The sequence below is a fragment of the Phocoena sinus genome, chromosome 6 (genome assembly GCF_008692025.1).
Source record: "Phocoena sinus isolate mPhoSin1 chromosome 6, mPhoSin1.pri, whole genome shotgun sequence".
In the NCBI taxonomy this organism is placed as follows: Eukaryota; Metazoa; Chordata; class Mammalia; order Artiodactyla; family Phocoenidae; genus Phocoena; species Phocoena sinus.
The window spans coordinates 57027477-57265760 of NC_045768.1; the positions used below are offsets into that span (position 1 = coordinate 57027477).

General features: G+C 40.6%; 2 protein-coding genes, 1 long non-coding RNA gene and 1 pseudogene across 15 annotated transcripts; 3 read left to right on the forward strand and 1 right to left on the reverse strand.

Annotated features, from left to right (window-relative positions):
- Window positions 1–9198: 9198 nt before the first annotated feature.
- UHRF2 (ubiquitin like with PHD and ring finger domains 2) lies at window positions 9199–84804 on the forward strand. Of its 10 annotated transcripts, none has more exons than XR_004350364.1 (17): window positions 9201–9703; window positions 15644–15877; window positions 24033–24292; window positions 42678–42896; window positions 49741–49840; window positions 59474–59583; window positions 61866–62052; window positions 66227–66350; window positions 66614–66721; window positions 69415–69519; window positions 72466–75704; window positions 75798–75960; window positions 76652–76792; window positions 78717–78810; window positions 79141–79298; window positions 82658–82756; window positions 83776–84804. XR_004350364.1 is itself a non-coding variant. In XM_032634824.1 (16 exons), the coding sequence occupies exons 1-16, from the start codon at window positions 9551–9553 to the stop codon at window positions 83920–83922; spliced, it is 2409 nt and encodes an 802-aa protein (XP_032490715.1). In that variant the 5' UTR covers window positions 9199–9550; the 3' UTR covers window positions 83923–84804. The 10 variants fall into 10 exon arrangements, 3 of the variants coding, with proteins under 3 accessions (XP_032490715.1, XP_032490717.1, XP_032490716.1); XR_004350362.1 differs by lacking the exon at window positions 49741–49840 and adding an exon at window positions 79950–80020 and having other exon boundaries at window positions 9203–9703; window positions 72466–72572; window positions 75798–75868; XR_004350359.1 differs by lacking the exon at window positions 49741–49840 and adding an exon at window positions 79950–80020 and having other exon boundaries at window positions 9206–9703; window positions 72466–72572.
- Window positions 84805–90610: 5806 nt separating this feature from the next.
- Window positions 90611–100543, forward strand: LOC116755405. Its single transcript, XR_004350365.1, has 2 exons — window positions 90611–96975; window positions 99686–100543. It is a non-coding gene; the product is annotated as an uncharacterized LOC116755405 (long non-coding RNA).
- On the reverse strand, window positions 100071–238059 carry GLDC (glycine decarboxylase). Of its 4 annotated transcripts, none has more exons than XM_032634820.1 (25): window positions 200139–200622; window positions 199525–199603; window positions 180543–180678; window positions 172125–172289; window positions 167410–167487; window positions 166270–166417; window positions 165383–165579; window positions 163791–163887; window positions 158181–158286; window positions 156669–156808; window positions 155995–156075; window positions 153557–153654; window positions 152962–153046; window positions 152747–152788; window positions 151635–151777; window positions 136507–136582; window positions 130534–130659; window positions 128958–129107; window positions 118664–118776; window positions 117230–117371; window positions 114712–114823; window positions 106124–106219; window positions 102980–103152; window positions 101311–101391; window positions 100071–100773 (listed from the first exon to the last, which is right to left on the reverse strand). In XM_032634820.1, the coding sequence occupies exons 1-25, from the start codon at window positions 200391–200393 to the stop codon at window positions 100630–100632; spliced, it is 3063 nt and encodes a 1020-aa protein (XP_032490711.1). In that variant the 5' UTR covers window positions 200394–200622; the 3' UTR covers window positions 100071–100629. The 4 variants fall into 4 exon arrangements, with proteins under 4 accessions (XP_032490711.1, XP_032490714.1, XP_032490712.1 ...); XM_032634823.1 differs by lacking the exons at window positions 199525–199603; window positions 200139–200622 and adding exons at window positions 223671–223767; window positions 235701–236617 and having other exon boundaries at window positions 100559–100773; XM_032634821.1 differs by lacking the exon at window positions 200139–200622 and adding exons at window positions 223671–223767; window positions 235671–238059 and having other exon boundaries at window positions 100630–101391.
- LOC116755404 lies at window positions 216070–216414 on the forward strand (annotated as a pseudogene).
- Window positions 238060–238284: the final 225 nt, after the last annotated feature.

Consider the following 238284-nt stretch of genomic DNA (forward strand, 5'->3'; position numbering starts at 1 on the left):
TCTTACCACAAATCTACTAGGTACCTAATCAATTACAGTTGAGGAAATTGATGTTTGCCTCACATAGTTTACTCCAAAGCTGACTCCAAAGCTGACGCTCTCAACCACTGCATCACCAGCTAAGAGCGAGAAGCTTACACTGACCCAATACTACCTTTCCTGCTCAGCTCAATTTACAGATAGTAAATTGATAGCCAAGAAAAGCTATGATCTGCCCAAAGCAGGTCCTTCTAACTCCCAGTCTAATATAGTCTTTTGTTAAAATTCTTTGTAGTCTATAAATTATATTAATGCTTATGATAAAAAATTGTGTTATTTTGTAAAAGAAAATATGTAGGCTAAATATTCTAGAAAAATTCTCTTTCAACAACCTAGAAGGGATAATAAAATTTCTTCACTGTATGGAAACCTTATAAAATGTAATTTTAATAGTACAGTTTTGGAAGGAGTGCATTAGATGTACCTGGTTTATTCACACTGTATAAATAACATTTTAAGTACCAGGGAGAAAATGAGAAAATGGGACTGTATTTTTGTAAATATTTCTCGCAATTGTGTTGTAATTTTTTTTGGCTTTACAAAGTTATATTTTAGGTTTTTAATTTGGGGTCTGGGAGTGAGCAGAGAGAAGGCAGACAGTAGATCTTTTTTCAGTTTTGGAAATCCTCTGGGATATCAAAAGAGGATTGAAATCTGCTTCAAGGGCCTCACAAACACGATTTGCTTTTTGAACTAATAAAACACCAAATTAATTTAACTACATGTAAATTTGCCAAGCAGAAGTTAGCACTTCATAATTTATCTCCATCTTGAGCTGACAGGACCCCTATTGGAAAGAGTTCCCTCAGGCTCATAAATCCAAAGCCATAAAATGCTTTTTAAAATAACACCAATGCTTCCCATCCCAAATTCTTTATTATCTCAAATCACTAACAAGATCATTTGAAAACCAGAATAAATTCTATTGACTGAATGCGCTCAGATGTTGTGACAAAAACAGAGGAAAGTAACCATTATTGAGTGCCTATGCAATAAAACTTTGTCTCATTTGGTTCTTGTGGCACTATGAGAGGTATTATTATACCCTTTTCAGGTACAGAAATCAAAGCTCAGAAAATTAAATAAGTCGCCCAATGCCATAATGCTGGTAATGAGAAGAATCCAGATTCAAATTCAGGTCTAATTCTAGAGCCCATGTTCTTTCCGTCATGCTACATAATTTCATTAAATCTGCATTAAACAAACTAATTACTAAATGGATATCGATGTTATACAGTATTTCTCACTCATGTAAATCTGCAAAATAATGTCAACATGTGTTTTTAACTGGAAAATGAGGAGGGGGGCATACCTTTCTATAGAAAGTATTTTAATGTCAGTAACCTTTCTCCTTCACAGGCAATAATCCTTACAGCAAACTAAATATTATATTAGTGAGATTGAAACTATTTTTTCCTCTAAAATAGTCTAGGAAAAATATCTATTTTTTATCTCAATTTTCTTGTCCTTCTTCATAAATAGTAATAGTTTTGAGGGGCTCAATACCTTAGAACCTAGGAATTTAGATCATAAGAAAATGTACAGCAAAGTTTTTTCTATGCAGAAATTATAACTATCTGTATAAAAGAAGACATGATTTATCTGCCTCCCTGCAAAGAGGAAGTGGGAGGGCATGAAGAAATGATCTCAGGGGAGGAGGGATAGAACGATGAAGAGAAGTGTCTTTGCCTTTAGAGGCCCTGCATATTATGCAGACTTGTTTCTTCTTCCAAGTAGACACCTGAATACTAGTTCCTCCCTCCCTCCCTTCCATCCTTCAACAGCCACTTGTTAAGTATATCTAGGTACCAAGCACTGTTTGTGTTGGAAACAAAGATTAATAGAGTAAGTCTCTGTTCCCTAGGCAATCAAAATTTTAATGATGAAGACAATCATGCAAACAAATAATTACAGCTCTGAGTTAGATGTTAGACATATGAACTAAGTGGGAATACAGAGGAAGTCTTTCCTTCAGCTGGGAGCTGTCAGGAAAGGTATCCTCGAGGAAGTGGCATTCGCAGGAAATCTTAACATATTAATTAAAATTTTCTAGGCAGAGAAGGCATGGTAGGAAAGAGCCAGTCTGAGTTCAAAAGAGGGTGGCTAGAGGGGTCTAAAGGTAGGTGTTTACTGACCTTTACCCTCAAGAATAAAAGATGAAAAGTGGAGTCCAGTGAGGCTTTTCATAAATCAAAATTTAGTAAATCTGTCAGTTTTATTCAGTGTTGCTAAAATTTCTTCGTAATGCAGAGAAGCATGATAAGGATGGGGTTTGGGATGGGTTATAACCTAAAATAACTTTCAGGGAACACAATATATCTAAAGTGTCATAAATTTTATATTAGAGCTGGGGTCAGCAAACTATGGCCCATAGGCCAAATTCTGTACTCTGCCATCTATTTTTATAAATAAAGTTTTATCAGAACACAGGTACACCATTCATTTACATATTGAGTAGAGCTGCTTTTGTACTACAACTGCAGAATAACTAGTTGCAACAGAAATTGTCTGCCCACAAAAATCTAACATATTTACCATCTGAGGCTTTAAGAAACTTTGTACTAGACCTATATATCAACATGAGTAAGTGTCAGAAAAATAATACTGAGTTTAAAAAGTAAGTTTCAATGTTATAAAGAATCATGTTATATAAAGCTTAAAAAGACCCCAAATTTACTATTGTTTAGAGATACATGTATTAAAAGTATAAAGACAGGCATGACAATAATAAATAAGACAATGTTTATCTCTTTGGAAAAGGGAGAGAAAGAGGAAAGTAAACAGAGAGGGGTTTTAACAATTTGAAATGTTTTATTTCTAAAGCAAGGTGGTGAATACAAAAGTGTCTATTATATTATTCTCTATACCTTTTTTTGTATGACTGATGCATTTCATAACTTGAAAACTCTTGGTTGTACAAAAAAAAAAAGGAAAAATTAGATGGAGGAGTTATGTTGCAGATTCTACTGCCCCCAGATGGCTGCAACATCTTCCATCCCATATACTCTTACAATGTGGCTTTGACACCACTCCCATCTAGAGGTGGGGTCTCTACCCCCTCCCCCTGAAACTGAGTGGGCTTTTGTGAATGTTTTGGTCAAAAGAATATGGTAAAAGTGACATCATGTGACTTTCAAACTAGGCAATAACAAGTGATACAGCTTACACTTTGCTCACTGGAATTCTCACTGTTAAAATCTTCAACTACCATGTAAGCAGCCTGACTGCTTTGAGGCAGCCATGCTGTAAGAAAGTCCAATCCAGCCCAAAGAGACAGACCACATGGAGAAGTCCTGAGACTTCTTACGGAGAGATGCCTAGCTAGTTCCCTACTGTTCTAGTCCCCATTCTTCCACTTCTAACTGCATCTGACTGCAACAGCATGACATATTCTGATCCAGAGCTCCAGCTTTCCAACTAAGCCATTTCAGAATTCCTGTCCCACAGAAACTTAGAGACAGTAAAATGACTGTTATTTTAAACCTCTAAAATTTGTTTTGCAGAGCAAGTTGTAAACGGAAGTTGAACACTAAATTGACCCCATCATCAGGAAGTTAAACCCTAACAGCCTTCAGTGGAGAAATCTGAGCAAAATTGATCCGAAAACCCTCAGAAAGGTTGAACAATAAGAAGGACCAATCTCAGAAGGCATGTGACTGAAAACAGGAATAAACTGCAGGTGTTTAATGAGAATCCCAGATCCCCACTCCTATTTGAACCATCAGGTATTCCAAAGAGCCAGAGCACTCACTGCAAGAAGGATGAGGATTATTCTCTGGACAAAATGAATGGGGAGGCCTCCAGAGAAATAAAAGACAGATAGCTGAAGGGTAAAGAACACTGGCTAAAGAGGAAAGATATGGGAAATTTAAGCTCTAATCCTGTCACTCATTGATTACATGTCCTTGTCCAAATCATTTTCTCCTTTGTTAAAGAGCTTAGACAGGAATAATCTATGAAGTAGATTTCCACAATAAAAATCTGTGATTCTATTAAAAAGAGAACACCCTTTAAAATATGGCTAGTTTGGGCTTCCCTGGTGGCGCAGTGGTTGGGAGTCCGCCTGCCGATGCAGGGGACACGGGTTCGTATCCCGATCCGGGAAGATCCCACATGCCGCGGAGCGGCTGGGCCCGTGAGCCATGGCCACTGAGCCTGCGCGTCCGGAGCCTGTGCTCCGCAACGGGAGAGGCCACAACAGTGAGAGGCCCATATACCGCAAAAAAAAAAAAAAAATATGGCTAGTTTAAGTAAAGAATCATGATATGAAGTGCTTTTTAGTCAGTGGAAATTCTAGTTCACTTCTTGTAACATGGAGTTCTTTTAGAAATAGCATTAGAAACTATAATAGAAAACCTCCAGTTAAGGGACTTTTAATGTTTTGTTTTTCCCCACAAGGGACCAATTAAAAGAGTGTGGGCCTGTGGAAAACTGTATGAAGGTTTCTCAAAAAACTAAAAATACAACTATCATATGACCCAGCAATTCCACTCCTGTGTATTAAAAAAAACCCACTAATTCAAAAAGATACATGCACCCCAACAATGTTCATAGCAACATTTTTTACAATTGCCAAGATATGGAAGCAATCTGAATGTCCATCAACAGATAAATGGATAAAGAAGATGTGAGATATAAATACACACTCTCACACACACACACACACACACACACACACATATACACACATGGGAATATTACTCAGCCATAAAAAAGAATGAAATTTTGCCATTTGCAACAACATGGAGGAACTTGGAGGGTATTATGCTAAGTGAAATAAGTCAGACAGAGAAAGACAAATACTGTATGATATCACTTATATGTGGAATCTAAAAAATAAAACAAACTAGTGAATATAACAAAAAAGTAACAGACTCACAGATATAGAGAACAAACTAGTGGTTACCACTGGGGAGAGGGTAGGGAGGAGGGACAAAATAGGGGTAGGGGATTAAGAGGTACAAACTACTATGTATAAAATAAATAAGCTACAAGATTATATTGTACAGCACAGGGAATATAGCCAACAGTTTATAATAACTATGAATGGAATAGAACCTTTAAAAATTGTGAATCACTATGTTGTATACCTGAAACTTATATAATATTTTACATCAACTGTACTTCAATTGAAAGAAAAAAGGGGGAAAAAAAGAAGCTGTGAGCCAAGGTATAGGGAACTGAAGGAATATGTACGAATCTAGCACTGTAAAAATGTTACAATCCCTAGACCCAAACAAATAAAAGAAGGGGGCTTCCCTGGTGGTGCAGTGGTTGAGAATCCGCCTGCCAATGCAGGGGACACGGGTTCGAGCCCTAGTCCGGGAAGATCCCACTTACTGCAGAGCACCTAAGCCCATGTACCACAACTACTGAGCCTGTGCTCTAGAGCCCACGAGCCACAACTACTGAGCCCACGTGATGCAACTACTGAAGCCCGTGCACCTAGAGCCCATGCTCTGCAACAAGAGAAGCCAACACAATGAGAAGCCCACGCACCGCAACAAAGAGTACCCCCGCTCTCTGCAACTAGAGAAAGCCCACATGCAGCAACGAAGACCTAACACAGCCAAAAGTAAATTAAAAAAAAAAAGAAAAGAAAAGAAGGGAGAGGTTACCAGAACATGGAAAAGTGAGTCATGCAGAGCAGGTCAGTTTTGGAGGAGTAGTGACTTCCCAAGAAGGCGAGGTGACCTTTCAGGAAGAAAGCCAGGGGAATAAATATACTGACCTCCCTCTCTTCCCATCCTGCAGTTTCCTGTCTGTGCTTCCTCCCCACTGGCCAAACTCAGTTGGAAGCCTGAGAGCACTGACCCCATTGATGTACTCTCTGCCCTTGAACTCCAGGACAGCCAGCTGGTAGAGAGTGGCCCTGGAGGAGAGAAAGGAAGGTAATCATCAAAGATGTGCGGATGAAAAGTTGGTAATCAGAACTTTAGAGACCAGATTGAAATTCACTTTACATATGTGTGTGTGTGTGTGTGTGTGTGTGTGTGTTAACTTTGAGACATTAGTTGAGAAAATGAGATATTGTGAGGGGTGATAAGATTCTAGAATAATTAGTTCTACGATCAATCTTTTATCTTTGTTTTGCCTCTTTTAACTTGAACGAATACTGAATCATGACAGATGGCATAAACTTTAGCATTTGCTTCTCATCCATGTAAATAATTCCTCATTTCTTTCCTTGCTCACATCCAAGTTGTTTCAGCTACACATCTGGTAATAAGGCATGGTATGTCAGAACTCTGATATGATGGTTTTTGTCAGAGAACTTCTATCTTGTTTTTAAAACCCGGCAGCTTCCTAAGCAGACAACAGCATTGCAGGGGAAGAGAAAACCTTAGTTACAACATGCACTATGTAGAGAAACACAGAAGGATGTATTTTGTTACATATAAAATCAGTCTTTGCAGTTATTTATAGCCTAAGTAACATACTATTCACAAAGGCTCATGTTTCCAGATGTAATTAATTTGGTGTGCACAGGACAAATTTATCTTTTCTGAGTCTCACAGCTCTAAGCCCTGTCCTGTCAATCATTTGGGATCTACGCTGACTAGATTAACACAAATCCTATACTGTCCCAGTAGATACCCAATTTTGACAGTAGTTTCCCTCCATCGCCGCCCCCCCCCCCACCACCACCAAGGGTTCTCCATGGAAGACCCACCACATTAAGAAGGACAAATTGTCTTATGGGAATGAGTACAGGAGATCTTGACTAGTTCCTCTTTCAGAACTTTTCTACTTCCCGGCAAAACTTTAGACCTGCATTTCCAACTGTCACTTAGATAGCTCCATCTAGGTATATTTTGGATGCATTTCAAATGCTACACAGTGCAAAGGGAAACTCACTGAATTTTCCCAATTTGCTTCCTCTTCTAGTTAAGAGCATCACCATCTACCAAAACCATCGTTTAAGTCTCCCAAACTGGAAACTTGGGAATTATTCTTAGCATTCCATTTTCCTCATTACTCATATCCACACATTCTACAAGTCTGATAGGCTTTATTTTCTAGAATATTCTAGAAGCTACCCTTTCTTCTCTCACCCACTGCCACAAATTTCACCAAAACTGACACAATTGCCTCTTCAATAAGCTTTCTGACAGCATCTCCCCCTCCTCTCCTTGTCCCTTAGTTTTTCCCTAAGGCATCCTTCCACATTCCTTCTTCTGTCTTTCCAAAGGCATATTTAATCACAACAGTGGACTCCTTTAAAAACCTTAGTTTCTCCCTGGGGCCCACAAAATCTACTGCTTTGAATGCTAATATTCACACTGTGTTCTTCTCCATTTAGTCAACCTTTCTCTTATATGCAATCTCTTCTGACCTGTAAAAATGCATACCTCCTGTCTTTGCTTAAGCACTCTCTCCTCTTTGGGCATTCTGTACTTAACTAAATCCTCTCCATAATAATAGCACAAAAATAATTTATTGTGTAGCAGCAAGGGATAGGCACTATGCTAAACACTCTACACTCATTAGATGTTATAAGCACCATTTTACATTGAGGAAATTGAAGTAAGTAATTCGTCCAAGATCACATTTTAAGAAAACAGCAAAACTAGGTTTACAATTCAGGTCTATCTCAATCCACAAACTGAACACTTAAATGCTGCCTTCATTACAATATACCAGTTAACTCAGGTCAAGTTGTACCCCTATCTTTAAGCTCACAGATCATTCCAGTCCCCCTTCACTCATCTCTAATTGTTGTTTTAACCAACAACACACTATTTAGTATTAAATTACTCTTTAATTTTTTCTAAATCTTATCTGAATTGGATTGTAAATTCTTTGTGAGCAAAGAATTAAAAAAAAAATCTTAATATGCCTCCGCAATGGCATAGCATATCCTATAATAGCAACTAGCTATCTCTTATTGGGGCAGTTTATAAGCATACTTAATATTTACACATGTAATGAATACTCAGTATTTGCTTTACTTAAATCAGGAGCAGACAAGATGAATTATATTTAGAGGATACAGTGAATGTAAAATTTTCAACAAGAGTAGAGACCGAAGTGTGTATCTGTATTCCATTTTTTTCTGTCCTTCCCGTGTTGGGCCATCTTTTTTTTTATCATACTACTGGACTTCTCTGTACTTGCAGTTATTTTAGGTGGTTATTACAAAAATGCTGCTCTACCTTTAGGGTAATAATTTCCACCAGTCTGAATAGTCACGTTATGGATTTTGGCCAATATTAAGTCCAAAGCTTATATATTTAGTTTTTTCTACCTTCATATGCTCTCTCCCTTCTTATTTGAAATAAGCCCACTGTTAGGTGTGTTAGGTAACCCTGCTTGGGCCTATTTCGGAGAATTTATTCCTGGTAGGCTCTCCGGAAGTCCTTTTCGGAGGTGTGTAATTTTGCATCCTTTAAAAGCGTTTTGCATGACCCCGCAACCCCTTAGGCCAAATGCTCACTAACCCGGAAGGTCCACAAACGGAAACCGCGAGAGGCCCTCCGGGCGGCGGCACCAACGCCTCCGTGGCCCGAGGTCCGGTTGTGAGCGCAGCGGGCCCGTAGAGGGCGATCCCAGCCGGCCCCGCAGCTTGCAGGCCTAAGGCCGCCACCTCGGCCCAGCGGCGGGAAACTCCAGGAAGCTGGTTTCCGCGCGAAGGCAGCATTCGGGCCGGCGGGAAACGAGTTCGCTAAGCAGAAGGGTCCCCAAGGCCTTTCCTGGGTGGCCGGCCCCACCAGGCCGCGTGGCTGGCGGTGTCTGGCGGAGCGCGGTGAAGCGGGTTCATTTCCTTACGTGCTTTCTCACAAATTTAGGCCGCGCCCGCGCGCACGCACACCGCTTTTCATGATCATACAAGTGCACGTCAGAGTTTCTCATCTTTGGTGTGTTTTTGAGACCACAGAACCGAATCGGCTAAGCCTGAGGAGTCGCTCGCGCCCTGGGTCGCGAAACCGGGACCAAAGGTGCAACCCATGTGGGCGGCCTTGTAACCGCCAGACACCCGAAGACTAGAGGGCGTGTCCAGGGCCCAGGTGCACGCTGACGCGCAAGTAACGGCTCTCGGCGGCCCCGCCCCTCCGCCCCGCCCTCCCCGCACCCGCCCATTTTAGTTCCCTCATGTCTATAGCCACTTCCCTGGTCGCTTCCTCTTTAAGGCGGAGCCCGGCGTAGATCTCGCGAGAATCGGGTTGGCGCCGTGACCTCCATGTGGGAGCTAGAGCTCTATAAGTAAACACTCCGCGCGGTGCAGACAAGGCTGTTTCCCATTTGTGAGGCGGGGGCTGTAAAAGCAGCCGCGCTTCCGACTGGTTCCGGTTTCCTTCCCTCCTCAGCTCTCTTAGGTGGGCTCGCGGTCTAGTATTCGCCGCCGCCTGTCGGGCCCGGCGTCTGGTCGGTCTTCCTCGCTTGTGCGCGCGCTCGCCCGCCAGCCGCGGAAAGCCAGAGCAGCCGGGGAAGCGGCGCGGGCCGGGCGGGGCGCGGCCCCCGGAGCGCAGGGGGAGACAAAGCGAAGCCGGCCCCTTCTCCCGGCGCCGAGATGTGGATCCAGGTTCGCACCATCGACGGCTCCCAGACGCGCACCATTGAGGACGTGTCTCGGAAAGCCACAATTGAGGAGCTGCGCGAACGGGTGTGGGCGCTGTTCGACGTGCGGCCCGAGTGCCAGCGCCTCTTCTACCGGGGCAAACAGGTGAGGCGCGCCCACCGCACCCCTCTGGAAGCCGGAGCAAGGACAGCGGGGCGCCACGGGGTTGCGTGGGCTGGGCGGGCCGGAGTGCTTGGTGCACGGCGCACGCAGAGCGCACTTAGCTCCACTTCGGGTGGGCAACCCGCGAGACTCAGAGTGCGGCCCTGCGCCCGCCTACGGGGCCTAGCGGGGTCCTGGCCGGCCCCGTTGCAGGTGCGCTCGGCGGGGGCGCCCCGAGCGCCGAGACCTCACCGCCCTTACCAAGCGGGTCAGCAGCCGCAGGCACAGCCCCCTAGAGCGCCTGGGTTCCCTCGCTTCCCGCGCTTGGTGGGGTCCGGGGTCCCTGCAGGGCGGGGAGGGCAGCGGGCTCTGGCGGCCATGCCGAAGTGCGGGTGGGGAGGGTCGGAGGCCCCCGCTCCCGGCCGCGCTGACCCGGCTCACGGCTCGTATCGCTTCCGTATCTCTGCCGGGCTCCCGGCTCCCAAATAGGAGGGGAAACATACATTGCTCCCTCTGGGGCTCAAGACCCGAAGTCTGCCTCCTTACTGTGGAAGGGATTTATATATACTGAAGATTCGAAGTGTTTACAGAACTTCTGGCACTCCTTTCCCTCACCTGTTTTCCTAGAATCGAATCTGTTGTGGGGCAGATTAGAGACCTGGGCTGAAGAAGCTGTTGATGTAACCCGGGACAGGTTTAAACTGCCCAGTGTTTGCCAAGGGGGTTGTTCGCAGAGTGAAAAGCAGTGTAAAAGATTCGTCTTGCTCTTATTTTTCACCTTTAATTAGACCCCTCACTCAAGCTTTTAACACAGCAATTGGAGCATAGCCAGCGGTACATACTTAAAGGCTGAAAGTGTTTTTTTGGCGGTGAGGGTGTCTGTGGGCGTCGCTGGTAGTTGAACAGTTTAGCCTTGGTCTGGTCCATTGAAGAAGATTTTTCCTACTCGCATGGCCTGTACCTAGAGACCCAGACCCATCCTATTTTATTGCCTTTTTTAAAAAACAAAAACAAAAACGTTAATCCACTAAAGAAGTTGGCATCCTCCAGTTGGTAGATCATAGTTTGGCTCCAATCCTGTGGTTTGAAGTAAGTGTAACTCTCTTTGATTTGGTAGAAGTAGCCGTTTTCCTACAGCCAAAGGGTTTGATAGGAATATTTTTCTCCCCTTCCTAGTTACCCTTTGAAACCTGCCCAGAAATTTCAGAGTAACAAGATTACACTCTGAGAAAGAGCCAGGGTTTTTTTTGTTTTCAAGTAAACGATAGCATCTTTGATATGTGTTAGTAGCCAGTTTTATATTGATCTTCTAGTGTTAGACTTGTAAAAACAGCTGTTCAATTTAGTTGTAAACTTTGCTTTAGAAATAAATGTATGTGTATTAAAAACTATGTAGCTTTATATTGCTGTGCCTCCAGTGGCTGACACCTTTTTATCTTTCGGTCAAAAGTGAAAAGCATGTAATCAAGTTTATTGAATTTTATTTTCTAGCTAGGAACAATAGTACATGAATTCCTGGGATACTTTGGTGACTTCACCAGAGATAGAAATGAAGCGTGAAAATGTATTCCTGGGCGACACCCCTTACAGTCTAATTATCAAATATGATAAAAAGAAAATGTGCACCTGGCTGTCTTTAGGAGAAGGTAGGGATTGGGATAAATTCAAGGCAACAGGGTACATTTTCAGGAAACCAGGAGGCTATTCCAGGTTCAGGGAAAAACTTGAGGATAACAACATTATGTACCTCCTAGCCCAGGACAGTTGATAACTCCCTACTTTGATTTCACTATAGGGATAAACCAGTAGGAATTAGGAATGGACCTTGGGTGCTGTACTTAGTTGGAGACAGAAGGAAGACATTGCTGAAGCTGTATTTGTTCCTTATGAGCTGACAGGTAGCCATGGCAGTGATTATTATCTCTATTCTCCTTTCCTCTTTGGTGTCCACAGTCCTTGGACAGGGTAGTGTGTCCTACTATTGGATTGGTGTCACAGGGCTGCCCTTATCCTGTAAAATGCCTTTGTGCTTATTAGATAAAGGCCACCCCTTCCTCAAGATGCCTTACTGCCACATAGTGAAAAATGTCATAAATAAAAACAAATTTACAGTGTCCATGATGTAAGTGGTCTCTCCCCTACCCCCACCTTTGTATGTTAGGTCTGCCACTTTTAATCCTTGGAAAACATCAGAATCACTTGTGGATATTTATTATAGATGCTCAGCTCACCCCAGAATTGCAAGTGGTTGAATTTAACAAGACCCCATGGGAGACTCTGATGAGCACCAGAGTTTGAAAATGAATGTTGAAGGATAGTCAGCCTCATACTAGTTTCTTAATGTTCAAAGTATGGTCCCTGGATCAGCAGGACCAACAGCATTAGCTTCACCTGGGAGCCTCACACCAGACCTACTGAAGTAGAATCTGTATTTTAACAAGGTCCCCAGGTGGTCTGTATGCAAATGAAGCTTGAGAAGCTCTGTAATTATGTGATTCTCTCTACTTTAGAGAGTCAGAATGGAGAGCCTCAATTCAGGGCTGTAAGTTCCAGTTAAAGTAGGGTAACCTCATTTGGATATTCTTCTCTGGGAAGTTGAGTTTGCACCCTGGGGATTGGGGTTTTTTTTTTTTTTTTTTTTGATTTTTGGCGGTACGCGGGCCTCTCACTTGCTGTGGCCTCTCCCATCGCGGAGCACAGGCTCCGGACGCGCAGGCTCAGCAGCCGTGGCTCACGGGCCTAGCCGCTCCGCGGCATGTGGGATCTTCCCGGACCGGGGCGTGAACCCGTGTCCCCTGCATCGGCAGCCGGACTCCCAACCACTGCACCACCAGGGAAGCCCGGGGGGTTTTTTAAGGAAGAGTTATATTGGTGGATCTATAAATCTTTTTGAGAATCCAGAGCTTTTCCTACTTCGAAAGGATTCTCTTCCCGCTTCTCTTTCCTTCCCTGTATCACTGTAGGGACTCTTAGAATAGATTGTAGATGTGGGGTATGAACCAGAACTGAAGAAAAGCTGAGTAGTTAGTTTCCTTTTGCCCCTGGACTCAGTTTTCACATGCAGTACAAAGTAGAAGTGTTTGCCTACTTAAAGGAGTGAGGGAGCGAGAGTGAGAGTGAGAGAGAAGGGAATAGGGGGAGAGGAAGAGGGAGGAGTGTATATGCTGTGAAAGTGTAATGCCCTCCACCTGCATCCCTTATCATTAGCCCCTTGGGAATGACTTCTCTGCCTTCTTAGCCACTGCCAATTGGTGTTTGCTTCCTAGTTTTCCCTTGCATCTTACTGTTACCTGGAATTTCTTCAACCCAATTCAAGGAAAAAATTCTAGGACTAGTCCTGCCTCTCTAATATTGTAAATTCTGCAGCCCCATCTTCTAGGATGGCAGTTATCAAACATTTTCTGCTGTGAGACATTGATGAACTATAGTTAAATGCATGAAACCCATAGGTGTTTGTAATTTCCAAATTATCCAGTCCTTTTCTCCCCCACTCAGCATACTTTAAGTGCAGGTAATTTTCAATCTATACTTTCATTAAATTTGGGAGAACTTTAGTACTTATTCTTATTTTTTTTAGCTGTGCAGCTTGCAAGATCTTGGTTCCCTGACCAGGGATCAAACTTGGGCCCTCGGCAGTGAAAGCTCAGACTCCTAAGCACTGGACTGCCAGGGAATTTCCAGTACTTTTAAAATAACATTCCAACAGTCTTCGCAACTCTTCACAATAGCCTAACTCTGTGGAACTTTCAGTGTGGTGAATAATAATCACTGTTTCAGGAAAACTGGGAGGGTACCTATGAATTAGGAAGCACTATATAATCTGGGTAAAAGTCGCTATCCTAGCGAGCGTGAGTAATTGAGGAAAAGTGGTTACTTGTTATTGTGGGCCTAATTTCTATTACAGGGCTTCATGCCTTCATATGCTTAGCGCTTCACTGTGACTTAAGATACTACTTTTCCTTTCAAACCAAGTCTCACTTTAAGCAGCTTATATTTACTCTGATCACTTCCTAGAAACTAGTCAGAGGGGTTGGGTATAAGAATGCCCCCAAGGTTCCTCTCACTGACACCTCAAATTTCAGTGGAAAAGTGTTTATGGAAATACTTTGGATTTCCAATTATTTCATCACCTTAACAGCTGTCTTCATTTTGGGGCATGCCCTACCAGTTAATTTGCATGTTCTGTGCTGTTAGTTTTTTCCCTACTTCGAACATGACATTTTTTTGTAGTTGTCATAATGTGCAACAGCTGTATGTTTAATCAAAGTTGCGCTTTTTCAGTTGTTACAGAATTGGTGTGTTCTTATTTGGGGGTGAGGGGAGAGGGAAGGGGATGCTGTTGGAGAAAGTCAAAATGAAGGTGTGAGTGTGTAGTTTTTTGTTTCTTGAGGTTTTCCCAGGAGTTCAGGATTAGGAGTTCTTGTTTTTTTAATCAGATAAGCCATGTTAACATCATGTCCCTATAAGGGCTTATCTGCTTACTGACTTGGAAGACTCCTTAGACTTATTTGAAATAAGCATGTTAACTAATCTGTGAGATAATGTCTCATTTAATTCCCCCGCTGGAAAATTTGAATTTCTCAATCCCTTGTTCTGTTTAACGGTGTGAACACCTGTAGTGTGCAGGATTGTGCCAAGTGTATTCTTGGACCGCTTGAATTAAAGTTACCTTACCTAGTACATTAGTAAGTTTGTCATTCAAGGACAGATTCTCATTCTTTTCTCTTTGGTTGACTTCTCACATACGGCTTTATTGTGTTAGAGCTGTGAATGGTGACAGGTATTACATGCAAAGAGGGAAGAATGACTAGGGATTAAATTGGTAATGTTTCCGGGGAAATGGTAGTTCTGAACTTCAAGGAGTTTAGAGAAATGGCCAACTGACTTTTATAAAGAAACAAAATGGAGACTTAGTTTCCTAGGCCTTCCGTAACAAAGTACCAAACCCTAGGTGGGTTAAGACAACAAATTTATTGTCCAGCAGTTCTGGAAGCTGTAAGCCAGAACTCAGGTTGTCAGCAGGGCCATGCCATCTCTGGCTCTAAGGAAGAATCCTTCCTTGCTTCCTTTAGCTTCTTGATGTTTGCTAGCAATCCTTGGTGTTCTTGGCTTGTAAATGTGTCACTCCAGTCATGTGGCTATTTTCTCCCCTTGTGTCTGTCCAAATTTAAACTTTTTATAAGGGCACCAATCACAATGGATTAGGGCCCACCCTTTTCATCTAGTTTTAACTTGATTACATCTGTAAAGATCCTATTTCCAAATAAATAAGGTCTCGTTCTGAGTTACTTGGGATTAGGACTTCACTGTATTTGGGAGGGGTTGGGGATGGGGCTGGTGGACGCCATTCAGTCCTTTATAGAGACCCTGCCAAAATATGGGTAAGTTGCAAGATAATTTATTCACTAGTCATCCTGGAATACTTTTCATAATACAACTTGATGGCCTTTACAGAGAACTTTGAGCAAGTTGGAGTAGCATAAGAAAGAATTGTAATTATTCCTGCTTGAATTTTTTTTGCTTGATTTTTTAAAATTACTGCTTCAGAAAGATAAAATGGTTAAATGTCCTTATGAACACAAGGTCATAAAACAGTTCACTTTCAAAATTCACCTTTCTTGTAGATTCATTAAAATATACAAAACTTGTTGAAGTTTAGAGTTTTTCTGCCTAGGTGATGAGGTCACAGCAGCAGTGATAACATTTTTGGTTTCAGTGGCTATCAGTTTTCCCTATAGTTGATATAGAATGATTCTTAAGAATTTATTGAGGTCCTGAAAAGATGCTGTCATCAGAGGCCATAGGAATGGCTTCACAGTCACTAAATTTCAGTGCTCTGTATTTTATTTTAATAATTTAGCTAGGACATTTGAGTAACTAAGGATGTAGAAAGATTGAGTTTTGAGAGAAGCATTTTAATCTTTTTCTATCCTTTTTTTCTAGTTAGAAAATGGATATACTTTATTTGATTATGATGTTGGACTGAATGATATAATTCAGCTGCTAGTTCGTCCAGACCCTGACCTTCCTAGCACATCTAAACAGACTGATGTACAGGCCAAACCCTGTTCTAATAGTCCACCTAAAGTAAAGAAAACCCCAAGGGTGGGACCTTCCGGTCAGCCGTCTACATCAACTCATGATTTTCTTATTGATCCTGGCATTGGACTATACAAGGTATGTTGTCTTCCTCAGACTTCTGGTTAATTGTGAGAATATAGATATGTTCTCTTCAGGGTGTTGTGAACAAGAAAACATTGATTGCTGTTTGAGAGTAAAGATTGGGCTGTTAATATTTTAACTTTTAAAAGTAATCTTGAAATACTAGTGAAAGATATATAGGCAAATGTATAAAATGTGTATGTACAGTCCAGAGAATAATAAAGCAAACACCTGTGTAATTCCACCAAGGTTAAGTAGTTCCTTTTTAAAGCCTCCTGTGTGCCCCTACCAGAACACATCTCCCTCTCTTTCCCTAAGAGGTAAACTACTTGTTCTCACTTCTCTGGTCATTTTATTTTTCTTTAGTGTTAACTACTTATGTATGTATCTCTAAACAATGTTTTGTTTTGCCTGTATTTGAACTTTTACTTTTTTGCATATAGATATTTTATTTTTCACTATTATGTTATTCCATTTTATTAACATGCCACAATACATATATCTAATCCATGATTAATAGGTATTTGGGCTGTTTCCAGTTTTAGCTGTTTTAAACTGTGCTGTTTTGAACCAACTATGTGTATCCTGGTATACATGTTCAAGAATTTCTTTAGGAATTTTTACCTAGAAATAAAAGTGCTGGTGGAACTTCAATGCATATTGTATCTGTAGATCAGCTTGGAGAATTGACATCTTTACAATGTTGAGTCCTTCATTCATGAATGATAGATGTCTCCATTAATTTAGATCTTTGGCATGTTTCTCAATTACTTTTCTGTTTACATACCTTTGACTTATTTCTATTAGCTTTGTTTTTGATGCAGTTACAAATGGTTGTCTTTTAAAATTGTGGTTTGTTTGGTATGTAGAAATGCAATTGATTTATTTATTGACCTTTGTTATCTAGCAACTTCTTCAAATTCTAGTAAATTTTGTGGGAATAATTGACAGTTTTGCTCCATCTTTTTCTGTCCTTATATTTTTCTTAATTTTTACTGGTTGGGATAAACTGGGACCCAAACTTAATTGTCAGAGCATTTTCAAGGCAAAAAATTAAAGATTGGTAGACAAAATGAATTAAGAAAATGCAAATAGAGATCTATGGAAAAATGCAAACAGATCCATAAAAATGGAAAGAATCAAAACTGGCAAAGCGTTGTATCAAAGTACCTGGCCTGGCTACACTGATGAATTGCTTTAAACCCATGAAGATATCTAAATTGACCCACAAATGTAAAAAAAAAAGGAAAGCTTTCATTTGTTCTGTAAATTTAGTGTAATACTGATACTTGAAACATGATAAAAAGCACACTAGTATCACTACATATTGATGTAAAACCTAAGTTATGTTTTACAAATAAAATTATAACTATATTAGAAGACCATACCTTGACTAATTGTGGTTTGTCAGGAAGTGGGATAGTTCATTTTTAAGAAATATTTTAATATTTCATATTAATAAACCAAAGAAAACAAATGATCTGTTTTCTTCATCTAAATAAAAATTTGAATTCATTTCTGATATTTTAAAAAAATCCTTGTTAACAGGAACAGATGGAATAGATGAATATTTTAAACCACACCCAGCATCATGCTTAATGGTGGGGAAAAGCCACAAGCATTCCCATTAAAGACAGGAGCCAGACAAAGAAGCCCCTTAATGCTATTGTTTAACATCTTTCTAGAAGTGCTAGATGATACAGATAAGCAGAAAACAAAGTGTTGTAAATACTGGAGAAGGCAATCTTTACTTAGGAATACCTGGAAAGCTGAGAAGATACCTTAGAGCATTATGAGCCATCAGAAGAGTGGCTGTTGAAATACCAGTAGCTTTCCTTACTATGATCATTTAGTAAAAGAAAAAAGTATAGTAACAAAACAAAAGTCTGCGAATAAACTTACATGATATGCACAAAAGTTACGTAAATTAGTGCCTTATGTAGTGCTCACAGTTCAGATTGAATTTTTAATATTGAAAGCCCACTTGCCAAATTGTTGTTTACGTCACTCATTGATTTCATCACTCTTTCAGTTACCAAAACTTTCTACTTGATATTTTTTCACGTTATTTTAAAAATAAACTTGTTAGTTTAGAACAGTTTTAGATTTACAGCATAATTGGGAAGATACTACAGAGTTTCCATATATCCCACACCTGGTTTGCCCTGTTGTTAACATCTAACATTAGTGTGTGGCACGTTTGTTATAATTAATGAACCATATCTCCTTAGCTTGTACCTAATGTCTTTTATGTTCCAGAATCCCATCTAGGACACCATATTACATTTACATTAGTATTATACTTAGATAGTTGTCACGTCTCCTTAAGCTCCTCTTGGCTGTGGCAGTTTCTCAGGCTTTGTATTTGATGATCTTGACAGTTTTGAGGAGTACTGGTCAGGTATTTTGTAAACTGCCATGTTAGGATTCATTTGTTTTCCTCATCATTAGACTGGATTACATATTTTGGGAGGAAGAGCACAGAGGTGAAGTGCTATTTTCATCACATATCTAGGGCACTGTACTGTCGACATTCTATCTGGTGATTATAATTTAGGTTTTACATCAGTAGTAACTTACTACTGTTGATGTGAACCATAATCACCCGGCCAAGGTGTAGTGTGTGTCACATTTCTTCACTGTCAGTTTACTTTCCCCATCCCCCTTTACATACTTTTTTTTTTTTTGAGATGAAGTCATTATATGCAGCCCAAACTGCATGTAGTCAGATTATCTACAAAAATTATTGGGAATTCTTTTATGCGGGAGACTTGTCTCTTCATTTCCTCAGTCATTTATTGACATCAGTATGGATATTTTTTCTCCTGTGTCCCTTCCATATACCCCCATTATTTTGGGTTCCTTTGATTTTCGTTGAAGCGCTTTCTTTCTGGCACTAGCACTAGCGCTTTTCTTTCGGGCTCATCTTGTAAGTTTCCTGCCCCAGTCCTGCAGTCAACCATTTCTCCAAGGAGCCTTGGTTCCTTTAATTGGAGAATGGTATTGGAAACTAAGATCTGGGCTCTAGGTGCTCCTTGCTACTGGGGTGTCCTTGTTTTTAGGGCCCTCAGCTGACAGAGCAAGGAAATACATTCAGTATGTATAATAACTCCTGTATATCCATGTATCTATAATATTTATGTAACCATCTGTGTCCATATTAAGCTTACATTATTACATTTTAACTTTTAAGGGCAACAGTTTAGAAGCTGCTACTTTTGACTTGATTTGTTTTGGGCCATGTAGGTATGAATTTGTTTTCATAGGAGAGGACCAGCTTATGAATCTGCAGATCTGAGATTAAGAAAGGTTAAGTAGTTACGGTCAATTTAAATTCTCTGTTTAGCACACTTCTCAATACCCAGTTGTGTCCCCTCCCCCAAACTAATTCAGACAAGCATCATGAGAAACTACTTCTCTTAGCAGATCTTTGCTTTTTATTTGCAGTGTTAGCACTTTGGCGGTCAACTATTTCTAGTACTTGGTTTTGTTTTTTAAACATCTCATATTTCATATTAATATATAGCATAGATGTTAAGGACTTGAGCTTTGTTGTCAGACTTGGTTTCAAATTTCAATTCAGCCACTTTCTGAGTTGGACAAATTTGGCAAGTAAGTACATTGTCTCCCTTTCCTCATTTAGAAATACACTTGGAACCTGGCATGTGAACTCTCAAAAGGCTACTGTTATTTGTAAAGTAATATGTTTAGTCAAAGCTGCACTTAACCTTCCTCTTTAGTTGAAGAGACTAACACAAACTTACTTGCTTTTTTGGATGAAGCTCGGTAATTGTCATAGATATTTGAAATTTTGACTAGTGACTTTTTCATATAGAAGGGTTTATTTCTGGATAATCCATTCATTGAATATTTAGATATTTAGTGTATATTTGTACTGGGTACTAGAAATGAGTAAACAGATGATATTGCCCTCTGCCTTCATAATTATATTAGATATTCTTTTGGGCTAGCCTGAAAATGCTCAGAGGCTTCTACTTTTGACTTATTTTGAGTTTGCTTTGAATTTTGTCTGTTTTCCTTAGAGCGAGTCTCTGAATAATGAGTATGTCAAAATTTCATTAAACTGTGTCTGAATCATTTAAAAATTGGGAGGTTTTTTTTTCCTCTTCATGAATTCTTGCCTATGTAATTTTTTGCTTTATAAAGATTTTTCTCTATGGATGAGCAAACAGATTTGGAGGCTTTCCCTTCCTTTTGCCTAAGAATATTTTTGGACCGCATGATAAGCAGGCACAAAAAGTGAATTTTCAAAGTAGTGTACTCAAAACAGACATAGATAAACATTTAAACTTTAAGATGAAATTTTAATCTGAAGTTGTTATCCAGTATCAGTCTTGTTTTGCCCTATTTGATAACTTTGAGCGATATTTGGTCAATTTCAGATAGCTTTTCATACGTTTTAAGAAACCAGATATCACTATCACGTTTAGAAAGTCTCTGGAAGATTGCAGAGGCTGGGTCCATCCATTCCCATTATACAACACATTGAATCACACTGGCTCTAGGAAGTAATTTATTTTCTGAAACCAGGTGGACCTCTGATGCCTAAATTGGTTTTAATTCTGGTTTTTAGATGTGGAAGCTTTGTATGACTCATATCAGATCTTACTGTTGAAATGACTCATTCTGGCTTAAATAATAACTGTTTAGCATGATGATAGTAAGCTTTTAGGGCTTAGCTAAGTGTGTGGCACTGTTAAAACTTTTTACATGTCTATGCTTATTGTAGCAAATAAAGAGGAAAATTATCAGTAATTACTAAGTAAAAATCATGGATTTCTTATATTTCCTGTCTTTTGTCTATAGTGCAGTGCTGCTTTATTTAACCTTGTTGATCATGAAATGTAATAGACAACAAATAAGAGTAGAACTTAACAAGATATTATGAAGTCAGTGTCCATAAATACCACTCAAATTAAGAAATAGAACAGCAGTACGCCAGGAGCTTCTCATGTGCCCCTCTTGATTAAACTCCCTCCTCCCTAGTTGTAACTACTACCCAAACTTCTATGGTAGTCATATCTTTACTTTTTATTAGCTTTAACCTTTTATTATACTTAACCTCTTAATAACCTTTAACCTATGTATGCATCGCTAATTTTCCTCTTTCTGAACTTTATATAAATGGAACCGTATTGTGTTTTGATTTGTAACTCTGAAGAAACACGGTATAATGAGAGAATCATGTTCAGAGTTAGAGAAACCTTTATCAACTTAGCTCCCATTTCTAGCTGTGTATCTTCTGAGGGCAAGTGTATTTCACTTCTGAACCTAATTGGAAAATAAGAGTGACGTTGCATTGTAATTTTTAAAGGAGGTAACGTATATAACGTTAAATGGCTAATGTATTTACTGAATAAGCATGGTATGGTAATAAGACCGACCATACTATGAGTTTTAATAAGTTTTAACATAGGACATATGTTGATACTTAGTGGAAGGAGAGTTATTTCATTTGTTCCTACTATATGCTTGCTAGGTTGGCACATCATACAGATTTGTCACCTACTCTCAATATACTGCAAAGTATGTTACTTTATAAAAGAAGCTGAGGCTGGGACAGGTTAAGTAACTTGTTCAAGGTTACATCTAGTAGGTGATAAGCAAGGGCTTAAACTGAGGTTTATCTGCAGAGCTTGTGTGTTTTCCACAGAACATACAAAGTGCTACAGCTAGCTATGGTAATTTCTCAAGTATTTGCTCTTGGTACTGTTTTATTTTTTAATGATTTTTCCTTGCCTCTCATACTTGGGTTTTTTTTGTTTGTTTGGGTTTTTATCAAATACTTGGACATGAAAGACTCTTCTCTAAATGTGGCTACAGGCATATCTTGGAGATAATACGGGTTTGGCTCCAGACGACCACAAAAAAGAATATCAGTAAAGAAGTCAAACAAGTTTTTTGTTTTCCAGTGCATACAAAAATTACATTTACACTATACTATAGCCTATTAAGTGTACAACAGCATAATTTCTTTTAAAAGTGTACAATACCTTAATTTTAAAATGCTTTATTAAAAAATAACCATCTAAGCCTTCAGCAAGTCGTGATCTTTTTGCTGGTGGGTGGTCTTGCGTCCGTGTTGATGGCTGCTGGCTGATCCAGGGTGGTGGTGGCTGTGGCAGTTTCTTAAATAAGACAACAGTGAAACTTTGTCATAGATTGGCTGTTCCTTTTACAAACAAGTTTTCTGTAGCATACAAGGCTGTTGGATAGCATTTTACTAACAGTAGAACTTCTTTCAAAATCGGAGTTGAGTCCTCTCAAACCCCACCACTGCTTTATCAACTAAGTTTATATAGTATACTAAATCCTTTGCTGTTTCAACAGTCTTTACAGCATCTTCAGCAGGAGTAGCTTCCATCTCAAGAAACTACTTTCTTTGCTCATCCATAAGAAGCAACTCCTTATCCATTCAAGTTTTACCATGAGATTACAGCAATTCACCCACATCTTCAGGATCCACTTCTAATTCTAGCTCTCTTGCTATTTCCATCACATTGAAGTCCTGAACCCCTCAAAGTCATCCATGAGGGTTGGAATCAATGTATTCTAAATCCTATTAATGTTGATATTTTGACCTCTTCCCATGAATCACAAATGTCCTTAATGGCATTGAGAACGGTCAATTCTTTCCAGAAGGTTTTCAGTCAGCTTTGCTGAGATCCATCAGAGGAATCACTATGGTAGCTATAGCCTTACAAAATGTATAGTAATGAATAGTAGCAAAAACATAAGCTTTAAGGTCAAGGTGTCTTCAAATCCTAGTTTTACATTTTATTAACTTTCATTTGGAGCAGGTTAACTTGTCAGAGCCTTTGTTTCCTTATCCTGTAAAATATGATTTATTAATTATTAAGGTTAGTTAGACAAGCCTAACTAAAGGAGCCTTGCATAATACCTGGTATATGGGTATTAACTTCAGTACATACTAACCCCTACCCCTACCCCATGTGATACCATCCGTCAGAGTTCTGTTGGATACCTTAAGTGGTCTTAGACCCTCAGGAAGAGCTAGCTTGATTAGGTAATGATCTTGTATTAGTAATGTCTGGTTTTTTTCTTTTTAAAGAGTTTTTAAAAAGATGAAGGGATGTCTCTTGGTTGTTGCTCCTGAAAGGGCTTTGACCTTTAGACCAATTCCCTCAGCGTTTTTAGGACAGGATTTTTTTTTTTTAACCCAATTCCTTAGGTAGCTCTAAATTTCTCTGGTATACCTGTTTTCTAATACCGTTTTCCTTTTGTTAGATTGTATGGTTTAGTTCTGGATCATCCACTAGAGTTGACTACATACATTTTGCATGTTTATAGCTCTGTTCTCTTTATATTTTCTTCGTTCTTTGAGGTACTAAATAATGCATTTGCTAGTGACTTGCTGTTGGTGGAACTTATCTCCATTTTGTATAGATAGGTTCACTAGATTCTTTCCTTTGTACATGTGCGTAAGTCCCTCGTTTTCGAGTTTTATTTTCTGTTCAATACTGTGTTTTCTGGTTGGACTGACTGTAAATTATCTGTAGGATTCTGAAGAAATTAATGGAACAAATTAATATCACAGTCATAATACTTCAGAGTTCTGGCTTTTGGTTAGTGACTTTTTTTTTTTTTTTTTTTTTGCGGTACGCGGGCCTCTCACTGTTGTGGCCTCTCCCGTTGCGGAGCACAGGCTCCGGACGCGCAGGCTCAGCGGCCATAGCTCACGGGCCCAGCTGCTCCGTGGCATGTGGGATCCTCCCAGACCGGAGCACGAACCCGTGTCCCCTGCATTGGCAGGCGGACTCTCAACTACTGTGCCACCAGGGAAGCCCTGTTAGTGACATTCTTAATGAATGACATGCCAGGATAACTCTTGGGTACACAAGAATTATATTTTAAACGTCTAATATAGATATGGGTAAGGAATAGTTAAAGAAAATACCTATTTCATTGAAGGATATTGGGAGGAAAGTTAATTTTCGTATTAGTAAATAACAGATTTGACAGTATAATCCAAAAAGAATAGTTTCGTTCTAATCTTTGAAATTACTTTAAACATGAATATCTGCAAATATTAACTATGATAACCCTCAAAATAACTTGAGTTATATTAATGTTTTTGAAGGAGTAGATGAAATTACGCTTCATTAACTAATTTTAAACTTTTTTTTAGGTAAATGAATTGGTGGATGCCAGAGATGTCGCCCTTGGTGCTTGGTTTGAAGCACGTATACATAGTGTTACTAGAGCTTCTGATGGACACTCACGTGGCAAAACTCCACTGAAGAATGGCAGTTCTTATAAAAGGACTAATGGAAATATAAATCATAATTCCAAAGAGAACACAAATAAATTGGACAATGTACCCTCTACGTCTAACTCAGATTCTGTTGCTGCTGCTGAAGACGTAATTTATCGTATCGAGTATGATGAGTAAGTGCTCATGCTATTGAGGACTTCATTCATGTTCTTGTTTGTAGAAGCAAAAAAATCTTCCATCTCAAGATTGTTTTCAAATAATAGTCTTTCAGAAGAAATCATCTAGGGGTCATGTTCAGTCTAGTACCATTTGTTTTTGTTTGTTTAGTGGTTGTAATATAATAAGAGCTCCTCAACATTTAGCATCTGGCTCCTAAGTGGTTTGTTGTTTTGGGTATCCTAATACCTGGCTTAATTCAATATGTAAGGGTTTCTCTTTGGTCCTCTATTAGGGTTTTTGCTATGTATTTTAATAATATTCTAGAAAGTATATAACAGTGTGTAATGTAATAGCATTCATTCATTTATTTATTTATCTTGGCCATGCCGTGGGGCATGTGGGATCCTAGTTCCCCAACCAGGGATCGAACCCATGCCCCCTGCAGTGGAAGTGCGGAGTCTCAACCATCAGACAGCCAGGGAAATCCCTGTAATAGCCTTTAGAATGAGGGTGAAATATTTTCTAAAAGCTATTATTGGGATAATTCACATAAAATATATACATTTAAAGGGTACAATTCACTGATTTTAATATATTCATAGGATTGTGCATTATCACACACTACTCTTAGAACATTTTTATTTTCTCCCAAAAAACTATATATGCCCGGCAATCACTTCCCAATCCCCCTCTCCCAACAAAAAAAATTTTTTTGAATTTTGTTTTATTTATTTTTTTTATACAGCAGGTTCTTATTAGTCATCCATTTTATACAACAAAATGTAGTATTAAGAACTTGCTTTGAGGGCTTAGACTTTAACACTGAATTATTTTCCTTACCTATTTTCAAAATCCGAGTATAAAAGTTACTATGGGGAAAGATTTAGTGTTTATTCAACACTAAATGATCTTTGTCTTCATTCAAGTGACATTTTAATATGTATAGAAAGTATGAAACCAAATCTTTATCAGGTGTGAGTTCAAGATCCTAAAATGGTTTTGATTTTTCTTAACAAAAATGGTATAAAAGACTGGTGTCAACTCAGATTTCCAGGATACCTGGAAAGGGGTCAAAAGTAGATCCCTTTCATCTTTTCTGATACTTCTTATGGTTTTAGTTAACTTGCCAACGTGGCTTATTTCAAATGTGCAATCATACTGTTTTTTACCATAGTAGATGATAATAGAAGCAACAACTAGAATGGGTATTAATATCTGGGATTGGCCAGGACTGGCAATATTGGTAAATCGAGCCTGGGATAGAAAGGGATTGGAGTTGATGTGTTAATAGTAACCAGTGTCTGGGTTTATGAATACCATGGCAAAGAGGCAAGAGTGGAGGATTTAAGCTATCTGTATATTGGCTGTCAGCAAGTGGAGTTCTTGATTTGCTTCAAGTTTTTATTCTATTTCTTGGAGAAAAGAAGAAATAACTCAGAAACCTGCTACCTGGGACCTGATTCTGGCCAATAAAGGAGTTATTATTTGCCCCCCCCCAAGAAAAATTGTATAGAATGGCACAGTGTAGAAATAGGGTAAGAAGCTTTAAACACTAAGTAAACTAAGGCTTATTAAATTTTTTACAGTTTTAGGGGCTCTTAGTTGGTTTTGGAATAAGACTTTCCAAGGGATAGACCTGAGTTTGGTACAATGTTAGAACATAAATCACAGTATCTTAGCGTTTATTTGGTTATTTTTTAATGAAGACGTTTGTCTTGATTAGAATGAATGTTAGTCTAAACCCAACATGCATGAGAAGACTAAAATTATCTGTCCGAAATAATTTTACATGATGGAATTGTTTTAGTGTTGGCAACTTAAAGATATGGTAGCTGAACTTTCTTTCAGATGTAAGATATCAGAAGCTTAGTAAATGTCATTCATATCTTCAAAAAGAGAAAAGGACTATACAGAATAAAGTATGAAATAAATAAAATAGATGAGTTTCTGGATAAGAGTCCCAGATAACAAAAGGCTGGTATAAGCATCTAGAAAAAATCATGATCCCATATGGATGTGATAAAGAATCCTGTTAAAGTTTCTTTCGTCACGGTTATCAGAAAAGTTAAAAACTATAGTCAAGTTCATGTTAATTTCAATAACTTATTAAACAAGTTCTCACATTCTTGGACAGAGGATGCATTGAAGACAGATTGTGGAGTATATGGCTTAGAAGTAGTAATAGATTCTTATTGAGTAGTAAGCTCCAACTTAGTTAATAGAATGTAGCTATCAAATAGTTACACTGTAGGATGTTTTATTAGAAGTAAGATATCTAGAACAAGACTGGTGGTGCTACCGTTTTACCGGGCTGGTTATTCTCTACTTAGAATATTGTTTTCCATCTTCGTGCTTTAAGAATAATACCAACAGGACATGGTGCATCTTTAGAGTAGAGGTCAAAATGTAAAATCAACATGAAGAATAGCTAAAAGAACTAAGTATTTACATTGAAAAGACTGGGATCAAGATAGCTTTCATATTTTAAAAGCTCTGGGTGAAAGTTGTGTACAACATAGAAGGTAGGTTTCAGGATAACATAAACTTCCTACCAGTCAAATCTCTAAAGATAGAGAATGGTCTGCACTGAGAAGGAGACAAATACAAGCATTGGCTATCTTCAACCTTAGGGGGAATTACTAGAAATGTTACATTGCAAAGGGAAATAAAGTTAGAGGTTATTAATCCAATCACTCTAATTTTTACTTCCAAAACAGTATTTGTCAGACAATTTTTTTGTACTTAGTAGACTTTAAGTACATACAGGCTGCCATCCCATTCCATTTATGATTCTAAATCTGTCATTTCTCTCAATGAATTAACTTCATTTTTCTCATAGATTAAGTTGAAAGTAATCTGCTTAATTGTCTCCAAACTCTGAGTGCAGCAGTGCGAGTGCGTTTTGAACAGCCTGTCATTTAGCCAGTGCAGAGAGGTATTGTACATGGGACCAAGGAACCTGTTCAAGGAATTCTTCTGGGATTTGCAGTGTTTGTCAGTTTAAAGTGGCACTGTTCAAAAGTACTTTTGCAGTGACCTACAGGTCCTAATATATTAACCAGGCTAAATGAATTCTCAGTCTTTGAAATGAATTTCATTAAAAGCATTGCTGTCTCAGAACAAGATTAAGTAGGTATACTACTCTGCATCTTCAGTCCCCACTCCAGTCAGAGCAGAGTTAAAAACAATTTTTAATCTGTGAGAAGTGATACGTACTAAAGATTTATAATGTTACTTATTAGGTAGATGTGTTCCACAAAACAACACTCCCAAAAGCCAAATCTAGTAGTTGACATTGTTCTAGAATCTTAGTGAAATCATTTGTTTGCTAACCTTATTCTATTTTTCCTCTCAAAATTATGGATATGAATATTCTAAGTGCATAAAAAGCAGGTTATGTTAAGAGATCTGTTTGAGATGTTTTAAGGTTTAAGGGTTTTACTGTTTTCAGGGGTCCCTTTTCTATATATTCCTTGATGAATATAGACTGAATTGAGAACTTCCTACTGCAAATAATATAAAGCAAAATTGTGGAGTTAACATCAAAGTGCCTGCTACAAAGAACATATATGTGGGTTTGTTCTGTTTTGTTTTTTCATGATGGCTATTCTGTACCATTCATCTGTCATCACCCTTGCCTTAGCAAGGGCTGTGTATTTTTAGAATTAAACCAATCCAGTAAGTACTTTGGGAGAAAGAGCTAGCAGTACAAATATTAAATCTAGACTTTAGAGATTTAGATTCCAACGGATTCTTAAATCTTCTGTAAAGTTTTAACTTCTTAAAAGCAGCTTTATTAAGGTATAATTCACATAGCATTCAATTTGCCCATTTAAAGTGTAAAATTCAGTGTTTTTTTTTAGTATATTAACAGAACTGTGCAACAGTCACCACAATCTAATTTAGAACATTTTGGTCTTCCACAAACCCCGTACCCATTAGCAGTCACTCCCTGTTTCCCTACCCCCACCAGCCCTTCCCCCAACCCCTCTCAGCCATAGGCAATCGGGAATCTTCTGACTCTGGATTTGCCTATTCTGGACATTGCATATAAGTGGAATCCTATAACGTGATCTTTTGTGACTGGCTTTTTTCACTTAGCATAATGTTTCAAGGTTCATCCATGTTGGAGCTTATATCAGTACCATATTCCTTTATTGTCAAATAATGCTCCATATTACCACTGTTTATTTATCCATTTATCAGTTTATGGACACTGGTGTTTTCTACTTTTTGCTGCTAGGAACCTTCATGTACTATTTTTTGTGTGTAGGCATTTGTTTTAGTTTTTTGGCATGTATGTGGCAGCAAGATTGCTGGGTTGTATGGCAGTTATGTTTAACCTTGGGAAGAACCACCAGACTTGTTTCCAAAGTGGCTGCACCATTTTACATTCCCATGAGTTGTGTATGAGGGTTCCAATTTCTCCACACCCTCACCAAAACTTTGATTAGAGCCATCCTATAGTATAGGAGGTATAATTAACCTACAACATTATGTTAGCTACAGGTGTACAGCATAGTGATTCAATATTTCTATACATCACAAAATGATCACACCACTAAAGTGTGTTTATTGGAGAATGACTTTGCCTGCTTGAAACTTTCGTTTTTAGTGGTATTTTGGGCAGAAAACAAAAGGGAAGGGGATTCAGAAATGAGCAAATGTCAAGGTAATATAGGCAATTATAAACCCGTGGAGTGGTTAAATGGTCAATTAAAGAAAAAGAACATCAAATTTTCCCTTATTTCATAGTAAGCTTGTACTGTATATTTCCATAGCTTTCTAAAAGATGTCTATTCCCATTAGTTACTTTCTGTAGTTATGTAAGGTTTACAAATTTTAAGGGTCCTGAACGTCTAAATTCACAAATCTGTGACAGCAGTCTTGTGAGAGTAGAGATCCTGAAGCTAATTGTGATGATGAGCCATGATCTTGACTTATAGGGAAGTAGACTGGGAAAGGGGCAATCATTACCTTAGTGTTTCTGGTAGGTTAATATGTCTATAGCATAGCTTACAGCAATTTAATTACATTAACTCTCATGTGCCAGACTCTGAGCTAACTTCTTACATGAATGCTCATGTAATCTTTACAATAACTATAATGTTAGTTACATTAACTTCCATATGAAGAGACCAAGGCTTACTTACATAACTTGCCAGAGGTAACATCTGTTAAATTGTCTGACTCCAGAGCTTAAGGGTTAACCAATATGCATTATTGCCATTCTGCCTTAAACATGGTACATGTAATTGGTAATAGCCTACATAACTTCAAAGGTCAGCCATTTTGTATGACCTAAAGACTTGCTTTAGACTTGGCCTGGGTTTTAAAGCAGACAGCACTCATACAACTTTGACTTAAACCCTGGGTATGTAAGCAACTGAGGCCACACTACTGAATTTAATCTTTACTCATCATTTGGCTGCTTTATCAACAGATAAAGGCTTAATTCCTTACCCTGCTTCTGTATTAAGAAACATCTGTTCTTAGTGGATTTGGTTTAGATTCCTCTTAATTAGACTAGCGGTTCTCAACCCTAGCTACACATTAGTTGTCTAGGAAGCTTTAAAAATATCAGTGCCTAGTACCCACCTCCATAACTTCTTGTATGATTGATCTTTGGGACCTCAGGGGATTGCTGTCTCAAAAGTTCCTCTGTGATTCTAATGTGTAGCCATGGTTGAGAACCACTGCCTTAGACTAGTGGTTCTCAAAGTATAGTCCTGTCCAGGAACATCAACATTACTTGTTAGAAATCCAAGTTCTTGTACTTACTCCAGATGTAATGAATCGCTGTCTGAAGGTGGCCCTGCAGTCTGTGTTTTAATAAGTCCTCTGGGTGGTTAATATGTATACTCAAGTTTAAGAACCACTCACTGATTGCCTTTTGTACAGCCTTATCAGTTGCTACTAAGAACCATATGGGGGAAAGGGGTTGATATGACAATTTAAACATAGTAAATACATTAAAGGCTGGAGATGATATACAATAACTGAGGAATCTGAGTATTCATCTTTATTTTAGTACCTGTATAGGTGGCTTATGGCTTGTTGATTTTTCCATTTCGTTTCCATATACATAAAGGATTAGTTAAGTCTTTTTCTAAAAGAAATTATATTTCATTCCAGCTAAATGATCTGTATCATTTAAATGAGGGACCATTTTCCACTATGCAGTCTTTATCTGTACCTTGGCTAACATAGAAAGCAGTGTCCATCATGTGTTTGTGGAGAATTTATCTTTTATGATGTATTGGTACATTCTTTTTTTTCCTTTTTAACCAGTTGAAATACTCTGTTTTGAGTTTTGTGGCAATTTTAGTATATTATCATTCACATAATGTTTCTTTTGACTTGATAATTTCTCTGAATTCCCCAAACCTGCACTTCCTCTTACGAACTCAAACCCCAACCGAGACCATATAAAAGGAAAGGTTAACATGGGAGTAGTATTTGCAGAATTAGCTCCAGAACCACTGTTTAAAAAGTATTCTTTATTTCTTCTGTCTGCTCCATCAACCGTTAAGTATTGGTAAATTCTTGAGTGGGGGAGAATACTCTGTAGTAGTTGAATATTTGTTCTGAGATCTAGTTCTGGCTTTCCTTTGAATTAGACTCTTAAATGCATCAAGTCAGTCGTTCTAAGACAAGCCTTCTGAATTGGACTTAGGGTTAAACTAGATCTCCGAATCTCCCCATATACCTTCTTCTAAGGATTCAACAGGTACATTTACAGGTCAGTTAAAAAGGTGAATTTGGGAATACTAGTCTTGTTAGTGACTTGCTTTTTCTAATTGCTTTATTAAATTTAGTGTTCTAATTTAGAGACCTTGATTTATAAATTGGAGCTGATTTCTATAAAGAGAAATGTAAGCTAGAAAACACATAGTAGTTTGAACAAGGAAGTATATATATAAAGAGGGAAAATGCTTATGAAAGTTATTTTATTTCTGTATCATATCGTAGTGAATTGTCTATGGCTAGGCAAAGTTGAAATCTTTAAACATGAGAGAGTTTTCATAGTGACATGAAAACTACTTATATAATCTCTCATGCTCCATATTGTTCACATTTCAAATAGAAATGTCAGTTTACCTCAGAAACAAACTCTTTTTGTTTTGACTTTTTAGTAAATTATTCTGAAGTACCCTTTTTAAAGCATGGTTCAATAATTCACTTGTTAAAACAACACTATGTGCCAAGCACTATACAAGTACTTTTCCTGGATTATCTCGTGTAATCCTCATTAAACAATCAATGAAGTGGATACTTTCCTAAGTGTAAAGAGGGAATAACTGAGATTTAGAGAAGTTAATATACCTAGTATTGAATAGGTGATAAGTGGTAGACTGAGATTCAGAAGAGCACATACTTAGAACCACTCTACCATACTACCTCTCATTTTGAGAGAAGCATGCTTATAAAATACCTTAATGTATAAATAAGTATATATAAAGCAGTTATGTTTGCATATTTAAAAAATTTCTATCATTCTCTCCAGTTATCTGTCACAGAACAGAAACCTTAAATCAGTAAACACCTGTGTGCCTTTAGGAAAATGCATAGCTCGCTAGTATTCAAAGGATTTTTAAACCAAATAGGTTAAACTGCTGCTTTTAACAGCGTGTCAAGGTTCTACCATGGGATTGAGATCAAATGGAAATGTCAGAGCATCACTTAGAACTTGGAGGGTAACTTACGCTAGGCTACAATTAAAAGCTCTTCTGGCGAACGTCTTAGGATAATGTTGTCATTGCTGCCAGCATTCTCTTAAGATTTTTTGAGCTATTCTAAGCCTGTGGTGCATGCTTCTGAGTATTCTTAATTATGGCTACTGCAAATAGAAGTCAGTGAGCCAATTCTGAAAAAAATCAAGTGGTATTTTTAGATAAAAGTTGCTGTTCTATAAAGTAACAAAACTGATTTTCTTGAATGTATTGATGTGATCTATTTCTAAAGGAATCCCAAAAATGTTTTAATGATGTCTGGGTTTTCATGGGAGGAAAGGAATAAGATTTAAAAAAATCAGATCAGAGTGTCATGTTGATCTTGAGTAGGGAGCTATAAATGAGAGGTTTAGTTTCAGAACCCTGGTGCAGTGAGTGACCAGTCTCCCCCATTGTTTTTTGGTTGTTACTGACATGTTTGCCAAAGACTTAGAATATTTCCTCTTTCTATGACTTGCAGTGTTCTAAATGGATGATAATCAAGAGGGCAGAAGAAGTTAGATCTTTGACTTTATTGTTGCTCTTCTCTTGTGTTAAAAGATCACTTGGTGCTTAGAAAAATGACTACAGGTATCAGTTAAAATGACTACAGATATCAGTTGATGTCACCTTTTCAAATTTATACATCATTCCTTTACATGAGTGTTTCTCAAAACGATGGTCAGCAACACTGCTGATTCACCCAGGTACGGTATTTATAATGCAGATTCCTGGGGGATACCAGATCCCACCCCCACTCCCTGCATTGGGTGGGCCTGGGGTAGAGCCCAGGAATCTGCTTTTCAGAAAGCAGCCAGGAGCCTATTAAGTATACAGAGCATTGGTTCTCTTATAGGCTGTATAGTTTTAGTCATTAGAATCAGAATTTGCTTTGAATTCTAGGTCTTTGGTTGAGTTTTTTGCTTTGTTTTCTTTGAACTCATTCAGCTTTAATTTCCTCATCTGTAAATACCTACTTGACCATGTTCTTTTTTTCCCCTAATAACCTTGAAAAGTATCCAGTAATAATAGTCAGATTTTCTGCTTTTCATTTTATTAATTTTTTATTAATTTTTATTAATTTATTTTTATTAATTTATTAATAAATAATAATATTAATTTATTATTAATAAAGCCAGGTTATTTTGGTAAGTACTCTTAAATAATTTATCTTTGGCATAGGTATCTTTTAACCTGATTACATTGTTTCCTCTATTAAAACAGTTATACACCATTGTTAACATGTTGTACAAGTGAGATATATTTCCATGTAATATGTAAAGTCCTACTGTAAGCAGTTTTAAGTAAGTTATTTTTGTCTGTGAGTAAGCTTTACATTTAAGGTGTGAAACTGAGTAATGTCATCTGTTAGATTAAGAAATGCTTTCTTTTTGCATGTAGTATGACATTAAAGATTTGCTAAACTAGAACATGCCTCCAGGTGAATGTTGTCCTTATTTAAGCATTTTAACACCAGGAAGCCATGTTTTGAAGGAAGGTTTCAGTGATAGTACTTTGCTTAATACTGTTTGAGTCTTCTAAAATGCTTAGTTAGCTTACAAGTCACCTAAGGAAATGTACTTTTACTATTTTATAACAAACCTGTTTTAAAAATTGTGCTTAATCAATTTCCCTGAAATTTAATTCCCTGGGTTTTACTCAATGATTTGTTAATTGAAAACACAGTTGGTTTTTGCTAAAATGTCACATAGTTCAGGATAATCAAAAGCATGTACTCTGAAGGATATCTCTAAAAGACATCTAAAGAGTATTTGGAGCAATGAAAATGTTACTGGGAAAACAAACTTAAGGATATTTAAGGCTTATCTGAGAATGTAGACTTTATAACACCAAAGTGTTTCTAAATTCTCAAAGATGCAGAGTATCTAACTAGAATAAACTTATACCTGTATTTGGGGTAATACCTTGACTTCAGGTTCTAAGAACAGGTCATGTAGAATAAGAAAAAAAGGACCCTAGTCTTATCCTTCCATAGCTGTATGTTGGCTCTTGGCACAGTGTAGTCAGCTTCAGTATGTTCCTTCTTCTCTGCTTCCGGTCTTTGGGGATATCTTGAGCCCTGTTTTAGAAGTTTTTCAAGCTTCTAACACTTCCCAAAATGTTTCAGTCTCCTGCAGTTTTCGCCAGTGCAAATGCTGGAAGAAGTCAGCGCTTGGACCAACCTGTAGAATTTGCAGTGGTTATCTTCAGCCATACATTAGACTTCATGGGAGGCAGGGAATGCTGTGTTGGAGGCTGCCTATACTTAAAAAGACTTTCTCTTGTGTACTTGTATAAGTAACTGGAGCTAACTACAAGTTTCTGTGTTTTAAGAAATCCAAAAACATAATCTTTAAAACGCCTTTTTCTTATTATCTCTGTATAGAATTCTTTGTTCCCACTTAACTACCGTAAAACACAGTGGTCACAGTTTATTACATTTTATTAAGAGCTTTAGTTATACAAAAGATTTTTCTATTTAATGAGTTGCATGTTTCCAAACATGTGTAGGCCTGGTATATCCCAAACACACTAAAGTTTGAACATGGTATCTGCTTCTCAATGAAAACTTGCTATTTTGTAGTGTTAAGTTCTGTGATAGAAAAATGCACAACTAGCTTTTAGGGTAACTAAAGTTCTGAGATTATAAGGTAGAGAAGATACTTCTGTATTCCTGAAGGAGAGCCACAGGATACCAAGGATAAGGAGGTACAAAATACAGGGTTACCTAAGGGTAGATTAGTATGGCTGGAGTGTAGGAGATATGTGGTGAGTAGTAAGAAATGAAACTAAAGGTGAATAAAGATTTCAAGTTAAACATGGCAGATTAAGTTGCATGTTTGTCTCCACTCCTTCTTACACCCTCCTAGAAGACAGTAAAAGAATAAATGCATAAACCCCCGAGGACAAAAAATATGATAGAAGTAAGACACAGAAGAGAAAGCAACAAAATTTTGGAAGGTAAGAAGCTAATGGGTAAATGATGCGTAACTTAGGCCAGAAAAAGCTGAAACCTAAGGATAAGCCAACAACAAGCAAGTAAATTGACATTGAAGAACCTTTGGAAGGTTCAGACCTTGGATTTACCAGGTACTTTGGACATAGGCATATGGAATAAAACTGAGGAGAAGAGGATTGGTTTATTTATATGAAAGAGCATTTTAATCACTTATACCCCACTCAAGGCTTAAATCAAGAAAGAGGAAAACATGGTATTTAGGAAATAGGATTCAACGCAGGAAGTAATGAAAGGAGATCCCAGCATGACAGCTGTGGAACAGGTCTAAGCCTGAAGAGCAAGTTTTCCAGATTAGAATAGGACAGAGGTCTCTAGAAGATGTTTTGCAACCCAGAACACTAGTAGAGTACCTGAAATGTCTGAACGTAGAAGAGTTTTAATACCTGTGGCAGAATGGGGATAATTAATATGTACATGGAAAATTAAGCAAGTAGCAACCAAAAAGAAGAGTTAAGTACTCAACAGAAAACAAAGTTGTGAAAGAAAGGATTTATAATTAAAGCATACTTCATTAGTTAGCTATGAACACTTATTTAGTCAACATGTAAAAAAAAAAATATTGTAAAAAATACTGATTTTTACAAACAACTTGGTTTGTATAACATGCTTAAGAGCAAGAAATTTTGTCAATCCCTGCAAGATTATAAGTCCTAGAGCCAGGTGATCAGAGTTTGAGTCATGTCTCTGCTTCTTACTCCTGTCCAAGTAAGTTAACTTCTGTGCCACATCTGTAAAATGGGGATAGAATAGTGCCTCCCTCTATCCTAAGAGGTAAATATGTTAACACTTAGAGCAGTGCCTTGTGTTAGTAATTATAAGGAAGAAGATATAGAGGCAAATGAGCTGTACATCAGGGATGGGTAGAATAACAGTTTGAAGTAAAAAGCAATGTATAAGCATGTTACTTTAAAATATGCTGGAAAATAAAAGAAATAGCTAAAAGTTAAACAGTTGCATTGGGGGAATAGAAATCAGCGTGGTGGACTGGGGCAGGAGGCTGCTTGTCCTCACTGTAAGCCTTGAATGTTAACTTAGAGTTTTGTACTCTTGTAGGAAAACTTCAAAAAGTGGGAAGAGCCTTTTGTTTGGATTTTAACTTGAAGCGCAGAGCATTTTATTTTTTATTGTAGAAATCTTTAAACTTATGCAGAGGTTGAGAGGAAGAACTCATCACCTAGCTTCAATCATTATGAACTCCTGGCCAATCTTGTTTAATCCGTACTGGCATCCCCAAGCACCACCACTGGATTATTTTGAAGCAAGTCCCAAATCTTAAGTTTTTTCAACCAGAAATAGCCTTAGCAGTTGTGGTGGGCACAGTGCTCAGATCTTCAAGACAGAACTTGCTGACCTGCAAGGAATGAATGCAGTTAACTGATAACTTTTAGCCACAGCACTTTTGATATCTGTGACAGTGTTTGAGCCAAAGCCACACTCTTTCTTGGCATCCTCCAGCTGGTGACTAAGTGTGGCAGCAGTTCTAGGGCCTGGCAGTTATGCCCAACATTGCTGCGGAGCTCACGATTGGATTGGCGAAGATTTTGTTTGTATCACACTCTCATGTTTCTCTTTCTCAACCCTCTTTTCCTCTCCTTTCAAAGTGAAAGACAGCATCGTGGTCTAAGGGCTATTGCTTCCTAGTCCTACTCTTTCTATTTTTCGTAGGTTCATCCTGATCTTGACATCTTTTTTCTCAGTTGAATACTCTAAAAGGATTCTTTTTAAAGTGTGCAGAAGACAGCTAACATCAGGCCAGAGATTTACTACTCTTGTTTTTTGTTTGTTTTTTGTGGTATGTGGACCTCTCACTGTTGTGGCCTCTCCCGTTGCGGAGCACAGGCTCCGGACGCGCAGGCTCAACGGCCATGGCTCACGGGCCCAGCCGGTCTGCGGCATGTGGGATCTTCCTGGACCGGGCACGAACCCGTGTCCCCTGCATCGGCAGGCGGACTCTCAACCACTGCGCCACCAGGGAAGCCTGATTTACTACTCTTTAAAAGGTCTGTGTGTGGTTGACCTTTGGCTGGTGTTGGGGAACTTAACTTTCAGGAGGATTCTCATCATTCTTTGACAAAAATGGTTCACTCTGCACAAACTCTGCAAAAAAATACATTATTTATGCCGAACACCTGCTTCTGGGAGTCTGGAATTTTGGTATGTGCTAGACATTGAGTGCTGATGTGATGAATCCCTAATAAAAATCTTGAGCATTCTTCACTGCACACCCCTGGTAGTAACATTACACACATGTTGTCGTATTCTGGACATATTAAGCACATTTTGTGTGACTACTGGGAGCGGACTCCTTGAGCTTGCACCTGGTATCCTCTAGACTTGATTCCATGTGCCTTTTTCCTTTGCTGAATTTGCTTTGTATCCTTTCATTGTAGTAAATCATAGCCATGGGAAGAACTATGTGCTCTCCTGTGAGAATAAGTCACTGATCCTGGGATGGGGACCCTAAAGCATTAAAAAAAAATCCACACGAAATTTACAATAATTCCTTAAAATCAAATAACCAGTCAATGTTCAGACTGACTTATTTTTTAAAAATATACTTGGGATTTACAGATAAGGATCAAAATTAAGATCCACCCATTGCATGTAGTTGATAGGTTAAGTCTCAACCTACAGGTTTCCCCTGTTCTTTCTTCCTTGCTATTTATTTGTACAAGTGACAGTTTATTCAGTTTTCCCACAGTCTGAACTTTACTGATTACATTTCTGTAGTGGTATTTAATATGTTCCTCTGTTAATGTTAGTTTCCTGAAAGTTTATACAGTGTTCCCTTGGTATCCATGGGGGATTGGTTCCAGGACCTCCTCGCATACCAAAATCCATGGACGCTCAAGTCCCTTATATAAAATGTCATATGTGCATATAACCTATGCATATCCTCTTGTATACTTTAAATCATGTCAGATTACTTATAATACCTAATACAATGTAAATGCTATATAAATAGTTGCTTGAGCCTGGCAAATTGAACTGCCTTTTGGAACTTTCTGGAATTTTTTTCTGAATATTTTCAATCAGTGGTTGGTTGACTCTGGATGCAGAACCCATGAGTATAGAGGGACGACTGTACTTAGAGGCTTGATTGGTTTTAAATTTCATTATTTGTTAAAACTAGTTTAGAGATGGTATTTATTTACCTATTACATGGCATTGGGAGACACATAATACCTGCTGCTTTCTTTTTTTGTTTGTAAGATTTGGGTGTTGTCTGCCTGATACATCCATTGTGAAATTTGCTGCCAGCTTTTACTAGTTTTAGTAGCCATTAATCTTTACCTACAGCCACTATTTTATGAAATGTAGTAAAAATAGTGATACCTCATTCCTTCATTTATTAGCTATAATTTTTTCATAAGGAGCTTTCCTCAACAAGCAGTTGGTTCATATACAAAAGGTAGGATAAACTATTGATTCTTGAACTTATTGAGTGTTCAGAATGAATAAATTCCCTAGCATCCTCGAGGTTGGTCAGTGAGATTTTTACTAAGTCTCATTATGAACTAATGGATTTTAATACTTGTTTTACTCTAGCTCAGTTCTTTTTGGTGCCCAGATTGTCTCATCTCTGGCCTGTGCAGGCTCCTTCAGGTTGAACCTGACATAATGAGGGTTTCTTTGCATTCAGGTACAATAGGAAGTCCCAAGCTCTTCTATTTCCTGCCCAGGCCTGGATTCAGCCATTTCTGTAAGGAGCCCTAGTTCTTTTTGTAAGAGCGTATAGTCAGCTGTTCATTGATACTTGTTTTGATCATGTTTCTAGGTCATAACATTGGAAACAGCTAGGAAATGTTTGTATTGATATTTCCAATTAATTTTAGAGTTGAGGGATTATCATTTAATATCCTTAATCTCTTATTTTTTTCTCTTACCTTGAAAATCACAGTTTCTATTAATGTCACTACTGACTTGTTTTATTTTACTCATATGATGGTTTCAGACTAACAGTACCAATATTGCAAACAATATGATTAGTGAAAAGTTGGTATGTTTTTTACTTTGTCCTTACTATATGGATATAACCCCATTAATAATGTATAGTTAGTGTATTTTCAAGTCACTTGTAATGGTATTTCTCAGTAGTTAAGCCACTTTTTTTATTTTGCTTTTGGTTTTTAGGGATTTCTCACATTTTGTAAATTCTGTTTTTATAATCAAGTGAAACATTAAACGATCCTATAGGTAAAACTTCAAAACAAGTACATTAAGAAAAAGTGTCCATCTTGGTTCCTTCTACCCTATTTCTTACCTCTTTTTGTAGTAACTAAATGAGTTTTTGTTTATCCTTCTGTCTCAAAATGTATGTATGTGTGATTATTTGTATACTCACAAATACATACTACACACTTATATATGTACAAGTACGTATTTCCACACACACTCATTAGGTAGAAAGCACACATAAATGCTGTTTGCATCTTGGTCTTTTTTTTAGTTAATGTCTCTCCATAGCAGATGTCATATTCCTTTTTACAGGAGAATAATATTCCATTATATAATTGTATCATATAGTAAGTAGTTTCCTATTATGGACATTTGATTATTTCTAGTCCTGCTGTTACAGATAGTGCAGCTATAAATAGCCTTGTGTATGTGTCTTTTCCTGGGGTTTTATGTTACTTAACGTTTGGGATACATTCCTAGAAGTGGAATTCCTGGATCAAAAGGTAAATATATAGGCAATTTTGCTGTGTATTGCCAAATTCCCCTCTACGAGGAGACAGTACCACTTTGTATTCCTATCAGCAATGTAAGAATGCCTGTTTTCCCACAGCCTATGAACAAATTGTTATCAGATGTCACAAAATGTTTTAAGCAGATCTGTGTTTTAGAATCTTTGGCAAAAGTATAATGGCGTCTAAGGTGTAATCCTAAAGACAGGGAGTTGTGTTAGCCTTGACAGTAGTCTCAGAGAAATGCAGGCCTTCACTAAGGGTACAGTTCCATTAAATAAGTGTGAACAGTATATAGCATAAGGAGGACTTAGTAACTGGATGGAGGAATTGGGGATAACTCCAGTTTCTGGGAGTATGATGCTGATGCTCAATATTCTCTAAATTTTCAGATTATGGGTTGGGGGAATTTCTTGAATTTGAGGTGCTCCTGAGACATACGTGTTAGAGATGTAGTTGGATATGTGAATCTAAAGAGAGAATTTTGGGTTAGAACAGAGCTTCTGAGTCATCACTCTGTGTGATGTTAAGATATGTGTAGATGAAGATGCCCAAGAAAAGAATAATAGTGATATTTGAGTCTGGGAGTGTTCTTGACTTTGGTAAAAGTAGTTTTTGGGTCCCTTCTATATCTTTTTATACAGCAACTGACTTATCATCTCTGGGTAGCATTAGAAAAAGTATACTTCACTTTCATGACTTTTACACACTTACTGTATACATAAAGATGATGTATTCATATGTTCTAATTCTTTAATTCTGAAATCATACTTAGTTTCAGGGCAAACAGCTTAAATTCCTTTGATGTAGGCAATGATTTATTTTAACTCATCTCCAATAAACATGATTTTAAAAGTTTGTTACAAATATTTCCATTCATGGTATCTAATTTTGGCAATCATAGGTAAATGGAGAGCTTTTTACCAGTGAAATAACGCTTTTTTACTGTGTTAATCATACAGGGATATATGATAATGTCATGATGTAAAAATCACAATACATCTGAGAAAAGGATCTCATCTAAAAGAATAGTTTTCTATCCTTTATGGCCTTAAGAATATTTAGTCAGGAAACAAATTCACAACTTTAGATTTAGAAAAGCCCTAAAATATCTAGTTACAAGTCTTCTCCATTTTAGTTCTCAGAACAGCCATATGAGGTAGTTACCATTAGGTACGTTTTACATATGAGAGGTAGTCATATGTAAACTAAACACATGTAAAACAGCGAAGTTTAGTAACTTTCCCAAGGATACACGGTAGTAGGAAGCTAAAATGGAATTTAAACCCAGGCAGGTTGAAAATAGAACATATTTTGAGTGAAGAGACCAGTATGATAAAGGATTCAAAACCTTATGTAAGTTGAAGGAAATTCACTTGGAATGTTTTATACTTAGAAGGTAGAGGAGGGCAGGTGACAGACTTAGACTGTCAAGGATTAGGTCTTTCGTGGAGAGAGTATATAGATTTCTTCATGGCACTTAAGCTATGGAACTCATTCTGTGTTTATCTTTGATCCAGTATCAAGTATATTCTCTTTCCTATGTCAGAGCTATGTGAAGACAGAATGGTTTTTCTTAGGGTTAAAGCTGGCCTCTCATCACTTAGCATCCGAGCAGAGGTTGCATGGTTATTTGGGAGGCTTGTGGTAAAGGGGAATTATAGTACTGAGAGGGTAAATGGACCAGATCGTTTCTGAGGCCGCTTGCTAATCCTGAGATTTTTCTTTCCCCAATTAACTAAAATTTGAAGAAACTTGATTAAAATTCTACCCAGGGTTAATATCCATTTATTATAAATGAGTTAGATATATTGTGAGGGTCCTAGGCCTGTATAGTACTTGTTTGATTTGGAAGAGCCAAGGCTAGCTGCTAGAGCTGCTTCCAACTTCAGGCCCACTTAAATTTTGAGTAGGCCACTCAGTTGGTTAAGGGTTAATGGTTTCTTCCCTTAGTTTTCTACATTGTTAATGCTGTCACAGAACCGTATGATATTTAACTATTCTTGTGTTTCTGCAGCACAGTAGCTTATCAAACTTGAGTATGCTTGAGAATTTCTGAGAAGATTTGTGAAAATAGATCACTGGGCCTCACTCCCGGCGTTTCTGAGTCAGATCAGAAGTGGAGCCTAAGAGTCTGCATTTATAGCATGTTCACAGATGGAACCACCGGTTTGAGAACCACTGCTATAGTAGTTTGGCCTTTCTCAGTAGATTGAGTTTTCCAAGAGCAGGAACCAGATATTACTCATTTCTTTTAGCAAGCAGTACATAAAGGCAACAGATCTTAATTTTATAGAAACCATTGTGGACTGTTACATTGCTGTTTTGGGCCTATGGATACCAGATGTTAGGCCAAAAAGTAAAGCTTTAAGTTTGGGTCAGGTTTAGGTTTGTTAAGTTTACATTTAGAAATTCAAGTAAGATCAAGATTCTGCTAGATTTCTTTCACATGGTTCTACTTTCTGATACATACAAATTCCAGGATTTTTTTGCTCTTGTTTTTTCATTTTGCCATTACTAGGCAGCTAGCTACATGTAAGAACTGAAATCTTATCTTTCTCTTTCTGGAAAAATGGAGGCTATTGAAAATGTACTAGGTTTATGTTCTTATTATGCGTAAAGCAAATTGCAGAACTTGATGAACTGGTTCCAAGTTCAGGAGGAGGTCAGCATCTAGTCTTATTAAAGTAATTTTTAAACATGGGTTAAGAAAATGTGGAAAAGAGGAACTTAGGTTTTTTACTTACCCTACTCTTTATTCCCTATCACCACCACCATCCCCAAGCTAGCAAAGAATGACTTACTAAGATTTTAGCAAGACTTGTTTATTCTGGCAGTTAAAATCAGGGATAAATATCATTTACTTCAAGTGCCATTAAGAATAATATGATTAGGTTTTTATACATGTTGCATATAATTTTAGTCTTCCTTGGTGATAATCATAAGCAGTGTTCTGTGATTCTTTTTTCTCTATCCTCAGATATCCGGAAAGTGGTACTGTAGAAATAAATGTCAAGGATCTTCGACCACGAGCTAGAACCACTTTGAAATGGAACGAACTAAATGTCGGTGATGTGGTAATGGTTAATTACAATGTAGAAAGTCCTAGTAATAGAGGATTTTGGTTTGATGCAGAAATTACCACACTGAAGACGATCTCAAGGACCAAAAAAGAACTTCGTGTGACTGTTTTCTTGGGGTAAGATTCTCTTCACTGATGCCATTTAATTACTGAATTGAGTGTAATTTTTAGGTATTAAGCACACGTTCTTTAGTAAAAAGAAAAAAAAAAGATGGAATTTATGAAAGATGGAAATTTCCATACTAGAAGAAAACTTAATAAATTCTTGAGAATTTTTTATTAAGAATGGCCCTTAAATCTCCATTGTTACTTTAAGGCTGGAGGTATTATTTGAAAGCACCTTGGAAATAATTGAATATCTTATTAGAGAAATTCTTGCCTACCCCACAGGATTCTCCTAGGTTAAACCAATAATATACAAAAGCATTTCAATAGCTATGGTTGCTATGAGGATCTATGTTGATATAACACCAGTGAATGTCTACCTAGGCAGCTGTCTGCTGGACTTGCAAGGTAGCAAAAATTTTCTTTTATAGTAATTTAAGAACTTAAAACAAGCTTGATGAAGAGAATTCAAAATGTAAAATGTCACCCAAGATTTCACATTACTCAGATATTTCCATTGTTAATTCTTTAAGAAATACTTTTAGATGTTTCCTTCAGGTGATAAAGTACTATGCATTGTTTCAAAGCTACCTTTTTACACTTGGGGAAATAGTAAACATCGTTTTGTGTTCAGTTCTTCTGAATGAAGTGTATTGGATAAATAGTCACTAATTTACTTTTTTAAAAAGCCTGTTAAAAGTATTTCCAGTTCTTTATTACAATGTTTAAGTAAACAACTTTGTGTATATGTTTTTGTGCATTTCTTTTCTTTAGAATGAATTATTAGAAGTACATTTGTTGTGTTGAGCATTGGGGATACTAGAAAGACCCTGACAGTTTTCTTTTACTTAAGGGAAGCAGCCAAACTAACATTCTTGTCAAGTTCTGGTTAACTGATTATATATATTATGTATTATATATAATGGACATATATTATCATATCTGTTATAACATGGAGGTGACAAATCTAAGATCAAGCGTCTGCTTATGATTAATAATATAAAGCAGGGGTTGGTAAACTATGTCCCACTGGCTACCTGTTTTATGAAAATAAAGTTTTGTTGGAACACAGTGATCCCCATTTATGTATTGGCCATGGCTGGTTTTTTGTGTGTGTGCTCAACAGCATTGTTGAGTGGTTGCACATGAGGCTTACAGAATCTTGAACTACTTACTCTCTGACCCTTCATGGGAAAAGTTTGCTGACTCCTAAGATAAAGAAAAAGAATATTGTGAGCTTATCTTTTAGAAAACAGTTTCAGAAATTTGTACAAACACAAGTGTGATTCTATTGCCAGGCTAAGGACGTAACAATTAACAGAGTTCTAAGCAACTTGAAATTCTGATATGGATATATATCATGAAGGAAAGGAGAAAGCATCTACATAAATTAGTTATCTAGGGACTCTTATAATGTTCTTGAGTGTAGGAAGTGGAAAGAAGCATGTTTACACAATGGGAAGAGATAACAGTACTCATAACATTGAGCTAAAAAAGCTTGCTATTTAAAACATGTTTTCCTGAGTAATTATGAGGTACAGTTAGAGTGGAGCATTCTGGCTTTAGGGACTAGAACTAAGATTGAGTGAAAATAATAGATAGGCAAATATTGGCTCATGAGAAAACGATTATATGATGACTATCCCAAAGTAAAACACACTGTCCTATAAAGGATTATGTTTGCTGTCATTTAGGTTTTTACTAGACATGTTAGGGATACAAGAGTCAAAAAGGAGTCACTGTGGCTTGTGGATGGGAATTTTTTTTCATTGTTAGAAATCTTTTCCCTTCACTGGAAAGAATGGATAAATAACCAGAGGGAAAGTATAAATATATTCTGCTGTTGATAGTTTGGGGTTGTTACAAGCAGTGCTGCCATGACATTATACCTCTGTCCTGGTGCTTATGTGCGTTAGTTTCTGTAGGATGTGTCTTGTCTAGAAGTAGAATTGCTGGGTTGTAGAAGTTGTGCATCTTTAATAGATAGGACCAAATATTTAAGTGGTTGTACCAGATTGCACTTCCACAGTAGTATGAGAGTTCCCATTGCTCTGCATTCTTAACCACACTTACTTTTGTCAGGCTTGAGTTTTTGCTAGTCAGGTGGGTATATAATAGTATTCCATTGTGGCTTTGATTTACATTTCCCTGACTATTAATGAGATTGAGAACCATTATGTTTATTGGCAATTTGGATATATCTTGTAAGGATTCTGTTTCAAATATTGGTGTGTGTTGTTGTAGCTAATTAGGTAGTCTATCTCACTGATTTTTAGGAGTTCTAGAGAACTCCTAAAGTAGAGTAGGGACTTGACCATTTCAGTTACATGTGGAGAAAATGTCTACTTCAATTCTGTGGCTTATCTTTTTTCCCTATGTTTGAGTAGTAGTCGTAATTTTAAGGGGTTGAATTTCTCAAAAATTTTCCCTAATGCTTATACTTTCTGTGTCTTGCTTTAAGAAACCTACCGGGGGTTGGTCAGGGTTGGGGATAGGTGAGGGTGGTCAAAAGGTACAAACTTCCAGTTATATGATATATAAGTTCTAGGGATGTAATATACAGCATGGCAACTATAGTTAACAATACTGTACTGTATATTTGAAAGCTGCTTAGAGAGTAGATCTTTAAAGTTTTCATCGCAAGGGAAAAAATATTGTAAATGTGAGGTGATGGATGTTAACTAAACTTTTTGTGGTAATCATTGTCAATGTATACATATATCAAATCATTATGTTGTATACCTTGAACTTATACAATGGTATGTCAATTATATCTCAATAAAACATAGAGTGGGGTGGAGGGGAGAAACTTTACTCAGAAAACATAAAGATATTCTCCATTATTACCTTATAAAAGCTTAATATTTACCTTTTTTAGATCTTTAATCCACTTGAAGTAGGTCTTTTTGTACAGTGTGAGGTAAGGGTTAGACTTAATACATATGAATAATCATTTTTCCTGGTATCATTTATTGAAAAGCCCATTTTCCCCTCATTGATCTTCAGTATCACCTCATCACATATCTTTTTGTGTGTGTGTGTGTGGTACGCGGACCTCTCACTATTGTGGCCTCTCCCATTGCGGAGCACAGGCTCTGGACGTGCAGGCCCAGCAGCCATGGCTCACAGGCCCAGCCGCTCCGCGGCATGTGGGATCTTCCCGGACCGGGGCACAAACCCTTGTCCCCTGCATCGGCAGGTGGACTCTCAACCACTGTGCCTCCAGGGAAGCCCCACATATCTTTATATTTGATGCATCCATCTGGTCTCTATTCTGTATCATTGGTCTGTTTTGAGTGTCCTTATATAAGTTCCATGCTTTCATAATATGACAGAGCAGGTCTTCTACCTTGTGCTTCAATAGTTCTTCTCTGTTCTTAGCTCTGTGTAATTTCATTCGAGTTTTCCAGTCATTTTGGTAATTTCTACATAAAAACCATTGGGAATTTGATAGGTACTCCATTAAATGTAATCCATGGGTGTGATTTCTCTCCATTTACTTAGGTCTTTATTATGATTTTGTCATGTTTTTATTAGGTGGAACCATATGAAATGTTTTTATAGATTCAAAATATTTGAATGTTGGCCATTATATGGTTCAGCCTGATATAATTCTCTCCAGAGGTCTGATCTTATGTGTCTGTTATCCTTATTTAACCTCAGATACCACTTGTTATTATAAATCCTTTTTAAATTTCATTTTTCTCTTTGTTACTGGTATATAAGTAACTTTTGATTTTGGATCCATTAGCCTTACTACTAGAGTTAATAATTTTAATTCACATGTAGATTGTTTCAGGATTTTTATAATTGTAATCTGTGAATTATGACATTTTTGTGTTGTAGTTTTCCTTTGATTGCTAACTTTTGTCTTCATTCACCAGTTGCCTGTTAGTACATTGCTGAAAGGAGGTGGTGAGAGCAGGCATCTTTTTTTTCTCCTGATATCTCTTTGAAAGTTTTACCAATAATTACAATGTTTGACAGGTATTTTGTAGGTATGCTTTCCTGGATTTGGTTTGACAATATTTTGTATAGGATTTTTGCATTTAGGTTAATGAGTGAAATTTGTATATTAACTTTCCTATCTTAGCTATCCTTTCCAAATTATGTTGGTTTTATAAAATTATCATGTGCTGTAATATTTTTCTATTTTATGGTAGAGTTTTGTGTCCTTTGCTTGAATGTTAAAACTTCTCAGTAAAGTCCTTTGGGGCTGAGTTTTCTTTGTGGGAAGGTTTTTTGATTTCTGTAATGATTATAGAACTATTCAGATTTTCTATTCTTGAAATAGGATTTAATTTTCTAGGAACCTATTTTAATTTTAGTTTATTGTCATAAGTTTGGATAGCCTCATCTTTTAACCTGTATAGTCTTTGTTAATGTTGTTCCCTTTTTCATTCCTGAGTTTAGTTTGTGATTTAATCTCACCAAAGGTTTATCAGTTTTACTATACATTTACAAAGAACTAGCCTTCATCTTTGATACTCTCTATTGTATTGAAAGTGCAATGGAAGAAGCAAATAGAGGACGATTTTTAATCTGCCTCGGAGATTTGATAAGGGAACTGGGAGTTAAAGTTCATGCTTGTTCCTAATTTTTAGTTTGTGAGTAGCAAAAAGTGAATATGCTTAAACTGTCTAATTCTAGTTAACAAATTCTTTTTGATTAACAACGTTGTGTTAGTTTCAGGTGTACAGCAAAGTGATTCAGTTATACATATACAAGTATCTATTCTCTTTCAAATTCTTTTCCCATTTAGGTTATTGCAGATTATTGAGCAGAGTGCCCTGTGCTATATAGTAGGTCCTTGCTGGTTATCTGTTTTAAATATAGCAGCATGTACATGTCAATCCCAAACTCCCAATCTATCCCTCCCTCCACCCTTCCCCCCTGGGAAGTTCATTCTCTAAGTCTGTGAGTCTATTTCTGTTTTGTAAATAAGTTCATTTGTATCCTTTTTTTTTTTAGATTCCACATATAAGTGATATCATTTGGTATTTGTCTTACTTCACTTAGTATGAAAATCTCCAGGTCCATCCATGTTACTGCAAATGGCATTATTTCATTCTTTTTAATGGCTGAGTAATATTCCATTGTATATATGTACCACATCTTCTTTATCCACTCCTGTGTCAATGGACATTTAGGTTGCTTCCATGTTTTGGCTATTGTAAACAGCACTGTAATGAACATTGGGGTGCATGTATCCTTTTGGACCATGGTTTTCTCCAGATATGTGTTCAGGAGTGGGATTGCTGAATCATATGGTAGCTCTGTTTTCAGTTTTTTAAGGAACCTCCATACTGTTCTCCATAGTGGCTGTACCAATTTACATTCCCACCAACAGTGTAGGGTGCTCCACACCCTCTCCAGCATTTATTGTTTGTCAAGTTTTTGATGTTGGCCATTCTGACTGGTATGAGGTGATACCTCATTGTAGTTTTGATTTGCATTTCTCTAATAATTAGCAATATTGAGCATCTTTTCATGTGCCTCTTAGCCATCTGTATGTCTTTGGAGAAATGTCTGTTCAGTTCTTCTGCCCATTTTTTGATTGGGTGGTTTGTTTTTTGATATTGAGCTGCATGAGCTGTTTGTAAATTTTGTAGAGTAATCCCTTGGCCGTCACATTGTTTGCAAATATTTTCTCCCATTCTGGGAGTTGTCTTTTCGTTTTGTTTATGGTTTCTTGGCTATGCAAAAGCTTTTGAGTTTAGTTAGGTCCCATTGGTTTATTTTTGCTTCTATTTCCATTACTCTAGGAGACAGATTGAAAAAGATCTTGCTGCAATTTATGACAAAGAGTGTTCTGCCTATGTTTTCCTCGAGTTTTATAGTATCTGGTCTTACACTTAGGTCTTTAATCCATTTTGCGTTTATTTTTGTGTATGGTGTTAAAGAATGTTCTAATTTCATGTTTTTACATGCAGTATCTCCATACAAATTAAAAAATTTTTTTGTTCTAGTTCTGTGGAAATGCCATTGGTAATTTGATAGAGATTGCATTGAATCTGTAGATTGCCTTGGGTAGTATAGTCATTTTGACAATATTGATTCTTCCAATCCAAGAACATGGTATATAGCTCTCCATCTGTTTGTCATCTTCTATTTCTTTCATCAGCATCTTACAGTTTTCGGAGTACAGGTCTTCTGCCTCCCTTAGGTAGGTTTATTCCTAGGTATTTTATTCTTTTTGATGCGATGGTAAATGGGATTGTTTCTTGAATTTCTCTTTCTGATCTTTTGTTGTTAGTGTATAGAAATGCAACAGATGTCTGTATATTAATTTTGTAGCCTGCAGCTTTACCAAATTCATTGATGAGCTCTAGTCATTTTCTGGTAGCACCTTTAGGATTTTCTATGTATAGTATCATGTCATCTGCAGACAGTGACAGTTTTACTTCTTTTCCAATTTGGATTCCTTTTATTTTATTTTATATTCTGATTGTCGTGGCTAGGACTTCCAGAACTATGTTGAATAAAAGTGGTGAAAGTGGACATCCTTGTCTCATTCCTGATCTTAGAGGAAATGCTTTCAGCTTTTCGCTGAGTACTATGTTAGCTGTAGGTTTGTCATAAATGAGCTTTATTATGTTGAGGTATATTCCCTCTATGCCCACTTTCTGGAGAGTTTTTATCATAAATGTGTGTTGGATTTTGTCAAAAGCTTTTTCTGCATCTATTGAGACGATCATATGGTTTTTATTCAATTTGTTGATGTGGTGTCTCACATTGATTTGCAGATACTGAAAAATCCTTGCATCCTTGGGATAAATCCCACTTGATCATGGCGTATACTAGACATTTACAAAAAAACTAACGTTCAACTTTGATCCTCTCTATTGTATTGAAGGTACAAAGGAAGAAACAGAGGACATGATTTGTAATCTGCCTTGGAGATTTGATAAGGGAACTTGGAGTTAAAGTTCATGCTTGTATCTAATTTTTAATTTGTGAGTACCAAAAAGTGAATATGCTTAAACTATCTAATTCTAGTTAACAAAATTCTATTTTTAACTTGCCATTTTCTGCTTCTATTTTAACTTCGAAGAAAATTCAAAACAGAAGTCTAGGGTTTAAGTCAGTTTTTCAAAACTTTGGTCACTTACTTTTGTATATTTAATACTGTATGAAATTATACTAGATTAGATATTCCTAAGTAGAATTTGAATCCTATAGCAAAAAAATTTTAACCTTACTAAAACTATGGATGTACTTAGTGTATTTTGTGTCATTTTTTAGGGTTTTATTTACTAAATTTTATCCATACTCGTTTATCGTGCCATCTCTAGTGATCTGATTCTTGAATGTACCATTCTTACAGACTATGAACTTGATGTCCATATCAAGTTATAAATCAAAACTCACTGTATTCCAACCATATTGGCCTCCTTGTGTTGCTTAATCATGTAAACACGCTCCTGTTTCAGAGCTTTTGTACATGCTGTTTCCTCTGACTGGTCTGCTCCACACAGATAATCAGTTGGCTTACTTTGTCTTTTGTTTTATTTCTTTATTCAAATATGACTTCGAAAGACAACTTTCTTGATCACGCTATGTAAAACAATACAGACAGACAGATACCAGGCATAGGTGTGTGTATATATGATTGAATTCTCCCGTAGTCTAACTTATTTTTCTTTATGATACTGATTATCACCTGACATTTATTATTTTCTCTTGCCCTACTTGTATTAGTTTCTTGTTATTGCTATAACAAATTACCACAGGCTTAGTGGCTTAAATAATAGAACTTATTACTATTTTACAGTTCTGTAGGTCAGAAATCTTTATGAGTTTCACTGGGCTAAAAGCAGTGTCGGCAGGGATGTGTTCCTTTTTGGAGACTGAAGGAAAATTGACTTCCTTGCCTTTTTCAGATTTCAGGAGCCTCCCAGTTCCTTGGCCTGTGGCCCGCTTCTCCATGTTTAAAGCCAACAAAATTGTATCTTTGACTGTTCATTTGTAGTCACATCTTCATCAGGCTCTTTCTTCTTCCCTTTTCTACTTTTCAAGGCCCCCTATGATTACATTGGGCCTATCTAGATAATCCTATTTAAAGGTCATTAACAAAGTCCCTTTTGCCATATAAGGTAACATATTCACAGGTTCCTGGGCTTAGGACATAGATGTCTTTGGGGCCTATTATTCTGCCAAGCATACCACTGGAATGTTAATGCTTTGATTTTGTTGTTGTTGTTGTTTGCTCCTGTGTGTCAGGCCCTGTTCTAAGCACTAGTTAAAATAAATGTTCAGTAAATACAATACTTCATAGAATCTGAAATTAATGGTTTTCCATATTTTAACATCTGAAATTATGATGTATCTTAAAATTGCTATTGGACTGAGTAAAGTCGGGTTCTTTCAGATATTTGAGTTTACTTCTGCTAGTCACCTTGGAGTGCCATCTAACTTGAAGTTAAATTTCCTGCTTGAGCTTTTTTAAACCACACAGGTAGTATGAATTCATATCTGCAGACCACAAGGTATGCCTGTGGTTCAACTCTCAGGGGATACTTTTTCTCCTTATACCCAGGGGTAATATTGAAACACAGGCATCTTTATTTTCTGTATCTGCAAGGTGGTTTATTTGCCATTTTTCTTTAACATGAGAGAAGCCATTTGTTGTCCTAGCTTTGAGGGTCCTTCTTAGACTGCTCATCTCAGGCTTTTTTCTTGCTTGAGGTTTCATAAAATAATATATCTTATAGTTGTTAGCTTTCACTTGGTGTCCCAACTTTATTTGAGGGTTCTTCTTGTACTGACCCATTGCAGGCCAGTTTCTTTTTTGGTAGTATATAAAATAGTGCATTTTTACAATTGTTCGTTTATTAGATTTCAGTGAAATAGGGTGTTTCCTGAAGGAATGAATTGACTACCTGTTTTGGTTGTGATCTATGCCTTCATTAGTTTAGTCAAGAGGAAATGGATGTAGTAAGCCTTCAACTTAAAATGATAAATGACTGGAAAAGTGATTTTAGTTTTAAGCTGTCTGATTTGTGACTTTATTGAAGCCCATAGAAGGTTTCTCTTTCCAGGTAGGGTGGAATAGCTGGCCGCAGATCAACATTCTTACCTAGAACAACTAGAATAGCCAGATCAAGTACAGTTGTCATCTGAAAGGCAGCAGAGAGGTAAGGAGAACTACCAGGGGTATGACTCTGGAAAGGGAAGAACCTTAGGAAGCAGTTAGCTTTTTTTTTTTTTAATTTATTTTATTTATTTATTTGTCTATCTATTTATTTATGGCTGCATTGGGTCTTCGTTGCTGAGCGCGGGCCTTCTCTAGCTGCAGCAAGCAGGGGCCACTCTTCGTTGCAGTGCGCAGGCTTCTCATTGCGGTAGCCTCTCTCATTGCAGAGCCGCAGGCTTTTGGTGCTCGGTCTGCAGTAGATGTGGCATGTGGGCTTCAGTAGTTGTGGCGTGCGGACTCTAGAGCACAGGCTCAGTGGTTGTGGCGCACGGGCTTAGTTGCTCCACAGCATGTGGGATCTTTCCGGACCAGGGCTCAAACCCCTGTCTCCTGCATTGGCAGGCGGATTCTTAACCTCTGCGCCACCAGGGAAGCCTGACAGTTAGCTTTTGTAGTTGCTTTTTACCCTGGGGACTATGCTAATTATGGATACAGGGCAAACCTCACTGAACAACTGGCGGCATTGTGGGGACAAGAAATCAGAGCTGTTGGCAGATATGTGGGATGCCTCAAGCATATGACCTGTGCTCTCTTAGGACTTTTGCCAAATACTGGGTTTTCCTAGGCAGGAAGCTAAAAACATAAGTAAAAAACAAAGTGGAGTTTTTAGCAGTCTTAGAAGGCAAACATGAATGTGGGGATCCCTGGTGGAGTGGACCCACAGAATATACAACAGGCTCTTAGTTGAAAACTGTAGATGGTTAAGGCAGACAGATAGACTAAACCTTACCAAAGCTGAAAAACCAGCCTTGCCTCAGCAGAGTTGCTAATTAAAATGTTAAACCACTGTAGTATCTCTCCAGCAGAAGGAAGATTGGACCTTCTTAATGGTAAGATAATGTCTGAAGCCTCTAATGTGTTTTTTTTTTTAAATGCCTTTCTTTCTTGTTTTAAATTTATTTATTTTATTCTTTTATTTTTGGCTGCACTGGGTCTTCGTTGCTGTGCCCGGGCTTTCTCTAGTTGCGGAGAGCGGGAGCTACTCTTCGTTGTGGTGCGCGGGCTTCTCATTGTGGTGGCTTCTCTTGTTGTGGAGCATGGGCTCTAGAGCACAGCCTCAGTAATTGTGGCACACGGGCTCAGTAGTTGTTGCTCACGGGCTCTAGAGCGCAGCCTCAGTAGTTGTGGCACACGGGCTTAGTTGCTTCATGGCATGTGGGATCTTCCCAGACCAGGGCTCGAACCCATGTCCCCTGCATTGGCAGGTGGATTCTTAACCAGTGTGCCATCAGGGAAGCCCACCTCTAATGTTTTAAATATACTGTCTACCATGGAATCAAAAATACTGTGCTACCAAAAGACAGGGCCACATAATCAAAAACCAGAAGAAGATAAACCAATAACAGAAATGGAGTTATAAGTGATCTTGATCAAGTTATCAGGCAGGAACTTTAAAGTAATTATAATTAATATGCTTAAGAAAATAGTTGAAAAGATAGAGAATTTCAACTGAGAATTAGAATCTATAAAATAATCAGATGGAGAATAAGAAGTGAAAAATACAGTTTCCACAACTAAGAGTTCCTTAGGTTGGTTTATCAGCAGAAGACAGGATAAACTCAAAGGCAAGTCAGTGAAAAATATCCAACTAAAACATTGAAAATATAATGGAAAATAATACAGAAAAGACTGTTATATATGTGGGACTTTGTGAAGAGGTGTGTTTACATCTTTTTGTAGTTCCCCAAAAGAGAGTAGGGTGAAAACTATTTGAAAATGTAATAGCTAGAATTTTCCAAAACTGATAAAAGACGTCAGTCGAAGATTGAAGTTTTGTAGTTCCTAAGCAGGATAATTAAAAAGAAAACAGTGGCATATTGCAATAAGGCTGCTGAAAACTAAAGGTAGAATCAAAGGGAAGACGGCTGAGTTTTAACCAGGAGTAGTGTAAGCTAGAAGACAGTGGAATGGCATCTGAAAACACTAACTTTAAAAGTTCTCAACTTAGGAATACATTTTTAATGAAAATATACTACAAAAATGAAACTAAAATAAAGACGTCAGACCACACCTGAGAGGATACCAACCAACAGACTTGCACTAAAAGAAATACTAAAGGGAGTTCTTTAAGCAGAAGGAAGATGATCTCAGATAGAAATAAGGAAATATAGGAAATAATTATGAACAGAGGAAGGGTAACTGTGTGAGTACAAATAGACTACTGAAAAAATAAGATTAAAATATGTGTAGAATAAAATCATGATAACCATGTGAAAGATGGGATTAGTAAATGAAGCTTTGAGATTCTGACGTGATCAGGAAAGTACTGAAAGTAAAACGTAAAGCAGATTGATTTTTCAGGTTTGCATGGTGCATTCTCTAAGAACCACTAAAAATTAATAAAATATTAGCAAATTAAGAGTGGAAATAGAATAATACAAAAGAAGGCAATCAAGAAGAGTAAGACAAAAAGGTAGATAAAATAGAAGACATGGTAAAATGGTAGCAACAAACATATCATCAATTATATTAACTATATATGAACTAAATATTATAAAGACAAAGATCAACAGACTAGATTAAAATAAAAACAAAACTCTTAGGCTGCTTATAAGAAAATCTCCTTAAATATGAAATCACAGAAGTTGAAAATATAAGGATGGATGGGATGCTAGGAAGATGGCAACAGCATAGATTTTAATCTTCCTAGATATCCTTATAAAAACAAATAGAATGAAAAGATCTAATCCAAAAATTAAGGGCAGTATCTACAGACATTTAGGGTGATGTGGTATCTCCCACAAACACCAAGATAGCTGCTGAGATAAACAACTGAAAGCTACAAGACCTGTGCGGTATCGGTAACTATTACAAGAGGAAGAAGAGGGTAACAGGAAATATGATTGACCCAAGAACTCCAAAATAATAAGTTACCTCAGCAAGCTATCTCACCTGAGAGTAGCAGCTATGGTGGCCATCTTTTAAGATGACCCCCAATAATTCCTGCTTCCTGGTAATCAACACCTTGCATAGTTCCCTCCCACATTTTATTAGGGTTGCTCTTTGTGACCAGTAGAATATGGCAGAAGTGATGGTATACCACTTCTGAGATTGGGTTATGAAAACATGGAAGCTTCCATTTTGGGCTCTCTCAGATCACTTCCTCTGGTGGAAGCCAGCTGTTATGTTGTGAGAATTCAGACAGCCCGTTGGTCTTCCCCGAGTTGAGCCTTTAGATAAGACTAGACTGTAGGTCTGGTCAACAGCTTGACTGAAACCTCAAGAAAGATCATGAGCCAGAACTACTCAGCTAAGCTGCTTCCAAATTGCTGATCCACAGAAACTGAGGTAATTTTTGTTTTAAACTGCTAGTTTTGTGGTGACTTGTTATGTAATAGTTAACTAATACAGCAGCTGAAACCAGAAATGGGTATGCACCCCAGTTTGGATGAGTATACGCAGTTTGCAGTAAGGTCTGAAGAGATTAGAGCACTATGTACTCTCAAAATTAGTCAGCTAAAGTTCCATTCCAGGACAAAGTCCCATATTGAGAATAAACTACTAGGAATGCAGTCCAAATTGAGTAGGACAGGAACAGTAAAGACAAAGGAAAAAAGGGTCCAGTTAAAAATAGGGCAGGGGAATAGAGCCAGGAGATACCAAAAGGAAGTTTCTATAGCGTCATTTTTTAAATTAATTTTTGAGGCAAAATTTACTTAAAGCAATATGTACCATATAAAGCCACCACTGTAATCAAGATATAGAACCTTTTCATTACCCCCCACCAAAAGTCCCTGTGGGCTCCATCAGAGTCACAATTACTACTACAACCCTCAACCTTGGCCTCAAACTACTGATCTGCTTTCTATCAGATTAGATTTTAGCTGCTGTAGTTTTGAATGCTTCTCCAAAAAGCAACAACAACAAAACTGAGTTATGTGGAGCTCTGTGGCTGTGATCTAGCAAACCTAATTGAAGTTATACCCTCTAAAGGGTCAAGAAAATTTTATAAAAACAAGCAAAAGAAAAACATTGATGTGAAATCCATACAAAGTTAGAAGAAAAAGAAAAAGTAAGGAACCAGGATAACACCCTTACAAGGAAAACATCCCAGAAAGACATCCATGAGTCAAGAAAAGGTAAGCCAAGAATTTTAAGTCTAGCCAAACTGGCCTTCAGTATAAAGGCTGGAGACAAGCTGTCATTAACTTGTAAGAACTAGGGGAGGAATTGTTCTCATGAACCCTTCTTGGGAAATCTTGTAGAGAACTAGTTTCAGACCATCAAGATGACTGTAGGCAATTTGACATAGAGCAGTGATAAACATTAAAAATATCTCTGCATCTAGAACTGGGACTAGAGGGAGGTACATAAAGGAGAAAGTGTAGTATGTAATGGTTTTATGGTCTGACACTGTAGATATAACTGTAAGACATGGCAGAAATACACAAAGAAATTTTAAAGTATTTTCTGTAGTCATAATGATAACTGGTGAAAATGTCATGTAATGTGGGGTAATACGCAAAGAAGTACTTGTAGCATTCTAATTTAGGCATCCCTGGTGTCTTTGAGAACTAGGATTTTCTGATTGTGGGGGAAAGGAGAAAGAGAAATAATTGCTTTGTCAAAAGCAGACTTATCCTTTAGTCCTGAATTTGAACAGAAAGTGTTTGCATGAACTCATGAGGTATCTTGTACGTGTATTAATGTGTATGTCTAAATTTTGTAGCTTGGTCTAGAAATAGTGATCAATCCAGTTTTAGAAAGCTTTTCTAGTGCCTAAATTGTGGTCTTAAAATAACCATTTCCACCTAAAAGAAACTAGGCTTCCTTGGAGATAAGACTACAGGCTGGGGGGGCGGTCGGGGGTCGGAAGCTGGGGCGAATTGAGAGTAGCATCTACATATATACTCTACCGGATATAAAATAGATAGCTAGTGGAAAGCAGCAGCATAGCACAGGGAAATCAGCTCGGTGCTTTGTGATGACCTAGAGAGGTGGGATAGGGAGGGTGGGAGGGAGGGGATATGGGGATATATGCATATGGCTGATTCACTTTGAAACTAATACAGTACTGTAATTCTAACACAGTATTGTAAAGCAATTACACTCCAATAAAGATCTATTAAAAAAATAAAGACACAGGGTGGGGGCAGAAAATGTACAAGATGAACTGAGAGCAAAAATCTTGTCTTGCACATAACAAGGAAGCCCACAAACATTGCTAAATTCTTGTCAGAAAGATTTGAGAATCAGCTGGAATATCCCATTGGCCAAAGATGAGACGATTCGAACATCAATAAGGAAAATATCTAGCGTGGATTGAAACACCTCAAATACGTGAACTCCTAGTTACATAGAAACTCATTAGTCACCTACATAGAATGTTTGAGAACTATGTTTTTTAAACTGCTAAAGAAAGCATTTCATCTATATTTGTTATATGAGCTATACCACTGTCACCAAGCAATTGATGAGCTCAGGTTTCTCTTTATGGAATTATTCCAGCAAATAAGTAAAAAAGGAATGAAAGAACTAGAATACCAACATTTTCCAATTCCCAGTGAATTAATCTAGGCATTGAGCATCTATGGCTGCTGTAGGAAAAGATAACTAAATAATTAGGTGCTTACTGATGAAAATAGACCTATAGACAGATTTACCCAAAAAATGAACCTGGATTTGAGTAAACATTTAGAGCAAGGGTCAGCAGTTTTGTTCTATAATGGGACAGATAGTAAATAGTTTAACCTTTGGCCGCTAGATGGTCTCTGTCACAATTCAACTCTGCTGTTGTAGCGTGAAACCAGCCATGGAGAATACATAAACGAATAGGCATAGTTGTGTTCCAGTAAAACTTTATTGTTAAAAACAGGCATCAAACCAAGGGTTTTCAGCCTTTACTCCAGATCCAACTACTGATTTACTGGAAATATAAATGACAGAAAAAACTAAAGTACACTTTGGGAATGCAGGTATCAAAATCGAGACCATGGGAAACTCTATAGGACAAATGGTGGGGCTTCTTCAACAAATTATAAGGAAAAATATTGGGAATTTAGTTTTTTGTTTTTTGTTTTTTTTTTTTTTAAAAGTTTTATTTTATTTTGTGGCTACGTTGGGTCTTCGTTGCTGTGCGCGGGCTTCTCATTGCAGTGGCCTCTCTTGTCGCGGAGCATGGGCTCTAGGCACGCGGACTTCAGTAGTTGTGGCGCACGGGCCCAGTTGCTCCACAGCATGTGGGATTTTCCCGGACCAGGTCTCGAACCCGTGTCCCCTGCATTAACAGGCGGATTCTTAACCACCGTGCCACCGGGAAGCCCCGGGAATTTAGTTTTTGAAACACAAAACTATATCATATACTTAGGCAGACAGGTGAGAAGATTGAAGAAAATTAAGGTAAATATAACTCGTGGGAGGGAGTGAAGAGGTTGTGACTGGGAGGGAGGACATGAACTGCTGAGGTAGTTGACAGTCCTATCTCTTGTCATGGTTGATTACAAGGATGTGTACCTTATAATTGGCTAAACCATACATTTATCTATAAATTTTCTGCATTTGACATTAAAAGTTTTAAAAGGTGAAATGATTGAAAAAGTCACCAAGCAAATGGTAATCAAAAAAACCAAAGGTATGGGCTTCCCTGGTGGCGCAGTGGTTGAGTGTCCGCCTGCCGATGCAGGGGACGCAGGTTCGTGCCCCGGTCCGGGAAGATCCCACATGCCGCGGAGCGGCTGGGCCCGTGAGCCATGGCCGCTGAGCCTGCGCGTCTGGAGCCTGTGCTCCGCAACGGGAGAGGCCACAACAGTGAGAGGCCCGCGTACCGCAAAAAAAAAAAACCAAAGGTACACTTTTGATACAAAATGCATTACTAGAGATACAAAGACATTTCATAAGATTTAAGGATCCTTAATCTGTATGTACCCAATACTATATCTTCAAAAATACAAAGCAAAAGTTGATAAATTAAAAGAATTATACAAATCCACAGTCACAGCAAGAAACTTTGAAGAAGTATATGCAAACAGCTATAAATGTGGCTATGAAAAATATGGCTTAGTATTTGAAAGACTTTTCTTTGTAATAAGAGGTCATCTATTTACCCAGAAACTTGCCATATTTATTGGAAATATGTTTAAATCTTTCATTTTAATTGGGAGTATCATTTTACCTAGTCCTTAAGTTAAATTAAATTTACAAGATAGCTATCTTCTCACCAGATGATCTGAGTCTTGAATTTTTTTTCCTGATATTAAAAGTGACACTTAACTTCAAATATTAATCATTGGACTTTTCCTACTGCTGGAAGCAATAACTCAGTGATTAGAATAGCTGTAATCCCCATTTGTAAATAGGAAGTGTTCAGCGAGTTTCCAAACTGACTTTTAATTACTATTTGTGTGTGATTTAGATTTTGCTGGCAGAGGTTAACCTTTCTTCCTTTTTTAAACAGGGGTTCTGAAGGAAAATTAAATGACTGTCAGATAAGATTCATAAATGAAATCTTCAAGATCGAGAAACCTGGAGCCCATCCTCTTTCATTGGCAGATGGAAAGTTTTTAAGTATGGATTTTTCTTACGGGCTGAGACTGCATTTATTGTTCATGATTGCCATTTTAACTGGCCAGGGAATAACTTTTGTGAAAGTATAAAATTGTAGACCATACAAATTTATTTTCAAGACAACCATTTTGATGTAAGATCTATTTTGGTTTAATGGATTTTCCTCAAATGATAAGATTTATCTTCAAAAAATATTTTCTCATCTTGGCATTTTATTGCCATTTTCTTGCTGTTTCCTTTATTATAGAGTCTGTCCAGATTAAAAACCCACTTTGGTAATGTTGTGGCCATTTAAGATTAATTTTGAATAGTGAGACTTATTTTTACACTAGTAGAGCCTAAGAAGAATAATGCTGGTTGAGCCCTGAATTTCTGGGAGGTAGTGAATGAGGTTTATGTCATCATTAGGATGTTAGAGTGTAGCCTTATCTCTTCCTTGCATATATTTTACTTAATATCATGTAGCTAGTTGGTAACAGAGGCAGACTAGATTCTAAGTCTTTTCATTCATGGTTCAGTCACTGTCTTTGCAAATAGGTTACAGTGTCTCATACTCTGTCAATTCTGATTTTTTTTCTGGAGAACAATTCATTGACTTTATGCTGTGTGTCAATGTCTAGTATATTCTGGGAAAAGAAATATTCAAGATTAAATAGTTCTGCCTAACCTCTTCTTACCACAGTTGTGCAAGATTAGAACAAGACAAGACCTTTAACAGATCAATAAATAAGATTTCCATGTTACTGGTCTAAGCCATACTCATTTTTTGAGGCTGTGATGCTAATCTACGTGAATTAAGAACCTTAAGGCATACTGTGTATGACTGTTTCTGTGGTTTATGACTGTTTCTATGGCTTATGACTGTATGGTTATATTCTAGGAATACAGGTAAACTTGATGAGTAAACTTATTTAATGTGACTTACTTGCTCTCAGTAAAACACAATAGAAAAAGAAGATTGACCAGGTTTTTCTTGTGTTTTCTCTATCAGTGTATCTGCATGTATATGTTGTTCTTTCCTCTGTCTAATGCTAATCATGTTATAGCTACAGCTTTGAACTTCTGTGTAAAGAAACCATTTCACAGCCAGATTGCCATTGACCAGATCATTCTCCAAACCAAAAATCTAAACATACCTTTGGTGTTTTAGGGCTGTGAAATTTCCATTACTTATATGTTGTCACAGCTACCTTAGTGAAAGTGAAACAAAATTGTAACCTTCCATTCATTAGCAAGAATAGGCAGTGTGTGGTCAGTCAGAAAGTTAGTACTGAAATCAGTGGCAATTTTCTTTCCCCGTCTCTTATTTGTCAAGTACTTCTTCCCTGTTTCTCTTATTGAACAATCAGCTCTGATACGGTAAATTCCTCGCGAATTTATTGTGTGCACTTGTAAGAAATTCAGAGTATATATAGAACTATATAAATTATAGAACTCCCAAGAGGTAATCACTCTAACAATATGTCATTCTAGACATCTTTCTGTATCTATCTAATTCATCTTTGTGTATCTATACAGTTAATTTTGTGTAAAAAATTTATTCTGCAATTTCCTTTTTGAATTTAACATATTTGGCTACCTCTGTATTATAGTTCTTATAAACTTACCTCATTTTACACAAAATCTGTCCAGCTGTTACTCTTTTGACATTTAAATTTTACTTTTGGTATTAGTGAGCATTACTATAAGATTTCTGTGTATATATGTATATTTTATAATTTCAAGTGAATATTTTGGCAGAAGGTGTTTGGGTTTAGATGGGGGAAGCTGGTGGGTTGGGGGAGGTGGGGGGGCAATAAGCGGAACCTGTTAGTTGCCAGAGTTCTGAACCAATTGACAAGTAAGATAAAAAAAATAAACTGTTAGATACTGTTACTAATAAAGAGTATATTGGGGGCATAGCAAAACCAAAATGGGTTTGCTAACTTCTAATAGCCGTACCCCTCCTAGTTCAGTCCACAAGGAAAGGTTTGGATTTGCAGAATAGGTGTTACATAATAGTTTCGTTTATTACGTAGTTAAATCCAAACAACTTTGTTCAAGTATTGTATTTTGCTTGAAATGTTAATATATCTTACGGTGCCCCGTGAGTTCACTGCATTGCCCCTAGGCATCTCGATGCACATTTGGGGAACTTTAAAGTACTATACTGGATTATTTCTTATGGTTCTTTTCTCTTTGTTAAAAAAGCTGCATGTTATTCTCATGGGTTTTTCTTTATAAGATTCATAGAGATAAAAATGATTTTAAGACTAGGCTTGCTATAATTTTGTTCTTAATAGGGAAAAATGACCCTGAATGTGACTTTTGTGGTGGAGACCCAAATAAGAAATGCCGTTCTTGCTCCTGTCATATATGTGGTGGAAAACAGGAACCCAACATGCAAGTTCTATGTGATGAATGTAACATGGCCTATCATATTTACTGCCTGAATCCTCCTTTGGATAAGGTCCCTGAAGAGGAATACTGGTATGATTATCAGGGGATTTTTGTTGCTACTGTGTTAAGAATTGAATGTGAAATGTGTCTTTGAAACACCAAAAGTAGATTTCTAAAGATACATTGTGTATATATATTTTTGATAGGTAAGAGGTAGATTTATTGAGAGAGATACACATTCTGTAGGCAGAATGCGGTCCATCTCAGAAGGCGAGAGCGGCCTACATAGTGTATATTAAAGGGCTTAAAATTGTATAACTAATGGTTATTTGGCATTGATACCTTTATTCAGTTATAACAACAGTCTCTCGCTCCATTTTTTAATCCCTTCAGTCCCTTCTCCAATATGAGTCCTGTGTTCTTTCAAAAATGCAAATTTGATAGTTACTCCTTTGTTTCAGAGGCTTTATGTTACTGTACAGGGCCCTGCACAGTGTTTTTTAGTTGATTTCTCCCACTGTATCCCTTACCACTTTCCTCTTTTATTTCCCCAAATACTCTATACCCTAGCCAGATTAAATATCTTTTAGCTTCTTAAATAAGTCATGTTCCCTATCTTCTCTGGGTTTACACTTGATGCATTTTCTTCTTGGAAACATTTTCCTCTTTGCGTAACTTCAGGATGATACTCATCCTTTAGGTTTTCACTTAAGTATGACTTCAACTGGGAAGCCTTTGTAGATCGTTCCCTCTACCCCTCAGTTATTTTAGATGTGCCTATTGAATGTTTTATAATGGTACTTAACAGTTAAGTGCTTCGTACATGCAAGACACTAATAAAGTGCTTTGTATGGATTATCATACTTAATCATATGAGGTTAATAGTAGAACCAGGCACCAAGGTCAAATATACTTGCCAGAATCTATACTTCTACTGAGTAGTGTTAGCTACAAAGAGAAAGGATTAGAAAAGAGACTGGGGGAAAATGTTCCCAGTTAAAGGTGTAATACGCTTCTTAAGATGTCATATTAGGAAGTTTTTTCTTTTTAGACTACGGTTCATGTTGTTAGCATGGAGGATTAAGTTAAAGAGATGACAGACTGTACTCAGAAATAACTAACATGACCATTACGTAGCTGATATCATTGTGAAGAATAGATTGTTCTCCATTCCTTTGGTCTCTCCCCACCTGTTGGGAAGGTTGTTGTATTACAGCAGAGGCTGTGTAGGGGTGGGGGAAGAAGAAAAAGGATACAACTTCCTTTAACCCTCTGCCGCTACTTTGCATGGTCACACCCTGTATTTTACCATCACCAGTAATTATATTTCCTCTGAAGTCTCATGTGCTTCTTCCTCTTTGTTTCTGTGGACGATGTGTTGCTTCACTAAACGCGAACCTTTCTTCCTGCTCTCAGTTTCGTATCCTTTTGCATTTTGAGGAACTTCACTCTTGCAGTTAATTCCTCTCCTGAATTGCCATTACTGGGTTATTCTCATTAGTATCCTAGAATCTCTTTGTTTTCACAACACATGCACATACACACTCTTTCCTAAGTCCCATTTCTCCCACCTTTGTATTGTGGGAGAAAGCTGCCCACTTCCTTGCTTCTCAGAGCTGTCTCCACTGATTATTTCCATTTGCGCTCCTCCTGTCCATACCCCAGCACTCCAGTCTGACCTTCCCTCTCACTACTCAACTATATCTGCTTATATTAGGCTTACACATTTTATGTTGCCAAACCCAAGGGTCACTTCTGAGTCCTCTCCTTACTGTCCTGCTTACCTGCTAACTCTGTTTTTGTAGTTGGTATGATATCATCTAATCTCATTTTCTTCCAGCTTCACCGGCCTTTCCTTGGTCTCTTGTTGGTTTTCTCTCATCTACCACCTTTCAGAGTTTCCCAAAGCACTACCCATGGTTTCTCTCTTCATCCTTGCTCCCTAGATGACCTCATGTAATCATGAGACTTTAAATACCAAGCAAAAAGCTTGGAATTTATATTTTTAGATCTAGTCTTCCCTGAGCTTTATATTCCCTATATTCAACTGCTTGCTTCACTAGTATCACAAAACTAGTGAGTCCAAATAGAGATCTTGATTTCCACAAACATGTCCCCTAAAATCCCACTCCTCACCTAATGTCCAGTAGGTAATACGATCATCTCATCCACTTGTTGAGGGCCAAAAAGCTAAACACAATTTTGATTCTCTCTTCTCCCCACTCACATCCAATAACACATGAGCAAATCTTACAGTTCTCCATAATGTTTCTCTACTCTCACCACCCAGTTCAAACCACTATCTCTACCCTGAACTGTATAGTAAATGACTAACTAGTCTTGCTTTCACATTGTCTACCAGCTATCCTTCTTGCCACAGCAGCAGAATGATCTAAGTCCTGAATCAGGTTACTCACCTGTTTAAAACCCCCTAATGTCTTCCTGTTGCGTTTAGGATAAAATCTCATCCCTTGCCATCTATGACCTGCCCCCGACTACTTTTATGTTCTTCAGAACGTACCATTCCTTACTATGCCTCAGAACCTTTACATTTAATGCCTCTTTGCCTGGAATGTCTTACCTGGCTTCTTGATAGGAATCTCAGCTGGAATGCCACCTCAGAAGCTTTAACTATTGTATCTAAAGACACATAACATTTCTAATCACTATTACCACCCACATAACCCTGATGTATTTCCTTTATAGCATTTACCACTTTCTGAAATTGTTTCATTGTATGTACTAGTTTTCCTTAACTGTTTACAAATATTTTGATCACAAACATTTATCCCTACCCAGTGCCAAAATAGTGCCTGGGTTCTTAACAAACCTGATGAAAAGATGGATCCCAGGGATGACTATAACCAGAAGACTGTCTTAGATTACTCTGTGGAGTATTTCTACATTCATGTCGAGGTCCTTCACTTTACCTGGAATTCCTTAACCTTAAATCTTCTTTTCCACTTCTCCAAATCATGTTGTCTGGATATTTAACCTCTGAACTCATTTTCTCATCAGAGATAATATCTGCTTTCACCGTAAGATCTTTGATAAAATTATAGTTATAGGGTTAGCACATCAGGTAAAATACAATCTTTCTTACAACAAATTAATTTTTGGAAGCCTTCCTGATTTCCAAATTAGTAGGGATTTTACTTGATAGTATTTATTGCCGTATCATACATAATTTTACCTTGAATTTGTTTCTGTATCTCACTGCCCTACTAATTTTCTCAGGGACCGAATTGTTTACATGTCTCATAATTAGGCAGTCAAAATTAACTAGTGGGTACAGGTGTCATTTTCTTTACTCTGTAGGCCACGTGGCATAGATCATTATAAAACGGGAAGTATAGAAAAAGAAATCTAAGACTAATGGGGGAGTGGCCAGTTGATCTTTGGATATACTCAAAGTTTCCATTTCTTGGTGACTCAAGAATAGTCCCATCTCATTCTATAGACATACTTATGCTTTGCTTTTTAGAAATGATATAAGGCAGATTATAATGGTGTACAAGTTACAGTAGAATGACCAACTACAGATAGACTAAAGGACAAACAAGTATAGAGAATTGAAATTGAGCTAGAGATAAAGCTAATATAAGCAAGCATCCTTGAATCCAGTGTACTTGCTATAATAAACTATACTTTTTGCGGGGGGGGGACATTTTATTTGCAGTAATATTCTCTAATTAGAAAAATCATAAAATATCTACAGAAAGCTTTCTGGAGGTAATATGTGATTTTAGCAAGGTGACAGGACACCCGTTCAGCACGCAGATATCAATCACATTTCATTATGCCTGCAATTAGACTATATACATTTTTGAATCTGAGAATTCTAATAACCAATTTAGATGGGGAGATGTATCAGTTGCATGGATCATTGTTCAGTCTAGAATCATCTATTCTTACCACTTTTGCTTTAATGATAAAAACTCCAAATGAATAATTTCTACTCTGAGGATTAGTGATAAGATCACAGTTTATGGTGCCATTTAAATTGGACAGCCTTGTTTGGCTTTTGCACTGCATTTGAGAATTTGATAATAAAATATTTTAAGTTCTCTAAAAGAATGACAAGTTTTTTTCGGTGAGCTTAATCATGGAAATATTTTGAAAAGCTTAATACTGAAATGCTAACTGAAACTCTGTAATATACACCAAGTATTACATCTTAAAACTTGTTCTAACCTAGAAAGGCCATTCTGTTATTGGCTTTAATATAATAATATCAAAATTCCTTTTCTTCTTTTTTTTTAAGGTATTGTCCTTCCTGTAAAACTGATTCTAGTGAAGTTGTAAAGGCTGGTGAAAGACTCAAGATGAGTAAAAAGAAAGCAAAGATGCCATCAGCTAGTACTGAAAGCCGAAGAGACTGGGGCAGGGTAAAGAAGGAAGTTTCTTTTTCTTCCTAGTTATAATGTTTATAACTGTGACGCAAGTTACAGTGTTTCAGTTCCAATAGTAGTAATGGTATAAATGATGTTAAGAATCTGAAATATTAACAAATAACTATATTGATTAATCATATAAATTGTTAAATATTAATCATATAAATTGTTTTTATTTTATCCACATTTTATGGGAATTAAGGGCTTTCTTTAAGATTTAACATAACTGATTTCTCAGTTTGTTCGGTACCTTGTAGGGAATGGCCTGTGTTGGTCGCACTAGAGAATGTACTATTGTTCCTTCTAATCATTATGGACCTATTCCTGGAATTCCTGTTGGATCGACTTGGAGATTTAGAGTTCAGGTATGTTTTAAATTGGCTTAGTTGAAAGGGTAAAATTGGGTATAGTTCAAATTGTAGCAGTGTTAGTGTCGATTGATTCTAAATGGACTAACCTAGGTAGTATCACATGGCATTCAGTTGTTAGAATGAAAGATTTCCTGTAGGATGGGTAGACTCTTGCTCATAGCTTAGCAGACAGAGGAGCACACATCATGGAATTAGGCTTCCTCTAAGCCTTTGAATCACTTTGTTTTACTATTCTGTTATAGTTATAGTAGTTAAAGTTATTAAGTGTTCCGAAGAACTTTTCTTGCCAAGAATTTAATATTTGAAACAGATCTTTAAGTCATGCAGTAAGTTCTCATTTAATGTCATTGATCTGCAAGGAAGCTCACTTAGGGTGTTTTCTTTAGGGATTATCCTCTTGAGTGAATGTTAATATATTGGTTAGAGGAAATGTCAGATAATCCAAGGATTAAATTACTTCTCTTTTCCTCTTGAAGAAAACTCTTGTATTTTTCTAATTTCTTCTTTAGAAAGGTAATTTTTTCGTTACGGAAAATTTAATGTGGAAAAAAGAATATCTTAGGTAAAGAGCAGTTTCCAATTAGACAGGATTCTGAACTTTAAGACTCGAATAGCCCTGGTGCTTAGACCATTGATAAAAATTTTAAGATTAAAATAATGTAATACATATACATAGCATGGAAAGTTAAATGCTAGGGTATGATTTATATTTTAAAAACCTACTCTCTTTTTTCACCATTTTCTGTTTCTAAGAGGCAGTCACTTTAAAGTTACTTTTTCTGAATTTACCTCCTTATTTATAAATAACGTGTTTGTGTGGCTTTTGTCTTTATATTTTGGTTTTATTAATCTCTTTCAATGGAAGACAAGAATTTAGTTTAACACACTCTGTCCTCTCATCCTTGCAATGGTTATATCATAATTTTGAATAAATCAATTTTCAAGGCTTATATTATGACTTTGGATCTATAAATACAGTAAAAAAAAAAAAACTGAGTTCAGGCATACCTCATTGCATTGTGCTTTGCTTCATTGTACTTCACAAATACTGTGTTTTTTACAAATTGAAGCTTTTTGGCAACCCTGTGTCAAGCAAGTCGATAGGCGCCATTTTTCCGACAGCATTTTTTAATTAAGGTGTGTACGTTTTTTAGACATAATGCTGTCATACACTTAAGACTACAGTATAGTGTAAATATGACTTTTATATGTACTGGGAAACCAGAAAATTTGTGCGACTCGCTTTATTGCAATATTTACTTTATTGTAGTGGTCTTGGAACCAAACCTGAAATATCTCTGAGGTATGCCTGTACAATAATAAATAAGATTTATTTTTTATACTATGTATTATTTATAATATTTATATATGAAATAAAAATTATAATAAAATACACTTAGTGTATTTTTAATTGCCTTGTTCTTTGTTTGCTTCTTTTTTTTTGTATGCCTGTCATTCATTCCCAGATTGTAAAAGCCTCATTAATAATGGTGTAAGATGGCTGAGGTCATTGGCCTAAGCATTTAGGAGGACAGATTTGCAGTTTAGGAAGTAGGGAAGATTCAGCATGATTTATTATCGGGGTTGGTGAGGTTGGGAATCAAATGGTCCTATGCTCTAAAGTACCTAAGTGTTTCCAAGGCCTAAATCCAGGTTCTGTTGCTCTTATCAGCTTCTCATCAACTTCTAATGTGCCTCTTTACCTAGCCCACTATACAGGCTTGGATTTACTCTGCTAAGAACAGTTGTGTGATAAACAAATGAATTAGAATACTTCTCTTAGGGAGTTTGAAGTACACAAAGAAGTGACACTTAAGTTTAAGTGAGCCAGCATTGAAGATACATGGGGAAAAGTAGTAGGCCATTGAAATAGAAGAATTGCATGAATAAATTGAAAATGGGTAGTATGTTTATCATTGAGTAGTTGGGCTCAGATGTATAGGCTCCATAATGGAGAAGCTGAAGATAAGGCTGGGAAAGTAGATAGGAGCCTGGTTGAGAGAGGGTAATATGTAATACTTAACTTGGGCTTAATATACTATTAAGACTGTTTAATACATGTTAAGCAGTTGGAAATTAAAAGCAGATACGTTCTTAAAAGGATCATTCTGTTTGTGATAGGTAGAATGAGTTTGAAGGAACAAAACTGTTGGAGGCAGTGAAAAAGGGTATGTTTTAAGTATTCATACGCAAACTAGGCTTATATCAGTGAAAGTAGAAAAAGATGGTTTTGAGAGATTTAGGCGATCAAATCAGCAATATTTGCGACCAGATGGGTTTGAAGAATACAGAAGAATGAGGCTGAAATGACTCTTGCCTTTTTGACTTGGCTAGGGAACAGTGCCATAATGAAAGATGAGAAATGAGAAAAAAAGAGATCTAGAGCACTTATAGTAAATTATTTTTTTGCCCAAACTGAGCTGGAATTACCAATAGACATAGGATAATAATTATTTAATAGTTATTTTGAAACACAGTTCTAGGCCTGAGCAGTTTTAAGGGTTATCAGTTCAGTACCTGAAGGATATATAGTTGGGGAGAAGTAGTCTGTGAGCAAAACTTAGAATTCTGTGTGATATTCAGTTCTTAGTTGAACTTTTAGGATACAATAACATATGTGAAACCATTTTGTAAATGTAACTTAACAAACTGTTCAAAGGTATTTTGCGTCTGTCTTGATGTTATAGGTGAGCGAAGCGGGTGTCCATAGGCCCCATGTTGGTGGAATTCATGGTCGAAGTAATGATGGAGCTTACTCTCTTGTCCTGGCTGGTGGATTTGCGGATGAAGTAGTAAGTCATGATACAAACTTGTTCTTTAGAACCTGTTCTGATCATTCAGTAAAATACAGAAGCTTTGTCCAGGATAAATCCCATCTCTTTTAGCATCGTTTTTATGTTGAAGTAGTCAGTTTTTTACCAGTTAAAAAGTAAATCAGGGCTTCCCTGGTGGCGCAGTGGTTGAGAGCCTGCCTGCCAATGCGGGGGACACGGGTTCGTGCCCCGGTCCGGGAGGATCCCACATGCCGCGAAGCGGCTGGGCCCGTGAGCCATGGCCGCTGAGCCTGCGCGTCCGGAGCCTGTGCTCCACAACGGGAGAGGCCACAACAGTGAGAGGCCTGCGTACCGCAAAAAAAAAAAAAAAAAACCCCCCCAAAAAGTAAATCAATTGGCAGTCTTTAATCTTTGTGTGTACTGATTATTGCAGTGAAAATAGTCACATTTTCTTTAGAGCTCATTTTTAATTTTGGACTCATTTACATTGTTTTTCATCTTCTTTTTTCATTTACATTTTTAATAATTGTCGATTGACACGTAGCATTAGAAATAATACAGAGATGTCTTTTCCCTTTATTCAGGTTCAGCCAGTGGTAACATCTTGCAAAACTATAGTTTAATATCACAACCAGGATACTGACATTGATACATTCAGGACACTGAACATTTATTTCCCTTACCACAAGGATCCCTCATGTTGCCCTTCTTTAGCCACCATACTATATCTGCTCCCCCAACCCCCCTTAACCCCAGACAACCACCAATCTGTTCTCTGTTTCTATAATTTTGTCACTTCAAAAATTTTTATAAATGAAATCGTATAGTGTATATAACCTTTGGGATTGGCTTTTTTTCACTCAGCATAATCCTCAAATTGTAAATTGACACATGTTGGCATGTGTCAACAGTTCATTCCCTTTTATTGCTGAGTAGTGTTCCATGGATATAGGTGTACCACAGTACAGCCATTCACCCATTGAAGAACATCTTGGTTATTTCCAGCAAATAATGCTGCATTAAAAATTGTGTACAGGTTTTTTTGTAAATATGAGTGTTCATTTTTCATTTCTTAGGGATAAATGCCCAGAAGTGTAATTGCTGGGTTGTATGGTAGTTGCATGATTAGTTCTTTAAGAAACTGCCAAAAAAAAAAAAGATGGAAAAAAAGAAACTGTTGAAGTATTTTCCAGAGTGACTGTACCACTTCTTGTTATCAGCAGTGTATGAGTGATTCAGTTTCTCTGCATCCTCACCAGCATTCAGTGTTGTTGCTTTCTTTTAGCCATTCTGATAGGTACGTAGATATAGCTCATTGTAGTTTTAGTTGACATTTCCCTAATGGCTGAGAGTGTTGGACATGATTTATTTATTTGCTATGTGTATATCCTCTTGGGTGGTGTAGCTCTTCAGGTCTTTTGCCCATTTTCTAATTGGGTTGTGGGTTTTGTTTGTTTTTACTGTTCATTGGATGTGTAGTTTGCAGGTATTTTCTCCCAGTCTGTTTCATCCGCGTGCTTTCATGGTATAATGATGAATTCAAGCATAGATGAGTTAATGACATAAAATTTAACTATTTTTACATGATTATTTGCTGCTTGAAGAATAATCAGAAATGTTCTTGTTCTTATGTTTCAAACACTGTTGAACTTAGGTTGTCCCTATTATGCTCTCTCCTACCTAGTTCACACTACTTTTTCCTTTATAGCACTACCACAGTTACAACTTTAAAAGTCGACAAGGTTATAAATATGAGCATTGTGAAGTCAATCCAGATACCATTTGGAAGACTGTATCTGATCAATTTAAGAAGTATTCTGGACTGTTTTAGATGTACTTATTTATTAGAATTCCTTCAAATGGAGTATACACTGAAGATGAAATTCCTTAACACCTTATTCTTTAAAATATAGACCTCAATTTTGGGTCAACAAAGTGAATTGAATGAAGGTTTTAGGACATATAGAAACACTTAAAACCATGAGATTTTAGTTATGACTTTTAATCAAAGGAAAAACTAGATGCAAAATAATTGACCTTTATTACAAGCAAGAATTAAGTAGAGAAAACTTGATTATCTTAAGTTCAGTCTGAACTAGTTAAAATAATCTTGCATTGAAGAAGAACCACTATTGAGATAGTGTTAGTAGAATTAATTTACATACTGATAGTTACTTTTCTCGGTTTAAGTACTGAATCAGGCAAAAACAATAGCAAGATAAATTTGTAGCTACTCGTGGAGCTAGTTTTTAATATCTTCTTTGGGCGTGTTTTTTTCACATTTAGTAGATGCTATACAACTTTTAGTATTCAAATTCTTTTCTGACTTTCTTCTTAATGATAGATAATTGTTTTATGCCAATATAATTTGACTAAACCCATGGACTGTAAAATGTGGGGAACTTACAATGCTGTTACGATTTTTAAGTTTGAAATTTAGCAGCAAACTTGGATATGGTGATTCACTTTGTTATAAAGCAGAAACTAACACACCACTGTAAAGCAATTATACTCCAATAAAGATGTTTAAAAAAAAAAAGCCTTGGATATGGTATAGATTGCTGTTGGGAAATCAGTTTTGGAGTATTTATTAAAATGGTGCCCTGTAAAGAGCCTACAAATTAATATTGATAAGTTGATTTTAATAACATTGAATTAAACTAAATATTCCCAACCCATAAGACCTTATTTTGTAACATTCTATAAATTATTTGTATAAGAATAGCTATGTTTGGAGGTGTTGGAAGCTATAACTTTAAAATGAAATCTTTAGATCAAGTGATACAGCTTGAAGGTATATTACACACAAGATTGCATTTTAATTTTGCCTTGTTTTGGTAGATAGATACCTTGAGAGAACATGTCAACTTATAACATCCGAACCAAAAGTTCTGACTCTGAAACAAGAATTGGTGAATTATACCTGGGTTTAGGTGTTTTAATGCCAAAAATGTTCTCCTGCAGGACCGAGGTGATGAATTCACATACACTGGGAGTGGTGGTAAAAATCTTGCTGGTAATAAAAGAATTGGTGCACCATCGGCTGATCAAACATTAACAAACATGAACAGGTACTCTATATTGTTAGTTTGTAAAGACTGTTAAGAATTTGGGCTTTGTGTAAAAGTTGGATTATAGGACTATAATTTATAACTTACACTGTAGAGGAGAATCTTAAATTGTGAGTTAATATAGCTAAAATATAAATCCTATTACCTGATTAGTATATAATTACTTATAAGCTTCCTAACTTATTTCTTAGTATCATTTTTTAAAATGACATAATTCCCAGTCTTAATACATGTGCTTTGCATTTGGAAACATGTTGAAACCTTTAAAGGAAAGGAACCTATATAATTTAATGAAATTGAGTACAAGGTGGCTTATCTACTACCACATAGGTCAAAGTTATGTTCTACTAAACACAGATTTATCTTTTAAAGTGACAAACTTCTTTTTAGAGGAGACTAATTTGAAATAGGGTTATGTTTGGGAGCCACATTTATGTGCATAAGTGAAACATCAGATAACTTAATCAGAACTACACACGGTGCTTTTAGGATTTATGATAAAATGTCTTTTATCTGTTAAAAAAGAGAATGTTTAGGTACAAAAGAGCCACCTTGTGCTGACTTTATTCTAGAAATATTCATGATATTCCAGCTTCCATGGGAATAGAAAATTTAATAACTTCAAAATGTTTTATTTTGTAAATGCATGCTAATACCAATAATTAAGTAACCCAAACCATCAGATACCAATGACCACATTATAACCTGTCATACTGATAATTTTGTGATCATGAAGTTGAAATTTTTTGTGTCCTATTGTTAAGGGTATTTTGTGGAATACTGAGTAAAAGTGAGTATTTTTCACTTTCCTGAGTCTAAATCACTCAGTTTTAAGTAGTGTGTCCTTAATTTCTGATTACCATGTGAAGTAAAGAATATACTTTATGATTTCAAGACTTTGTTGCATACCAAGTTACATAGAATCTGTTTTTATGTCTTCCTTCTATATTATTTCTGACAGTAGGATTATTTTATTGAACCAGCAGAGGAGACAGGTCAGATTTGCTGGTGAAACATTGCTGAGGTAGGAGTCCAGCCCCTATGCAGTCTTTTTCTAACAAGAAAGCAACTCTTTAGGAAGAATGATCTTAAAAGGAATTAGAAATATTTCGATGTGTATTGTCAATGAAAATGTATCTTGAATTTGCAAAAGGGCTTTTTCATGTTGTCAAATCTGAAAATTATATTTTCCCTTTAATAATAAGATTATTTGGCTTGAATGAAACTTCCTTTGTAACTACCTGCACTTGTAATGTACATGATAGATTCTTGTCAAGCTTTTGAAGAATCTAATAAATATACCCTGTTTATCATATGTCACAATCTCAGAAAATAATTGACAAGTAGTAAAAATGTTTATATTAATAAGGAAGGTAGTGAAAATGAAATAGAAACTCAAAACAATTTAGGATTGACTTATCACGGAGACTAACATTCCTTCAGGTAATTTATACATGAAGCTGTGAGTACATCTTGTGATTGTAAAGGCCTCTTAGGCAAAGGTACCTATATGTTTTATAAACACGAAAGCTGAGGTGAAAGCTCTGACCCATAGTATACTCTTTCCTGACGTGTATATGGTCTAATTCCTTTTTTGTTTCTCTACTAAGAGGTAGTTTGATACCTGCTTTTTGCTTTTGAGAAGTTTGTTCCTGTTTCTTCTCAGCTCTTCCACTTTATGAAACTGAAGAGGGCAGCAGGTAACCTGGCCATCCTTTATCAGGGCGGTTAGAGGCAATCGATTGAGCTGTGGATAGAATAATGGAAAAGCCTTGTTTTGCCTAGTTTCATCCTCTTGGACTCTTTACACAAACTTGAACAGACCGCATACTTAGGTGAAACTAGAAGTGAGTTAATAATTCCAGTTAATGGTGCAGTCATTATGATGGAAGGTACCTGTGAGCACCAAAGCATTCCACTCATTAATGTGAAGATAGTACATATCTCTTTCTTAGCTCTTTAAGAGGATGAAGTATATGTATCTCAATAGGTATTCCATAAATAATACCAGCCCTAGAATTGATGGCTGCATTTTCTTCTACCTCAGAGTTTTAATTCATCTCCCATTTGAGATAAAAAAGATAACTTGGTGACCTTTAACTCTCTGACCATGTCTATTAAAAAAATGTTTTAACAAAACACTTAAGTTCATTTACTTTAACTATGATAGAAAGATTATAGTAGATTAGTCATTTAGTCTTAAGGTGTTTTGTTTGGGGTTTTTTTTTTGTTTGTTTTTGAGCTTGCATAAAAAGAACTATACCCTGAAAAAGCATGTTGTATCATATCTGATTTTACCAGATTTGAGGGGAGGGTATCTTTTTTTTAACCTTAAATGTTCTTAGTGGATTCTTTTCACTTAGGATATAGGTGTCTTAGAGGAAAAATACTAACTTTAAATACATTCTAGTTTGTCTTTTGGGGAGCAGGAGTAAGTTTCCCCAAGGAAGGTCTTCTAACGTCTATTAACCTTACTGATTAATTACTACTAGGTGAGTACACATACTAAGGAAGCTTCAGCTAAATCCAGTGCTGCTTCCAGCTCAGTGTTCCTCCTTGTTCATGTGTCATCAGTAAAATGTAGTGATCTTGAGCAGCCAAAAATCTTTATTGTCATGATTTAGCACAGGTATTTGAATGCTTCAGTTTTATTTACACTTACCTTTTTACTGGAAGTCTTTAAAGGATATTCTCATATTAAACTTGTTCTTATTATCTTCTAAACTTTAAGGAATCTCTATTGTCTGGAATGTGGAAAGTAGACCTAGAAAGGTCATTCATACCTTGCTGACAAATTTATTTTTCTGGATTTCTTTCTACATTTTCCCAGCAATTTACCTCATTCCCTTATCAAAAATAACTATTACAACAATCACTTGCTTTAGTTTTCCAACTTTCTCCCTTCCCTCAACAAACGTTATTTAAAGAAAATTCCATGTATTTCTAGTTGTTTTCTATTATACGTGGCACAGATGTTATTACTTTCAGAAGAACCCTACAGGCTATCTGAGAACCAATCCCCTGGCTTGGGGGTGACATCAGAAAACTGATTTGTCTTCTCTGCTGGTGGGGGAAAGCATAATCCTATTATCTGGAATAATATGGAAAGAATCATAGAATCTTAACCATCAGGTAAGGCATAATTCACCTTTTAATTGAGCTAATGATGCGATTATATACTTGAAGAAAGATTACTTGGTATAAAGACTTTGTTTTATTTTTTAGGGCATTGGCCCTAAACTGTGATGCTCCATTGGATGATAAAATTGGAGCAGAGTCTCGGAATTGGAGAGCTGGTAAGCCAGTCAGAGTGATACGCAGTTTTAAAGGGAGGAAGATCAGCAAATATGCTCCTGAAGAAGGCAACAGATATGATGGCATTTATAAGGTGCTCTATCTGGCATGACATCTTGTTAGTCATTCTTCCTGGGCTCTCAAGACAGGGTTGCCACAGGGAACTGCTCTACTGTGGGTGGGCTAAAGGAAACAATAGATCATCTTGGTTGGTCTTTCTACTTTTTCTGGAAATACAACATGTACAAAATGATCTCTTAATTTTGACACTTGTCTTTTAAGGCTTATCTGAAGTCCCTAAAGGCAGAGTTATATTTTGGGTTAAGTTTTTTTTTACAAGTATATATTCTCTTATGATAAAACTGTTCAAATAACTTGGCCGTTGTAGATATTGATTCTTATATCTTCCAGAATGATTCTAATTTTAATAGATTTTTCGAAGCGGAGCACATCATAATTTTGAAAATAGGTTGCATTCTTTGTTTTAAAAATGAAGACATCTACTGCCACCATTTTTATCTATTATGCAAAATTCTATTAATTAATGAGCATAATCTTGCTGCTACTTCAAATTTATAGCAATCTATACTTAACGGGAATTATCATAATTAGGAAATAAGGTCAAAACAATATTTAAGCACACATTTTTTACTTACTATTACAGCAGAGCAAGTATCTTTCAAAGTTGCATTTAGTTCTGCCAAGTTTACTTAAAACACTAATATGATATTATAAATAAGTCTAAACTTTACATTTCAAACTAGTACTGAAATATTACGATTTAGGTGGTGAAATACTGGCCAGAGATTTCATCAAGCCATGGATTCTTGGTTTGGCGCTATCTTTTAAGGAGAGATGATGTTGAACCTGCTCCTTGGACCTCAGAAGGAATAGAACGGTCAAGGAGACTGTGTCTACGTTTACAGGTTAGATTACATTTGTCTAGGCTACTTGTATTTTCATAAAAACATACGCCTCTGTACTATCTATGTGCCTTAACACTGGATATAACCCACAGCAGTTGGTCAGTGGACTGTAAGGGGTGAGGAATGAGATCATGCAAGTATACGGAAGGAAAAGAAGTAAAAAAGTAGCATTCTAGGTGTCAAACTGCCCTAAGACCAAGAATTGTGCTTGGGGAAGGCTGGGCTTGACAATGAAATGTAAAATGCAGTTGACCCTTGAACACCATGGGTTTGAACTACATGCGTCCAGTTATACATGAATTTTTTTCAATAGCAAATATTTCAGTACATATCTGTGGTTGGTTGAATCTGCAGATGCGGAGAGCCAACTATAAGTTACACAGGGATTTTCAACTTGAGAGGATTGGCCCCGCCCTAACCCCCTGTGTTGTTCAAGGGTCAGCTGTATTTCCAGTTCAATCTGGACTTGAAGTATGAGGGAAAGGGATACCTAAAATTTAGATATAAGAGGCCTTGAGAAGGGAAGTTTATCCTAGAGGGCACAGGGGGTGTGTCTCTGGTAGGGGAAGGGGGGAGGTGGCTTATAAGAGTGGTCTGCTTTCTACCCTTCTCACTTTTCCTCACCCCTTTTCTCTCTTCCCCCTCAAAGCTGCTTCCTTGTCCTGTCACCACCTTTAGTGCTTTGCCTTTTTTTTTTTCCCTTTGCCCATGCTCAGCTGTTAACCCATATAAGACTTTGTTGGTTTTTTGTGCATAATGGATGGTATGGCTACATTTCCCCTCCACTGCCTATACACCCTAGACTTTGTCCCTGACACTGACTTCAGAGCATGGTTTGAGTTCATCCTCCATCATTCCCCATCGCTGTGCTTCTCGTAAAGACTACCAGCTTTGTCATTTCCCCTGGCTCTGCCCACACTGCATGTGTAGGGGCTGAACTATGGGCAAGTGTCTGACCACCCAGGCAGGTGAGTGTGTCTCTTCTAGTGCAAGTCTGTTTCTGTTTTTGTTTTCTTTTTAAACTCATAGAATTGTTTAAATGAGACCCATCAGCTGCTAAAATAACTGTCAAAATAATTCCTTTTTTAAACCTATTGTTAAATCCATTTTCAAAGGATTTTTTTTTCAGGTCTGCTGTTCAGCAGAGCAGTGTTCTAAGTAGGTTAAATTTGAAACAGTTGAGCAGAACGAAGCATATAAGCCAGTCAGCTATGATGAGTTAATATCATTGATGAGGCCTGTATAACATATTGAGCTTTAAATATGAGTGTTATCACAAAGCATGTCCAAAAGAAAGCATAGCCAATAAAACACAAGGGTAATAGGGTAGAATTTATCCCTTAAAGCCTAACCTTTTAGTTGATAAAGAATTCAGTAATTTAGTGGCTTTAGGTCTTCTAAAAGCTCTCCCACCCCACCCCACCCCACCCCTGCCTCTTAATTTGGGGTGATAGAAATTTGGCCCTTCATGGGGTTTTTTGTTTTTAAGATTGGCTCCATAACTTAGTGTAACCCCAACTATATGAGTATCATCTATTGTGCTCTTTGGTTGATCTTCACTTACCTTCATATCTAATTCTACTTTCCTTTCTTTCTCAAACTTTTTAAGCCCCCTAGTCACAACTCCTAAAAAGTTCTTTCCTCTTTTTGATCTGAAACTAAGATCATCACTGATCTGAAACTAAGATAAAATGGAATATCTAACAGTCAAAGCTACATGGTTTTACACTGAATTGGGGATTTTTAATAGTCTTCTGTCCTTTGAATTCTGTTTCTTTAAACGTCTGTGTCCTTTATATAAATCTTTTCAATTTAGGGAGAGTATAGATTCCTCCCCATTCCCCTTTTTAAATTTCTGACAAGGATCTAGAACCCCTCTTCTCTGTGAAGCTTAAATCTACATTGTACTTTTTTCCCTCGTCAGTATCCAGTAGGTTACCCTTCAGATAAGGAAGGGAAGAAGACTAAAGGACAGTCAAAGAAGGCCAGTGGAGCCCCAAAAAGGCCATCTACAGATGGTAGGTAATGATTGCAGGACATAAATCTGAATAACATAGTTTCTAATAAAGAGAAATATTAAGGGAGTAAATTGAAAACTCATAAGAAATTAAAAGAAAAATGAAGGGATTTTTTTTTTTTTTTGGTGGGGGTGGGGTGGGGTGAGCTTTTTGTGTATGTTAATAGTGCCAGAGCCTAAACAAAGTATCCTAAACTATATGGGAAAGTTAAATGCTGCTCTACCCTGGTTATCTTCATGCTAAACATAATTGGTGCCAGTTTACTCTTTCGTTTCATAGTTCTGCTTAGAACCACTTGTAGTGTGCTGATGTATTTTTAAATAAATCTAGATGATTGTCCAAGTGCCTCCAAAGTACCGAAAGCATCAGATTCAGCAGAAGCAGTTGAGGCTTTCCAACTAACCCCTCAACAACAACATCTAATCAGAGAAGATCATCAAAACCAGAAGCTATGGGATGAAGTTCTTGCATCTCTTGTGGAAGGACCAGTATGTAAATATTTTTTGATAAGTTTCTAACATTAACAAATGATGAAAAATATTTTCGCTATGAATTATCATTTTCACAAGTCAGTTAAAACTTGGTCCTTTTATCCAATCTTCTCACCCAGTACGGCCACCTTTCAGAAATGAGGCAGCACTTGATGCTTTTAAATTGATTTTTGTCCTCTTAGATGTTGGTTTTTTGACCTCTCTGTGCTTGAACTTATCATTTATGGTGAGGTGCTGTTCATAGGAAGAATTTTCAGTTGTGGAACACATTCAGTTTAATCTAAAATTCATCAGGAAAGTTTTGTTATAGCTCAAAGTTACCTGATAGAACAAGTCTTAAGCAATTCAGCATAATTTTCAATGCCCACATGTTCAACGTAGCAGTAAAATAAACCAGCATTTATTTAAGTATTTCATATGTTTTGGATTTTTTTTCCTTTTTTTTTTTTTGGTAATGATAAAATTTTTAAGTGAAAAGGAATTTCAAGGTAACTGACATCTGGGTTTTGTGTTAAGCTGTGTTTTGCAATGAAGCTTTCTTATCAAATCCCAAAAGGTAGGGGTTTCAAATGTAAATTGTTCATTCTTTGCTCACTGTTCTTATTGTCTCTAATTTTGCTTATAAATTTAATTCTTTTGTTTTCTTAGATATTAGCCCCTTGTCATGTGTAATATCGGTACTCTTCTGCTTTCTTCAAAAAGAAAAGCTGCTGTTGTGGGTGAGGTCTAGTATCCTCTCTTGAAATTCCACTTTGTCATTTTTTAGTAATTTCTTCCTTCCAATGTTTTCTTCATTTTTCTGAGTACGTTGGCCAGAACTTCTTGTGTGTCTGAAATGGCGTTAATGCATATCTATATGCCCCTTTTATGTGCATTTAGAGGGAACTCTCATAGTTTTTATGTTGCTTTTTGTTTGACAGATAGTCATCATTATGGAAACATCTTCCTGATACAGTTTGTAGACTTAGAAATGAATGAGGTTTATCAGATGCCCTTTGGATTGATACTGGAGGGTTTTTTTTCTTTGTTTCGTCTATAAATGTGATATTTTGGGTTGTCCTTGGGTAGAATGAGACTTACATGTTTAGAGGACAGAGAAAAGTGAGTTAGCTCTGTGAGAAGTGTTACTTGCTTTTTAGCCAAGAGAACCAGGCACATGGAGAGTCTGACTCTGGTACGTCAGATTCTTTTTCACTTAGAGCAAGTAAGAAACAGCAAGCAGTTGTTGGTCATGGTCTGATTATTTTCTGGTTGGAGAGGATACAGCTGGTTAGTAATAACTCAGGTGAGTTCCAGCTGTGAGTGAGCAGAAGACAAAATAGCAGATACAGGTGAAGGATAATGCCACCTGAGTGCACATGGAAGTTCTCTTTTGCGCGTCTGTTGTCTGGGTTGGACGTGTATTAGGCTTCAATCTGCGGCTTTTCATATACCCTGTTTATCAATTTTAACAAATTATTGAAGTGGTCAAATCCTGCGAGACTTGGTAGGTATGTGCAAATCAAGTATACTTTTCAACCTCTTCTTTCAATGTAACTTTTATGTGAAAGTCACCAACTGACAGTTCTCAAACAAACAAAACCAATAAAAATCCTGCCCCTGGTGGCAGGATCTTACATACCTATACCTAGGTCAGGTGACTGTGACATTGCTGCTAGTGGTTACTCTGAACATTTATGTACTATTGCCCTGTGTAGGTTTCATGCCCATTCTTTTCAGATAAATCAGGAACACATTTAGTAAGCCAGAAAAATCAGGTTTTGGCCAGCAGTGACTTTTAAATAAATGCATATATTACATATGTATGCTTATATCCAGACACCTTCCCAAGGCCCTATATGATCTGGCATCCATCCCTACCTACCTGTGCATTCTCCTCTTGCTGCTCTCTCGGGCCCAAACTGCTTTAGCCACAGTGACATCTGTGCTATTTAAACACACTCAACCTGTTCCTGTTCCTAGGCCTTTACACATATACCATTTCTCTGACTAGAATTCTCCTCTCTGTATCTTCATGTGGCTCGTTCCTTCATATCTTGTAAGTTTCCGCAAAATACTACACTCCTCAGAGAGGCCTTCCCTGGCTATCCTTTCTAAAATAGACCCTCCTTACTCTTGCTTTAATTTGCCTTGTTTCCTCAGATACTACTATCTGAAGTTGAGTTTTTAAAAATCTGCTCTCCTAAAGGAATATAAAGTTCATGAGAGCAGAGACTTGGCCTTTTTATTACTGCTATGTAGATGAGTGCCTGGCACATTGTAGGAAATCAAAATGTTGATACTAAATATGCTCATATTACAGGCACTGTGGAGGTACTGGGGAAATATCAGTCATTAACAAAGTAGTTTGTCAGAGAGAAGGTACCTGGTAGTAAAGTTAAGTTTTTTCCGCATCTCCCCCTGACTGGTATATTCTTCTAGTGTGTTGAATAACACTTCATTGATAATTCATTTGAGCTTTATAATCCATGCTTAAAAATAAGTTACTATCAAGACATAACTATGAAATGGAATCTTTGGGGTTTTTTTTTTTTTACTTGAAATTCCTGTAGATTCTACTTTTTTTATTAACATAAAGAACAAACATAAACTATACTCCGCTACTACCAAAAAATAACTGAGTGGAGGATTATCCTGGTGACTATTCAAAAAACTACTTTTCCTTCTAGGTTAAACAAACAGCTTGGATAAGATGGAACCCAGTAATGGCTTTTGAAGATTATAGACTACCCATCTGATCATGTTTGCTTTATAAAGCTCGACCTTCTGTAATTTAGTCCTAATTTGAGTAAACAGTAGCACCAGGAAAATATGGGATTTGGGGATTGGGGCAAAATATCACAGAAAATTATTCTAGGTAAATAAATACGTTGATTCTTTGGGGTCTTAGATACTAGAGTATTATTGCCAAGTGCTTTCACCTTTTTAAGCATAAAAAATAAGTATTGAAGTTTTGTAAGAGAAAAAGATTGAATATATATAGATATATTAGAATACCATGGAGCTTTTTGAAAATAGATCTGTATGTAATGACCTGAGACAGGCTATTCATGATTTTTTTAAGTGAAAAATAGTAATCTCTGGAATATGAAGTTTACTTTTTAAAGCCATATGTCCTGACTTTGCAACCTTTGCAACTCAATCCTAAGATTTAAAAATTAATGTGTCTATCTTATGGATGGGATTTCTGCAGTTTGCTATTACACATTTGCTTGTAGTTACAATCACTACTTGATTTTTTTCTTAATAGAAAACATACTGAATGGGATTGACGCTTTTTTCTCCAATTATTTGGAATTCTTTTAATATATTATGAAATGCTAACCTTTTTTTCTTCTCCTTGGGTACCATTCTAGAATTTTCTGAAAAAATTGGAACAATCTTTTATGTGTGTCTGCTGCCAGGAGCTAGTTTACCAGCCTGTGACAACAGATTGCCTCCACAATGTCTGTAAAGTAAGTAGAACTCCTTTCTCATTTTCCCTTGTTAGGCCAGAAGGCACACTAACCTCCAAACCTCTTTTCAGCACGCGAACAAGCATTTTTTTTCATGAAGCAGAATAGATAAGGAACCTTGCTGGTTAGGAAGCATTTAATTACATCTTGGTGGTGAATCCATGTTTTAATTCTATAGTAATTCAAATCTGTATAGTCTCAACATTCTGTCATGTTTGAAATTATTGAGGAGGGGTTGAAATAGAGAAGAAAGTAATGTGTTGTTGCTATTTTCTGTTACAGCTTACGTATGTTTCATATATTATAGTGCAAACTGAAATAATTTCGTGTACTTGAGGGGACCTAGAACAGATTCTGTCTGGCAGCATGCCCAGAGGAGTTGAATATTGTCTTATCAGTGTGGTGTAAAAGGAATTTGAATTTCAGTCAAACCAAGGTTGGAATCTTGTTCTACTGACTGGTGGTTACGTGCCCTGACCTAACTTCTGAACTTAGTTTCTTTTGTAAAATGGAAACCGACCTTCCACATAAGTGTTAGTATGTGACCTTGAGTCAGTTAAGTAGAGCTAAATATATTTTTGGAAAGCACATTATACATTGACTTCATAAAATAGATATAGTTTTAAGCAGGGGATTCCTGAGTTGTTTTTCTTTTGTGCTCTATCAGGAAAGATCAGGATTAAAATCCAGCCTAGAAGGTGAGGCTAGTGGAAACATGCAGAATTCTAACATTCATTTTTACTGGATGAGGAAATTAATGTATACAAAAGTGGTCATTTACCTGAAGTCTCACAGTATGTGTTAGAGGTGGAACTAAAGCCACGTCTGTAGGTTAATTTTCATAGTGCAGATTCAGGCCTTGACAGTTGTTCTTGTTTTATGTTTCTCTTGTTGCCAAACAGTAAGTTTCTAGTTCTGTTTAAAAGCCTAAGTTGTTGAGTACTTTCTGTATGCTTTACCCTCAGATGAAATGAGGTGTTTTTTTATTTTGTTTCATTTTGGTTCTGGTTTTGCCTTAGGATTGCTTACAGCGCTCCTTTAAGGCTCAAGTGTTCTCCTGCCCTGCTTGCCGGCACGATCTTGGCCAGAATTACATCATGATTCCCAATGAGGTTCTGCAGACTCTACTTGACCTTTTCTTCCCTGGCTACAGCAAAGGACGATGATTTGTCTACTTCTACTGTGTTGCTCCCCGTGGCTTTTTGGACAATAAAGAATCTAAAATGGTTGGGGTGGGGGGGGGGGTGGAAGCAATGGTGGACCATATCTCTCACGTTCTGAAGCAGCTAATCCTCTTTCCTACGTAGCCATCATCTTGTGTGTGTAGTAAGAGGCCCATTTCTCAACTGTCTTTTAAATATCAAAAGGTAGTTCTTGTCAGTTTAACAACTAGTTTTAATGAGTAAAAAGTCAAAGCCTCAGCTCTAGTTGATATCCAAGTTATGATTTATTTTGCAACTACCTCAGGACAGAAAAGATTTATGGGGATTTTTTAAATCATTGAATAATTAGTTAAATGAAATTTTAGCTACACACTGCCTCCCAAATATTAGTTGTGCCTGGTTCATGTAATTTGATTTTCAGAAAAGGAAGTGACACTTGAGATTGTTGGAATGAACGCAGCTTCTGTAGTGTGCATAATACATTTTTAATGTCTTCTTCCATTACAGTGTGTGTTTTGCAGGACAGGTTCATTTTTTTTAGCCAATTTTGTGAGCTCCATTGTGCTTTTTTCTGGTGTTTTATGCAAGCTGACTACTAATGAAAACAATATGAATGCATTGTTGCTGCATTAGTGTAATGTGGTGTGGTTTTGCACTTAAAAGAGGTATTCAGATGATCTAGTTGTAAATGTTCATGTGAAAAGCCTCTTCTGTACTAGTCAAACTGCTTTTAGTGAGTCTCACCAGTGGTTTTACATCTGCAGAGCATTGAGGACTGGGCTGACTTTTTGAGAGGATTGAAATTGCTTCATATTGTGATCCTAAATTTTATATTCACTATATTCCCTAAAATATACCTTAATAAATATTTTATGACCAGAAAAACAGTTCATCTTGTTTCACTTTTTTACGTTTGTCTGGCTTATATTTGTAGGTGTTTTTAAGAATCAGTCATTTCCAGAGTATTTCATTGTGTGTTTTTACTGAAACATTTGGCACAATTTTTTACTCTTAATTTTTGGTATTGAGAACTAGTATGAAATCTTAAGCACTAAGGGACAGATTTCATCCTGGGTTTGCTCTTTTGGGTTGTTTTTAACTGAATGGGGAAAAAGTTTCAAATTAAGAACCAAGTGACTATTCTTTTATTTATAACAACCAAGTCTGATGTTCAATTTAAGCATAATCAGTGCTACTTATTTCACAAACCTGAGAATATTCTAAAACAGTTCTAGTTTCTGAAACTGAATTTTCATAAAACTTTTAATATTATCGAATCAGTTTTCCTACCCCTGAATTCAGAGCCATAAATATAGCCAATATTTATTGAATATTTGCTTTGCGTTTGTTCATGTGTATTTATTTAATTCTACTGACAGTCCTAATAGGCAGGATTTCTTATCCTCTTCTTATGGATGAATATCAAAGGCACAGAAAGGTTAAGAAACTGGCCAAAGTTCATAGGGCAAGGAAGTGCCAGAACAGTGCTGTAAACAGGCTATCTGAGTCCAGACCTGGCAATCTACTTCTGGGCTGTGTAGACTCTCACATTTGAATATAAGCCAGATTGGTTTCAGTGCTTTTCCTGCATTCAGTTAAGCTCAAAAGCAGCTCTGGGAAACACAGCACCGTGATTGGAGCTACTGTCACTTAGGGCTAGTTTTAAACATTAGAATCATTTTTATTTTGAAGATTCAAATTTAAATTAGATTGAAAATGAATCATTAAATTGCATCATCTAGTATTTTATTTCCTCTGGCATTGGCCATATTGCTGCATGAAAGGTGGAGAATACCTTCCAGTTTCAGCTACTTGAATTTGTTCTACCACTTTTTAGGGAAATAAGGAATTCCCACATTTATGCTATATGTTGTTTTAACTTTGCTATAAAATGATAGATTATGAAAAAAAAGGTGATTACAGCTTAACATGTTCAGAAGTGTCAAGAATGTCCCAAAGCTAAACAATTTTATATTACTCTTAAACTTTTTTCTAAAGACTTCAGGTTTTTTTTACATAAATATTTCAGTTTGTATCTAGAAGATACTTTCAGAAAGCATAACCACAATATGTTGTCACACGTGTAAAACAATTTTTTAACTAATTATATCATCAAGTCTAGTAAATATTTGTTTGAATTTCCATTGTCTCAAATGTCATACATGGATATTTAAGTTTGTTTGAATCAGGATCCAAATAAGGACTTTACATTGTTACTAATTGCTATCTCGTAAGTATCTTTAATCTGTGTATATCCCCTTAATCTTTTTTTTTTCCCTTTGCCTTTTACAGTTTGCATTTTGAAATGTTCTGGAGCCTTTCAAACAGAATAGATTTTGCCAATTATAACCATGTGGTATAGTTTAACCTGTTTCTCTTTATTTTCTATAAATTGGTAGTTAGAATTCAAGACTGACCAAATTCAGGCTTGAATTGTGGGGGGGGCGGCGGCAAGACTTCCTCATAAGTGGTGTGGTCATCCTTCAGGAGGGTGGTACATAATGTCTCGTTGTCTCTTGGGCATAAGTTTGAAAGCTGAGGGTTTTACTGGATTCTGTTACATTTAGTAAGTTATACTGATTGCTGAGCACTCAGCCACTTTCATAAGGGTAGGAGTTTTCTTTTTTCTAGTTAGAGTAGGCAGATCCTCTAGTTTTAGAACTCACTTCTAAATAATACGGTTCATTCAACAAATATGTGCATGCTAGTATGTTTAAGGGTATTAGGTAATCTTTTGGCAGCTGGCAATCAAAAACACCCTTAGCTGTCTTACAACCCTGCTGTGACAGTTTGGCTAACATGAAGGGGCCCTGCCTATATAAAGCTTAAAGCTTTGGATCTCAGTATAGATCCTACTTATAAGAGCTGGGGATCTGCTCTGACTTGCCCACTGTCTATTTCTCTTTGCGCACCAGGGACGAAACATTTCCCCGTTCTTCTTCAGGACACCCTGAAGATAGATCTCATTACTGCCTACCTGTCTGATTTGTCTGTCTTAATTGGAGGAAATAACTTGGTGGCCCACTCAGCACCAGCTCACAGTAAGAAGAGTTATCCTTACTTGTCCACTGACTAGTGCTGACTAGTCCCTACACCAGACCTTTAAATCTCTGAAATAACTGATATTTAGTAACCTGGGTTAATCAGATGCTACACAGGAAAAAAAAAAAAAAGATTAAACACCAGTCACTGGACACAGGGAATCAAGAGCCAGCTAGAGGGACCAAGCAGGCCGACCAAATGATGTATTGAAAAAAATGAATGAAAGAATAAGAGTTTTACAACTATATCCTCAAGTATGAAATTGCATAGTATTGATAGAGTAAGAACAAGCTGCTGTGCAAAGAGTAATTTGAGATTAAAATTCTTTGAAATAAACATGACTGTGAAAACAATGCAACAGACAAAACAGAATGGACACTGCCAGAATTTGAATGTATTGCTGAGTAATCCATTATATGAGTATCCTGCAATCTGTCTATGCACCTCCTGATGTATAGGTTGTTTCCAGGATTTCGCTATTACAAGGCAAGCTGCTGCGAACCTTTGTCTTTCGAAAATAGTTTGACATTTCTTATAAAATTAATTACGTGCTTAACATACAACCCATCAATTTCATTACTATTTATTCAGGAAGAATGAAGACCTATTTCTAAAGCAGTTTGTACCGTTTTACACTGCCAGCAGTGTATGAGAGTTCAGGTTGCCACAATCTCACTAACGCTTCATTTTGTTCTTTCATTATAACCATTCTGGACAGAGGGGGCGTGTAGTCTGTGTAGGAGACAAGAGTAGGTTGAAAATTTAGTGACCAGAATGACTGTAGTAGTCATTTTTACTTTTCACCAAGTATTTCTGGCTCAAGTGCACGTGTTAGGATTATACATCCCAACCTCCTTGTGCTTGGCCAGGGCCACGTGACCAGCTGGTCAGTTAGTTGTATCAAATGCTATGTGTCACTTCCGAGCAGAGCATTTCATTGCCCTCCAGAGTTTTCTTTCCCCTTCCATGGACACCAGTAGCATCTAAATAGAGCTTTTCTGTCAGAGTGGGGTCCCCAGCCAACTTGTGATGTATATGCAACGTGAGTGTGAAGTAAATTTTAAGAGCATAAGGTTTTTGAGTCGCTAACACATGACCCAGCCTTTCCTGACCGATAGCATTCCTAAATTCCTCAGCCTACCAGTAGACATGAAATTGAATTTAATTGATCTTTTTAATACTTTGGCACTAGAACATCTGCTGTTTTAAAACTGAATACTATCCAAATTGATTGACAAAGCTATTGATAAATTGGTTGGTGGCGTGGTAGGCAACCTCTAAGATGGTCCCCAGTGATCTCTACCTCCTGGGCTTCATGCCCTGTTGTAATCTACTCTCTGTGAGTGTGGGCTGGAATGCTTTTATTCAACTCATGTAATGTAGTGAATAGAAGTGATGGGATGTCACTTCCAAAGTTAGATACCGTGGCTTCCACTTGGGCACCCTCTCTTGCTCAAGAGAGGCTCATGTGGCAAGAAACTGATGTGTCCACCCAACAGCCAGTAAGATCCTGAAGCCAGAGGAGGTGAGTATGGAACTGGATTCTCCCCTGGTCAAGGCTTGAGCCTCCGTGCTTTCTGTTAAGAAGTATCCGGTTGGGCTTCCCTGGTGGCGCAGTGGTTAAGAATCCGCCCGCCAATGCAGGAGAGAGCGGTTCAAGCCTTGGTCCGGGAAGATCCCACATGCCACAGAGCAGCTAAGCCCGTGCGCCACAACTACGGAAGCCCACGTGCCTAGAGCCCATGCTCTGCAACAAGAGAAGCCACCTCAATGAGAAGCCCGCACACCACAACGAAGAGTAGCCCCCGCTCACTGCAACTAGAGAAAGCCTGCACTCAGCAATGAAGATCCAATGCAGCAAAAAATAACTAAAAATTTAAAAAAACGACTGTTATTCACATTGTTCTTCTCCTATGGGTAATGTGTTTTTCTCTAGCCTCTTTCAAAATTTTTTTTTGTCTTTAATTTTCAGAAGTTCAATTATGATGTGACTAAGCATGAGTTTCTTTAGATCTGTCTTGTTTTGGGTTCATTCAGCTTCTTGAGTCTAGATTATATCTTCTGTCAAATTTGGAAACTTTGCAGCCATTTTTCCTTCAAATGTGATTTCAGCCCTGTACTTTTTCTTCTCTCCTTCAGAACTTTAATGCCATAAATGTTCGTTTTGTTGTTGTCCCACAAGTCTCTGAGATTCTGTTCATTTTTACTCACTTTTTATAGTCTCTATTGTTCAGATTAGATTAATTCTTAGTGATCTGCAGGTCCACTGATAATTTCCTCTGCCATCTATATTCTGCTACTGAGCCCATCGGGTAAGTTTTTTCTATTTTGGTTATTGTATTTTTCAGTTCTAAAATTTGTTTGGGTCTTCCGCATATCTCTTACTCAAGTTTATATGATGAGTAATTTTGTACTGGATCCTGGACATTTTGAGTAGTATGAGAATCTTATTCCTATTTAAATGTTCTATTTTATAAGGCCAACTGTTTAGGTTCAGCGGGGTTCAGGCCCACTTTTGTGGTTCAGTGTCAATTTTCAAAGCCTCTGCGTTGCTATTCTGGTTCACCTCCACTTGGATGCTACCCAGAAACCAATCTGAAACCTCAGCAGTAGTCCACCCATAGTTCACTTTGCCATGTTGATTATGGTCAGTTTCATGCATGATCTGCTTGAGGGTCTGCCCAAGACTTCATTAATAGATTTAAAGGAACCCTTTCTCCAGCTTCTTTCTCTCTGTAATCCTCCCTCAACCTCTAGTTGGGATGGTTAAGATGCTGCCTCTTTGCAGCTGGTCACTCAGTACAGGGCAGGGATGGTCCACAGGGCTCCTCCCCACAGTCTTGGCCACATCTAATGAGTATGGGGATGGGTGTTCACTTGGAATGGGGCAGGTATAATCAAATGGATTTTTTCATACAGGTCACCCTTTTCCCATCCTTTGGCTTATGAGAGCAGGCTTTTTGTTTTCTTCACCTGTACCCATTGATGTTTTCAGGTTTTAGGTTTTTCTTGCACCCAAATCAGGAAAGTAAAAAGGTGGCAAAAGAAAAACCCCAGGAAACTTCGAGGTCATTCCTCAAGTTCCAAAGTGCCTACCCAGGCTACCACCTTTTTTCCACCTTTCAGAGCCTTTTGATAGTTGCTTTATATATTTTGTCCAGGGTTTTTGGTTATATTTAGTAGCAGGAATGAGATGAAATATATTTACTCCATCTTGTGTGGTACTCAGAGTCCTCGAAGTAGCCTTTCAAAAATGGATAAAATACTATAAACAAAGCAGACATACTTTCATCAGTCACCCTGCCCATTCCCCTCCCTCTCCCAAGAAATTATGAGTTCAGTGTTGCCTTTTCTGTTTATACTTAGGTATTCATAAACAAAATATAGTATTTCAAATGTTAAAATCTGCAAATTTTATTTCATTGGACTTTATGCTTTAAGATAGTCTTCTCTTTTAATAGGTAAACTTAGTCTCTTTATGTGTGTTTTACTGGAATGTTTATTCCTATCATTGCAGTTTGTTTATTGTTACGGAGGAGGCAGGAGTAATTCTTACTTTTCCTCCATATTCTCATAATTGAAGAGGATTTGATCCTCCCCGCCCCACCCCTGCCACACACACACACACTGGACTGAAAGGTAATGTTTCTATCATTTTGTGATCATCCTTAATCTTTCAACTTGCTATACTTTAGAGCATATTGATATGATTGATATTTATAAAATGGTCAGTAACTCAGTTGTTTTCTGAATAAAACAAATATATTTTTGTTTCCCTTCAGATTACCTTTTCTGACCTATTAATGTTTAGTATTCATTATAACTTATTTTTTAAAACTCGTTATTTTAAATATGACTTGCTGTTTTACTTGACAGGTTTTGTCTGTTTACTCACTGTTTCTTGTTGAATACTTCAAGATGTTTTTTTACCGTAGACTTTTCAGTGAAAGTCTACAAACAGTAAATTTTCTCAGTCTTTGTGGGTCTGAAAATGTTTTTTTCCCCACTGATTTTAGAAAGATAAATTGGCTGGGTTTAGAATTCTAGGTTGCTAGTTATTCTTTCTGTAGCATTCTGTAGGCATTCCATTGCGTTCTGGCATCTTTTATTGCTGAAAAAAGTTGGATGTCATTTTGATTATTTCTTTGAAGGATATATGTTTTTCCCCCCAATAACTGTGGAGTTTCACTAAAATCTCTCTAGGTGTGGATTAATTGCTGTTTGCTTTGCTTTGGGATTCATGGTACTCCTTTAAATTGAAAATGCAGTTCTGGAATTAAAATTTTTTCTTTTAAAAATAATTGTTCCATTTTTTTCTATCTCCTTCTTAACCTCCTAGAAGTTTGCAGCAGTCTACCCTCCATACCTTAGAATCTGTTACATCTTTCATCTCTTTACCCACTCTGTGCTATGGTCTAAGTGATTTCCTTATATCTTCCAATTCACTGAATTTTCTCTTTGAGTCTAGCCCACTTTTTAACTGAACCAGTTGTTAATTTTGTTGAATGGGACTCTTTCACGATGCAACTAGTATGAATTTGGCTTCTGCATTCACATGTAGCAAAGATTCTTGTTAGTGACTTTGTTTCCACCCGTGGCCTGGGAGGGAAAGTTTGTTTTCCTGCTGTGACCCTGAGCTAGAAATACCAGTTTTTCAGTCCTGGTATTGGAACAGAACTTTCCCAATTCTAAGCATACCCCGTTCCTGCTTCTTACTATACATTATAACTGCAGCCTCGATTCCTAACATCTCTTCCCTGGCGTCTTTGGAATCCCAATTCCTAAGACACATATCCAGTCCAGCTGCCTCCATGGGCCTCGTAGTGTCAGGTCCTTTGGGTTCCCTCTTCATTTCTGCCAAGTGGAGATTTCCTTTTCTTCCTTGAGAACCTATGTGTGTTTTTTAATGGGGGGAAGAGAAGCATTTCGCTGGCATATCTATGTCTTTGGAGCAGGGATAGCAACAGTTCCCGTATATGTTCATTCTGTGTCCAAAAAGAATTGAGTACCATTGGTATTTTTCATACCAACTTACTACTCGCACACCCTGTGAGGTAAATGCCATCATCTCCATTTTACTGGAGATAAGAGAGTTACTCATCCTAAGTCACTGACGGTAGTCAGGAGCAGATTTAGAATTTAAGCTCAAGGCTGTGTTACTTTCCACTACTTTTTCTGCTTCACTATGTTGTTTGATTATTTACTCCAGTATTTTCGTATTACATCCTTTTGCTCTTTGAAAACCAGGTTTGGACACTATTTTAAAGAGAACCGGTGTGTAACCTGACTGAATTTCATCTGAAAATGTCTGAGTGGTTGTTGCATGGCACCTATTTCTTTTTTAGAGACTCTTCTCATTTGCATACCGTAAAAACCATGGGCTTCATTCCTAAATGCAACCAGTTTCTGGGAAATAATGAAGTTGCTTAAGGATGATACTGAGCCTGCTTAACTGGCTCCTTTCAGCCTCTCGTCCCCAAACTGCCTCTTGCTCAGGAGCATTAGACCTCAGACTGACAGCACTGGTGTGAATGGCAGATGCTGTCCCAGGCTAAAGGCTGTCTTTCTGACAAAATGCAGAAATAGTGCTGACTCTGCTCTCTACCCCCACACTCCCCCCACCCCACCCCCAGCCAACATGGCTGGCACCACACACTATACTCACTCCTTTGCTATTTGCAAGTTTATGTAACAGCCTACCCAACTGTCTCCTTCCATGGAAAGTATTTTCTTCATTGTCTTTTGGAATGCATTGAAGCTGCTTCTCTTAACCAATAAAAACATCTAGTTCTTCTATTTTGGGGAACTTTAATATTCCTATGCAGTTCATGTTGGATAAAATGTCTTGAATGCAAGCAAGTTATCTTTTTCCATTCTTTATGCCAGACTTTTAAGAAAGAATCTGTTTGTAATCTAATTGTACTTTGGCTGCTTCCTACTGCAGTGAGTAGCAATTTTGGATCAAGTTCCCAGTGGCAGCACTGTTGGGGGAAATTCTGCATTTTTTTAGGATGACTGATAACACTCCTGGTGCTGTTGGATTCCACCCTGTTTTCTGGGAATTTATAACTTCGGCTGTTACTTAAAGCACTTAAACCTTGTGAATCTCACGAAGTTTTTTGTTGTATTTTTTTCAAATGATCTTCAGAAGTGCTTTTGTAGGAAATTGAAAATGTCATACCCCAAACTCTACAAACGCTTTTACTACTGCTTTTACAGTGCAATAGACAGATCAAAATCACACTAAAATTCTCTTGCGTTGGTTCTGAAAACCCTAGACCTCTATAAGAGATCCAGACCCCCAGAGAGTCATGGAGGTCCATTTAAAAAAAATAATTTGGGGCTTCCCTGGTGGCACAGTGGTTGAGAGTCCGCCTGTCAGTGCAGGGGACGCGGGTTCGTGCCCTAGTCCGGGAAGATCCCACATGCCGCGGAGCGGCTGGGCCCGTGAGCCATGGCCGCTGAGCCTGTGTGTCTTGAGCCTGTGCTCCGCAGCGGGAGAGGCCACAACAGTGAGAGGCCCGCATACCGCAAAATAATAATAATAATAATTTGTAGTTGATTTTTTTCAACCTTCCACTGTCCATTGATTCTCTTGAATTCAGGAGAAATTACAGGCAATCTCCAACCTGCATTTCGGAACTTAATTTGTTGAAGAATGATGGCCATAATCTATGACTTATTGTAGGTTGAAAATGAAATCTCTTCTATGAATTTGTACAAATATTTCCTGTAGGAACAATGATACAGAGGAAAGAGGTAGACTTCCAGGTTAGCCTTCAAAAGCCTCTTAAACCCTAATTGAGCAGCACTGCTTTTACGGAAAAGGTATCCAGTAACCCTTCCCAGTTCCAGGCACCAGAGACTGCCCCCTCCCCTAGATAGACTACATGTTCCAAAACAAACTTCGGGATGGGTGATCTGACAGCAGAGATTGTAGCTTCTTTAATATCAGGGACTTATTCCCCATCCTGAGGAAGTTATATATATGAGAGGTGGGGAGAAGACATGGGAAAAGCTCCAGATGGACAATGTGTACGAAGGCTGGGAAGTTAGTTGGCAAGGTAAAGCTACAGCTGGGAGGCCCCCCGGAACAGGGAGGGCTAGGGGAGGGGGGGAAGGGGGAGATCAAGTAGTCAATGAAGCAAGCGATAAGAATTACATATGAACAGGAGAAGCAAGAAAGAGGAAAAAGAACATTATACACTGAACCGCACAGACCACACATCTTGGTTAGTCATACACAGCAGGGTCCCTGCCTGCTTCTGTGGCCAGTAATAAGCAGGCGGGTCCTCCAGCCCCTCAGCTCCCTTCCTGGGAGGTTTCCACCAGCCCTGTCCTCAGGGCTTTGCTGCTCTCTGGACTCAGTTTTCAACCTCACAGACATCCTAACCCTGAGGTTGTCACCCCCCTGCCTCTTACTTCCTTACCTCTGGCCTCAGGTTTGGATCCTGTATGGTTCCCTCAGTTCAGAACTCTTGCCGCCTAGTTGGTTTCTAAGAAAGACTTCCTTGTCCTTCCTCTTCTCTCAGCGTCCTCCCCTCCCACACACATTTCCCTCCTAATCATGGGGTCCTCCCTCTACCCCTGTATTGAGAGACCTTCCCACTCCGCTATGTCTGGTGCCCCCCCTCCCAGCCTCTTTCTCATCCAGGGAACTTGGACCCTAGGTCTCTCGGTCCACTCGCCACCCACCCTCCACCCTCCACCCAACACTGCTTCTCTCCTCTTCCTCCACCTTCTGCTTACTGCTGGCCTCCCTCCCTCCCAAGCTTGGGCTTCCTCCTACCCTCCACCCTTTCCTTTTGTCAGACCCTGTGCTCTCAGGTCAACTTTTTAACCATCCCCCTTCCCCATTCTCTTGATTTCTCTCCTCTTCCTAATTTGAGGGACTCCTCTCCTGCCTCCTTAATTGGGCCAATTGTTCGTGCTCTTGACTCCCTTCTCTTCCTTCTCCCCCTGGAGAACTTTCTCCCACCTCCCCTACCCCTCCATCTGGCTTTTCTTTCCCCCCAATATTTCTTTCATCTGCCGTGTCACTGAGCTAATGATGTTCCTTCCTCTTCCACATCTGGATCCTTCTCCCCATCCTACCACAGACCCCTACCACCGCCTCCCCCATTTCCTTGCTGTTCCTAACCTGCATCTTTTTCCCACTTTCAGTTCTCTTCCCTCCCTCCTTCCCCAATTACAAATCCTTCCCTCCCTTCCTGACCCAAGGACCGCTCCCCCTCCCCAATACCTTTTCTCCTTTTCCCTCAAAGCCCTCCATTCCTGTGCCGGGGTCCCTTTTTTCCTCTCTGGACCCTATTTTCATTCCCTATGATCTCGACTCTAGGCTCAAACCCCTCCTCCCCCTTCTTGACTCCAGAAAGATTCGGACACCTTTCTTCGACCCCAGCGTTTATTCCTCATCTTCTTTCTTCCTTCCCTATTTCCCAGGGATTCTTAAAACCCTTTACATATGAGATTGAAAATAACCAAATGCTAAATAAATAAGATGGAGAATACAGATACTAAGGCCTTCAAATATGCTTCTCCCTCTTCCTGAACACCCCCTTCGCCCCTTCTCCACATCTAGTCATGGCTGGCTTCCTTTTGTTCAGATTTTAGCCTGAAAGTCACCTTGTAAGAGAATCATTCCCTGGTCACCTAATATAAAGGATTCCCAAACACCACCCACCCACAGACCATATTGGTTTTTGTTTTCTAAAGAACATTTAATACTGTGAAGTCTTGATGTGTTTGTCCATCTAGAATTGATGTCCCATGAAAGAGGACTTAACTTTCTTGTTCATCTTGTATCTCTGTCATTTAGAATGGTGCCTGATACATAATGGCTCAGTTAGTTTGCTGAATAAGATAGTGATTTCTAGGTACCAGACACTATGCCAAGTGCTCACTCTATCTTGTTTAATCCTTACAACAAGGCTGACTGAAGTAAGTACTTTTATTATTGCTATTTTATACCTTAAGTAACTGAAGTGCAGAAAGGAAAGGTGAATTTGCCTGTTGTCTCAAAACAGTTGGTATATCTGAGAATTTAATCCAGATCCGTATGAAGTCACAGCTCATGTTCCTCCCACTTTCTCTGGTGGTCCAGAGGAAAAGGGCCCTTAGGAATGGAAAGGGAAAGAAGATGGATCTGAATGCAAGGTAAGTCAAACTGGAGTCAGGACTCCTGTGCTTGGTACAGGGAGTGCAGGATGTATAGAATAGGACACTAGATCCTATGTGAAGATGAGGATAATAACAGGAGCTAACACTTAGGAGCACTTACTTTGTGCCAGGTTCCAAACAATATATCGAATTCACTCTCACCTAGGAGTGGTAATGTCATCTTACAGATAAGGCGACTGAGGCTCAGAGATGCTAATTATCTTCTCTGAGGCCATACAGGTACGATATAGGGGAGCTGGGATACCACCCCAGGCAGTCTGACTACAAAGCAAGTACTGTGGTTGCTATCCTGCACTACACCCAGGAGGAAAATAAACAGACTTATGAGAGTAGTATGCTCTGTGTTGGGCACCAACTCCTGCTTCCTGGATTCTTATCTTCTGGACATTCTGGAATGACCTCAGCTGATGTAACACTCCTGCCTCCTGGCTTACCTCTTACTGCTCTCCACAGAGGAGGTGATTGATGATGATCACCACGTTACTCCACTAGCACTGGGGAAGCACCCCCCCTTTTCATCTCCTCCCTTCACCTGGGATCAGCGCAGGGCGGCAGTTCTGGATTAGCGTATCTGCTCTACAGACTCAAGCTTTTTTCTTGAGTGGGGTGTCCCCGGGCTCAGATTGCTGAAGCATGGGGGTAAAAATGGAGAAGCAAGCCCTTCCAGCTAGAGGTCTAAAACCACAGTCTCCAACTGGCTTCTTATTGATAATAAAGCTGATTTGTTTTCCAAATGGCAGGAGCGAGCCTAGCAGGCCAGACAGGCGGAAGCACAGGTGGCATCGGCTCTAGGACAGTCTGCTCCGGTCATAGAGGGATTTTCCTCTCAAAATGGTAAGATTTGCATAAAAGATGCAAGGTTGACTAAGTCCAGCCTCTTCCTCACCCCTACCTGCCTCCCCAGACCCATCCCTTAAAGGCTTAGAGTTCTGGAAATGTCTCTGAAATGTGAACAAAGAAAGCTGAGAGGCAACAAAACCTGGGACTTGTTAGAAATGCAAATTCTCTGGCCCTACCCCAGAGGTACTGAATCAGAAATGCATCAGGGCTCAGCGTTCTGTTGTCTATAAGCCCTTCTGGTGATCTAGACACACTAAGGTTTGAAAACCACTGCCCTAGGCAACATCCCTAACCCTGGCTGATGTCTGAACCAAATGTTATGTCCCAGAGCCCTGCAAACCTCTCAAAGTGCTAACATCTCAACTTCCAAACTGCTTGTACCAGATGGCTTCTTGCACCCCAAACTGGCACCTACCTCCTTTATTTGCATGAAAGGCACCAGTTTGGTCATTGGAAAACACGTTCCCTATATGTATCTAGAGGGTTCATGATTTTTTTTAAAATTATTATTTATTTATTTTTGGCCGCGTCGGGTCTTCTGCTTTCTCTAGTTGCAGCGAGCGGGGGCTACTCTTCGTTGCAGTGCGCAGGCTTCCCAGGTGCGGTGGCTTCTCTTGTTGCGCCGGCTTCTCTTGTTGCGCCGCACGGGTTCTAGGTGTGTGGGCTCAGTAGTTGTGGCTTGCAGGCTTCAGTAGTTGTGGCTCGTGGGCTCTAGAGCACAGGCTCAGTAGTTGTGGCGCACAGTCTTGCTTGCTCCGCGGCATGTGGGATCTTACCGGACCAGGGCTCAAACCCGTATCCCCTGCATTGGCAGGTGGATTCTTAACCACTGCACCACCAGGGAAATCCTTCATGGGGTTTTCAGACTGAGCTGGGGCCCTTCCCCTCTATGACACACAGTTGCTAGGCGAGGGTTGTTCCAGGAGTGGCCTGTGGCCTGTCCCAGGGCTGTGAGAAGGCCAAGGGGATGCCCGATTCACAGGATGTATGTGTGTGTCTACATCAGACTCCTCATCTTCAAAAGTGCTCAAAAGGTATATTCTCCATAACATTTTGTAGGTACTTAATGCCCCTGAATTGAATAATTTAAAATGGTTAAAATGGTAAATTTTATCACAAGGTGGGGGTGAGGGGGAACTACACAAAGCCTGTCCAGAGGCGTGTCTCCTAGGCCTGGTATTTTGTACTTAGCTTTAATAGAACCCTCACAGCATGCACTGGGAATACTGGTTTCCATGGCAGTGTCCCTCTTTGAGATCAAGGATTATTCCTTCATTCAATTTATATTTGTTTGTTGAACACATACAATGTGGAAGACCCCAGTTCAGCACTGGGAATCCAATGATGAATGAGATATGGTCCCTGCTCTCAGAAAACTTAGTCTAATGAGGCAGACAAAAACCAAGTAAACAGAATAAGTACTAACTGTGCCAAGAGTGTAGGATAACAAACTGAGTGCCAAGCTAGAAAATAAGAGATCCCATTTCATGGAGATGTGCAGAAGACCTCCTGAAGAGATGCTGGAACATGAAGAACAAACGGGAGCCAGCAAAGCAAAGGTGACAGGGACAAGTGCTCCAGGTGGACGGTACTACACGGGCAAAGAAGACCCGGAGCAGGGAAAGACGGCACAAGCCTCAGGTGAACGCATGAGTGACTTAATAGTGAAGACAGACAGTTTACTTCAACTCTCTTAATCACCTGCTTTTGCCCCTAACATATTCCAGGGCAAGCAGTGAATGACCAGCTGTGGAGACAACATGGGCACCCGACCACTAACACTTTACAGTCTGATAAGAAAGAAAAGAATTGCTGTTCACTCTGATGGTTTGTTTACACATGCTTGTCCTTCCTCAGAAGGGGCTACTCCATTCCCTGATGGTCAGTCTGTGTTGAGAGCCTGGTTTCCAGCTCAGGAAGGGCAGAGTCTCCAGGTGTGTGGTGACCATGGCAGTGTGGTACCCAGTTTACACCGGTAGGAACTGGAGTTGTTCAGCCTGGGTTCAAATTCTGGCTGTTCTTTCTCATCAGCTGTGTGACCTTGGGCATCTCTCCATACCTTCCCCCTCGTGTAAAAGTGGAATGTTGTGAGGCTCCAATGAAATAATAAACACTTAGAATAGTACCTGAGACGTACTCAACAGACATTAATCATTTAATTATTATGTAAAAAAGGAACCATGGATCCCATCACTTCGCTACTGCTTAGTTAGGCTGAAATGAACAGTTCTACAAACTTTTAAGTGTGAGAATGAGTAGACCGCTTGCAGAGCATTCAATAGAGCACGCAGACCTTTCATCCAGGTCACTATCATAATAGCTTGAACGATGGTTGGTTGAGTAACAAACAAGGAACCAAGTAGTCAGGGTTAGAGCAGATGCTCAATAACTTTTGGGGAAGAACATATGAAGCATTTGCTATTTCTGGGGAAAAGTTATTTGTGGCAGGCGTGCTAGTTGCCTACCTGAAACTCATTCTTTTCCTTTTCTTCAATTAACAAACCTCTGGTTTTCTTTGGGGCAGTAACATGCCCAGGTAAAAGACCTTCTCATACTCCCTTGCAGCTAGGAGTGGCAATTTGAACCAAGCCTGGCCAGGTAAAAGTAAGCAGAAGTTACTGGGTGGAACCTCCGGGAAAGCATTTCAAAAGCAGCTGACTTGGATGGAATCTGCCTTTTGTTTTTCCTCCTTTTTCCTGCCTAGAATGGGTATGTGATGCCCGGGTATGCAGTAGCCATCTTAAGACCGTGAGGATGAAGACTGTATGCAAAGAAGGCAGAACAGGAAGACTGAAGACTACCCCTCGGCTTATTATCTCTGGACTTACTGTTAAATGAGAAAAAATGAGCTGCTGTTTAATTAAACTGCTGTGGTTGTTTTTCAGTTATATGCAGCCAAACACAATTCTAGCAGAAAGGGCTAAAGTGGCATTCACTGCTGACCGAGACATACAAACTGTTTCTTTAGCCAAAGACACAACTAATAATGTAACGGTTCTACTGGGTTGGGTATTCTCATTACCCTTCAAACTCCTCTGAAACTAGGGTACATGGGAGTTAACATTGGAAAGTGGACCAGGAAGGCATTCTTCAAATTGCAATGTTTTTATTAGAATATTATTAATTGCAGATTTTTTAAAAACTACACACATGGAAAAAGGAGAACACTCAGAAATACTATTACAGATTAGGCAAATTAGTAGGAGGAAAAAGATTTCTCCAGTGTATACAAAATGTAAACATTTGCCCTGGGATTTCCCACAGATGGCACAGTCCACAAGGACTTATTTGGAATAAAAATACGTCTATCGGATCTTCAGTATAGTCTCTATACTGCAGACTTGCTACATTGGAGTTAAAGTTACTAGCACACCCCAAATTTTCTATGCAAAAAACTAAGTGGTCCCAATCAAGGCAACCTGAACGTCAACTGCTACATGTGAAAGCAGAGGCACCAAAGCAAATCAATCTTCCAACAATGAGCTTCCACTCACTATGCTAATTGTATTTACATTTACCTTGAGAGAGATTACAAAAATATACACAGTATATAAAACCCCTACTTGAGTCTGTGGTGGAAAGTGAAACATTTCTTTATCAGGCGCTCCAAAGCCATTAAATCAGTCACTTGAACTTAGGGAGAGAAGATTAAGAAGAGGCCCTCTTCTGTTCAGAAAATGGGGACTCGTAAACATCCATGGGTGGGCAGGTACAAACCAGGTGCTGATCTCCATAGATGTCATCAATCCGGGCAATGGTGGGCCAGAATTTGTTTTCTGGTTTCACGAAGGGCTGCAAGGGACAAAAGACGGAAATCTTCTGGGATATTCTGAGAGGTTTCTCTTGGTGGGGAAGAGGAAACTGCAATGATATTCCCACGGCCTGAGGTACCATTAGCCCAACAAGTACTCAAAAAGTATAAAAAGCTAAAATCCAAACTCCTTCATTACTGTCCATCCGAATCCCCCTGTCCCTACTCTGCCGAGCATACCACAGAGCACCTTCACCTAAGAATCAAAGGGGAGAAAGACTGCATTTGCGGCCATCTCTCTGTTGGATGATGGTAGAAAACATCGATCCACTTGACAGGGACTCTCGTTTGGTCTTCCTGCACTGTGCACCCTGAGGATTCCCAGGCCCCTGGTCGGCATTCTGACTCTGACCTCAGAGCTCTGAAAGCCAATTCCTGGGTTCTGCATTGTTCTGACTACATGTGGTCACTATGGTGAGGAGACAGCAAGAGTGGGAGCCCTTCAGAGCAGGTGATGGCCTCTCATACACCCATGAACGTGGACCAGCTGGCCCATCCAGTTTCAGAGGAGAACTTACAAGTGGAAATGCTGCCACCTCTCTGGAATACGGCCGATCCCAGTGGGAGGATGTAACACAGGTCAACGAGTGTGGAGACATCTGAGACAGAGACATGGATGGGAGAGGGGTCAGAGCAGAACACTGCCTTTTCCTTCTGCACATCACATTAACCAGTGAGGTGATGGAAGCCCATGGACGGAGGGTGGTGGTTTTGTTTCAGTTTGGGGGGAAGGAAATTTTGGTAGGGAAATTTTTACTGTGAAATATTCCAAATATCAGAAAGTTACAGTAATAAAATAAGCACCCAACATAAATCAACATTTTTGTCATATTTCTTAACCTTTTAAAACAAGAAACATTACAGATACAGTTGAAGCTGCCTGCATATCCCCTTTCCATCTTATTGCTGGCCCTCCTCCCCAGCGATAACAACTACCTTGAATTTGGTTGTCACAATTCTCGTCGTGTTTTTATACTATTACTGCATATTTTAATAAACTGCATAGAGCCTAGTTTGGTACACTTTTAAACCTTATATCATCCTGTGAGTATTACCCTCCACTTGCTTTTGTATCTCATTATTGTATTCTTTAGATGTCTATTGCTATTTTTAAAAAAACTGCCTAAACCCTGAAAGAATCCAGAGAAAAGAGAAATAATAATGAGAGCAAATCATATATTCCTCCACTACCCTGTCAAACTCACACTGAGCACGGTGCTGGCCTTCTCCCGCCAGCCACTGGCCCCAGCACTCCACCTTCAGCTGGGCAGCTCTGGAACTTGTCTGAGCTCCCCTGAACATCTCGTACTCCTCTGGCTTGAAGCCATAACAACAGAACCACAGCCTTCGAGGTATTCTCAATTCATGATCCCTCAGCTTAATAATGTCTGGACCTCATGCAGAACTTAGAGCTCTGACCAGATATAAAAGGAACATATTTTGGAAGAGGCGAAGTAATGCCTAACAATTTTTTTCCAGTGTAGGCCATAAGCATGGTAAAACATTGAGGCCAAGTACCAATCTGGTTGTTCTAAGAGAGAACTACTCCAATAAAAGAATATATTTATCCAGAGTTTATAAGGTAAATAATCCCAGTAGAGTACATCAAACAGAGACACAGAATGATAAGACTTCTCCAACTATATAGGGTCCTTCAGCCTCTGCTCCCTCCTTTGGAAGCCAACTGGGTCCTTGTGGGGTAAATAGCTCCTGCAACCACCAAACACAGACATAAAGTTAAAACATATCAGAAATAACCACATTCGGGGTTTCCCTGGCGGTCCAGTGGTTAAGACTGCCTTCCAATGCAGGTGTTGCGGGTTCCATCCCTGGTCAGGGAGCTAAGATCCCACATGCCTCGTGGCCAAAAAACGGAAACATAAAACAGAAGCAATATTGTAACAAATTCAATAAAGACTTTAAAAATGGTCCACATCAAAAAAATCTTTTAAAAAAAAAAAGGAAAAAGAAAATAAATAACCACATTATACTTGAGTAACCACTGTTGTGTTGATTCAAGAAGATTTAAACTTCCAGGTAATGAACGTATGGTCTGCTCAGAAGAATGGCATTATTCTAGGCACGAATATCATCTTCCAGTAAGACTTCAGAAGTTGCCGGCACACCATACAGACACTGTTTTCGACTCTCTGGGATATTTTAGATAAAGTACCAGTGCCTACGTACCTTCAGTGGATTGACCCTAGGGTCGATGCGGCCCTCCTCAATGTCGGCGATTTCCTGCCGAATGCTGATCATGGCATCGCAGAACCTATCCAGCTCTGCCTTGTCTTCCGACTCAGTGGGCTCAATCATGAGAGTGCCTGCCACTGGCCAGGACATGGTAGGGGCATGAAATCCTGCAAAGGAGATGGGGGAACTTGTGTCACTAACTTTGACCTCCCCAATTGGGAAGAAGAGACCCTCCCCATCTTATAGTTTATCCCAAGGACAATAATCTGATAAATTTGCTACCGTATATATCTAGGGATTCATTTTAGCACTATTTATGGAAGAAAAGCTTAGGAAATAACCTAACATCCAACAATAGAGGATTGGTTAGGCAAATTTTACTGGGCTTCCATACAATAAATATGCAACCATTCTTAGTATTTAAATGTATATTAGTTAATATTTTTGAATGTTTACCCAACTTAAGTGAAAAAGGCAAGCTACCTAATGATATTGTCTCATTTCTATTTTAAAAATGGCAAAGTATATATATACACATATATGTGTGTATATGTATATATATACATACACTTTATGTATGTATGTATATTTTTATGAGGGAAGCTGCTTTGAAGAATAAATACTAAAATTCTAACAGGGCTATTGCCAGAAAACAAGGCTAGGGTTTTTATTTCACTTTGTGTTTTAGAATCTTTTTATAATGTTCATGTAATACTTTAGGTTAAGAGAAATTAAAATATTATAGCCTACCAAAAGTTAAATAATGAGGTAACAAGCATTAAGGAGCCTGGGGTGAGTGTTACTGCCCCTGTTTTACAGATGAGGAAACTGAGGCCTGCCCAGGATGTAGAAAGTCTTCACCTTTACACTGAATACAGGATGAAGGTATTTCTATGTTTCCAAAAGCTTTCACATGTTAAGATCAATCGACAAGACACATGGTCAAGAGTGTCTTTTCCTGGACAAAAGCCAGACACTTTTTCCCAATTCTTACACTTTTTCCTATGAAACTTTAAAAGATGAAGAACAGCTCCCAGGTTGATATTTCTGTCAACTAAGTTGGCCCTGGAGGGCAATGGTTCCCAATTCTGGTGTGCATCGTTACGTGGAGTGCTTTATAGAGTCATGCCTGCATTCTTTAAGGGATTGTCTTCTCAACATTTTATTATAAAATTGTTCAAATATACCGATAAGTTGAAAGGACTGTAGAGTGAACACCCATATACCTTCTACCTCGAATCTACAATGATGCTCTGTTTGCTTTATCACATATCTATCTAGTCATCTATTCCTATCACATATCTAAGGCATCCATCTTAGTTTTGATGCATTTCCAAGCATGTTGCAGTCATCAGTACACTTCCCCCTTAAACACTTCAGCATGCATATTATTAGCTAGAATTCAATATCTGTCCCCATATTTTTGTGATAGTTTACTTATTGTGAAATACACAAATCTTAAGTGTACAATTTAACGAATTTTGACAAATGCCTACAACTGTGTCACCCAAATCAGAAAGGGATTTCTTTTTTAAACAACAAGCTGAGCTCATTACCCATTAAGTCTGACCTCAATTCCATGTGTGAGCAAATTCAGCCCAGTATTTTCTGCTGTAGTAGTGGTTCCCATATCTGGAACCATCTGAGTTGTCATGGAAACATGGATTCCTGGATTTTAACCCTGATTCAGGAAATCCAAGGTATGAGCCTTTAAAAACTCATATCAGAATCAGGTTAAGTTTGGAAATCTCTGCCATATGGCAGCATGCCCCACCCACAACTCACCTGATAGGACTCATCCAAGTGCTTGTAAACACAGATTACTAGGCCTCACCCCTAGTGTAATCAGTAATTCTGATTCAGTAGGTGATTTAGACCCAGAATCTGTGCTGTCATTTTCGCTGTTGTTTTTTTTACTTAGCCATTCATTCATTCTCTCACTTATTTAGCACAATTGTTCTGAGTGCCTCCTATGTGCCAGGCACCTGGACAATTCTGGGCTTAGGGCAAGCATAGCCATCACTCTATCAAACATCAAAATATCAAGGTTGTAGATAGAGCAGAACTTGGAAATACTGGGCAGTGACTTCAAATACCACTTCCCTCCTACCTCCATCCCCCACCTCGCTCCCTGCAAATGCTTCTGCAGTCAGATGCGGGATACAGACCACATATCGCAGAAGGGAAGCCTTAACCTGAATCAGCCATCACTCAGCCATTGCCTGAGAAGTTAAGTCAGGTCATAGGAGCAGCCAACAGGAGATTTTGAGGTAATGGCTAATTTCATTAATGAAAACTCTGGTTTTCCCATTTATTGTCAGTGTAACTCTACATAATAAGATCATTCATTCACGAGAGAAATGAGTCACACACGTGGGACTCCCGTTATGATAGTAAAACTATTAAATTATTAAAGCTTTTACATTCCTTATTAAAAGAAGTCATTCAAATCATCTTAAAATTCAGATAGGACTCCACATCCATCAAAAGGCAAAGTTCTCCCCAACTTAGCCTTCCTGAGAATTGAAGGTTCTGTGATGTTAATAATGTCACTAAGAAAATGTATTTTAATAACGGCTGTGCTGAGTGAACATCCACTAACAACACACAGATAAAAGACTTCACAGAAAATCACATCATCTCTGGGAAAACAAGGTGCACCTATTCCTTCATCTCTATGAGCAGCTGAAACAGCTATGCCACGACTGAGGGCTATAAAACTCAAATGCCACTCCTCTTTCTAACACTCCTACAGGATGCCTGCTTCACTTCCTTCACTTTCATGGACCTCTCTGTTTACCAGGAGTAGGATAGGTGGAAGGATTTACCAGAAACATGGGCAGACAGCAGCAATCATTTTCTCTGGGATTTTTAACTTTGTTAACTATAAAGTCTTCTTTACCTAGCTGCTGATGGATTCAAGATGCGTGATTTAATATCTTTTGAAGGATGGTACCGATGGAGTCATGGGGAAAGTTTTTTCTCTATCCACAGCCCCCAGATCCCCATTTAGCCTGTGGATCAGTTTACTATGGTACCTGCACCTTCAGTCTGTGGTCCATAGCCAACATGGGCAGCTACATGAATGTCAAAAACCCAAGTTCCCCTACAAGGGGTCACTCCCGGGAGACCACTCACCATAATCCTGAAGCCTCTTGGCCACATCGACGGCCTCAATATTTGCAGACTTTTTGAAGGGTCTTGTATCCAAAATAAACTCATGAGCCACATAACCTGTTGAGGAAGATTATTGCAGCTCAAGATTAACATCAGCTTGTTGTTTTACCCAAGCAAATGAACAAATAAACCAGCTTTTTAATGCATATCATTGAGGACCAAGAAACCATGGGCATTTGGTAAGTTTACAGTTGACAACAAAGATTTCATCTGCTCTTATTACATATAAAAATTGTTAACATGTTGGGCCAATATGTCCCGTCCTCAGTGCTCAATACACCCATGAACCAGGAGGCTGGTGGGAGGTGGAACAGTAGCTGGAAGACTTGCTGAGATCCCAGGGGATGAGACCATTTCTACTCAAAGGACCTAAAATCTACTTGGGACAGTTAAACATGTTATCATGGGCCTGATCCTTTTATATATTTCTAGAGTTAAAGGTACATTGACACCCTTTTCAACAACATTGCTCCCAACATCAAATAACGGTTTCTTCTGTGTGTGTGTGTAAATACATACTAAACAAATATCCATAAGACACAGAATTTTATTTGATTCTTCAAAGGGGCTTTTGAGGTTTTGGTTTCAGGCTTCAGGCTGAGAATTAGAAATAAGGGCTGTCAAACAGCACACCACAAGTGGCAAGGAGCTGATGAGGCCGAAGTCTTGTGGGGGTCAGTTCACTTTGTTCTAATTTGTAAACCAATTGCCTCTCTAGCCTCAGGCTGCCATCTCCCCAGCATGACTTGTTGACCACCCATCCAACACCTAGAATAAACCACGGAGTAAGTCAGCATTTTCTTAAATAGAACAACATTCCCGGGAGCTTCCCAAATTCCATGGCCCACACAACTGATGAATTTCCTTCAAGGAAAGTATCTACTCAGGTGAAAATAACGTACTCCTTCTTAACCCTCTATCCTGACCCTCAGCAAACAGTGAATCTACTTACAGATACTTGGAGCTGACATAACTCCTCAAGCCTGAGAAGAAAAGCTCCAGTCATTAACAGCCCCTGAAGATCTAGTATGTGAACTGCTCAGCTTCTTGTGTGATGAATACATATGAAGGGATTGGCTTTGTTTGAAAACAAAAGTATGAGAACCTGAGACTTTGAATATACTGTCACTGCATATTTTTAAAACAAGCTTTCTAACCGTGATGAGGATTCAATTGTAAGGAGTGTGGTTCAAAACTAGAAAGGTGTATTCAGAGGTAGATAAACTTAGACCAAAAAAAAAGTGCCTAAAAGGAATGACCAGCTGGAATGTTCAGGGGGAAAATCATGACATTATTTAAATCCATCAACTATTAATTTCAGAAATGCTAAATGCCCTACGACACTACCCCATTTGGGGAGCCCAACCTCAAGCTTCGACCTTTCTTTTCTGAGGCTCTGGCAGCCATCCCAGTACCATGACAATGACTCAAAGAAGGCGGCTAATGGAGCTCACTGCTCTGAAGAACACTCAGCCATCAGGAGGGGAGGAGGAGACGGACACACGGTGGGGAGGAGTCTCTCTTGCTGGCGGGCAGACAGCACAGTCTTTCAAGCAGAGGTTCAGTAATAGCTCAAAGGCCGCATCAAGCCAAGCTCAGCCCAGCCCAGCGCTGCTAAAGCAAGACTTCATCTGCAGAGGCCCTGCCACAGCCAAGTGGTTTGGGAAGAGCTCCATTTTCAAAATGAGGTTCAGATGTTATTTTCTAAGTCCATATTCTAATACGTTCAAATGGAAACTGTAGTGGGATTTCGGCATCTCTCTCTCTCTCTCTCTACTTGAGGCTGAAAAGGGGTGAAATTTAAACTTGGTTGTTCTTGGAGGCCAGATCCCAAGATGTTCATCTTTGTTTGCAGTTTTTAAGGAGAAAAAATATACAAATATATGGCATATGGTGAGTCAGAGTAATCTGAAGTAGAAATTGTATAAACTGATCAGTGCAAGTTTTAATTTTCAGTGAGTATGTGTTTCCTCTGGGCCTAACCATGACTATAGCTGAGAGTCTGAAAGGGTAAGTTGAAGGAGCAAGGAAAGAAGAGGGGTCGGGGGGATGATGGAAGAGCAAAAGAAAAGTGGCTTGGCTCTAGACAGTATGGTACTGGCACAACAACAGAAATATAGATCAGTGGTACAGGATAGAAAGCCCAGAGATAAGCCACACACCTGTGGTCACCTGATCTATGACAAAGGAGGCCAGAATATACAATGGAGCACAGACGGCCTCTTCAATAAGTGGTGCTGGGAAAACTGGACAGCTACATGTAAGAGAATGAAATTAGAACACTCCCTAACACCATACACAAAAATAAACTCAAAATGGATTAAAGACCTAAATGTAAGGCCAGACACTATAAAACGCTAAGAGGAAAACATAGGCAGAACACTCTATGACATAAATCACAGCAAGATCTTTTTTGACCACCTCCTAGAGAAATGGAAATAAAACCAAAAATAAACAAGTGGGACCTCATGAAACTTAAAAGCTTTTGCACAGCAAAGGAAACCATAAACAAGACCAAAAGACAACCCTCAGAATGGGAGAAAATATTTGCAAATGAAGCAACTGACAAAGGATTAATCTCCAAAATATACAAACAGCTCATGCAGCTCAATATCAAAAAAAAACAACCCAATCAAAAAATGGGCAGAAGACCTAAACAGACATTTCTCCAAAGAAAATATACAGATGGTCAACAAACATTTGAAAAGATGCTCAACATCACTAATTATTAGAGAAATGCAAGTCAAAACTACAATGAGGTATCACCTCACACCAGTCAGAATGGCCATCATCCACAAACAATAAATGCTGGAGAGGGTGTGGAGAAAAGGGAACCCTCATGCATTGTTGGTGGGAATGTAAATTGATACAGCCACTATAGAGAACAGTATGGAGGTTCCTTAAAAACTAAAAATAGAACTATCATCTAGCAATTCCACTCTTGGGTATGTATCTGGAAAAGATTAAAAATTAATTCAAAAAGATATATGTACCCCAATGTTCATTGCAGCACTATTTACAATAGCCAGGACATGGAAGCAATCTAAATGTCCATCAACAGACGTATGGTTAAAGAAGATGTGGGGCTTCCCTGGTGGCGCAGTGGTTGAGAGTCTGCCTGCTGATGCAGGGGACACGGGTTCGTGCCCCGGTCCGAGAGGATCCCACATGCCGCGGAGAGGCTGGGCCCGTGAGCCATGGCCGCTGAGCCTGCACGTCCGGAGCCTGTGCTCTGCAGCAGGAGAGGCCACAGCAGTGAGAGGCCCACGTACCGCCAAAAAAAAAAAAAAGGAAAAAGGAAGATGTGGTACGTATATACAGTGGAATATTACTCAGCCATAAAAAGGATCGAAATTGGGTCATTTATAGAAACATGGATGGACCTACAGACTGTCATACAGAGTGAAGTAAGTCAGATATCGTATATTAACACATATATGTGGAATCTGAAAAAAACTGGTATAGACAATCTTATTTACAAAGCAGAATAGAGACACAGACATAGAGAACAAACGTATGGATACTAAGGAGTAAGGGGGGGATGAATTGGGAGATTGGGATTGACATATATACACTACTAAGTGTAAAATTGATAACTAATGAGAACTTTGTCTAGCACAGGGAACTCTATGCTCTGTGCTGACCTAAATGGGAAGGAAATCCAAAAAAGAGGGGATATATATATATATATTGCTGATTCACTTTGCTGTACAGAAGAAACTAACACAGATTTGTAAAGCAACTATACCCCAATTAAAAAAAAAAAAGAAAGAAAGCGGCTTGGCTCTAAGCTTGGAACATCTCCCCTCTCCGCCCCTCATGTGTTAATTATCTTACAAGGCTGAAGATGACATGGGAAAGTGCTACAGAAAGATAAGGCTTCCCAAAACCCTCCTTGAGAGCAGGCACCGAAACCTTCTTATCCTGCATCCTCAGAGTGAGTGCCTAGAAATAAATGGAACTTACTAGCTAACTAGAAAGCTTGGGTGGGCAATCAACACTCGGTCAAGCTTTTCATTTGCAACCCAGGGACCACAACTAACAGCATCAAGACTCCTGTTTCCCTGGGAATGAGGTCAAGTAGGTGGGCCACCCCCCTCTAGCCTCAGGAGGTCACTTCCCAGCCAGGGATGTGAGGGTCCAGCCTCTAAGGCCCATGTCCACCTGCCCATAAAGGCCACCGGGAAACCTCTCAGGGACAGGAATTTCCAGGCAGAGTTAGGTTTGCCTAAGGTCAAAAAGAGATAAGCATTTAAGAAATTAAAACGTAAATAAAACACTGGGCTACTAACAAAATGGCCTATCCACTGATGGGAACTCTACTTGGGTCAAACAGTGAGCCTAGCCTCCCACAAGAGCAGACACCTGTGAATTTTTTCAGTTCCTCCTTTAAAAACACCTCACCCTACCTGAGGTAATTCCTTTCCTTATCCTAGCAGAATAAATACTACTGCTGCTTCCCCATCCCAATTCTTGGCTATCACTTCCTTGTTTCACAAAACCCTAAGCCTCAACAAGTTTCGCTGGTATTTTCAAATCTCTCAAAGAAATGGTTCATAAAGGGAAGCCTGGAGTTCATTAAAATTATTGCCTCACAGTCGTCCGTGATTCCAGTCTTATTTAGAGCTGGTAAATATGATTAAGATGAGTAACGTCTTCTAATATTGCCATTAGACATTTTGGAATACAATGTGTTTATTAAGAACATTTCTATTTTCGGCTCTCAGGAGGTACGGTGATCATTCTTTTTTAGACCCTAAAATACTAAGCCTCCGATTGTATAATGAATGTGTTTACCAGACCAAACACGAGACAATATTTGGTTTCATGAACTTTGGGATTGGGTGAGAAAGCCTGTAATCACCAATCTCTTTCTGCTTGGGATGAGAAATACAATTCATTATTTAATTCTTGGATAAAATGGAAACAAATGGAAATTTCATCCATCTTTCTGTGTTGCGAATCTCCTGGGACAGTCTCTGCCCGAACCAGTCACGTGATGCCAAGCACACGGCAGGCACCTGAGCCACAGGTACTCATTCACTTTCCTCTCCTGGAGTGCCATGCATCCCCATGCGGTCCACACCACATTCGTTCTTGCTCTAAAGAACTCAGGCTTGCATCTCACAGCTCTGTGAGCACACTAAAAACCACTGAAATTCAGTGGGTGATGTGTATGGTATGTGAATCCTATCTCAATGAAGTTGTTAAATAGACTTAATCCTAAGGAAGTATTAAATAAAAAATAACAATTAGAAGAAAAAAAACCCTAAACCTTGTAAATTAAAGCAAAAAGATGATTTTCACCCATCAAATTGGCAAAGACATTTTGGGTTTGGTTTGTGTTGCTTTCCCAGCCCGGCACTTGGTGCTCTCTGGGCCCTAATGCGATGGTCACTCGTATGCTCTTAGAATGAAATCAATTGCTATTGTCTCTGAGGGGAAATAAGGCCATACATTTCAAGAACTTAAATGCATTCAGATCCTCTGAGATAACTTCTCTTCTACAACTCTAACCTGCGGAAATAGTCAAGGACGTTTAAAGAAAAAATCTAGGTAAAAGATATTCATTGCAGCATTGTTACAAATGCAAATAACATGGTGGGCAGGAGGCGGGCGCGGGAGGGGGACCCCTACAATTACTTAAATCATGGTATATATGATAGAATCGATGTAGCAACCTTCAAAGCACCTTTAATGACGAGGGAAATAATCGCAATATAAAATAAAGTTAAAAAACAGGATACACACTGTGTTTATAATATGATCTCAATTGTCTAAAAGTAAGGTGGGAAGGAATACAGCAGAATATTCAGTGGTTATGTCTGCTTGATGGAACCATGGATCACTTACATTTTCCTCCTCAAACTTTTTTTTTTTTTGCCTTCACCCGCAGCTCCCCTCCCCCTCCTCAAACTTTTTTATTGTCCAAATGTTCTATGTTGAGCATATGTACATGACTTATATAATCAGACAAAACCAATACTGATGCTAATCCTGAAGGCCAATACATAAGCAGGATGCATCTCACAGCACAGGAGCTATATTTGAATTAATTAGTAGCTCTTGTAGCTTCTTTCATACCCAACAAAAGCATTTCATTGTGTTGCTTAGTGACATATTGCCCACAACTTTCTTTCCTGCTCTCTGGGGAGCATTGTTAACCAGAGCTCCCGATTATTTAGTTCTTTTCTATTTTCAAACTCCAGAACCACCCTTTTGGATACATATTTACAAAGCAAGATGAGCCTTTAAATTAAAGATCACAGGTGGAGATGCACACTTCCCTGGGCTGGAGACACTAAGAGCCAAAGAGTGGCCTCGTACCCGTGGCCCTGGGTCTGGGCACTGGTTACTGACAGCTCTCTGCTATCTCTGCCCCAAGCTCAAGACCCGTGGCTCCCTGGTCTCAGATTCTGTGCCCACAGCCCATGCGCCGCCTGTCCACCTGACTCTTAGCGCCACCCTCCCACCACCTCCAGGTTGACTTGACTCCCCCCCTCCTATTATTCCCTCTATTGTAGCTTCACTCTCCCCTCTTCACAGCCTCTTCCCTGGCAGCTTAAAATCATCTTGTTCTCTTATTTAAAAACAAACAAAGCTGGGCTTCCCTGGTGGCGCAGTGGTTGAGAGTCCGCCTGCCGATGCAGGGGACGCGGGTTTGTGCCCCGGTCTGGGAAGATCCCACATGCCGCGGAGCGGCTGGGCCCGTGAGCCATGGCCGCTGAGCCTGCGCGTCCGGAGCCTGTGCTCCGCAACAGGAGAGGCCACAGCGGTGAGAGGCCCACGTACCGCAAAAAAAAAACAAAACAAAGCTGCATCCTATTGAAGCAGCTCCTGTCCCCCTTCACCACCAAACCCCCCAAACCATGAAAGCGTCTCCCTTCTCCCAACCTCAGCCTACTTCTCAGCCCATTTCCATCTAGCATCTACCGAACGGTTGGGCCCTAAAGGCTTCCTAATTGTGAAAGGTAATGGTGCTTTTTAAGACTCATGAGACCTGAGTCTTTTTTTTTTTTTTTTTTTTTAAAACATATTGCTCCTTCTTTTTATTTTTATTTTTTGCGGTACGCGGGCCTCTCACTGCTGTGGCCTCTCCCGTTGCGGATCACAGGCTCCAGACGCACAGGCTCAGCGGCCACGGCTCACGGGCCCAGCTGCTCCGCGGCATGTGGGATCTTCCCGGACCGGGGCACGAACCTGTGTCCCCTGCATCGGCAGGTGGACTCCCAACCACTGCGCCACCAGGGAAGCCCGAGACCTGAGTCTTTTTAAGCCACCTGCTCTTCAGCCTGTCCCTCCATGTCACGTAAGAGCACCCACATGTGTGTCAGCTGACACGTGCGTGTTGTGCTGACACGATGCCAGGGACCGAGGCAGCCACAGCCTCCGCCGGGCAGGAGCTCAAGGTCTGCAGGAGACAGCCAGATGATAAACGGAGTGGGAGAATCCTCCGCGGAGGAGGGAGCCAAGAGGAGCAGTTCTCACCACCGGGAAAGGAAAGGGCAGCCTCAGGGAGGAGGTGGGGCCAGAGCAGAGGCAGGAAGGACAGGCGCCATGACAAACGCTGGGGGTTGGGAAGGGGGGCATCTAAAGCTGCCTCGGCACAGAGCCCCCCTCACCAGATGCCACTTTTCCGCACCCACTCCATGTAGCCATCTGCTTCAGGGGTTTTGCTCTGGCTTCTCAACACTGTTTCCTTGGGTCCCACCAATTCCAAGAGCCTGCTCTCAGATCCTGTGCCCAGAGCCATATCTCTGCAAGTCTACCTGCTCCAGCCTCTCCCATCACTTCCAGGGAGAGCTTGTTCCTCCATCTCTTACTCCCTCTAAGAGGGAGGCTTACCTAACATTTCTTCACTCTCAACTAATTAGTAACTAACTCCCCTGATTCTCCTTCTAACAGCATGTTCATCTCCTACTGTCTTAATGATATTAACATCCTCTTAATCCTGTCATTACCCTGCTCAGAAACCCTCCTAGCCCAACTGTAGAGTCCAGAGCCTTCCAAGGCCTTCAAAGCCCCATGCTACCTCTCCAGCCTCAACTTCATCTGCTCCCTTTCCTCCTATCCCATCCTTCAACCCACCCAACACTCCTGCCACCCAGACAACTCCTTTCTCTCCGGCTTGCTCCTGTATCTCTGTTTACTGGGGTTCTGCTACTCTTCCTTTCAGGCTTATCTCAAATGGCTCCTCCCAGAAGGCTCTCCCAACTGTTCTGCCCTGCCTCTGCCCAGTCTGAATTACTCCACTCATTCCCATGGAACTGGAGGAGGTAATGAGTGCGTGGTATTTATGTATACGTCTCTCAGTGGTGTGGGCTCCGTGTTGGCGTGCGCTTCAGAGACTAAGTGCATGGCAGAGCCTTGCAAATAGTGATATCCTGTTTACTAAACTGAAGTGCTTTCCAGTAACTCTAGGCTTTTCTCTGGTCTGTGCTAAGAAACAGAAGTTCCCCACCCTCTTCTGAAAGCCTCATCCACTAGGCCAAACTTGGTTTGGCCAAGGAAGAAAACCAAGGTGAATACAGACTAAAGTTCATACTTGCCTCTTGCACCCCGGAAAAGGACTCTGTAGTGTTTTTCTAATCTCTTGGCCATGTAGTTGGCATTTAATATAGCAATTTCTGTGGCCTGTTTAAGGCCCTTGCCTCCCATCATCTGCAACAGAGGGAAAAAGAGCCATCAACCACAGAACAGGGAAACCCAATGGACACTAACCAAAGATATCCCCAGATAAATCCCACTCACAAAGGAAATCAGCCTACCATCGCTCTCTGGATTGCAGATGAGTGAAATATCCTAACAAGGATATCTGTCAATCCTCTCTAAGCCTGAAATAATTTTTGGTTTTCTCCTTTGAACAGTAATTTTATGCTTCTTATTGTAGTTATAAAGCTTAGAACAGGGCAAAACTAACTGCTGACTATTGTGTTATCTACCGAAGAAAAAGAATTGTTTTTAGGTTACATGCATCTGGGGGAGGTTTTGTTTGGTTGTTCATTGTGAATTTGAGATGCCTTGATAATTGCCAGGAACCTCATGGGATCTTGGCCAAAATCCCCACTGAATCCGTTTTGTATGGTTTGTCTTCCAATTGTCCATATTTGAGGCCTTTCTGTTTAACAACTGCCAGGTTCAATCTTATTCTTTTCTGGTGGTTCATAAGTCCCTGTGATTATATGGGGTGAATGCCATTAGCAGCAAAGAGCTTAAAACCAGGACTGCACCAATTTTTACTCACTACTTTCTTCCCAGAACACCTCATATGATGGAGGCTTGATGTATATTAATACATAACTAACGTAAAGCAAATGAGAAAGCACCAAGTAAAAGGGCAGTGACGCCGAAGTCCAAAGTAAGGAGAGGACACATTTTGGTCAAAGAAGGGTTCCTAGGGTAAGAGTTAGAACTTGAGTGGAAACTTGAAAATGGGTAGAATTTGGATAGACAAAGAGAAAGGGGACGACACTCCAAGTGAGAAGAATGGCAGAAACAAAGGTAGGGAATGGAAGGCACATGGCTGCAGCTTGGGAGGTGCTGTAGAGCCGGGTAGGCTGTGACTACCTCTCACAAGCCTCAAACCCTTGCTGGGAAGGACCTGGACTTGGTTCAGCCAGCCACTGCCTCTCGGCCTGTGCATCAGAGTCTCTGAGCAGCTTGATGGCCCAAGCCCGGACCTGCATATGCTGAATTTGATTCTCTCTGGGATGGGCCCTAGGCAAGTGCATTTAGGAAGAATCCCCTAAGGATTTTGTGCAGGCTAGGCTAGGGAGGTCCAGCAGCAGAGGCAAAGGGAAGCGAGGAGAGGATGGAGAGCCCTGGCGGGAATCTAGCAGTCCTGTAGGGAGGCTCCAAGAGGGACTGCAGCAGGGAGAGAAGATAATTCTAGAGTCCAGGTGATAAGTAACAACAGCCTGAAATAAAGAAAGGGCCCAAGGTCAGAGGGGTGGCTTAAATCCTACTTTATTTATTTCATTTTTAAACTGAGGCTCTCTCTGGTGTTCCTGGCATATGGCCAAACCAGCCTTGGGGCATTTATTTTCTCTACGCGATTCATCTCCAGCCCAAATAACATTCCATAACAAATAACTCAGGTTTGTAGAGACCAAAAGGAAGCTGTAAATTAGATTCTGTTTGCAAAGAAGCAGACCTTTATGATGATTGTTTTTGTTTTTACTACTTGCAAACTAACTCGAGTATCATTTCAAAAAGCAGGTTTTAGTCTCTGGGGTACAGAATTGTTGTTCCAGCTTCCCAGAAAGTTTTCATTAAGAATCATAAATGCGACACTGTTCAAGAATAACAACCAGCCCAAAGAGTCATCTGGTGTTATTTGCATAGCTGAGTTAGGGGTTTATTTCACCAGAAGCCTCCCTTCCTCTAAGGAGGGGAGCCAGTTGGGGAAGGCTGCTCTAATTAGCGGCTGAAGAAGTGCTCCTATCCAATGCACGGTCTTCTTAGCCCAGGAGGTAGGTAGGACAGTTTGAACAAGAGCTGTATAAAATAAACTCCAGCCATAGTGTTTCTTGGAAAAACACAAAGGAAGGAAGCCTGTTCTCCGACAAAGTCTAATTACCCCCGAGAGTATAGTTCCACAGGCCCTAAAGGGCAAAGAGCTTTGGGAAACCACCACATAAGCAAATTTCTGCTATTTTCATCTTATCCTCCAGGCTCCCAAGAAATATAAAGTGAGATGTATTCCTAAAATTTATCCCAGGATCTCAACCAAGTGTAATAATTAGTATGTGCACTGTTTTTCACTTGCGAGGGGCCGTACAAATCCTACAGGAAACCAAATGACGTGGCCAGAACATCTATATGACTCATGGTACTTAACTCTGTCTGGAAAAATATATCTGGCATGTCAATTCCTCTGGTGTTAAACCCACTATGAGAACCCAAAGGAAAACAGCCTGATGAAGAAGAGACAAAATGAGTTTTAGCTGATCTCTTTAGGCAGGTTTCTCCACTCAAGTCAGCAATTTTCAAGTCTGCAGTCTCAGTTCCCCACCCACACATCCCCCCCCCCCCCCCACCCCTCTAACACACATCCATAGGCCTCACCTTAATATAAGCCCATGAAATGGGCAAGATGGAACTGGAGCCCCATGGGGCCGCGCTGACGGTACCAAAAGGCCGGGCATCTTCGCTTGGCTTTACCGAAATGATGGGATGATTAGGCAGAAAAGGGACAAGATGCTTCTTCCTGTATTGTTTTTTTAAATACAAATTTAGAAGCTGTAAAAAGATCTAGTCTAACCAAACAGGCAGGTGCTGGGCCCTCTCAGGAAGCTCTATTCCTAGCAGAGGAACTCTGACATGGGAGGGACCCGGCACCTGCTAAGGGGCAGATGTTCAGGAAGTGTTCCTTCCTTCCTCCTCTGCTGGAGGCATGGCTCAGCAGCCATCAGCATCCCAGCAGCTCACCCAAGAACCGGGGCGGCGAATCTGGCAGAGACAAGCAGCCTGGAATAGTATGCAGGGCCATGGGCTCACAAGAATGTGGTGACATCCCAGCCCTACACACCCTCTCCCTCCCAGCCACGGCTCCCACACTCTTTCCCAAGGCATCTAAGGGATATAGAAGGACGCTGCTGAGAAGCCCCATGGGGTAACACATCAGAGGCCAGCATGTGAACATCAGCCACCCTGCCTCCCCCACAGCTGAGGCACTGGGCCTCCTTCACTTACTATAAATAATAGTAATCAAAAAGGAAAGAAGAAAAAAGCAAGGGGGCCAGGCTCGCAGCATTCCTGAAGACTGACCCCCTTTGGCACAGTTTTGGAAAAATGAAGATGCTCAGGAAATGGCTGCTCAGCACCATTTTCATGAGATGATTTGGCTTCATGGTGTAAAGTTATCAACTGCTACGAGATACTGCTTTAGTCTTATTCTGACTTCATCCAATTATTTCTAGTAATAAGGTCTGTTTCCTTCTTACTTATCTCAGATGTAATAAGAATTCAGGCCGCAAAGCGTTCAACATCTTACACCCAATTCACTTTTTTTGGGGGGGAGGGGCATTTAAGTTCTACTCTCTTAGCAAATTTCAATTATACAATAGTGTTCTCAACTATAGTCACCGTGTTATGTGTTAGATCCTCAGGTGTAACCATCAGCTGATTTAAAAAGAAACAAAGAAAAGCTGCTTAGAAGTTTAAATTAAAGTCTGAGAGGCACTTCTAGGTGCTAATATGCCGGTTCTCAGCCATAATGCTCCGTAAAGCTCCCTATTCATCACTGTTAATAATCCTGCTCTGTCTATGCGTGACTGGGAGCTGAGTGTGGTCACACACTGTGGTTAACAAAATCTAAGTCTGTTTCTCCTTAGACAAACCCTAAAAGCACCCCTTTCACTGCTCCTCACCCAGCCCTTATAGGCCACATGTGAAGGTATCCTGACACTTGAAGACCTCGATGAGAAGAACAGAGAGTTTGAGACCCATCTTTGATTCTCAGTCTCCAAAGCCATCCTGCAACCAGGGCCCAGAACTCACACTCCGATGGGCCCCATGCCAGGGCCACCTCCGCCATGGGGAATGCAGAAGGTCTTGTGAAGATTTAGGTGTGAGACATCAGACCCAACGTCTCCAGGACGACAGATTCCCACCTACCACAAAGGGAAAGAGCCAAAAGCAAAAGTCAACAGCTCGAAGGGGTGTTCTGGAGAGGCGGCCATGCTGTTCCCCCTGAGAGGAAAGGCAGATGGAGCTGTTCACAGAAACATACTTAATACCGCAACCAGGCCGCCCCCGCCAGCATCCCTCGCCTTCCGTGTGCCCGTGGCCTTTAAACTGCCGGTTCTTCGGCTGCGGACAGGGGCGCTGAGTTTCCCGTTGGGAGGTAAAGTGGTCCCCCTTTACTTCCCAAATGCCGCAAGGAGGCAGGCCTCTGGGCACTAGGTACCCCACCCTCGCCCTACACATGCTGGTGTGAGGCCCTCCCAAGGCCAAGGAGGCGGAGCGCTTTCCCCAAGAACACAGTGAGTGGGACGCAGTGCCTGTCTCTTCTCCCTCCACAGATGAGAGAATTGAGACAAGGAAATTATATGCCCTGCTCGATATAAATACAACTAGATATAAACTTCAGGAGGCCAAAGTATATCATCTCTCTCGTTCACTCCCGTATCTTGAGCATCTAATACCGTGCCAGGCATCTGACTGCTCTGGCAGTCCTGCACCAGCCTCCCGGGCTTCCTCCCAGCACAGCCTGTGAGCGACAGCCCTTCCCTCGCACCTGACTGGGCCTCTGGGGCGAGGAGGTGCTGCACAAAAGGAAATCTGAGGCACAGGGAAGTTAACTGCCTGGTCCAAGATCACAGAACTAAGCTGTGAGACTTGAGTTGGTGTCCTTCATGCATCACATCTTCCCATCATTTAAGAAGCCACTGAGATACCTGCATATTTAGCTGTCTCCTACCTGCGGTGTGGCTGACAAGGTCTTGGTGCTCCGGCCTGGTGTCAGGCCTGAGCCTCTGAGGTGGGAAAGCCGAGCTCAGGACATTGGTACACCAGAGACCTCCCAGTCCCACGTAATATCAATCAGCGACAGCTCTCCCAGAGATCTCCATCTCAGTGCTAAGACCCAGCTCCACCCAACAGCCAGGAAGCTCCAGTGCTGGATGCCCATGCCAATGAACTAGCAAGACAGGAACACAAGCCACCCATTAGCTAAGAGGCTGCCTAAAATCATACTAAGTTCACAGACACCCCAAGACACATTACCGGACACGGCCCTGCCCACCAGAAAGACAAGATCCAGCCCCACCCACCAGAACACAGGCACCAGTCCCCTCCACCAGGAAGCCTACACCAGCCACTGAACCAACCTCACCCACTGGGGGCAGACACCAAAAACAATGGGAACTATGAACCTACAGCCTGCGAAAAGGAGACCCCAAACACAGTAAGTTAAGCAAAATGAGAAGACAGAGAAATATGCAGATGAAGGAGCAAGGTAAAAACCCACCAGAACAAACAAATGAAGAGGAAATAGGCAGTCTACCTGAAAAAGAATTCAGAGGAATGATACTAAAGGGGATCCAAAATCTTGGAAATAGAATGGAGAAAATACAAGAAATGTTTAACAAGGACCCAGAAGAACTAAAGAGCAAACAAACAATGATGAACAACACACCAAATGAAATTTAAAATTCTCTAGAAGGAATCAATAGCAGAATAACTGAGGCAGAAGAACGGAGGAATGACCTGGAAGATAAAATAGTGTAAATAACTACTGCAGAGCAGAATAAAGAAAAAAGAATGAAAAGAATTCAGGACAGTCTCAGAGACCTCTGGGACAACATTAAACACACCAACATTCGAATTATAGGGGTCCCAGAAAAAGAGAAAAAGAAAGGGACTGAGAAAATAACCGAAGAGATTATAGTTGAAAACTTCCCTAACATGGGAAAGGAAATAGTCAATCAAGGCCAGGAAGCACAGAGAGTCCCATACAGGAAAAATACAAAGAGAGATACGCCAAGACACATATTAATCAAACTAACAAAAATTAAATACAAAGAAAAAACATTACAAGCAGCAAGGGAAAATCAACAAAAAACATACAAGGGAATCCCTATGAGGTTAACAGCTGATCTTTCAGCAGAAACTCTGCAAGCCAGAAGGGAGTGGCAGGACATACTTAAACTGATGAAAGGGAAAAACCTAAAACCAAGATTACTCTACCTAGCAAGGATCTCATTCAGATTCGACGGAGAAATTAAAACTTTTACAGACAAGCAAAAGCTAAGAGAATTCAGACCACCAAACCAGCTTTACAACAAATGCTAAAGGAACTTCTCTAGGCAGGAAACACAGGAGAAGAAAAAGACCTACAATAACAAACCCAACACAATTAAGAAAATGGTAATAGGAACATACATATCGATAATTACCTTAAATGTAAATGGTTTAATGCTCCAACCAAAAGACACAGACTGGCTGAATGGATACAAAAACAAGACCTGTATATATGCTGTCTACAAGAGACCCACTTCAGACCTAGGGACACATACAGACTGAAAGTGAGGGGATGGAAAAAGATATTCCATGCAAATGGAAATCAAAAGAAAGCTGGAGTAGCAATTCTCATATCAGACAAAATAGACTTGAAAGTAAAAACTATTAGAAGAGACATAGAAGGACACTACATAATGACCAAGGGATTGATCCAAGAAGAAGATATAACAATTGTAAATATTTATGCACCCAACATAGGAGCACCTCAATACATAAGGCAAATACTAACAGCCATAAAAGGGGAAATCAACAGTAACACATTCATAGTAGGGGACTTTAACACCCTACTTTCACCAATGGACAGATCATCCAAAATGAAAATAAATAAGGAAATGCAAGCTTTAAATGATACATTAAACAAGATGGACTTAATTGATATTTATAGGACATTCCATCCAAAAACAACAGAATACACATTTTTCTCAAGTGCTCATGGAACATTCTCCAGGATAGATCATATCTTGGGTCACAAATCAAGCCTTCGTAAATTTAAGAAAATTGAAATTGTATCAAGTATCTTCTCCGACCACAACGCTATGAGACTAGATATCAATTACAGGAAAAGATCTGTAAAAAATACAAACACATGGAGGCTAAACAATACACTACTTAATAACGAAGTGATCACTGAAGAAATCAAAAAGGAAATGAAAACATACCTAGAAACAAATGACAATGGAGACATGATGACCCAAAACCTATGGGATGCAGCAAAAGCAGTTCTAAGAGGGAAGTTTATAGCAATACAATCCTACCTTAAGAAACAGAAAACATCTCAAATAAACAACCTAACCTTGCACCTAAAGCAATTAGAGAAAGAAGAACAAAAAAACCCCAAAGTTAGCAGAAGGAAAGAAATCATAAAAATCAGATCAGAAATAAATGAAAAAGAAATGAAGGAAATGATAGCAAAGATCAATAAAACTAAAAGCTGGTTCTTTGAGAAGATAAACAAAATTGATAAACCATTAGCCAGACTCATCAAGAAAAAAAGGGAGAAGACTCAAATCAATAGAATTAGAAATGAAAAAGCAGATGTAACAACTGACACTGCAGAAATACAAAAGATCATGAGAGATTACTGCAAGCAACTCTATGCCAATAAAATGGACAACCTGGAAGGAATGGACAAATTCTTAGAAAGGCACAACCTGCCAAGACTGAAACAGGAAGAAATAAAAATTATGAACAGACCAATCACAAGCACTGAAACTGAAACTGTGATTAAAAATCTTCCAACAAACAAGAGCCCAGGACCAGATGCCTTCACAGGTGAATTCTACCAAACATTTAGAGAAGAGCTAACACCTATCCTTCTCAAACTCTTCCAAAATATAGCAGAGGAAGGAACACTCCCAAACTCATTCTACAAGGCCACCATCACCCTGATACCAAAACCAGACAAGGATGACACAAAGAAAGAAAACTACAGGCCAATATCACTGATGAACACAGATGCAAAAAGCCTCAACAAAATACTAGCAAACAGAATCCAACAGCACATGAAAAGGATCATACACCATGATCAAGTGGGGTTTATTCCAGGAATGCAAGGATTCTTCAATATACGCAAATCAATCAATATGATAAACCATATTAACAAACTGAAGGAGAAAAACCATATGATTATCTCAGTAGATGCAGAGAAAGCTTTCAACAAAATTCAACACCCATTTATGATAAAAACCCTGCAGAAAGTAGGCATACAGGTAACTTTCCTCAACATAATAAAGGCCATATATGACAAACCCACAGCCAACATCGTCCACAATGGTGAAAAACTGAACGCATTTCCACTAAGATCAGGAACATGACAAGGTTGCCCACTCTCACCACTCTTATTCAACATAGTTTTGGAACTTTTAGCCACAGCAATCAGATAAGAAAAGGAAATAAAAGGAATCCAAATCGGAAAAGAAAAAGTAAAGCTGTCACTGTTTGCAAATGACATGATACTATACATAGAGAATCCTAAAGATGCTACCAGAAAACTACTAGACCTAATCAATGAATATGGTAAAGTAGCAGGATACAAAATCAATGCACAGAAATCTATGGCATTCCTGTACACTAATGATGAAAAATCTGAAAGTGGAATCAAGAAAACACTCCCATTTACCATTGCAACAAAAAGAATAAAACATCTAGGAATAAACCTACCTAAGGAGACAAAAGACCTGAATGCAGAAAATTATAAGACACTGATGAAAGAAATTAAAGATGATACAAATAGATGGAGAGATATACCATGTTCTTGGATTGGAATAATCAACACTGTGAAAATGACTCTACCCCAAAGCAATCTACAGATTCAATGCAATCCCTATCAAACTACCACTGGCATTTTTCACAGAACTAGAACAAAAATTTCACAATTTGTATGGAAACGCAAAAGACCCCGAATAGCCAAAGCAATCTTGAGAACGAAAAACGGAGCTGGAGGAATCAGGCTCCCTGACTTCAGACTATACGACAAAGCTACAGTAATCAAGACAGTATGGCACTGGCACAAAAACAGAAAGATAGATCAATGGAACAGGATAGAAAGCCCAGAGATAAACCCACGCACATATGGTCACCTTATCTTTGATAAAGGAGGCAGGAATGTAGAGTGGAGAAAGGACAGCCTCTTCAATAAGTGGTGCTGGGAAAACTGGACAGGTACATGGAAAAGTATGAGATTAGATCACTCCCTAACACCATACACAAAAGTAAGCTCAAAATGGATTAAAGAGCTAAATGTAAGGCCAGAAACTATCAAACTCTTAGAGGAAAACATAGGCAGAACACTCTATGACATAAATCACAGCAAGATCCTTTTTGACCCACCTCCTAGAGAAATGGAAATGAAAACAAAAATAAACAAATGGGACCTAATGAAACTTCAAAGCTTTTGCACAGCAAAGGAAACCATAAACAAGACCAAAAGACAACCCTCAGAACGGGAGAAAATATTTGCAAATGAAGCAACTGACAAAGGATTAATTTCCAAAATTTCTAAGCAGCTCATGCAGCTCAATAACAAAAAAACAAACAACCCAATCCAAAAATAGGCAGAAGACCTAAATAGACATTTCTCCAAAGAAGATATACAGACTGCCAACAAACACATGAAAGAATGCCCAACATCATTAATCATTAAAGAAATGCAAATCAAAACTGCGATGAGATATCATTTCACACCAGTCAGAATGGCCATCATCAAAACATCTAGAAACGATAAATGCTGGAGAGGGTGTGGAGAAAAGGGAACACTCTTGCACTGCTGGTGGGAATGTGAATTGGCACAGCCACTGTGGAGAACAGTATGGAGGTTCGTTAAAAAACTACAAGTAGAACTCCCATATAACCCAGCAATCCCACTACTGGGCATATACCCTGAGAAAACCATAATTCAAAAAGAGTCATGTACCAAAATGTTCATTGCAGCTCTATGTACAATAGTCCGGAGGTGGAAATAACCTAAGTGTCCATCATTGGATGAATGGATAAAGAAGATGTGGCACATATCTACAATGGAATATTACTCAGCCATAAAAAGAAACGAAATTGAGCTATTTGTAATGAGGTGGATGGACCTAGAGTCTGTCATACAGAGTGAAGTAAGTCAGAAAGAGAAAGACAAATACTGTATGCTAACACATATATATGGAATTTAAGAAAAAAAAATGTCACGAAGAACCTAGGGGTAAGACAGGAATAAAGACACAGACCTACTAGAGAATGGACTTGAGGATATGGGGAGGGGGAAGGGTAAACTGTGACAAAGCGAGAGAGAGGCATGGACATATATACACTACCAAATGTAAGGTAGATAGCTAGTGGGAAGCAACCACATAGCACAGGGAGATCAGCTCGGTGCTTTGTGACCGCCTGGAGGGGTGGGATAGGGAGGGTGGGAGGGAGGGAGACGCAAGAGGGAAGAGATATGGGAACATATGTAAAAAAAAAAAAAAAAAAGAATTTATTGAATTTGTTACAATGAAAAAAAAAAAAGAAATAAAAGGAATCCAAATCGGAAAAGAAAAACTGTCACTCTTTGCAGATGACATGACACTATACATAAAGAATCCTAAAGATGCTACCAGAAAACTACTAGAGCTAATCAATGAATGTGGTAAAGTAGCAGGATACAAAATTAATGCACAGAAATCTCTTGCATTCCTATACACTAATGATGAAAATTCTGAAAGAGAAATTAAGGAAACACTCCCATTTACCATTGCAACAAAAACAATAAAATGCCTAGGAATAAACCTACCTAAGGAGACAAAAGACCTGTATGCAGAAAATTATAAGACACTGATGAAAAAAATTAAAGACATAGAAAGAGATGCAGAGATATACCATGTTCTTGATTGGAAGAATCAACATTGTGAAAATGACTATACTACCCAAAGCAATCTACAGTTTCAATGTAATCCCTATCAAACTACCACTGGCATTTTCCACAGAACTAGAACAAAAAATTTCACAATTTGTATGGAAACACAAAAGAGTCCGAAGAGCCAAAGCAATCTTGAGTAGGAAAAACAGGGCTGGAGGAATCAGGCTCCCTGACTTCAGACTATACTATAAAGCTACAGTCATCAAGACAGTATAGTACTGGCACGAAAACAGAAATATAGATCAATGGAACAGGATAGAAAGCCCAGAGATAAACCCACACACATATGGTCACCTTATCTTTGATAAAGGAGGCAAGAATATACAATGGAGGAAAGAGAGTCTCTTCAATAAATGGTGCTGGGAAAACTGGATAGCTACATATAAAAGAATGACATTAGAACACTCCCTAACACTGTATACAAAAATAAACTCAAAATGGATTAAAGACCTAAATTTAAGGCCAGACACTATAAAACTCTTAGGGGAAAACATAGGCAGAACAGTCTATGACATCAATCACAGCAACATCCTTTTTGACCCACCTCCTAGTGAAATGGAAATAAAAACAAAAATAAACAAATGGGACCCAATACAACTTAAAAGCTTTTGCACAGCAAAGGAAATCATAAACAAGACGAAAAGACAGCCCTCAGAATGGGAGAAAATATTTGTAAACAAAGCAACGGACAAAGGATTAATCTCCGAAATATACAAGCAGCTCATGCAGCTCAATGTCAAAAAAAACAAACAACCCAATCCAAAAATGGGCAGAAGACCTAAATAGACATTTCTCCAAAGAAGATATACAGATTGCCAACAAACACATGAAAGGATGCTCAACATCACTAACCATTAGAGAAATGCAAATCAAAACTACAATGAGGTATCACCTCACACCAGTCAGAATGGCCATCATCAAAATATCTACAAACAATAAGTGCTGGAGAGGGTGTAGAGAAAAGGGAACCCTCTTGCACTGTTGGTGGGAATGTAAATTGATACAGCCACTATGGAGAACAGTATGGAGGTGCCTTAAAAAACTACAAATAGAACCACCATATGACCCAGCAATCCCACTACTGGGCATATACTCTGAGAAAACCATAATTCAAAAAGAGGCATGGGGCTTCCCTGGTGGCGCAGTGGTTGAGAGTCCGCCTGCCGATGCAGGGGACACGGGTTCGTGTCCCGGTCCGGGAGGATCCCACATGCCGTGGAGCGGCTGGGCCCGTGAGCCATGGCCACTGAGCCTGTGCGTCTGGAGCCTGTGCTCCGCAATGGGAGAGGCCACAGCAGTGAGAGGCCCGCGTACCGCAAAAAAAAAAAAAAAAGAGACATGTACCACAACGTTCATTGCAGCACTATTTACAATAGCCAGGACATGGAAGCAACCTAAGTGTCCATCGACAGATGAATGGATAAAGAAGATGTGGCACATATATACAATGGAATATTACTCAGCCATAAAAAGAACGAAATTCAACTATTTGTAGTGAGGTGCATGGATCTAGAGTCTGTCATACAAATTTGTCATACAAATACCGTGTGTTAACACATTTATATGGAATCTTAAAAAAAAGAAACATGGTTCTGATGAACCTAGGGGCAGGACAGGAATAAAGACGCAGATGTAGAGAATGGACTTGAGGACACGGGGAGGGGGAAGGGTAAGCTGGGACAAAATGAGAGAGTAGTATTGACATATATACACTTCCAAATGTAAAACAGGTAGCTAGTGGGAAGCAGCTGCATAGCACAGGGAAGTCAGCTCGGTGCTCTGTGACCACCTAGAGGGGTGGGATAGGGAGGGTGGGAGGGAGACACAAGAGGTGGGGGGGGGATATGGGGATATATGTATATATATAACTGATTCACTTTGTTATACAGCAGAAACTAACACTACATTGTAAAGCAATTATACTCCAATAAAGATGTTAAAAAAAAAAAATACTGCAACCTAAACCTGGCATCCCACAGGCAGCGTGGCTTGTGGTTTCTATGGAAACAGCAACTGACTTTTTAGCCTAATTTAGATTTGAATATACAGTCAATTCCTAAGTATTCACCCCAAGAGGGAGAAGAGGAAGTACCCCTAGCGCAAGAAAGGATAGTACCTCCCTGCTATTGAAACAGGCAATTTCTAGCACCCCTGCTTTGGGTATCATGCACTTTACCAAAGGGCCCCTTAGGGCACGTGGCTATAAAGGGCTGAAAGGCTGATGGAGAGAATACTGAGCCGAGGGAGAGAAAGGGAGGCTGACAGCTTTCCTGGACCATCCTGGTACCGGCCACAACATTCAATGAGTGTTCCTGCCACTTTGGCATTTGGACTAATTGTGAATGTGGTCAAAGATAAAGAATCCATTTATGCTACTGAAGCAACAGAATCCCTGGACTACTCAAAAGAAATCAGACAGGAGCAAAGAAAAGCAGAGAGTCTGAAATGGTTAAAAAAACTTTTTTTTTTAAAATATGGGACTTCCCTGGTGGCGCAGTGGTTAAGAATCCACCTGCCAATGCAGGGGATACGGGTTCCAGCCCTTGTCTGGGAAGATCCCACATGCCACAGAGCAACTAAGCCCGTGCGCTACAACTGCTAAGCCTGCGCTCTAGAGCCCGCAAGCCACAACTATTGAAGCCCACGTGCCTAGAGCCCGTGCTCCGCAACAAAGAGAAGCCACCGCAATGAGAAGCCCGTGCACAGCAACAAAGAGTAGCCCCTGCTCGCTGCAACTAGAGAAAGCCAGCGTGCAGCAACAAAGACCCAATGCAGCCCAAAATAAATAAATAAATTTATTTTTTAAAAAAAAGGAGAGGAGGAAGCTGAGAAGACTCTTAAAAAGATGATAAGTCCCTGTCCTCCAGTCTCCCTAACGCATTTCCTCAAAGGTACACATCACACAGACCACCACCACACCCCCGAAGCCCTGCCAAGAAGTCAGGATCAGCCCTTCGGGGACAGAGCTATTCAGCTGTTTCACACTGATGAAGCTGAAGCTAGTCCAAGGCCATGGAAGATCAACAGCCACCAGTGGCCAAAACTTGGGTCTAAATTCCCTCAGAAAGGGAGTCAGTTGACCTCATCGCCTTTAGTACCCCCAGAGGGATAACACCCTGTGACAAGCTAAGGACATTCAGCTCACTCCCTGCTTCCCTTCAACCTTTTTACCTCCTCCTCAGCATCACCCATGACCTCCTTAGGGTCTGTAATCTCAGTGAAATTGTGGTACATACTTTCTTTGATTTGGCAATATAGAAAAAGTCAGTCTCTGTTCTGAATTCAGTGTCATGTTTTAAGACAACTGGCAAGAAATCAAAGAAAATGAATTTTTTCTTTTTTGTACTTAACCATTTTCTCAGGGAGCCCTCTCACACTGCCCACCTGAGCATTCATATTTGCTCCGTCCAGGTAGACCTGTCCTCCGTGTTGGTGGATCAGGTCACACACATCTCCGATGTTCTCTTCAAACACTCCATTGGTGGATGGGTACGTAATCATGATTGCTGCCAGGTTCTCCTTGTGTTTATCCACCTGAAAGATAAAAAAGGGCAGAGGGAGACAATGAGAGGGAATGTTTCTTTCTTAGCCAATCCCTCGCTTTTTATTTTAAAGGATTAAGAAAGACGAAGACTTGTTCTTTTCATTTCTGGAACTGTCTCAATGTAGGATGACACTAATAGAAGGTCCACAGCCATTACCCCCTTTGTAAATCATTCCAAAGAAATAACAAGATCCCTTCAGGATAGGTCTCCATTGTCAAAACCAAAAAACTGTTCAGAAGATTTTTGGGTATTTTGGGCTCAACTCTCTAAAGTGGTTTTCCTTCGGTTCAAATCATCTCAATAATTACTTCAGATCTTTTCGGTTCCAGACAAGTTGATTCTCACAGTTAATCTCTCTCTCTGCTCATCTTGCCATATCCACCCTTATCCCCTTTCCCTCCCATTCTACTGAAATTAGAATTCCCACTAGGAGTGTTCTGCTCTGATTAAAAAAAAACTCCATCGTTTTTCCTTTTGACAGAAGGCAAGCATATATAAAAGGCATGTTCCCGTTTTTTTGACCAGCAAGTCAGTGAATAGGCTCATGTGGAAATGAAAAGAAAAAATTTTAAGGTCATATCCTATTTTGGAGAGACTTAATAATTATAACTACAGGCCCAGAATATTTATCAGTAAAAACTTTATGGAGCTATGGAAGCAGGAGGGTGGGTACGAGAGGTGAGCAGCGTTGTGTGTTTTCATCTTCCCTTTGAGGTAGTTACATGAAGTTCTCAGTCTCCATACCTAATAACCCCGACAAAATCACATTGCTATTCAAGTGATTTCCTTCCCTCTTAAGATGCAGCCTCCAGTCCACCAGTGGAAAGCAGATACAGTTGCTAGGCAACCTCTTCCTGGAGGTTGGGAGGTTGGGAGTGGGGATTGGTGCTGGAAGAAGGAAGATGGAATATTGCCTGAAATTCAGCAGGTAACGGTTGGGCCCATCACAAGCATCTGCAAAATCTACATTTATGTTTTAATTCCCAACACAAAGATTGAGCAGACCAGTGACTGCCAGTGAGACTGTTAATGGGGGAAGGAGGGGAAGGTTGGGCAGAAGGAGGCAGGTAGATCCTGCAAGGAGTATCCTTACTACCACTGTGAATAATTCAGTTTCTTACACATGCACACATTAGATGAGGGGATTTCAGCGTAAAGGACTTTCTCCCTGTTAGAGAAGGAAGAGGTAAAATAGACTGTGGTCAGCTTTACTCTGGACCAGAAATGTGACTCTTGCTTTTATTTTTCTTATAGAGTCAGCTAGGTTGTCTGATTTTATGCCATTCCCCCTAGACTCATTCAGAGGAGGAACTGCAGTCTTTTAATTAGAATGCAAAAGAAGATAAACCATCCCTGATCCCCACAACTTCTTTCCAACCCAGACCTCCCCCATCTGTTAAGTGGAAGATGAGTACCATAGCCTTGAGGTGAGCTGCATCGATATTCCCGTATTTATCCACCTCCACAGGCTGAATCTTCATGCCTGCCATGTGTGCACTTGCAGGATTGGTTCCATGTGCGGATTTTGGAATGAGGCAAACCTTAGGAGTGGAATGAAAGGAAGGAAGGAGAGAAAAATCACCAGGCTATTCATAATGACAGAAAAGTCCTACAAAATACTTGGAGCACAAATTCAATAGGTGTCACGTGATATTTAAATTGACCAGTAGTGCCTTAAAGTCTACTACTATTTCATTAGTACCGTATTACAAAACAATGTCCAACAGGAGTTTACACTGAATCCCCAAATACTGTTCCCTAAAGACTTTCAGAATATTAATACTCTCCTCCCTTATCCCAGCAACACCAAAAACAGGCCTAGACTTATTCTAACCTTGTCTCACCTATAATATATAGAAAGCACCTTACAAGAACGTGAGATTGGAAGTTAAACTCTGGGACTCAAATGTACACATCACAGCTCCAGTGCTCTGCTTGGCTCTACTGAGACCAGAAGAAGTAATAGTCGACATATTCCAAGGCCTCCCAGTGCCAACACACCAATGACTACTTCATTATTGGATGCTTACTCTGTGCAATGAATTGTTAGTTGCCATGAGAATCATAACTAAGCACAAATGCCGATCAGCCCCTGCCCTGTGCTCACACACTGCATTCACTGACAAGGCTGGCATCCATATAAATAAATGTCTAGAAGGACTTCCCTGGAGGTCCAGTGGCTAAGACTCCGCGCTTCCAGTGCAGGGGACGCGGGTTCGATCCCTGGTTGGGGAACTAAGATCCCACATGCCGGGCGGTGCGGTCAGATTAAAATATAAAAATAAACAAATAAATAAAAGGACCCTTTAAACAGGGACTACATCACCTCAACCTAGTCTCCTTGGCCAGTGGAAACATTTCCTCCTCCCTTATCTGACGAAGCCATTCCTCTCTTTCCAAAGCATCTTGTCGTTGTCAGTATAATTAGGGAAATAAAAATTCTTTAAAAAAAATGTCTAGAGCCCACAGGTACCAAAGGAACTCAGAATAACGGGGTGCCACTTCAAGTTGAAGAGATCAAGAGAAAGTATGTCAAGAGCTAGAACCTAAGCCAGAGCTTAAAGATGTGCTGAATTCTTATGGAAGGCGGATGGTAGGCACGCACAACATTAAAACTCCCAGATTTAGGGCTTCCCTGGTGGTGCAGTGGTTGAGAGTCCGCCTGCCGATGCAGGGGACACGGGTTCGTGCCCCGGTCCGGGAAGATCCCACATGCCGCGGAGCGGCTGGGCCCGTGAGCCATGGCCGCTGAGCCTGCGCGTCCGGAGCCTGTGCTCAGCAATGGGAGAGGCCACAACAGTGAGAGGCCCGCGTACCGCAAAAAAAAAAAAAAAATCCCCAGATTTAAATCATTTTCACTTCCTGCCCCCAAATCATGTGAACACAGGTGCTCTGTATGATCTGATGGTGCCCCACTACAGCAAAGGGCCTCATGGAGTTCCCTCCAACAGAAAGCAACAAGAAGAAGCAATATTGACCCTGAAAACAATCCTGTTTTTCTTTTTTTTTAATCCCAGAACCAATACTGACACCCCTTGAAGAGAAATGGATGGGCATCATAAAAATGGGCTTATGAAGGGGAAATTTAGCTTACAGCCGTTTCCTCAAAAACAGCAAAGCCATCTACTTTGGCAAAATGCATGTGATCCAAAGAGAACTACAAACAGAGGCAAACATGAAATTACTTTGTTGTTCTTCTGCAGACAGAGAGTTAGTGCCTCTTTTGAATGGTTACTGGTCTCATGCTGATCATGCTGTGTTGTCCTCAAATCCTTTTTCTTGTTTAAATGTTTCCCTTTTGTATTAAATTCTTTAATTTCTCAGGACCAACGCTGGAGTTATTTTTCCTTTCTCACAAGATATTTTTATTCTACCAAAGGATCTTTGGATAAAAGGATACCTTCTGGGCAGAACACTGATCAAGGAAGGGAAAGGTGAATATTTAAAAGTGAATATAAAATATTTGTTAAAGGCCGCAATGAAGAATTCATACCAGAGAAGTTACGAGGCAACAAAAACATCCAAGCTAAAAATGTCACTCATCTTGCGATACACTGAATAGCATCCAAATGTGTCCACATTCTAATCCCAGAGTCTACGAATGTGACTTTATTTGGCAAAAGGGATTTTGCTGGTGTGATTAAGTTAAGGATCTTGAGGTGAGAAATTGAGGATCTTGAGATGGGATCTTGAAATCTGGATTATAGGTTGGACCCTAAATGCATTCACAAGTGTTCTCATCATAAGGAACCAGGGGAAGCTTTGACTACAGAGGAGGTAGAAGATGTGATAACTGAACAAGGGGTTGGAGTGATGGCAGGAAGGGGCCATGAGTCAAGGAATGTAGGAGGCCTCCAGAAACTAGGAAAGGCAAAGAAACAGATTCTCTCCTGGATCCTCCAGAAGGAACGAGCCCTGCCAACACACTGACTTTAGCCAAGTGAAACCAATTTCAGACTTCTAGCGTCCATAACTATAAGAAAAAAAACCTGTGTTGTTCTAAGCCACTAAATTTGTAGTAATTTGTCACAGTAGCCATGGGAAACTAATACACATCCTGATATAAGGATTAGCAGAAAGAAAAGGTCTCAGTGGTTTTGTCAGGAATTTTTTGCTGTTAGATGTTTCTGATTTTCTATGTGGATCCTCACTTTAAAAATTGTGGCGTTGCAAAGGACTTGGAAATAACAGGACCCAGATTTGCTATTTTATCAACACTAACCCTCTTTGGTTAGTGTTTAGGTGGATGCTGTGTTTTTCTAACCCCCCAATGCACCTGGTACAGACCCAACATAGCTCATCCTCAAACTCTTGCTGGGGGCTTCCCTGGTGGTGCAGTGGTTAAGAATCCATCTGCCAATGCAGGGGACACGGGTTCAAGCCCTGCTCTGGTAAGATGCCACATGCCGCGGAGCAACTAAGCCCATGAGCAACAACTACTGAAGCCCGTGTGACACAACTACTGAAGCCTGTGCACCTAGAGCCTGTGCTCCGCAACAAGCCACCGCAATGAGAAGCCACTCACTGCAAGGAAAAGTAGCCCCCACTTGCGACAACCAGAGAAAGCCAGCACACAGCAACGGAAGACCCAACACAGCCAAAAAACAAATGAATAAATAAATAAAATAAATCTATAAAAAAAAAAAGACTTGCTGAATGAGTGACAGATTAAGGAGGAGGGCCACTTTGCAAGGGAAATCAATTTCTTACCACAGGTAAAATCGAAAAACAAAAGGCCACTCCTTTGCCTCAGGCAGCTTAGAAAAGAAAAATACATACAGGTTTTGGGGGTGTTTTTTGGCGGTGGGTTTTTTTTGTTTTTTGGGGAAGTTTTTTGGTCAGCGTTTTCCCTTTGTATAGGAAATTCAGCCTCTGATCCACAAACCTGAGTTAGTATTTGACAGGCAAATTGAGTTAATAATCATAAAGTGTTTAGGACAGTGCCTGGCACAGGGTAATTTCTAGATAAGTGTTTGTTAAATAATTTGTATTCTCTCAAGTTAAACTGGTAAATCAAGAACTTGGCCATTGCATTTTAGGAACCTCTGAAATTTAACCTAAGAGTAAATGTGAAAATAACTTCCAAAACAGCTTGAAATAAGAGAATCATCAGGAACCCGGGAGGTTCTGTAGCACATGACTTCCCCACATTCTTTTTTTTTTCCAAAAGAAGGATATATTTTACTAGATTCCATTAGAGTCTGTTGTATGGAAACAGCTGTCTTAGACATCTCTGATGCTGAAAAGTCCTCCCTGATTATTTGAATAATAAGTCATTTTCTTTTTCTCTAACTAAAAAAGTTAGGTTTACTTAAAATCTTTAATCTAGAAAGGATGCCAACATTTCCAAACTTAAGAGTTCTGTATTTCTACAAGCTCAGTGACTGGGTAGCCTTCCCTGCCTCCCCTCACCCACCCCCCAAAATGCAGCATCCCACTCCTCTCTGTCCTTCAGTGGAATAACCTCTCCCAACATTTCAGTGATGGTAGTGTGAACAGTGGTGCCAGAAGAAAAGTCACACACAAGGGGACTGAGAGAGAAGGGAGGACTGGAAAAAACAAAGAAGGAAAAGGAACTAAAAAGAATCCATGAGTCACAGAACAACTCTGCCCAGGCCCAATCAAAACGTCTCTCATCCTTTTTCCTTGACCTTTCTGGTTTGGTCCCCAACTCCTAGACATTCACAGATAGCTCCGGGTGTCAGACTAAAGAGCAAGGGAACCCAGGAGGGATGGGAAGTATCACAGAGTGGACAGACCCGGGGTTTAGCTGGCCTTTTCTCGGTAGCTGCTCACTGGCCTTCCACAAGCACCACAGTGTAGATCTCGGCGGCCTCTCCATAAAGCAGGAGCGACATGAAGATGGTTACACAGGATGAATGGCTCCCTCCCCAGGAGTCCCAGACACCTCATGATTAAAGAACATAACAATGGGAAGTTCCAGGGCCTACTGAGTACATGGAAGCCACGGAGGAAAAATAGAGAAAGCAACTTTAAATGTCAGTCATCTGGCATCCTCTCACTGGAGTCCCAGTGTTTCCCTTCTGCCTCTATGACAGTGCTGAGGTTCTGAGGTCCAAAGAATAATTGTAATTCCAAACTAACCCTTCCTTAGAAAGTTAAAGAATTCAACACCCAAGCAAAAAAAAAAAGTTGAAATATCAGGGACTGTATCTGTCTGATTTATCGCTTGATCTCTCTCTGGACTGGCACACACAGTACCTTGCATGTGGCCAGTCTTCAATAACTTATTCAAGTAATAAATGTCCTGTTTTCCGAAAGGTCTTTGAAAATCAATTCTATTCCCCAACCAGGACGAAGGCCTGGGAAAACACACCTGTGTAATCAGGATGGATAAACAAGGGAAGGCGGGAGAAAAATTTTTTTCTCCCCTTTTGTGAAAGGGAAGTGAAATAGTATTTAAATTCTTCACTGCAAAATCCAGGCAACTGGCCATAAACAATCTTCCAGCTTTAATAAAACCAGGAATGGACTAAGATTGGACTACCACCCACTGCACCCCACTTCTGTGGGCAGCCAGACCACCCCAGCACCTTTTCCTCTAACTCTCCTGGGCTGGGCAGACGCTTCGACCTGCTCCTGGATCCTACCCACTGCTCCCTCTACCACCACCTCCACAGCTCATGCAGTTCAAGTTTAACGTGGCCATCACCAAAATGAAGGTCCCGGGAACACAGACCTCCTTCAGCCACAATCTGAAGCCTGTGTTGTTAGGTCATCTGCTAAAGGCACTGCCTTTGGGGATTAGTGGAGGCCTGGCGAGCCCATTAGCACCTGCTGGCCGCACAAGGGACCCCCAAAAGCAGTTTGGACCCTAGAGACTAGACTCTCACCCAAAGCAAACAAAGAAGCAGAACCGTGAACTCTGCTCCATGTCTTCTTTTGTTGCTTAGAGCTGAGAATCACTTAATAGGGAGTTTATTTATCCAATAAATATTTTCTGAGCATACATATGACAAGAACTGTGCTCAGGCACGGTAGGAGTTACAGAAGAATGAAAGCTCAGTCTCTGCCCTCTGTCCAGGGCTGAGCCAAGGAGGGAGGCTTGGAATGGCAACATTCCTGCCCCTTCCTCCCTTCGCTCCCTGCGGGGAGCAGGTCCACAGCCAACTGGCTGACTTTTACAGACTGGCTTTGAGAGAAAGCCTTTTATCTCCAAATGTTTTCCCTCAAAATGGTCCAGTGAAACGTCTTGGAGGCAAGGATCGTAATAGCCAGTTCACAGACATTTGTTTCTTGATTTTATGTTTCCCCAGCTTCTTCCAAGAAGACTTGGAGGGAGTGTCCCACAGAATGAAAGGGACCCTAAAGCTGAACCTGCTGCCCTCCCCCCACCCCCCGACGGTGAGCAAACGGTCCACACTCACTGTTCTGTGTCTCTCTCCTTTCCCGTCTAAGTAGGCTCGGATAGTGGCTAGCCCAGCGTATTCCCCCTGGGCTCCGCTGCAAAGACAGGAAGAAAAGGGTCAGAGCTTTATGCCTCTCTGCTTTCATTTACTCATTCAATATTCATCAGGCACAGGCTGTGTGTTCACCAACATTGACACTAAAAGCTCACCTAGGACCCCTGCATGGGCCTAAAGTCTTGAACAACCAGAACAGTACCTGGTCTGCGCACTAAAGCTTACCCATGCACCTAAAACAATTATTTTTATTATGGAAAATTCCAAAATTATAGAAAAGTAGAGAGAAGAACATAAGGAACCATCACATTATACCTATCACTCAGATTTAAAAATGATCAGATTATGGTCAATCTTGTTTCCACCTATATCCCTCAGTCTGAACTAGATTATTTTGAAGCAGAATTCAAGCATCATATCATTTCATCAATTCAATCTTCAATATGTATCTTTCAAAGATAAGAATTATTTTGGGGCTTCCCTAGTGGCACAGTGGTTGAGAGTCCGCCTGCCGATGCAGGGGACACAGGTTCTTGCCCCGGTCCAGGAAGATCCCACATGCCGCGGAGCGGCTGGGCCCGTGAGCCATGGCCACTGAGCCTGCACGTCCGGAGCCTGTGCTCCGCAACGGGAGAGGTCACAACAGTGAGAGGCCCGCGTACCGCAAAAAAAAAAAAAAAAAAAAAAAAACACAAAGATAAGAATTATTTTTAAAAGATAACTGTAGGGACTTCCCTGGTGGTCCAGTGGTTAACACTCCACGTTTCCACTGCACTGGGCACGAGTTTGATCCTGGTTGGGGAACTAAGATCCCACATGCCGCATGGCGCGGTGTGCATGCATGCATGCATAAATGAATGAATAAATAAATACAAAAGATAACTAATTATTACATCTAAAACAATGAACAATAATTTCTTAACATCACCAAATGTTCAGTCAATGATCAGATTACCCCAAAGGAACTGTACACTTGGAGTGTGGCACCAGTCCTGACAGCCTCAGGGTTGGCTTTCCCAAGCCCTAATGCTCATGGCTGCTAGAGGCTGGCCATCCCCATCTCAGCAGTCCTTGAAGACACTACTTTTAGAGAACACTTAATGACTAACATTCCAGGGAGGGATGCTGAGTCAGTCATAAACTGTTACTTAATGTTCTCAGTACTCTCTGCAGGAAGGAAAGGAAGTAATAGGTTTTTTTAAACCCATTCAAAATGCATATTTCCTCCATTTCACAAAATTACACCATCTTTTGACTCTGTGGAAGGCGCAGTGGTTTTGGCATTCATCGCTTCTGGTCACTCCGTAATATTGAGATCATACTCTAAAAAAGCACAAGGCTTAAGAATAAATTAGATAAACTGTTTAATTTCTAAACTAAAAGCTAAAATTTTGAACATTGGAAAACATTTTTCGAGAGAACACTGGGATGGAACCAGTTGAATTTGAAATATCTGCAAACTAGCATAGGGGCATTGATGGTTTGGTGTCAGGAGACGGCCGAATTGACGATTTAGGGCTCAGCATGAGACAAGGACAGAGAACAGGGAAACATCTGGGTGTGCAGGGAGGAGAGCCTGGCTGGAGGAAAGGAAGGAAAGTGGTGATTTCCACAGTGTGGGTGTCACAGAGCAACAGAAGAGACTAGATGAGTTAGGGAATAATAATAATAAGTATAAACTGCTCCATTAATTAAGCACTTCCTCTTTACCAGGCTGTGCACGGAGTAAACACAGGTAAATGGGAAACATTGTTGTTGTCACCACCAAGCATTTTACATCATCTTAATCCTCCTAATACCCCCACAAGGTAGGTACCATTGTCCTCATTTTGCACATGAAGAAACTGAGTCAGAATATTACATGCCCAACCGGCCAACAGTGACAGCCGGAGACATTGATACAAGTTGGCCCGTCTTAAGGGGCCTTGTGCTTCACTTGTAAGCAGTGAGGCTCCTCTGAGCACTCTGTGCTTCCCAAAGGATTGAGAATCATGGGAGCAAATGCTGGCTTTCCTTCACAGAACCCTTGTCTGACTGACAGAACTAGGAGGTTTAGCTCCATGTAAAAGGCCTGTCCCCATAAGACCCGGGGCACCCATTTCCTCATCACCCACACTGAGTGAGCTTTGCCTCTCTCCTCTCTCTTCCAGGGAGGGAGGCAAATACTCGGCTTCTGTTTTCCTGGCTTCTGAAAAACAAGTTCTAGCTCATTTGATGTTCTTTATTTTGAGAACAGGAAAATGAATATGCCACGTTTTAGCAAACCACTTACACCACTATTTACTTAGCCTCTCTGTGTTCTCATCTCTGAAATGTGCATAATAATTGCACCCAACTCGAAGGGCAGATATAAGACATGAGATGATCCATGGTAAAGGGCTTTTCACAGTGCCTGGCACTAGGTAAACACTCATTAAGTGCTGGCACCTGTCATCACTATCATCGACGTCATCATCATCATCATCACCATCTTCAGGCAGCAACCCTCGTCACTCTGTGACACAGGATGGGCTGAGGATGGGCTACCACAGCACTTGAACGAGCACTTCCACAACCCTCAACCTCTATCACCCTCTCCTTTCCCTCCAACAAGCCAAATCCACCATTCTCCAACTCAAGTTCTGCCTCTTCCATAAAGCCATCCCCAAAGTCACAAATCCAGCTCCTCACCACGGCCTACAAATCCCCCACGTGATCTGTGACTTCCACCCACCTCTACACCCATGTCTTCTGCCATCCTCTCCTTGTTCACTATCCTCCAGCCACCCAGGCCTTCTTCCTTCCCTGAAACATATCAAGCCAATGTCTGCCTTGGGGCTTTTCACTAAATGTTCCTTCTGCTTGGAAAGCTCCTCCTCTAGTTCTTCAAATATCTATCTTCTTCTCAGTATTTAGGTCTCAGCTCAAGTGTCACCTCCTCAGAGAGGCCTTCCCTGAAGGCAGAAATCTTATCTGTCTTTATCAACATTGTATTCTCTATGCCAAGAACACTGACATAGGGGGTGTTCAATAAATACTGATTGACTGACTGACTGACTGAATTATTCTTTACCTCCTCCAAACTCGCGTAGTATTTTACTCTACTCGTTCTTCTGATAATACCATCCTATTCATACACTGTACACTGAAAATTATTATAGATCTCACATGTACTTCGTGTGCCTATTTTATCTCAATTAGGGTATAGGCTTTGAGAATAGGATCTTAGGTATTAGAGTTCTATACATTCACAGGGAATATATAGAATAGTACTATGCATGGAGTAACTCTGCAATAAATGTTTAGTCAATTTGTTCAAAATTGAGTTCTTCTCCAGTCCAGACAATCAACATTAATGTCATCCTTTCTCCCATGGAAAGGGACTTCAGCATATGGATTTTGTATTTCTCTCTGTTTTTCTCATGACTTCTACTCATCTTGTTTTGTTGGAAGACCAACCAAGGTGTTTAGACAAGGAGTGAAAGAAGAGACTGGAGCTAGAAGCCAGTAATCCAGGAGAAAGGCAACATGCTCAAGACTTGATCAGGAATGCCGGGTGTTTTCTGCCTTAGATACTCTTAAAAATCATCCATGTTTCAACTCAAAAAAGTACAAAAGATATGTTCTAAATGCCACACAAGTCTTATTCCTGGGGTACTATGGAAATAAGGGGAATTATTAGTGCCACCTGTTGGTGGAAAAGTATTATGAAAAGTAAAACTGCTTATATGCATAACCCAGACTGAGAACCCATCAGAAAAGCACTACCTGCGGAGGGGCAGCTAGGATAGTGGTCTTCTGACATCTATTTAAAATGAAGTGGCTAGTGGCCTGGACCTGCAGAGCCAGCCACAGTGATGCTGTGGAGCCTCTGAGGGGAGCCTCAGACCCATTTAGAAGTGCCAGGTAGGCATAAGTTTAAACTGTCTGAGAAAAACAAGGCCCCCAGTCATGGCATTTACTCAGGCTGGTGAAAAAACTGCGACATATTGTACTGTTTAACACTGAATGAGTGAGAACTAGCAACTTCTTCCAAAACCCAAACTCATTCTACAAAGAATCCACAAGAAATCCAGTAGACTAGACGAAGCTAGAACAACTGTATAGCAAGTACAAAAGTCCGTGAGGTGAAAATAAATTGGAGTTGATGGGATTCAACAGTTTTGTAATGATTTAAACCTAGACCCTATTAGTGTCAGTGCATCATCGAAAGTGTGGGATTTCAGGGCAGCTATTCAATGTGAATTTGGCAAAAAAATTAATTAAAGGGGCGGTGGAATTTGAAGATGGCATGACAGAGCTAGAGTGATAGTTCAGCTCTTTTGCTAAGATAAGAGCAAGAAGGACAAAATAAACTTCAAAGATTTTTATCATTTTACCTTTACCTTTGCTAAGAGCACTGAGCAAAGGTTAAGATTAAGAAATATTACAATTTAGTTCTATCTGGAAAGGTTAAACTTTGAGATCTTTGGAACAAATTTTTATTGGACTATCACACAAAATAAATCCCAAGGGACACTTGGAAACTTCCACTAGATTTTAGAAATATAACTGCAGGTATGTCTTCCTATGATGAAGCAGGAACATGGATGGCCTGCTCCTCCAGATGATTTTGCAGAATGATATGCAAGGCCAATAGTCACAGGTGGAAAGCACAGCACTTTTTAAGCATAAAATTTAAGCATAAGATTATAAGTGAATTGTATCCTATAAAGAAGGCATTTTGGTCAGTTACTGAGTACCTTTGTCACTGATTGCAGAAGTCATCCTCAACCAGTCATGAAATAACCTCTTTGTTCCACCTAAAGAATACAGTGGCTGACTTTATATACACCGTAAGAAATGCCTCAGAAGCTGGCTGCTTGGGAATATTTGAAGATGGATTACTGCAGCTGCTGTTTTTAAGAGAAAGATTTCTGCACAGTATACATACTTACAAAAAAGTAACAGAGAACCCATTTGCGTGACTGCAGAATACGCTACAATTCATGACTTAGTGTGAACCCCAGCAGTCACCAAAAGTCCTGTTGAATTATACTATAAATTGAACTGGGAAAACAGTAGGATGTTTTATTTATACAAGTCAAAAGGTGTTAAAAATGTGCCCTAGGGAATTCCCTAGCGGCACAGTGGTTGAGAATCCACCAGCTTGGGCTTCCCTGGTGGCGCAGTGGTTGAGAGTCCGCCTGCCGATGCAGGGGACACGGGTTCATGCCCCGGTCCGGGAAGATCCCACATGCCGCGGAGCGGCTGGGTCCGTGAGCCATGGCCGCTGAGCCTGCGCGTCCGGAGCCTGTGCTCCGCAACGGGAGAGGCCACAACAGTGAGAGGCCCGTGTACCGCAAAAAAAAAAATAGAAAAAGAAAAAAAAAGAATCTGCTTGCCAATGCAGGGGACACAGTTTTGAGCCCTGGTCCGGGAAGATCCCACATGCCGTGGAGCAACTAAGCTCAGGCACCACAACTACTGAGCCTGCGCTCTAGAGCCCGTGAGCCACAACTACAGAGCCCGGAGTTTGCAACTACTGAAACCCGCACACCTAGAGCCCATGCTCCACAACAAGAGAAGCCACCACAATGAGAAGCCTGAGCACCACAACGAAGAGCAGTCCCCGCTCGCCACATCTAGAGAGAGCCCGAGCACAGCAACGAAGACCCAACATAGCCAAAAATAAATAAATTAATTAATTAAAAAAAAAATAGTGCCCTAAAGAAAATGATCATGTTATGGATCATAACATTTAAAATTTTGGGTGCTGATAATTTAAGATTTATACAATTTTTTTGAACTATCAAGTATCGAGATTTACCAAATCTATTCTTGTTTTAATTTTCTCTAGATATTCTTCTGAAAATCATTCAGTAGTTTTTAACACACCATTGGAGTTCACACACTAATGGCCACATTTAGTGTGCAGTTTCAGAGAAGTTTTCTTTTAAGCTGTCTACAAGTCAGTGGGCCTATTTTATTTCTAATAATATCTGAACTTCTTAAGAAGTTTCCTATGTTTTTAAAATTATTACATTTAAAAAGACATTTTTCATGAAAAGGTTTTTTTGAGTGATAAACTGTAAATTTAAATACGAAGTGAATTGTTTCCCTTCAACCACCTATAATATCTATAATATCTAACATCTAGCCTGTTGTAAAAACTATAACTTTTTTTAAAAATTATTTATTTATTTATTTATTTTGGTTGCACTGGGTCTCAGTTGCAGCAGGCAGGCTCCTTAGTTGTGGCTCGCAGGCTCCTTAGTTGCACCCCACCAGATCCTTAGTTGCACCTCACCGGCTCCTTAGTTGCGGCATGTGAACTCTTGGTTGCGGCATGTATGTGGGATCTAGTACCCTGACCAGGGTTCAAACCTGGGCCCCCTGCATTGGGAACGTGGAGTCTTGACCACTGCACCACCAGGGAAGTCCCAAAACTATAATGTTTAGGAGCTAAAATATGCATCATTATTGAATAAAACCAAGATTTTTTGTAGACATAAGATTATTCTAAAATTTATACATAAAGGCAAAGTAACTGAAATAGCTTCATTTTGAAAAAGAAAAAAGTAAGAAGAGTCAGTCTAATGCCAAGACTTATTATATAGTTACTGTAATAAATAGTGTATTATTAGTGGAAGGATATACTTGTAGATCAGTAGAATAGAATATAGAAACAGAAATAAACAGAAAATAAAAATATAGAAACAGAAATAAATTCACATATATAAACCCAACTGATTTTTGACAAAATTGCAAAAGTAATTCAATAGAGGAAAGACAGCCTTTTCAACAAATAATGCTGGAACAATTAGACTTCCATAGGTCAACCTAAGTCTCATATATTATACAAAAACTATCTCAAAATAGATCATGGACTTAAATGTAAAACATAAAACGACAAAACTTTTAGGATTAAACAGAAGAAAATCTTTGAAATTTAGAGCTAGTCAAAGAGTTCTTTGACTTGAAATCAAAAGCACAATTCATAAAAGGAAAAATGGATAAACTGAACTTCATCATAGATAAAAACTTTTGCTCTGCAAAAGACCCTGTTAATAAGATGAAAAGACATGCTACAGATTGGGAGAAAATATCTGCAAACTACATATAAACAGTAAAAACAGTAACAAACAAACTACATAACAAACAGTAAAAAACAAAGGCAGGGCTTCCCTGGTGACGCAGTGGTTGAGAGTCCGCCTGCCGATGCAGGGGACACGGGTTCGTGCCCCGGTCTGGGAAGATCCCACATGCCGCGGAGCGGCTGGGCCCGTGAGCCATGGCCGCTGAGCCTGCGCGTCCGGAGCCTGTGCTCCGCAACGGGAGAGGCCACAAGAGGGATAGGCCCGCGTACCACAAAAAAAACAAAAACAACAACAACAAAAAAAAACAAAGGCAATTCAATTAGAAAATGGTGCTGTGATGATCAAACATGCGAATATGCTTAGAAATAGAAAGGAAGAGTTACATTAGGATGTTGGAGATTTGCAGGTTCTCATTGTTGCTCTTTTCGTGGGTGTATATGTAGAAATGCTCAGCCTTTCAGTCCCCTTAAAAGGGGAATTTCCCCTTTTGTGTGAGTCTAGGGAAAGGCAGGGTCCTAAAACCCCCTATGGAAGCAGAAAGGGACCAGATATTCCCAATCACTATCCATGAACGAGGTGCTAGACATGTAACCCAGTCTCAACCTATCGGATACTCCAGCCTGGGACTTCATGAATCTGGAGGGAGTGACCCTAGGAAAAGGGCAGTCACAGTGGTGGTGGTGATGCTTCCACTGGAGTGACCTTGATTTGTTCTCTGCTGCAAACTTCCCTTGGGTCTTGGCTCCCTTTTGAAGCCCCATTCTCTAGCTTTTCCATCAATTCTGGGAAGCACCCAATATCTTCACCGTGTAAATTGCTTTTCTGCTTAAATTAGGCCAACCCATCTTCTGTTGTTGCACATAAGAACCTTTACTTAATGATGGTGTCATGGGGCAGGAGGGGATTACTAAATTTCTCCTACAACAAAGCATTTTAAAGTCACTCATTCCTAGGCAGGTCTAACAAAGAGATGGGGCCATCCTGGAGTTTCTCTTGCCCCTAATATCAAAGTCTTCCTTGATTTGCTATCCCTTTTCAAGCAATTTTATCCTGAGCCCCTCTGGATCTTCCTCTCATCTCATTGGGATATGCCACCTAATTTACAGATGAATTTAAATTTTGTATTATAAAAGTAATATGTTTGTCTGATTTTTTTTAATTCCATCAATGCAGAAGGGATGAAACTTACAGTAAAAAAAAAAAAAAAAAAGCAACTCCCCCCAAATTCTTCCCAGTCTTACTCCCCAGAAAGAAGCACTATTAATAATTTCTTGTGATACATAATGTTTTGATGCTGGACATTCTAATGCCAAACTGTCCTCATCCAAACCCTTCTTTACTTTAAAAATACCACCACCGAGTGGTTGGGAACAAAAATGATCCAAGTGAAATGTTAGCTAAGAAACTGACATTATGGTAAAACTAATCATAGTAAAATGATCAACAAAACAGCCAGTGTGTCAAAAATGACCTGAATCAGTGCATGGCAACCTCAGAGGACCACTCTCAAGAAAACAAGGTAGAATTAGTGCTGACTCCTATCTTACAGACAGGATAAACATGATATGCTTCCATATCTTGGAAGCAATTCAAATTCAATCAAACTCTTCGTTGCATAACTCAAATATTCCAAACACTACCTAGATCTCTGCTTCTAGTAGCTTAAAATAATACCCCCTCAACACGTTCTTTCCAACCTATATCTAATTTGACATAAGCTAAATTCTATGCTTAACCTATGAATTCTGGGCAAAAAACATCTAGATGGATCCAGCCACTCTAACCTTTCTGATATCTCAAGAGCACCTTAAAGCAATGGTTTTCAAACTCAAAACCCCCAAATATCAGCATCACCCCGGGACTTGTTAGAAATATGAATGCTTGGCTTGCACCCCAGGAGTACTGAATCAGAAATTCTGTGGGTACAGCCCAACGTGAGAACCACTTCTCCAAAGCCTTACAAACTGCAAAAATCCAAATATCTTGACTCTTGAGAGTCAAGAAAGTTGGGGAAGGGGAGATCCTTCTCATTGCTTTATATTTCCCCAAAAGTGGCTCTTTTCATCCTTCACCCTTCTTTCTCTTCCTGGCACTCTGAGTGTCTCCTTGGGAAATCAGTCACTCATCAGAGAGGGTCTCTAATATCTGGTTTCTCAGAGCTCTCTGTAGGGGAGGGCTCTGAAGCTGCACTAGGCCCAGTAGGAAAGCAAATCAGAAGTTATCAATGAGTTAAGTCTACTCAGTGACACTGACCACGAGCTCAGGAAAGAAGGGGAGGGACATGGCCAATATCAGGGGTTTGACTCTCTTTGTTGTAAACAATGTGATCTGCACATGACAGTCATGACTTGGCCTGCAAAGGCCAGTTTTAAAGTTCACTCCATTGGAAGATATTAGTCATCTAACTAAACCTCCCTCTTTGGTGTTCCTCCAGGTCAACACACTTTGCAACCCAGTGATGCACATTAGAATCACCTGAGGAGCTTTTTAAAAACTCTGTGATGCCTGGGTACTGCCCCTGGAGGAGATTCCGATGTAGCTAGTTTGCCCGGTGGGGAGGGCATGGCATACCTCAAAGGCTCCCCAGGAATTCTAACATGCAGCCAGGACTGAGAACCCCTGCAGCCCGTGGTTTTCACAGTGTGGTAGCCAAACCAGCACAACCTCATCCCCCAGGATTATATTAGAAATACAAATTCTCAGGCCTCAATCCAGTCTCATTAAATCAAAAACTCTGGCGGTGGGGCTTAGCAAGTTCACAAGCCCTACAGGTGATTCTCACGCACAATGAAGTTTGAGAGTCATTGATTGCGCCCTGTTCACACCTCATTTAAGAACCTTACCAGGAGGAGATTCTGGGAAAGCAACCGCTAGCTCTATCTGCACTCAAGAGCACAGTTTGCAGTTTTTAAAGACAAAAACAACTTCCTCACTTTTATAAGCCAAGTGAGCTAATAATAATTCCAGCTTGTCTTTCATTTTAGATAACCGCGGAAGGTGTTGATTGCTGTTTCTGTCTGCTTTAAACATGACATCATAATTTTAACTTAGCAATTCCTAGCGTGTATTTGTGCGCTGCTGAATGATTTTCAGAGTGTCACAGTGATACGGGGAGCAAGCCAAAGCAAGCTACGCTGGGCACGGGAGGAAACAGAAAGGTAATTAAATATCATCTTGCTATGTTCTCCATTAAGGTAGAAATGCTCTCCGGGTTTATAGATTGAGCAAATAAGAGAAATGGGGACAAGTTTCTTGACATTTTTGTTTCAAGTCCTTTAAACAACTTTGGGATCTAACCGTCCCAGGAAATAGACCAAGTGAAGGCTTGGCTATATGAACCAAAGATTTCACGCCACAGTTTTTGGTTACAAAATCCTGTATCATCCATATTTATCAGCCATCCCTCAACTAAATCTCAAATCAATAAGGTAGTGTTCCCTTTCTTGCTGTATAGGAGAGAAACCTACATCCCAACTAGGGAGGAAGCCACATGACAGAGCTCTGGAGGCCTCACACATCCTGGGTGCTAGCTAACCTCTCCTCTGAGCTGCTGATTTCCCCTCAGAAAAAAGTGTACTGAAGACAAAGGCCCTGTGGCAGTCTCTATCTAGGCAGGAACTATTAGAGAAAGAGAGAAAGAATAAAAACCTTCTGTGCGCATAACATAGAACTGCTCTGGACTGGAAGACATTATGTGAGGGCCCAGAAGCACAGACAAGGCGGAGCCATCAGGAAAACAGGCAGAAACACTCAGGTTTATGCCCGAAAATTGCAGTTTTCCTACTTAGGCATTTTAGAACCAGAGAGTTGTATTTCGAGTCCACTTGATGTTAAATATTACTCTACTCTACAGAGTTTGGCTCTTCTGCCCTTTGTTGCAAACCTCCCTCACTTTGAGTACAGCTTTGCTACAAAGGAAGACCAGTAGTTTGCCTCAACTCCAAGGCAAGTTCAAAGCCAACTTCACTATGCTATCAGCTGATGGCCAAACCCCCTGAGATCAGGAGAGTCAGGGTAGAAATGAATCTAAGTATCTTATCAAGAATTTCATTGTTTCATAATATGCATGTTCCCCACAATAAAAGTAACTTATTTTTGGATTGTATTAAAATAACATATATCGTGGTTAAAAAATGTTTTTATAAACTAAAATAGCATAAGGACAAAAAAGTAAAAGTCACTGGAAATTCTACCACCTTGAGATAACTATTTGTGTGTCCATCCTTTGATTTTCTTTCCATCTATGCCTCTGCATAGATCTGTCAAACAGTATGGCAGTTCCTTAAAAAATTAAACAGAATTACCATATATCCAACAATTTCATGTCTGGCTATACACCCAAAAGAACTGAAGGCAGGGACTCAAACAGGTATTTGTACACCAACACTCATAGCAGCATTATTCCTTATAACCAAAAGGTTGAGACAACCCAAATGTCCACTGATGGAAGAATGGATAAACAAAATGTGGTACATACATACAATGGAATATTTTGAAAGGAGGGAAATGCTGACATGTCACAACATGGATGAACCCTGAAGACATTATACTAAGTGAAATAAGCCAGACACAAAAGGACAAATATTGTATGATTCCATTTATGTGCTGTACGTAGAGTGGTCAAGTTAATAGTGACAGAAAGTAGAATCACAGTTGCCAGGCGCTGGGGTAAGGGGGGTAAATGAGGAAATATTGTTTAATGGGTACAGAGCTTTGATTTGGGAAGATAAAAAAGTTCTGGAGCTAGACAGAGTTGATGGTTGTACAATGATGTGAATGTAATGAATGCCATTGAACTGGACAGTTAAAAATGCTTAAAATAGTAAATTTTATATTATGTATATTTTACCACAATAAAAAATTAAGTTATAAAATATTACTAATGCTACTTCCTAAAAATTATGCCATAGTTATCTTTTAAAATACCATGCAGTAACAAAAAAGGGAGGGAAATATATTTAGATTCCAAAGTTTTGGTGACTGGACTCTAGAACTCTATAGACACACTGACCAATTCCAACTCGTCAGGTATAAATAAAAACACCAGGAAATGGTCCCTTGATAAAAGAGGTTACTACACCCTCTATTTTTTTTTTTTTTTTTCCGGCACGCAGGCCTCTCACTGTTGTGGCCTCTCCCGTTGCGGAGCAACAGGCTCCAGACGCGCAGGCTCAGCGGCCATGGCTCACGGGCGCAGCCGCTCCGCGGCATGTGGGATCTTCCCGGACCGGGGCACGAACCCGTGTCCCCTGCATCGGCAGGTGGACTCTCAACCACTGCGCCACCAGGGAAGCCCTACACCCTCTATTTTATGAGTATAACTTCAGTGGCTGATGTGGTACACTAAGTTCTTTTTCTGTGCAGAGTAGTCAAGAAAACTTGTGTTTCTTCTTCCAATAACTATAAAGCCTACATTGGTCCCTTAGATTTCAGTGGACACTAGCCAGCAGTAAATCCTGACTAATTAACCAGTAAGTAGTTAGCCCTGTGGTAGACTGACTCTGAGACCTAGAATTAGAATTATAAGACTTGGGATTGGGGCTTCCCTGGTGGCACAGTGGTTGGGAGTCTGCCTGCCGATGCAGGGGACGCGGGTTCGTGCCCCGGTCCGGGAAGATCCCACATGCCACGGAGTGGCTCGGCCCATGAGCCATGGCTGCTGAGCCTGCGCGTCCGGAGCCTGTGCTCCGCAACAGGAGAGGCCACAAGAGAGGCCCACATACCGCAAAAAAAAAAAAAAAAAAAAAAAAAAAGACTTGGGATTTATAATCCACCTATGGAGAAAAAGATTACCACAAATAAACCAAGATGGAGGTTATGAAGAGCTAAAACCAAAGTCACTCACATAGAATATGTGGTGCATCCCTTCCTCTTTTCCCAAATTAGACATCAAATTTCCTTACTCACTGGAAGCATAGCCCCTGTATTTTCCCAACAAAGAGTAAGGTATTTCCCTATCTGTCATAGCAGCCTCTGCTCAGGACCAGAAATATCCCTCTACTAAGCCTCAACACAGCCTCTGTAACACTCAAGTCAGCTCTTGGAAATGGGTGGTATATCTGGGAATCTCTGGAGCTGTGGAAGGCATCACTGCCAGGAGCTACAAAATGATAAAGATTTCTTTCCCTCCTCCAAGACTGGGATAGAGAATGGAGTCTTGCTGACAATCATACAAATGAGGAGAGTAAGACAGAGAAAGAGCATTAGGTAAACTGAGGAGAACAGAGAAACTTCTAAGATGACGGTTTTCAACCTCGGCTGCAAGCTGGAATTACCTGGGGAGCTTCAAAGATATACCCATGCCTGCATCCTTCCCTCACCCTAGTCTTTCCCCATAGAGATTATTATTCTATCTGGGATTGTGATCTGGACATCAGGATTTCTTATAGACTCACCATGTGAGTCTAATTTCCAGGCCTGGGAACCACTGCTTTACGGGAAGGAGAGCTTCCTCATCCTTCAGTCAGTCTTCTGGAGACCCTGCCTGGGACCTCAATTTACTGCAAGAGCTAATGACTTTAAAAAAAAAAAAAGAGCTAATGACTTTAAAATGGTCTTGAAAAATTGCTCTCCAGTACAATACAGAAGATGTGACCATATTCCATCACTAGAGGGCAGTTTCTTCATTGTCAGCACTTAATTAAGGTATTGCCTCAGGTTAATTTACTCAGGTTCCTCCCTTAATTAAAAAAAAAAAAAAAAAGCAAAGCTGCATGATGACATTTTAATGAAGGTATACTACAGCCTGACTTTCATAAACATCAATTCCTCCCTATTTATGAAATGAGAGTTTGAGAGACTAATATTAAAAAAGCTCTGTGTCCTTTCATCTGTCACATGCCCTCTTCCTAAAGGGTTTGTACGGTATGGGGTATATTGTTTTCACAAAGTATATGGCTTTGCTGTGTTACCTATGTTTCCAAACAGGAGGTAGGGCTTGATAGTAACTGATTAAGATCTGATTACTTTCTGTCTCAGAAAATGAGACAATAAATGTCTCAGCTTTTAAAATCCTTTGATTTTTTATCTTGAAATAGAAATCTGGCATTTCTATCAAGCTTCTAAGTGCTGCCAATGCTGAGACTGCTGGTGGAGAACCACACTGAGCAGTGGGAGGTAGAGAAACTCGGGGCAGATACCAGGCTCCTCCTCTGAAGGTATCCCCAGATGTTAATTCACATGTTGATGACATGTCTGTCTGTCTGTCTATCTACTCCCATGAAGACAGAACAATCACAAATCCAGTGGATCCAGGTTGACTATACTACATCAGAATCACTTGGTTGCTTCTTAAAAACAAAGACTTTTAGTCCCAACCCCTGGAGATCAGTACTTCTAAAGTGGGGCCCAGGAATTTATATTTTTTTAACAAGTACCCAGGAGATGCCGCAAGAGCCCTTTGCTTTTGAAAATCACTGTTGCTCAAATGTTTTTACTTTACAGACAGAGACCGAGGACAGAAAAGAGGAAGGGAACTTTCAAAGTTAGTGACAGAACAAACTAGGATCCGGACTCTCCTGGCCTTACTAGATTGAGGCATTACTGCTTATAAGGAGTTAACACGTGTGCTCGATTCTGATTCTTACTCTATAAGACGGATGTAGTAACTAGCTTCCAAAGATGGTCTGCAATGAACCAGGACTCTTGACATTCACACCCACGTGTTGTCCCCTTCCCACGTTCAATCTGGGCTGGCCCTGAAACTTGCTGTGACAGATAGAATGCTCTGGAAGTGATGTTGTGTAACTCCAGAGGCTGAGCCTTAAGAAGTTTACAGCGTCCACGTCCTTCCATCTTGGAACACTCCACTTTGAACCCAGACCCAATTCTGTGAGGGAGCTCAAGCAACCACTGAAGAGGTCCACATGGGGAAGAACCAAGGCCCAGGTCAACACCCTTAACTGAGCTCCCAGACAACAGCCATCACTACCTTCCCAGTTATGTGAATGAGGCCACTTTGGACCTTCTAGTCATCCATCCCAGTGGGTATTATACTACAAGAGATGACTGAAAAGACAGAAGAAATCCCCTTACCTGTTAGGCTGGAAAGAGATTCGGTCATAGCCCGTGAGTTCACACAAATCCTTCTCAAGTTCTCGAAAAAGCTGCTGGTACCCTTGAGCTTGGTCCAGAGGCACAAAGGGGTGTATGTTTGCAAATTCTTTCCATGTGATAGGCTGAAGAGCAAGGAGGGAGGAAACATACACATATGTACATATTGTAATAGTAATAACAAGACTAACTTTAATAATGATGATGATGATAGCAACAGCTAACACAAAGAGTGCTTACTATGTGCCAGGCACTGTTCTAAGCACTTTACATTCATTCATTTAACTCTTACCACAATCTTATGGGGTAAGTACTATTACTGTCTTCATCTTACAAGTGGGTCACTGAGGCCCAGAAAGGGAACTTATACAAAAGTATAACCATTTCCTATTTTTTTGGGAACAAAAAGGCCCCTGAATAGATTTATATCCATGAAACCCAATGAGTTGTTTCAGGCATGGTTTATTCAAACTCTTACATAGCACATATATCATTCTTTTTTCATGAAGCAGAACAAAACACCAACATAAAAGCAAACGGGGAAAATCCTCCTATGAGGATATAAAATGATTTTCTTTGCCTGACGTGATTTGTCATATCAGACTAATCCTATGGAAAAAAAAGAAACATCCTAGCCTAGTAGAGATACTTACCAAACACCATAGCAGGGGACACAAATCTTCTGTTGATACAAGAAACAAATTAAAACCTCAAACCTCTACCTTTCTGGCACTGAGAAAGGATTTCTAGAAAGAGGGCTTACGGTTCTTAATTCTATCTGAGCTTAACAACTACAAACTGATAAAAGCTTTCAACGTGGCAGGTTTAAAAGGGTGGTGGGGGGAGTTGGGGAAGGTAGGAAGACATATGTTTAATGATTTTAATATTTAAAAATAATTTCACCCATAAATTTAAACGATCAGGTTGTGATAAAGTTAGGGTTTCTGCCAAGGTTGTTGAAGAGCAAGGTAAAGGATTACTAAAGCAGTTGTTAAATCACGGTCCCAGGAGCAGCTTTCTCTAGTTATCTGCTTATGTGTAAGCCAAGACACTGCCTCTGCTAAGTTCCCTTTTAACAGAAGTGACCTACTTACTGTGAGTTCAGATGAACTGTTGAGCTTCATGGTACAGGACCCCTTGAAGAAGCACAGCCAAAGCGTATTACGTTAGTGACATCCTATGGTCTATCTGATCGGCCCTCCCATCTCCCCGAATGGTCACCCATTCATCCCTCTTGCAGCCTATTAGATGTGACCCAAAGAGGTGGGTTCAGGGTGGGGTGGGAAGTGGAAACAAAGGCCATAATTACCAGCGGAATCATGCTATGAACAAGGGAAATGTCTTTGTTTTCCAATCTCTTCATATATCGGACAATATTTGTTTCTGAGTGATAGCTGTGAACATAAAACACATGGTTTAGGCCAATATAGTTAGGTAAGAGCCCATACACATCCTTCTAAGAGGTAAGACACACTGAGATCTACCTTCAACATACAGATCAAATTAGGCCATGGACAACATGCCAACAAAGCATCAGAGGGAAGGGCGTGTACCCCCCATGAAGCTCAGAGGATGCACTAGGACAAGAAGCCGCCTGTGGGCCTGAGAGGAAGAGTTGGAAAGAAGAGGATGTTGAGTTCCTGGGTATGATCTTCAGCCTGACGACTATGCATCGAAACTCCCATCTTCTTGAGAGTAGAATTAGGGGTTATAGTGTCAAGGGAGCACAGCCACCAGGAAATAAGGTGTGCTTCGCCCGGGTTAGAATTGGGATTTAGTAGTGGGTCAGGCTGAGCCACAATAAACCAGGCCATGTCATAGTCAGAATGCCATAGTAGAAGCCACTCTCTACCATGCTCCCAAGCTACAGCACACAATGCAGAAGTCACACAAACTACACAAACCTGTTGAACACCTGATGTGTGAGGAATGGACTAGTTCTCTTGAAGGCAGTCCCTAGAATACCTCTCTGTTCCTCACCCATGCTTTCAGCAACCAGCTCCTGCATGGAGAGACCACAGAAACTGAAGGGCAGGAAGCATGCCTGGAACCACATGTGAAGAAGCCTTTCCATTCAGCGTGTATTCTGACAGAGCACCAGAAATTCCCTACCATCCAACCTCCCACCTCCCTGACCACCCACCCCAGGGATATCTGGCACAGTGCAGTGACAGATGTCAGGGGTCACGCATTGTGGCAATTCTCCAAAACATTGTTTTTAAGTTCTGTGGAACTTAGCCACAGTGAGCAAAGAAAAGTGAACAATTTTTACTGCCAAAGAAAAAACAGTTGACATCCCCTGCATGTTCCTTGAATAATGAAGCAAGTTCCAGTAAACTATTTTAAAGGGCTATGTAAAAAGTGACGACCATGATAACACTCAAGTAAAGATTCTCACTTGACATTGCTCTTTGATCTTGGAGAACAATTCTAATAAAATACAAGTGCCAAGACCATTCAGTGGGAGAAAGGACAGTCTCTTCAACAATGGTGCTGAGAAAACTTGATATACACATGCAAAAGAATGAAGTTGGATCCTTATCTTATAGAATATACAAAAACTAATTCAAAATGGATTAAGGGGACTTCCTTGGTGGCACAGTGGTTAAGAATCCGCCTGCCAATGCAGGGGACACGGGTTCGAGCCCTGGTCCGGGAAGATCCCACATGCCATGGAGCAACTAAGCCCGTGTGCCACAACTACTGAGCCCATGTGCCACAACTATGGAAGCCCTCACACCTAGAGCCTCTGCTCCACAACAAGAGAAGCCACCACAATGAGAAGCCCGCGCGCTGCAACGTAGAGTAGCCCCTGCTCGCTGCAACTAGAGAAAGCCCGCGTGCAGCATTGAAGACCCAACGCAGCCAAAAATAAATAAATAAATTTATTTTTTTTTAAAAAATGGATTAAGGACCTAAATTTACAAGCTAAAACTCTTAGAAGAAAGTATAGGGGCAAATCTGCATGACCTTGGATTTGGCAATGGTGTCTTAAATATGACACCAAAAGCATGAGCAACACAAGAAAAAATACAGTGCACTTTTGTGCATTAAGGAACACTATCAAAAAATTTTTTTAATTAAAAAAAGGGACACTATCAAGAGAATTAACAGATAACCCACAGAATGGGGGGAAATATTTGCAAATCATATATCTGATAAGCATTTAATATCCAGAATATATAATGAAATACATGGCTTGCTCCTCATTCTGCTCCAGGCCGGTAGTATGAGAGCCCTCAGTGGTTGCTCTGTAAATATTCTTCAAATGCATGGAACAAATATCTGTGATTAAATTTACTGCAGAGTTCTAGAGGGAAGATATTATTCAGTCTTATTTATTAATTAAGTATTAATTAATTAAAGATTAAAAGAGAACAGTATAATACTTTTTTGACGATTTACATTTGTTATCTGAAGATACTGAAGTCATCTCTCAAAGAGGACTCAGACAACCAGGACAGCACTGATCAACACTCCAGAACCTATTTCTGTCTCCTTTCATTGATTCATTTAACAGATATTTGTTAAGTGGCTCCTATGCTCCAGGCCTTGTAGAGTGCTGTGATGAACACCTTGCCACAGGTCTAGGTAGCTGACGTCTCTCTTCCATCCCACAGACTCTCCTGCTCACATGTCCCTGCTATTTCATCATTTTAGAAACCAACTCAGTCTCACTGAACTGTTTCTAGTTCTCATATAATCTCTCTCCTCCTAGCCTTTGTGGCTGCTTTTCCCAGTGTCTGGAACACCTCTGGCCCCATCCTCCTTCTCAACTGTGTCTGGATAGCTCCTACTCATCTCTCAGGTCTCAGCTTAGGACAGTTTCTTCCAAGTGTTGGTGAGAAGCCCCCTCCACTCTGTGCTCAGAGAGCATCTTTGGACAGTGCCCATCATAGGACATCATCTGGACTGCAGACTTGTGCCTGTTTGGATCCTCATTAGACTATAAGCTCCAAAAGGGCGGGAAGTATGTCTGATTTACCACTAGCCTCAGGGCACAGCATAAGACCTGGCACATATTAGGTCAGTTTTCCCAGAATCAACATAACCAAGATGCCAATGCCATGAATCTTTGTATTAGGAATAGTTTCAGTTAAACACCATTAACAATCCTTCCAACTAGCCTTGCAGCTCAGTCCTGGCTAGGGCCCATGGCAGTGACCTCTAACTATCAGCAGTCACAGTAGCAAGGGACAATCGGTGGCATAATTTTAACGCAGGCCACCTAATGTCATTCCTGCGCCCCCTCCCCCTCACACTCAGGCCCATAAGAAGCAAAGCCATCTGTGACACCTCCTCAAATAGTCATTATGAGGAATGTGAATTTTGATTTACTTACTGCAGATGACTCACAGCCGAAGATCCACAACAAGTCATCCAGATCTTTTTCATTGACTGTTTCATCAAGAGAAATACCAAGCTATAGAAACGAAAATGAAAGGGGAAACATCAGCTCGAAACGCCAAGATCAGTGCAGAAACTCCAAGAGAGGTCAAAGGGGAGAAAGTGCTGGACAAAACTCTCAGTTGTTCTAAAATAACAGGCTATCATTATGTCCAAGTTGGCCCTTGGGCAAAGTAGGCTAGACCAGTCCCAAACGTCAAAAGATTTAGAGTTTTACAGCCACTTCTGGACTCTAAAAGAGTCCAGATGGCTGCAGGGCACTCCTTTTGGTACTAGATATGCTCACTTTTTTCTTCCCTTAACTTACCTTATCATATCACTTATCGTAGCCTTTACCTTGAACAGTCATATTGTGAACGAAGGAGTATTATGAGCAAACTATGTGCCTAAGAGTCCCATATATGAAAACACAACATCTTAAGGAAAGCTGACAATGGATTATCATTTAAAAGGCCACAATGTTCCAAACTGGAAATGAAAATTGTTTACAAAGAAGTTGTGCCCAAAGGTCCAATACTGATTTTTTTTAAAATAAAGAGAAATTTTAATGAGAAAAGTCATAAAAATTTATAGAATTTGTACAACAAACAAACTGAAAGTCTGACTTACTGTGTGATCCTCAAACAGCCGAATATTTATTTGCCGCTGAGCAGCCCTGCCCAAGACCTCCTTCACTGAGCAGCCACACTGAATCTTCAAAGTGTCAAAGAACAAGTCATGCTGGAGTTGGTGTCCTGCTCTCTTGAGACCTAGACAAGATAGGATAGCCACCGGTCTCTATGTAGAAACCAGACCCTCTGCCACTGACGCTTCACAGAAGTAAAGAGGTAAATCCTACTATGGTCTGTTTGTACCCAGTGTTTTGGTCGGTGCTTTTTTTTAAAAAAAGTAGGACTTCCCTGGTGGCACAGTGGTTAAGAATCCACCTTCCAATGCAGGAGATACAGGTTCAAGCCCTGGTCTGGGATGATCCCACATGCCACGGGGCAACTAAGCCCCTGCACCACAACTACTGAGCCTGCGCTCTAGAGCCTGTGAGCCACAACTGCTGAAGCCCATGCACCTAGAGCCCGTGCTCCACAACAAGAAAAGCAACCGCAATGAGAAGCCTGTGCATCACAGCAAAGAGTAGCCCCTGCTCGCCGCAACTAGAGAAAGCCCGCGTGCAGCAACAAAGATCCAACACAGCCAAAAATAAATAAATTTATTTTTTTTAAAAAAGGTAAATGTTTATTATTATGCTACAGAAAGTTGTGAAATACATATAAAAATGGAGAAAAAAATCACCATAATCACCATCCAGAAATAACTAGTGGTTACTCCTTGGTATAGATTCCTCTAGAAGGGTGTGTGTGTGTGTGTGTGTGTGTGTGTGTGTGTGTGTGTGTGTGTGTGTAATATATCATGTACATATACTTCTTTACCCTTTTTAAAAAAATTTAATGTATCATGAAGATTTTGCTTTTCTACAGATCAAAACCCCTATCATTATTTTAATAGCTATATAATATTCAAACTTAAATTATGTACCATAATTTAACTAATTACTTATTATTGGACGTTTAGGCTGTTTCCAAGATTGTGCTATTGTAAATAATGTTTCAATGCACACCCTTTACATCGTTATCTGATTATTTCCTTTAGATACATTCCTAGAATTTCTGTATCAAATTGTAGGCGCATTTTAAAAGCTTCTGACACAGATTAAGTGCCCTCATAAAAGTCATACCAATATCAGCATTCTTTTTAATCTCTGCCAATGTAATGAGAGAAACACTATTTTTTTCTTTCAATTTACATTTCTTTGATTAATAGTGAGGTTGAAATTATATATATTCATCTGTATACTTTCTTTTAAAATTACATTTAATGTCCTTTGTCCAGTTTTCTCTCAGGGTGTTCATTCTTCTTGTGTATGGGGTGGGGGGACTGAGGAAAAGCTCACTATATTAAATATATTAACACTCAGTCTGTCATAGATGTTGAAAGTATTATTCCTAGGTTTTATTTGACTTTTAATTTTACAGGTAGTATTAGATATGCAGTGAGTTTTCAATTTTATTTACTCACATGTATCGGTCTTGTTATAACCAAAAGTTTTAAAACAGAAAACTGACTCACCTTCAGACAAAATCAAAGTGGCATTATGTACCCTCCTAGCAATATGTTCCAGCCCATGGGACCCATGGTAGATTGCAAACATTGCAGCCATATTCGCCAAGAGAGCCTAAAATGACAAAAAGCTTTTAAAGAATCATGTTCAACAATGTGATATCAGGAAGATGATCAGTGGGAGGGGCTGTTGTTCTGACTTGAGATGCCAAAACTAAAAGCAGGTACAAAGCAAAATGATCAGACTCCCTGCCTTCTCTATGATAGCTGGAGACCATTTATAACCTGCCCAACCATCTGAGGGGTAAATACAGCATCCAAGACACCCTAGCGTCACTATACTAAACCTTTGAATGTGACCATTAGTAAGGCGCTCCATCCATGCAACATAATCATCCCATAAAGGGGAAGATCAGGCTGTCATCAGACATGGAGATGCAATACTTAATGTTGGAAGATAGTGGAACAATGAAGACCTCAGGGGAAAACAGTGAGATCTAAGAATTTTATGCTCAATAATACAGTTCTTCAAGGATAAAAGCAAGAAAAATTTTCAAACACACAAGAAGTCAGGGAGTATAATTCTCCTGAAGCCTTAAATAAAACACTAGAAACTGAATTTCAGCCAACCAAGAGGTGAATGGTGAATCTATGCAAAGGACCACCAAAGATGAAAATGCAGGACGCAGGGGAATAAAACCAAAATGAGTTGGCAGGAGATATATTAGGAAGGGAAAACCAAAACCTACTGGCTTATTCCCTGCTGACAGTAAGGTCACTTTCTCAGGTAAAGATATCTCTCCTGACCGTTGATTGAAGTTTCACAAAAATATTTACAGGGAAGTGTGTATCCTAGTGTGACAGAGAATAGGAAAGAATGGCACTAGAATCTCTCAGAGACTCAGGGATGGAATCCAGCATAGGGAGCAAGGAAGGGACCACTGTCATGGCATCTTGGGTCAGGGAGGAGGATAAAAACAGGATGGCAAGGGTCAGAAACCAAAATGAGGGCCAATGTGGGGTAAAATCATGGAAGGCCACCTCCTGTCTCTCCTCTCTCTCGCCCTATCCCTCACCTGCTTTTCCACCCTAGATCCTACCAACCAGCAGCCTTCTAACCATGCAATATCACCCTAGGTAACTGACCCAAACTCTAATCTCAGACTCCTCACCTGCTTAGTCCATTCAATTCTCCCACAGCCCCTCCCATCTCATTGGTCCAGCACCATGGTTTCTATGAGTTTCCAATCCCACTAAAGTGACTTTTGTCCTAATGTACTAGGTCAGCAGTTCAAGGTCCACCTTCATGTTCCATCATCCCAAGGTGGGAAGCGGCACATTACAGAACAGAAACACTACTCAGATGAGAAACACAGTGCTTTAAAGTTGGATGATGTTCAATATCAGATCGATTTTGTTAGGTACACATTTCCTCTGTGAGGCTGTTAGAAGGAATCTCTCTGGGATCACTGCAAAAATGCCAGAAAGTGAAATCAGAGTCAATAAAGAAAATAAGGAAAAGAAGACATCAGAGAACACTGCAGTAGACTTTCTTGGACCAAGTGCCAGAGAGGGTACAGACACTCTTGTGGACTCTGTATAACAATTAGAAATAAATACGGGAGAACCACAACACATTATAGCTATGGAGAGGGCATGTCTGAAGTAAAACATCCATAATATAGTGTATCATGGCTCATGGCTATGCTACCTGGGAATAAAAACTCAGGCCTGATGTTCACAGAATGCTCTGGAAGCCTCCCATCACAGAAGCCTTGTGGAGGTTGGTTCATGTCACTTTTTAAACTAGAGATCATTCTTTCTACAAACAGGAGACTGTATCAACCAACTGACCAACAAATTAATGAAAAGTACGAAGTCACTTTTAGAAATCTTGGTAAGGCATTAGAATATCAAAGGAAGTTCAGAGAAACAGAGAGACCAAGAAGATTCAAATTTCTTTGATAATCTGACAAACAACATAATTAGGATACTTAAAGTAATCAAAAGTGAATCATGGGGACTTCCCTGGTGGCGCAGTGTCTAAGAATCCGGCTGCCAATTCAGGGGACACGAGTTTGAGCCCTGGTCCAGGAAGATCCCACAAGCCCGTGCACCACAACTACTAAGCCCACGCTCTAGAGCCCGCAAGCCACAACTACTGAGCCCACGTGCCACAACTACTGAAGCCCACACACCTAGAGCCCGTGCTCCGCAACAAGAGAAGCCACCACAATGAAAAGCCCGTGTGCCGCAACAAAGAGTAGCCCCTGCTCACCGCCACTAGAGAAAGCCCGCGTGCAGCAATGAAGACCCAACACTGCCAAAAATAAATAAATAAAATAAATATATTTTTTTTAAAAAAAAGTGAATCATGAAAGGATGCTCAAAATCATTAGTTATTAGGTAATTGCAAATCAATCCCACAGTGAGATATCACTTCACACCCACTAGGACAGCTATAACCAAAAAGAGGAACAGTAACAAGTACAGGTGAAAATGTGGAGAAATTACAGCCCTCATATATTGGTGGAGGGAATGTAAAATGGTGCAGCCACTTCAGAAAAGAGTCTGGAAGTTCCTCAAATAGTTCAACATAGAGTTACCAATGACCCAGAAATTCCATTTCTAGGAATATACCCAAGAGAACTGAAAATATATGTCCCCACAAAAACTTATACACAAATGTGCGTAGCAGCCTTATTCAAAGTACCCCAAAGTGGAAGCAACCTAAATGCCCATCAGTTGATGAATGGATTAACAAAATATGATGTATCCATACAATGGGATATTCTTCAGCCATAAAAAAGAATGAAGTATTGATTCCTGATACTGTAGGGGTTCCAAACAGCCCTCCCTAAGATCTGCCACTTTAGCATGTGGATTATTTTGAGTTCAGGCAATGGAGACCTTCTGGGCTCAAGAGAAACTACTGCTCCTCCCTTAACTGCCCAGAAGAATTTAAATTGAGGATTTTTCCCAGAAAAGGAGTTATTACCAAAGATAAATTTTATCTAAGTGGCCCCATCTATACGGCAGAGCAAACAACTAATTACCAAACATCTTGTTCTTCTCCTTATCATCCAGTGAATGGCCCTCCCATGCTTGGAAGCACCTGGCCCCTATTCCATTCCTTAGTCCAGGATGACATGTATAACCTTATTTACTATTCTGTCCTTTAACCTCTCATGTATGTGGGGATCCTGTATGTATGTATAAAATGTTATTTTCTCCTGTTAATCTGTCTCATATCAATTTAATTCTTAGACCAGCTAGAAGAACCTAGAAGGTTAGACGAAAAAAATTTTTTTTCCTTCCCAATTCTACAACGTGGATGAACCTTGAGAACATTATCTCAAATGAAAGAAACCAGGCACAAAAGGCCACATATTGTATGATCTCATTTATATGAAATATCCAGAATAGGCAAATCCATAGAGACAGAAAGGAGATAAGTGGTCACCAGGGGCTGAAGGGAGGCGAGAAGGATAGGAAGTGACTGCTTAGTGGGAACAAGTTTCTTTTAGGAGTGATAAAAATATCCAGAAATGAAATGCTGGTGATGGTTACACAACTTTGTGAAAATACTATCAACCATTGAACGGTGTACTTTAAATGGGTGAATTATATGGAAAGTTAAATCTCAATGAGAGCGCTAATGAAATGTAAATTATACATCAATACCCCTGGACTTCAGAAAAAGCTAATGAAAGCCCGTGGTGGAAGTTGAGAAATAAGAGAATATAAAGAAGAAGATATGATGCAAATTCAGACACCTGTAGAAATGTCACAAGTTTACAGAAAGATTATTTTTTAAAGAATTCAGTAATGCGTTTTCAGAGATTCAAAAAAAAAAAGTTCTCGGGGCTTCCCTGGTGGCGCAGTGGTTGAGAGTCTGCCTGCCGATGCAGGGGACGCGGGTTCGTGCCCGGGTCCAGGAGGATCCCACATGCCGCGGAGCAGCTGGGCCCGTGAGCCATGGCCGCTGAGCCTGCGCATCCGGAGCCTGTGCTCTGCAACGGGAGAGGCCACGACAGTGAGAGGCCTGCATAACCAAAAAAAAAAAAAAAAAAAAAACAGTTCTGCACCATCAGTGATGCAAAACTAAGAGAAGTCCAGTGTGGACCGTACAACACTCAAGAGGAATGGGGCAGCCTTGAGAAGAACATGGAAGAGGTGCTACAAGAAGAAGGCTGGAGTAATGAAATAGAGTGCTCAAGGAACAGCTTAAAAAATATCAGTCATCTCTGAACAAAAGAGAATAATTATAGGCCTACAAAGAAAATGACACTGGCGTCACAAGCAATTGTTTCGTGCAACCAGTTATGAGAAGAAACACGTGAGATGAAATAGACAATGGAGAGTTAGAAAATCTCCAGAATAAGAAAATGAAAATCAGAGAAGACAGGGTATGACTATCTCTAGGGCAAACATCATGTTACTCATTGCTGAAAAACAGAGACCTCTTATGATCCAAGTTAAATAATGAAATATCAGCTATCCATGAACTGGAAGGAAAAAAGAAGTAGGAATGTAACTTTTGCTCATTGTAGAATGCCCAAGTTAACCTGGAAAATTAATTCAAACCTTGAAGCAGAAAGCCCTTAGTGCACTTATGATCAGAAAGACACGTTCTGGAAGAACATGAGCAGAAAGCAGCAGAGGAAGGGAAGATATGTAAGCAGAGAATTCAACAAATGAAGGATAAACTACAGAAAGTAAAGGCATCACATAAAGATCAATTTGCTGTCAACAGAGGACAAGCTTGTGACAACTGGCTCCTTCCTGCAATACTAGAGGAGCTCTTCCCTGAAAAGCAGCCACCTCCCTGAGACAAAAAAAATAATACAGGAAAAACAACTGAGGAAACTATTTCAACCACCAATGGATATGGGGCAAACTATAAGCAGACCTTATCATCTACTCCCTCCCTGGAGAGGCTTTCTAAAAGCTGGCGGTGGTGCTGTGAGCCAATGCTCTGAGAGGAAGAACACTGCACTCCCTACTGGGGTACCTGTGAGATCTCTCCCTTTCCCTGACCCCGAATGGAAGAGAACCGAGAATGGATTATATGCTCAGGAGTGGTCCTCCACCTGATCCTAGGAACTGGCTGGATGTCAGAAAACACTGCTCCCTCTAACCTGAGACATTGGGCAACATTCAGGTAACTCCTCCTCTTTTATCCCATACATTTCAGAAATGTCTCTATGAGTTCCCAGTAAGAGTACCCCATGGCCACCACCGGCTGGCCAATCTGGACTATCCCCTCAGTACAGTCACCTCAAGCACCTTCACCTTGCCTTCCTCACAATAACCTGGAGGGCCTCCATCTCAGCTCTAAGAGGAGGTGCCCCAGTCACCGGCCATAATGGACCTGCCCTGTGGCCAAGAATGCCAGAGACCCTAACAGGTGAAGGGTGTGCATACACGGAACCACAGTGAAATACATTGTATTGGCGTTCTGACAAGACCACAAGGCTTCTCTACCAACAAGATCTTCACATTTTTGGTGTGCACACTGCTCAGTGGATGAATGAAGCAACAACTCAGTAAATGAACAAGTAGCTCATTGCTGTAGACTGTAAGACATTCAGTGAGCAGGTCAGGTATGTGATCTACCTGAGCTGTACAGATGTTGCTGGTAGCCTTGTCTCTCCGGATGTGTTGCTCCCTGGTTTGAAGAGCAAGACGATACACTTCTTTTCCACTGGCATCTCTGTACCAAGAATAAAACATCCAGTTAGTACAGATCATTATAGCACCAGGAGTTGCCATAAACAGAACTGCTTCCTTCCTTCCCACCTTTAAGTGAATTCAGCAAAGTTACTTAGGTGCAAGGCCATAAAGAAACAATTTCCAAACCATCTTCTTCTAAAGGGGACTGTTAATTTTCAGTTTGTACTTTGAGGATTTGAGGCACTGAGATATATACAATAAGCTGGGAACTTTAAAAGAAAATTTTCCAGGAATCACCCAGCCTAATAAAATGATGGTGATTGAGGATTAAACTTCACTCTGAGCTTCTTGGCAGACTCAGAGAAAAGGGAAATACCCGACAAAGGAAACAGAATTTCTATACTAGAAATCTAAAGCAACTATATGGCTATAAATAAAGGATGTTAACAACCTAACACTTGTCTCTAATAAAATTTCTCCTTTCTTAATACAATTAAAAATCTAGATAACCACAAAGATTCAGCAGTCATAGCCTTTATTTCATCAAACTCTCAGGTCCACTTTCCAGAAAGGTAAGAAGTTCAATACAAAAATCAGAAGATGATAACTGATATATGAAACTCTTTTAAATTAGAAAACCCTCTGTCACATCTCATCTGGTGAAGAGACATCATTGAAAGAAAATGTAATGTAAGAATACTTAAAGAAACTATTATTTTTTACATTAAAAAGCAAAGTGCCTTTTGCCATCATGTGACAAAGTGTAAGTATTTCAGAACTTCTCATCACTAGCACATCATTCACTAATCCAGACTCTTCACTTACATTAATAGCCCAGCTTTATGAAAGGTCAAAAACAATATGCTAAAGTTCCACAGTAATAATCATGGCATTCATCTCAATTCTCAACCCAAGGATTTTCATCAATGAGAAGCACTCAAGGAAGTACATTTGGAAATTACTCAAATGGCCAAAGGGCAGGCCTCTAGGAAATAATGTAGGTCACACCCAATGTGTGCATGGTAATCTCTTATTGCACCTGCCTTTACATAGCCATGTGGCATGTTAATACTTTTGAGAAAGAAACTAGTTAGATATAAAACACACTTAAAATATTCAGTCTCTCAAGACTTTCATCAATCTAAAATTCATTTCTATGACTTCAATACAAATATGCTATAAATTGTAAACATACTTTTCCAAATATGCACAAATTCATGGCATTCGAGAAGAGGTACATGGCATTTGAGAAGGGCCAGGTATGGGATAATGGGGTGTGTGTGTGTGTGTGTGTGTGTGTGTGTGTGCGCGCGTGTGTGTGTGTTGGGATGGGGTTGGGGAGTAGGTAGGGCATTGATACCCCAAACATTCATACCCCAAATACATTCTCTCTTCTGACTCTATGTTTACATTTCCTTAATCGACCCAAAATGGCCCAGTTAAATTCAAAGAGAAATCAACAACTTTTGTGATCAAGAGAAGGAGCAGGGGAAACCATAACCACAATAAAAGGGAAGAAACATGAGCTGCTTTACCTTGTTACACCCACCATTCTTCCAGGCATCATCCTCACCAAACTTTCTCTGACAGCAAAAAAGGCTGCATGTGGTCCGCCATAGCCCAGAGGCACCCCAAATCTCTGTGAGCTGCCCAGGGCAACGTCCACCCCAAATTCTCCGGGAGGCCTCAGGATACACAGAGCTAGAAGGTCAGTAGCACAGCAGGCCAAGCTCTAAAAAGGAAACAAGAGAAAATGGACAAGGTTGTGACCTTCCCTGAGACCAGTGGAAGGATAGCAAATTATCTCCATTATAGGCAGACTGGCAGAGTTGGTTCGTATCCTGTGAAATTTATTTACTCATTCATTCATTTAAAATATTTACTGAGTGCCTACTATGTGCCAGGAACCAGTGAAGAAAACAAACTTGAAAAAAGGCGGTTGGAAGGAGGCAGTTTTACCTTACCAAATGATAAAGGTGTGGAAATTAAAACACACCAAAAAGAGTAACAATAATAGGGCTTCCCTGGTGGTGCAGTGGTTAAGAATCCGCCTGCCAATGCAGGGGACATGGGTTCAGCCCTGGTCCAGGAAGATCCCTTATGCCACAGAGCAGCTAAGCCTGTGTACCACAACTACTGAGCCTGCGCTCTAGAGCCGGCGAGCCACAGCTACTGAAACCCGCGTGCCTAGAGCCTGTGCTCCGCACAAGATAAGCCACCGCAATGAGAAGCCCTTTAACCGCAACAAAGAGTAGCTCCCGCTCACCGCAACTAGAGAAAGCCCGCGTGCAGCAACGAAGCCCCAATGCAGCCAAAAAGAAATTAAACGAATTTTTTAAAAAATCATGCTAAAAAGAGTAACAATAATAATTCAAAATTGAGACACACCTCCATGGACCCAACACAGGAGAGGTTTCCCTACCCCAGCCTGATGGGCTCTCTCCACGAGCTCCGTGAAGTCTTCCACCTTCCCCTCGGTGTCTGGGTACTGGAACAGCGCTCCACTGACATCTTTTCCACTGAAGTCCATTTCATGGGGTAACTTCAGCTCAATGAGGACTCCAGCATACCTGAAAAGACAGAAGACAAAGAACCACCATGCTTTTGGTTTACAGGGAAAGTCAAATCATCTACAGTTTCTTTTCTACGTTAGAGCATGCGTATTCTGTGTCCTTCCTCAGTGCCCCCACCCCCTACCCTATCCCAACATGCACACACCCCCATCCCACACCCAGCCCTTCAGTGGTAACTGTGCTTCACACCAACTCACCTGCAGCCACTGTTAGCACCTCCCCTCCCGCTTTCCTGTCAGAACCTGTGCCTGAGACAAGAGCAGAAACATGCCTTCCTAGGGCTAAACAACCACTACCTGCAACTACACAGCCATTGCCACTTTGATCTTGGATAGGTCTTAGGTGAGTGGAAAACCTCAGTAAGACAAGGAAGAAGAACTTCCTTAGGTTCCTGAAACTATCTAATTCCTATCATATGTCAGAAAACCACTTCTGAAGGAATGGTGGTATGGGATTGGGGGAAAGGCTTTTACAACGAGAAAGTAAATAAACACACCCACATGCGGTAGTTGTGCCGTGTCTGTTTTATCTGATTACAGCACTTAAAAAATATAATCTGCTTTCAGCTACATCATACTAAACTAGGTATTATGTGGATTCCCTATGGGCCGTGTTTGCAGGAATATACACAAAATCATAACAGTTGTGTGAGAGTTCCATTTTTACCCTGTGCTTTTCAAACTTTTCAAAACACTGTTGAAACTATTTTAATATTAATTTTCTTTTTTTAAAAAAAAGAACACAAAACAATGTGTTCTTTTTGTAAAATATAAAGCAAAGGCAACCAAATCCACTGTGTATTTCTTCCTGAATTCTGACACATCTTATTTACCAGTGAGGTCATGGGAAGAAAATGGGAGGGAAAGTAAAATTCAATAACCCCAGCTTAAACCAGGTTCAACTCCAGTCAGTTTGGAAATTAGAGGAAGAAACAGCAGAGATGAGCATAATATTATCCCTGAGTTCAAAATACAAATAAAATTAATTACTTGGCTCGAGTCTGGACGACAGCTATTGTCTGTGAGTGGCAACGAGGGTCAACAAAAAACTTCCTCCTCTTGTTGTGTCTGTTGAAAAGAAAAATCCCAATTCGAACATGAACATTAAAGAAATCAGAGTATCATCTAAGAATGCAAAGCAAAGATGGTACTTAAGGAAAGTCTGAGCATAGGATAAAAAATAATGAGTCATTAATAACTAATAGTGACATTTCCTGATTAGAATTTCACTGAAATCCAATTCCCATTCTAACCCCATTTAGCAAAATCAATCTTAAACTGGTTTAAATTTTTAAAAATATGCTATGACGTAAAGAAGATGTGGCACATATCTACAATGGAATATTACTCAGCCATAAAAAGAAACGAAATCGAGCTATTTGTAATGAGGTAGATAGACCTAGAGTCTGTCATACAGAGTGAAGTAAGTCAGAAAGAGAAAGACAAATACCGTATGCTAACACATATATATGGAATTTAAGAAAAAAAAATGTCACGAAGAACCTAGGGGTAAGACAGGAATAAAGACACAGACCTACTAGAAAACGGACTTGAGGATATGGGGAGGGGGAAGGGTGAGCTGTGACAAAGTGAGAGAGAGGCATGGACATATATATATACACTACCAAACGTAAAATAGCTAGCTAGTGGGAAGCAGCAGCACAGCACAGGGAGATCAGCTCCGTGCTTTGTGACCGCCTGGAGGGGTGGGATAGGGAGGGTGGGAGGGAGGGAGACGCAAGAGGGAAGAGATATGGGAATATATGTATATGTATAACTGATTCACTTTGTTATAAAGCAGAAACTAACACACCATTGTAAAGCAATTATACCCCAATAAAGATGTTAAATATATATATATATATATATATACTATGAGGAAAAAGAAAGAAAAGGGTAGTGATTAGGTGCGAGTAGGAACAAAAAACTACGTCTTCTAGATAAAATCATCTGAGAAGTTTATTGCCAAAGGAGCATTTAGAGATTATCTAAACCGAGTGTCCTCATTCAAAGGAAGCGGAGAAGAACTCAGATAGGTTGTGATATGTGCAGGTGCCACACAGCTTTGGAAGGAACTGCGTTGGGTCTAAGACCCAAATTCAGGAAGTTCTCTAACAGTCCATAGTTTCAGGAAACAAAACTGATGGGGATGCATAACATTTTGTATATCACAAGCGCATCTGGGTAAAAAGAAATGAGTGGAGGATACAAGTATATTGTATAAAAAGAAAGATCCACACGACCAGTTAACAGCAAGTTTCTCAATGGAATGCGACTGAGAAACAGCAAGGTTTTACTTGTCATTATATCCTTCTCTACTATTTGAAATTTTCCACTATGAACAGGTATTATTCTTATAATAAGCATAAATTCAATAGAGTAGGTAGAGTTGGGAGATACAAAATTAACTGTCCAATACACAAAGCTCTTCAAAGTCTATATCTAAATAACTCTGGAGAGAAGAGCTATCTAAGCCTAAATGACCTCGGATGGAAACAAAAACACTGCTATTGAAGAAAACATTTCCTAAAGATAAGAAACACAAGGTTGCTTCTCAAGGGTAAAATTAAATGCAGGATGGAAGGTATGAGAATTAAGAGAGAGGAAGCAAATCCAGCACTTGCAGAGTGTGCGTTGCCCAATCACTCTATTAAGTTCAGGAGAGAACCCCTGACCCATCAACTACAAAGGTCTCAGCTTCTGGGCTTCCCTGGTGGCGCAGTGGTTGAGAGTCCGCCTGCCGATGCAGGGGACAGGGGTGACACGGGTTCGTGCCCCGGCCCGGGAAGATCCCACATGCCGTGGAGTGGCTAGGCCCGTGAGCCATGGCCGCTGAGCCTGCGCGTGAGATGAAAGCTTTTACTCAGAAAAAGGGGATGGAGGTGGGGGATGGGAGAGCAGCGAGAAGGTGGATGAGGAAGAGAGAAGGTGAAAAGGAGTGAAAAGCTTAGACTAGGAACGGCATTCTTCCCCCCCCTACCCCCTTCTGTCCCTAAGATAACAGGAAGAAGAGCCTGAACCCACCCCTGGGACTGCTTGGGAAGCAGAAGGGCCTGGAACTTAGAGGTCTCCATATCTGCCCAGTGAGTTCGAGGTTCACAACTGCCAACACTGTGATTTATAGGAAATAAATATTTGATCATTCAGATGACCAAGATATATTTCTCATATATATTTGGTCTTTGTCCACAGTTCCTGGCTCACAGCTCCCAAAACCACTGGAATTTTCTAAGTGTGAAAAGTGATCAAGGTGTCATTTGTAATGTTAATGAGGTGACTTTTGCATCCCACAGAGGAATGAGGGCTGGTTGCTAAAGGAGCCAACCATGTGATTAGAGGGTTGGAACTTTCAGTTCTACACCGAGCTCCAGGGAAGGAAGAGGGGCTGGAGGCTGAATCAATTGCCAATGGCCAAGATTTAATCACTCGTGTCTATGTAGTGAAGCCTCCATAGAAAACCCAAAGGGTAGGATTTGGAGAGCTTCTGGACTGGTGAACATGAGGAGATTTGGGAAGAATGGGGATCTCTGAGGGAGCATGGAAGCTCTGACCCTTTCAACATACCCAGCCCTATGCATCCCTTCTGCCTGGCTGTTCCTGAGTTATATCATTTGATAATAAACTGGTTTTACTAAGTAAAATGTTTCTCTGAGTTCTGTGCGCTTGCTCTGAGGAGGGGGTCATGAAAATTCCAGTCGATTGAATACAGGTAACAACCTGTACTTGAGAATGGCACCCTGAGTTGGAGGGGGTTGCTGGACATCAGCAGATGTTTGTTCGTTTGTTTTCAGGTGTGAGAGGAACCCCCCTCCCTGACTGGAATTGGTACCAGAATCAATTTAACCACCCCTCAAGTCTGTGGAAGCCAAGAAAGAGACTTACATGGGCATTCAGAGTGTAAACAAAGAATGTTACCCGCCAGTTCCACAAGGATCAAGCCATTAGCCACTGCAGTCAACCCAGTTGACTAGGGCCAGCCCCCCAAAACCTCAGACAGACACATCATCAATGTGGGCAGATTTCCCTACCAGATGACCATCTACATGAGAATTCTACCTGCAGGGAAGGTAAACTCAAATGTATTCTCGAGGCAAAGAACAAAAGAAGGTGAGGAGCTAAAGAATGATTATTAACTAAATATTAACCAAAGTTAACCATGACCCAGCAATTCTACTTCTAGAAATGCATCCTCAGGAAATAATCAGAACTTCTGACAAAGATCTATCCTACAGATGCACAAAAATACCATTAATAACAGTGAAAAATGGGAACAAACAATGTATAATAGAGGTGAGGTTACATAAATTATGGTACTTCCATGCAAATGAATATTGCTATGTAGCCAATAAAAGCCACAGTTTAGAAAGCTGACTAAAGAAATGGGGAAATGTTCACAAAATATTGTTAAATAGAAAAAGAAAAGCTATAAAACATTAAATACAACCTGAGAAGAATATTCTTCATAAAACAGGGTGATGCTTATTTACATATTACATTGCAGATTGCTAGTTCCTACCCAATATCCATTCTCCCTGTCACCCATAGTAACAGAACCCCAATATGTAGGGGGCAGCAATGTGCTCATCTGAAAAAAACTGCATTTCCACAGGTCACTTGTAGGTAGGGGTGGTCAATGAAGCATAAGTAAATTGTTGAGTGGAGGCTTCCAAAACACTATTTAAAGAGAGCTTATTTCGCTAGAAGTACCCTTTACTTTTTCCTGAATGCAGGCGTCATGGCTAGAGCTCCAGCAGTCATCTTGTGACCAGGAGGGCTGTGGACAGGACTGTTGTCTGCCATTACAGTAAACAAAAAATGTTGCCCGCCATCCCAGTTCTACAAGGATCAAGCCATTAGCCACTGCAGCTGCCCACTGATGGTGCACCCTGAGAGGAACTCAGGATGGAGAAAAACAGGAAGTATTATTTGCTTTGGAGACTGGCCCAAGATAGTTAAGATGCATTTCTAAGGAATAATTTCAATGAGCCCAAACTCTTGCATCTTCCCATATATTGAAAAGCACTAATATTAACCTGAGATGTCTGTTCTTTGTGATTAGCAGTAATCTTTTGATGTTCGACTGCATGGTTTTTTCCCAGCAAAACATGTTCTGGCTCCTCCCTGACCTCCTCGGAGCAGTTCCTCAGAGCTGTGTGAGAGACTGTCTCCGGGGCTCTCATCCTTAGTAAGATCCCCAAATAAAACTTAACTTGCAACTTTTAGGTTGTATGTTTTTCTTCAGTCTACAGGATAAAAGCCTCGCACTAACGATGGCAAAGAGAGAGGTGCAGTGGTCCTCGATACTATCTCGGAGTTGCTGTAACATCCCTGAACTTAACATTATGTATGTGAACAGCAAAATGTCTTTCTTACATAATGTTAAACAATAAACAGCAGTGGCTTTTTAAATGCACTATATTTCACATCTGTTTGTTACCTCAACTAACTGGTATAATGATACTGATACAACATATCTCATAGACACAAATGTGTGTGTGTGTGATAGACAGAAAGAGGGGGCGGGGAAGAGAAAGCGAGAGAGAGAGAGAGAGAGAGAGAGAGAGAGAGAGAGAGAGAGAGAGAGAGAGAAAGAGGGACAAAGTCACTGGGCACTGACCGGAGCAGGGAAACCCCCGCCTGTACAGCAGTTGTGAGACTGGAAGATGTCCCTCCCCCTTGAGGGAATCTCATGCTGGGCCTCTCACCTGTGGCAGAGCTGCATTGCCTCTGCAGCCGCGGTGGCCTCATCCAGCAGGGATGCATTAGCCATGTCCATGCCTGTGATGTCACACACCATGGTCTGGTAATTGAGTAAACTCTCCAGTCTCCCCTGAGATACCTCTGGCTGGTACGGAGTATACTGGGTGATCCTGTAAGGGACCCAAAACACTATGTCCAAACTGTGAATCCACTATTCAGAAAAAGCTCATGAAATACCTTCATTTTAGAATTCAGTATCTGAAAATTAAGTTTGCCTCTCTCGAGAATCATATAATACAACAATAAGCTTCCTTTTTGTCTTTTGTACGGAAACTCGGCATTAAATCATAGTAACAATATTACCCTTTGGGGATAATCAGTACTTACTTTTCTATCCCTCTAAATTACTTAATCTTACATTTCTATTTTAATGATCTTATCATAAGTATGCTGTATTGTAAGTTGGCTCTTAAAATCCACTTGAGACTGCCCATGGTATTATAAACAGAATAAAAAAAAAAAGCTCACCGCAACCATGGTTCACAATAGAAAAGTATCCAAGAATCTAATATCTAATACTTGAAACTTTTGGTTTTGGGGGAGAGGAGCTTTGTTTATACTAACCAGAAGTTATATTCGTTCCTAAAAAATTAATAGAGGTCTATTTAAGAATTGCCGGGAATTCCCTGGCGGTCCAGTGGTTGGGATTCCGCACTTTCACTGCCAAGGGCCTGGGCTCAATCCCTGGTCAGGGAACTAGGATCCCACAAGACGCGTGGCACAGCCAAAAAAAAAAAAAAAAAAGAATTGTCACTATCCAGTTATTAAAAGTCTATGGGGAAAAAAAAAAAAAAAAAAAGTCTATGGGGGCTTCCATGGTGGCGCAGTCGTTGCGAGTCCGCCTGCCGATGCAGGGGACGCGGGTTCATGCCCCGGTCCGGGAAGATTCCACATGCTGCGGAGCGGCTAGGCCCGTGAGCCATGGCCGTTGAGCCTGCGCGTCCGGAGCCTGTGCTCCACAACGGGAGAGGCCACAACAGTGAGAGGCCCGCGTACCGCAAAAAAAAAAGTCTATGGAAGTAAACTCCATACCTATCAAAATTCAAGAATACTAATGGTTAGAAGGCAGCGTAGACATGAATTCTAACCTTAAAATCCTCCAGTTATTAGCCAAAAATGTGTCTTTAGGTATGAGAGTTAACCCACTTAGTGACTTCATCACTTTTTCATCCCTTCACTCATTCACTCATCCTACAAATATTTACCAAAATATCTACCAAAAACTGATAAGTTCTGGTGGCACATCATAAGCAAGATGGGTACCAGCCCCTGATCTCAAGGAAAATATATTGTAGTGGGGAAAAAGAGATAAAAAATACATAAGATCATTTCAGAGTGATAAATATTTTAAAGAAAATAAAATAAGAGGAGAGAGTGTGGCTGAGGACTTGGAAAGAGCTGCTATCTTTTCACCAAGAATCCATTACTGTACTATCAAAGTGTGTCAGACTGGGGTCTATGCTCCCACATGAGAGTAACACTGTTTCATATCTCTATTGTTTTCGTTCTTCCAAGCCTGAAGAGTATTAGGAAAAAAAATTTTTTTCAACCCCTTTTCCTTTCTCTCCTGATCTGGTAATCATGTTCAGGATATTTCCACCTTTTTTTTTCTTTTTCTTTTCTGAAGGCTTGGAAATCAATGTCTTCTTACCTTTGAGGGGGAATAGAGTGGGGGAGATTGCCTTACCAAGCAGTACAATGTCAAGACTTTGAAATAATGTCCCTGAAACTTTCATTGGTATAGGTGTGTGTGTGTGTGTGTGTGTGTGTGTGTTTGTGTGTGTGTGTGTGTGTGTGTGTGTGTGTTTGTACAGCAGAGTATGTTTTTGCTTCAATTAATTCCTTGAACAGCCTGGCTTAGCAACTGTAAATCAGTTAGCCAAATTCTAAGCGGGTGGTGAACTGGAATAAATGAACCACACAATACATAATGTAGACTAAGTAGAAAGGGAATCTAAGCAGAAATGGCACACAAAAGGCACAGGCAAGGGGCCACTGTGACCTCAGATCAGATAAGATCTTCATACACAGCATAGTCTGCCACCACAAAGACATATGCTTAGATAGCCTGGCTAACATGAAATTTTCATTTTACTCACAATCATTATTTGGCATACGGACAGACACACAAACTTATACACACACATACGCAAACAAGCATGCATATGTATCAGCTAGCCCATCCAAAGAATTCATCACAGCACTGAACAGAATGTTGAAAAATGAGCAACAAACTCTCTATTAAAAGGAAAATGAGGGCTTCCCTGGTGGCGCAGTGGTTGAGGGTCCGCCTGCCGATGCAGGGGACGCGGGTTCGTGCCCCGGTCTGGGAGGATCCCACATGCCGCGGAGCGGCTGGGCCCGTGAGCCATGGCCGCTGAGCCTGCGCGTCCGGAGCCTGTCCTCCGCGACGGGAGAGGCCACAGCAGTGAGAGGCCCGCGTAACGCATTAAAAAAAAAAAAAAAAAAAAAAAAGGAAAATGATTAAATAAATTAGACAATATGCATATAATACTATGGATTGTGGAAATGATATGTAAAAATATTTTCTGACATAGAAGATGCTCATGATACATTAATTTAAAAAGTAAAATGTAAAATACTACAATCCTATTTTTGTAAATTTGTAAAAACGTGAACCAAAATGTAAACAGTGATTTTCTCTGGGTGGCAAGATTAACCATAATTTTTACTTTCTTTTTATTATATGTTCTAAATTTTAAAGACATCGGCTACCATTTATTAACCATCTTCTGTGTGTCAGGAACATGTTTACAACCTTTTTTTGCTGATTATGTGATGCATGCTCTTTGTAAAAAGTTGGGAAATTGAGATAACTACTGGAAAATAAAATCACCCATAATCCCAGAACTCTAAGATAACAATAGTTAACATTTAGGTACATTTCTTTTCAGTCTTTTTTTCTTTTTCTTTTTCTGCTCATTTTTCTGTTGTGCTGTTTGTCCCTTTTCTTGTTAAGTTGTGACTTTTCTATACACATTCTTTTTATTTTCTCTAGCTTTATTGAAGTATAATTCACAAAACTGTGTATATTAAAAGTGTACAACATGATGTTTTGATATATGTATACTTTGTGAAATGACCACCACAGTCAGGTTAATTAATTTCAGTCTCTTTTTGACATCACAATCATACTTATACTTCAAAGTAAGATGGTACTCTGTATAAAGTTGCATCTCGATTTTTTTTTCTGTTAACATTATTCCATGGACAATTTCTAATAACTTTAAATATTATTCAGAAATATGCATTTGATTGTTATGTGTTATTAAATCATTTATCATAATTTATTTAACAAGTCCCCTCAAGTTGAACATTACTTTTGGTTTTTAAATATTAGAAATACCATAACAGTGAACATTCTTATCTTTGTATTATTTCCTTAGGATAAATCCCTAGATATGGAATTTCAAATCATACGGTGTACAATAATCAATTTCAAATCTTTCGGTACATATGCTATGTTTTTCTCTAGACAGTTCACACCATTCTGTATTCCCTTAAGTAACACAGTGATTCACAGGTTTCCCTGTATCTTCACCAATGCCAAGTATTAAGAAGCTCTGGGTGTCAACCTAAATTCTCTAATTTATTACCTGTGAACTGGGACAAGTCACTAAACCTCTCCCTGCCAATTTCTCTTGGCCATCAATGGAGATAACATCACCCATATCGGATATTATCTTAACACTCAAGCCCAATTAACATACATAAAGCATTTTGGAAATGGTAAAGTCCTTCCCAAATGCTGGTTGTTTTGAAAAGTTTTTATCCTCTGTTCCTGTCTTAGAAAAATTTTTTTAAACACTCATAGACTTCTCCCAAAGGATTTATTCATACTTCTATTCAGATATTATTAGATATTTCTATTTGGAAACAATTTCTTTCTGGAAATTCATCACATCCCATGTCAGCATCACACTGCCTATCCTTCCTCCAACCAGATCACCAAACAAGGTAGTTTCTTTTCTTAAATTCCTTCAAAGTTACCACTATCATGCCAATTCTCAAGGTAAAATGTCCAGATTTTTTTAGGCCCAAATGATGACCAGTTGCCATTAGTCTTCCTTCCGACATCCTATATCCACCCCTTTGATGCCTTACTAGCCTAGCACAGTGCTTAAAATAGGAAATTATCTAATATTTCTGGTGCAAATGTATGGGTTTCACTTTGCTGCTCAAATGGGGATGGCTCCCCAGTTACCTGCAAGAAAAAGCCCCAAACCTCCCAAACACAGTCCTTCATACCTGAGACCATGCTATGCCTTTGCTCACAGACTTTGGGATTTAATATTCCCCTTCCCTTGTTCAGCCTTTCTCTCCTTGCTCAAAGTCCAAGCTTAGGCTGATGCTAATTAGCATTGCTAAAAGGAGAGAGCTTTAAAACTTTTCCTGCAAAGATGACAAATACATGATCCTACTTTCTTTTACTTGTAAACTTCTTTTATAATCCACACTTTTTTTTTTACAATAAACAGACATAAATGGTCTTAAAAATCATCTATTAATGGACACGGATTGGTGAGTCTCAAGCCTGGAGATACTAAATAAACCCTCGTTTCAGGAGAAAAATGCTAGCACAGGGCCTGCCATCCTGCATAAAAGGGTTTAGTTGCCCCAGGCAAAACAGTGGTCAAGAAAATGTCTGTAATCTACAACTTCTATGTTCCAACTGATATTTAACTCAATTGATTTCTGTTTCTAGATATATTTTAATATTAAAAACCAAAATGTATCTGCATATCCAAGAAGGCATTCTGTTCCGCTCAAAAAGGATGCATGATATATTCAACATGGCATTAACATTTATTCCAAAGTAATCAGTATTCCCTACGATTTTAACCAAAAAAGGCGTGGGGGAGTTGCAGGAAGACAAACATTCATGAGATTCTCTCATTTAATCCCAGTGCCAACATTACACAAAACAGAAATAGTCACAAGGGAAATGTAAGTGTTTTGATATTAGTTAACTGATATTATCAGCAATCAAAAATTTCAAAAAGTAGACCCTATAAAATATATTCTAGGCCTAATGTAAATCTTCTTGTAAAAGCCCAAATATTTGTATTCTCTGGAGGCTATGTTACCCATTTATTTTCACCTCACGTCACCGGAATTTGTTGGTTCCATCTCTATGGCAACCATTCAGAAGGGTGATAATGTGAAGTCTACCCAAGCTCATGTGCACAGCCCTCCCTATCAGGGCTGGCAAGGGCCAGTATCACCCTCTGTTTCAGATCAGCTTTCGGAGGATGCAAAGGAACAAAACTTAAAATGCACCCCAAAACCAGAACTGAAAAGCAAAGAACAACACTGTCTCCCTCTCAAAACTCTGGCGGATCCTAAAGTAAATGAACATATCCACTCACAGCCAGGAAGCAATATGGTGAATATTCTGTGCGGCCACCAAGAGCGAAGACAGCTGGCCAGTATTCAGATGGCTGGAATGCTGCAGCCCATTCATGTACTTAGGAGGCTTGTTTTGTAAGAAGGAGGAGACAGGCCATTTGCTTTTCAAATCAAACTTGGAGTTTACCATCCAAACTTTTACCAATACCCCAGGGGAAAAGAAGCCCTCAGCAATACAAATACCTTCACACACGTTCACACACACACAAACACACACACACCCAAAGCAGAAAAACTACTTCTTTGACAGTTCATTCCTGTTCTCCTATTAATAAAGAAATGGAGCATATTGAAACCAAAAGCAATGCAACAGTGATTAGGCCAACAGATCTGGCTTCTATAATGATGGGACGTGAATCACTGCATCTAGGACAAACACCCTCACCAACCAGGACTACCTTTGCACTTATGCAAAAGCAGACAGAAGATGCAAAGGCGCTGTGCTTCCCACATAGTCTAACCTATGCCCTAAGCTACACACATGCCTTGGTCCTCAGACCTACAGGTCTGGGCTTTAGGCACCAGATGAAGGCCCGCTGTGCTGACGGCCCAACACATATTCACTCCCAGACTCAAATACACAGAAACCGCTATGTTTGTTTGAGTGTAAGTTCAAACAGAGTGTAAGTTCAGAGTGTAAGTTCACATATGGTAAGTAGTCAAAACAGTACCCCTATTCCTAGTACTAAGAACACTTTGTGCAAAGTTTAAAATTACGTAGGGTATCAGGTTTACTCTCTAAAATGTCAAAATTGTCAAAGTTTGTAATCTTAGATGGGGTTGCACATTTCTCTGTGTGTTTGTGTGTGTGTGTGTGTTTTAGAGGTGACTAGCTGTTTTAAAGGGAGAATGAGGGAATCGGGAGGGGAATGAGCAGGGACTCAGTAGAGTCTGGGAAATGAAAATTTACAAAAACAGGAAGGGGGCCGTCCACATGAAAACCCATCTGGGTTTGCTAACTGGTGCTCACAGAAGTTAGGCTCCTACCCAACCACAGAAGCTGGGAGACACGGACCCCATCTTCAGAAGTTGACTAGAACAAACAGTAAATTTGGGGGGAGGTAGCTTTGAGTCTGCTCAGGCAGGCACTTACTTCTGGTTTTTTTTTGTTTGTTTTTGCGGTACGCGGGCCTCTCACTGCCGTGGCCTCTCCCGTTGCAGAGAACAGGCTCTGGACGCGCAGGCCCAGGGGCCATGGCTCATGGGCCCAGCCACTCCGCGGCATGTGGGATCTTCCCGGACCGGGGCACGAACCCGTGTCCCCTGCATCGGCAGGCGGACTCAACCACTGCGCCACCAGGGAAGCCCCTTCTGTTTTTGTGGAAAAAAATGGACTAACAGATGTCTCAATAGTCTGTCATAGGATGGCAGGTGGACAGCTTCTTATATGAGGCAATTATACTGAAATAAGAATTTTGGTCACTTGATTCAAATTAACTCTGACAGAATTTTATTAAATAACACCTATTTTTAAAACAGATGTGAAGTGTTCAGCAAATGTTTAAGATATATTGCTGTGGAGCACGTACTTAGTATTTCAAAGGAGGCAACTCCGTGCTTTCCCATGGGGGGGGGGTCCACATTCCCTTTACTAAAGTTGATTATTTTTCTGTATGCTAACCTAAAAGATAGTCTCTGCATCTTGCTATAAATACCTTTGAATTGCTGAGGCAATCACTTACTCTGTCCTTGCATAATAATGGTCCTACTAAAAATTAAATTTACCTCGTACATCAACCAACTTAAAAAAAAAAAAAATCACCCAGGAAGTATCAAAGCCTTCCCAGGCTTGGTTTGTTTCTACGCTAGAGATGGTAAGTGCACACAGTCCTTTAGAGATAAGGTTATCAGTTGAAATAAAGTTTCAATTCAAAGATGCTGGTGTATACAATGGCACTGATCCAAAAACAGAGAAAGAAAGGCCCAGGGGTCCCCATCTTTCCTCCTCCATAGTCAGACAATATTTCCCAGTGGGCAGAAGAAGCAGATGCTCTGATCTGCTCTCAGGCACCTTTGAAGCCATGGTCTTTGCCCGTTAAGAAGTACCCAAGGTGTTTTCTTGTTTAGTGTATACTAGGACATGAATCTCTGTTTCCTTCTTTCTATCATACAGCAAACAGGAATGGAAAAGCAAGATAGCATGGAAGTTTTCCTCAAGTGCAGGAGAAACATTCTCATTTTGCGCAACCTGTGGCAGCCAGAGTGGGCAGGGACAAGAACACCCCCTACCCCACCCCCTAGAGGACTAGGAACGAGTTACCTGATAGGTGAGGTGGAGGCAGAACAAGTAACAGCATTAACAGCTCAGCCTTGTCTCTGATTGTTTCTAGAAGAGCCTGTTCACAGAATACACATGTTCTCTTTCTCTACAAAGTGCTAAGTAATAAAGCTAACATTTGCATCTCCATCTACCTGATACAATGTCTTCTTTTTCAGTTGGTCATAAACCCAGAATATTGGTTTGGGGCAGGGAGCAGAGGAGGGGGGCATAATTAACTGTAGCTCCTAAAATCCTGAGAGAAGACAATGGACCAAGATTTTGACTCACTGAGTAATCTCAGACAGCCTAAAATCCTAGTGTCTCCAAAGAATAAAGCCCTGAATCTGCCTACCTGCAGGTTTGATATCTTGCTCAAAAACGCTCACTGAGAACAAACACGGAGTCAGCAAGAGGAAGAGATGCCCAGCATCCACAAGTTTGAGCTCTAGATTATTTTATGGGAATAAAAGTGGAAAGAAGCTTCTAAGCCCTCTACATTTGAGTAAGGAAATCTCCCAAGCCAGAGAAAGCCAGGTAGGTTCCTGCAGGTTAGGGATAACACTAGAGTATGGGTGTCAGTGGGCAAGTTCTGAGACTTTGCGGGGTGGGGACACAGAAAGAGTCATGCAAATCAAATCACAGCACTCCTGTTTTTCATCAAGAAATACATTACCATCCTGAGTTCTCCAGTAAGTTCCGCAAAATTGTCTGTGGCACTGAGCAGTTATAATAGCCCATGCCAATATATGATCTCCAGATCTGGTTCTTGCTGGAAATGGCATGCAGAGATGCAAGGATTTCATTTTCACCTGATTGTGGGAAAGAGAGAAATGTTACAGAGAGAAAATGTCTCAAAAGAGAACTCTAGTTATAGTTTTAAGCCCTAGTTTTGTTTGAATATTGACATGAGGAGAACAGCTATATGGGAAATATAAGAATCATCCTCTCAGCAACACTAAGTACTAGATGCAGGAACCTGAAAGATCCCCAAACAGCACTCAGTTACTCCTCAAGGTTGGTTCCTCGTAATTTTTTTTGGCTCTTCTTTTTTTGGCTTTGTCAGAATTTCCCAGTTTTGACACCTGCCTCATTCCAGTTTTCTTCTGTTCCCTTCACATGTTTTATTTACACCAAATAAAAATTCTGCTCCTGGTAAAATATTTTTCCTTTTATTCATTTTTTTTGGGGGGGGTTAATTTATTTTATTTATTTTTGGCCACATTGGGTCTTTGTTGCTGCACATGGGCTTTCTCTAGTTGCAGCGAGCGGGGGCTTCTCTTCGTGGCAGCGCACGGGCTTCTTAGTGTGGTGGCTTCTCTTGTTGCGGAGCACAGGCTCTAGGCGCGCGGGCTTCAGTAGTTGTGGCTCGTGGGCTCTCGAGCGCAGGCTCAGTAGATGTGGCGCATGGGCTTAGTTGCTCCACGGCATGTGGGATCTTCCCGGACCAGGGCTCGAACCCGTGTCCCCTACATTGGCAGACGGATTCTCAACCACTGCGCCACCAGGGAAGCCGTTTTCCCTTTTAAATTGCCTTATACCAATAGTTGGTATGTCTTAAATAACACATGACCTACATTTTTCTCTAAAATTGCCGTGCTAATTCTGACACTTTTTCCTGTGTGTCGCTGAAAGGGCTACTTATAAAAGGCCCTTCACCCAACCAAGAAAATATCAGTTATAATAAAAGATCCACATGCAGGGTTTTTTTTATATTTATTTATTTTCCTTATTTTTTCCCACTTTGGTTTTTTTTTTTTGGCTGCGTCAGGGTCTTAGTTGCAGCACATGGTATTTTCGTTGAGGCATGTGGGATCTTTCGTTACAGTGCACAGGCTCTTTGTTGTGGCACATGGGCTTTTCTCTAGTTGTGGCACTCAGGCTTCTCTCTAGTTGTGGCGTGCGGGCTCCAGGGCGCGTGGGTATGCTGTTTGCGGCACACGGGCTCTCTCATTGAGGCGCGTGAGCTCAATAGTTGTGGTGCCCGGGCTTAGCTGCCCTGCGGCGTGTGGGATCTTAGTTCCCTGACCAGGGATCGAACCTGTGTCCCCTGCACTGGAAGGCGGATTCTTCACCACTGGACCACCAGGAAAGTCTTAACCAGCATTTTCATTAGGGAACTAGGTAATTAAGGAGGAATTATAAAAGTCCTCGGATGCAGATGAGACGCTATTTGGGGTCATGCACGTAATAACAGCATCTGACAGTTTGAGCACTTACTCTTTCCCAGGAATTGTACCAAATGCTTTCCACATCGCTTTGGAAACTAAGGCTTGAAGAGAACCACTCACCTAAGGCTACATGATTTTAAATTAGCTACCCAGCCTAACTCCAGCTTCTACACTTTCCTGAATGTGCCAGATTTCGATCTGCTACTTATACTGAAAGATACTTTCTAGATACAAATGACCTTACCTGGTTCTTTCTCTACTCCTCTGCATATAGTTAGATCATGCTACTAAAATTTAACGGAGATTTAACTACTTAGGCAAATGTCTGCCCCCTTTAAGATCTTACAGACTCAGGGACTTCCCTGGTGGTCCAGTGGTAAAGAATCCACCTTCCAATGCAGGGGATGCAGGTTCAATTCCTGGTTGGGGGGGCTAAGATCCCACACGCCACGGGGCAAGTAAGCCTGCATGCCACAACTACTGAGCCCGCACGCCCTGGACCCTGCGCACCACAACTACAGAGCCCGTGCACCACAACTAGAGACAGAAAACCCGCACGCCACAACTAGAGAGAAGCCTGCATGCCACAAGATCCCACATGCCTCAACAAAGACCCGACATGGCCAAAAAAAAAAAATTAGGGACTCAGTCACTAAATCTTGGAATTGATTGATTTTATTGTTACAAATCTAGGTACAGCAATCTCTAAAATGGCAAACTGGCTAGGAAGATGCTTCACGATGTTTTAATTCTACTGAACTCTGTGACTGTTATTCTCATTAATCCTTCTTTATCTTCATTGAAAACACTGTCACCTTCCATCCTACCCTCCCACCCCACTTGCTTTCACAGTAAATAAATTCACAAGAGATGTGTCATTTTGCCAGACTAGGCTAACAAAAGAGGGGAGTAAGTATCAGTTTACAAGTATCGGTTTCATGAGTAAATACAACCCTACTGCCTTATGATGGACAATCTTGCCTTCTTCCACAGATTTAGGAACTATAGGTGAAAGTACAATAAAATAATATCTGAGGAGATATGCAAGTACAGCATCCTTAGGAACAATCATGCAAGAAATCCAATCACTTCCCAAAGTCTTCTTAGGGCAGAGTGATTAAGAGGCCCAGTAGGAGGGGAAATTAGCAGTGCCTGGCCCGCACCCAATTCAGCAAGGCCAGCTTAAATTAAGATCCTGTGCAAGAGGGACAGGTCCCTGTTCCATATTATGCCATGAGGACAAAAGGTCCAGCTCTCAAATGAGAACAGTCTTTGAAGGACTTTGTCAAATTAAGAGTTTAACCTTTGAGAGTCATAGAGTATTGAGTAATATGATTTTTTTTCTACATTACAGAAAGATAATTCTATTGGTAGTGTGGACAGGTCAGAGAGGAGACTCTGGAAACAAGGGGATATGGTAAGAGGCCAGCACAATAGTCCAGGAGGGAGATGGTTCAGGGAGTGTTATGGGTTAAAGGGTTAAACTGTATCCTCTAAAGAGATACGTTTAAGTCCTAACCCCAGGTACCTAAACAATTATATAAAACATCAGTGGCTGCTACGAGAGATGTTAATATTTATCTGGAGACCCTAAACTCTCAAGTAGAATGGTGGAGGAACCTGATCCTTCCTTTTGCGAGAAAACCCATTCTCTCATACCTCCCAGCAGGGCTGAGGATGTTAGTACAAGTTCGTGTGCCCAGTGAAAGAGCTTCAGTTAGAGCCCAGTTCCTTTCTCATCCATTCTGCAGCCTATCCTGCCCATATGCCTTCACCACTGCAGACTAGCCAGGAACCCACTTCCACACCCCACATCAGTTCAGGGTGTCCATATATCAATACATATCATCAACCCTCATAGTTGCCAATGTCCTACACACTTGGATAAAACACTTGAAAAAATTTAAAGGCCAATTAGCATAAAAGAAGAGCAAAAAAATTAATTATAGATAAGACCCAGAAGCATAAAAATGTTCAAACTTGAGTTTTTAATCCTGTAACAGAGGAGACTTCCCTGGTGGCGCAGTGGTTAAGACTCCATGCTCCCAATGCAGGGGGCCGGGGTTCGATCCCTGCTCAGGGAACTAGATCCCCCAGGCATGCCACAACTAAGAGTTCGCACGCCACATATAAGGAGCTTGCCTGCTGCTACTAAGGCCCGGTGCAACCAAATAATCCTATAACAGATATACTCTAGTCCCTATGGGACCAAATTTTCCAAGCACCTGTGGGCTCTGCCCCTACCCAGATAGAGCTAATACAAATACAGCAGGCCCTCCAGGACCCACAGCTTCCAAATTTGTGGATTTCAACCAAGAATCAAAACTATTCAGAAAAAAAATTTTCAGAAAGTTCCAAAAAGCAAAACTTGAATTTGCCAGTGTTGGCAACTATTTACATATCATTTACATCGTATTTACAACTATTTACATAGAATTTACCTTGTATTAAAACTATTTACATGGCATTTACATTGTATTAGGTATTATAAGTAATCTAGGGATGATTTAAAGTATATGGGGAGGTTGTGCGTAAGTTATAGGCAAATGCTGCACCATTTTATATAAGAGACTTGAGCATCCAAGGATTTTGGTATGGTGGAGGGTGGGGGTAAGGGGGCGCCTGAAGCCAATCGCTCCTGGATACTGAGGGACAACTGTATTCCCTGATTGGCCCTCATCATAGCCTGGTCTTGACAACCAATTTTACATTCTATTGGGAACAAAGTGAGTTAATAGAATGAGTAGTCCTCTGTACACCAAGCTAAAGGACACTCATGAGCCATCAAGAGTAGGGTAGGTACTTGGTCATGCTTCTGGAAGTTATAATGGTCTGAGAAACCTTTACCATTCACTCATCCGTTGCTCATCATGACAACCTAGAAGTCAAGACAGTCTGTGACTTGAAGAACAGAGAGTTAAACTGCTTCTTACTGTGATAAAATCAAGACCTCACCTAGAGATTATCATACTAAGTGAAGTCAGAAAGAGAAAGACAAATGCCACATAATATCAGTTATATATGGAATCTAAAAAATGATAGAAATGAACTTATTTACAGAACAGAAATAGACTCACAGACACAGAAAACAAACTTATAGTTACCAAAAGGGAAAGGGGAAGGGGGGATAAATCAGGAATTTGGGATTAACAGATACACACTACTATATATAAAATAGATAAACAACAAGGACCTACTATATAGCACAAGGAACTATATTCAGTGTCTTCTAATAACCTATAATGGAAAAGAATTCAGTTATATGTATATAACTGAATCACTTTATACCTGATGCATTGTAAATCAACTATATGTCAATAAAAATAAATAAATTAAAAAATAATCTAGACCTCAGGCTTTATCAGTCACATTTAATAAAAAAAAAACACTCCCCAACAACACAACTTAGTGAGTGTCTGGATTATTTCTAATGTTTGTTCACTGGTCACCATTTCTCATACCTACTAATGAAATCTGACTTTGGTCCAATCAGCAGAAGAGCCAACCTAGTACATTTAGGAGCCCAGAGTTTGAGTTACTATGTTAAGTAATGCCAAGATCCAATGGACATGGAGAAAAGGGGAGAAGAGGGAAAAGTCCACAATCAGAGGTCTACCGCTGAACCTCTCTGAAATGGAGCATAGCAGAAGCAGTCTCTAAGAGCAAGTTTTGGGGCATGATTGGTCTAAATAAAAGCCCAAATCCTAACCATGCGATATCCACCACTGTACTTCACAATAGAGTTAGATTCCTTTCCCCCTTGGAAAAGAATGCCTTTCTAGAGAAATAGGGTGGGATCCTTAAGTCCAAAGTGGCAGTCTTTTCCACCTACGTAGTAAAAGAAGCATTTTAAAAAGGCAATTGTGTCATCCAAACCCTGGGCAGCACAGCCCCAGGAAAGCTGTGTGAACAAAGAGGAGAGAGGAAAATGATCAGCTTCCCCCCAGAGTGAGCCCCACAGCAGTGCACATTCCTCACCCTTGTCCTTCCAACTTGACAAAAACAGCTTCTTCCTGTTAACAGGCCCAATTCCAGTAACTATCTTCCTGAATATGAAGGACAATGAAACAAACCAGGGAGGAAATGAGACAGAATGAGAAAGGGAATGTCCATTAAAAAACACTTGGATGGATAAACAACAAGGTCCTACTGTATAGCACAGGGAACTATATTCAATATCCTGTAAGAAACCATAATGGAAAAGAATATAAAAAACTATATATAGATAGATAGATATACATATATATAAAATATGAAAAACTATATATATATATATATCTGAATCACTTTGCTGTAAACCAGAAACTAACACAACATTGCAAATCAACTATACTTCAATTAAAAAAATAAATAAAAACAAAACAAAACACTTGGAGACAAACTGTCATTCTCCAGACGTCTGCCTACAGCCTCAAAGAGCAGCCAGACCTTGCATTACTGTGTCCTCCCAGCCATGAAAGTCCTTAGTCCTTTAGCAATCTAAGCAGTTAAGTTCTTTTCTTGTGGAATAAATACCTGCTTCTGACCTTGTTTATTCCTCTACCTCAGCACGTTGCATAACACCCTGGTCCTAATGTACCAAGAACAGAGTTCAGTGACCTGGGCACCATTCCCTAAGAAACTACAGGTGGGTCTCACAATGGTCCTGCTTCTCAGAATTCAGAATGAATGCTTCCTCCTTACATAATTCCATATAAGAGCCTTTCCAATAGTAACTCCCTTGTCACTTGCACCTAAAACGTCAAGGAGAATTTTGCACCTACCACTTCCCCAAATATACTTTCTGGTAGGAATAAGCTGATTTAGCTGTTAAATTTCTAGGCCTAGATTTTAATTTCCCATACATGTGAACTTGGACAAGAACTAGGAGAATGTCATCAGAATAAACAGGCAGGCTATATGGGTCAAGATACCTGCTACACCCCAACACACACACACACACACACACACCCCTAACCCATTCCCAAACACACAATTTTTTTTTGCCACAATTATATGGAAAAATGTATCCATGCTTTGCTTTTGCTTTTCTGACAATCTAAAAATATTATGCCTAAGTTTCCACAGAGTATATATTATTCTACCAGTTATATTAAAAAATAAATATATATGGATATGTTGTATATTAACAGAATATCTCTGGGATGATTCTTAAGAAACTGATAAGGGAGAAAGGGTCTTGCTTACCCTGTATATCTTTTCATGCTTTTGAATTTTGGATAATATGACTGTTATTTATTCAAAAAATTTTAATTGAGTTAAAATGTTACACCCAGAACAAAATCCTGCTTGTGAAATACATGGGTGCAGACATCTGCTGTCCCCACAGTGGCTGGCTGTCCACAGAGCATTTTCCAGGCAGCCCAGCAACACCCAGCATGGAGCAGCCATTCAACCAGCAACAGAGCCTCCCTCCCACTCCCTGCCCTTCATGTGCTTTGCAAGATTCTCAGAAAAGGACTCTAAGGAAATCATCAGGACTGAAAACCAAGAAACTCGTTATTTGAATTTCCCAGAAAGGGCTTTTTCTGCCAGAGGCTGAAGGGAAGAGCTGGGGCTAGAACGTGAGGACAGAGACTGCCTTAGCATTTTTCTTGCCAAAGCTGCTCAGGAACCATGGGGGGGTGGGGGCCAGGGTCTCAAGATAAACAAACCATGGATAATAGCATATATCAGGATTTTCTGATTTCCTGAGTGGAAGCCAGAATTTGCCTACAAACTCCATCCTAATGTGTAGCCTTTTTCTAACTTCACCTAATCATTTGCAGCACCTCTCTCCCTCCCCCGTAAATAAGTGGGCTTAAGCATGGCTTAACCCCACTTACCCAGCCCATTAAACCCTACTCCCTCTTATTTGCCAAGTTTCTTTCCCTAGCAAAGGAGGGTTTCACAACCACAGTCTGCTGAATTATAGAATTTGTTCAGTCCAGGAAGGCAAACCAATCTATAAGCTCGTTAATGCAGAATAATGACATGGAAACTCTTTGAATTGAAAACGCTTCAAGACTGGCAGAGGGGCGCCCACCCCATGCGTCAGGATGTGGTCTGGGCAGCACCACACAGGCCTCACCTGGGGCTCTGGCCCCCCAACCCTAAGCCTGCCAGGCTCTTTCCCATCTTCTTGATCAGCCGATTAATACCCCAGCTCACCCAGCCCCTCATGAGTCTTGGGAATTAGAACCCCTGGCCAGGCACTTCCAGCCGAGAGGGGCCAAGGCACATCCAATCCGTGTTTCTGATGGCTCCATGGTCCCTCGTCTCCACAGGAGTGAGCAGTCCCTAGAGCTCTGCCTGCTCACCCAAGAGATATACAGGTTCAAGATCTTTATAGCAGCTGTAGGAAAACCAGAAAAGCATCCCATGGCGGGGTAGTGGGGACATGTCTGTTATTTACTTCTGGGACTTGGGTCACACTACTTTCTGTGGGAGACCTCGTCAGCCGCCCCTTTTCATTCCACCTATAAACATTTACAAAAGAAGTGCACAGAGAAACATTACAATTCATAATATTTACCTGGAACACCAGTTGACCTACGTAAGCAGGCCAAATGGTCAATTTGAAATGAGAATCAGAGTGGAAGTCCTGGAGTGTTTGTTTTTCCTCTTTGCTGCCCTGTGAGTAGCTTGTCATGGCCAGCAGAGCAAGAACAAGAAGGGACAAATATGTATTGAGTCCAGCTTAAACAATTTAACATGTTTGCAGGAAAGAGAGAATTTTTATAGATCAAAGGAATACAGGCATATGGAGAAATTTGTAATCCAGCCCAGAATCTCACCAACTAAATTATAATCTCTTTGTGGACAGGTGCGTAGTGGTTGCTAGGTACATACTAGGTGCTCAGAAAATACAAGTGAATGAAAATTCACCTAAACTCCCACATATAGTTGTTAGCTCAATATTCACAATAACTCACCTATCACAGAATCCACAATGACAAATCAATGTGCAAACTGTTCTCACATCCCTAAAGGCATGAGCTTCAGAGAAACATTTCTAAAGGGAAACTTGCAGCTACTAAGCAAGTTCTGTGAAATAATACAGTGCCTACAATAATTTCATATTTTCCAAACTTTTGTTTCCTTATTGTTTAATCAGTTAGTACATTGGATGATATGGACATTGAGAATCCTTACTAAAATTCCCAGTTTGCATTTTTATTAAAATACTTCAGGTTTAACAAGTAAAACAAACCTGAGCAGTCAAAATGAGATCAAAGTTCTTCACACATCATATAACAGACATTTCTAAAAGCAAAGCACAGTGCCATTTGGTGGGGTGAAAAGAGGACATAAGGAATAGAAGCCAGCAATCACCCTCCTGAAAGCAGCACACAACCTCGTTGTGGGCCACCCCCCTTCAGGCTCCTGAGCAGGTCAGGTCCTCCACGCCCATTCCCATAAGGTGCTCACTGAGCTCCCATCCCAATGTGGACGGAAGGAACTGCCTCACCTGTCTCCCTCCCTAGCCAGCCTGTGTGGACTTGAAGTCCTTGGCCACTTGACTTTACCAATCCTCAAACTAAGCTAAACTCAGGCACCCCATTCCTCTGTTCCTGCTCCCAGGTCACTAAATGATGCTGGGTGAGGGGATCCTAGCAAACCTTACAGATTCAAGCCATTAAATCTCAGCAGGTCTTCCATGCAGGGTGATCTAGGCCCCTCACTACCCAGATGATCACTTTCTCACTTTTCTAATGCTCTGTCTCACCCTTCCTGCCTCTCACTTAGATCATCAGACAGGCAGCCCCTAAACTCCTCCCACCTCGGAGTGTCCTTATGTCATCATGTGGACTTTCTTCTCTCTTATGCCTAAGAAAGGTCCAGAATATGACACTGAGGTCCACAAACCCCTGACTTAAAACGTATCCTCTGGCCTCTTGGATTACTTCATCTCAGGCTGCTCTGCCTGTGTCTTTTTCCATGCTCTATTTCCCAATATCCTGGTTTCCACTTTCTTCCCAATACTTCATCCATAGGAAATCTCACTCGTTCTCATTAATTCATTCAGAAGACTCACTAAATCTGCAACTCCACCTCTAATCTCTCTCTTGAGCTCTAGACTTGTTATTTCCAACTGCTGATTCAGTTTATTCAAATGCATGCTCCTGAGTACCTCAAATTCAGTTCTGCTCAAACAACACCCATGATCTCGTCTTCCTCTAGGACCCTCCTCTTCTCCCTGTTTGCTCTCTGTTAATGACATCTCCATCACCCCAAGACACTCAGCCTAGAAACTGACTGACAGTCCTACCTGCTGCCCCGCTGGACCGACCACCATGTCTGTACCAAAACCATACTTCCCACAGGCTGCTCCCAGGCAATTATTGATACTAAGCCCAGCAGGAGAACAAATGCAGACCCATTCCTGTAAGATTTGGGACTCCTCTGATGGGTGACTTTTGTTCAAGGACTCTGCTCAGTCTGACCAAAACTTCTTAGATCTGTGCTGCAGTCTATGATTCTTCTTACCCAATTCTTCCATCCTTCTGCCCCTCCACCAGGGTCAGACCTGCATCACAGTCTAAAGGCTCCCCTGCCTTCTCATGCTCCCACTCTGACATATCTAATATCATCTTGGTGACTGCTTCCTGGTAGACACATTTAAAATCTCACCTCTAAAATCTCCAACAGGGCTTTCCTGGTGGCACAGTGGTTATGAATCCGCCTGCCAATGCAGGGGACATGGGTTTGAGCCCTGGTCCGGGAAGATCCCACATGCCGCGGAGCAACTAAGCCCGTGCGCCACAACTACTGAGCCTGCGCTCTAGAGCCTGTGAGCCACAACTACTGAGCCTGCAAGCCACAACTACTGAAGCACGCGTGCCTAGAGCCTGTGCTCCGCAACAAAGAGTAGCCCCCGCTCACCGCAACTAGAGAAAGTCTTCGCGCATCAACGAAGATCCAAGGCAGCCCAAAATAAATAAAATCTCCAACAATCTCCCAGCTGGTCTCCTTGCCTCTGTCTCAGAGGCACTCTGCAAAACACAGTTTGAATATGTCACTTCCCTCTGTAATAACTGTTAATGTCTCCCCACTATGTAGAGGAAAACAAATCCTTTATCATGGCTTTGGGCCCTCCATACCTTGCTTTCCATACCTCTCTGCAGCTCAATATTCTACACACATGGTCTACTCACCATCCTCAAATAACCATATTAGGTTATTTGAGGCATGTCCACACTTCCAAGCCTCTGCTCATGCCATAACCTCAGCTAAACCATTCATCCTATTTGCAGACCTAAGGAGCTATTCGGTATCTATCTCCCTATCAGTTTTAACCTACAGTCAGGGACCATATCTTTATCACCCTTTACTTCCTGATTCTTTTTTTTTTTTTTTTTTTTTTTTTTTTGCGGTACGCAGGCCTCTCACTGCTGTGGCCTCTCCCGTTGCGGAGCACAGGCTCCGGATGAGCAGTCTCAGCGGCCATGGCTCACAGGGCCAGCCGCTCCACGGCATGTGGGATCTTCCCGGACCGGGACACGAACCCGTGTCCCCTGCATCAGCAGGCGGACTCTCAACCACTGTGCCACCAGGAAAGCCCTACTTCCTGATTCTTGCATCCTCAGTGCCTAAAGCAGTATTGTATTTTCCATTGAAGTCTCTCAAGGAATTAAAGTAGATGGAAGAGGCTATAGACATAGATTTGGTGATAGTGGCTTATAACCCAATGGTGACAAAGGGGAGTAGGTTGGGGCATTTTGTGTATGGGTAAATGGCCCTATGTACCTCAATAGTCCTCAAGAGTAATACCATATTTAAAGCACAGTATATTTTATTTTGATAGCATTGAGTACTTTTAAAAGTTAGATAAAATTCATTATAATTTATGATAGCAAGTATATGCTAATTTAGATGAATATGGTAGTTTTTTAAATATCTATGCAGAAGATTTTTAGGGCAGTGAAAACACCCTGTATGCTACTATAATGGTGGATACATGTCATTATACACTTGTTCAAACCCACAGAATGTACAACACCAAGAGTGAACCCTAATGTAAACTACAGACTCTGGGTGATAATGATGTGTCAACGTAGGTTCATCAGTGGTAACAAATGTACCCCTCTGGTGGGGGATGTTGATAATGAGGGAGGCTGTGCATATGTGGAGGCAAGAGGTATAGGGGAATTCTCTGTACTTTCTGCTCAATGTTGCTGTGAACCTAAAACTGCTCTAAAAAGGAACGTCTTTTAAAAAACATTATGCGTGCAATCTTGTTTACACTCCTCCCTTCAAAAGGTGTAAACTAATTCCCCTTCCCTTGAATTTGGGCCAGTCTTAGTGACTCACTTTTACGAACAGCATATGATATAAATGATACTATAGAACTTCCAAGACTAGGTCATAAAAAGAATAGTTTCTGCCTGGCTTTCCTTCTCTCCTGAATCACTGGCTCTGCAGGAATCCAGTTGCCATGTTGTGAGGACACTCAAGCAGTCTGTGGACAGACCCATGTGAGGAGGCACCGGGGCCTCCCGCTAACAGCCAGCACCAACTTGCCAGCCATGTTTATGAGCCACCTTGGAAGTGGCTCCTCCAGCCCTAGTTGAGCGTCCACCAATGTGCGACCACAACCTCATGAGTGACTCAGCCAGAACCACCTAGCTTAGCTGCTCCTGGATTCTTGACCCACGGAAACTGTGAGGATAATAAATGTTCATTGTTGTTTTAAGCCCCAGTTTTGTAGTAATTTCGTATAAAGCAAGAGATAACTAATACAGTTACTTTGCCAATTTTTAAAAATATTGTTAAAGAATTCCATTTACATAAAACCTTTGATGGTGCTGGATGAATTCCATGATCCTTTAACAAGATGAAGAGGAAAAAGTTGTTTTACGTTTTAAGTTCTTTGTCTCAATCACATGACCTATTTGACCCCTCATCACCATATGTCAGCATGTTTGTATCCTTGCATGTCAAAAAATAAGCAAGTCCTGTGAAAGGATTTCAATCCAAAATGGAACCCAAGGGGAGTTCCCTGGTGGCCACTGCTGTGGCCCAGGTTCAATCCCTGGTCGGGGAACTCAGATCCCACAAGCCACGTGGCCCGTCCAAAAAAAAAAAAAAAAAAAAAAAAGGAACAATTTGAGACAGTAGAAACATAAAAGTTGAAGAGGGAAAGGATGGGACTCATACAGCCAAATAAAGATAAGGTGCTATCAGCAGAAAAAGGACTATTAAAAAAAAAAAAAAAAAGGAACCCAAGGATATGAAATGGAGAATCTCACACATGCTCCCTCAGAAGAACAGAACTTAAGAACTGAGAGACTGAGTTCCTGTAAACGCCTGATTTACAGAAGACTAAGACTTATCTCCGGACCAATGAACATCCACCAAGAATCTCTCCATACTCAAGCCAATGAACTTACTGGCTGGGTTCTGGCTGGATGTCCCTCTCTTTGTGCTCCCTGCCCACAAACACAACCTGCCCCAGACCCTCAATAACTTGTTTGCAGCTTCTACAGCACATGTCTCCTAAATTGCAATTCCTCTGCTATTCCCAAATAAACTCAAATTTCTGGTAATCTGAGCTTGTTTCAGTTTACATCCTTATTTAGATTGATAGTTCAAAACATGTTAATGCTTAAAAATGATACTTTACAAAGACTAAGATTTCTCATTTGGTGTTCTAGTTTCAAAAGGAAGGGGAAAAAACTGATCACAATTTATTTTAGGATTCATCTCTTTTAAAATAAATATTTTCACCTCTCCACTTTATCAGGATATATCACCACATATTTTTCTAAAATATCCCTGTAGTATAATAAGAAATATCTCTGGTCTTCGGTATTTCCTGAGTGACAAGAGTATCTTGTCTTATTCATACTCAGGTCCTTTTGAGCACACCTGAGTATCTGCTAATAAAGTGATTAGGCTGGGGTTCCTAAATAGCCTCAGGATGTGGCTGGTCAGCAAAAAGACCAAGTGATTAGAGGGCTGGAACTTTCAGGCCCACCAATTGACCTCTGGGAAAAGGAAGGGGGGAGGGGTTGCAGGATAAGCTCTATAAAAACAGCAGATTTGATGAGCTTCTGGGCTGGCTAATACATCCCTGTGCTGGGAAAGTGGTCCACCCCAGTTCCATGGGGGCAAAAGCTCCTGTGCTTGGGACACGTCCAGACCCTACCCTATGTACCTCTTCATTTGGCTGTTCACCTGTATCTCTTATAATATCCTTTATAATAAACTAGTAAATGTAAGGAAATGTTAGTGTTCTGTGAGCTGCTCTAGAAAATTAATTGAACCAGAGGAGGGGGTCCGATTTATAGCTTTTTGGTCAGAAGCTCAGGTGAAAACCCTAACTTGTGATTGGCATCTGAAGTGGGGGCAGTTTTGGGGGACTTAATCTGTGAGGTCTGATGCTATATGCAGGTAGACAGTATCAGAAGTGAGTTAAATCGTAGGACAACCAGCTGGTGTCCCCTGAGAACTGAAAATTGCTCGGTGGTGTTGGAAAACACTCCAGAATCCCCCAAATCATTGACAGCATAATTATTCTATTAAGATTCCATCCAGGATGAGACTATAACAATACTCAAATAATTCCATAATTATGCTTCACACATTGCATTTTGCCATTTTCTTTTTCTCAATGAAGGAGCTGCCTTTTTGTGTTTTTCCCTTCTTATAATAACATATTTACACACAAAGAAAACATAGTCAATGTAAAGATTTTGTCTTTGTTTCTAACAGGAAAAGATATACCTCAACTTTTCACATTGTTTTCAGAAATCCCTGTTTTTCTATCCAATTTCACATCACTTCTGTACACTCACAGCATTTTATTCATGTTTCTTATGACATCTTGGACACTTTAACTTTCTGAATCAATTTATGTTAAGATGTAAGCTCCTTGAGGATAGTGACTATGTTTTTTCATACATTTATCCTCACAGTTCCTTGCCTACAGTAAATAGCCATAAACACTTACAATTTAGGCAATATGTTGACTGTCCAAGGTATCAGTCAGATCAGCAGGGGTCTGCCTAACAAGAATTTATGACAAAAATAAAAGGACAACAAACAGACTGCTGTGAGAGTCTAAACATATAAATAAGGAATAGCCAGACCACAGAACTTTCACCCACAACCTGCAGCGACCTACTCAGGAAACCAACCCCCTTATCTACAATAAACCACCTCTGAACTCAGCCTGCTACAGATTAGACTTGCAGAAAGCCATCTTTTGCTATCTCCAGTGACAAAGGAGGAAAATGAATGATAACTTCTATAACAATTGGCCCAAAAGGGCCAGGACTTGATTAATAACTGACAGCTTCCCTACTCTCAGTCCCTGCTTCCAATTTAGGACCAACCAGACAAAGCCAAACAAGCAGCCCTAACCAATCACATAGGAAGCCCTGCTTTAATTGGCCCACTTACAGCTTGCCCAGGCCAACAGGGCACACCTGAAGCCTTTCCTTTATTTCACTATGAGGTCTTCCCACTCCTCTGCAAAACAAAAGGCTGACTCCTAGAGCAAGTTCAGAATAAAGAGCCTTTGCTTTTCTCATTTGGCTGGTCTTTATTTATCTCCACAGTTGTATAATGAAAATCCATTGAAATTATCCTAAAGATGAAATAATAATTCATATGTTCTGGGAACTGAAGGAGCTAGGAATGGCCAAAGGAGAGATTTGTCAGAGACTGAAGAGTTTACAGGTTGCACCTCACAACAGACTTAATCCAGCTGAAAGATAATTGACGCCCACAGCCAGGGGAACAACTGCCCTGTAGGTGCCCTTGGGGTCAGTTCAGAAGAGTGCCCATGGACTTCCCTGGTGGCGCAGTGGTTAAGAATCTGCCTGCCAATGCAGGGGACATGGGTTCAATACCTGGTCTGGGAAGATGCTGCAGAGCAACTAACAGCATGTGCCACAACTACTGAGCCTGCACTCTAGAGCCCACGAGCGCAATTACTGAGCCTGCGCACTGCAACTACTGAGCCCACACACCACAACTACTGAAGCCCATGAGCTCTAGGGCCCATGTACCCCAACTACTGAGCCCGTATGCTGCAACTGCTGAAGCCCGCACGCCTAGAGCCCGTGCTCTTCAACAAGAGAAGCCACCGCAATGAGAAACTCGTGCACCACAACGAAGAGCAGCCTCCGCTCGCCGCAACTACAGAAAGCCCACACGCAGCAACGAAGACCCAATGCAGCCAAAAATAAATTAAAAAACAAAATGGAAGAGTGTCCAACCCCACCTGGGTGACAGTCACCACCTGCAGCTGCGTTACACAATACCTCCTCCCTCTGCTCACTGCCCTCCATTAACCATTTATTAAAATCACTCTAAACGATAGATCTTAGAATACAAGGTTCTCACAAGACCATCAAAAGTCTCATTCTGACAGCTCAGCCGGTCAATTCTGGTTGAATAACTTGAACATTAAAGGGTTTAGTGTCTCCTCTCTCTTCCTAAGCATGCTCACGATAAGCAATGTGCAATTTTGTGTGAACTTTAAACCCTGCTTCTGTGAAGTTACAGGCTAGTTCAGTCTGGTTCGCTTGAGATGGCTTCACTGAAAATACTATACAGAGAGGCATATCATAGCCAAAAGTGACTGGCATGGTTCATAAAGTAATTTAAATTTTGTATTAATAATAAATACAGTTATTGTAGAAAATCTAGAAAAAGCAAAGGAATAAAAAGAAATCTAAAATCATCCATAATGGCATCATCCAGAGAAACAAATGTTCCCACTGACATATATCCTTCTAGTTTTTTTTGTTCTTTGTGTATGTCAGCGAGGGATGGAGAATTCACTTGACTAGATGAATCTGACAGGGTTTTGAACTGAATATCTTTGCTTGTTTCTCTAAAGTATGGCTTACTGTGAAGCCAACTAATGATCAAGGTATTCTTTCAAGGTACTTCCTGAAGTGTCCAAGGGGAGGGGGAGCATCCTGCGGGACAGCTGAACCCTCTGTACCTCCCTGACTCTGTCGGGCCACTCTGTCCTGTACAAGCTGGTCCCTTTAGCTCCGGCAGTCTCCCCCAGCCTCGTCCAGCAGAGCATAACTACCCACCCTTCGATACCCAGCCCTAGTCCTGAACTTTTGTCATCCCTTCCCTCGCCCTGGCAGCGGGCCTGAGTGTTCTCACACCTGTGCTCTCAACCTGCCGCTGCATTTCCACTAGGGCAGCTGGCAAATGGCAGAGTGATTCCAGTGTGATTGGCCTTGTGCATACCCGTAAACTGGATGCTTTGGAAGAGTCAGGATAGGAGTTTTCTACTTTATACACCCACCCCCTTGCAGAGGTCACAACGAAGACAATGTACACTGATGGCTGGAGTGTGAACAGCAGCTGGTCTGTGTGGGGTGAATTCTGCCTTCACCGCTTACCAGCGGTGACCTCGAGCAGGATTCTTACCCTCTGTATGCCACGGTTTCTTCATCTTTAAAACAGAGTTGTTAATGGTAGTTACCCCTCCGGGTTGTAATAAGGATTAAATTAATACATGAAATACACTTTAAAAAGTGCCCAGTACATGGTAAGCACTACATAAAGATTTGAGGTTATAAAGTTATGCATAAGAACTAACCCAAGTATCTCCATGCTGCTTACAGCTCTCACAATCTTCTTTTTCCTCAGCAATGAGGGATTTAAGACTCATCTAACTAGCTCTTGTTAGTTTTCTCTGTATGCAGTGAACAAATATTTGGTCTAGAATTCCTCTGACTACAGTAGAACACAGGCATTCAGCATTCACGTGAAACCAAGTTTGGATAATGCTGCTCCACTGTTAAATGAAAATGCTTCTGCTAGAGGTTACCTGTACCAATTTGCTCTCCTCACGTGGAACACATTCATTACCCATGACGTGTGCATACCTCAGATGAAAACACTGATGCCTTCTGTGCTGCCCACCACCACCTCCCCCTCCCCCTCATTTCCGCCCCCAGCTCACTTCCAAGTAGCAAGCTTTGCTGGAGAGCCAGCCCACTTCAGGGCAAGGGGGGACTCCTGACTGTGCAATATTTTCTGAGTCACCTCAGACTAACCAGATGGAACCGGCCCCAAGTCTCACAGAAGCTGGGTTTAAAGTTTACACTTAAATTACAAATTACTTATCAGAAGTCTGCTTCTAAAGAGGAGAGGAGGAGAAATGGAATCCCCCAAGGTTCAAATTAGTCAGCTGGAAACAAGCACCTGAACTAAAAAAGGCTAGATAGCTTTGACATGGTTCCTAGATGCTAATGTTCTTCAGGAACATTTTATTTTAGAGTATATGGTAAAAGGGCTGACCTAACATGTCCTGACTTTCAAAGTCTCAGGAGGGCTTTTACTTATTCAAATATTCACCGATGGCTTGCTTCAAAAATATATAACTCTTCACTCTAAACATTCAATTAATCAGGATTCTGATTTCCTAAACCTGAAGTAGATAAGGCTTCCAGCTATCCCCAAGTCTCAATCAGTTCAATTGGACAAAAAGCACGTATTTTCTTCTACGAACAAGGTCCCTGCCGTCAGGGGAAATGGTTCAGATTTGAAACTAACAAAGGGAGCAGCCCTCAGCACACCCTGAGTTACAGCATCAGCCAGCTGGAGCTGGACCTGCTTCATACCTCAAGTTGTATACTTTAAAACAAAATAAAGCTTGCCTTCCACATATCCTTTCTGTTCTAAAACCTAAAACAAACCAATTGTCTTCTCTTCACTTGACTCCAGAAGGGATAGCATTTTTATGATTCAAAACCATGAGAATTCTTTCCTGTTTATAAAAAAAAAAAAAAGCTCTTCAGCGCTGCCTATTTGCCTTTAATTTTTTTGTGGATTCTTGCTCAGCCCATGGAAGTCAAATAATCTTCAGACCACTAAAACTATTTTAAATATAAAATAAAATTCTTTCTGTTTGAATTTTTTAAATAAATAATAAAAATAAATAAAAAATAATAAAATTCTATGAGAGTCTACGGTTAAACTAAGATTTCTTAATCAAGTATGAATCTTATTTCTGTTTCTCTATAAAAATCATTCAGGCTTTAAAAGTACTGCTGCCTTTCAGTAGGTATAAATAGTAAAATTTGGATGTGAGAGAGAACAATCTGAAGCTACTGTGGTATAAAGAACCTTGGGGTAGGAGGCCAGATGTCTGGGTTTCCTACTTTTGTCACTCCCCTGTTTGCATGACTGTAGGCAATTCCTTTTCCCTTCTGAGTATCCTGATCTGCAGAGAAGTGATGACACCTCTCAAGCCAAAGGATGGGAGAACCATAGTCTGGGACAGGTGCCTGGAAAGTTGGGAGTCCTCTACACGTGTTTGTGCACTGCCTTCCCCTGGGAAGTTTGCTGTCTCCACGCCGAGATAAAGAACTGAATTATTCCACCCTCTTCCGCCCCGTGCGGTACCCAACGCTGATTTATTTTCATAAACATTCTCCCTCCTGAGCAATCCTAACCCACAGCTGGACTTTCAAAGACCATAGAAGACAAATAGGCCAGAGCAAGCGGAATCTCCCGCTCACTTACAGACTGGGTCATCCATTTTCAAGGGTCTTTTCAAGCGGATGCTGGCGGGGACGGTCTTCTCGATCAGTTCATCAATGCTCTAAAATTAAAACGCAAGTCCGTGAACACTAAAGGCAGAGGAAATTGCTTCTCAGTTAAAAGTCACCTCTGCATTTTGCATCTACAAAGGCTTGGGGGAAACTTCATTTAAATTGTCTAATTAGGGTTTCTTTCTAAAAAGAACAAACCAAAAATCACTGGAGAAAAAAAATAATGAGTCGGGGTAGTGATTCGGCCACTCCGGGTTGGATTTCAGTGGGCAACCGGAGATAATCGGATAAATCAGGAGGTCCTTCTCTTGCAAAGTGAGAGCTCATCTGCAGGGCGACTTAGGTTGAAAAATACACGGTTTTGAGGCGCGAAGAGTGGGTGGAGGAGAAAGTAACCTGGTGGGAGCAGGCTGGGGCACGCAGACCGAGCGCGCGTGCTCGCTCCCACACCAGGGGCCCCGGGCCAGGGTGCGGGTCCCACGCGGAGGGAGCGAAGCAGAGCTCCTGGCGGGGGCCGGGAGGCCGTACGGGCAGAACCCGGGCGGCGCAGGGTGAGCCCTCTGAGGGCCGGGTTGGGGTCCTTACCGCCAGCCCCAGGGCCTGTAGCATCTCCCTCTGGTCTTTGTCCCCGGGGCCGATATGCCTCCTAGCAAAGTCGTCGTGTCTGGGCAGGAGGCGCTCGAGGAGGCGCGAGGCCCCAGCCGCGCCGCTATCCCCGCCGCCGCTACTGCTGTCACGGCCCCACGGCGCCCAACGAGGCCCCGCGCCTCCAGCCAGGCGGCGGCCGCCCCCGACTCTGCAACCCAGACGCAGCCCCCAGGCCCTGGCGCACGTCTGCATGGTGGTGGTCACCGTCCCCTGCCAGGCCGGCGAGGGTCAGCTACGCTTTCGGCTCCTCTTCTGGTCGCTGTCCCCTGTGTAGCGGCTGCCCCCGGGTAGCCGGAGCCCCTCCCCGCTGGATGACCGAAGGGACGGATGGATGGTCAGAGGCAATGAATGGGTGCCGCGCTGAGCCCGGACACGCGCGCAAACTTCTTACTCCACTCGAGGCACCTGCTTCGCACACTTTAAGCGTCGTTCTGGGGGTGGGCAGTGGGATACGGCCAGGAAACGCTCGGCCAATGGGAGTGAACGGAAGGGCGGGGGCGGGGTAGACCCCGCCCCCCGCCCCCTTTCCCTACCCCCTCCTCAGGCCCTCTGCTCCGTCGCCTGGAGCCTTCCATTCTCAATTACTCCTACTCCATCTCTGGTTGACGCGGGGCGGGGGCGCTCCATGCGCTCCGTGCCACAGGCCACAGGCGCAGTGCCTGGGGAATTCAGCTGAGATGGAAGAGGATTCCAACAGAGAGGCCAGACTCAAAGAGTTGGTTAGTCTCCATTAATTTTAGGGTATCTTTCCTGTCATATCTCATGGAAACCAATATGCACAGATGAGAGTTCTTATATAGTTGTAGGATCATGAGCGAGTTACCAACCTCTGAGCTTAGGTTTCCGCATCTCATACAGCTGGATGGGATTTAAAAAGAGATTATGCATTGAAAGCACTGCCATAACACTAGCCTTGAGCTCTCTCTCTCTCTCTCTCTCCTCCTTCCCCCCCACGCCCTCCCCCCGCAGGTGTGTGGTATAAAAATGCAAAAGATACAAAGGTATACATTTTGCACTGTCATCTTAGTTGGAAAATTATTTATACCTGGATATTTTTGAAATCTAATCTCTCTAGCTATCTCTTGAGATTTTTATCGAGAATGAACTTTCAAAATTCCCACTGTCATTCTAATATGAGGAAGAGAGAAGGACAGAAATCAGCAGACCATTAGGCGTACTAACACTAGGAAAAACAGAAGGTGTCCTCTTTCTCCTCCTCTAAGCTTCCTCCTTCAATCATTTTCTGCACACTCTGGGTTCTGTAGCTGACAGGCACAAAGACTAGGCAGAGAGGCAGGAAAGTATAAAATAAAAAGCAGTAGGCAAAATGTTTGTATGGCAGGCAGGGGTGAGTGGTGAGCTAGAAAGGCTGGGTGGAATGTCTCTGAACAGCTTTTCATCCATTTGGAATTGAAATTACAGCCTTCATAAAAGTTAGGAGATATCCTCAGTGCTAGAGGCCTTGGGGGGAGGGGGAGGAATGTGCATTTATTCCCCATTCCTGACTATTCTTTTTCTGTGTATCACAGGAACTGGAAGCAAGAGAACTATAATTCCAAGATTGGCTCCAGAGTTCTGAATGTTATTAGTCTTCTGTCAACAAGATACTCTTGTGTGAGAACTGGAAAATGGAATAAAAATGGAAACCATTTTCTTATTTCTCTGACAGCAGCAGACAGATGCATGGGTGGCAGCAGACATGAAGCGCTTCTTTACCAGACATCCATGTTGGTACAGCAAGGCAGCTGTCCGTCAATGGAAATGTCCTGTGGTTTTCCAACCTAGTAGGCAGCAGGAATTTCTCACTGTCCTGGACTAGAGCTTCAGTGGTTGACCTGAAGATGGTGGTATTCTATCTACCCTGTCTCTTGCTCTTCCAGTCCTTCCACTGGTTTTAGATGCACCTGTTCCTGGCACTTTAATCCAGCTATGCTTGAAATATTTTGAGTGTTTTGTTTGTTTTCCTAAATAAACCTTAACAAAGACTGTAACTGAGGCCAAAAGTAGCTTTAAGATAGTAATCTTAAAGCTTAAATGGATTAGCTATCTGACCCAATTCTGTTTGAAGACAGTGATAACATTATCACTAGTGGAGAATGAGATCATGATAGTCTTAGGCATGAAATGGAAAGAGTTACTTAAATTATCAGTGGGGAATAAATTGCCTATTGAAGAAAGGTCTTTGCTAGACCAAATAGTTGCTAGGTTAGACCCTTCTGGTGGGAATGATGCCTACAAGGACTATAGAGAGTGCTAGTGGCTTTTGAATGCCCAGGAGAGTTTACCGAATAAAATGACAGTTCAAAGAACTAGAGAGCTTCAATGCTCTATAACTTCTGTAGCTGCAGGGAGAAGGTATTTACAAGTCAGACCCAATGTTTGATCCAGCTGATTGTCAAATTATAATACAAGTTGAATCCACAGCTTTATTAGGACTCATATGTGAAAGCTTGGGATTAATTTAAAACCCTACCAAACGTAAGGTAGATAGCTAGTGGGAAGCAGCCGCATAGCACAGGGAGATCAGCTCCGTGCTTTGTGAAAGCCTGGAGGGGTGGGATAGGGAGGGTGGGAGGGAGGGAGGGAGACGCAAGAGGGAAGAGATATGGGAACATGTGTATATGTATGGCTGATTCGCTTTGTTATGGAGCAGAAACTAACACACCATTGTAAAGCAATTATACTCCAATAAAGATGTAAAAAACAAAATAAAAGGGGGAGATAGGATAAGAAAATCAAAAAAAAAAAAAACCCTAAGATTTGGAATGGGGACATCTTCGTAGTTTGGGTTGAATTTAATTATCTTTTTTTTTTTTAATTTATTTATTTTTGGCTGCGTTGGGTCTTTGTTGCTGGGCGCGGGCTTTCTCTAGTTGCGGCAAGCTGGGGCTACTCTTCGTTGCGGTGTGTGGGCTTCTCATTGTTGTGGCTTCTCTTGTTGCGGAGCATGGGCTCTAGGCACGCGGGCTTCAGTAGTTGTGGCACACGGGCTCTGGAGCACAGGCTCAGTAGTTGTGGCGCACGGGCTTAGTTGCTCTGTGGCATGTGGGATCTTCCCGAACCAGGGCTCGAACCCATGTCCCCTGCATTGACAGGCGGATTCTTAACCACTGTGCCACCAGGGAAGCCCTTAATTATCTTGAATCCTCAAATCCCATTGAGTTTCCCTTGCCACTTGAAGCAGTCCCTTCTCCCCTCTCTGAGATGCTGGCCATCCCTTGCTTGAAGAGCCTGTAATGGCTTCACTGAAAAATTAACCTTTCAGGGACTTCCCTGGTGGTCCAGTGGTTAAGACTCCACACTCCCAATGCAGGGGGCATGGGTTCGATCCCTGGTCGGGGAACTAAGATCCTGCATGCCACACAGCACAGCCAAAAAAAAGAATTAATTTTGCAAAGGTATGCCAATGCTTCTTTACCTCTAGATCCACAGCCAGAGTCAGATTGCAGCATACCCTAGGAAAGTGAATAAGATGTCTGACACCAGAGGAGAAGCTTACACAGGGAAATAATTGCAAGACATTGCTAATGTACATTGGCACTGGAGGATTCCTGTGTAGGAATGGGTTCTAACCAAGGGAGAAGGAATATAATATTGAAGTGATTGGTGTGTTTGCAGCACTAGATTTGGATTTAGTGTATTAACTCAATAAGTCAGGAGTGGCTCTAAGGGTCTGCTGAGTTGGTTGACTGAAATCAGACTCAATAATGGCCTTCATTAAATTAGGTTAAGATACTAGAACTTTCTTGGTTTAATAGAGAAGAAAGGATCCAAAGACTTGGTGAGAGGGAATTCCCTGGTAGTCCAGTGTTTAGGACTCTGTGCTTTCACTGCTGAGTTCCCAGGTTCAATCCCTGGTCGGGGAACTAAGAGCCCACAAGCCATGTGACCAAAAAAGAAAAAAAAAGAAAGAAAGAAAGAAAAAAATCAAAGACTTGGTGAGATAAGAGTGTTGGATTCATCATGTGTAACACACTCTTCAACCCTTTCAGTGTATTCCTCAGTAAGACACAGAGGACAATATCTTCACCAAAAGAAATCCATTGGTTCAAGAGGATCAGCATTATTCTTGAAAAGCTCTGTACTTTATGTCTGCATGTGTGAGATGATGGTGGAAGATGCCACTGTTGAAATGGGCACCCTGATTTCAATGGTAATGATGGAGTTCCAAAGTGGTAGAGGCCAGGGGCAACCCTAGAAAACAGAGAACAGTGAGTAAGGTTGCTATAATGCACAGCAGAGTTAGAGAGGTAATCAGGCTTGATCCACAGGGATCTTTGGTGTTCACTAATTAATGAGCAGCCCATGAAAATCTTACTTAATCTGGTGAACCAAACTTTGATATGTCACCCAAATGGAGAGACACAGTTGCTCAACTAGTTCTCTTACTTTAGCTGGTTTCATAGACCCAGAGCATCTTAGATGATGGGGATCTTAAGAAAGAATCCTTGAGAAAAGATCTTATGGCCCTGCTATAAGTATATACTATAAATCTTCCTCCTAAACTCTCCCAAAGCTACCTGTGGTCATTTACCAAGTGTGATGGTTAATCTTATATATCAATTTTGCCTGGGCCACAGTGCCCAGATATGAGGTCAAACATTACTCTGGATGTTTCTGTGAGAATGCTTTTGGATTAAAGATTTAAATCAGTTGACTTTGAGTAAGGCAGATTGCCCACCATAAAGTGGGTGGGCCTAAACTAATCAGTTGAAGCCCTGACTAGAACACAAGACGGATCTCCACTAAGCAAGGGGGAATTATGCAGTAGACAGCCTTTGGACTTGAAAGGCAACATTAGTTGTACCCTAATAGCCTTTGGACTTGAACTGCAGCACTGGCTCTTCTCTAAGTCTCCAGCCTGCAAGCCTGCTAGTGCAGATTTTGGACTCACCAGCCTCTGTAATCTCATGAACCAATTCCAGAGAGAAAGAGAGAGAGAGAGACTAATATATATATATATATATATATATAGTGTGGTGTGTGTGTGTGTGTGTGTGTATACATGGAGAGAAAGAGAAAGAGAGTGTATGTATACTATTGATTCTGTTCCTCTAGAGAACCCTGACTAATATATCAATGAAAGAAAATATCCAGACTTTGGGTCGATTATTAGAACCTTGTTCTAAGATAATGCTAAACTCTGCAGATCCAAACCAAATAACTCTAGTCCACAAATCACAGTGGGGTGTTATGAAGATTAGAATATAAATGGAGATTTGGGATTTCTGGTTTCAGTTCCACTATGTAAAGAGCAAGGAAGTCGGGCTTCCCTGGTGGCGCAGTGGCTGAGATTCAGCCTGCCGATGCAGGGGACACGGGTTCGTGCCCTGGTCTGGGAGGATCCCACATGCCGCGGAGTGGCTGTGCCCGTGAGCCATGGCCGCTGAGCCTGCGCATCCAGAGTCTGTGCTCTGCAACAGGAGAGGCCACATCGGTGAGAGGCCCGCGTACCGCAAAAAAAAAAAAAAAAAAAAAAAAAAGAGCAAGGAAGTCATCACTCCTGTCCTTACAACAAGAAAAAGGTAAACAAATGAAAAATCAATAACTTTTGCACACATCTGAAAACTGACATTGCAGGGTAAAATGCCACCTTGAAATCTGATGAGACAGGCTCATACAAAGAATCACAGCCAAGATCTGATTACCTAGAGCAGAAGCCACTGGAGCCCGAAACAGGTAGGAACACATAATGGTAATTATGATGAATTGCTGGATGCTGAGTGTGGACTAATTTAAAAGAGACTAATTTAAAACTCCTGGGAACTACAGTCTTAGTGAGGCTCTCACACTTTCTTGGGTTTTACCCCCAGAAGCCCTACCATAGTTAGGGTGAAGATCCAAGAAATATCTCCTCATAGCACTGGTAGGGGAAGAGAATGAGTAATCACTGTGAAATATGCCCAGAGTCTTCTTTATGACAAAGACCTATTCTGCAAAGGAAAGGACTTTACCAGAGCTTTATCCCAGCTAGAGAAGGGAATTCCTTCCACTCTATCCCCCTCCAGCCTTCTGGTCTCACATAATGGGGAAAAAAAGAAGTCACAAGTGTTTAGTGCTTCAAGGAAATAGACTGGGAACTCTGCAACCAGGGAAAAAAGTATGGGGCAGGGGTGGGAGTGAGGGAGCTTTATCACTGGAGAAACACTAGGAAATTCACAGTCCGAGATGTAGGCCCACAAAAACACTAATATTTAATTAGAACATTAGGAAACACTTCCTCTCCTCCACAATATACCACCACATAACCAGGGCTACAATAAAAAGAACTAAACAGGCAATATTAAACACAGCCCAACTCTAACCAAATTAACGTAGACCTCATATTAAAGCCCTATTTACCTCAGTTCCTAATACCCAATACAGCACATTGGGCTTTCAACAAAAATTACAAGCCATGCAAAAAGTCAAGAAAAACAGTTTGAAGAGACAAAAATCATCAGAACCAAATATGCATATGACACAGGTGTTGGAATGATTCTACAAGGAATTTCAAGTAACTATGTTAAAATAACATGTTAAAAGTTCTGATAGAGGGACTTCCCTGGTGGCGCAGTGGTTGTCTGCCTGCCAATGCAGGGGACACGGGTTCGAGCCCTGGTCTGGGAGGATCCCACATGCCGTGGGCTCACATGGGCCCGTGAGCCATAACTACTGAGCCTGTGCGTCTGGAGCCCGTGCTCCGCAACAAGAGAGGCCACGATGGTGAGAGGCCCACGCACCGCGATGCGATGAAGAGTAGCCCCTGCTCAATGCAACTAGAGAAAGCCCTCGCACAGAAACGAAGACCCAACACAGCCATAACTAACTAAATAAATAAACTTATTTAAAAAAAAAAAAAAGTGAAGGATAGGGACTTCCCTGGAGATGCAGAGGTTAAGAATCCACCTGCCAAAATGGTACAGATGAACCAGTTTGCAGGGCAGAAATAGAGACACAGATGTAGAGAACAAACGTAAGGACACCAAGGGGGGAAAGTGGCGGGGGGTGGGGGTGGGGTGGGATGAATTGGGAGATTGGGATTGACATGTATACATTAATATGTATAAAATGGATAACTAATAAGAACCTGCTGTATAAAAAATAAATATTTTTTTTTTAAAAAAGCCAATGCAGGGGACACAGGTTCAATCCCTGGTCAGGGAACTTAGATCCCACATGCCACGGAGCAACTAAGCCCATGTACCACAACTACTGAAGTCCACACACCTAGAGCCTGTGCTCTGCAACAAGAGAAGCCACCACAATGAGAAGCCCATGCACCACAACAAAGAGTAGCCCCTGCTCGATGCCAACTAGGGAAAGCCTGCATGCAGCAACAAAGATCCAGTGCAGCCAAAAATAAATAAATAACTTTTTTTAAAAAGTGAAGGATAGGACTTCCCTGGTGGCACAGTGAGTGGTTAAGTATCTGCCTGCCAATGCAGGGGACATGGGTTCAAGCCCTGGTTCGGGAAGATCCCACATGCCATGGAGCAACTAAGCCCATGCACCACAGCTACTGAGCCCACATGCTGCAACTACTGAAGCCCATGCACCTAGAGCCCATGCTCTGCACAAGAGAAGCCATCACAATGAGAAGCCCACACACCACAATGAAGAGTAGCCCCCACTCTCAACAACTAGAGAAAGCCTGCACACAGCAACACAGCCAAAAAAAAAAAAAAAGTGAAGGATACTTTCTCAGACAAAAATTGAGGGAATTCATAACAAGAAGACATTATCTATATTTTTGCTCTTTCCATTGTTTCTTCTTCCCTTCTAATGTTCCAAGAATGCTTCTTTTATCATTTTCTTTTTGTTTAGGGAACTTCCTTCAGTCTTTTTTTTTTAAAGGCTGGCATCTAATTCTCAGTTTTCTTTCATCTGAGAATGACTTGATTTCTCTTTCATTCCTGAAAGATATTTTCACAAGATATAATATTCTGAGTCAACAGTTCTTTTCTTTCAGCACTTGAAAAATGTGTGCCACTTCTTTCTGGCCTCCATGGTTTCTGATGAGAAATCATATCATTCAAATATTTTTCCCTCTATAGATAAAATGTCATCTCTCTTTTGCTTCTTTCAGCACTTTTCTTTGTCTTTAGTATTGAGACGTTTGACTATGATGTGTCTTGGCATGGATTTCTTTGGGTTTATCTTATTTGAGGTTTTCTCAGTGTCTTAGTCAGCTTGAGCTGCCACACTGAAATTCCATGAATGAGGTAGACACAACAGAAATTTATTTCTGGAGGCTGGAAAATCCAAGATCAGAGTGCCAGCAAATTCAGTTCTGGTGAAGGCTCTCTTTCTGGATTGCAGATGCATCCCCTCCTGCTGTGTCCTTACCTGGACTTTCTTTGGTGTGTGCACAAGGAGAACGAGAAAGAGGGAGAGAGAGAAAGAGAGAAAGCTCTTCCTCTTCTTATAAGGCCACCAATCCTAATGGATTAGGAACCCACCCTTATGACTTCATTTAACTTTAATTACCTCCTAAAAGCCCTCTCCCCAAATATAATCATATTGGGGTTAGGGCTTCAACATATGAATTTGGGGATGGGGAGCACAATTCAGTCCATAATACTAAGCTTCTTAAATATGTAGGCTTGTATTTTTTGCCAAATTTGGGGAATTTTCTGACATTATTTCTTTCTGTGGCCCTTCCCTCTTTTTCTCTTCTCCTTCTGGGACTTCAATGACATGAATGTTAGATCTTTTGTTAGAGTCTCCTATGTCCCTGAGGCTCTGCTCATGTTTTTTTTTTTTCCCCCTGTTTTGTCTCTGTTGTTCAGACTGGGTAACTATTATTGCTCTACCTTCAACTCCACTGATTCTTTCTTCTGTCTTTTCCATTCTGCTGTCAAGCCCAGCCATTGATTTCTTATTTATTTATTCATTGGTATTTTTCAGTTCTAAAATTTCCATCTAGTACCTCTTTATAGCTCTCATTTATGTTGAGGATTTTCCTTGTTCTTGATATGATGAGTAATTTTGCATTGTATCCAGGACATTTTGAATATTATGAGTCTCTGGTTCCTATTTAGGTCTTATATTTTAGAAGGCAGTCAAACTGTTTAGGTTCAAAATGCATGTCCCGGCCCACTTTTGTGGGCTATGTTTCAAGTGTCAATTCATTTTCAAAGCCTTTGCATTGCTATTCTGGTCTGCCCTACTTGGGTGTGATCCAGAAGCCAAACTGAAACCTGGGCACTAGTCCACACATAGTTCAGTTTGCTGTGTTGATTACGGTCAACCTCATGGATGGTCTGCTCAAAGGTATGTGCAGGACTTCATACACAGATTTAAAGAATCCTGCTTTGCAGTTCTCTCGTCTAATTCTCACCCAGTCACTAGTTGGGAAGGAGCAGCAGGTTGCCTTTTTGCAGCTGTTCACTTAGTGTAGGGCAGCGACGGTCAAGAATGCACCCCCTCACAGTCTCCGTAGCACCAGGTTAGGGGATAGCTGCGTCTGCTTGTGTTGGTGCAGGCCGGGCAATGTCGACAGGGCTCCATCCCACAGGCTTGGCCAGAAATAGTGACAATGGGGATGCGTGTGGCTTTTTTTCATGGCGTTTACCTGGAGTAGTATGGGTTTTGTCCTGAAGAGTCACTCTTTTCCCATTCCTTTGGCTAGTGGGAGCAGGATTCCCTTGCACTGAGGCCTGGATATACAGGAGGCAAAATAAAAATCTCATGAAGCTCACTGCTGGGCCAGTTTTCAAGTCCCAAAGGGCCTGGCCAGGCCACCTTCTTTTCCCCAACCTTTCAGAGTCTTATGATAGGTGCTTTAAGTATTTCAACCAAGGATTTTAGTTATAATTAGGAGGAGAAATAAGTAAAAGTACATCTAACTCCATTTTTTTCCAGGAGCATAAGTCTGATTCATATCTCTTTCAACTCTTCTGCTTGATCTGTGCAGGACATGATTTTAGAGCTTGATAATGGATTATGAAAATGTATTCAGGTAGGGATTCCAATTGGATCTGCTTTTACTGATTACTGGAGCAGATTAACATAGCCACTTGCAACTGGTGTACTGCTATTAATCTGGGCAGACTATTTTTTCTCTATACCAATTAGTAAAGACCACCAGAAGCACTTTACTTCATCTGTCAGCAGAAGCAGTACACCTCCCTGTCTTCCCACAGGGCTGTGTCAGCTCCTCAACTTTGTGTCATGTTCTAATCTGCTAGGACATTTTTTTAAAAAATAAATTTATTTATTTTATTTATTTATTTTTGGCTGCATTGGGTCTTGGTTGCCCTGCGTGGGCTTTTTTTTAGTTGAGGCGTGCGGGGGGGCTACTCTTCATTGCGGTGCCCGGGCTTCTCATTGCAATGGCTTCTCTTGTTGCAGAGCACGGGCTCTAGGTGCGTGGGCTTCCGTAGTTGTGCCTCGAGGGCTCTAGAACGCAGGCTCAGTAGTTGTGGCGCACGGGCTTAGTTGCTCCATTGCATGTGGGATCTTCCCAGACCAGGGCTCAAACCCATGTCCCCTGCGTTGGCAGGCGGATTCTTAACCACTGCATCACCAGGGAAGTCCCTCCACCAGGACTGTGATTGTCTTGCTCTTCCACAGGACACAGTGTTTGAAGGACCTGGTGAGCAGCATGTAGTAAGTTTGCTTGATGCCTTGGAAGACACATGCCACAAAGTGTGAGATAAACCTCATGAAAATTCAGGAATCCACTACCTCAGTTAAGTTTCTGGGCTCCAGTGGTCTTAGTCCTCTTGGGCTACCCACTTCAAAGTGAAAGAATTTTGTGCACGTTAAACTCCCTATCACTAAGAAAGCGGCACAATGATAAGTAGTCTTTTTGGATTTTGGAGGCAGCATGTGCCACATTTCTTATACTGCTCCAACTCATTTACCCATAAAGTTGACGGTTTTGAGTGGAGCCAAAGAAAAAGGAAAAACAAGCTGATCTAACACTTGGGACTCATGACCCAGTAAATCCAGTGGTGGTCTGTCTGTGGCACATAACGATGTTATATGGAGACTCTGGTAAGCACTAATGGGAGAATCATAGAGTAGACCCATAGGCTTTGAAGCAAAGCCATGCTTGATCATTGGTGGTATGATCTATTATGCCCACCATGAACTGGATGTTTTCTGACACACCAGTATTTAAAGCTGGGTATGCCCAGCAGCACTCCTTCAACAAGTGGAATGGTATCCATTCCATCATCCAGGGGAACATGGGCTAAAGCATGGTATTTCATGATATCTTCATGATATTTGACACAAGCCAAAAGAAATTACTACAGAACTATGATATAATCCCACTTAAGGATTGCCCTGAAGGACCACAGGGAAGAGAAATCCTCCAAATGGGCAGAACTTGAAACAGTTCATTTGGAAAGAGAGATGTCTAGAAAAACAGATATCACTGACTCTGGGATAAGGGCTAATGGTTTGTGGATAATGGTTTTTGTTGCACAACAAGACCAGAGGATCAGTGATAAGGAGAGATGCATGTGGTTCTACCTCTCAGAATAGCACAGAATGAGAAGATGTTAGCATTCCATGTAAACATTCACCAAAGAGCACCAGCTGCAGACAAGGCCTCCAATAATCAAGTGGACAAGACAACAGATTCTGTATATGAGCCAGGATCATTCCCCAACCACTCCAGCGCTTGCTCAATGAGCTCATGTTGAAAATGGCCACAGAATTAAATATGGGTTTAACAATATGGGATTAACAATATGGGATTATCCTCATTCCAGAGTTATTGGCTCTGTTGGTTTAGATAACTTAGTTCTAAAGAAAGGAATGTTTTTCCAAGAAATAAAAACAATGATCCCACTGAACTAGAAGTTGAGACTGCCACCTGGACATTTGGGGCTCTTCATGCCACTGAATCCACAAGCAAAGAAGGGGCAATTGATGTTAATTATAAATGGAAAACATGTTTATGGCTTCACATTGGGAATAAGGAATATATCTAGATTTCTGGGTATTTTTGGTTTTTTAATTTATTAATTAATTAATTTATTATTTGTTTGCTTTTGGCTGCGCTGGGTCCTCATTACTGCACGCAGGTTTTCTCTAGTTGTGGTGAGTGGGGGCTACTCTTCGTTGCGGTGTATGCTTCTCATTGTGGTGGCTTCTTTTGTTGCAGAGCACAGGCTCTAGGTGTGCAGGCTTCAGTAGCTGTGGCTCGCAGGCTCAGTAGTTGTAGCTTGCAGGCTCTAGAGCGCAGGCTCAGTAGTTGTGGTGCATGGGCTTAGTTGCTCCGTGGCATGTGAGATCTTCCCGGACCAGGGCTTGAACCCGTGTCCCCTGCCTTGGCAGGTGGATTCTTAACCACTGCGTCAAGAGGGAAGTCCCAGAATTCTGGGTATTTTCTAAAGCACCTCTTAGTACTTCCGTGTCCAGTGGCTAAAATGTAATAAAAAACTATAACAACCCAACAGAAACAGGGCCAGTAAGAGCTCAGACCCTTCAGAAATGGAGATTTGGGTCATCTCACTACTGGTAGAGAACTGTGACCAGCTAAGGTCACAGAAATAGAGAACAGGATATAGGTAGTGGAAGAAGGAGGTTATAAATATGTTATAGTCTGATGACCAGTTGCAGAAACAAGATGAAGTTCCTATGTATGCTTTTCCATGCTTTGTTATGTATATACTTTATTTATCAACCTATGTTTTTCCTTTCCCCTTTCCGTATTATTTTATATAAAGAATTTGGTGGCAGTTAATGTTACAAGTTAATCCAGTATGTACAGATTATCAAAGAAGGATTATGGGGCTTCCCTGGTGGCACAGTGGTTGGGAGTCCGCCTGCCGATGCAGGGGACACGGGTTCGTGCCCCGGTCTGGGAGGATCCCACATGCCACAGAGTGGCTGGGCCTGTGGGCCATGGCCACTGAGCCTGGGTGTCCGGAGCCTGTGCTCTGCAAAGGGAGAGGCACAACAGTGAGAGGCCCGCGTACCGCCAAAAAAAAAAAAAAAAAAGAAGGATTATGACTAAATAAGAAATATCACTCTGAAGTAGTATAGTGGCTGATGAGACTTTTGTTGTCCCCTTCTGGAGAAAAGGTGGGCATGCTTTTCTTTGTATAAGGGATACTTGCATAAAATTGGAAGGAATTTTTGCTGTTGTTGTTGTTTGCTTAACTATAGATAGAAAGCACTGTATGGCTGCTGAGAAGCCGGAGAGATAGACTGCTTTTGTTTTTCTTTTTTTTTGCGGTACGCGGGCGAGATCTCACCGCCGTCGCTTCTCCCGTTGCGAAACACGGGCTCCGGACGCGCAGGCTCAGCGGCCATGGCTCACGGGCTCACGGGCTCAGCCAGTCCGTGGCATGTGGGACCCTCACGGACCGGGGCAAGAACCCGCGTCCCCTGCATTGGCAGGCGGACTCTCAACCACTGCGCCACCAGGGAAGCCCTTTTTCTTTTCTTTTTTAATCCAAGATGCATTCTCACTCCCTTCTAAGCTCTTCTCTATATCACAAATGCTGGAATCTTGTAACTGTATTTCTCAGACCCTGTTGTCTACAGGATCCTGGATGCCATTTACAGTCAGCACAAAATACACTCATGCAATATTTGTAAGGCAGAAGAGAGGTAGAAGCCATGTCTTTCTTCCTCTGGTGGAGTGGGCAGGTGTGTGGGATGAGGCAGATGGGGATTGCTGTAATGAGCACAGGCATTCCACTGTTAGTCACTCGCCTCTCTGCAACAAAGCAGCGATGTCAGCTGGTGGCTAGTTCCTGTGATTTCCTGACCTGTGTGGCAGCCACAACTTAGTGATTTGTAGGACCAGAGCAATAGTGCAAACCTGGAAGCCAGTGGCAGGTTCCCCTGACTTCTTCTTCTTCTTTTTTTAATCTTTAGTCAATTCATTACTTTTTTTAATATTAGTCAATTCATTTTTTTTAAATTTTATTTATTTTTGGCTGCATTGGGTCTTCGTTGCTGTGCGCGGGCTTTCTCTAGCTGTGGCAAGCGGGTGCTACTCTTCATTGCGGTGCATGGTCTTCTCACTGCGGTGGCTTCTCTTTGCAGAGTGTGGGCTCTAGGTGCACGGGCTTCAGTAGTCGCAGCACGCGGGCCCTAGAGCACGGGGGCTTCAGTAGTTGAGATGCGTGGACTCAGCAGTTGTGGCACACAGGCTATAGGGTGTGCAGGCTTCAGTAGTTGTGGCGCTCCGTGGCATGTGGGATCTTCCAGGACCAGGGATTGAACCCGTGTCCCCTGCATTGGCAGGCAGATTCTTAACTACTGTGCCACCAGGTAAGTCCCCTTCTTCTTCTTCAATGTTATAAACACTTGATTCTTTTAATTTTTATTTTATTTTATTTTATTTATTTATGTATTTTGGCTGTGTTGGGTCTTTGTTGCCACATGCAGGCTTTCTCTAGTTGTGGCGAGCAGGGGCTACTCTTTGTTGCGGTGCACAGGCTTCTCACTGCGGTGGCTTCTCTTGTTGCAGAGCATGGGCTCTAGGTGTGTGGGCTGCAACATCTGTGGCACTTGGGCTCAGTAGTTGTGGCTCGTGGGCTCTAGAGCACAGGCTCAGTAGTTGTGGCGCATGGGCTTAGTTGCTCTGAGGCATGTGGGATCTTCCCGGACCAGGGCTGGAACCTGTGTCCCCTGCATTGGCAGGCAGATTCTTAACCACTGCGCCACCAGGGAAGCCCAATGTAAACATTTGATTCTTTGCTTGAAAGGCCCAGAGTGATTTGTTTTCCTGCTTGAACCCTGATGGATACGCTCTTGCAAGTTAAGCCAGCATACCTAAACTTCGTTACAACCATGATCTGGGGAAGTAATTCCTTGTGGCCGATAGTTTCTGCACAGGTTCCAATTCCTGTCTGCATGGTTGATTTGAACTGCCTGATGTCAAACAGCTCCTGACTGAGAGACTTTATGTTGAGATCTTACATATTTAGAAATCTAGAAGAAGGAAAGTAGCCGAACTTTACCATGGAGTTAAGTGACATGAGTGCCTTAGGAACATACAGTTTTCATTTGTCACTATCCCAACTCAGTAAAGACTGCCACATTCTTATGCCTAGAAGAAAACCTCTAATGTTGATTCAAGTTAGTCCTCTTTTGTGTAGTTGCTGCCTTGAACTCAGCTTTAGATGATGTGTAAATATGATATATATGGAGCATTCCTATTAAACATATAAGTTCAGTCAAAAGAGTCAACACCATAAATGATTATCAAACAAATCTAGAAATAAGCAAGGAAGCCCACAGTCAACATGTTTATTTAATATTATTTTGGAAACCACAGCCCTTGTATTAAAGCTTGAAACTTCATTAAGTTTTGGATAGGAGGAGTCAAATTTCATTACTTGTAAACTACTACAGTACTTATAAAAATCAAAATAATCAGTTGAAAGTAATTTGAACTAATAAGTGACATCTAATAAGAGTTTCAATACCTTTTCCTTTACATTAGCAGTGATCACTTAGAAAATACAATGAGAAAAAAATTGCATTCATAATAGCAAATGATAAAATACTAGGGATAATCTTAACACTAAATATTCAAGATTTAAATTATAAAAACTTTACTAAGACGTTGAATAATATTTCAATAAATAATGAGACATACAACTATACCCCAATAAAATTTTTTAAAATTGAAAAAAAAGTAATGAGACATAAGATAATCCTGTATGGAAAACCTAAATATAGTAAAAATGATCACAAAATAACATATAGGTTTAACTGAAGGCTAATGAAAATCCAATAGTAATTTTTGGCACTTTACCAATAGGTCTAAATTTTATCTGCAATAATAAATAAGAATTGTTAGGGAGCAGGCCGCCACCCTCGTAGCAGTAAACGCAGCCACTCCGGTTGGCCTTGGGGGTGGGGCTGTAGAGGAACTTGTCAAAGCCGCAGAGTGAAGTGAGAAATCTACTAGAGAGGAAATGGCTGCCTCTTCATCATCCTCCTCAGCCGGTGGGGTCAGTGGAAGTTCTGCCACTGGACCTGGTTTCAGTGGCTCAGACCTTGCCCCACCACTGAAAGCCCTTTTCACCTACCCCAAGGGAGCTGCAGAGATGTTAGAAGGTGGCTCTGAGAGATTCCTCTGTGAATCCGTTTTCAGCTATCAAGTGGCATCTACGCTTAAACAGGTGAAACATGATCAGTAAGTTGCTTGGATGGAAAAACTAGCTGTTCTGGTAGAAGAACTGGAGGCAGATAGTGGCGATTTAAACCCATCCAGCAGCTGCTGGGGTTCACCCCCTCTTCAGGTTGACCTTGCCTGGATGGTCACCTCTGGGGCACAGCAAGTGCAGGTCCAGTGAGGAACTTTTCTTACAGCTTACATAGCCATCCAGAGAGTCACAGCTCCATCACTGGATTGTTAATTCACATCCATACTTGGTTTCTCTGTATCTATCCACAAGCAACAAATACTTAAATGTGTGATCTTACAGGGAAATTTTTTGTTTATTTGTTTAAAAAAGTACTGAGAATCAGGGCTTCCCTGGTGGCGCAGTGGTTGAGAGTCAGCCTGCCGATGCAGGGGACACGGGTTCGTGCCCCGGTCTGGGAAGATCCCACATGCAGCGGAGCGGCTGCGCCCGTGAGCCATGGCTGCTGAGTCTGCGCGTCTGGAGCCTGTTGCTCCGCAGCGGGAGAGGCCACAGCAGTGAGAGGCCCGCGTACCACAAAAAAATAAATTAATTAATTAATTAAATTAAAAAGTACTGAGAATCAGATTTAGGCAATTGGCATCACAGAACCAGGAGGTTTGGGTTTAAGAGAGATTTATAAAACGTCACAAGCCAGGACACATGCCAGAATTGGCCAACGGAATGACATCCCTCCTGTCAATTCATGCAGTTCCTAGAACCTCACCAATCAAGTCCAAGGTCAAGATCTGGAGTTATAAAATACAGCATTTCTGACCTAAAACCGTTCTTTTTGCAGATGAATGTGATTTCAACTCAGGACCTGTCCAAATTAGGAATTTTTTAATGTTTGGGATTTTTTTTCTATTTTTAGACATCTAATTCTATAGATTCTATCTTTTTCTAACCTCCTCTAGGCATGCCAAATTCTGGCAAAAAGAATTGCTTTTTGAATGTTGAAGTTCTGGTAAAAATAAAGCAGTGAGCAAAATCCTTTTAAACACAGAAATCCTGAGTTCATTTTGTTGGTGGGCTCAGGCAATTCTGTAGCAAATAAATCCTTTGAAAGAGCTGCAAACTGGTTTCTTTATCCTTTCAAAGCCTCAGGGATTTGGGATGGGGAAAGAGGGCAAATTACTTTTTATAAGAAGGGAATCTAAAAACCATTTCTCCCAAGCAAATGGAAGATTTGCTTTCTCTCAGGGATATATGTCTTTTTAGAAGTATATGAATTTATCATCAATATCTGAGTAGGTTTTTTACCATGAAAAGGAAAAACCTGGAAAGCTAAGAGGTGTCTTTTGTTGCTCCTCATGGGACCACAGGGTCCACACTGCACAGTTAGGAGAATCATTTATTAAATTGTATGCAAATTTTGCCTCAGAAAAAAAAAAAAGAAGAATTGTTAGGACTTTTTTTTTTCACCATAAAGAATAATGAGGATAGAACTTTAAAAATTACAACAATGTGATATACACAAGAATTCTGATTCAGTACTGGCTCAAAACACTAGCTATAAAAAAGCAAGACTAGATATTACATGGCATTAAGGAATTTTTGTTAATTATCTTAGGTGTGATAATGGTTATGTAGGAAGTGTTCTTAGGAGGTGTGTATGAAGTATTTAGGAAGAGAGATTATGATGTCTGCAACTTATTTTGAAGTGGTAAAGAAATTTAACAGATAGTCTCATAAAGAAAATATGGCAATGATTGTTGAATCAAGGCAATGATATATATAATTCATATATATATAATTCTTTTCTTTTTCTTTTTTTTTTGGAAACTTGTAATAATAAAGTAGAAAAAAAAAAAAGCAGTGAAACACTAACCTAAGACACAACAGTCAGATGAATGGACCAAAATCTCAAGGTATATCCTAGTATATATAAAAACTTAATACATAAAAAAAGAAGAAGAATTTGGAAAAATGCTCAAGGTAGAGTTTCACTTCACATCAAACTAAATTCCAGATTAAAAAAAAATACAGCTAAAAACACACAAAAAGGAATACAGAGATGCATACTCTGGTCGGGAAAAGGCCTTGTATATGTTAAAATAATGAACAAAAGTAAATAGATATGTAATATTAATAGCTACTTGAGATTCTAATATATAATTCATTTAGCCATTTTCCTATCTGTAGATACACATCTCTCCCCCAGATCCTTCAGCTCCAGCTTTCTCGCTCTGCACTTGTTGTTCTCTCTGCCTGGAATATTCTTCCCCTGAGTTTATTCAGCTTAAATATCACATCATTGAAGAGACCTGTCCTTGCCACATAATCTGAAATGGCCCTAAAATGAGTCACGCTATATTCTTCTTGCTTTACTGTTCTTCATCACATTTATATGTTTACTTGCCGTGATCTTATATATTTATTTGTTTTCCAACTTTCTCCCTTACTAGACCATAAGTTCCATGAGGTCAGGAATAATTGCCTTTTCACTGTTGTATCCCTAGTGCTTAGAATTAGTCTAGTGCCTGGCTCCTAGTATGCACTCAAAATAATTATTATATTATATTATATTTTATTATACAAATTCTGGTAATTAATCTAAAGAGAAAAAACAGGTGCTCTAAGAGATATAACAAGCGCAACCTAATTTAGATAGAGAATTCATGGAAGGCTTTGCTGAGTAAGTGATATTTAAAGTGATATCTGAATATCAAATCAGATGACAAGTAGAGGGAAAGGCATTTCCCAGGCAGAGAGAACAACATGGGCAAAGGTTTAAAAACAGGAAAGAACAGCCATAAATAAGCAGCTAAAAGACTGACATGCCTGGAGCATAGTGAGGGTGGGGGGAAAGAGTAGGCAAAATGGTATAGAACTTTAAAAGTTTATATATACACAAATGATTTTTTTTTTTTTTTTGGTACGCGGGCCTCTCACTGTTGTAGCCTCTCCCGTTGCGGTGCACACGCTCCGGACGCGCTGGCTCAGCGGCCATGGCTCACGGGCCCAGCCGCTCCGCGGCATGTGGGATCTTCCCGGACCGGGGCACCAACCCGTGTTCCCTGCATCGGCAGGCGGACTCTCAACCACTGCGCCACCAGGGAAGCCCTACACAAATGATTTATTCAAGTCCTTTGGTGTATAGAAGCTATGGAGGTCAAGGAATGGACTGTTAGTTTGTTTCAGTAGAAACAGGGCTAGAATATAAGTCTTCCGGTCCTAACTCCAAGATCCTCTCTATTGGAGGAGGCTGCTTCATCATTAAACTAGCATGTCAAGTCTTGTAAATAGAAAAGATCCTTTAATTACTGCAGTGAGTAGCTGAAGTTCCTTCCTGACCCACTCTCCCTGCTTCTGTTAAGAACACAATGGTTTTCTTTGGGAAAGCGTTTCCCCCACATTGTCAGGCCATGCATTTGGATGGGCTGACTCCATTCCAGGGCCACAGGTATGGGAATGGGAGACAAGCCTTGCAAACAAGAGTAGTAAATCCCCCTGGCCACATTCATTAGTTTCCATTATCATGTTAGCTTATCAAGATAAGCTAAGTGAATCCGCCCAGAGCTCTGAGAATTGGGGTTGCACATCAGATAGGATTAGATTCAATGTATATAACAACCTCCCCAAAAGTGGTTTAATCACACAGAAATGGTCAAATAAAAAGAAGTATCACATCATTTGAGAACCTGGACCCAGACATATCTGAAAACAAGGTCCCTTTAAACTGTGTGCCCAAAACCTCCCTCACTAAAAATGCTTCTTACAAAAAAACTCAGTATTTCATGATCCTTTAGTATCTTCCAAACTAAATTCTATGGTAGTGCTTAGACTTGAAGGGTCTATATTAACAGGAATTCAGCACTTACATTAGGGAGACAATATAGTTTAGTAGTCAAATACATAAGCTTTGAAGTCTTGTTGCCCAAATTCAAATCCTGCCTTCACTGCTCACTAGTTTGGTGACCTTGGATGAATTTAAACCCCAGAGTCTTCAGCTATAAAGCAGAGATGCAAATAGTACCAGCTCACACAGTTACAGTGAGAAGTGAATGAGATATTTCAGGTAGAGCAGTTGATGAAACAAATTTCTATAATACGAGTGGTATATTCTAAGAAATGCATAAGTGATTTTATTCAGCAGTGCTTTGTATGACTGGGCTATGGGAAAGGGCTGGGGAGAAAGAAATTTGTCTCTTTTGAGCACTTCTGTGTCCACAACCACTTTGTGACTAGGAGAAGGAAACCTTCTTGAAAGACGTGTAATACCCACAAAAATGGGCCCTTGTCAGTCTGGGCAGGGAGAGACAGGAACAGGAGCCCAGATCATGGTCATCTGGTAGATAAATCTGAGAGCATCCACGTAGAAACAGAAAAGGAGTACGTTGCTTGGGTTTGAGGGGCTTAGAGAGAAGCATCTGGGGAAATGCTTTAAAATGTTTCTTTCCCTCCTCTCATCCACTGCATTATACTTTTTCTCTCAAATCCACAGAAATCATAAAGCAGAATAAACGCAGAGCAGCATCTTAAACATGCCTGGCACAGAGCTTGGCACAGGATCAGCATTCAGGAAACATCCTTCAAGCCCTAAGGATGCTTACATCTACAAATATCATGTGTTTGCATCATGTTCAGGATTTGCTCTGCAACCAGAGCTAAATGACACCGGGGTTTAGCATCTAATATCTTGTTTCAAAGGAAACTGGCAGGGATTAGTTGAATTACTTCAAGGATTCACTACCCCAAAATATCTGCCTTTTGCAGTACAGAGACCTTATTATTTAGGATTAGATTAGGGCACAAGGGACAGAAAAGCTGAAATAACAGTGGCATATTTCTTCTCATCTAAACAAGGTCTAGATATTGGCACTGTAAATGCTGGCGTTGTGGTAATAGGCTTAATGCTATGCTGTGAAACCACAGGCTCTTTTACTTAAGACAGGATTAAGACATATATTCAATATATTCTAGATTCCCAGTAAGAGAGCCAAGAAGGCCTGGCTCCCAGGTGATGCTTTGTGGGGGACACACACACACACACACATACACACACACCGGTGATGCTTTGTTTTCCAAGAGACGCAGAATTGTCAAAGGATTTAGATGCAAGGTAAGTACCTGAATTTTGTTTCCTGGCTGACTAAGGGTGGGGTGGGGAAGCAGAGAACAGAGGAACACCAGTGGCCCGTGTCCAAAAATATCTCTTCCCACTATATACCAACTAGAGATACATCTCTGTAAATGAGTTTCTCCTTTAAAAGCAATTACTGCCATGCCAAGTCTCATTAACAACTCAATGTGAATTCCTTTAAACAGACAATCCACTCAGCTCTCACCTGAAGTCCTGCAAGTGTCCACTGGTGATTTTTCTGGATGAATTGCTGAATTCCTCATTCTCATTATTACACAAGCCAGAACATTATTTGGGAACTTTATTTTTAATAATAAAAAATAGCTATAAAACAATGAACTTTTATGTTTGTATCAAGTAACTAACTTTATTTATTGTATTTTTTTTTTTTTTTTTTTTTTTTTTGCTGTACGCGGGCCTCTCACTATTGTGGCCTCTCCCATTGTGGAGCACAGACTCCGGACATGCAGGCTCAGCGGCCATGGCTCACGGGCCTAGCCGCTCCGCGGCATGTGGGATCTTCCTGGACTGGGGCACAAACCCGTGTCCCCTGCATCGGCAGGCGGACTCTCAACCACTGCGCCACCAGGGAAGCCCTGTTCATTGTATTTTATGTCTGCATTTATAATAATGGAAATCTTTCTATGACATGCTTTTCCTAAGTTACAGCGAACTTCTTTCCTTTTCTCTTGGGTCTGATGTGAGGCCAGTCCATTTCACAGTCAATACCCCTAAGTAAACCATGGGAGAGGAGCAAAAAAGAGGGTGGAGAATTCTTGGTTCTCATCAGTTTGTGACTCATGTACCTACACGCCGCTGCTACACCATTCCCCATTCCTCCTCTTCCTGGGAAGAACAGGTAGGGCAGGATGATGTTTCTGCTAGTGGGACTCTTTTTTTTTTTTTTTTTTTTAATTGAGATAAAGTTCACATAACATAAAATTAACCATTTTAAAGTGAACAATTCAGTGCATTTAGTACATTCAAAATGTTTACAAACCCCACTACCATCTAGACCCAAAACATTTTTATCACTCCAAAAGGAGAATCCATACCCATGAAGCAGTTACTTCTCCTTCCCACCTCCCCCCAGACCTTGGTAACCACCAACATGCTTTCTGTGCCTGTGGGACTCTGCTTGATCACTTCCTCCCTACAGAATCCATGGGGATGTGCAGGTGGTGAGGTCGTCTCTATGGCCTTAGAGAGAGACGAGGATGTAAAACACCCTGAGAACATGGCTGAAGTATAGAACTCCCTGGGGGAAATTATTCCGTTTCTTCAATAAGAAAATATAGGTGAGGGCTTCCCTGGTGGCACAGTGGTTAAGAATCCGCCTGCCAATTCAGGGGACACGGGTTCGAGCCCTGGTCCAGGAAGATCCCACATCCCGCAGAGCAACTAAGCCCGTGCACCACAACTACCGAGCCTGAGCTCTAGGGCCCATGAGCCACAACTACTGAGCCCACGAGCCACAACTACTGAAGCCCGCGTGCCTACAGACTGTGCTCCGCAACAAGAGAAGCCACCGCAGTGACAAGCCTGCACACCGTAACAAAGAGTATCCCCTGCTTGCGGCAACTAGAGAAAGCCTGCATGCAGCAACGAAGACCCAATGCAGCCAAAACTAAATAAATAAAATAAATAAATTTATTTTTAAAAAAAGAAAATATAGGTGAAACAACCTAAGTGTCCATCAACAGATGAATGGATAAAGAAAATGTGGTGTACATATCCAATAGAATATTATTCAGCCATAAAAAAGAAGCAAATCCTTCCATTTGCAGCAACACGGATAGACCCTGAGGGCATTATGCTAAGTGAAATAAATCAAACAGAGAAAGACAAATACCATATGATCTCACTGATAAGGAGAATCTTAAAAAAACTGGACTCATAGATACAGAGAATAGATTGGTGGTTGCCAGAGGTGGGGGTAGGGGAGTGGGAGAAATGGGTAAAGGTGGTCAAAAGATACAAACTTCCAGTTATAAGACAAATAAGTCTTGGGGATGTAATGTAAGGCATGGTGACAACTGTCAACAATATTGTGTCATATATTTGAAAATTTCTAAGAAAGTAGATCTTAAAAGTTCTCATCATAAGAAAAAAAATTTGTAATCATGTGTGGTGATGGATGTTAACTAAATTTATTGTGGTGATCATTTCACAGTATATACATATATCAAATCATTATGTTGTACACCTAAAATTCATATGTTATATGTCAATTATATCTCAATTTAAAAAAATATAGGAATTGGATTAAGAAATTTATACTTAAAGCCTTACCTAATAGATGAGTCAGCAGGCTTCTCCTTGAATCTTATTGTCAGACCCAGTCTCGTGGCCACTCCTGTATACTGGGAAGGCTCAGCTTTTCCAGCCTCTGTGTTTGTAGAAAAGCCAGAAGTGAGTTGGGACACCCTTACAGTCAAAGAAGTACCTATGGTTATATTTAAATACTAATAACCCAGTCATCTAAAAAGGAGACATTGACCCCATAATAAATTAAATATATATAATTAAGCCTAATATTAATGTAGGGGAATTATGATGGAAAAATGCACTCCTGAAAATATTTTAAAACTTTAAAACAAAAATAGTACTTGATATTATTAAGATATAATGAAGACCCTTCCTATGAATAGGTAAGGGACAAGAGAAAAAGAATAAAAGGTCACTCCCAAGTTTTGAGTCTAGGAAATGAGAGGATGTTGGCAGACATAATGGAAACGGGGCTGTCCAGGAGGAAAGCGAGTTCAGGGTGTAGGAAGTTGACTTTGCCTCCAAAATGGTGAGTTTGATGTTGGAGGGAAGGGGTACTCAGGAAAAGGACACAGCAGGTCAGTAATAATGTAAGATCAGAGGTCAGGTCTAGGGATCTGGGCCTGAAAACCACCTACTTCCAGGGGGAGGTCAGGTGGGGGGGATATATGTCATGTCCAAGTAAGCTCTCTGGGAAGGCGTTTGACAAAAGTGATCAGAACAAACCTTGAGGGTCACCCATATTTGAGGAGAGAAAGCAAAGACCCTGCAGGAAGCAAGGAAAAGTGTTGAGAAAGAGGGAGGAGACACGGGTTGGCCTAGAGTCTTGGAGACCAGAGAGGAGAACATGTCAAACAAGGTGGGGGCACTGTGCCCAGGTGCCCCAGGGAGGTCAGGGGAAAGAGAAACGGGAAAAGATTCACTGGAGTTTGCAGAGGAAACCCCTGTGACCTCTGAGAGGCAATTACCCCAGGTCTAGAGCCTGTCTATGCAGGGCTGAAGTTGAGAGTGATGTGGGAAGGGATGCAGCAGATACCAATCATCTGCTTGAGATGTCTGGTGATAAAAGGGAGGAAAATCCCATGGTGGCTTGAGGAAACAGTGAACAGAGAAAGTTTTAAAAGTAGGCTGACCTTGACCCTTGTGGCACTGGATGACACATTTACCTGGGTTTTCCTGGCCAGTGCTGACCTCAGTGGTGTAATCCAGCACTCTCTGGTCAGAGTTTTACACCAACAGGTATCACAGAGTCAATTCCAAAGTTCACTTGGTGGCCAGCTTGTGAAAAGGGCAAATAAACCATAGGTCGGGTTTTTTTTTTTCCCCCTCAAATCCTATTCTCTCTACAAAAAATGACCTCTGAAATAGTACATAGAACCTCCTCTACCCATTTTGGAAAGGAAATGAAATGGATATAGAGACACTGTATCAGAAAATGAACAGCTCATCCATGCATCTGGAGAAGTTGGAGCACATACAAATACAGTCCTCAAAAAAAAAAAAAGGAGTAGAGAGGAGATGATAACCCCTAATTAATTTGTCAGACTGGGATTGGCTGGTGGTGGTGGTGGTGATGCTTCCTGAGGAGGGACTTGGAGAGCCTGTTACATGGGAAGGGTCATGGGTCAGTTCACAGTTCAGGGGGAAGCATAAGAATGCAAGTGTGGAGCCTTCAGGAGATTGGAATCTGAGAGGTTCAGCTGTTTAGCAATAGCCACTGTGGGGTGGGAAGAGGATCTTTCACCACCAGCAGCCAGAGCTTGGCCTCAAGAAATTTTTTTTTTTTTTTAAGGCTATTAGTAGGCAGAAGTTCTAGCAAGCAGTAACTCCAAAGAAAGGTCCAGTCGCTTAAATTTGAGGTTAAACTCCAATACTGTAAGGAATCGGTGAGGCCCTAGAGACACTGGGGGAATAGAAAATCTACTTAGAACTTAAGATAATTTGGGCGACACGGTCATTGAATGATATAGAGTGCCGGTTACTAAAATCCAGCTAAAATCCCAGTTACAGCTTCCTTTCTGAAGGAAATAAGGTCCAGGTGGATCCCCACCCATCCCCACCCCAGGCTAAGCAGAAAACTAACCTCCTATGTATTTCCCCAGTTTAGAGACCAGATTAGTGGATTACTCTAGAGTTTGGGGTAGGTCAAGGCCTACAGCAGGGAATGAAGTGAGAGGGACTTGGGGCCAAAACCAGGTCAATCATTGCCAAAGCTCTGTGACCAGCTCAGCCTTGGGCACTGACTCCTGGAGTGTTTTCCGATACCATCAAGCAAATCTCCAGTTCTCAGGGGACACCAAATGAACGTCCTACAATTTAACTCAAGTCTGACACTATCTACGTGAAGATAGCATCATATCCCACAGGTTAAGGGCTCAGTTCTACAAGACTGCCCCCACTTCAGATGCCATTTGCAAGTCCAGGTTGTCACCTGTGCTTCTGAATGACCAGCTGTAAGTTGAAGGTTCCCATGACCACCTCCTCGAGTTCAATTAATTTGCTAGAGAGGCTCACAGGACTCAAGAGAAATACTTCCTATGTTTACCAGTTTATTATAAAGGATATTATAAAAGATACAGATGAACACCCAGATGAAAAGGTACATAGGGCGAGGTCCAGAAGGGCCCTGAGCACAGGAGCTTCTGTCCCTGTCGAACTGCGGTGCACCATCCTCCCTGCACATGAGTGCATTCACCAACACAGAAGCTCATCAAATATTGTAGTTCAAGAATTTTCATACAGCTTAATCTATAGTGTCCCTCTGCCTTCCCTTCCCGGAGGTCAGCGGGTGGGGTTGACATTTTCAGCCCTCTAATCACTTGTTCTGGTGACTAGCCCTATCCTGAGGCTATCTAGGGACACCACCTTAAGTCAGCATCAACTCTGGTACGAATAACTTTTAAAAGACACTCCTGTCACTCTTGAACTTCCAAGGACTTTAGGAGCTTTGTGCCAGGAACTGAGGACAAAGACCAAATATATTTCTTTCTATACCACAACTCCTCACATGGCTTCAGAGTGGGCCATGCCACTGTGGCATTCTGACTTCTCAACGTCTCACTGAGAATCCTTGGAGATCCCTGGTCTCTGACTCTGTCCTCACCCCAGCGTTAGGATTCTACTCCAGTTATACGAAATGGGTCCCAAGGGCAGATGACAGGTTGGGGGAGAACTGGGCCTGGCCTGCATTCTCTCTCCCTCAGCTCTGGAGAGCAATAAGCAGACCCTAAGAGGTACTAACTCATGTCTCCAAAGGTCGCTTCCCCCAGGGTCTTCCCTCTGCAGAAACACCATGAGTGTTAGCCTCTGACCTGAAGGATGGCCAGGAGCCTGCACACTACAGATCATATCTTCCCTTTTAAATTAACATTTCCACTTCAGTGCAGCCTGATTTCATTCACTCCTCAGCAGGGTCGTGCTCCTGTAACATTTTCACTGCCAATTACTTCATGACTCCCTTATTCAGGGCATACAGGCTTCCTTTTAACCACCCACTCTCCTCTATCTCCTCTGTGTTAATCAGCCCAGCATGAAAGCAGACTGTTCAAGGGTCAGGGAAGCCCAAGGTCAGGAGGAGTTAGGCATTAGTCAAAGGCTGAAGACCTTCCAGACAAGTCAGAGGCAGAGACCAGGTGCCTTTAGGGGCTTCAGCAGCCTGAGGGTGGGCTCCCATATTTCCTGAAGCACACAGAGACTGAGAAAGCCCTCAGCACAGTGTTGCTGACAACCTGAGCACTTCCTTCTTCAGAATCCGGGCTCTCATGCTGGGATTCTCACTTTTCTCCTACCATGTTTCATCAAAGGTGGGTGTGTCTGACTAAAGTCTGTGCTTTAACCACTCTGAATGTGCAAGAAAATATAAAGGGAGTGGCCCACATGTCCCCCGCTATGCTCTAGGATCTGCCAATTTAACAGGGGTTTGGAGGGGAGGACCTGAGGCAGGGACCCAATATAAGTGGCAACTGCACATTCGTCTTACAGCCCAGTGCTTAGCATGAAGGTGGCTTTAGAATGAGAAAGTGAGTGTTGAAGTGAAAAAATCAAAACTATTCAGGTGTGGGGGACCAGAACTTGATGTCCCTCACCAATCTGAGTTCTGTGGATAAGATCAAAATGTGGAAGGCAACAGGGAAAATACAACAGGGGCTGAACTAGAGCAGAGGTGCTCAGTCAAATGGAGGACTCTCCTAAATGACCTACTTCACAGGTAACTTCCATCCTGGGGCAGATTTCTAAACTCGATTCTTTTCTCCTTTAGAAGAGGCACTGTTGGGGCTTCCCTGGAGGTGCAGTGGTTAAGAATCCGCCTGCCAATGCAGGGGACATGGGTTTGAGCCCTGGTACCGGAGGGTCCCACATGCCGCGGAGCAACTAAGCCCATGTGCCACAGCTGCTGAGCCTGACCTCTAGAGCCCGCGAGCCACAACTACTGAAGCCTGTGCACCTAGAGCCCGTGCTCTGCAACAAGAGAAGCCACCACAATGAGAAGACCGTGCAGCAAAACGAAGAGTAGCCCCCGCTCGCCGTAACTAGAGAAAGCCCGTGCACGGCAACGAAGACCCAATGCAGGCAATAAATAAATAAACTTATAAAAAAAAGAGGCACTGTTGGGACTTCCCTGGTGGCGCAGTGGTTAAGAATCCACCTGCCAGTGCAGAGGACATGGGTTCGGGTTCGAGCCTTGGTCTGGGAAGATCCCACATGCTGCAGAGCAACTAAGCCCGTGCACCAAAACTATTGAGCCCGCGTTCTGCAACAACTAGAGAAAGCCCGCATGCAGCAACGAAGACCCAACACAGCCGAAAGTAAATAAATAAATTTATAATAAAATAAAATAAGCACTGCTTACACACATTATTATCAGACTGAATATCTGCTATTCCAGCCCCAAATCCTTTGGCTCCTATGTCTTTGTCCATTCTGTGCCTAGAGCTTCTTTTACCTCCACTTGGCCGGTCAAAACTCTATCATCCTGTAATGTACATCTATTACTTTATATCCTGAAAAATACATCTGTATTCTCTTTTTAAATTGAAACAAAGAGCAGCAAGTGTTATCCATCCAAGATGCCTTATTTTACCCCTTCCTCTGTGCCCTGGGGGCAGGTTACTTACTGTGCTTAAGATTCAATGTCCCCAGCCAGAAATGGAAATATTAACAACCACTTACGTAAATGAAAATAAATGTTCATAATTGAAACACTGTATATAAAGTACCTAGCAGGGTCCTGGAATGTAGTATGCTGTCAATAAATATTAATCTCTTTCTCACTCTATGTTCATCCCCATATAAAATGACTCACAGCTCCTGTGCTGCACACTCCACCTTGTTCTACAGTATCAGTGCTCTTTCCTCTTCAGTTTGCAGTGCCCTTAAAGGCTAGAGGCTTAATCTTATGTGAATTATTTTACCTTCCTATCTCTGCCACAAACTGACACACTTAGTACCTTAAATATAGTATATACTTAAGAAATACTTGTTTTGAGATTTTTTGGAATTAATTTTATTTTTTTAAGCTATAGTTTTTAATTGAAGTACAGCTGATTTACAACGTTGTGAGAAATACTTATTTTGTTGAAAGCAAGAATGAAAATGATAAAGAAGGAAGAGACTGAAAAAAACCTACCTGCCCATCCACTATGAGAAAAAGGAAATCACTTCATGTTTACTTTTTCTAAGAAGTTTAGTGGGGGGGGAGGGGCTTGTAGGCTAGAGTTTTGTCTGTTAATCTATTTACTCTTTGTTTTACCATAAGTAAAAGTGCTTAGAACAGCACCTGGCACAAGTAAATACTATAAAAACCTTTTACTATTATTCCCCTCTCCCAAGTGTACTTCTTATAGTTTAGCTACTGGCAAACCACATTCTCAAATACTGTCCCTAACTAAGGCAAGCAGGAAGATCACTGGGCTTGTGGGGTTTTTTTGTTTGTTTTTTTCTTTCTTTTGGGTGGGGGGCAAGTAGGGGGAAAGTAGCCCATTTGGTCTGATGCATAAAATCCCACTTGAATGCTGCCATCTAGTGTTCACTTCAAAAGTTAGGTGCGGTCCTAGCTAGGTAACCCTGTCCTCCCTCTCAGCAAAGACCATTTTAACACTGTTTTGTTATTGGATCCCAGGTTTTGGGAAATTTCAGTTACCAAGAGTACAACAGAGCTTTTGGCAGTAATGAGGGAGTAACTGAGAAACCGGAAATTTTCCTAAAATTCTAACAGAAATGATCCCATAGCAAAGTGATATGATTACAATCAAAATCAAAGAAATGAGAGATTTAGGTTATCCTGTGAATAGTCGTTGCGGTACATGTGGTTTCTGTTGTAGACTGTTTATTTGAGTACCTTTCATGCATCAGTCTCTTTACATAGGGTTACTCTAATTCAGATCTCCCCGTAACCCTCTGAGTTAATACTGCTATTCCCATTTTAATTTTTTTTTTTTTTTTTGGGTATGTGGGTCTCTCACTGTTGTGGCCTCTCCCGTTGCGGAGCAAGGCTCCGGACTCGCAGGCTCAGCGGCCATGGCTCACAGGCCCAGCCGCTCCGCGGCACGTGGGATCTTCCCAGACCGGGGCACGAACCCATGTCCCCTGCATCGGCAGGCGAACTCTCAATCACTGCGCCACCAGGGAAGCCCATGCTATCCCCATTTTAAAGGTAAGAAAATAGAGGCCCTGACAGTTTCACTTGTTTTCCTTTCCAAAGCTAGTTGAGAAAAGAATTAGGTTTTGTACCCACGTCTATCAATTTTCAACTCTATGCCCTTTCATCTATACCCCAGTGCCTGCTAAACTTTTGGAAATCCCAGCAACAGGCCACCAACTCTGGTTACTATTCTCATAGATTTCTACAGTGTCCTTGCTTAAGAACCACTGCACTAAAGAAATACAAAACCCTCTGCATGTTACTGTCCTAGAAATAAACTGTACCATTAACACCTGAACCAAGACTTTCAGATATCTAAGTTAGAAACAGTAAGTACTAAGAACAAATCAACTTGCTTCACAGTGATATAAAGGGAAAATGATCAATAAATAATAAAATACTAATCTTCCCCAAAGTACTCTATATCTTTATGAGAACTGAAACCAAGTAACAGAATCATAGAAATCTGCATTGTAGAAATCATGGAAATGTTATTTTTAACAAGCTTCTATCTTTAATAAGCTTGCGCTTAATGTTGAAAAGTTTTTTATAAAGGGGAAGAGGAAACAAAATTAAAAGGTAACAATAATCTCTGAAGTCCAATCACTTAACCTCCCAATATTTTTATGTATAGCATAAGTTTTAAATGCATATTTGAAACAAATGTATATATATAATTTTTAAAGTAACAACATGCTAAACGTGCAGTTTAGTCAGCTTTTTTTAAAAACTAAGGTACATTGGTAATAGTTTTCCATGACAGAATTATTATTCTATAATTTTTTAATGGCTGCATTGAGTTCCATTTAATGGATCATTATATTATATTTAACCAGATTAAATACATTTAGCTTGTTTCAGATTTTTACCAATACAAGATAATGCAGGGGTAAATAACTGCATTCCTAAACCTAACATATATCTCTGTGTTAACACTCAAAGGAAGATACGCAGTGCAAACAGAAAGTGGACTTAAGAGACTCTTAAAGAAAGCAAGGGCTGCAGCCAAAAAATTAATAGGAAAATTACAAATAATCAATTAGCTAAGCAGCAAAGCTGCCCAAGAATTAATCGTCTTATCCTCAGTGTTCCAAATAAAGTTAAACTGACAGAAATTGCTTTCTCATAGGCAGGGCTCTGGCTCTTCCTGTGTGCCATTACCGCAAAGTTAGAAGGAATCAGGGTGCAGTCGAGGGTTAAGAATGATAAGCCAAATGCCTACACAAAGAAAACCATCAGAAACCAAGTAGTATTTCTAGACTGGGCTTGCAAACACAGGCAGAGGCTAAGAACCTGAGGTAAAGCTGAGAGACGAAACCAGAGTCATAGCATCCCATGAAGTCAGCGTTCTGGTGTGGGTGGACCAGCATTAGAACCACAGATCTGCCAGTCACAGGAATTGTGAACTTGGGCTAGTCCCTTAAACTCCTTGACCCTCAGTTTCCACATTTTCCTCATCTTTAACATGGAAAGAGCAATAATGCTTCTCCCTCAAAGTTGTCAGGACTAAATGACATAATGTAGCTTCCAGGTAAAGAGAATGCTATAGAGTGGATGTTCAACAACTGGTAGCTATAAACCAGGAAACCAAGTTTTGTCTAACTACGGTAGAGGGTCACTGTGCTTTATTTAGCCTCAGAGGCTGGAACTAGATAGGGCCCAATCCAAAGGGTGGAAAGTATCTGAGCCACACAGAGGACACTGGTGAGAGCCAGAGCATGGAGGCTAGATCCCAGAAACCATGATGACACTTGGGGCCCGTGAAGGGTAAGGGAAGGCATGTGGGAGTGCAGGCAGGGACTGAGTCCAAAAAGCAGGTCCCCAACTGGAACTCCTTTAAATCCTCTGATTTCCCTAAGAGCCCCCAAAGCTGTACAGCTTTTACTTAGCTCCTTTTACAGGAATTTCCTTCTCTTTCCTCCTGTGACTCTTTGTGTTTGCCTCTATTAAGTTTCATATTGACCTAACTTTCAATGTTTACCACTTTCTGAATAGTAAAGCCTTATTCCAGAAGGAGAATATAAATATTTGCTTTCCTGGGAGAAATGAGAGGAATTCCTTCAGAAAAGCTTCGCAGCACTCTTGATCATCTCATTACATCTAATACATCCCCATACCCCAAGGATCCTTCTTCTAAATATTTTGTGAATACACTTCCTTAGATCTTTTTATTTTATTTTATTTTATTTTTTGCAGTACGCGGGCCTCTCACTGCCATGGCCTCTCCCGTTGTGGAGCACAGGCTCCGGACGCACAGGCTCAGCGGCCATGTCTCACGGGCCCAGCCACTCCGCGGCATGTGGGATCTTCCCGGACCGGGGCACGAACCCGCGTCCCCTGCATCGGCAGGTGGACTCTCAACCACTGCGCCACCAGGGAAACCCCTTAGATCTTTATTATCACCACAATAGTTCAAAATGTCTTTGTCTTTTCTTGGACTCCTACAATCATCTGCTAACTGGAGCCTTCATTTCTACTTGTGTCCACGCCCATTCTCCATTTGCAGCTAGAATAATTCTGTATTATAAAAACAAAAATATGACCAAATCTTTTTCTAGCTTAAAAAACTTCTAATAATTCTCTTTACTATCAGGATGAAGTCACAATTCCTTAACGTTGTCCACAAAGCCTCTATGACCTGGGCTTTGACTTTCCACACTCATTGGCAATTCTCCTCTTTGTTCAGAATGCTGCTGTAGTGGTAACTTTTCTTCAGTTCCTAGAAGTCATCAAGCTCTGTTCAACCTCGGGCCCTTTACACATAATCCCCTCTGCCCACAGGTTCACTGCACAACTTTTCACTTGACCAATTCCTCCTTATCCTTCAGGTCTCTAATTAATTTGTGACTTATTCACTGAAACTTACCCAAATCTTCTAAACTAGGTTAGGTCTTTGTTTTATGCTTTCATAACACCCTGTACTTTGTCCTGGCTGCACTTATCACAACTCTAAATAATAGTTGTTTGGTTATTCTTGAATATCTAGCTCTTTGAACTGAATATGATCTAGGATGTATGTCTTATGTTCAAAGCTATAAATCAAGCACATAGCACAAATACTAGCACATAGTAGGCTTCCAATAAAAATAATGTATGTCCACAATTATCCATATTTGCATCTTCAGTCATATATCTATGTGTGTGAAATACATAAAACTAGAACAAAAGAAATTTAGCTGCTTTCCTGCATGCTCTTTGGAAGTTAGAGGTTATTCTTTGCCTACTTATCTTGCAGTAGGAGGTACTCAATAGCTAAGAGACTCACTATAGTAAATTTTCTCCAAGTCTGACCCTGAAAAAGTGGTTTATACATAGAAAAGGAGCATGTCAGCTACAAAGGATAGAGAAAATCAGGCTGGCTTTAGCAATCTCCATATCAAAATTCAATGCTAGAAGAAAATGGAGCAATGGCCTACAAAGCACACAGTTAAGGAAAAATATAATAGTGTGATGCAAGAATGTAACATTTAGCAAGGTGTCTTGAGATATAAAAGCAAGAGGGACTTCCCTGGTGGTCCAGTCATTAAGACTCCACACTTCCACTACAGGGGATGCAGGTTCTATGTCCGGTTGGGAAACTAAGATCCTGCATGATGTGTGGCACGGCCAAAGATTAAAAAAAAAAGAGAGAGAGAGATAAAAGGAAGAAACTAAAGAAAATAATGAAATCTCAAATTTCTATTTCCAGTTATGATGGATTAGGTTATTCAAACTAACATGCCCACTGATAATGACTAAAGATGCTGGATAAACTATAAAAAAATAATCTCAAAAGCATCAAATTACTGAAAGAAGGTAAGGAACTATTAGGCCCAAAGCTAAGAGAAGGCAGAAACCAAAAGAAGCAAATGGGGGGCACCAGAGCACAAAAGCTATTCTTGCCCTGAGGACATTTTCTAGTCAGAGAACATGTAGCTTTTTTTTTTTTTTTAGTTGCTTCATTGGGCATGGAATGAGCAGACAAGGTCCAGGGCTACCCAACGTGAAAATGGTATAATGTGATTCTCCCCATTTTAAGTTGAGATTTCACAGGCTATACTCTAAGGGGAAGTATGAACCAGTACCCTAGAATTTTAGGAAACTTTGCTTTTATATTGACCAAAAAAAAAAAAGTTTGCTTTTACATAGGAGAAAGAAAAGATAGTTTAAAAAACTCCCATCTTTGAACAGATGGGCAGCCATTGGGCAGCTCTTGCTCAGATTTGTAGCCTGGGTTAGCAATGGCCCAAGGAAACTCCACCCATGAAAACTGGTCTCTGATTGAGAAGGCCTCAGGCACCCAGCAGGAACAAACAAAAATCCTCTTTGAAAGCAGCCACAAATACTTTTTTCTCACAAATCGTTTTTCAAGGTTAAAAAGTGAAGACACAAAGAAACTAGACACCACGGACCATACACAGCACATATATCAGGCAGCAGAAAGGAACCTGAAAATAATTCAGACATTAGAACTATCATGATACAGATTACAAAACAGCTGATACAGATTACAAAATAACTATGACTACTATGTTTCAAGAAATAAAATAATCCAGCTCCAATTAGCAGGACAGGGACAGAGAGGACAGAGAAACATGCTGAAATGCTCCATGTATAAGGAATCAACAAAATCCAGGCTGAGCAGAAACACTATAGAGTCTAAGATCCCAGGTTCGTCAACAGAACACTGTAAGGAATATAAAACCTTAAACGTTTTGCCATTAAGTAGGATGTTTGGTATATGGTTCATTGCAGATACCCTTTATTAGATTAATTTCCCTTCCATCACTGGTTTTCCATGAGCATTTATCATGAATAAGTATTTGATTTAATCATTTATGCAACAATTATTGAGATAATCATATTCTTTCCATTAATCAATTAATACTTTGAATTCTGGTGTTAAAACAACAATGTGCTCAAAACGTCTTATTCTCCTTATATAAAACTAAATTTGGCTAATATTTTGCTTACCAGTTTTTGCACCTACATTCATGAGTAAAACTGTAAATACCATTTTCCTTCTATTTGTTCTCCTTGTCAGGTTTTCCTATCAGGGTTATACTAACCCTCATAAAAAGTTGAAGTGTTCCCTGTTTTTGCCTTCCCTTCCCCATTTTTCTAGAAGTATTGTATTTGATTAATAAGGGAATTATGGTTATAACAAACTTATGGGGGAGGGGATAAATTAGTTTGGGATTAACATATACACACTACTATACATAAAATAGATAAACAACAAGGACTTACTGTATAGCACTGGGAACTACATTCAATATCTTATAATAACCTATAATGGAAAAGAATCTGAAAAAAGATAGATATACGTGTATGTATAACCGATTCACTTTGCTGTACACCCGAAACTAACACAACAGAAAGCAGAAAAAAAAAATGGGAATTACGTTTTCCTCATAATGTTTGGTTTAACTTGCCAAGAAAGCCTGGGTGGCCTGGAGTCTTCTTTGTGGGAAGGCTTTGGACTACTCTTTCAATTTGTTTTTAAACTGTTTTCCTTCACATGGACGAAGAGGTTCCTCCCCAGGACTTTTCCATTCCGGGAAGCAGACTGCGTTGTGCTCGGGCCACAGAACTGAAGCAAACGCGCTCAAGGTGCGGTCACTACGGGCCAAGGGAGAAACCTGGAAACCACTCGGGGCGCAGCCGGGCCGCGACCACCCTTGTCCCGGAAGCCGCGTTCTGACGTCACCACGCGGCAGCGTCCCCTCAGGACCGCAACGGAGCCTATTGTATCATGGGACACGCACGGCTACTCTCTGGTCTTAGAGCGTCGGTGCGGACTTTCGCTCGGTGCTCTGTGCACCTATTCCTCCCGCCTGCTCAAACTTCTTTCCTATTTATGAAGAGGGGGGCGTCCCATCTCCCGGAAGCAAGGAGATGCGAGAGGACGGCGCCAGTTTAGGTGCAGCTAAAGGTAATGGAAGCTGATCCGGAGCCTGAGACCCATCAGAGGCTCACGTGACGGTCTAAGGGCTACTACTGCCTACTAACGTTCCACGCCACCGAGGGATCACGTGACAGATGGCTGGCTCAGCTGTGTGTCTTTGCCTCCGCGGCGGCTTTGGTCCCCTTCTTTTGCCGCATGCGCAACACACGACTGACTACTGCGTTGTCCCCCGAGCCACACTTCACCATTTCTTCCTCCTGGGTCCAGAGATGTGTGTACGCTTGTCTGCCCCTCTTGGGCTCTGGGGGAGAAGGTGATCGGGGGAACCGGAGGTCAGGGGAGTCGGGATAAGAGGTCTTCGCCCGCATCTGCTGAGACTGTCGTGATCGCCATCCCGAGGGTTGGGGAAGAGTGCCACAGGCCAGCGGCGCTCCCGGGGATTCTGTCTTGTGTAACGTGCTCTCGAGAGAGCTGGAGTGAGGAGCGTGCGTCCTAGTGACTCATGATGCGGCCACGTCACCGTCACCTTCTCTCTCCCTTGGGACTTCCTGGGAGTGAGCCGGTGTCCTAGGAGCTTATTCTCATCCTTAGGAGAATCATCGTCTCCCTCTCCTCCGCTAAGGGGTTTCCGGCCTTACACGACCTTTTTCTGGATTTCTGACCATTAGCCTCTACATCCCCCGAGGCTTAACTCTAAGCTGACCTCCCGCCGGTACTGGACCTGCGCCATGGCCCTTATGGGTATATAAAGTATAAATATACATTGACCTGGGTTTTTAAGATTTTTAGCTCCCCAGTTCAAAACATACCTTCCTCGTCCTTGATTTCCATCTCCACACCATGGTAGTAGGACTAATCCACCATTACAGTCCACTGCTACCGTCTGTAGACACTTATACTGCTGGACCTTGCATCTCCCATCCGCTCCTCTTATGATATTTGACATAAGATTATCTGGCTACTGTATCGAAACAAATGCTTCCAAAATCTCAAAAGTATTTTCCTCTGGTTATTTAGGTGTGCTGTTTTATTAAAACTGTTTTTTTCTTTGTACTACCTTGGTATTACCAAAGAATTCAAACCTGATCCTTACAAGAACAGTATTTTTTATTATTAGTAAGAAGACTATTTTAAAGTAAAGTTGTCTCTGCACCAGACATGCAACAGCGAAATTCCTGTTCTAGCAAATAAAGATGAGGCTGTCTGATCATTTCAAATGTCATGAAAAAGTAATACTTTTAAATGCTTAAAAATAAATCAAATAGCTGCCTGTTTGTCTTTTAAGTTTAGCTTGTTGAAAACACTTTTATGATCCAGTCTAGCACATTGTGAAATATGTTTTTATTGAATGAATGAATGACTCCTCTATGTCAGGTTTAAAGATAAAATATATGATTTATCTGTCCAGTGCACATGTTGGTAGCCCTGTGTTAATGCTCTTGGTAGGTCTGCAGTTCAAAACAATGTTCTTTCACTCTGAACCATGGAATAAAGCATTCAGTGCACTTATCACATTATCGGGAGTTGTTATAAATGGATCTCCTTCTTTTTCTTCATAGTTAAGCAAAGTTAATTCTAAGGAATTACTCTCAAAACTTCTGCTACTAAAGGTGAGAGTTTCAGTGATTTTTAAAAATTCAATCCATTTTTAACCTGTTTGGTAAAATGTTTTATAGTCATGTGATTCAAATATTGAAATGTAAAAAAGTGTATAATGAAAAATCTGTTTCACATCCTTGCAACCTATTTGCTCTGTTCCAAATGCACTCTATCCCAAAGACAACTAGTTGGGAGGAAATACAAATACACTTATTTTCTTTCTTTTTTTTACACAAACAGTAAACTGTTTTATACAATGTTCTGTATCCTGGTTTGGTTTTGTTTGTTTTTTGTTTTGGCTGCTTTGGGTCTTCGTTGCTGCGTGCGTGCTTTCTCTAGTTGCGGTGAGTGGGGTCTGCTCTTCGTTGCAGTGCGCGGGCTTCTCATTGCGGTGGCTTCTCTTGTTGTGGAGCATGGGCCCTAGGCGTGCAGGCTTCAGTAGTTGTGGCATGTGGGCTCAGTAGTTGTGGTGCATGGGGTTAGTTGCTCCATGGCATGTGGAATCTTCCCAG

Excerpts from the sequence above, each read along its gene's own strand:
- UHRF2 (XM_032634824.1), top strand. The coding sequence starts at position 9,551 with ATGTGGATCCAGGTTCGCACCATCGACGGCTCCCAGACGCGCACCATT. Across the intron at positions 62,053-66,226 it reads GTCCCTGAAGAGGAATACTG|GTATTGTCCTTCCTGTAAAA; the intron begins GTATGATTATCA and ends TTTTTTTTTAAG. Across the intron at positions 79,299-82,657 it reads CATCTCTTGTGGAAGGACCA|AATTTTCTGAAAAAATTGGA; the intron begins GTATGTAAATAT and ends GTACCATTCTAG.
- GLDC (XM_032634819.1), bottom strand. The coding sequence starts at position 200,393 with ATGCAGACGTGCGCCAGGGCCTGGGGGCTGCGTCTGGGTTGCAGAGTC. Across the intron at positions 130,660-136,506 it reads AAGGAGAGAGACACAGAACA|GTTTGCCTCATTCCAAAATC; the intron begins GTGAGTGTGGAC and ends TCCACTCCTAAG. Across the intron at positions 106,220-114,711 it reads CCTTTTCCGGGGTGCAAGAG|GTTATGTGGCTCATGAGTTT; the intron begins GCAAGTATGAAC and ends CTTCCTCAACAG.